A 288358-nucleotide genomic window follows, 5' to 3' on the forward strand; every position below is an offset into this window, starting at 1 on the left:
TATCTGGCTTCAAGACTAAGCTTGATAAGCTTATGGAGGGGATGATATAATGAGAGTGATCTTTGACTATTAGCAGTAAATATGTCCAATGGCTTTTGATAGGATGTTAGATGGGATGGGATCTGAGTTACTACAGATAATTCTTTCCTGGGTGTCTGGCTGGTGAGTCTTGCCCACATGCTCAGGGTTTAGCTGATCGCCATATTTGGGGTCGGGAAGGAATTTTCCTCCAGGGCAGATTGGCAGAGGCCCCAGGGGTTTTTCACCTTCCTCTGCAGCATGGAGCACGGGTCACTTTCTGGAAGATTCTCTGCACCTTGAGGTCTTTAAACCATGATTTGAGGACTTCAATGGCTCAGACACAGGTTTGATACAGGAGTGGGTGGGTAAGATTCTGTAGCCTGCGTTGTGCAGGAGGTCAGACTAGATGATCATAATGGTCCCTTCTGACCTTAAAGTCTATGATTCTATTATAGCATAATTATGATGCATTTTATGCAAGATAAGTCATGTGAGGTGTCATTGGAAAAGTTATGGTTTTCTGAATATGATTATCCTATTTGTACTCATGTATCATTTTTGTATCTGAAGTTATGAATATTGACTATGTATCTGTATTGCAAATGTAGTTACACCTGGGTAATGCCCTTTAGACAAGATGCTTTCAGTCTAGATAGTGGGTGGGAAAGGGCCTATTTGGGGCAATGGGCCGTTAGGAAAAAACAATAGGTCTTAAGAGAAGCTTATCTCACACCTGGTGAGCCCTCCTGTGAATGCTCCAAACAGCCTGTGAGTGATGGCTGCTATGACTCTACAAGGAGGCATGATCAGACCTCGTGTCTCTGGACTCCATCTTGGGATGTCAGTGTTTTTCCACAGACTGGTCTGGAAACCAAGCTTTGGAATAAAGGGTTTCTGCCATATGCTAAAGCTATATCAGGCAGGGAGTGCCATCATCTGTGGTTCTTCACTCCCCACACAAGAAGACTCCTGGAAACACCTGAGGAAAAAAGCCTGAACTAGGGGAAGTGCTGGACCCAGGCTAAAGGGATTTCTAACCTGTGAATGACACACCTGGGGATTCCAAGCTGTAAAACAAGTGCAGCTTGCCCCTTAAGAATCTGCAGCCTGCCTGTATCATCTCTTAGGGTGAGAATCTGCTAATTCATAGCCAATCTTTCTAGTATATTAGGCTTAGTTTGAATTTTTTATTTGCTAGGTAATCTGCTTTGATCTATTTGCTATCCCTTACAATCACTTTAAATCTATCTTTTGTAGTTAATAAACTTGTTTTTGCTTTATGTAAACCAGTGAGTTGGAGTGAAGTGTATGGGAATCTTAGCTCAAGGGACAAAGACTATTGCATATTCCTCTCCACATTGAGGGAGGGGTGAACTTTATGAGCTTACGCTGTACAGGTCCCTGTGCAGCACAAGATGGTATAATTTTGATTTATACTCCAGAGGGGGTGCCTGCCTGGGGAGTTGGGATTTGCCTTAGCTGTAGCCTTTCCATTGTTGGTTCATTGCAGGGGCTGGACAGAGAACCTGCATGTAACTGCAGCTGGGGGTGTCCCTACCTGTATGAATGCTGGTCAAAGTGCTGGCTGGAGGGCTTTGCACCTTGTCACAGCAGTACAGTGTGAAAAGGAGCCCAGGCTGGTGGGTCAGGGGGCTCAGTGGTACCCCAGTTCCAGGTGGCACCCCAGGGGGAATCCATCACAATCTGATTGAGTGATGGTGCCACAGCACTGATTTTCATGGAATTCCACTGACCCTTGTATGTCAAGACCATAAATTCTTCTCTCTCAGCCAAGGTTGTCTCTATTTCCTGACTTTTTTTACCCCTGTGGACAACTCCTCTCTCCTTCTCCTCTTGAAGGCTCAAGCTCTCACTAAGGACCCAATTCTCCGGCTCTCATTTGCTTCAGTGGAAGCTGGTTTGGGATCTAAATCCTGTTGCTGCTGCTTCTCTAGTATCAGCAAAATCTGTCCCTTCCTCTCCATCATTGCTACAAAGTCCCTTGTTCTGACTTCGGTTACCCCGCTGTGACAGTGCTAGGAGCCTAGAGCTGACCCAGCACTCTGGTCACTAGTGTACTAACTATTCCCCCCTGGAGTGGACTTAATTGGGAAATGGGTGCTCAGTGGCTTAATTAGGCAGTAGGCTGATGAGCTAATGAGAACAATCAGCCCCTCAGCTTGGAGCAGTTAAGGGACCCAAAGGAAGCACAAAGGGAAAAAGCTGGCAGGGGTTGGGGGATACAGGCTCTCAGGGTGAGGAGATCGTCCCCTTCCTGGAATGTGGGCTAAGGGGGAAGTTTAATGTCAACTTGTATGTTGCTGCACAAGGCTGAAGCGGGGGAGGAGACTAACACACTGGTGCTTATAAAGCTGGAAAGCATCCAACCTGCTTGAGGAAGTCCAAGAGAGCCCTGTTACACCCTTCCCTTGAACTGCACCGTTCAACTCTGTCTCTTCATCTCAGTGGTTCTCCTGCCCTGCTTGGCTAATATAATGCTGCTAAAGTTGTCTCCTCACTTAGATAATTTCTTCACTGGCTTCCCATCATTTGCTACGTCATAGTCAAGCTCTTTATCCTCTTCTTTGAGGCTCTGCATCACTTCGAAGGGGATAGGGCACTCAGAGCAATTGGGTCAGGCTCTCTGCAGACTCAGATGGGCACCACTGCGGTGGGGCATGTTTTCAATCTTAACTTCACAAATATGAGGGCGATATTTTTTTACATGAAGCTGAGATTTTGAAGAATAGCCAATCACAGCCGCTGCAGGAGGCAGGCGGCACGCTTCCCCCCTGTCCCCTCAGGAACAGAGAGAGTTTTCGAGGGAGAGCAACAGGACAGTATTTTCTTAAGAGGAGAAGAGAGCAGCAAGAGCCCAGCAGCTCAGGGCCTCTCTGTTCTTCCTTCTTCATCTGTGAAAAATGAATTGGCTCCTCTCTAATGCTGGAACTCAAGCTTGGGAAGGAATCACTCAAGCTCCCTTACAGCTGCCCTCTCCCTAGGCTGGGGTGGGGGGCATATGGAGAACCTCTGGAGCTGCCCTCATCCTAAACCTGGGGGGTATGTGATGACCCCCTGCAGCTGACCTCCTTCTAGCCTGGGTGTGGGTGAAGAATCTACACAGCTGCAGGCGCAGAGGTGAGCTGGGGAAGGTAAGGGGTGTAGCACTGTTGTGCAGCTAGGTGGGCAGAGTTGATGTGGGACAGGGGGCTGGAGCACTACACATTGGGGACGGGGGTGAAAAGGTCGTAAGACAACTCAGAAACATTACTTTTTTTATTTTATTTTTTTAAACTCGTCATTTCTGGGCCACTCTCATGATTTTTGTGGGTGGCCTGATCTAACACTGACTCTTACATCTACTTACACGTGCTTAGCGATGTTTAATTAACACCATCCTACCCTATTGATTTCAGTGGAGTTACAGGATTTCATCGAAGTCATTCTAGGAATGAATCAGTGATTTTGGAGATGATTTTCTTTGATGATGTCAAATGCGAGCTACTTTCCAAAGTGCCTTGCCCCCAAAACACAGGCAAGCAGCAGGGTCTCTCCTATTAATTTTGTTCTTGATGCTTTATCATCATAGGCAAATTACAATTGTCGATGCATGTGCCTCCCCACGTCCCCAGCACTAGGTTTAAGGCTGTGTTAGTGTTCACTTTTACAAGTCGGTAGTGCTGTGAAAAATTACTTTATTTTGGGCTAATGTTTGATGCAGGGTTTTTTTTGTCACAGGGTATTTTTTTCTTCCTCTAAAATGTGGTAAGAAATTAGTAGAGGGAGGGAGACTATTGAGAAGGAAGGTACTGAAATCCTTTTTTCACTGCATGTTGATACGTTCGGAAACCAGAGTCTGTTTTTTACTCCAGCTGCCAGGAGTTACAAAGCCAGCCTCACCCACATATGGGGAATCCTCAGGTAGCGCAGAGCTGGTTTAATGGTTTTATTCCCTCCCTTGCCAAGCCCATGGATTAGAGAAGTTTTGGGGGAAAGGCCTGTGGTTTATTTTCTTTGGCTGCCCGAATGGCTCCTTGGAGTAAAGTTCTGATCAAAGCCCACTGAATTCAATGGGAGCGTTTCTATGGACTTCAGTAGGGTTTGAATCAGGCCCTAAGGCCATTTACCAGTGAACTGTAATAGATTTAAAATCTTCAAGTCTCCAGCCAGCACCAGAATCTGGGTTCATAGCTACCTTTCCCTCACCCCACCATCCCCAATCCTCTGACAAGTGCAGCTTGGCCGGATCTGAGAATCTCATCCTAGACCAGGAGTCAGCAACCTTTCAGAAGTGGTGTGCCGAGTCTTCATTTATTCACTCTAATTTAAGGTTTCGCGTGCCAGTAATACATGTTAACGTTTTTAGAAGGTCTCTTTCTATAAGTCTATAATATATAACTCAACTATTGTTGTAAATAAAGTAAATAAGGTTTTTAAAATGTTTAAGACGCTTCATTTAAAATTAAATTAAAATGCAGAGCCCCCCGGACCGGTGACTAGGACCCGGGCAGTGTGAGTGCCACTGAAAATCAGCTCGCGTGCCGCCTTCGGCACACGTGCCATAGGTTGCTTACCCCTGTCCTAGACCTTTAGATCTACTTGACCAGGAAAATAAAGGCGCTGACACATCCAGCTGTGAAAGCAGTGCTAAAACCTAGTGAAGCTGCAGTAGCCCAGATCTGACACTTTGGAACAAAAATATACGTAAAGAGAGAGTTAGTTTTAGTTTAGTTTAACAGGTTTACAAATCCTAGCCATATAAATATCAGAGACAATACAACAACCATTAAAATAAGCTTTTTGTGTAGAGAAATGTTATACAGTAATATAATTATCAGATCTCTCTATTTAATACGGTGTTACCATATGACAAAGTGAGCATCTTTACATTGCCCAGGACATGCCATTTCTAGCGATTTTATTAAATTGAGTGAAATCTCTGATTACACATATGCAACAAACCAGGCATATGTCTCAACGGACACTTTCATCTTTCCAGATGCAGCCAAATTTCATACCGTAGCATTTAATTTTTGCAGTAGAACTGATCTAGCACATGCAGATAATCACACGATAGGTGGTTTTGGCATATCAGTTCTTGACTGAGATGTTAAAGCAGCCTAGGGGACTTGGACACACACCTTCCATTAATTTTAAACACATTTTAATGGAAGACAGATGTCTAAATCTCCAAGACTGCTTTGAAGATCTCAAAAAGAAGAACAGGAGTACTTGTGGCACCTTAGAGACTAACAAATTTATTAGAGCATAAGCTTTCATGGACTACAGCCCACTTCTTCGGATGCAGAAGTGGGCTGTAGTCCACGAAAGCTTATGCTCTAATAAATTTGTTAGTCTCTAAGGTGCCACAAGTACTCCTGTTCTTCTTTTTGCGGATACAGACTAACACGGCTGCTACTCTGAAACTTGAAGATCTCAGTGCACTGGATACTGATTCAGAAGGATGGCTACATTTGCTGTCTATCTAGAAGGTAACACTTTGCAGATCTAAATGAAAAAATGGATGAGATCTTGCAAGATCCAGGTCCATATCTGGAGTCTTCGATTGTTCATGTGCAAAGATGTATCTGAGACCAGATTTTCATAATGGGCTCGGGGCAGCTACATTTGGTCTCCATTTATGCTGTAGAAATTAGAGGTGTTTGGTCCCAAATTTTCTGGATCCAGCAAGACCCACATAGCAAGTATTTGTTTTTTTCATTGCTCTTTCCAGAGGTGGTTTGGGGAGTAGGTATCAAGTCTTGGATTCTTCTGGTCAAGTAGGAGTGACAATATGGTTTGTCTATATTGAAAGTACAAATTGAGGTTTGAGACCAAAAAATAGTGGAATCCAGCAAGCTCCAGATATAGGACATATGTCTTTACAGTGCTTTTGAGCTAGAATGCATTGGGATCAAGATGTTCATAGTGGAGCTGGAACTGCTACACTTCTCCTCTAGTTAGATGGTAGAATTTTTGGGTTGGCATAATAAAACTAGTTGGGATCCAAGTTCTGGATAGACATTTTTGCTCAGTTAGTAGCATGGGCTGGATTTTTGGTGTGCTAATGGCCAACTATGTTACTTTCTCTAGTTAGACAGTAGGGTTTGGGATAGGGTGACCAGATAGCAAGTGTGAAAAATCAGGACAGGTAGTGGGGGTTATAGATGCCTACACAAGACAAAGCCCTGAATATGTTGTTGGGAATGTCCCTATAAAATCGGGCATCTGGCCACCCTAATTTGTGGGCTGGGGTTAGAAATTGCTGATTGGCCATCTCTTGTAATGTAATTTGGTCCTGCTAGTGAAGGCAGGGGGCTGGACTCAATGACCTTTCAAGGTCCCTTCCAGGGACCAGGATTTTTTGCTGCAGTAGGAAGAAGACCTAAACTTGTTCTCTATTCATGCCAGGGGATTTGGGACGTGAAGGTCCAAAACTGGAGGGATCTAGCAGACTCCAAATGCAGTTACCAGTTACTATGGTGCTCATGCCCAGAGGTGTCAGGGTGCAGAGTTTTGCTGGTGCAGTAAGAGGGTCCCTGGCTAGTGTCCAACCCAGGCCGGGACTGCTGCAGCTGAATGGGCATACCATGTGCAGCTATGAAGAGTTTAAGGGGGGAGTGGAGTGGACTTGTTCAGGAAGGCCATGCACAGTTTCTCAGAACAGCTGGGCGATGGGATGTAGAGCTGCCTTATGGGAAAGGGTGGGAGTCCTCCAGTGGTGACTCCTGTTCTGCCATTTAATGTGCACAGGAAAGACCTCTGGCTGCTAGTTCTGTGACGGACTGGTTCATTCTAAGATGACATTATCTCTGCTGAGTTTCTTGCCAACACAGCAAGGTGCCTATCAGCCTGTGTACAGCAAAAACACCGATTTCCTTTCAATCTCATACTTTCGCATATTTTTAATGTGTCAATAAAACTCCCATTTTGAAGAAGAAAAAGAACAGCCAGATATACTGTCTATTCAGGCATTAGACTTTGGGAGTTTGGGGCCAAAATTTGGCTGGATCCAACGTGATCTAAGTGCTGGGTGTGGGTTTTCCTGGCACTCCTGCTCTGGGATGCTCCAGGATGAGGGGTTTGTTAGTGCAGTGAGAGCAGCTGGGTCTGTTCTCTGCTTTCACGGTCCAGCTTTGGGGTCCCGAATTGGCAGGATCCGTCAGCTCCAGCTATGGCCTTTCCCTCCTGTTCCTTTGCACGTCCCCGGTGCTGGAGGCGGAGGCAGTAACCAGTCCGCTCCGCCTAAGGCTGCAGCCTGCGGGGCAGGATCAGCTGCTGGGGGCAGTGACGTCACAGAGCCTCTTGCCAGCGCAACGTTCTATTGAGGCGAGCGCGGAGCGCGTGCTCCTACGAGCACATGGGCAGCAGGCTGAGCTTCTAGCTGCAAAGCGGCCGCGTTCGGAAGCCCTTTTTTGCACCGCTCTGGAATGGATTTTATGGTGGGAAACAGCCTGAAATTGCCAGTAAGTTTGCGCTAGTTAGGATTTCGTTGGGACTCCTTCTTGCAATCCAGGGAGAGATGCGCAGTGAGTTGCTAAGGTTGAAATAAATGGGGGGTGGGGAGGGGGGAGGGGAGGATGTTTGTTTTGTTTTGTTTTAAATATATACCTAAACTAATCGCACTCCTAAATTGCCAGGGTGTTTGCAGGTTTTGTGGGGTCATCGCATTCTTTGTGTCAAGAGATAATTCCTCGGTTTTAAAGCACTTGGTGAAAGATGGACTAAAAATAGAAATTTGGAAACAGAAAGTGCAGATGCAGCAAGAAACGATCAGGATTGTTTTAAAACATACAAAATCACCATAATAAGATCGGTAATGTTTGGGGTGTAGATTGCATTGAAATGACAAGGCTTGATTTGCCCATCCCCCATCTCCCTATCCTCCCCCCCCCCCGCCTTGTTCAGATTACAGTATTTTCCAAATACATGATAGCTAGAGAGAGAAATCAATGCACGCAAACTCCCTCTTTTACTTTTGTAGCTGTGCAACTTTTACATTTTGTTTTACATTTGAGTCAGGGGAGTGGTGTGTCTGAGTTTAAAGTGTGCATGTTTTAGTAGATTGTTGATTTGCTTTCTCCACCAGTTACATTTATGCAGGCTGTTGTTCGGTCAAAGTGCAGATTTGTATTAGGAGCGATTTTAGTATTGCTTCTATACGTTTTATATTAAGTATTCAGATTCTAGCCTGCAGATCTGGAATGTCGGTGCTCATACCATCTTTAATATGAGCAATTGAATTTTGCTGGATGGTGCTTCTTCAGGGCCCGTAACTAAATGGACAGGGAAAATACTTTATAGCCTCTTAAAGGACATTTTTTCCAAAGGTGCTCATTTCTTCAGAGCCATGGCAATGCATGTTTTTATAAGGCCGCGTATTAAATGTGTGTGCATGCGTATTTAGAGATCTTTGTAGATACAACATATAAAGTGTTTAAACTATTGTGTAATTGGTAAATGAAATAACATCTTAGAAGAGCAGCATGGTGAAGAATCACAGAATGAGATTTGAGAGTCTTAGTAAAGCCTTTTTTTTTTTTATAATTTTATTTTAATCATGTTCATATCGACAAGTTTAGACATGTTCACTTGTCCATATTTATGGTCCGGTACAATGAGTAATCCGTGCTTACGGATGTAAAAGGTCCATCAATTCCTTTTAATGAATACATCCCCATTTAAAAAAAAATATTTTAAAACCATAGCTCATTTGAATTATATGTCTTTAGGGTATATATTACAGTAAATTAGCCACCACTATCTGTATGTTTAATGTCATATGCAAAATGTGCATATCCTATGGTTTCTAGTATGTGAGGATATTGTTTTCCTCCTATAATGTCCCATCTAGCTGACATCACCATGATGCACTGCATTTCTGCTTGGTGATGAAAGTTATAAATATTTTGTAATATTTTATATATTTTTAGAAAAGCCTCGCTTAAAAATATTTAAGTGACCTGTAGAAATTGATGCAGTCAATGTTTATTATTCAGGGTACTGTTATAAAGCATCATATGCAGTGTTGCTTTCCCCCTGTGCATTGTTTATATTATTTTATTAAACATTTAAATGAGGCCGAGCATGTTAAGGCCACATTGTGCTAGTAGATGATTGCTCCTGCCCCAAAGAGCTTCAAAGGATTTTGTCTTGCATTTTGTTTGTCCTCATACCACAATAGTACTCCAGCACATACAGCGCACCGTCATTGAAACAAAAACATTGTGCATAATTTAAAACAAAATGTTCTGTTTGTATTTATTTCTCAGCCCTTTTCTGCATTTCCCCCCGTGGACGCATCCCCCCGCCCTCCCCCAGTGTTTGCACGTATCAAACCAGTGTAGAGACCAGGCCATATACTGGTATAATATTAGTTATGGATGCAGGTTTTTTTAAAATTTATTTTATTACTAATATAGTTGTAGAAGTACAACCCGGAGCCTATATGTGTGCTTATAGTGGTATAGGTGATTCCTTTGCCGGAATAAAATGTACTGAGACATGTCTGTAGTAGAGCGGCTGTATTGCTTTGATTAGGACAGGATAGTTAAAGTGGTACAACGTTTTGGTGTTTTAGACCAGGCTTAAATTGTTTGCCATAACTCTGTCAAATCCACATGCTGATGTCTTCATGATGCCTGGGGAAACTCGGTAGCAGAGAAACTCAGTCCTCCTCCTGTTGAAGTCAATGGCCAACCTCCCTTGATTTCAGGGACCTAGGCTCCTGAATCTGCACCTACTTAACTGAAGCAGTTTCTACTTTAAAATAAAAGACTAGTTTTTTGTATGAACGTGTCTCACTTGCATAGGTGTTAACCGCTTTATAAAATGGTTGTGGATGACATCTCCTACGATGCAGTTGAATCATGGGGTTCTGTTATAATTCATTCTCTTTCTTTTTGTAACCTAGGCATAGCCCTCGGTCAAATTAAGGCCCTGAGATTTCAGATTTAAACACACACTTAAATCTTTGTAGGCTTAGGGTCATATCTCTTTGGAAGGACACTCCCTTCACACCCATCGAAGAGGAGCTGTGTACACAGGTCTGGGTGGTGTATTGCAGTAATTTTACTGGTGGAATTCCTAGAAGGGAAGGTCACAAAGAATGTGACCCAAGGTTAGCAATAATTAATATTCTCTCTGCTCCTAAAGCACCGTCCAGACAAATATGTCAGATGGTTTACACTATTATTTGTTTTTCTTAAAACTTCTCAAGTTGTTCTAGCAGCAGTGTAGCTTCACTGGAAAGAGCAAGAGTGGGAGTTGTCGTGTAGCTAAATTGCGGTATCCACCAGGGTTTTTACCACTGGATATGTAGATCTTCGCTGAATAGAATTAGACAACACAGTAGTAAACGTGCTGGCTTGCTTTCATGGGATGCCGTGTCTGGAACCTGGAGCAATTCTGGGAGTTTGACCTCTGCTCCCACAATCCCTCTGGGTGCGCAGGAGTCATCCTAGAGGATTGTTCAGTCACCCACAATGCACCACAGTTTGGAGTGGTGCCAGGAATTCTGGGATTCATTACCATAGGTCGCTGTTGCTAATGTGATTGAATGCAGCACTAGTGTGGGTGAGATGCTGAACAGCAAGTCCACTAAACACAAATAGGAATACCACATGAGGATGGACTGAATCATGTTTGCATGAGTTGATTCAAGTAACACAAGTTATGTCTATCCTACACTTAATTCAATTATATATCTCTCTTATTCCAGTAGTGTTCCCACTGTTAGCACTGTGGGACTGTGTGGGTAGTCGTGCATCAGTGAGAAATACTGAGAAAGCACAGTGAAGATCTTGATGTTTTTTGCCCTGGGTAAGGGATAATAGCACGTTACAAGATTATTCTTTGTGAAATAAGCAGAGCGCAATATAAAATAGAAGCGAGGAAAATGCATTTCCTGATTTGGGAAGCTATTGAAGCCATTTAGAGCAACGGGCTACAGATTTGATTTTGGAGCGGAAGTGTTTGTTCCAGTCCCTGGAAAAATCATTGAGCAGGTCCTCAAGGAATCAATTTTGATGCACTTGGAAGAGAGGAAAGTGATCAGGAACAGTCAGCGTGGATTCACCAAGGGCAAGTCATGCCTGACTAACCTAATTGCCTTCTATCATGAGATAACTGGCTCCGTGGATGAGGAGAACTCAGTGGACGTGTTATTCCTTGACTTTAGCAAAGCTTTTCATATGGTCTCCCACAGTATTCTTACTGGCAAGTTAAAGAAGTATGGACTGGATGAATGGACTATAAGGTGGATAGAAAGCTGGCTAAATTGTCGGGCTCAGTGGGTACTGATCAATGGCTCCATGTCTAGTTGGCAGCCGGTATCAAGCGGATTGCCCCAAGGGTCAGTCCTGGGGCCGGTTTTGTTCAGTATCTTCATTAATGATCTGGAGGATGGCGTGGACTGCACCCTCAGCAAATTTGCAGATTACCACTCCTCCCAGTTTAATGTCGATAGGCTGGAGGGTAGGGATAGGATACAGCGGGACCTAGACAAATTAGAGGATGGGCCAAAAGAAATCTGATGAGGTTCAACAAGGACAAGTGCAGAGTCCTGCACCTAGGACAAAAGAATCCCATGCACTGCTACAGAGTAGGGACCGAATGACTAGGCAGCAATTCTGCAGAAAAGGACCTAGGAGTTACAGTGGATGAGAAACTGGATATAAGTCGACAGTGTGCTCTTGTTGCCAAGAAGGCTAACGGCATTTTGAGCTGTATAAGTAGGGGCATTGCCAGCAGATCGAGGGATGTGATCATTCCCCTCTATTTGGCATTGGTGAGGCCTCATCTGGAGTACTGTGTCCAGTTTTGGGCCCCACACTAGAAGAAGGATGTGGAAAAATTGGAAAGAGTCCAGCGGAGGACAACAAAAATGATTAGGGGGCTGGAACATATGACTTATGAGGAGAGGCTGAGGGGCCTGGGATTGTTTTGTCTGCAGAAGAGAAGAATGAGGGGGGGATTTGATAGCTGCTTTCAACTACCTGAAAGGGGGTTCCAAAGAGGATGGAGCTCTGCTGTTCTCAGTGGTACCAGATGACAGAACAAGGAGTAATGGTCTCAAGTTGCAGTGGGGAAGATTTAGGTTAGATATTAGGAAAAACTTTTTCACTGGGAGGGTGGTGAAGCACTGGAATGGGTTACCTAGGGAAGTGGTGGAATCTCCTTCCTTAGAGGTTTTTAAGGTCAGGCTTGACGAAGCCCTGGCTGGGATGATTTAGTTGGGGATTGGTCCCGCTTTAAGCAGGGGGTTGGACTAGATGGCCTCCTGAGGACCCTTCGAACCTTGATATTGTATGATTTTGTCTGTCTCCTCCCTTGCCTCCTCCATGCCTTACAAAGAAATAACTGTTGTAGTTAGTGTACTTATGTATAGAACTGTATCAGGGCATTTAGTGCAGTGCCTACGGATATAGTTTTAGATGTTCAGCTATACTTGATTAATTTCTGCATGGAGATGGAGTGCTTGCAATGTACTTGTTGTTATTTACCCAGTTCAGTGGAGAAAATGATTTTTTTTTTTTTTTGGCTTTATCACTACTGTAAGGTCAATGCAGCCTTCTTGGGGAAATCTTAAATTCTTTCGCTTTGCAAATGCTGGTAGTCAATTAGGAGAGAACTTGCTGGGATCTGATTTTTTTCCTCCATTGTTGACAAAGTAACAGATGGAAAGAGAGCAGTGGGGTTGTTACATGCCCTATCACATCTCTGAGGTGGAGGATTTTCTGATGGTGCAAAGATTTGCAGAGTGGTAAATAACAATGAAGCGAGGGCAGTCATACAGAATAATCTGAAGCATTTGGCAAGCTGGGCTCGTTTGAGGAAAAAATGCATTTTAATACAGCCAAATGCAAGGTCTTACATCTAGGAACAGATGGCAGACAGTACCTACAGAATTAGGAGACTGGATCCTGGAAAGCAGTGACTTTGGAAAGGATTCAGGAGTCATGGGACAAGCAGCTCAACATGTGCTCCCAGTGCAATGGGGCACAAAGGGGTAGTGTTAGTGTGGCCTCATGCTCCAGCTGCTGGGACCCTGTGGGTCCCTGCTTGTATGGATACCTCCCCGTGTTGGCAGCCTGTAGGCATAAGAGAATTTGGTGTGGGGGGCATCTCCACACTTAGCTGCTGCCTCCTGGATTGGCAATCTGTGAGGATGTGGCACCACCTCCAGCTCCACCCGGCACCACGCCCCTTCAGCTACAAGGGGTAGCACACTGCTGTGTGGATGGAATGTGCAACAGCGCTGAGCACAGCTCGGCAATGCTGCCAGTGTGGACTGGCCCCAGTTGTGCCCACTGCAGAGAGCTACGTGTGTAAAGCCTCCACATAGGAGAAGTGGTCCAGATGCACGTAGCTTTGCCCCACCGTTGCTCAGAGAACCCAGCAGTTCCGGCTCATAGAGATGAATGCTGCAAGGTGTTGAATATGCACGCAACGTGCTGGGCAACCTCAGCTCCTGTTGAAGTCAGTGGGCGTGGAGGGAGTTCAGGGCTAATCTTATGTCCTGTAAATGCGCCTCGCACATATTTAAGCATTTGTAAATTGGCTATAGCACAGCTGGTGTGTATTATTGCTTCCCCGCTAAAGGTTCAGTCAATATGAAAGAGGCTTACCGACCAGTTCTTGGTTGCTCTCCAGAAAACCTGCAACATCCACAATGCAGTCCTTAAAACACAAAACAAAACAACCTAGGTATTTTGGAGCTTTTCCTCTGCACAAAGCCTGCTTCGTCTGTTGTTATGGAAGTTGTGTAGTGAGAGGGAAGGAGGTGGGCAGGGTCTGGTTGGAATGGGGCAGTGCTGGAGCGAGTCAGCTGCTTCACACATTGTATTTATTTACGTTATCCTAGTGCCTGGCCATCCCGTTCCATTCCAGGACCGGGGCTTCGTTGTGCCAGGCACGGTACAAACAGAGAACAGAAGATTGTCCCTGCCCCGAAGATCTTACAGTCTGACGGCGGAGACAGTCTGACACGGGCATAGGACAGATAGGGGTGAGATCCTCAGCCCTGCTCTGGCCCCTTTATGATGGGTAATGGGCAGAGCAGCTAAAAGGCACCTGAAAGCCCCATATCTGGTTGGGAGAGGATTTTCCTAGCACAGGCATTGTGGATAGTTGCCTTCCAGGGACTCCTGTCACAAACTTCTGCCTGGAGGCATGTAGAGGGCAGGGCTGGGGTGGGAAGGGTGTGGCCACATCAGCACTGTGGCGATGCCAGGCAGTGCTGTGGCCATAGGCAGGCTGTCATGACTTAGGCCCCCAGGACTATCTAAATTATACTGAGTGACACCAGGATTGAGAGGGTGCAAAGGTGTCTTAAAGCTACCATAGCTTCCTTCTCCCTAATGGGCTGCATGTTTGAGACCCAGAACTTGTAAATTTCAATTGCTTCCCAGTTCTGGCACATAAAATTATACCCACCATCATCTTCCCCACTGTCCAAGTGCCACAGTCAAACTTTTTAACTGGGTTCATCCCCATAGCCCCCTTCCACCTTATCCTGCTCTACAGGAATACAGTCAGCTTCATGCTTGGTCAACAGTCGTTGATAAGGGGTAATGACCCCTCCTCCCCCCAGGCACGGTTACTCTAGGTCAGAGGTGGGCAAACTATGGGCCACATCCAGCCTGCGGGACCATCCTGCCTGGCCCTTGAGCTCCCGGCCGGGGAGGCTGTCCCCTGGTCCCTCCCCCGCAGTCATGGTGCTGCGTGGGCAGTGCTCTGGGCGGTGGGGTTGCGCACTCCTGCCGAGCAGAGTGGCAGCGTGTCTAGCTCCATCTGGGTGGTGCAGCTGCCAGACATGCTGTTCTGAGCGGCATGGTAAGGGGGCCGGGGGGTTGGATAATGGGTGGGAGGTTCCGGCAGGCAGTCAGGGGACAGGGAGCATGGGGCAGAGGTTCTGGGGGGTGGGGGTGGGGATTGGGATTGGATAGGTGTGGGAGTCCCGGGGGTCCTGTCAGGGGGCGGGGGTGTGGATAGGGGTCAGAGCAGTCAGGGGACTTGGGGCAGGGGGGTTGGATAGGGGGTGGGGTCCCGGGGGTGGTTAGGGGACAAGGAACAGGGGAGCTTTGGATGGGTCGGGAGTTCTCAGGGGGGCAGTCAGGGGGTGGGAAGTGGGAGGGGTCGGATAGGGGGTGGGGGCCAGGCTGTATGGGGAGGCACAGCCTTCCTTACCTGGCCCTCCATACAGTTTTGCAACCCCAATGTGGCCCTCCGGCCAAAAAGTTTGCCCACCCCTGCTCTAGGTAAAGCCCTAGTATAGAGGCAGTTATACTGGTATCGCTTACGCTGGTTGGGGGAACCAGTATAAACTGTACTGTGGTAAGCACACTTATGCCAATATAACTGCTTCCACACTAGAAGGCTCTGGTGGGATAACTGTACCTGTATAGCTATACTAGCAGACCCTCTCTAGCATAGAGAGAGCCTCAGTCTGCGAGAGGGGGGAAACCCCGTACCTTCCCATCCTCTCTGTAGGTGTGCGCCTGGGAAACGTGAGTGTCTTTGGGCTGAAATAACTCTGCAGTTTCTGCCTGCAATGAGGGCAGCATCCTGCTGTCCTTCAGTGTCTTCCCACCCAGTTAACGTGATTGGCTACGTGGATTTCCCACAAAGGGTGTTTTGGGAGATGAAGGTCTGAAGAGAGGTTTTTCCACTCTTTGAACTACTCTGGTTTATGATGCCGAGGCACTCTTCAGGCCTTGTAGCCATAAGTGCTTGGGATCAAGGCCTTCTTGGATCCTAATTCTGTAGTCGAAGTCTGGGCCAGCTGTAGCGTTGCTAACTAAGTTTTATCAGGGTCCCCATTTGGTGTCTTTCTGAAAGCCCTAGATGCTGGGATCAAGCGATAACTGAAAGCTGAGATTCTCAAGCTTTTAAAAACAGAAAGTTTCTAGGCCTCATGGTTGTGAAGAAAAGCTTGAAAAGAGTGAGTGCTCGTTAGAGGCTCAGAAAGCAAAAACGAAAACAAAACACAAAACCACACCAATCAAAACCCACCAAACCCTACATTGATTTTTTTTAACATGTCAGGATTTAAAAAAAATCTTAGGATTTTTTGGGGCCTGACTCGTTCTTTTAATGCTTAGAAGTGGCGATGCTGCAGCTGTCTCTCTGGAAGCAATAACAACAAAACAAAACACTATAGTGCACACACAATTCTCCCCATGGGAGAGAGACTGGACCAAGTCACTTAATGCAGAAGGCCCTCAGATACTACAGTGATGAGAGGAATATAAGAACTTGTATAGAATAGAACAGACTGTCTTTCCAGGCATTTAGAAGCTTCTGAGAGACTGCTATAAATGTCTCACAATCTGTACCTGCTGCTATTGAACTTCCAGGTTCCTTAGGGTTTGCTTCAAACTTTCTAAGCTGCTACAGAATTTAAACTCCAAATAAATCCACACTTACATTTTGGTGGTTCATAGATTCATTGTTTAGAATACATTAAATCTTGTATTAATCAGCAGTTCCTAATCTTAATCTTAATTGTATTGTAATCTTAATATTTACTACATAAATAACCATACTGTAGCAAAATCCTGGGTAATAGACAAATCTTTGAGTTAGAGTTGCTGTTGTAAATAGCCAATATTTTACTTGATTAAAAACATTCGTCATTTAAAAAAAAAAAAAAAAAACTAAACAAACTCCCTGTAAATGTCACAGGAAAGAGCTACGTTTCCAACACCAGCTTCCACTTGTGGGGAATAAGAGTTTCTAGCCCTCACAGTTATGATGAAAAGCTTGAAAACATGAACCCTAATGGCTCAAAAACCAGGAAGCACATGAAGAGAACCTAAAATATATTATTATTTCTTTATCTATTAAAGACTTGTGGTTTTTAAACCAGTCTCATAATTTTTTGGGAGGGCTTGGCCCATGAATTTTCAACCCTTTTTGGGTAGGCATACTGGCAGTAGTAAATAAATAACAAAAAGGCTTCTAAAGTGAGAGATGTGTTGAGGGGAAGAACATTTATCACTTTATATGAATAAACATCATGGCCTTGTCTTCACTAGGACAAACATTGCATTTTTAACACATTAACTAATATGTTTAAAATCCTAATGTAGGCAAGCTGCCTTGTTTACACTAGGAGTGAAATCTTGGCTCCACTGAAGTACAAAACGCCCATTGACATCACTGGGGCAGGATTTTAACATGTTAGTTAACCTGTTAATACATCTTTTTTCGGAGCATAGTCATGGCCTGTAACACAGGTTGGCTTTAATGCACTCAGTGGGTATTGTCGTTAACTCCTTCCGTACAACGCTGATGATACTTTGCACTTGTATTGTATTTTCCAAACCTGGCTGTCAAAGTACTCTACTAATTCTAATTAATTAAGCGTCTCTGTACTTCTGTGTGATAGACATTATTATCCATAATTTACAGTTGAGGAAGCTGAAGAATTGTGCAATTAAAGACAGTTTTTTCAGATGTTCCCTGTCTTGGGTACCCAGCTTGAGACAACAAACATCTGCATTTCAGAAGCAGGTGTGAGGGGGCAGTATGGTTCAATAGGTAGGGTACTAAGATGGGAATTGGGAGATTTCGGGCTTATTCCTGGCTCTGCTACTGACCTGGTTTGTGACCTTGGGCAAATCACTTCACCTGTTTGTTCCTCTTTTGCGTGTTTTGTTTTGTCTGTTAAGACTGTAAACACTTCAGGGAAGGGACTGTCTCCTGCTGTATATTTGTGCAGTGCCTAGCATAATGGAGCCTCCTGGCACCACTGGAATACAGACAATTAACAGTGAAAAAGTGTTGAGTGCCTGTAACTCCGGATGAAGTCAGAGTGCTGAGTTAGCACCGCTGAAGATAGAGTTGTAGGTGTCTCAAGTTGGACACCCAGTAACTGACATGTCAAGAATTAGGGGATGCTTTTGAAAGTTTTAATCCAAAAGTGACCAGCCAATATCGAACAAGTCTGGAAAAAAAACAAAAATAAAATGTTGTTGTCCTCAGTTCCTGTCCTCTGTTCAAGTGGAACTTCCTCTAGATTTATACTAAAGGTTTGGATTTGATTCGTGTCCTACATAACACAAGGTACTAACTCTCCCCATAAAGGTAATATTAGTTTTTTGGGTGAGGTGGGGTTGAGAAGTAAGTTTGCTTTTATACTTTTTCTTTACAAAGAGAAATTTATTCAGTAAAACTTATTGATTTGTTAAAGGTAACTTATTTACGCTGAACATAGGTTATAAACCACGCTGAAAAAATGGCTATCATACATTAGCATGTCAGAGCATAGTACTGTAGATTTAGGCTGGGATTTTCAGTAAGTTGGGTGCCTAACTCCCTTGGTCTTCTTTGGAAATCCCACCCTGAATAGCTTAAGGGTTTGTGTTTGGGGACTTTATTTTGCATAATGCCCTCAGTTACCTGGGATAAATATTTCCTCCGATGAATCTGGAAGCAGGATAATAATACATAGGATAGCACTTCATATCCAACACTACCTTGTGAGGTAAGCAGATATTATCCCTGTTTTTACAGAAGGGGGAGGGGAGTAAAGTGCAGACCTACCATGTAACTTGTCAAAGGTCTCACAGACTTTATCTATGCTGAGCTCTGTCTTTAAAATTCTCCCTGCTACAGCTCCCCTGATGGTAGCCACTTTAGGAGTCCTAGAGTAGACAAGGCGCTGGCATTTTTACTTGTCCCTGCTCAGACAGCAACTCTAGGCAACATGCAGGGCGACATGCCCCCACTACGCTTGTGCTCCCACTATTGCGACGGTGGAGGAATGTTAAGAAAAAGTAGAGACGGTTAATACGAGATTGCATTAGAGACAAGATTAGAATCCAGAACTTCTGTCTCCCAGGGCTATGCTCTCTCCATTATTATGCATGGCACAAGGGCTAGACTAGGTCTATTTTAGGCATCTCTAAGGTGTGACAAAGCATGAAAGCCTGTGCCGAGCTCCTCTTACCACTAACGTCTTCAAATAGAATATTAGAGGATTCTGGTGCCCATAAATAATTGACATGCTTCAGGGTTGAACTCATGCAGCTGCTTTATTATTGAAGAACTTGAGAGGCTGAGCAGGCCAACACCGAGACCGTTCCTGACCCCTCTCTGCTGAAGCAGGACTGCTCCCTAGTTTACCGATAACCAGCTATTTGCTGGGCATGGCAAAAAATGCCAGAATTTTAGTTGAAAGAGGAGGGAAAGTCACAACCCACACACTATCTTTATGAATTGCTTGTCCTGGGGAATTAGGAGTTGAAAGTCTTTATTTTAAAATACAAATGGTTTTAAACCTTTGAACAACAATAGTCTCAAATAACGTAAACCCTGTCCTCCATTGCGCTGGACTTACAGGCCAAGATTTTCAAAAATGATGCGTGCTCTTGGGGTTCCTTATTTTGAGACCCCTGAAAGGGGAACTGATTTTCAGAAAGTGCTGAGCCCCTGTGCTCGGAAAACCGGGTCCCTTTAGGGTATCTCCAGTTGAGCACCCAAAGTCGGTAGTCACTTGTGAAAATCTCAGCCTGAGGGGTTGGGTCTGGTGCCATTGAAGTCAATGGGAGCTGTGCCATTGAAGTTAGGGGCCATATAGCTCTTGTCTCGACTAGGGTAAGAGGTGTACTTTAAAAACATGTTAGCTAAGGCAGGTTGGATCCTAACACATTAGCTGGTTTAGGTGAGCTCATCTCAACCAGCTAATATGTTAAAAGCTTAACTTGCCGTATCTATTCTACGGTTATAAACATTTTATATCTTTTATCCTCCCCGGGGACAAGCCAGTGGATCCAAATGTGTAACAATTCATGTCGTATTCTTCAGTATCTAGCTCAGGGGTGGCCAACCTGTGGCTTGGGAGCCACATGCGATTCTTCAGAAGTTAATATGCGGCTCCTTGTATAGGCACCAACTCCGGGGCTGGAGCTAGAGGCGTCAACTTTCCAATGTGCCCGGGGGTGCTCACTGCTCAGACCCTGGCTCTGCCACAGGCCCTGCCCCCTCCCCTGAACCTGCCATGCCCTTGCTCCTTCCCTCCTCCCCCAGAACCTCCTGCATGCCACGAAACAGCTGATCGGGAGGTGCGGGGAGGGAAGGAGGGAGGGGGGGCACTGAGCAGTGGGGGGGAGGTGGAGCTGATTGGGGGCTGCTGATGTATTACTGTGGCTCTTTAGCAATGTACATTGGTAAATTTTGGCTCCTTTTCAGGCTCAGGTTAGCCACCCCTGGTCTAGCTGGTCTGGGTGTTAAGTAGAAAGATATGCTATAAAAATAAAAATAAAACTGAAGTCAAGACTGTGGTGAAGATAACAGCCTGGCTAGTTAAGGGTTGTTTGGGGTGCCTGCATGTGTGTGGTAGTTCTGATGTGGATTACTGCTTATTTTTCGTTATTTCAGAAACAAATCTTTATGCCATCCCATTAAAGCGGGAAAGCTGAGAATAGGGAATTTGTGGGTCTTGTGTCTGTGTTGGGCAGATCACCCCCTTCCCTTTGAAGCCAGGTTTTAAGAGGTGACCCACAGGGTGGACTTGATTGAAATCAAATTGATTTCAATCATGATTTCAATCACTAGTCAGGAAGACTCGATTGAATTATGGATTTCTACATAAAAGTGCATTCTTGTTAGTTGTTATAACCTTAATACATATTCTTCACAACTCAGAGATAGATGCAGGTTTCATTTTTAGAAGGTACGCACTATACATTTTTAAAGTGTTTTAGTTTGAAAACCTCAGATTAGTTGTTCAGCTATATCAGAAGATAAATGATTGCTTGGTTATTTCATTTACCAAAGGTAATTGAGGCAGATATTTCTGAAGTCATTGGGAGGTGAACTATCTCCAATTCAACAGGTTTAATCATTAATATTTGGAGGATTTTCTTGCCATGCTGTATTAGGAGGAGAACATCACCAGACAGACATTTAAATTGTTTTATTTAACTAAAACAACAACGTTATGTATTCTGGATTTTTTTCTTCAACAGCAAACATAATGTTTTAACAAAACAAGCATATGAATTTTTGAATTTTCTTATAAACATTCAAGTTTTTTTTTTAAATCAGGCTTGTTTTTGTTAAAATTGTTTTTAACTAAAATAGTTAAATGAAATATTAAAAACAAAACAAATTAAATTGACTATGTCAGCTAGGTCAACATGAGAAACTTAAAATATTGGCTTCTGCAGCTAACTCAGCTGTCTTCATCTTAATTTTCCTGTTTGTTCATAATCTGGAAAAGAAAAACAAATTTTCCTGCTTTTTCAGGTCCCAAACAGTTTTTCAGTTTAGAATGAATTAGTCCAAAGGAAGAAAATATTCTTTCTACACCGGCAGAAGAAGCTGTTAAAAGTGAGATTATCACTTCAGCAGTCTCTGAATCCAAGTGCTTAAGTGACTTCCACCAGTTCACTGGTGTGACTTTCTTTAAAACATCATCAGCAAACATATATTTCTTGAGTGGTTCACCCTTAGCTCTGAAGTTCATTATAGTTGGCATTATGAAGAGATGATTGCTGGATGTCCATGTCATAGCCAACTCCTCTTCTTCAGCAGTTAAGGTTTGACCCTGGTACTGAGTATTGAGAATATTTGCAAGAAAATGAGCTGGAGATAGTGCTTGTCCCATTTGTTTTTTTAATGCTTGTAATTTAACTTTGTCATTGCATATTTCTCTTTTTAAGATCTCACTCAGTTCCTTCCAAATGTCAACAGCGTCAGCAATAAAACAGCTATTTCCCTGCAGTTTGTTCAAGGCTACAGAAATAGGCTTCAGGGTACTCAGCATGTGTTCAACATTTCTCTTAAGCCCAATGTTGAGAACTTTGTCTGTGACAGTGCCATCTATTTTTTCACGAGTTTGTTCACAAACTGTCATCAGATTAGGCCAGTTCTTGATATAGTGTTCAAAACAGTCCACTACTGAGTGCCATTGGACGTCTTGTGTGAGAGTTAGCTTGGTTCCTCACACTTTTTTTCAGAGTAGCTGTTGCAAAGAGATTTATTACGGAAGTATTTTGCAATTTCAACAACATTAGCCTTTATTTGTGGAACACTGAAGTCTTTGGCTAGGAGGTGCATCAAATGAGCACTGCAACCGTATGTTATTAGCTTGGGACTCTCTTCTAAATAATTTCTTCTCATCTTGGATACGTCTGCAGCATTGTCTGTGACCAAGCTGCGTACTAGACATTTGCATTTTTTCATAGTTTGTTATATCTTTTACTACTACTTCTTGTAAGTATTCTGCTGTGTGTGCATTTCCTGATGTATCAGTTCTTTCTGTTAGGAAGACATTCCCTCCTTCTGTTGTCACACAAGCACATACAACAGGATCATTGTGGACATTGCTCCACCCATCAAGACTCAGGTTAACAATTTCACCCTCTAGACCTTTTGCACAGTGCTCAATTTTTCTTTCGTACACTTTATTCAGCAATTTGCCTGTGACATCTGCTCTGTTGGGTGGACTGTATCCTGGTCTTAATGACTGAACCATGTTAATGTGCGGGTTCTCAATCATACGGAAAGGAGAGTTTGTTGCATAAGCAAACCGGGCAATTTTTTCATCAATTATCTCTTTTTGTAATCTGCTGGTTCTTATCACAAACTTATTTATGGTTGTTTCTGGATGACAGATTATTTTTTTTCTTTTTGCTACAGGTGATATACTGTGGTGATGTGACTGAAACACTATCAGTGGCAGATAACTCTGACACTATGCAAAATTATGGTGATCTTGAAGGTGGATAGTCTTCAGAATCCTGTATGTTAAGGATGGATTCTTCTAAACAAAATAAGTCAATGCAGTTATTTAATTATTATTACCATACTGATCATTTAGTATTACTCGTTGCATTCACGGACACTCAGTACTACTTTAAAGGTGAAATTGTAAAAGGAAGATCTGCCTATGTCAGCTATTTATTTTTTATCACAACTGCATCTAAAATGATAGTACCATAGAGTAACAACTATATTTTTTGCTTAAACATGAGAATTCAAGAATAGTCCAGAAGGAAGACAGGCAGTCCTTAGAAAGAAGCATGAAATAAAAAAGTTTACCAACCTGAAGATCCTGCATGTTCAGACATGTTCTTTTCATCATCTTCAATGCAGCTTCCTCCTGAGAAGGAACACTTCTCATGATGTTGTTTCATTCGGGCAACCAGGCCTTGCATTTATTTGTTGCACTGTTTGCATTTTGCACGTATGCCTGTCTTACCGACAGGTAGAGAAACTTCATTAAAATATTCCCAAAGTGGGTCTCTTTTATGGCCTGCTGCCGTTATAGGTTTTCTCTTCTAGTGAGAGAATGGTATGATAGCTCTCAAATCAATGAAGGCTACATTCAGAAAGACCTCAAGAGTTCTCGAACATGCTGCTCAAACAGTTTCACTTTTGTTTTTATTGCCTGTACCTCCCTTCTCACATTTATCTCCAGACTTCTCCTTGTCCAGATCTATTCTGCCCCCAACAATCTTCTATTCATTGAACTTTTTGAAACTGCACTTTTAGAGAGAGATAAGGGATTGACTCTGTGTACACCAATTTGCAGAGGGACAATAGGGTTAAGGTCTATTTCTCACCTCTATATATAATTTATTTATTTATTTAAAATCATTTTTGCTGTTAACAAGCATGTTGTCTCTGGAGACACAAATCCACAGTTTGAAAACTGCAAAACTAAGCATCTCTGATGGTATCTTCTAGACTGAGCACTGAGTCCCATTGGGTAAATAGAAAGATTAACCTAAATAATCTATACAGAAGCCCCTGGAACCCCATAAAATTGGGTCCCTAATCCATGAACTATAGGAACTCATTTACAAAACTTTTCTTAAACATTACATGAATATATTGTCTCATACTGTAGAATTAGAATTTATAATCCCGATTCCATGATGAGATATCTTTGAGCTATAATGTATCTTATCTAACACTAACTTTAGATTGGATTTTTTTTGATAAAATGCTTTTTGAGGAAAAAACCTATTTTTTTGATTTAAAAAAAAATTGATCTTTATTCACCCTGGGTGACCAGCTGTGGGCTGATCCTCTGTCATCTGTGGCAAGGTGGTCTTACTTCCCTTGGCTTCCAGTCTCCAGGCATCTTCCTCAGTTTCCACCCTCTGGTCAACCTGCCTTGTTGCTTTGCACTCCCCTAGCTGTCTTTAGCCATCTGTTGTTTCTTGTCTTACGTTGAGATTGTAAGCTCTGTGGGGGCAGGGTTCTGTGTTCGTACAGTACCTAGCACATTGGGGTCCTAGCTACTATGGTAACAATAATAATTCTTAGTATTATTATCAATAACAGTCTCCCTGGATCACAAAGACAGCATAGCCCTCTGGCTAAGTCCTCACAGAGCCGCACACTATCTCCACCCTTACAAGGCAGTAGTTCCTCTTCTGCATTTGTGTAGGGCCAGGAGAGGAGGACTTGCTCCCACCTTGCTGGAAATCCCAGCCTGAACTCAAGAATGAGTGCCAGGTCCCTTCTGCATCCCGCCGCACTATCCTGTCCACGCTAGGGATGGAAAAGATTAACCGGTTAACCGATAAGTATTCGTCTTACCATTAATATGTTGTAGTTAACGTTTAAAACAGATCGGTAAAAATAGTTTTGCGATATAGTAATACCTAATGTGCGCATTTAAAAACGCCGCAACAGTACTTGGGGGGGTGGGGGGGTGCTGGAGCTTGCAGCGCTCTCACAGCTTGGGGCCCCGCTGGGGGCAGCCTGGCACACACCCCTAATAACTGGGAGAGCGGGGGGGGGGGGGAATCAGAGCAAGATGTGCAGCTCCACCAGCCATGCACATGCAAACAATCCCCCAGCCCACTGTACTCCACCTCCGAGGAGCGACAGCAGGGTGCCTCCCCTCCCCCAAGCCAGGGGTAGATTGTGAACTTGTTAACGATTAAACGGTTAACTGGTATAATTTGAATAGTTTAAACGGGTACTTTTAAAAACGATATTTACACCCCTAGTCCATGCTGTGTCTTGCTGGCAATATCTCTCCATCCTGTCCCTTTGGCTGACCCAGGCCTTTACTGGCTCTGTTCCACCAGCCTGGATGACTGTTTTCCAGGCCTGCTACTGTGGCGAGACCAGCCCTTGGTCATATCTCCATTCCACTTCTCTCACCAAGCCATAGGCCCCTTCCTTTGCTAAGCGCATTCAGTCACATGCCCCCCCCCCCCAAATCCCTCCTGCGTACAACATTTACTGGGGTTCCCCACTGTTAAAAGCCAACCCCTCAGAGGCCTAGGCTCACAGCACTCACACTTAAAGGGCCCTGCACAATCCTTTTTGGTATCTTTTAGTATTATTTGTACTATAATAACACCACAGAGCCAACTGAAATTGTGGCTGCATTGTGCTAGGAGCTGTTATAATAGACGGTCCCTGACCAGATCTCTCCAGAGAGTAGACGGAGAGGAGAATTATCACCTCTGTTTTGCGGGGGCGGGGGAACCGAGGTACAGAGAGACTAAGCAACTTGCCCAGAGTTACATAGGAAGCCTCTGGCAAAGCTGCGAACTGAACTCAGGGTCTCTTGTGTCCCAGGCTAGCACCTTAACCACAAAGCCATCCTTCCTAACTTTTTTCTTTAAACTAAAAAGCCAGTCTTTGCACTATGACAAAGGGAGGAAACAAATGAGTGCTATTTTCCCCTGGTCTCTCCTATTCCTCCTTCCTTATTATGTATCTTCCTTCTCCATGCATCATCATAAAGTCCGGAAGGTCCTTGTGCCCAGTAATCCTACACTGATTCAGCACCTGTTCATGCCAGCAGGCCCCAGTTCATTTTATAAACTGATACACAAAGCGCAGGGATTACTTAACTGACATGCAGCCTTCTCTGGGGTGGAACGTGGTGGTAGTTTAACAGGGAACAGCGTTGCTGCACAAGTCTCTAGTAGAGGAAATTAAGTAATGTTGGAACCTGTTTAAACTACAGCAGGGAGAATTTATGGAGGCAGAATGTAATTTTCATCAGGGCGTGAAAACTTTCTCTCGTGCCTATTAGGCCTTAGTCTTCAGGCTGGTCTGCGCACAGTTTTTGCATTGATTTAACTACACAAGTTTTGGGGCGGGGGAGGGGAATTTAGTTGAATCAGTGCAACCCTCCCAATGTGAACACTCTCTGCTCCATGGTCCCATTCACCTGCTGCAAATTAGAGCTCACCCTGGTTGAGTGGGTTTTGCAAGTTCAGATTATCAGAATTGAAATGTGGTCTAGGAGGCCAGGGTTAACAGCCTAGTGTTTGTGCCACAAGCCATGAGCTCTAGTAAATGGGTAGGACCTTATTGCAGAAACCTCCTCCTCTACTCACAGGTGGCTTTTCCTGTAGCCTGCGCTCCAAGGGTATGTTCCTGCAGCACAGGGTCCCGGCCATCAGCTTTTCTGCGGCTGGCTTTGATGGCAGCGCAGCTTGGTGAAAGCCTGTGTCTTCTGGCTCAGTTTTGTAGCTGATTCTCATTTCCAAAGGGGTTTGGCTGTGGCATTGCTGCCCACGTGAGACTGAGCAGAGCACAATCCTTCCAGCATGGCGTGGATTTCGACTGCGCTTAGCAAGTGATTCCAGAGGGGAATTTTTCACGCTTGTTTATTTGGTAAGTAAACCGGTTCCTTTGTGTTTTAATAACAGTCAGAACCATTTGAGCAATCGCAATACCTGTAAGAATGAGCCCTGGGTACTGCAAATAGATAATGTTAGTTCTGGCACTGCTCTCCCCGTCTGTTCCTGGCTGTGTCAGGCTCGGGAGAGCGAGTGAGCCTGTTGAACAACTTCGTCTGAGCAATCTTTTTCCAAGAACCCCCAGTGCAACTGTTTCCATGTTGGGAAAGTTACTCATTCCAGGCCCCTGTGCACAGACTAGGCAGCTGTTTCCAGAATGTTTGCCGTGTGCAAGTCCCAGCGCTGCTGCCTCAGACCATGGAGCTCAGAGGTCATTTAAGTTGAGCTCTGAACAAATGCAGATGCATCCGCACAGTGTGAATTTTCATTTTGGATAGTAATTTCTTCTTGGCTGGTGTATTCTGGTCACTATTTAAAGAGATACCATCAAGGTAAAACACTTCCCTGTGCTACTAGGAATATGTGAAATTCCTTGCAGGGAAATTAAATGTTAGGGTTGCTGGAAACAATTTGTATAGGGGGGTGCTGAGAACCACTGAACCGAAGCGTAAACCCTGTGTATAATGGAAACCACTTCAAGCCCGGGGATACGGCAGCACCTATGAATGTAAGCATCCAATGTACTTTTCACCCACTATTCTGTTTCTGAGCGTTACAAGCATTCCTCACATGGGCCACTTTCCAGGCAGTGTTCTGGGATACCCTCACCACTCCAGTGGTGAAAGGGATATTTTGTTCTCCAGGGTTGTTCATCTGTCATTAGCTGTTAGTGCCAATTGCTATGGGGGTTTTCTGTTTTAAAGACGTATGGGGCTGATTCTGTTCCGTCAGTGGGAGTTTAGTCACTGACTTCATTTGGAGTAATAATGGGCTTACTTTTCTAACAGGAACTGGGCAGAGAACAGCACATGGTAATGCTGTCTGTAGACATTAGAAACTGGAATGCAGAGTTATATTGTGCCATTGTCTCTTTTTTTTTTTTTTTTTTTTTTTTTTTTTAAATGACCTTTACACTGAAATTTGTAGGGAGCTTTGATTATTGCTTTATGGCCCAATGTGGCGCATCATGGTTTCCAAGCATGACTTTAAAATGATGATTCCTGTGCTGGTCGGGCAAACTGTGTGTTAGGAGGAATTGTGTTTAAAAACTGGCTCTGCTAATGCAGATTGATCACTAGCCTGCGGAGGTGATTGTTCCAGCTAGGAAAGCTTGCGCTGCTACTGTTCCTGCTCTGTGGGTTTAGGAACATAGACTCATAGACTTTAAGGTCAGAAGGGACCATCATGATCATCTAGTCTGATCTCCTGCACATTGCAGGCCACGGACCCTTACTCACCCACTCCTGTACTAGACCCATAACCTCTGGCTGAGTTACTGCAATCCTCAAATCATGATTTAAAGACTTCATGTTACAGAGAATTCACCATTTACATTAGTTTAAACTTGCAAGTGACCTGTGTACTATGCCCCAGGGTCTTTACTAATCTGACCCGGGGGGAGGGGCGGAATTCTTTCCTGACCCCAAATATGGTGATCAGTTAGACCCTGTGCATGTGGGTGAAATCCACCAAGCCAGACATCTGGGAAAGAATTCTCTGTAGTAACTCAGAGCCCTCCCCAACTAGTGTCCCATCACCAGCCATTGGAGATATGTGCAGATCGGCTACATGCCATTGCAGGCAGTTTCCTCATAAACTTAGCAAGCTCAGTCTTTAAACAAGTTAGGTGTTTTGCCCCCACTGCTCCCCTTGGAAGGCTATTCCAGAACTTCACTCCTCTGATGGTTAGAACCCTCCACCTAATTTCAAGCCTAAACTTGTTCATGGCTAGTTTATTTCCATTTGTTCTTGTGTCTACATTGCCACTTAGCTTAAATAACTCCTCTCCCTCCCTGGTATTTATCCATCTGATGTATTTATAGAGAGTAATCATATCTCCCCTCAGCCTTCTTTTGGTTAGGCTAAACAAGCCGAGCTCTCTGAGTCTCTTCTCTTTTTATTCCTCGGATCATCCTAGAAGCTCGTCTCTGCACCTGTTCCAGTTTGAATTCATCTTCGTTAAACACGGGAGACCAGAATTGCACACAGTATTCCAGATGGGGTCTCACCAGTGCCTTGTACAGTGGTATTAACACTTTCCTATCTCTACTGGAAATACCTCGCCTGATGCCTGCTAGGACTGCATTAGCCTTTTTTCACGGCCATATCACATTGGCAGCTTATAGTCATACTGTGATCAACCAATACACCCAGGTCTATCTCCTCCTCTGTCATTACAAACTGATCAGTCACCATAAGAATTGTCAGACTGGATCACACCCGTGGTCCGTCTTGTCTAGTATCCTATCTTTGACAGTGGCCAGAACTGGATGCTTCAGGGGAAGATGCAGGAAACCCTGAAGTCAATAGTTAAAGAATAACCTGTTCATAGAGTCATTTTCTTGTGGTCCACCTCAGTCAGAGGTTGGCTTTTGGCCTGAAGCCCATCTGCCAGCTGTGGAGATTGAGATCTGCCAGTCTACCGTTCCTAAACACTCAAACTTTGAGCTTTTTTTTTTTTTTTTTTTTAATTGTCTTTATTTTTGCAATATCTAAATGTGTGGCCTGAACTAAGAGAGTGTCCCTTTTAAGCAGCAAAATAGTTTTCTTCAGTTAAATTTGTTTTTACATTACAGTTGAGTGATAAATATAACTCTCAGCGGGTGAGTTGAAAGAAGGGCATGGTATGCCTTATGTTGCCGTGTTCAGCTTTTTTCTTTTTGTGGTGATTTTGTTCTAGCATAAAATGGAAAACCTAGCAAGAGATTTTTTTTTTCCTGTTAAAAGTAATTACACGCTAGAATGCCATTCACTGGCTTATGCCACAACCAGTAAAGGATTTGGGTTTTTTCATCTCTTGCCTAGCACACTGTGCTTGGAAGGGAGATTCCTTTGCAGCTAAGCCAAGTATAATAATAATAATTCAGGTCGAGAAGCACAGAGCACCCTGTGATTAGCAGAATACTTATTGCATAGTGCATCAGTTGAGAGATGTGTTTTGATATAGCAACAGAAATGTACGTTGCCGCTGCCTTCAGAGAGGCAGTCAGCTAATGTCCCTCCGAGGTGTCTGTTTAAAACTTGGTGCAGGAACCAGTGATTGGTTTAAAATCACATTTTGCCCCTAGCAGTCACTTCTGCGCTTTCTAGTATTGGCCACTGACCCAAGAGCAGCCAGAGGACCTGCATGCAAGAGCTCAGCATCCACTTTGCTCAAAATTTGCTCCCTTTGAACTAGGTCGGTGTGCAGGCTGTCCCCTAATTAGGAGAATAAACATGGCGAGGATGCTGATAGCTCAGGGATTGGTAATGGGAGAATAGAACCTTCACAGCCTTTTGCTTTGAGGGGCTCCCAACTCCGCTCCAGCCCAGGTTGAGAGTGACAGGCTCTCAGACACCAGTGACTTCTGTGTGAAATGAGTGCGCAGAATGATAGCTTAAGGCTGCACTGTGCTCATTTCATCTAACCTCCTGTACACCACAGGCCACGGAACTTCAACCAGGGATTCCTGCAGTGTTTCATTAGCAACAAGCGAGGCAGCAGGCAGAATGGTAGGAAAGAGTTTTTTATTAAGTTGGGAGGCCTGTGTTTACGTGTTGAGTTTGTGCAGTAGCAGACTGGCCCTTGGCCTGTTCCTGCGCCCCTGGTGCTGAACCAAATTAAGTTCCTCCTTGGGGCTGAAGCCCTCTCCGTGAGCCAGGTACAACTTGAGGCCGTGGCAGTGCAAGCTGCCGTACCCCTGCACATCAGCCGTAACCTCCTGGGACCAGCACTGCAGACGAGAGGACACTTCGGTGTTCATGGCTGCTGGGGTCTTGCCCTCTGCAGAGAGTGCTAAGAAAAGGGTGGTCGTGGTGTCACCATGAATGGGACTGAACCAGCTGTACATTTGAGAGCCATCCCACCTGAATCTGTAAGGCAGCTCTAGTGTGGATGCAAGGACAAACCTTTCAGTGACTGAAGATGGCTAGTGGAGATGCACCTGATCATTTGTGCACCACTTGATTGTTTTGCACTGATTAGAGCAGAAACGATTGAGTACCCTAGTGTAGATGAGGCCTCACATGGGGATGTTAGTGGGTGCTGGCAGAAGCTTAGCACTAGGGTTGGGTTTAATAGCACCTAGTTATTTGAATACTCTTTTTATTTAGAAAACATTAAACATATTCTTTAAAGAGGGCGGTGTTGCCCAGTGGATGGGGTACTAAAGTGGGACTCAGGAGACCTGGTTTCTATTCCTGCCTGTGCCACCGACCCCCTGAGTGACCTTGGGCGTGCCACTTCACTTCTGTCGTCTTGTTTTCTTTCCCATTGTTTGTCTGTCTTGCCTACCAGAGAAAATTGTACCAATATAATTAAATCGATTTTGAAATGTGTAAGGAATTGCCTTAAACTAAATCAACATAAAGCACTCTTAATCCAAAATAAGAGTGTTTTACAAAGGGATTGTGCCAATTTTAACTAAGTTCCGATTTTCTCATGGAGACAGTATTTGAGACTCTTAATCCTTTCAGGAAGGGGATGTCTCGCTATGTGTTTTGGACAGCGTCTAGCATGATAGAACTGTAATTCCTCAAAAGGGACCTCAGGCACTATGATGATAGAAAAATAATAAAGAAGATCCCCTTAATTTGGTTTGTTTCACTGAAATCCTTTGCTATTTCTTTTTATTGTGCTCCAAGCAAGCAACAGAATTTTTTTTTCTAAATGAGTTATCCCTGATTGTCTGCATGCCACTAATGAATTGTCAGATTTATACCACCTCATGAAGTACAGGAAAGAAAAATGAACATGTATCTAATAAGAGGATATTCTGGTCCTCAAGATAATCAACCCCCCATTGTGAAGTCATTTTGAGTCACAGTTTTAAATCTTTGTTCCAGTGGAAAAGTTTTTATAGGCATGCCAAACAAACATGAAATCCTGTTTTTAACATGGAGTTGCTTAAAATAGCACAAGATTCTGGAATTGAATTGTAAGAGAGTCTCCAAAGGGAAGGAGAAATGTTGAAACAATACAATTTACGGAGTTTGGTGGCACAAACCTTTTGTCCCAACCCACCCCAAGTCCTGATAGAAATTTGGCTCATGCAGAGGGCTGGATTTCCTTGCAGTGAAACATTGCAGGCTTTAGTTTTCTCTGTGGGCTTGGAGTTGAATCTTCCAGGCCAGTGGTCATTTTTTTTTTTAAGGGCTTCCAATAAAGTAGTTTAAAAAACCAACACAGACAATACAAGTTTTTTGCTGCCCATTTCTTTTCTTGTTTGTAGAGAAAGTGCTACTTGAAAATATGATCACCTTTTGGAAATGTAATGTCGCATTTAGGATTGTGACCTTTCTCCCTCTTCCTTCCCCCACACTCCTTAGACAATTCTAGCTTGCTCCAAGTTGGCTCTGCAGCCCTTCAGAGAAATCCCACACAATTTGTCATTTGTACTTACTCCTTCTATTACAGTAGGATCTGATTGGGGATTAGGGCTCTGTTGTGGTAGGAGATAATACAAAGATAGTCCCCACCTGCGAGAGCTTGCGATCTGTACATAGGATAAGACAACAGGTGGATAAAACAAATCAGTGTGTGGGAGAATGGTAAGCAGAGAAGCAGTCCTGATTTATTCAGTGAGCAGAAGTGACAGCACACCTGCTACCCTAGCCTTTATTGAGTGATTTTTTTATAGGCTTCATTGCAGAGGTGAGTCTTAAGCATCTTTAAGGCCATTTACCAATCTCGCTGTCTGACAAATCCAGTGCACAGAATGCTGAATAGATCATTTTTCTAATGCTGCTCCCAGCACTAAAACTGCAGCTCTGATCTTATCTGTATCCTCCTACCTTGTCTGCATGTTAAGTCCCTCTTAAAATCCCATTTCTGCTGTGCTGCCTGTAATGAATCAAGCTGACTTGTAAATAAATTGCCTGTTGTGTAATTCCCGGTCCCCTGACCCTGGTCCTTAGATTGGGACCTCCTTGGAGTAAACATCCTCCTGCTTAAGTATTTGGAAAGCATCTACCTCAAATAAATAATAAAGATTGGCCTGCCACAGAGCATTCTGACATGTAGTTTTCAATACCATCAGTCCATATTTAATTTATTCTCATACCTCCTGTCATTCCTTTCCACGTCTAGTACATGATTAGTGAGCTAAGGGTAAGCTTCATGTTTCAGTATTGCATTTAATCCTCTTGTGCTCTCTTTGCTCGCTTTCCACTTAATTGCTTATAGGAGAATGATCAATAAAAGGATTGGATGCATCGGTTTACTTTTTTGCTGAATATCCTCTAAGGGCTGGTAAACTTGTAAGCTATACCAATATAATTATGCCAGTTAGGGGTGTGAGGAATTTTTTGAAGCCAATATGGTTATACTGTTACAATCCCATATATATACACACAGTTATACTGGTAAAAAGGTGACTTATACTGGCATAGTTGTTCCCTTTCCTGTAAGTGAAAAGCTATTCTGGTCTAAAACACCTTTTATAGCAGTATAACTGTAGTAATAGAGGCATTTCACTACTTGAATCATACTGATAGAGTTAGAGATATGACTTTCTAGTGTAGACCAGGCCTAACTTTTAAGCTCTGTGCATGGATTTTCTCTTAAATATAGGCTAAGGAAAAAGCCTCTGGTTAGGCTTGGTTCCCCCTCCTCCCCCCCATTACCTTAAAAATAAATTAAAAATAAATCCTACTCCTAAAGTCAAACTCCATCCACACCAGCCTGAATCCATATATTGTAGAAATCTCCCTTCCTCTTGAGAGCATGTGGGGATGACTTCTATTACAAAACGTGAACGTTGATTTCAGTAGCAGCTAATGAAGCGTGAAATGTAATTTCTAGGTCTCCGTCTGTCCAGTCCTCATCAATGTAGTCTCTCAGTACCTCCCATAAATTAAAAAGTTGGCAGTGTTTTCTCTCTCCTTTCCTTAAAATGATCCTTGAGTAGGAAAAGCAATGGCGATGTTAGTTTATGGGTGAGGGGATGTATTATTGATGGGGCTTTTCAATGATTAAACAATTTTTTTCTGTATTATTTAGGGAAATTACAACATTCATAATTAATGAAGAGATGCCTGTCTAGACTCAAGTAAACCTTAATTCATGCTCATAAATAGCCCTGAAATGGTGAAAGGAGAGAGAAGCTATCCTTCTCCCCTCCTAATCCTTATGGAGTTAGTGTTTGATCCCTCTGTATTCATCCCTCTGTATTCATCTTTCACTACTTCTCATATCAATATAGTTTTCTCTGGAATGGCAGGAGAGAAAACAGTTTTTCTAAATTAATCTGCAGTGTTATTAGCATGTGTACAAGGGAGATGCTTAAATCCGGGGGGGGGAGGCGGTATACATTTAGAAAACCTTTCTTCTGAGACTTGAAGCCCTCTTCAGAAAACACCAGTAGGTGTCGTGGTTAACTGTATCGGTCATGGGGACAGTGGGACTGCTGGTATTAGCAAGCACTACCCTGGCACTAGGTATATCTACCCTGCACTGGAGGTGCAGTTCTCAATGTGGATAGATGTACATGTCATGCGCTAGCTCCGTTTGAGCTAAGGGCATGGTAAAAATAGCAGTCTGGCCATGGTGGTGGCCTGGGCTAGCTGCCAAGTACAGTCCTGCCTGACCACCGGATATGTATTTGGGGTGGCTAGCTCAGCTTGCCATCTGTGCTGCTACAGCCATGCTGCTCTTTTTAGTGTGCCGGCTTGAGCAGAGCTAGCGTTTGTATGTCTACCTGAGTTGGAAATCACACCTTACAGCTGCAGTGTAGACATACTGTAAGGGTAGGTCTACACTTACCTCCGGGTCCGGCGGTAAGCAATCGATCTTCTGGGATCGATTGATCGCGTCTTGTCTAGACGCGATAAATTGATCCCGGAAGTGCTCGCCGTCGACGCCGGTACTCCAGCTCGGCGAGAGGAGTACGCGGCATTGACGGGGGAGCCTGCCTGCCGCGTCTGGACCTGCGGTAAGTTCGAACTAAGGTACTTCGAATTCAGCTACGTTATTAACGTAGTTGAATTTGCATACCTTAGTCCGAAGTGGGGGGTTAGTGTGGACCAGGCCTAAGTGTATATAGGCTTGGGATCTTGGTTTCCATCATTTTACTTCAAGGTGTCTGGTAGTGGAGGTGGATGGCTAATAGCTGAGGCTATGGGGATTTGCAGTCCTGTCCTTCAACAGGAAAAAGGCTTTTCCAGTCCCCAAAATAGCTTCCTGGAGTGACATTAACTTCGAAATCTAGAATGGAAATGTTTTGTCCAGCTTTTGCTTTGATTCAGGAAGAGCGAGAACAGTTGGCATGTTAGGGGGTTCATGAAGTTGTGGAACTGGGTCAAAATCTCACTTGCCATTTGCACAGTAAAGAAGTGAATTTAGTTAATTATCTGAAAAATAGCAACAGACCACGTGGTCGGAGATGGTATAATTTTCTCCCCTTCTCGTGTTGTTTCATCCCTCAAATGGGATTTCTGTATAGATTTGGGCAATACTTGTGGCAAAAAGGAGCAGAAAATCAAAGTGGATAACTTTTGTTTTGCTTGGTGTCGTGAGTTGTCGTATCCTAGTTTGGGCTCTGTTGTACCTCCCTTTTCTGGATGTTATAGTGATGGGCTTGAACCACAGCTAGCTTGGAATTCTTCCTCATGGGACTCAGATTTGTTTGTTACAGGCTCTCAAAACCTGCTGGAAGGAGGTAAACATGCTCGAGGGTTGTCACTGCCGAAAGGACCAATGTGTTTTATTAGCCTAATAAATTGGAGGGAATGATTATCTCCCATTGAGATCTGAACTTGCTTCACATGCTGTTTGTGCCACCCTGAACAAAGATATTTTCTTAGGTTGCGGCAGAGGTCTCAGGATGTAGTAGCTGTGAATGAATTCTCTTCTCTTTCACCAACCTGCCCTAACCCATTGTACCTGAGTTGAGCCAAATGTTTGTCCGTGGGAGTTAGGCTGGGGTCTTCCCTGTAGGTTGGGTGAGTGTGAACTTGGAATCAGAATGCTCAAAGGGTGAAAACTGCACTTGGATGATCAGTTTTCTGTAGGTGCCTGATATCTGCACAGTGGGAACATTCTCAAGCCATAGAAAACAATGTAGGTAAAATTCTTCTCTCCTCCGGACCCCTTCCAATCACAGATGCCAACTTTCTTCTTTCCGGGTGGGTGCTCTACCCTTGCTCCGCTCAAGGCCCTGCCCCCACTCTGCCCTGTTCCCCCAATGCCACACCCCGCTCCACCCCCTCCTGAGGCCCTGCCCCACCTGTTCCCGCCCCCTCCCGGAGTGCCCCACCCTCACTACGCCTCTTCCTGTCACCACTCCATCCCCTCCCCCCCGCTGCTGAACAACTGATTGGCAGGTGGCTGCTGGGCACCCACTATTTATTTATTTTTCGGTGGGTGCTCCAGCCCCTGTGCTTCCAGCCTCTCCCAGCTTCCTTAAAGTGGAAAATCATCTGACATTTCTGAATTAAAATCCCTCTGGTAGAAGCTGAGTGAGAGGCTTACTCCTTGTAGCCAGCTGGGCCTCCTTTGTTTACACTGTTCCCTCTTTACAGTAGACCAGTGGTTCCCAAACTTCAACAACCTGTGAACCCCTTTCTTTAAAATGTCAAGTCTCGCGAACCCCCTCCTCAAAATGAATATTTCCAGGGATTTTCTCCTTTACCTGAGTATAAATTATAAAAGCAGTGATCTTGGAAATATAAAATTTGTTTGTATAACTTGCTTATTACACACTATTATTATTATTTATCATTACAGTATTTTTATTACATTATGAAAATGGCAACATTCTTCCAAGATCTCACTTTCATAGCTTGTATCACTTTGAATAAGCCTGTTATAAGACAAGGCTCCTATGTTTCATCAAAGAGTATCAGATGTGAAAGAGCATGAAGGTATTTAAGAAGCCAACTCAAAGAATTCCTCCTACACAAGCATTAAGGTCTTGAGCAGTCCAGGCAAACAACGCACATTACAACAAAGCTTAAACTTGTTCTTCATACTAATTTTAAAACCAAGACTAGCTACCTATTTAATTTTAAAAACAGCAAAAAATATCCACCTCCCTTTCTGTTTCTTGTAAGGAGTCTTGAAGTTTGATAGATATGCTTGCTTTGATCTGCTTAGCTCTTGGAAGTCCAGGGGCTCCGTGCTGCTCGCCCCGTGCTGCCCGGGATCCCTAGGGACAGCTCTGTCCACCATTAGGGAATTTTTTCCTGAGAACCCCCTGTAACATTTCACGAACCCCCAGGGGTTCACGAACCCCAGTTTGGGAACCACTGCAGTAGACTGATTGTTCATGCACCTAGTACATGAAGTCTCTTGATTCCCCTTGGAGCTCCAAACTATCCCTTCCTTCCCCAGTCCGCATTCTTTAATCCTCCCCCTTCTCTGAAAGCTCTGTAGCGACCCTCCTGCTAAAGAGATGGTTGGATAGAGCTGCTTCCTCAGGTCTGTTCAAGTTGCCACTTGCATTTGCATGACCTTACCAGGGGCTTTTGCAAAACGCTGAAGGCAGCTGGAAAAGCATAACCTTGACTCTCCTGCTAACATCGTAAATCGCTTCCCTTCCACTGCTGAACTGCAGGGTTTGAAGGCATTTGTAACATTTCCTGTAAACTTGCACTTACTCCCAGTTTTCCTCCTCCTTCCGTCTGCTCCTTACAAACCATGAAATAGTTTGCACCCCTCCCTCGTGCTATTAATAATCTGCCTTCTAATGTGATCTCATTCACTGGAGGGCTTTGACTTTGTTCTGTGCTTGAGTTTATGAAGGAGCTGTGAAAGGTCAGTCACATGGATCCCACGAGTTTTCTAATAGTTTGTGGACGACTGACGTCTGATGGGCACATGACCATGAACCAGTTCAGATCTGCATGCAGTGTACCCCCGCTACCGATGGAGAGGGGAAAGAGCTTAATTCTTAATAGTTGACTTAAAGGAGGAAGAATTCGTGTAATGGTAGAATGTGCTTCCGTGTCTGTTTCTGGAGAGAGCGTGAAAAGATTAGGATGTATTCTGAATCGGTACCGTGGCTGCTTCAGCTTCTAAGCCTGTCCTATAGTGAATCACAGGGGAAAAAAAAAGTCCGAGTCATAATCCTTGATAGTATAGAACATTTGTTTGCTCCTTTATGCTCCCTGCTGAGTCATGCTGACTGAAAAGCAAGCTCTTTGTGCTGTTTCAGCAATGAAAAATGTAACTTTCTCTCTCCCTTTCTCCCATGCCCTCCTATAACTTGAGTGAGGCATCATCAGAGCGTAGAGTTACCCACCTACAGAGCGCATTCGGCTGAACCTGATCCTCCCACTGCAAATCCTTTTGGTCCGAAGGGATCTTTCTCTCTTTAAACAGGTGCAGAGGAGCCAAAAGACTTGCATGCAATGAGACCCCCACTGGTCCCTTGCCAAGAGCCGGAGAGCCACAAGTCCTTGGTATTCGCTTTCCATAACTTTAAAGCTAACTATACATGGCCATAATGCTTGCTTGCAATTTCCATGCATCCTCCTCGGCAGATTAATGTAAATTGTTGGAGATGGAGTTTACGAACAGCAGAAAACCCTTGCCTGTACCTGTTGGGCTTTGTCCTCACCGTGCAGCTATGGGGATACATGATAATAGTACAGAGTTTGTGTTTTCATAGCACTTTTTTCGGTGAGCTCTCAAGATGCTTTCCAAAGGAGGGTGAGCATGATCAGGCCAATGTTGCAGATGGTGAAACCAAGGGCCAGATCATCAACTGGTGTAAATCAGCATTGCTCCATTGACTTCAGCCAAGCCAAGTGTACACCGTCTGAGAGGCTCTGTTTGGGCACTCAAGGGGGCGGCACCCACAACCAGTGCCTGTTTAAACAGCAAAACTGCCCATAGTAATTTGTCCACAGTTACACCAGGGTGGCAGGTGGAATCCAGGTCTCCAGATTCCCAGCCGCTGTGCTGAATCTGTTGGACCCCAAGCTGCAGTTTTAAGACTCAGCTGCTTGCCTTTTGTCACTCAGAGGTATCACTTTGGGGAAGGTTGGAGCTACTAGAGGGTTAAACGGGCTGTAGCTTGTGGCAGAGCTGATCTGTTTGGAAATGTCACTTTCTCCCTTTGGAGTCAAGTGTTGACTATTCTGGTTTGGGTTTTTTAAGCTGTTTTGGATTAATTTCTTGAGTGATGTAACCCAGTGACATTGATTATCTTATGGTATCAATCTGAGCTGCAGTAGAAGGGACTGTATGTAAAAGCTTTTTCTTCCAGGGCATTTCTGTTGCTTAAAGGAGATTATAAAACACTAAAAATGTATACATTTAGCTCACACACACATCTCTACATGTGCTTGAGAGGAAATCCGATGCAGGTCACTGAAAGAGTTATGTCAAAATATTCAGATGTTCTTAATGCCTTGTCATGTTCTTAATTCGTTTTTACTATTGTAGATATTTGTGGTGGAATAAGAATGTTCTCCCCAGAGAGAGAGAGCACATATGGTCTAAATGCAGAGCTGGGAACCAGGAACTCCTGAGTTTTTTATTCCTAGCTTTTCAGCTAATGACGTTGGCCAACTTTTCTGTGTCTTTCCCGCCTGTGAGATAGAGTTACAATCCCCCTGCCCCCACGAATGTAGGTAAGGATCGGTTAATATTTGTAAATCACGGTGTATTATTACAACCAGGCGATTTAAAGATGGGAGTGGAAGCCAGTTTAAACTAGTGCAAATCCCTGTGTGCATGTTCTTATTTTGGTTTGAGTGGTTTATTTCAGTGTTAGCTTAAACCAGTGGACTTAAACTAAACCAAATTAAGTCACTCTTAAATCATCATAAAGGCTCTTCTACACTGGAAAGTTAATGTGTATTTGTGTAAGGTGTGAATTTAAAGCCCAGTAGCTGTTCCTGAGCGACTGCATGTGTGGGTGCTCCTACTCTGGGACAAGAATGCCTTCATCCTGTTTAGAGTCACCCTTAGTGGGTTAAGCTACCCTGGAACAAAGTACTCTATCTCTTGAAAAGGTGTGTCCACACATGGAGTTGCTCAGAGACAGCTGATCAGGAAGAAATCTGTGTTAAGTGACCATATTTCCCAAAGGGAAAACAGGACATTGTGTGGGGCTAGCCTGAGGGCCCTCCCACCCCACATGGGACTGGCATCACCCCCTGCCTGAGCTCTGCTTTCCCCCGTCTGAGCCCTGTCTCGCCCCCTACCCTGCAAGTTCCTCTTCACCCCACTTCTTTGATAAAAAGTGGGCATTTGTCCTGTTTGCTCTTGCCAACTGATCAAGAACAAGTGGGACAAATGCCCACTTTTGCCAAAAAAGTCAGGACGGCTGGGACAGGGCCTAAAAATGGGACTGTCCTGGCCAAAATGGGACATAGTGTCCACACAGTCTCATGCACTGGTTTTACTAAATCAACTTAAAAGCAGATTCACATTAAATTGGTGCAAATCCTGTGTCTAGACAAGATCTTACAGTAGCTTAACAAAGTCGGTGACTCTGTTGGAGACCTGCAATCTCAGGGCTGGTCTACACTGAAAAGTTACATCAGCATAGCTACATTTCTCAGGGGTGTGAAAAATCCACACCCTGTAAGCATGTCTACACATACAGCACTGCAGCGGCACAGCTATACCAATGCAGCTGCGGCACTGCAGCGTGTCTGGCGAAGACGCTCTGTGCTGATGGGAGAGAGCTCTCCTGTTGGTATAATAAAACCACCTCCACAAACGACAGAAGCTACGTCGGCAGGAGAAGCTCTCCCGCTGACATAGCGCTGTGCAAACCGGCACTTACGTTGGTGTAACTTACGTTACTCGGGGGTGGTTTATTTACACCCCGGAGCGACATATATTATGCTGACATTAGCTGTAGTGTAAATATAGCCTACTTAATCCGACCTAACCCCCGGCGTAGACAGCACTAGGTTGACGAAAGAATTCTTCTGTCAGTCTAGTCGCTACCCCTCATGCTGGTAGCTAGATTAACCCTGATTACCTACGGTGACGTGCTGCAGCATTGCAGCCGTAGTATTTTAAGCGTAGACATAGCCTCACTACGAGCGCATGCAAAATTTTGCGTAGAGTGAAAATAAACTTCTGCCAGCATTGCATAAGGTCCCAGCACTTTCTGTACTCTTCATTATTTGCATAATACTTAGCACTTGCATAGCGCTCTTCATTTCAAAGAGTTGTTCAAACATTAACTAACAGCCCTGCGAGATAGGTCAACAAAGGTAACCGTATTCACCAGACTGGTTAGCCAAAGTTCGGAGTCTTGCAGGTCATTTCCCTTAGGAGGAGAAATTGATGCAATCCTCTTTATTTACAAAGAACATACAAAGTTCTGTTCCTTTGAAGACAGGAGGAATCAAACATCAGGAGATAGTTTCTTTGCTTACCAGTTGCAAGCCCCTTTCATTCGCACCTGTCCCGGAAGCTCGCTTTCTAGGCTTTTCTGATGGCCATGCTTGTTCAGTCTGCTTCTGGCTTGCTGCTCCATTTTTATGGTGGTTCTCCCACTTCTCTGTCTCATCCGGTACGTCTGCACTACAACTGAAGGTATAGTGGCTGGCTCAGGTAGACGTACACACGCTAGCTTTGATTGAGATAGTGTGCTTAAAAAATAGCAGAGTGACCGTGAGGGCAGGAGCGGTTGCTTGGACTATCTGCCCGAGTGCGATCCTGTCTGAGATCCTTGGTATGTACGTGCTCAGTGAGCCCAGCCTGCTGGTTGTGCTGCTTTGGCAACGTTTAGCTTGGTAGCTCAATCAAAGCTAGCACATGTACCTCTGCCGGGGCTGGAAGCAGCACCTCCAGCTGCAGTGTAGACATACCCCTTCCCCCCACATCTCTACTAAAACAATACGTAGTCAAGTCCGTCCCCGCATAGTTCAGATCTCTGAGTGGCCTCTTGTGCCTTTTTTTTTTTTTTAACTACGACACGTGCCTGTGTCTGGAGTGGAGGCTGCTACTGTTTCTTACGGTCAGGAATGGCAGAAGCTCCCTGAAAGTGTGTGGGGGGCCACTGGTGCTGGAACCATGGCCCCTTCCCACGAGGCCCCGCCCCTGTAGCCACCTCCCCTTCCCCCTCCAAGACCCTGCCCTCCTCTTGCTCCTCCCCGCTCACCCTTACGGCCTGTAAGAAGTGGGAGGGGGGTACCAAAAAACGTACTGACCATTTACGAAGACACACATTCAAAGCTATTTTAGGTCACATTAGTTTGTCTTATTTAACTGGATTGTTTGGCAGTCCAAGGGTCTGATACGTCCATTTACGATGATGATCTATAACTTGCTGATATTGGTGATGTATTTTATAGTTGCGCTCTCTCTAATCGCCGGGCTCTTTTTGCCAGGGACCTGGTTTTGCTGTGTGTAGGGGTGGAACTTACTCTTCTGATTTACTGCAGGCCCACAGATACTTGGTTCATGTTTGCTAAAGTCTTTCCATCCGTTTTGATGGGCATAACAGAAGTTCAGGAGAGAATTTAATGGAAACGCTGATACTCTTTAGACGGCATCATTGTTCACCTGGATTGCAGGTGGCTGCTGCGGATTTGTCCCAACTCCAGCCAGCTGTGTCATGGAACCAGTGGAAACCCATAGTGTAGACAGACAAAGATGCTGGGCTTGTCTATGCTACGGAGGTTTTGACACAGCCTGGTCACTAAAAGTCAGCGAGTGGGAACGCTCTTTTGTGGTATTTTGTTGGCACTTTTGCTGACAAAATACTTCCAGCCCCGCGAGCAGCATAAGCTTTGTCGGCAGGAACGTGCTCCCGCTGACAAGGCTGCGTTCACACTGCCGCTTGCGGCGGCAAAACTTTTGTCTTTCGCGGGGGGCTTTTTTAAGTACCTGCGAAAGACAAAAGTTTTGGCGACAACTGTGCAGTGTAGACATATTGCATGGTGTCACTCCTGCTTGAAAGAGGGCTGAACTCCATTGATGTAAATAGTAGTAGCTTTGCCTGTTTATGCTGATGAACTGTAATGGGGGTAAATCCCCAGGGTGAGACAGGGCCTTAGAAAAGCAAAATACATTCAGAATAGTCACAGCGAAATATTTCTTTCCTCTCTCCAAATCTTGAAGAATAAACTGTGGCAAGGCCAGTGAGGTTAGGGGACTAAGGAAAATCGCTGCTGTGGCTATTTTTAAATAATAAATACAGTAACAAAGGTTCACTTCAGTTCTGCAGGATGTGAAAAGATGTGTTCATTACTCCCCACAAAAAGCTCATCTCAAATAGCAGCTTTTATTCTTTGCCACACCTAGCAAATGACAAAGACTATTGTCAAGACGTAGTACCTTGCCAAGGTTCACGTGTCCGTGACTTGAAAAACTCTCTGTAGGCTATTGGAGCCAGAAGTGTGTTTCTGTTAACAAGGATGCAGAATCCTTTTGGCTCGGCACAGAAGTCTGAAAGTTCCCCCTGAGAAAAGCACTTGTTGGCAAAATCCCAGGGTGCTGTGGGAAATAGTTTTGAGGAGTGGCGTTCTTCCCTTTTGAATTTGGGTAGACCTGGTGCCCCTGCGCAGTGCTAAGGCGCAACCTGCTGTTGGTGGTGCTGATTGCTGGGTGAGTTGTAAAGCCAGGATCCTTGCAGCTAGTGAGCTGTATTGTCTGTTTTGAGCTCTTCCTTAGATTTTCCTGCTGTTTCCTTGCTGCAGTATCATCTCCTGCTGCTCAGAGCAGCAAATGTGAGTGTTGCAATAGTAAGAATGTAATTGCTGTTAGTAACTTGCCTATGTTGGGCCTGCAAAGATTAAAAGAACAATCGTGACATTTTGAGAAAATAACCCTGTCTAAGTGGAGCCTTAACAGGTCCTTTGGTGTTCTTAGCAACTGTTGGGCTTTTGACCTCAGTGTCTTAGCCAAATTTCAGTTTGTTATTACAGTTTGCCCCTCCTGAAATAACATGCCCTGTAGCTTCAAATGAAAAGGTTATTTTTGTGGTGGTGGTAGTAGCACAGAGAGGCTGCTGCGCTCCAGCCGTAGGTGGCCAAATGGCCTGTGCTGAGGGGTGAAAACATTATCTGTACCTGGCCTTCACCATTGTAGTATCTGAGAGCCTCACAATCATTGATGGATTCCATCCTCCTGACATTTCTTTGGGGTAGGCGAGTGTTATCCTCATTTTACACATGGAGCATCGAGGCCCAGGGTGAATTAAGTGACTTGCCCAGGATCACAGAACCAGGAGTAGAAGCAGTGTCCTCTCACTAAACTGCAGATCATAATGTGGGGCAGGAAAGACAGAGCGCTTTTTATTTTTAATTAACAAAATATTTTTCCCCCAACGAACTGGTCACCTTGGGGAAAACTGCTGAAACTTCTTTTTCTTTTCTTAAGACTCATCTGCATCGATTATGCATGGGCCTTTGGCCCTCTCCTTTCTTGTTGCAGGCAGTAAAACTTTTCATTATTCTGTATGCTCCCAGGTGTAGTAATTTTCTTGTCTGAAGAGGTAGAGATGATGTTTTTATGAGGATCTGTGGCAGTCTTTGAGCCTCAGCATCTTATAAGAACTCAAATAGGCAGTGGGAAAAATCAGTTTCCTACTGGGGATAGGACTACTTTGTAATTCTCTTCACTGCAGCTGCTCTTGTTAGATTAATCATGCAAATGTATTAATCAGGAGTCAAACTCGGGGGAGGGGGAAGAAGGAAGGTGGTGATACTCTTCCAGGCTCTCCCCATAGAATAAGCTCCATCCGCACGAATCATCTAACTGAAATGCTACTCAGTAGATGGTGCAGGTGTTCAAAGCATAAACATGCAGCTCTCTGAGCTCTGCTTAGCTCCTCCTTGGTGTAGCTGGAGTATGCCTGCGGGTTCTGCTTGGCTCCTTCTCCACTGGGGGTATTGCTCACTTGCCACCCATTTGCGATACCAAAACAAAACCTCACTGTAAATTGTGCAGCTTTCTTACGTGAGTCATGAAATAATTAACAGTGTTGACATTGAAATCCTCATCACTGAGGGTGACAATGAGGGTAGAAGAACGTAAGAATATGGCAATAGTGGGTCATACCGATGGTCCATCTAGCCCAGTATCCTGTTTCTAACAGTATTGGGCAATTTTGAGTGATCTATCTCCTGTCTTCTAGTCCCAGCGTTTGGCATTTGGAGGTTTAGGGACATCTGGTGCATGGGGTCTGGCGGCACTACAGCTGTGCCGTTGTTGCTTCCTACGTTGACAGAAAGGGTTTTTCCATCAGTGTTGTTAATCCACTCCTCCAAGAGGCAGTAGCTAAATCGATGGAAGAATCCTAAATTGTTGGTGTAGACCAGGCCTGAAATGAAGGATGCAGTTCACACCTTCCAGAGCTATTGTAGGCTCTCTGTGGACTACCACAGACATCTTGGCATCAGTTAAACGCATTTCACATTTTTGAGGTGTTCTTCACAACCATATCAAATAGAAACTGACTTTTGTTTTAATTTCAGCAAAGGTTCTAGAGAATGAGATAGCAGCATCAGAAAGGTGCTGATACAACGTACCATCGGATACCGGCTGATTCAGAGACCTGTTGTTAATTGTACAAATGTATTGTCTGTATTGTAGCATGTTGAAACAGGGAAAGAGAGTTAACTCCTCACATTCCTGTATTCACCTTCCAGCTGGCTGTGGGCTGCTCCACAGGTCACTGGATGGCTCTGGTCCTGTTGGACTTGGCGCATGTATCAGTACAAGACAGTCCTGTAACCCCCAGGAGCTAATCCAAGAAGTAACAGTACCTGAGCCAGTAAGTAATAGTGACCACGGTATAATTAGGTTCCACATCATAGGGGGAAATAGGGTACCGCAAAGTGGCATTTATACTGGCACTAAACTTGTAGTTGGACCATGGAATTTGGCAAGATCCAAAAAGGGTTGTTCTCTCATACACATTCATTCTCTCAGAGAGAGAGAGAGAGAGAGAATATACAGAGTTGTTATAGTTGATAATAAGTCTTTGGAAGGGATATTAATCCTCATACTTCCGAACTTAAGTCGATGTTTTGATATTAGAGACCGGGATGAGGCCTTATATGGATTATCCCATGTCTGCCTACTGCCAGATCTTACGCATTCTTCTGAAGCATCAGAGACAGGATATTGGACTAGGATGGGCCTCGGGTCTGATACATTATGGCAATTCCTGTGTTATGACGTTTACAAACAGTCCCACTGTTCTTTCATTGGAAACTCATCACATGTTCTCTGGAGGGCTTGAATTCTACAGAGTTAGTCTTGGTTACTTCAGATATGCCAGGCTCTGATTATTAGATACTACTATCTGATGTGCCTCAAGACATCCTTATGAATAGGACTTCATTAATACAGCTGAACAAATGACAGTAGCATACAGGAAACTTATTCCAGGCTTCTGAAGTCTGTGTCATGGGATGCTTCAGGATCTGGATTTGGAGGACTATTTCACCCTCCAGGAGGAATGGTTTCTGTGGAGGCATAATGAGGAATATGGTGGCAGGAAATCATGATCTTAAGATAACTAAGGATCACAAGATTTCTAATTTTGTAATGTACCACAAACAGCACAGTGTGACATTTGGGCAGCCATGTTCTATTGCATTACCTCTGTAAATCATAATGGAGTCCTCTGTTCCACTGAGTGCATATTGCAAAAGCATGTACTGAATGGTAGGAATGCTAGCTCCTTCGCTTTATTGAATGATGGGTAAGACGGAATAAGGGGAATAAACTATACCAGGATAAGGCATCTTTCTACTGTTGTAACTGCATCCACATTAGGGGTTGTACCAGTATTTACTATTTTGGGGGGAAGAATTACACCCCTAAAGGACAGTTACTCTGGGAGGGTTGAGGGGGAATGGTGTTCAGGCCAGGCCAGAGTTACTCCTGCAAAATATGGATGTAGGTGAACAGAGAAATTAAATATGCATTTGCACGGGAAAAGGAATTTGCATGCCCAGATGACAGGTGTTGTAAGTACTCATGTGACAGGAAATTTCAGGCACCCATACTTGAATAGTCAGCAGGGGTAAGTAAGGCAACACTATGTGAACCTGTAGCCATGGAGCCAAATTTTGTTTGTAGGCATGCATGCTCAACTCCCATCCATTTCAGCTAGAATAATATCGAGCTGCAGGATTGGGCCGTATATGCCCAAGGTCAGAAACCCCTTTGTATGTGGAAAGGGCAGGCTGGCTTTGGTATGACTAGATACTGACACAGCAAGTGCGTTGCATGTGTCTAGGTATTGGGAAAGACAACATCTGCTATAGATTGAATACCTCTTTTCTTGGAAAGGGACCCACTGGAAAATTGACTGTTGGCAAGTCTACAATAAATGTGACTTCTAGGAAGTCTTCAGCCTCCTGGAAAAAGTATTTTGTGGATTTTTTTTTTTTTTTTGATTGGGGATAGGGTAGTGGGGAAACCTGGACCTACAGGATATTTAATCTGTAAACCTTGACATAGTCCCTTTAACTGATGTTTTATAGGTTCAAGGTGTAATGCATCTTAAAAATACATTTTCAAAAAACAATTTTCTTCTTGATCTTGAAATATCTCAGCCCCTCCTCAAACCCAAGGCATAGAGTGTTAGCCAACCCCAAGTACAGATGTTCAGGTCATGCTTTCCATTGACTTCCTCCATATGCACTGTTTTTGCAAGCCGGAAGTGTGTTGACATATACCTTTGCTCAGGGGGTTGGATTTTTCACACCACTGCGCGACGTAGTTATGCTGAAATAAGTGTGTAGTGTAGACTTGGCTTTTGTGATAGATGGTCCCTTACACCAAGAATCACAGCAATATTCAGGTTACTCCCAGTCCCAAAGGACCAGTCACTTACCCCAGGTCAGTTGAACCTTAGATCTCACACCAAAGACAGCTCTTGTAGCCAATCCTATAATAATCTATATAATATTTATTAAAAGGGAAATTAGTTATTTACACGGTTAAAGCAGGTAAATGTACAAGCACATATGTTATGATCTTAAGTTTTAAAAGGTAATAGAAGCTTCTTTAATAAGAGCTCTATATGTCCTTTGCAGCTAACCCAGGCTAAGTGGCTGGGGATCCCATGCTTATGCTGCGGAAACCTTTTCCCCAAAGTCCATGCAGCACAGGTATACAACTTCTTCTTGTTAGGAGTATTTATTCCCTCCCCCTCCCCCCTAATCAGCTTTGAGCTGCAAACTCAATTGATGGGAGGAATCCACTTGCATGACTCATCTTCATGAGGGGTGTGTGTGTGTTTGTGTGTGTGTGTGGGGGGGAGAGCGGAACAACAAATTTCTTTTGTCCTCTTTAGTGTTCCACAATAGACCGTCTGGTGGCAGTGGACCTCCCCTGTTGTTCAGGACATAACACCTTCTGTTGGAGACCAACACTTCACACTAGTTAATGTCTCTCTCCTGCCTGGTGATTTACACCGTCACAGAGGCTTGCAATACGAATGTTTAAATATTACCTTACAGTAGGGGATACAGATGCTATAGGTGAGATGAATGCATGGCAACTCACAAGCATTCAATAAAGACTAAACACATTCTTGTATAATCCTGTTTTAACAGTAGCGCACAGGTTAGCCAGACTGATTCCAGCTCTGTATTTCTGTGTTCAGTTGAGACATGGGACCTTGGCATGAACTGGCACCTGGTCTGCCAGCATCACAAACATGTACAGTTTGTACTGAGCACTTTGACTGGCCAGCTTGAGGTTAGCAAATAAGCAATTAAAATCCCGCTTCTTCTTGTTAGGTCCCCTCAAGGCTTGCTGCCTACCTCTAGCCCTGTGATGCCCCACAATGCATCGTTCTCAGCTGAGCTTAAAAGGGAAAGATTTGCATATCTAACCATGAAGAAGGTCCTGTGCTACCTATGGTGGCACAGAATGATGCACTCTGGAAGACACACTCAGTGCTGGGGCTGGACAGGATGGGCCTTGGGGGAGACTAAATGGTGGCTTGTTTTGTGCTAAGAGCTTGATCCGGTGCTCACTGAAGTCCGTGAGAGTGTCTCCATTGAATGTGCATTAGATCAGGCTCTAAAACCCTTCTTAAGCCTGGTTGGGAGCATTTGAGACACACTGCACGAGTTGATGTAATTTTCCTATTTCCTCTGCAATTCACCTGTCAAATCTTTCAAACCTGTTGCTTACTTTCAAGCTTTGCCTGTTGAAATTCCCGCCTTTCCCACTGCCAGGGCTGCTGGGAAGAGAATTGTGTCTCAAAGCGCCAGCCAGTGGGCCTGTCCATATGCCAGTCAGTGAAGCTCTGACATGTTCCTAACTGCCACAGTCCATGTGCGTTTCTCATGATGGCCGGCTGAGGAGTCGTGCACCAGTTTGCCGCGTTCATGTCATAGCATTGTAATAACGTAGCTCTATGAGGCAGCCGTCCCTTTGGTACCTGGGCCTTTTACGTAAATTTTGATGAGTGCCAGTTCCCAATTCTCCCATTACTCTCTCCCACAGGCTAAAGCCTCTTATTTAATAGGAATCACATCTGTTTTTTTGCCCCCTGAGCACCCATTAATGTTGTTTTGCAATAAGTCTTGGAGCGCTGAGGAACTTCCAGGAGACTGGAAGAAAGCCAGTGTGCCAATTATTAAAAAGGGTAAAGGGTAATCCAGGTAATCAAAGGCCTATCAGCTTGACATCGATCCAGGCAAGTCAATGACGCAGCTGATACAGGACCTGATTAATAAGGAATTAAAGGAGGATAATGGAATTACTGTAAATCAGCCATGGGGTTATGGAAAATAGATCCTGTCAAACTAACTTGATAGCTTTTTGTGATGAGATTACAAGTTTTGTAGATAAAGGTAATAGTGGTGACATAAAATACTTAGACTTCTGTAAGTTTTGACTGCCATTTTGATTAAAAAAACCTAGAATGATATAAAATTAACATGGTGGACTCCGGGAGGCTCAGTGGCTCAGGCTTCAGCTTCAGCCCCCGGGTGGCGGGGTTTGGGGCCCTGGGCTTCAGCCCCATGCAGTGGGTTTTGGCTTTCTGCCTTGGACCCCAGCAAGTCTAATGCCAGCCCTGCTTGGCGGACCCCCTGAAACCTGCTCACGGCACCCCCAGGGGGCCCTGGACCCCAGGTTGAGAACCACTGTTGTAGTGGACAGTCAACTGAACATAAATTCCCAGTGTCATGCAATGGCCAAAATAGCTAATGTGATCCTGGGATGCAAAACTGGGGAATCTTTAGTTGGAGTAGAGAGGTTATTTTATCTCTGATTGACAGTGCTGCTGGAATACTGAATCCGATTCTGGTGCCTACAATTCAGAAAGGAGGTTGATAAATTGGAGAAGTTCAGGGAAGACCCAGGAAAATGATTAAAATATACGAAAACATGCTTTCCAGTAATTGAGCTCTTCCAGTCTGTCTACTTTAGTTTAACAAAGAGAAGGCTAAGGGGTGGCTTGATTATAGTCTAAAAGTGTATACATGGGGAACAAATGTTGAAGAATGGGTTCTTCGGTCTAGCAGAGAAAGGTATAACATGGATCCACTGGCTGGAAGTTGAAGATAGACAAATTAAGACTGGAAATGAAGTATACAATTTTGATAGTGAGGGTAGTGCCTGCTAACCACATTCAGCGATGGCTGTGAGAGCTCCACTTGGCCACTAAGAATGCCATTGCTTGGCTTGGCAAATATGCAAACGCTAAGTAAAATAAATTAGCCGTTGGAACTTTTACCAAAGGGTGTGGTGGATTCTCCATCAATGACCATTTTGAAATCAAGATTGGATGCTTTTCTAAAAAATCTGCACTAGGGGTTATTTTGGGGAAGGGCTATGGCTTCTGTTATACAGGAGGTCAGACTAGATAATTACAATGGTGCTTCTTGACCTTGTCAGCTGTGAACCACACGAGGGGCTATTTTGCCACTTATTTCTGGAGAGGAGGCATGCTGAAGTGATGAGGTTTTTGCATTGCATCATATGGCCTTGCCTGTGCTATATCTTTTTCTTCGAATTTCCCACCATTCCTATCCCTGGCTGTATTTTAAAGAATCCTTATTGCGGTTGCAGGAACAAACCATCCCGATGTGTAGAAAGAATAGTAAATATGGCAGGCGACCAGCTTGGCTTAACAGTGAAATCCTTGCTGATCTTAAATGCAAAAAAGAAGCTTACAAGAAGTGGAAGATTGGACAAATGACCAGGGAGAAGTATAAAAATATTGCTCGGGCATGCAGGAGTGAAATCAGGAAGGCCAAATCACACTTGGAGTTGCAGCTAGCAAGAGATGTTAAGAGTAACAAGAAGGGTTTCTTCAGGTATGTTAGCAACAAGAAGAAAGTCAAGGAAAGTGTGGGCCCCTTACTGAATGAGGGAGGCAACCTAGTGACCGAGGATGTGGAAAAATCTAATGTACTCAATGATTTTTTTGCCTCTGTCTTCATGAACAAGGTCAGCTGCCAGACTGCTGCACTGGGCAGCACAGTATGGGGAGAAGGTGACCAGCCCTCTGTGGAGAAAGAAGTGGTTCGGGACGATTTAGAAAAACTGGACGTGCACAAGTCCGTGGGGCCGGATGCGCTGCATCCGAGGGTGCTAAAGGAATTGGCGGATGAGATTGCAGAGCCATTGGCCATTATTTTTGAAAACTCATGGCGATCGGGGGAGGTCCCAAATGACTGGAAAAAGGCTAATGTAGTGCCCGTCTTTAAAAGAGGGAAGGAGGAGGATCCGGGGAACTACAGGCCAGTCAGCCTCACCTCAATCCCTGGAAAAATCATGGAGCAGGTCCTCAAGGAATCAATTATAAAACACTTAGAGGAGAGGAAAGTGATCAGGAACAGTCAGCATGGATTCACCAAGGGGAAGTCATGCCTGACTAATCTAATTGCCTTCTATGATGAGATAACTGGCTCTGTGGATGAGGGGAAAGCAGTGGATGTGTTATTCCTTGACTTTAGCAAAGCTTTTGATACGGTCTCCCACAGTACTCTTGCCGCCAAGTTAAAGAAGTATGGGCTGGATGAATGGACTGTAAGGTGGATAGAAAGCTGGCTAGATCGTCGGGCTCAACGGGTAGTGATCAATGGCTCCATGTCTAGTTGCCAGCTGGTTTCAAGCGGATTGCCCCAAGGGTCGGTCCTGGGGCCGGTTTTGTTTAATATCTTTATTAATGATCTGGAGGATGGTCTGGATTGCACACTCAACAAGTTTGCAGATGACACTAAACTGGGAGGCGTGGTAGATACACTAGAGGGTAGGGATCGGATACAGAGGGACCTAGACAAATTAGAGGATTGGGCCAAAAAAAACCTGATGAGGTTCAACAAGGACAAGTGCAGAGTCCTGCTCTTAGGAATGAAGAATCCCATGCACTGCTACAGACTAGGGACCGAATGGCTAGGTAGCAGTTCTGCAGAAAAGGACCTAGGGGTCACAGTGGACGAGAAGCTGGATATGAGTCAACAGTGTGCTCTTGTTGCCAAGAAGGCTAATGGCATTTTGAGCTGTATAAGTAGGGGCATTGCCAGCAGATCGAGGAACGTGATCGTTCCCCTTTATTCGACATTGGTCAGGCCTCATCTGGAATACTGTGTCCAGTTTTGGGCCCCACACTACAAGAAGGATGTGGAAAAATTGGAAAGAGTCCAGCGGAAGGCAACAAAAATGATTAGGGGTCTGGAGCACATGACTTATGAGGAGAGGCTGAGGGAACTGGGATTGTTTAGTCTCCAGAAGAGAAGAATGAGGGGGGATTTGATAGCTGCTTTCAACTACCTGAAGGGGGGTTCCAAAGAGGATGGGGCTCGGCTGTTCTCAGTGATGGCAGATGACAGAACAAGGAGCAATGGTCTCCAGTTGCAGTGGGGGAGGTCTAGGTTGGATATTAGGAAACACTATTTCACTAGGAGGGTGATGAAGCATTGGAATGCATTACCTAGGGAGGTGGTGGAATCTCCTTCCTTAGAGGTTAAGGTCAGGCTTGACAAAGCCCTGGCTGGGATGATTTAGTTGGGGATTGGTCCTGCTTTGAGCAGGGGGTTGGACTAGATGACCTCCTGAGGTCCCTTCCAACCCTGATATTCTATGATTCTATCACTGATGCAGCTCCACTAGTGGCAGCTAAGGTGGTATATAGACAAGCTGCTCGTGCCTGCCTCCGTGTTAACTGCTATAGCAGTGAGATGACTCTGTGGTTGAAACACTGGGGCTGGTCAACACACTAGTACAGGAATTCTATTGGGGCTACAGCAGTGACGGGGGTTGGGGTGGGAAAGCATGTAATGTGTGCACAGCCTGCAAGTGGCAAAATGGTCAAAGCCTGATCTCTAGCAGGACTGAATCACATCATCGAGAACACACTGACTGCCTGAGCAACCCCCACCCTTTGGCTCAGGCAAGTTCAAACCTTAGCCTCTCCATCAAATGCAGTTGCCATACTAGAAGGTGGATTCTCAGTGCTGTGATTCTCTGATTCCTGCTGCTCATCCCCTGCCATCATGGGCCAGGGGGAAATGGGATATCCTGCATTGCCTTCAATATGCTCATCGTAGTTGCAGGGTGACTATAATAAGTAATGACTGTAATAAAATCTCATGCTTCCGGACTTCAGCTGGTCACCTCTAGAGATCAGGAAGGGATTTTTGTCTCACAATGCACAATTGGCTAGATGAGTTCTGCTGTGGGTTTTTTGTTTGTTTTTGTTTTTGTCTTTCACTTTCCTCTGAAGCATCAGATTTGACCACAGCTGGAGATGGGACACAAGAAAGAACAGACCAGCGCTCTGAGGTGGTTCAGAGCATCCTCTTTCTTGGATGCTTAGTTGGTGGGTCATGCTCTTGTGCCGAGGGTCAAACTGATCATCAGATTTGGAGTCAGAAAGGAATTTTCCCCCAGGTCAGATAGGCTGGGACCTTGGGTTTTTTTTTCCGCCTTCCTTTAGTATGAGTCTCCTGCTAGGATCATCTGGGCATATCTCACATAATCAATTCCCTGCCATTGTAGGGGGCCTCGGCATTGGTGGTGCCCTTGGCACACAGCTTAGTCAGCTGACAACTGAATTGCTTTTTAGCTAATTAAAGGTCTTCGGGCTTAATATAGGGGTGTCTGGGTGAAAGTTAATGTCTGGTGCTATGCGGGAGATCAGACTAGATGATCTAATGATTTCTTCTGGCTTGAAACTCTGTGCAATGATGAAAGGCCATGGAAGCAGGAGAAACTTGTCCAGAGGAGAAGCACTTTGAACTGGCAACCTGTTCTGATCACTCTTGGCCCAGGCAAGGTGTGTGCAATGTGGTCCCCCACATCTCCTTGGTCTTCATTTAGCTTGTTCTGCACTGTGCTGGCGCATTCTTGGCCCCAGACGCAAGCCTGTGACGGAGCTTGTTTTTCCAGTTATTTTTTTTTATTGGTAGATGTAGGTGAAAGGTTGGTGCTGTGTCCCAGGTTAGTGAGCGCAGTCTGGCACAGCAGCTCCTGCCTCCATGTTCCCCACATGTGCTGCATGCTCTGTTCTTTTAATAGTGCTGCTTCATCATTCAGGCAGCTGCCATCAGTCTCTCTAGGGCCGGTGAGGAGGACTGGCCGTTCTAGCCCTCTGAATGGCATGAATTCAGAAATCTGTTTTATACCCACCATGGCTCTCTGGAAGAATGATACACAGCCCTCTATTGTCACAGGTTGTCCTTCCTATGATGTTTAATACTCTCTCTCTCTAAGGTACTATAGTATCTGAGTGCCTCACGATCTTTAATGTATTTATCCTCTCAATGTTCCTGTGAGGTCGAAGAGTGCTCTTATCCCCATTGTTACAGAGAAGGAACTGAGTCACACAGGGGCTAAGGGACTTGCCCAAGGTGATACAGGAAGTGTGTAGGTGGAGCAGGGAATTGGCTAACACTAGACATTCTGTCCTGGGAATCCTGTATGGACTTAATCCTGAAGTCCCCTATTTTGTCCTGGTGGAACTAAGGGGCCATTGAGTCAGAACTGAGGTTGTCGTGATTTGATATGCATCATGAGCCCAGCTATATCATTTTATTTATGTCTTAGATCTGTATGTGGCTAAATTAACACATACTGATGTGAGCCTTAGCCCCACACGGAGTTTTTCTACCCAATTTCACTGCTAGTAATGTTCCTCTTTCTTCTCTAAAGAGTTCAGGTACAACAGCAGGTTAATTAACTTGGCTTTATATCAGTAGATCCCAGAAACCAACACACACACAGTCCTGGTACTGCACGTTTCTGTGGTTAGTAATCTAGGCTTCTACTCCATGCTTTCAATAATAATTTCCTGTGTTGGGTTCCTTTACTTACTCTCTGTGCATGTTAAACCACAATTGAACTTGGCCTGCTCCAGGATTGCGAAACTAGGGCTTGGAGCCTCTCAGGTGTCATTGTAGGCTAGAGCAGGAACTGGTTAGTAACGCGCTTAATCTGCTACAGAGGAAAGTTGGAATTACCTCACTGGATCAGAAGTCTGTCTAGTCCAGTATCCTGTCTCTGACAGTGGCCAATAGGCAGATATAGCTATGGGATAATCTGCCCCTTGTATTTGGTGTCGCCTGGCCTCTGATTGCTGGAGATTGGCTTAGACCTTGGAGCATGAGGCTTCATACCCTTTCCAAAATCTGTTGTCATTCATTAGAACAACTCTGGATCGTTTTGATATGCATATAAATGTCCAATCCCTTTTGGAATCTTGCTAAGCTCTTGGCCTGGACGACGCCATGTGGCAGTGAGTCCTGCAGTCTAATTACGGGGTGTGTAATTTTGTCAGTTTGGAACTTGGCACCTGGGTGAGAATTGGGAGAGCTGTCTGGGAGTTCTGCTCTATTAGTAGCCAATCAGGGGCATGCATTCAAACCATCAGGGGCATGAGATTGGTAAGGGGCATAAGTGATTCTTGAGTGAGTGACATTTAGTAGGAAGTCATCCTTGATATTTTAACCTCATTTCCATGCATCTCTGTGGCTGAATTGCAATCCCCTGGATGGAATATCTCTTAGGGCCATTAAGGCCTTGTCCTGGAAAACTTTAGGCCATATTTTATCTAGAATATTCTGCTGACACTTGCAATTGTTCCTCTCCATTCTTGGTGACAAAGGAATGTTATTTGCATGAAAACAAGATATTCCATTCACCAGGTCCATATCCCGAGAGAAGATCACGACTTATAGAGTGAAATCTGGCTCCATTGAAGGCCATGGCTACACTTGCGAGTTACAGCGCTGTAACTCCCTCCCCGTCCACACTGGCAGGGCATTTGCAGCGCTGTATCTCCGTGGTTGCAGCACTGCATGTACTCCATCTCTCCAAGAGGAATAGCAAGTATTGCGCTGCCGCTGCGGCGCCAGTGTGAATGGCCTCGAGAATTATTTGGCAGTATCCCACAATGCCTGTTCTAGCCACTCTGGTCATCAGTTCAAACTCTACTGCCCTGGCCTCAGGTAACCAACCATATGACCCACCCTTTACATTCCCCGGGAATTTAAAAAAAACCCTTCCTGTTTGCTCAGCCCGGCGTGGCGTGGAGTGCTATCAGCGAACCTTTCCAGGTGACCATGACTCCACGCGCCAAGCGAGCCCCAGCACGGAGCAATGGCGAGTTGCTGGACCGCATCAGTGTTTGGGGGGAGGAAGCTGTCCAGTCCCAGCTGCGCTCCAGCCGTAGGAATTACGATACCTTCGGGAAGGTATCAAAGGACATTATGGAAAGGGGCCATGACCGGGACGCCCTGCAGTGCAGGATTAAAGTGAAGGAGCTGCAGAGTGCCTAGTGCAAAGCCTGCGACGCAAACGGCCGCTTGGGTGCTCCCCCCGCGACCTGCCGATTCTACAAAGACCTGTATGCGATACTTGGGGTTAACTCCACCTCCACTCCGAGCACCACCATGGACACTTCAGAGCCGGTGGGGGGTGGGGTGGGGGAGAGGAGGAGGAGGAGGAAAACGGGAGTGATGGTGGTGGGCCAGATGGAGACACCCTGGAATCCCTGGAGCCATGCAGCCAGGAGCTCTTCTCGAGCCAGGAGGAAGGTAACCAGTCGCAGGGGCCGGTATTTGGTGGAGGACAAACAGAAGAGCAGGTTCCCGGTAAGTGTTGTTTTTTTTTTTTTGGGGAACGAATTTTTTCGGTGCGGGCTCTTTGGGAGAGGAGGGTTAGGCATGCATGCCTAGATGCGGAATAGTGATGTGGTTTATCACATCGCGGTAATCGGCCTCGGTAATCTCCTCGAATGTCTCATCCAGAACGTGTGCAATGTGCTTGCGCAGGTTTATCAGGAGAGACCCCATGGTCCTTGTCCCAGCCAGGCTAACGTGTCCGCGCCACTGTGCCGCGAGGGGCGGGAGGACCATTGCTGCACACAGGCAAGCTGCATATGGGCCAGGGCGGAAGCCACATTGCAGTAGAAGACCCTCCCTTGCTTCCCAGGTCACCCTCAGCAGCGAGATATCGTCCAGGATGAACTCCTGTGGAAAGTGTTGGGACAGTGTTCAGTGTAGGTGCCCCCTGAAGCTGTTGGCTCTCCCCAAGGCACAGAAACCCAGAGGACAGTGCAGCCCTGAAACAATCAGTCCCCCTTACTCACCATTTTGAGGCTCCCGTGGGATGTGTGCGCTCTGTTTCGGACTGGAAAATTATGCTATTGTGTAGACCCTGTGTGTTTTCTACTCCTTAAGTGTGGGGGGAATCATTACTCTGTCTGGTATAAACAATGCTGCCTCTGTTAAATGTTGCATTTTGCCTATACAGCTACATCAACCTTGAGACCTCAGCCGTCCCTCTTTTCGCCTGCTCAGAGACTGCAAAAACTCAGGAAGAGATCGCGAAAAAGCAAAGAAGACATGCTGTAAGAAGTGATGCGGCAATCTATTAAAGAGAATGAGAAAGCACAGAACTGGAGGGAGAGAGAAAGCAGGATCCGCCAGGAAAACGCAGCGCACCGGCGGCAAAGCACGGAGCACCGGCAGCAAAGCACGGATCGGCTCGTAAGCATCCTGGAGCACCAAGCAGACGCTATCCAGGAGCTCGTAGACATGCAAAAGGAGCAGTAGCGCAAACGCTGCCACCCCCCCACAGCCCTTGTCCCAAAACTCTTTCCGTTGTGCCCCACTGTCACCTCCAACCCACTTTCCCCAACTTCCGTGTTCTTCACGCCACCCGCTGCCTCCAACACCAGTATCTTCACCACCCAGCCCTGAAAACCACGACCTTTACCCTCTGCACTCAACCCCCATCACCATGCAGTATAGCTGTCCTGAAGTGCAGCACTCACTGCACAGCATACCAGACAGGACATATGCGAATCTGTGATTGTACCGTTCCCCACTCCAGCCCCTTGTTTCTTTTCAATAAATGGATTCTTTGGCTTTGAAAACATTCTTTATTATTGCATAAAATAAAAGACTCCTTAGCCCAGGAAATAAACAGGCACTGCAAGTCTGCTTGTCTGCTTAGCAGACACTGATTCCTAAAGATTGGAACTACTGCACTTCACTCCTGTGCAGGGCACCAGATATCACTGCTGGTCTTCAGCCTCAAATTGCTCCCTCAAGGCATCCCTAATCCTTGCAGCCCCATGCTGGGCCCCTGTAATAGCTCTGCTCTCTGGCTGAGCAAATTCAGCCTCCAGGTGTTGAACCTCGGAGGTCCATGCCTGAGTGAAGCTTTCGCCCTTCCCTTCACAAATATTATGGAGGGCACAGCACGCGGATATAACTGTGGGGATGCTGTTTTCGGCCAAGTCCAGCTTCCCATACAGAGATCGCCAGCGGCCCTTTAAATGGCCAGAGGCACACTCCACAGTCATTCGGCACCGGCTCAGCCTGTAGTTGAACCGTTCCTTGAGCCACGGCATTAACGGGTAAGCGGGATCCCCAAGGATCACAATGGGCATTTCAACTTCCCCTACCGTGATCTTCCGCTCTGGGAAAAAAGTCCCGGCCTGCATCTTCCTGAACAGCCAAGTGTTCCGAAAGATGGGTGCGTCATGCACCTTTCCGGGCCAGCCTGTGTTAATGTCAATGAAACTCCCACGGTGAGCCACAAGCGCCTGGAGAACCATAGAGAAATACCCCTTCCGATTAACGTACTCGGATCCTAGGCGGGGTGGTGCCAGAATAGGAATGTGCGTCCCATCTATCGCCTCTCCACAGTTAGGGAACCCCATTTGTGCAAAGCCATCCACTATTTCCTGCACGTTACCCAGAGTCACGGTTCTTCTGAGTAGGATGCGATTAATGGCCTTACAAACTTGCATCAACACGATTCCAACAGTCAATTTTCCCACTCCAAACTGGTTTGCGACTGACCGGTAGCTGTCTGGAGTTGCCAGCTTCCAGATTACAATAGCCACCCGTTTCTCCACTGGCAGGGGAGCTCTCAATCTCGTGTCCTTGCACTGCAGGGTGGGGGCGAGCTCCTCACACAGTCCCATGAAAGTGGCTTTTCTCATCCGAAAGTTCTGCAGCCACTGCTCATCATCCCAGACTTCCATGACGATGTGATCCCACCACTCGGTGCTTGTTTCCCGAGCCCAAAAGCGGCATTCCCCGGTGCTGAGCATGTCCGTGAATGCCACAAGCAATTTTGTGTCGTACGCGTTACGCGGCTCGAGAGCATCGTCGGACTCCTCACCCTCACTCTCACTGTCACTTTGGATCTTAATGACAGGTTTCAGAGTAGCAGCCGTGTTAGTCTGTATCCGTAAAAAGAACAGGAGTACTTGTGGCACCTTAGAGACTAACAAATGGTATGCATCCGAAGAAGTGGGCTGTAGTCCATGAAAGCTTATGCGCTAATAAATTTGTTAGTCTCTAAGGTGCCACAAGTACTCCTGGTTTTTTTGGATCTTAAGGAATAGTTAAGAAAGGAGACTCCCCTTCTCATGCAGATCTGGAAAAGAAGGGGAGAGAAATACAGAACCTACAGGGCATGGAGCAGAATTGTTTCTGCTTTTCACAGTGCTCCATGAGCTGTTAGATAGTGTCTGAAGGTAACTCCTGTGCTTAAGAGCGATTGCCAGCGCGCTAATTATTTAAGTATCTCTGCAGGGTAGCGATAACTGGCATCCCCTTTTGATCTTAATGTATTTGCTTAGCAGGTAAGAAACACCTGTGACTTAGGGGATATGTTTCAGTTGACACAACCTGTTGCTCCCACTCTCCCCTTGTCCTTGTCTAACCTTTACTTACCTGAGATAGGAGTATGGGAATTTCTGATGGTGATGTTCTCTATGCACCCTGTAAAGTGCAGCCGAAGGGCTGTAGAACTTCTCCTGCTGGGTCTCAGGCATTCACTGAAAGCTATTGTTTGTGCTCATTTGCATCTAGTTCTCCAATTTAAAGCCATGCTGTATTCTGGTCAACTGAATCGAAAACAGAAAGGTGAAGAATGAAGTGTCTGGATGGAATTTAGCATTTTAAGATTTATATCAAAGGTCTCACGCTTGGGGCATGGCTAGACTAGGGGGGGAAAAGGGAGAATTTCTGTACCCTCCCCAGTATGTTACCTAACATGTTTTAAAACCCTTGTGTACATGGGGCAAGTTGTAATTATTCACGGCTCAAGGTGAACCCAAGATTACAGCCTCCTAGGGTTGTTAACATGTGTTTTATAAAATGTACCAGAACCAAACCAAACCTAACTCAAAATAGGGTGACCAGGTTTTGGTATCTCTGGCATGAAGTTAATAAATCCCAAACAACCACTGTGCCCTGCCCCAAACGAAGGGCTAAGCCACACGCATATCTCTGGTCGGAGAAGAGGTGCCCAGGGACAAGCAAATGGACTCAAACTGTGAAATTACCCATCCAGTCGCCCCAAACTAGACCGTGGCAGATGTGGTTAAGGCACTGGGCTGGGAGATCTGGGTTTCAGTCCTGTCTCTGTTACTGACTCCCTGTGTGAGCATGGACAAGTCAGGTAGCCCTGGTCTGCACTTAAAATGTACTTTGACACCGCTATGAGGGATGCTTCCATCAACCTAGCTATAGCTACGTGAAGTGGTGGATTCAAGGGCTGTGGAAGCTTCTGAACAGTGGGGGTGCCTGAACCATGGCCCCGCCCCTTCCCCGAGGCCCCGCTCCTTCCCCTCCCTTCCCTCTGAGGCCCTTCCCCTGCTTGTCCTTACAGCTGATAAAAAGTGCCATGGCCCCTCTTTTCCGGCGCCCCGGGTGGATTTCCGATATTGATGGGAGGACCCCTTCTGTCACTCTAGGCTGTGTCTATACCGCAGGATTAGTGCGGCAAAGCTACGGCACCACGGTTATGACACTAGTCCCCGTAGTGTAGACAAGCCCTTTATCTCTCCGTGCTTCAGTTCCATGCTGGTAGAAATGGGGACAGCATTACTCACGATGTCTGGGTTGTAAGCTCTTTGGGGCAGGGACTCTCTTACTATACACATGTGCAATACCGGGCCCAGTGGGCGCTAAGCTCAGCTGCGGCCTCTTACTGCTAATGTAACAATATGATCTTACCAGTTTTTATTTATTCCGTCTTTGGGAACACCCAGACTTGGAAACGGTATAAGGAACAGACTGCAGACACTTAACGGATTTCCCAGCAAGGACTCTGAAGTTCTGCGTACCGGGCGACGGACATAAGAATGAATACTGCTCTCTAGGACTCTAACGGTTTTTTAAACAAGTCCCCACATCAGGCAGCAGCCCATTTGAGCTTATTTGAATGAGTGGACTGTGCGGGGAACCGATGGAAATCTTCATCTCTAGGCCTGTCAGGAACAGGACGGTTAAAGGGGAGCCCTGCTGTTGGGAAATCACTCGGAGCAAGCAGCGGAGTGGAGCTCACTCCGTTTACAGGTAGTGTAAAATTGATGGGAGCTGGTTCTAAGGATGAAAATCAAGCGGTGGATTCCTGTGGTCTGCCCTGCTAATATTAGAACGTATGTTTATCCAGCATGCTTGGTGAGGGGTGTTGAGGAGGCTGAGAGAGGAGATGGCTGCAGGGTTTATTCTCTCCTCCCAGCCCCGCCTTCAGACGTGACTCTACTAATCTTGACAAAGGACAGATGTGAGGTGGGAGAGGATGGAGCTGGGTGGAGAAGGGACTTGCTTGGACTGATTTGTGTGGAACGCTGGCTGGGAGAGAGCAATCTGCTTGGTACCTGTGGCTGTCAGAAAGGGAGAGATTTTACTGGGTTGTGAGCCAAAGGGAACAGCTGCTTCGCAACGGCAAAGTGGGCAAAATCCCCATGCAAAGATGCATTGAATGGGGAGGGTGGGGATGTGGTAACAGGAGTGGGGTGATGTTCCACCGTGTCAGCCAGGTGGGAGGAAGATTCATGGGGATCTCGGCTTCCCCATGCTAAGGAGAGCAGCGGGAGCTCTCCCTCTGATCTTACCAGAGAGGTGGGAGCTGTGCTCTTAATTTAACCTCTCGTGAGGGAGAAACAATCCCCCACAGCAGAAGAGCAGGCTGTGAGGCTGCAGTAAGACCTCTCTGCACTAGTGTGCCTGTGGGCTGGAAGAACAGCCTCATCCTTTCCCTGCTTACGTGCATTCGCAGCTGCTGGAACAGTGTGATCACAGACTCCTTAATCCTTGCCCAGCCCATTCCTGACCCCCAATATTATGGCAAACCTTTAGAGCAGCCATAGAGCTGCCCTCTGTCCCAGGCAGGGAAAGCAGAGACCTCCTGGCAGGGCTGGATTTCCAGTTAAGCACAGTAGGCATGTGCCTATGGGTGCTGGCATTCTAGGGGTGCCTAAAAGTTAAAAGTGAGTTAAGTTTCGTTTTTATGGAAAACACAAAGGTCAGCTCTGTGTGTGTGGGTGTGTGGGTGTTCTGAAGATGCTGTGCCTCGGGGCACGTACAGTGTAAATCCAGTCCTGCCTCCTGGGTGGCCACCCCAACTCGTAAAGCCTTCCACCCCATCACAGCCCTATCAGGGAGCTTAAAATGTCTTGTGCATGCTCTTGCACTTAAATGAATTGCATTCTGAGCACACTTCTGTAACTGCTGTATAACTCGGTTGCATCAGAACTGCACCTCCATTGCCTTCTGCTGGATTAGATTGAGACATTTAAATCCTCCTGGTGAACGAGGTCCCAGCCAGAGGTGACTCTTGCTGCCACATACTTACGACGCTCTGGTTTGCGGTATTACTGCCAACCGTAAGCATTCAAAAATCCCAATTCGGGCCCAAAAAATCATTAGTCTTTAATATTCTACATTTTGGGTTCTTTGTTTGCCTTCTGGGTTTTCGTAGAATCGAGGGCTAGAAGAGACCATTGTGATTGTCTAGTTTGATCTCTTGAATAACACAGATGCTAGAACTTCCCCAAAATAATTCCTAGAGCAGATCTTCTTAAAAAAATAAAAATAAAAATGCAATCTTGATTTCAAAATTGTTAGTGATGGAGAATCCACCACAACCCTTGGTAAATTGTTCCAGTGGATAATTACTCTCAATGTCTGTAACGTGGTGGGACTCACTCCTATGGTGCCTCCTGCTGGTTGTCTCTGGGAATTTAGCTCCTCCAGTCTCCGGAGCACCCTCTGCAGGCTGGTGTCCTGCTGCGTCTTGACCCCCGTGTCCCTCCCGCACCCGGTGCCCTGTTCTCTGGGGTGCTGCCCCTGGCCGTACACCCCTCAGTCTTGGGGTCTCCCCTCCCCGGGAACCCCCACCGCTATCCCCACCTCGCCTCAGTATAAGGCTACTGCCAGTCATCGTCTCGCCCCCGTGCCCTGGGGCGACTACAGTATCAGCCTACTCATCACCGGCAAGGTTGGGTTTGGACCTGCTGCCTTTGCCTACCTCTGGGCTGCCCTCTGTAACCCCCAGTACCTATTTGCCTTATGCTAGGCCACAACCTGGGGCTTTCCAGGCTGGAGCTCCCCGGCTCCTCTGCCTTTCCCCAGCCCTGCTCCACTCAGGTACCGTGTCTCTAGCTCCCTGCAGCCAGGCCCGTCTCCCTCTACAGCTAGAGAGAGACTGCTGAGCTCCTGACTCCCAGCCTCTTTATATAGGGCCAGTTGAAGCCTGATTAGGGCGTGGCCCAGCTGCGGCTGCTTCCCCAATCAGCCTAGTAGCATTTTCTTCCCTGCCACAGCCTTCTCCCCGGGCTGTTTTAGGCCTTTTGAGGCAGGAGTGGGTGACCACCCCGCTACACTGTCAAAAATGTATACCTTATTTTCAGTCTGAATTTATTTGGCTTCAACTTCCAGCCATTGGATCATGTTGCACCTTTCTCTGCTAGATTAAAGAGCCCATTATTAAATATTTGTTCCCCATGTTGGTACTTACAGGGTACGTCCAGACTACCCGCCGTATCGGCGGGTAGCGGTTGATTTATCAGGGATCGATATATCGCGTCTCGTTAAGACGCGATATATCGATTCCCCGAACACGCTCACCGTCGACTCCGGAACTCCACTGGAGCGAGCGGCGGTAGCAGAGTTGACGGGGGAGCCGCGGCCATTGATCCTGCGCCGTGAGGACAGGAGGAAAGTCGGAATAAGATATGTCGATTTCAGCTACGGGACATCGTCCTCCCTCCCCCCAGTGTAGACCAGGCCACAGACGGTAATCATGTCACCCCATAACCTTCTTTTTGTCAAGCTAAGTAGACCGACTTTAAGAGCTCAGTCACTGTTTTCTAATCCTTTAGTCATTCTCGTGGCTCTTCTCTGAACCCTCTCCAATTTATTAACCTCCTTCTTGAATTGTGGGCCCCAGAATTGGACAGTATTCTAGCACCAGTGCCAAATGGGGGTAAAATAACCTCTGTGCTCCTACTCAGGATTCCCCTATTTATGTATCCTTGGATTGCATTAGCTCTTTTGGCCACAATGTCACACTTTAGGGTTTACACTTTTTCAAACTTTACTCTGCAACTATAAGGGCTAGAAACAAACTTTATTTTTTAAATGAAAGTGGAGATTCTCTCATGGATGTTCATCACATGACTCGAGAGGCTGGGGATTTCAGAAAAAGAAATATTGTGAGACTCAAGATAAAATCCCGAGAGTTGGCAAAAGTGGGATCAATTAGCTCCTATTAATTAGAAAGTATCAGAGGGGTAGCCGTGTTAGTCTGAATCCACAAAAACAACGAGGAGCCCGGTGGTACCTTAAAGACTAACAGATTTATTTGGGCATAAGCAAAAACCCTGGGGTTTATTACCCCCTGAAAACTTATGCCCAAATAAATCTGTTGGTCTTTAAGGTGCAATCCTAGGCATTTGCTTTCAGAGGTTTTTTTTTTTTATTATTATTTTCATTTGCTTCCCCTACCCTATTGCATTGTTTGCAATTCTTTCTATTAAGAACATAAGAACTGTCATACTGCGTCTGGCCGATGGTCCATCTAGCTCAGTATCCTGCCTCCAACAGTGGCCAGTACCAGAGCTTCAGGAGCGGTATACAGAATGGGACAACTTTGAAGAGCTCCACCCCTATATTCTCCTCCTGACTTCTGGCTGTCAGAGGTTTAGGGTTGCCCAAACATGGGGTTCCATCCCTGACCATCTTGGCTAATAGTCATTGATGGACCTATCCTCCATGAACTTATCTAGTTCTTTTTCTGAAAACCGAGTTATACCTTTTGCCATTACAGCATCCCACGCCCAGAAGTTCCAGAGGATGATTGTGCGTTGTGCGCAAAAGTACTTCCTCTTGTTTCTATTTTATCTCCTGCCTGTTAATTTCATTGAGTGACCCCTGGTTTTTGTATTGTGTGGACAGGTAAATAGCACTTCTTTATTGACTTTTTCCACAACATTAGTGATTTTCCAGATGTCTGTCGTATCTGCCCTTTAATCGTCTCTTTTTCTAAGCTGAACAGCCCTAACCTTGTTAGAGTCTCTTCTTATGGAATCCGTTCCATATCCTTGATCATCTTTGTTGCCCTTCTCTGCACCTTTTCCAGTTCCACTATATCCTTTTTGAGATAGAGCAACCAGATGTACAAGCAGTGTTTTAGGTTTGGGCACACCATTGGTTAATATAGTGCCATTATGATCTTTTTCTGGCTCATTTTCTATCCCTTTTATAACAGTTCTTAACATTATTTTAGCTTTTTTGACTGCCGATGCCCCTTGAGCTAGGTGGGTCTATTTAGGAGGGGATCAGCTAAATGGGATGAAAAGAGATTGGAAGTGGGGTGAGTGGGATGGAGCTGGGGAGAAGAGAGTAAGAGTCAGATGTGTAGTGAAGCTGATGTGAAGATACCATGAGAGAGAGTTGATGCAAATGGCCAATCAGCATAGGGCAGAGAAAGTCCAGTAAAAACTGTAGAAAGTTGTCTAGCTGACATTAAACAAAAATTCAGTGGGAGACCACAGGGGATGGTGATAACTTGAGACTTAATAAGTGAATAAGAATTGAGATGGTGGTTGGGTTAGTGTTGGTGGGCCCTCAACAAGTGGTTTTTCAGGAGGATTTGAATGAAGGGAGGATAGGGTTGTGATTTTCAGAGTTTCTGAGTCCAGCATCTCTGAAAATCAGGTTCTACAGTGTAACCTCAGAGTTACAAACACCTCTGAAATGTTCGCAACTCTGAACAAAATTTATGGTTGTTCTTTCAAAAGTTTACAACTGAACATTAACTTAATACAGCTTTGAAACTTTACAATGAGGAAGAAAAATTCTGCTTTCCCTTTATTTATTTTTTTAGTAGTTTGCATTTAACATAGTACTGTAGTGTATTTGCCCCCCTTTTTTTTTGGTCACTGCTGCTGCCTGATTGCATACTTCCGGTCCCAAATGAGGTGTGTGGCTGACTGGTCAGTTCGTAACTCTGGTGTTCGTAACTGGCGTGCTGGGATGAGAAGCGCTTTCTAGGTACGTGGTCTCTGGTCCAGCAGTGCACTTCCACACATGCTTCACTGTAAATGTGTTTGACTAATGCCATTGATATCAGTGAGACCACACGCTCAAAAGTTAGGCATGTGCTTAATTGTGGCATGTGCTCCTTGCTGAGTTGGGGATACAGGGTGGGTTGGATGAGAGACAAGAAATATTTTTTGTGGATGCCTGAATAAGGTGCAGAGTCTGTGCTTAAGTGGCCAGAAAGCAAAACTCTAAAACAACTCCAAGCAAAACCCCCTCAAAACCCACATAACCGCCGTCCCCTGACACGGTAGGGAGGATTTTAGTAATTTTTTAATCAGTTCAGACTTCCACTTGCATGGATGATAGAGTTCATGCTTTAATAGTTGGCGGCTTTGAAGCTTAATTCTTGGTGGTTGGCTCACTCGAGGCCTGGATTTAAATTCAGTGATAATTACTTGCTCTGTGTACTGTCACACTTGGCTTGAAGTGCAAGTAGTAAGTAACCTTTCTACGCACTTCACCCCCCTTCCCCTCCCCTCAATGGAATACAAGAGAAGGTTCTAATTGGCACATGACTCGTCAAAGCCAGCTGAGATGAAGATTTCAGAATGCCTCTTGGAATTGCAGTGTTTTGGCAGTTTGTGCTATCATTGTTCTTTGTTTATTCCTATGTATTAAGAGCACGTTATCAGCGCTTAATAATAATAATAATTAATAATAGGATCTCTTTCCAATAAAATTATTTTGGGAGTGGGGGTTGGTTTAATATATGGCGGGATGTGCTTTGTCAGGGCTGTATGCAGTGCCATATGCTAAAGATACGTGTGTGTGTATATATACGGAGATAAAGCTTGCTTCCATATATTTCATAACTTTATTAAGTGCAAATTCTGGCAAATCCAAATGGATGCTAACCCGCTGCTACACACTGGCCTGAAGCTTGCTTTCGCTCTCCATTACCTGCTGAAGTCAATCAATATTGGATCAGAACCTTTCAGAGGGAATAAATGATGAATATTAGGAAAGATTTTGTAACTGAAATTTTTGGCCTAGTTTAAACACAGAAGTTGCCCTGGATTAACCCAAACTCGTCTACATTTGAAAGTTTTACCAGTTGTACTGGTAAAACCCCTCATGTGAATACTCCCTTTTTCCCCCCCGCTATAAGAATGGCTTTTTTTTTTTCTCCCCACTTTAGCTTAAACCCCTTTTTAAGGGTATGTCTGAAACTGCCCACATTATAGCGTGGCCATGGCAGCACTGCCGCAGACGTGGATAGCGTAGACACGCTTTATCGCCGGGTTGTCCCCAATAAAACTTTGAAGTGTAGACAGGGCTAAGTGACAGTAACACGGGTAAGTTGTTAAGTAACAAGAAAGTGAAACTGAGCTGTGCTTCCTGTTTCAGCCGTGGTGGTTGTAACGGGTCACAAGCACTGCCCCCTTAAATGGCCACAAGCAGCACAAGGTTCAGTTAGCCCTGGTCTACACTGGGAGGGTGGGGGTTGTCTCCACCGCGGTGAGTCGACTGCTGCCGCTCCCCTGTCGACTCTGCCTGCACCTCGCGCGGCGCTGGAGTACAGGAGTTGACGGGAGAGCGCTCGGGGGTCGATTTATCGCGTCTAGACTAGACATGATAAATCGATCCCCGCTGGATCGATCGCTGCCTGCCAATCTGGCGGGTAGTGTAGACATACCTTTAGTGTCCACGGAGGCTGTCTCTGCATTCATGCTTAACCCTTTTATTGGTGCATCCTGGGAAATGTGAGCAGCTACCCTGTCCTGCCTCAGCTAGGGATGTGTTTGTGGGGCAGTGCGAACTGCTGGACTGAGAGGTGAGTGGGAGGGAGTTGAGCTGACCAAATGGATTACACAAACCTGGGGAGGGGGCCCTGTCCACACGGCCAAGAGCAAACGCAGTGTGCCGAACTGGTTTCAGGGAGACAACCAGGAGCTGACTTCAACGTCTGGCAGAGGCTAAACATTGTTAGTGGACGAGGGCTGGTGAGTTTTAACCATCATATGTGCAGGCAAAAAAAACCCAACCTGTTGAGAGACATCCATGCCACAAGCTGGTTACAAACTGGGTGGAAAGTTGTAGTGTAGACAGGGCCTTCAAGGTCCGATTGTCATGTTTCTACAGCACCTGGCACACTGGGGTCCTGGTCCATGATTAGGGCTCTGAGGTGCTAAAGTAATAAAAATCAGTGTGTAAAATAAATCAGAAAAGCTGAAAGAAATGCAGGCTGGCTAGGTTTCTCATAAGCTAGAATGGAGGATAAAAATGGACAGGTTAACTGCTGCCCTCCTTGTCTCCACGTATCGTGCAGCCAGCACTGCACTTGCTGGCTTGCTTTCAGCGGTGTCACAGTAAGCTTTTGCTGACTCTAAAAATAAACAACATGATTGATTTGCTTCTGAGACACACAGACACCAGTCAGACTTGCATTAAGGCTTTTCATTTACACCACCCTATTGCACTGTAGAAACTGGTGCAGACTCTTGGCCCATTCATTGCTCGTGTCTCAGGGCCAAATACTGCTGCCCTTGCAAGAGGCATAGAAGGCACCAGAAGCAGCTGGGACCTGTGTGGTTTTGCTTTTTGTGTGGGGGAGCGTGAATGGGCAGAATGGTTTGTCCTGTTGGGATCCTGGAAGTGGGCGGGTGGACGCCTAAGGGGAGGATCCACAAAGTCCGGGATCTCAGTTAATTACAGGGGACAACTAAAGATATAACAGGGACAGGAGAGAGGTCACAGGGCTAAACGAAGGGAACCTGACGGGGACACTGAGCAGAGAACCCCGGACAGCACCCACTGCTCCTCGAAGGTGTCAAGGGAGCCAGCAGACACCGCCCAGAGGAACTCCGCCCGGATGCGTGAACGGACGGAGGATCGGAAATAGGCCCTGCAGTTGCAGGAAACCCCGTCAGCCAACCTTGCTCCAGACATCCATAACCACCTCCATATGCTGCAGAGCACAACCCGCTGGGGGCCCACTGTGTCTTGGCATGAAGGGTAATTTGGGGGAGTGGCTGTGCCACTGGCTTCATGGCTGTGACACTCCCATCCAGTGTTCCCTGTTTGGGGTTCAGTGGTCATGGAGTGAATCCAGTGCTGCTTTGTGATCTGTAGGGAAGGATTTCATGCCCGGCAGCTAATTTAGTGCTCAAAGATATTGCCAGGAGGTGGAAGCGCCTCTTGAGAATGTCTATTAGAACCCGTTCCTCCTGGATCATTCCCAGAGGTTTCCAAATGGCTGGCACTGGCTCTTTGGATGAAGTCCTGGGCCCAGTGAAGTCCGTGGCAAAACTCTCTGCAGGGTCAGGATTGAATCCTTTGTTTCCAATGAAGAGAAACAGAAGGGAAGGGGGCAAAGAGGTGAGTAGCAAAAGTGTAAAACATGTCTTAAGCTAAAGAGAGCTACAAACCTAAAGTTACTTTCCTGTGTTGGCTAAGGCTGCAGTTTTCCCCAGGATGTTGTGCCACTGTGAGTGGGTGAGGAGGTGTCCATAAGGCAGGGGTAGTCAATTACTTTTTTTGTCAAGGTCCAGATTTCTTGGTCAAGGTATAGTCAAGGTCCAGATTCCGGAGGAAATAATTGAAAAGTAATGATAAATAAATAAAAAGATTTCGGGGTCTGTTCAAAACCATCTGGTTTTGGCTCCCCTGCCATAAGGCAATCACCGTATTCTGGTGCTTTCTGCATAAAGAATGTGTCCAGGAACAGCCCCACTATAGAGACTGGGTGAGCCTGTTGTTCTGATGTATAGACCTGAAATTGCTTTTAGTGCATGGGCAGAAGTTACTTTTTCTGAGTGCATTATGATTAAGTGGGAGATGCTTTAAAACATTTGTTTTTCTCCACTTAAATAGGGTTACCATATTTCCACAATCAAAAAAAGAGGACGGGGGGAGGAGCCCTGCTCTAGCCCCACCCCACCCCCATCCACTCCCTCCCACTTCCCACCCCCAACCTCTCCCCCCGCTCCTTGTCCCCTGACTGCCCCCTCCTGGGACCCCTGCTACTAACTGCCCTCTAGGACTGCACCCCCTATCTAAGCCTCCCTGCTTCTTGTTCCCTGATGGCCCCCTCCTGAGAACCCCCCACCCTAACTGCCCCCCTAGGACCCTACCTGTCCACTGATTGCCCTGACCCTTATCCACACCTCACCCCATATTCACATCCCCGCCCCCAGACAGACCCCCGGGACTCCCCTGCCCTATCCAATTGCTCCCCGCCCCCTGACAGGACCCCCAGAACTCTCAACCCATCCAACCCTCCCGCCCCCCAACTAGGGCCGGCTTTAACAAATGCCCAGGAATAGGGCTGCGCTCTGGCCAGAGCTCCGGCCGGGGTCATGGGGCTTGGGGCTGGGCCGAAGCCCCCGGGGCCGGAGCTGCTGGGGCCGGGCCGGGGGTGCTCGGCCGGTGCCAGGCCGGCGCGCTCAGCCGGTGCCCCGGGGCCCGAGCCGAGCTGGGCCGGAGCCGCTAGGGCCGGCCGGGACCGGAGGGAGCCGCTCCGTGCCTCCCTGGAGCCCTCCTTCTCGCCCTTGCCCCAGCTTACCTGCTGCTGCCCGCCTGCCCTGCTTCTTTTCAGGCTTCCCGCGAACATCTGATTCGCGGGAAGCAGGGGAGGGGGAGGAGCAGGGGGGTGGAGCGTTCAGGGGAGGGCGGAGGGGGAAGACAGCTGCCGGGCGGAGGGGGAAGACAGCTGCCAGGCGGACGGCGTGCTAAGGCTGCAGGGGATGGGGGGATCCGGGAAGGGGCTTTGGCTGCCGAGCGGCGCTTGGCCACTGCTTTTCGATCTATAAATAGCCAACCGGGGGAAATCCCGGACATTTTTAGATTTTTAGAAACCGCCCTCCCGGACGGCTATTTATAGATCGAAAAGTCGGACGTGTCTGGGAAAATCCGGACATATGGTAGCCCTACACTTAAAGGAACACTGCTTACCCTTTCAGGCTTGATCCTGGTCTGTTTCCCTGAATCAGCTTTTCAGAAGCAGAGTGGAAGGCATGAATTGCTATCCACTGCTTTATGTAGGCCCCACAAGTTACATCTCCGTGCATCAGGAATGCAAGTCCTTGATCCTGTCCCAGTGTCTGGGCTTGGCAGCCCTATTTGCACTAGAGTATTTTGGGATTGCATTGCATTCTCTAGCATGCCTGTGAAATAGACCCTGATTAGGTGCAGGCAGTGGAGAGGGGAGACTGTCAGGTTGCAACTCCCTTCTTATCAGCCACCCATCCCCAGCACAAGTTCAAGCTGCAGGGGGCAATGGTGTTCGGTCTCGCAAGGAGCTTTGCATGGGTGATCTGGGATACTTGATGGTTTTTAAGCTTAACCTTTGCCTGCATATGCCAATTATTTATCAAGCGCCCATCATTGCTCTTGGCATTTTGCTAACCAGTCAGATGTTTTGCTAACCCAGACCTGTGTAGGCATACTGGGTCTTGCCTCAGCACAGGGGCTGGACTAGATGACTTCTTGAGGTAGGATCCAGTCCTACATTTCTGTGATTCTACGGCTCCCTGCCCCAAAGAGTGTCCAGGCTAGTTCAGACACACACAGTGCCTAGTAGGTCTGTTGGAATTGGAAGTGGCGCAAGAAACTAGCAGTGGTCTCTCTCTTGAAAGGTTTGTATTAGTGCCTTTGGTCTTGCCCAATTAGGAACCCTGCTCAGTATCTCTTCAGAATGGTGCTCTCTAATTAATTACCTAGCCTGATATTTGTGTGTGTGTATGAGAGCAAAAATGATCTTTTGTGAGTCATACAACATTTTGATCACATAAAATAAATCATTTCCCCCCCTCCCTCTGTTGTACACACACTTCCAAGGCATAGCAGCACTCCTGTCTTGGATAGCATCCAAAGACAGATAATGTTTACTATAGAATAATGAAAGGTTTCAGAGTAGCAGCCGTGTTAGTCTGTATCCGCAAAAAGAAGAACAGGAGGACTTGTGGCACCTTAGAGACTAACAAATTTATTAGAGCATAAGCTTTCGTGGACTATAGCCCACTTCTTCGGATGCATCCGAAGAAGTGGGCTATAGTCCACGAAAGCTTATGCTCTAATAAATTTGTTAGTCTCTAAGGTGCCACAAGTCCTCCTGTTCTTCTTTTTACTATAGAATACTTTCCTTTAGCTCCATCAATGCTACAGTTTTATCCCCTATTAGGAAACTGTTTCTGCTAACACAGTTATGCCAGCTGGTGCCGATGGGGCATAGCCTTGTTAAAATTTACTTTAAAAACTGTCCAAGACTAGGTTAATGCTTAGAGTTTTATGCTGTTTAGCACTTACATAGCACTGCTTTTTGGTTTTTTATTTGAATCTCTTCAAGGTTTAGTACTAGTTGTAAATCATATTTTTAAATAACAAATTTCCCTTACTTGGGTTACTAATTTCACCTTTCCAGATTAAAACAAAAATAATTTTAGAAATCTAACTTCCTCTGCTAATGCGGATTGTCATCTCTTACGTTGCAGCTTGGGCAATAAAAATAGACTAGTCAGTTTTGCTCTTTGGTTCTCCTGTACTAACACAATGTTGGCCCAATAATAGATGCATATTCTTTGCGTGGTGTGTGAGGTGGGGAATGGGGGAAGGGTTCTTACTGGAGTAAAAAAAAATCAAATGTTTTTCTGTTGCGCTCATGTTCTGTCAAACTGCTTCGGTTTTTATAAAATCTATGTGGTTGACCCTTTCAGACTTGCTGATCTCTGCCCTTTCCTGGCCTCAATTCAGAGAACAGCAGCTGAGCATAACTGTGCAGAATACTACACTGTGGGTTTGTCATAGGGTGATCAGATGTCCCGATTTTATAGGGACAGTCCCAATATTTGGGAATTTTTCTTGTATAGGCACCTGTTTCCCCCCCTCCCCCCCCATCCCCTGTCCTGATTTTTCACACTTTCTATCTGGTCACCCTAGTTTGTCCTGTTATAGCCACCCACCCAGTCAGTGGTAAACCTTAGCGTTTGCAAAGCTGCTTTCATCTGCAGTCTGCACTGGTGCAGTTTACTTTGATTTCAGGCAGGGCTGAGATGCACTGATACAAATGGCAGCTTTGGCTGTCTACCCTAGGGGCTTTCACACTGGTATGTAGCCACCAATGACTCAAATCCCCACTGTAGACATGGCCTGAGAAACCATGGACCAAACTGTCTGTTGGTGGGGCTGCTGAAACCATTGTAGTTACACCAGCAGAGAATTTGGCCTCACAGAGTAATTGCTGAGACAAAGTGGACCAACTTCTGTTGGTGAGAGAGACAAGCTTTCGAGCTTACACAGAGCTCTCTTCTTCAGGTCTAATTCTTTTGAGAAGTGTATTGAGCTAAGCACATAAAGGCACTCATAGATAAGGTGATGATTTTGTTATGGAGGTCATGGAAGTCACGGAATCCGTGACTTCCAAAGACCTCCGTGACTTCAGCCCTGGTTCCTGGCAGCTGCAGGGTCCCGCTGCCTCCCGCAGTCGCATGGAGCTGTAAGGTACCCGGCCGCCTGAGGCAGCGGGCTCCCAAGCTCCCCCGCCGCTGCAGGCAGGGGGGTACCCCTGCAACTCCCCCACTGCGGTGGCGGGAGGACAGGTGGAAACCCGCAACTCCCTAGTGTGGCAGTGGCAGGGGGATTCCCAGAGTGCTCCCTTCCGCTGGGGAGGGGGCAGAGGGACCCTGCAGCTCCCCTCCGCAGCTGGTGGCTCTGAGCCCCCCCGGGGGGTGGGGACCCCAAGGCTGCCCTGTCTGTTCCCATTTTGTCATGGATATTTTTAGTTAGTCACGGACAGGTCACAGGCAATAAAGAAAAATTCACGGAAGCCGTGATCTGTCCCACTTTTACTAAAAATATCCATGATAAAATCTTAGCCTTACTCAGAGACCTTGTCTAACCATAGGTTACTCTGGTATAAGTTATGTCGCTCAGGGATGTGAATAATCCACACTCCTAAGCGACGTAAGTTATATCTACCTGGGCGCTGGTGTGGACAAAGCTTCTCCCACCAACATAGCTACTGCCTCTTGCAGAGGCAAGGAGTTATTAAGCTGACCGGAGACCTCTCTTGTCGGCTTGGAGCATCTCCACCACAAGTGCTACAGCGGCGCAGTTTCATCGGCATATTTCTCAGTAGCTTCTCCTTGTAGACAGAAGACTAAAGCTGCAGAAGAATCCAGAATGTTCAAAAGCTTTTATGGTTTTGTTGATCACCATTATAAAGACAGAAGCGTGCTGGTCAAGAATCGGTCAGGTGTCGTGGTACAAACTCATTTGCAAAATGGGATGTTACGATACACGATGGTCCTACACTGACTCCATAATGTGAATGTGTTCAGAGTGTAGTCTCCCCAAAACCAAGCTTTTTGACCTGAAAACTTGTGCCTTTGTAACATTTGTTGGAGCACTGAGTGGTATTGGATTATCTACCTTGTCTCAAAAGCTGTAGACGTACTATTACAATTTAAAAATATAGCTTAGTGAGCAGTAACGCATTTAGAGCAATACAGAGTTTTGTTTGTTTTTTTTCCCCCTCTCCACTAAATAATTTGGGGCTTTGCATTCTGCTTCCCAAAGGGGAATTTAATGTTCACTGTGCCCAGGATACACAATACTGTATCTGAGGCCTGGTCTACATTAGGAAATTAGGTTGGTAGAACTGTGTTGATCAGGGATACGAAAAATTCACACCCCGGAGTGACACAGTTATACCAACCTAACCCCTGCTGTAGACCGTGCTAGGCGACGGGAGAATTCTCCCGTAGCTACGGCCTCTTGGGGAGGTGGAGTACCTAAGCTGACAGGAGAACCCTTCCCATCGGTGTAGGTAGTGTTTTAATGGAAATGCTACATCTGTTCTGCTGCAGCATTTTAAGTGTAGACAAGCCAATAGTTTCATTATTATGGGGGGGCCAGTGGAAATAAAATCTTCCTTTGCATTGTCTGTAATAAAGTGGACTGCAGAATACGTCTACAGTGGGTAGTGAAGTTCTGTAGATGCCTTTAGTAATCCTGATGCACGTGGTTGAGTTGTAGTGTGCATGCTGAAATAGAAAAAAAGCCTTTGCTTTAAAAACAACCCTGTACTTTAAAACTAATTGCTGCACTTGGGACTCTAATAGTAAATATTTAACAGGTGAAACTCCCTTTCTCTTCTGTCCTCTCATTGAATTCCTTTACTAATTACTAGTGACTATCTTAACTTTGGTCCATGCAGTCGTTAATCACCTGGACTCCCCTAACCATTCAGAATTATGTGGCACTCTTAACTTTTCATTATCCTGTTTGTTGTGTGACTTGCTTATATGTTGCCCTTGAAAGTGAGGTTTAGGTTGAAGATTAGTTGTTGCCGCTTGAAGGCTACCTTCTTTCCTACTGAGTTGTTGTGTTTACCATCCACTGCATTCCCTCGTGTAATTTTACACTTCACCGGTCCTTGCCATATGCAAGTATTTGATGGCCTTAATCAGCAAGGGGGAAAATGGTCTTGTGATTAAGGCACTGGACTAGCACTTGGGAAATTTCCTGCCTTTGCTGTAGACTTCCTGTGTGATCTTTGGCATGTCATTTAGGGCATGTGTACACTGCAGCTGGGAGTGAGGCTCCCCGCCCGGGCAGTAGACAGATTCCGCTAGCTCGCCTTGAGCTAGCATGCTTTGTGGCTCTGGTGGAAACTCAGGATAGCCAACCGAGATTGGACCCAGGAGGTTGGGTGGGCTTGAGAGCCTGAGCTGCCCCCTGATTCTCCGTGTCCAGACTCCTATTTCTAACATGCTACCTCGAGCCAAGGTAGCACAGGTCTGTCTACCCGGGCTGGGCGGCTCGCTCTCTCAGCTGTAGACACGCCCAAGTTCAGTGCAGCAAGGTGATGAGCATGACCCTGCTCCAGTTTCAAATTAAGAATGTGAATAGTCCCAGTGGCTTCAGTCCAAGTGTTCATTTACTTAAACATGGTCTTAAGTGCTTTGCTGGAGCAGGGTCGGAGTGCTCAGGATTGGGTAGGATGGAGTCCTTCATCTCTCTGTACCTCAGATGATGCTTCCTACATCCCACCCTTTGTCTGTTTTGTCTAGTTTGGTTGTAAACTTTGGGACTATCACTGTGTGTGCATGTACAGCACCTAGCACAATGGAGCTCTGATCTCATTTGGGGTCCCTAGGTGCTACTGTAATACGGATAATTGTAGAGGAAGAAGAAAAATAATACAGGCTGGTCCAAGTGTGTGGGGAGGGAGTGGGGGGGAGTGTTTGTTTTTCTTTTGCTAGGAGTTAAGGGATGAAAATGAACAAAAGAAAATGAATCTGGACAGTGCGAACTGTTAGGTTAATCTCCCAACAGAAATGGTGAAAGCCATTTATTGAGAAATCTAAAATTGGACTTGAAGAACCACTGGAAAACTACTGCAAGGTACAGTACTGCAGTGGGTGGAGCCATAGAATGGAAGCAAAATGTAAGACTTTTCATGTCTAATTTCTATGGTGACATAGAGATTCGTATATTTCCTGTGTCCGCACGTTTTGCAGGTACTTAGATGGATAGTGAAAACTCTCAGCTAAAGGCTTTTAGACAGTAATTACCTTTTTTTGGTAGAAGTTTGATTCTCAGGCCTTTTCAGGCCTTGTATAGCAGTCAAGGTCAATGAAGTTTGCTGTGTGTGTATGAAAAGGAATTTCATAGGATTCAAGACCGTTCTGAAGCTCATCCGAAGAAGTGAGGTTTTTACTCACGAAAGCTCATGCCCAAATGAATCTGTTAGTCTTTAAGGTGCCACCAGACTCCTTGTTGTTTTTGTAGATACAGACTAACACGGCTACCCCCTGATACTTGAAGTAAATGAAAGACTCTCCTTGACTTCCCTGGGCTTTGGATCAGGATCTCTGAGGTCTTGTCTTCATTGGGAGGAAAAAAGTGTGTGTTTAGCTCAAGTTAGCTAACTCAAGGTAAAATCCTAGCGACACCAAGGCAGTTTGTAGTCTTCACGTGAGTTATCCAGTCCAGTTAGATTATGGTGGAGCCGTTAAACTCGACCTGAAACTCTCAGTGGTTTGAGCATTGGCCTGCTAAACTCAGGCCTGAGTTCAATCCTTGAGGGGGCAAAAATCTGTTGGATGATTTACTTGGGGATTGGTCCTGCTTTGAGCAGGGGGTTGGACTAGATGACCTCCTGAGATCCCTTCCAACCCTGATATTCTATGATTCATGTGAAGACTACAAACTGCCTTGTCTGCACTATACAGTGTTGTTGTAGCCATGTTTGTCCAGGACATTAAACAGATATTAGAGAGATTACCTCACCCACCTTGTCTTTACTAACCTTTTATCTTCTGTAAACTAACTCAAGTTGAGAATACACCTTTTTTCTTTCAGTGAGGACATAGCATAAACAGTGTTGTTTTGTGGTTTAATACAATCAAGAGAGCTTCTCTATTCAGGACAGTGCTTACGCCTCATCAAAGTCAATGGGATTTAAGTACGTGCTTAATTTTAAGCATGCGCTTTCCTGACTCCAAGCTTTAAAGAGAAGGCCTGGGAAGGATTATGTCATGGGTTTGTTTTTTGTACTTTCATTGACACTATTAACAGAACAAATGATTATCACACTTTTTATTTGACCCTGTTTGTTTAAGTTTTCATTGCTCATTCCCTTGAACATGTAAAAGGGAACCACCTTCCCATGCTGTTTAAGGGGAAAAAAAAAATCCTTGTGCTGTCAGCTGATCTTTGCTGCCTTTAATAAAGAGGGATAAAAAAGCACCCCAGGACAAGGAGTTGTTTGGGTTTTCTTCCACAACTTGCTCTGCAGTAGCTCTCCATTTTCAGCATCTGGATATGCCCCTGTGTAACAATTTTGGTGTCTTTAAAATCTTTTATCCACCCTAAGGCTACGTCTACACTAGAGACCTTACTGCAGCACAGCTGTACCAATGCAGCTGCGCCGCTGTAAGAATGGGAAGAGACTGTCTAGGAAGGAGTACGGTAGAAAGGGATCTAGGGGTTTTAGTGGACCACAAGCTAAATATGAGTCAACTGTGTGATGCTGTGGCAAAAAAGCAAACGTGATTCTGAGAGGTATTAACAGGTGTGTTGTGAGCAAGACACGAGAAGACATTCTTCCGCTCTACTCTGCGCTGGTTAGGCCTCAGCTGGAGTATTGTGTCCAGTTCTGGGCACCGCATTTCTAGAAAGATTTGGAGAAATTGGAGAGGGTCCAGAGAAGAGCAACAAGAATGATTAAAGGTCTAGAGAACATGACCTATGAAGGAAGGCTGAAAGAATTGGGTTTGTTTAGTTTGGAAAAGAGAAGACTGAGAGGGGACATGATAGCAGTTTTCAGGTATCTAAAAGGGTGTCATAAGGAGGAGGGAGAAAACTTGTTCACCTTAGCCTCTAAGGATAGAACAAGAAGCAATGGGCTTAAACTGCAGCAAGGGAGGTCTAGGTTGGACATTAGGAAAAAGTTCCTAACTGTCAGGGTGCTTAAACACTGGAATAAATTGCCTGGGGAGGTTGTAGAATCTCCATCTCTGGAGATATTTAAGAGTAGGTTAGATAAATGTCTATCAGGGATGGTCTAGACAGTATTTGGTCCTGCCATGCGGGCAGGGGACTGGACTCGATGACCTCTCGAGGTCCTTTCCAGTCCGAGAATCTATGAATCTCCCATGTAGCTGCTGTATGCTGAGGGGGGAGAGCTCTCCCGTCGGCATAATTAAACCACTTCCAACGAGTGGCAGTCTAAACCAGCGCTTCTGTCGGTGCAAGTTATGTCGGTCAAGGGTGTGTTTTTTTTTCACTAAGTTTTACTGACAAAAGTGCTAGTGTAGACATAGCTTTACTCTTCGTCAAATTGCTGAGGTTTGACAGGAATAGAAGCCCAGATTCTGAGACCTGTGCCCACACTGAATAGTACCTTACTCAATGAATAGTCCCATGGACATCAGTGGAACCACTTGTGCAGTAAGGTGTTACACCATAGGAGCAAAGGTATGGGATTCTGGCCTGAAATACGCTTCTGTTAGCCAAGGATTGAGAGGGGAAAGAGGGGTATAACCAAGATACAGTTGATGTGGGTAAGCTATGTTTGAGTGAATTTATTTTCGTAACTATTCCACTTCTCTGCAGTTCCTTTGCCAAAACTTTCCCTCCATGTACTGGTGTGTAAACTGTGTTTAGACGTTTTCTCCTGAAGTGTGAAGGCATGTGAGCCCAGTTAACTATCTACTTCCAAGCATCTATATCCTCCCCCTTCCTTGTCACTCCGTTGCCTTTCCCAGGGCAGGCAAACTTTTTCTTTTTCGCTTTAAAAGGAAGGAGGGGAAAAAAACAACAACCAGAGCTCTTTAAAGGATCTGACTGGTAGATGGAAAGTTGTTTCAGACCATGGCACTTTAATTACTTTATCATTCATATCACCTGAGTTGGGTAAAGCATCTTGAACTGTTAGCTCTTCAGAGCAAATTGTGCTGATCTTGTTAAGCTTTGTGAATCTAGTCATTCTTTCTTGGCATACAAATGTTTAGCTTATACAGTATTTATAAAAGACCCTTAGTAACATGCAAAGGTCAATTGAAAGATACAAACTGGTGTGGGTATAAGTTTTATTTGGAATGTGTAGTAGATCCAGTGTGGATGGAATGATCGCTTTTCCCTCCCCTGTCTCTCTATCCTGGGGGAGGGGGGAGGGATAGCTCAGTGGCTTGAGCATTGGCCTACTAAACCCAGGGTTGTGAGTTCAATCCGGGGGGGCATTTAGGGATCTGGGGCAAAAATCTGTCTGGGGATTGGTCCTGCTTTGAACAGGGGGTTGGACTAGATGATCTCCTGAGGTCCCCTCCAACCCTGATATTCTATGTAACAGTCTGTTTCTTTCTTTCTCACAAGGTCCCAAGCCCAATCTCTCGACCATTTTGGAATAAGCAGTGGAGCAGTCCAGCAACTTGTTCCCTCCAAAACATTCAAGGATTTACAGAACCACCGAAATCTCTGGAGAATGTCAACAGTGGATGAAGCTGATGGTGGAAAATAAGTGGGCCAATTCTGCCGGCCCCTGGCATCCCTGGTTTTTCTTTTGTTACTGAAGGTGAATTGGGAAGGAAACGCCTCTGTTCTCTGAGGATATTTCATCAGTTGTTTGCCATCTTTACTGGAATTGCTTCAGTTATTAGTTTCACAAAGAGGAGAAACAACGCCTGTTACACTCAGTGGAGAAGTGTTTATTTTTCACAGCAGTTCAAGGGCAGCACCTGTGTGTTGAGCAGGTATGTGTGTGGTTTCCTAATTCATACGCCAGTTATGTTTCCTGATGTTTGAGGAGTAAATAATTTGCCTTTTCTCCCACCCCTTAAAGGTGTAAGACCCTTTCTGGTTGCTTGGCACCGTGTTTGAAGATTGGATTACGTTTTTAAAGGAGGTAGCAAATATCCTGAAACGGATATGTGAGAGAGTGTCTTTTTTGCTTCGGATAACACACGTGTTGACAATAATAATCTTGTATTCATGAAAGGTGTCTTTGAAACCCTTCAGGATACGCGTGTTTTGCACGGAATTTCCATTATCCATCACTGAAGTGCAGACTCCTCTGAGGTGGAACATGGCAGCACTAAGAGCATTACTGCCAAAAGTCTTCTGTCGTCTCCTTTTTCTCATAATTGTCAGCCCATTCCTAAATTGCCAAAGGCCACCTCACTTGGCTTAATGGGAACAGTCCTGCAAGCTCATTTAACAGCTGATGCCTATGGCAGAGCCTTTGGGAATCCGTGGAATTTTAGCATCCCCAATGTTGCTGTTTAAAACCTCCTCCCTGCCACCCCACCATAAATTCTGCAGAAAACATTTCCCACTGTTCTCCTTGCAAGAATATCCTCTTCACTATAAGTGATGTGAGGCTGGTTACTGTGCATACAGGCAAACTGAAGCAGGAGCTCTGAGGAGTGCAACCTGCCCCCATCCATCTCCATGGAATGATAAACCTAAAGCTTGATGCCATTTTTGTTAGGAAGTTGCAACAAATCCAGTGTCTTGTCCTGCTCCCCACCCAAACTCTAAGGGTACGTCTATACTTACCTCCGGGTTCGGCGGTAAGCAATCGATCTTCTGGGATCGATTTATCGCGTCTTGTCTAGACGCGATAAATCGATCCCGGAAGCGCTCGCCGTCGACACTGGTACTCCTGCTCCGCGAGAGGAGTACGCGGAGTCGACGGGGGAGCCTGTCTGCTGCGTGTGGACCTGCGGTAAGTACCTTGTCGTTCGAACTAAGATACTTGGACTTCAGCTACGTTATTCACATACATCTGAAGAAGTGAGGTTCTTACCCACGAAAGCTTATGCTCCCAGTACTTCTGTTAGTCTCTAAGGTGCCACAGGACCCTCTGTTGCTTATAGCTGAAGTTGCGTATCTTAGTTCGAACTGGGGGGTTAGTGTGGACCAGCCCTAATTGCTGAGTTCCAGAAACCCTCTGTAGTCACGGTCGTAAGTCAGGAAATGGGTGAATCTCGAAAGGTTTAAAGGGAAGTAATGGAGATGTTAAATCTAGTGTGTATACAATGTGCATCTATAAATGGATGCGTGTGTGTATATGCACAAAATATTTTATAGAAGGTGCGTGATGTACTGTGAAGTGTGTTTGTGCATGCGTGTACTTGTAGATAGAGTTCAGAAGTTTAATTAAACACTGAGAAGTTTGGATGCTTATCCTGATCCTTGAGTCTGAGAAAGGGCTGATGCAACTCCGATCCGCCACTAATTAATTTCTCCTTGTGAATCCAAGTCATCCTATTATTCAATATATTTATAACATGGAATAGACACACACATTGTCTGAATCTGTGTATGGAACTTGTTCATTTAATTTCAAAGGGGATGATTTGAGCATTTAATCCAATCTGTCTCCTCTTAATTTAAACACATTTTAACAGAAGAATAGTATCGTCTAGAACCCTACTTATCTATAAAAAGGGGCTAATTTAAAATTTTTAAATGAGTTATTCCCATTAAAATACAGGAGTAGATGAATCAGTAGTTCTAGTGATAAAATTACTGAATTTCCATAGATAACTGCATTGAACTTTGATACTTTTTTATTTTAAATGCCTGTTTTTTGTCAGACTGGATTATGCTGTTGGTCCCCGCAAGAGCTGTTTTTCTAGGAATATCAGTGTTTTGATAATTGCCACTGGAATTTATTTTTTAAATACATCTCTTCAGCATACTTTAATGAATAGGAATATTTTGGTAAGGATCTGAAAAACAAACAAACACCACACCAACACATTAGCATTTGATTAATTTGGCCTCTGGACTATTGATTTAATAAGAGGCCTTAATAGAATAACACTGAAAATGTGTAGTTAGAAGTTTATTCCGCATTCCCACAGGCATTTTGTGAAGCATTAAAGAAGTCTAAGGTTTCATCTTCTTGCTTGGCAAGCACAATTACATCAGATTAAAAGCAGGGAGTGGCAGGGAACCGTGTGTATTTGTGTATGAACCTATCAATCAACTAATCCCTGAATTTAAATGTGTTCTGTAGCTCAAATCATAAAAAGGTGAACAAGGATCTGGAATAGAAGAGATTTTAATAATTAAAAGGAAATAAAACCAAGTGCTTGGTACCAACTGAGTGCTTTGCATGGCATTTATTACACACAGCAATAAATAGCAGTTGGGTTTTTCACTGCTTATATCAAAAATGGCCACTTTGTAGGTCATTTTTGTAGACTTAATGAAGGCCATATCAAGGAGAAAGACTGTGCATAAGGTTAATGTTATAGTCACAGGTTCCTCTGAAAAGGAACATCTGTCACATAGCAGAGAAGACGAGGTTAGCTGCGCAACAAAGACTTATTGAGATCCAAAAGGAGATAATGCCAAGGCCTGGCAGAGTGCGTAAGATGCATAGGCAGTCGTCAGAAGATTTGATGTCAACGGGAAAAGGTCAGTGCTGGAGCAGAAACTGTACACAGTGCTTGCTTACCCTTAGCACTCCTCTAAGGGGCAGTGAAGTGGCAGCTGACAGGATGATTGGCTCATTAGACCGCTATACACCTGGCCACTTTTCATTTGGCTCAGGCCTGATGAAGTGGGTTACTGTTTATTCCCACCTGGTATCATGCTGTCTAGCTCAGATAACTAACATAGTTGCGATGCTACCTTTGTGTATTTTAAGGCAGTATTGCTGATTAAAAGAAGACTGGGACTCAGGAAATCGAGGTTCTATCGTTGAATCCGCCACTGACTCATTGTATGACACTGGTCAAGTCACTTAATCTCCCTCGACCTTGTCTCCATTTGCAGAATGAAGGTGATGTTTTATTATTAATGTGTATAAGCCCCCTTTCCCCCCTTCAGCCTTTTTATTCTTCTGCAGCACCAGAGATGGGTGAAACCAAGTAGAAGCTTCCCAGATTCTCCTAGTTTCACCATGCAGAACTCTGACTCTCACTTAGGTTTGACTTGAAACTGTAATTTGGCTCAGAAAGTTTGTAAACTTGTTCAGTGGACCTGGGGGCATGTTCTCGGGCCCCGATCCACTTTGTGCCACTTAGGCCGTGGTGCAAAGGGAGCAGAGACTGTCTGCCTTCCCCATCCTTTAGTAGGGATTCTTCATCATGAGGAAGCCTTCAGCGAGTATAGAGCTGGCATAGCCAGAGCCTGCACTACCCTCCTGAACTCGCTGATTAGGGGGGAAGGGGGGGTGTCAGGAACAGGGAGGAGAAGTAGCCAGAAGGTGCTGAGCTCCTGTTATGCTCCTTAAGCTGGTGAACTGAATCCCTTGGGAATCATGTTAGAACATCTGTTACTTACGTCTGAGCCAGAGGCTGAGCTAAAGGATGGCTCCTCCTCCTTTTCATGCTTTTCTCTGGTTCCTGGTGCCAAGTGCTGAATTAGTACCCAAATCCAAGTGGGTTCTGTTGTGAATATTTTGCTCTGGCCTGGGTGCTAGCGCCTCATGAGCTTCTGCCCCGTTTCAAAGGCTGAGTGTGCAAATTTGTCAGAAGTATTGGCGCTTGGTTCTTCTCTCTCGTGAAAAGAGGACACAACCCTCCCTCAGGTAACAGTGTTTCATGAACAGAATTCATAAAAGCCTGAGACGTAGCTATGAATGAAGCGGACACTGGTGGTGTGAGCTTTTCCTCCCACCTAAATGGTTTAAACACTTTATTACTGATATCTGAAATCTTTCCTTTTTTGCCGTGAGGTATTTGATAAAGAGATTCCAAAACAATTCTGTACTCCTCATTGTACAGCGTCAGAGGGAAGAAAAAGTCCTGTGTTAACCATATATAGCAGAGGAATTGGACAAGCTATTTTCACAGCTTTCTCTCTGATTAGCAAGGAGGAGCTGTTCTGATGGAGGAATAAGATTGTCTACAGTGCAACCAAGGAAGGACCTAATTAGAGCCCTGATTACTCACCTCTGGAAAGCTTAGGTTACAAGTGGAAATATACTTCATTGGGTTCATCCTCGCCCCTACTGTATAACATCATAAAACACACCTGCGTAATTGAATGCATTGGGAAATGTATTGAGCGTCTTCCCTCGTTTAGAGAGTCAAACTAGGTTTAATTATTGGTTGCATACATATGTGTCTGTCTGTCTTTGATGTACTATGGGGGTGTCAGTGATGGCTCCACTGTTAAAGTTGTGTTGAGTTTTGCATTTACTGGGACTGATTCTCAGTTACTCTGTTTCTGCAGTTGGGGCCACTTTTGTACTGCCATCATTCCGAGGCTGAGCAGGGATTGCCTGTCCGCTGTTATGTTAGAGTGCACTCAGTCCTCAGGAAGAGGAGATGGATGAAACTTTTATTAAACTAACAAAATCACCCAAAGCACAGGACCTGGTGGTAACCGGGGGACTTGAACTACCCAGACATCTGTTGGGAAATAACACAGTGGGGCACAGATTAGAATAGAATATATGGAGATATACCTATCTCATAGAACTGGAAGGGACCCTGAAAGGTCATTGAGTCCAGCCCGCTGCCTTCACTTGCAGGACCAAGTACTGATTTTGCCCCAAATCCTGAAGTGACCCCCTCAAGGATTGAACTCACAACCCTGGGTTTAGCAGGCTAATGCTCAAACCACTGAGCTATCCCTCCCCCCAACAAGTTATTGGAATGTATTGAAGACACTTCTTTATTTCAGAAGATGGAGAAAGCCACTAGGCTTCTAGATTTGATTTTGACAAATAGGGAAGAACTGGTTGAGAATTTGAGAGTGGAAGGCAGCTTAGGTGAAAGTGATCATGAAATGGTAAGAGTTCATGATTCTAAGAAATGGTAGGAGGGGAAAACACCCAGCACATTGAAGATAATGGATTTCAAGAAGGCAGACTTTAGCAAACTCAGGGAGTTGGTAGGTAATATTCCATGGGAAGCAAGTCCAAGGGGAAAAACAGTTCAAGAGAGTTGGCAGTTTTTCAAAGAGACGTTATTAAGGGCAAAAGAGCAAAGAAAGATAGGAAGTATAACAAGAGACCACTCTGGCTTAAGCAGGAGATCTTCAATTATGTGAAACTTAAAGAAGAGTCCTACAAAAAAGTGGAAACCTAGGTCCAGTTACAAAGGATGAATATAAACAAATAACACAAGTATGTGGGGACAAAATTAGAAAGGCCAAGGCACAAAATGAGATTAAACTAGCTAGAGACATAAAGGGTAACAAGAAAACATTTTACAAATACATTAAAAGCAAGAGGAAGATCAAGGACAGGGTAGGCCCGTTACTCAATGCGGGGGGGGGGGGAAACAATAACAGAAAATGTGGAAATGGCAGAAGTACGAAATTATTTCCCCCCTTCCCCCACCAAAAGGTTGGTAGCGATTGGACATGTAACAGTAAATGCCAGTGAAAATGAGGCAGGATCAGAGGCTAATATAGGGAAAGAACAAGTTAAAAATTACTTACACAAGTTAGATGTCATCAAGTTACCAGGGCCTGATGAAATACATCCTAGATTACTCAAGGAGCTGACTCAGGAAATATCTGAGCCATTAGCGATTATGTTAGAAAACTCATGGAAGATGGATGAGATTCCAGAGGACGGGAAAAGGGCAAATATAGTTCCAATCTATAAAAAGGGAAATAAGGACAATCCGGAGAATTACAGAATAGTCAGCAGAACTTCAGTACCTGGAAAGATAATAGAGCAAATAGTTAAGCAATCAGTTTGCAAACACCTAGAAGATAATGTGATAAATGACAGTCAGCATGGATTTGTCAAGAACAAATCGTGTCGAACAAACCAGATAGCTTTCTTTGAAAGGGTAACAAGCCCTGTGGATGAGGGGAAGTGGTAGTTGTGGTATATCTTGACATTAGTAAGGCTTTGATATTGTCTCGCATGACCTTCTCATAAACAAACTAGGGAATACAACCTCGATGGAGCTACTTTAAGGTGGATGCAAAACTGGTTGGAAAACCATTCCCAGAGAGTAATCATCGGTCGTTAACAGTGAAGCTGGAAGGGCATATTGAGTGCGGTCCCACAGGGATCAATATTGGGTCTGGTTTGTTCAACATTTTCAATGATTTAGATAATGGCATAGAGCAGGGATGGCCAAACTTATTGATCCTCTGAGACGCTTACGACAATCTTCAGAAGTTCAAGAGCTGGGGCTTGCCTGCCGTGGCTTCAGCCCCAAGCCCCAGCAGGCGCCTCCCATGGGGTGAAGCCCCAAGATCCCCCCCCCCTTGCTGGGCAGAAGCTCCTAGGTTCCCCCTCCGCCCTGCAGGGCAGAAGCCCCGAGCTCCCCCTAACAGTCTGGTAGGCGAAGAATGGGGGTGGAGGGTATGGGAGGGCTCCAGGAGCTGCACTTTAACTGTAAAAAAAGCTGCATGTGGCTCACAAGCCATGCTTTGGCCACCCCGGCATAGAGAGAACACTTATAAAGTTTGCGGATGATACCAAGCTGGGAGGGGTTACAAGTGCTTTGGAGGATAGCATAAAAATTCAAAATGATCTGGACAAACTGAAGAAATGGTCTGAAGTAAATAGGATGAAGTTCAATAAGGACAAATGCGAAGTACTCCACTTAGGAAAGAACAGACAGTTGCAGACATGCAAAATGGGAAATGACTGCCTAGGAAGGAATACCATAGAAAGGGATCTGAGGGTCATAGTGGATCACAAACTAAATATGAGTCAACAGTGTAACATTGTTTTAAAAAAGGTGAACATCATTTTGGGATGTATTAGCAAGACATGAGACGTAATTCTTCCGCTCTACTCCACTCTGATTAGACCTCAACTGGAGTATTGTGTCCAGTTCTGGGCGCCACATTTCATGAATGATGTGGACAAATTGGAGAAAGTCCAGAGAAGAGCAACAAAAATGATTAAAGGTCTAGAAAACATGACCTATGAGGGAAGATTGAAAAAATAGGGTTTGTTTAGTCTGGAGAAGAGAAGACTGAGAGGGGACATAACAGTTTTCAAGTACATAAAAGGTTGTTACAAGGAGGAGGGAAAAAAATTGGTTTTGTTAACCTGTGAGGATAGGACGAGAAGCAGTGGGCTTTAAATCACAGCAAGGGAGGTTAGGTTGGACATTAGGAACAAATTGCTCAGGGAGGTTGTGGAATCCCCATCATTGGAGATTTTTAAGAGCAGATTAGAAAATGTCAAGGATGGTCTAGATAATATAGTCCTGCCATGAGTGCAGGAGACTGGACTAGATGACCTCTCATGTGATTCTATGCTCCCCTCCCCATAGGCTCTGGGAAGTAGAAAATAGCTATAGCACAATGTTCTCTGATCTGATCCCAGTGTCAGGGATGGGGAACGGGGTGACCTAGACCGCTTTTACTAGCTGTACATTGGCCTGGGATGCCCTGTGCGCCGTGTCAGTGCTGTCTCTTTAAGGCTCTTTTATGATCTGAGATTAGCATAAAGGGGCCTTAGTGCATCAGAGAATCAAGCGGTGTGTGTGTGTGTGTGTGTGTGTGTGTGTGTGTAAAAAATGAGTTAGTCAATATTAGAGCCTAACCAAAATAAAATATATATAATAATTAAAAATTAAATATTTAATGAAAACTTGTTTTGTCGTATCCCCCCCGTCCAAATTTCAGAAAACTGATCAGCTGTAATACGTATGTGCTTTTAATAGAGCTTGAGTCATATACTAGTGCAGTGATACTTAGACCTCAGTGGTTCAGGAGCCAAATTAGTGATCAGCATTACCCAAAAGAGCTGTGGTAGTGTGAATTCATTGTTTCGTTGACTATAGTGCTGTATATTCAATCATACAGTATTTTAATAGCACGTGCTGCAAAGAACTGCAGGAAACACATTAAAGAGGCACTTGAAGGTCATGAGCCTCAGTCCGAGTATGGTTGTCCTAGCATATAAGTAATGACTATCACCTTGGTCAGCCCTGGGGATTGAACTAGGGACCTTCAAATATGAAAAGATGAGTAAGCTTGAGCAAAAAGACTAATTAAGCCTTGTCTATATTTAAAATAGTATATAGCTATAATAGCAAACTTTCCTAGTGTAGACACAATTTATACGGGAAAAAAGTCCTTTTGCTGGTATAGCTTGTCTGTTCCTTAAACAAAATACACTACACCAAACTTTGTCAGTGCAACTGTGTCTACACTAGGATTTTTGCCAGCATAGCTGTCAGTAAAAAACAACCCCAATACCCTTTATCAACTTAACTGTACTGGCAAAGCTTGTTTAGTTGTAGACCAAGCCTAAGCCCAGGCGTACGCTAAAAAGTTAGGTTGAATGAGCTATGTTGCTCAGTGGCATGAAAAATCGACATTTGAATGACAGAGAGCTAAGCTGACCTAACCCCGGGGTAAACAGCGCTAGATCAATGGAAGAATTCTTCTGTTGAGCTATGACAGGTTTCAGAGTAGCAGCCGTGTTAGTCTGTATCCGCAAAAAGAACAGGAGTACTTGTGGCACCTTAGAGACTAACAAATTTATTAGAGCATAAGCTTTCGTGGGCTACTGCCCACTTCTTCGGATGCATATAGAGTGGAACATATATTGAGGAGATATATATATATATATACACACACATACAGAGAGCATGAACAGGTGGGAGTTGTCTTACCAACTCTGAGAGGCCAATTAAGTAAGAGAATTTTTTTTGAAGTGATAATCAAGCTAGCCCAGTACAGACAGTTTGATAAGAAGTGTGAGAATACTTACAAGGGGGGAGAGATTCAATGTTTGTAATGGCTCAGCCATTCCCAGTCCTTATTCAATCCTGAGTTGATTGTATCTAGTTTGCATATCAATTCCAGCTCAGCAGTCTCTCGTCGGAGTCTGTTTTTGAAGTTTTTCTGTTGTAAGATAGTCACCTGCAGGTCTGTCATTGAATGGCCAGACAGGTTAAAGTGTTCTCCCACTGGTTTTTGAGTATTATGATTCCTGATGTCAGATTTGTGTCCATTAATTCTTTTGCGTAGAGACTGTCCAGTTTGGCCAATGTACATGGCAGAGGGGCATTGCTGGCACATGATGGCATATATCACATTGGTAGATGTGCAGGTGAACGAGCCCCTGATGGTATGGCTGATGTGATTAGGTCCTATGATGATGTCACTTGAATAGATATGTGGACAGAGTTGGCATCGGGCTTTGTTACAAGGATAGGTTCCTGGGTCAGTGTGTTTGTTCAGTGATGTGTGGTTGCTGGTGAGTATTTGCCTTAGGTTGGGGGGTTGTCTGTAAGCAAGGACAGGTCTGTCTCCCAAGATCTGTGAGAGTAAAGGATCATCTTTCAGGATAGGTTGTAGACTTCTTATCAAACTGTCTGTACTGGGCTAGCTTGATTATCACTTGAAAAAAAAATTTTTTTTCTCTTACTTAATTGGCCTCTCAGAGTTGGTAAGACAACTCCCACCTGTTCATGCTCTCTGTATGTGTGTATATATATCTTCTCAAAATATGTTCCACTCTGTATGCATCCGAAGAAGTGGGCTGTAGCCCACGAAAGCTTATGCTCTAATAAATTTGTTAGTCTCTAAGGTGCCACAAGTACTCCTGTTCTTTCTGTTCAGCTAGTTATTGCCTCTAAGGGGTAGGTCTACACTACCCACCCGATCGGTGGGCTGCGATGGATCCAGCGGGGATCGATTTATCGCGTCTAGTCTAGACATGATAAATTGACCCCTGAGCCCTCTCCCATCGACTCCTGTACTCCAGCGCCGCGAAAGGTGCAGGCAGAGTCGACGGGGGAGCGGCAGCAGTCGACTCACCGCAGTGAAGACACCGCTGTAAGTCGATCTAAGTACGTTGACTTCAGCTACGTTATTCACGTAGCTGAAGTTGCGTAACTTAGATCGATTTCCCCCTCTCCCCCCAAGTGTATACCAGGACTAAAGGAGGTAGATTACTGCAGAGACAGGAGAACCCCTCCCGTCATTGTAATGTCTACTCTGAAGCACTGCAGCAGTGCTGCAGCCCTGGGGCTGCAGGGTTTCTAGTGAACACATTAGCCTCTGTCTCCTAGCTGAGAGATGTAGCAGAGCCATATCCTCTGTAGATTGGGCATAGAGGGGGAAGCATTACAAACACTGAGCAGTGGGTTATATGTGTGCTTTTCCTGTTTTAAATCTTTTTCTTTCTACAGATCACACTGTATCAGTGCTCCATACCCCTATTGATCTGTTACAAGTTATTAATGAAAACAAGTTCAGTTAGGGTGTGAGTGTTGTCCCCTCTGGCCCCTTGGTTTCAAAAGCACATCATTGATTTTTGGGATTAGGGCAACAATATAAAAAGCCATGCATGTGCTTTTTCAATATTACACACCATTACATTAAAGTGAAAAACAACGTTGGCACATTGCAGAAATGCTCCTGTGATGACTAACCGCTTTAGCTTAAAGTAGAGAAGAATCCTTTCGTACCCAGCACAGACAAACACCAAACTGCAGGTTTGCTGAAGTTTTCAAATCTATATGTTCAGCTGGCAACAAATAAAGGGAATAAACCATAAAATAAAATTGACAATGATAATTTTTATGGAGTCTTTTATGTCTGGTTTTGTAAATTGGATCTATTGGAGCATGGCAGAAGAAGAGAATTTAATCTAGAGATACTGTCCCTTGCTAGACTGGGTTTCCCACTGAAAACTTCCCAAAAATACTCTGAAATCAGGTCTGAAAGTTGTCAAAAGCCAGATAGATCTTGGGCAACTCCATTTGTGGGTGTCCAACTCAGTGGGGCCTAATTTTCAGAGAGCGCCAAGAACCTGCCCTCAATAAACAAGGCTTTTGTAAGGAGTCTCAGGTTGGGCACCTAAAATCACTGCTTGCTTCTGGAAAAGTTAGGCCTAAATCTTTGATTTGCGTATTGAATATTGTATGTTTTAAACCCCTCCTTGCACCTGTTCCTCCCTCCCACCCCAGTTCCAGACACAGAAAGTATGGATGACATTTAGTCATAAGCTAAGAAGTTATTTTATTGAAGTCAGAATGAGTTTCACTGTCCTTTTCTGGATTAATTGTTGTGTTAGTTTTCCCCTGTGTCCTAGTCTTTAGAGATGGCAGTGACAAATGAGGAATTAGTTTGTGTACACTTCAGTTTGGGAGAGAGAGGTTCCTGTCTTCTGTCAAACTTGATAGACAGCAGCAAGTCAGTCCTTGCAATCTGAAGTGAATTTGGTGCTGCTTTCTCTCATTATCATTTTTTTTCCGTGCATGATGGATACTTTCTCAATACCTACTATTTTCAGTATATCCAGTCCATTGCCCTGGATATAAAACAGCTAATGCAAGTACAAAAATCAGGTTTTCAATAGCAGAGCGGGTGTGTGACTGTTGCCTCATGAACAGTATAACATGGGGCAGTGGCTCTCAAATCTTTCCAGACTACTGTATCCCTTTCAGGAGTCTGATTTGTCTTGCGTACCCCCAAGTTTCACCTCACTTAAAAACTACTTGCTTACAAATTCAGACATAAAAATACAAAAGTGTCACAGCACACTGTTACTGAAAAATGGCTTGCTTTCTCATTTTTACCATATAATTATAAAATAAATCAATTGGTCTATAAATATTGTATTTATATAGAACAGTATAAATATTTCATTGTATAAAATTTTAGTTTGTACTGACTTCGCTAGTGCTTTTTCTGTAGCCTGTTGTAAAACCAGGCAAATCTCTATATGAGTTGATGTACCCCTTGGAAGACCTCTGCATACCCCCAGGGGTATGCGTACCCATGGTTAAGAACCACTGACCTGGGGTAATCTGGAAAACTTTGTTGGCTTGGTTCAGATAGGAAACCTTCACTATCTTAACTCTGGTGCAGTTCTTTGCATTAAAACAACAAGAGCTGATACATCTGCCCCCTGCAGTCCAGAATCCCACTTCTGAAATGGCAGGTGCCTTTGGTCTTTGCACCTCCCCCTCTCCAGGCCCTCCCCCCCCTCACTGCGCACACGCAGGGCCGGCTTTAGCAGGTGCGGGGCCCCACGCTGGGACGCAAATTGTCTCGCCCCCTCTGCCCCAGCCCGCCCCCTCCCTGCCCCATTGGATCCCTCCCCAAATCCCCACCCTGGCCCCACCCCCAGCCCTGCCCCCTCACTGCCCCCATTGGATCCCTCCCCAAATCCCCGCCCTGGCCCCGCGTCTTCCCCAAGCACGCCGCATTCCTCCTCACCCCTCCCTCCCAGGCTTGCGCTGATCAGCTGTATGGCGGCGCAAGCGCTGGAGGGAGGGGGGAGAAGCAGGACGCAGCTTTTTTTTTTTTTTTCTTTCCCTCGCTCCGCTGGCAACCCCCGGACGTTGCAGGGCCCTCTTAGGCGCGGGGCCCCATTCCGGGGAATCGGCCGAATCGGCTTAAAGCCGGCCCTGCGCACAGCAGTAGAAGGTGCTGCTCAGAGATTCCCCACCACCGCCTTTGGGTCTGTGTCTGTCTCTTGTGGAGGGGTGATGGTTCTCAAGTTTCATGCTCTCTTTGCAGTATTCCCAAGGAAGCCCCAGAACACTCAAGACTGGAAGCTGCTAGCTGGCCCTGTTTGATCTTTCCACAAACTGCTGAGACCATGAGAGACATTTCAGCCAGGATGGGAGGGATGTGGTGCATCTCAGACAGACGACACTGAATTTTTCTATCCTAGAAATAGAGTTGTGCGGTTTGAGATCTGGATTGAGGATGAGCCCAAATCTTATTTTTTCCCCAAACTGTTTTGTTCATCACGTTTCCCCCTCCACCACACACTTGCTAACATTACAGTTCCCAAATGGTACCAGTCATCACTACGCTTTGCCTGCTCTTTGCAGCAGAAGAGTACATTGTCCTGTACTGGTGGGTACACAAGATTGTATTTCTGATCTAGCGAGAGTGACTTATTTAAAAAAAGCCTTTAATAATGAGACTAGACTAGCGTGTGCAGGGTGTTCTACTACTTATTGCTTCAAGATGTTCCTTTGTTGACTGGTGCTCCTTTGTAGCTACTTTCAAAATATGTATTTTTTTTAAAAATGTATGATATTTGCTTTTGTTACGCACAGCTGCACCTACTGTTGTTTAGCTGTGTCTGCTGTAATGGGCACTCTGTCTTTTGGATTGCCTTTAAAATACCTCCCACAATTTAGAATTAATAAAATACTCCAAACAAGATATATTATTGCAGAACCTAGCAACCTAAAATCATCTACCAAATTATTGAACTGCTATATTAATTTAAAGGACTCCGCGGAGTTTGAATTTGTTTTGATATTCTTGTGCTCATCTGCTGAGCAGACTAATGTGGATTAATATATAGGAATTCGTAGTGAAGTTGCCTCATGACACTAAAATGTAAAAACTCTAACTGGCTGACATACCAAGACCACAGGAGGCATTCAGAGGGGTCTTTTTACAGAGGTGTGAGAATTTGAAATGTACTAAAACCTCCTCTGTGCGAACTGGACACTATATGAAGAGTTTGCGATCAGTCCTCCATATAGTTTAGTAGCTTATTTCAGGTGGCAAATAAAAACAGTCACAGAGGAACACCTGTCCCATGGTAACAATTGGTAAGACTATTTTGGTGTAATTTACAAGTGGATATTCTTTCCTAATGCTTTAGGAAGTGGCCTCTGTGCTGTGTTGACTTCTGGGGCTAGAAGGAAATGGCAGATGTCTCATCATCATTATCATTGCAAAAAATTTAAATGTAATAACCTTAATTGCAGGAATGTGGAATAAGAAAGAGAACCAGATTCACTTCATGTATGGCTTGTGATCTATTGGGTCTTCTAAAAAAAAAAATCATTACCATAGGCACATCGTTGGTGTAGAGGATGTTTGTATGACCATGGTCTCCAAAAGGTCTGGAGAGAGGAAAAAACCCCAGTATCGTTACTTCCCCTTCTCTCTTTTTTCGGTAACATGCAAATCACTAGGTAAAATCTGGAGTCTGAGTCTCCATCAGAGAAAAGGGACGCCGTTGTTCATGATACTTGACGGATGTGTAATGAGAGTCTCAACCTTATAATCTAAATAGACAAGATTATTCGACATTGGTGAGGCCTTATTCGACATTGGTGAGGCCTCATCTGGAATACTGTGTCCAGTTTTGGGCCCCACACTACAAGAAGGATGTGGAAAAATTGGAAAGAGTCCAACGGAGGGCAACAAAAATGATTAGGGGTCTGGAGCACATGACTTATGAGGAGAGGCTGAGGGAACTGGGATTGTTTAGTCTCCAGAAGAGAAGAATGAGGGGGGATTTGATAGCAGCCTTCAGCTACCTGAAGGGGGGTTCCAAAGAGGATGGAGCTCGGCTGTTCTCAGTGGTGGCAGATGACAGAACAAGGAGCAATGGTCTCAAGTTGCAGTGGGGGAGGTCCAGGTTGGATATTAGGAAAAACTATTTCACTAGGAGGGTAGTGAAACACTGGAATGCGTTACCTAGGGAGGTGGTGGAGTCTCATTCTTTGGAGGTTTTTAAGGCCCAGCTTGACAAAGCCCTGGCTGGGATGATTTAGTTGGGAATTGGTCCTGCTTTGAGCAGGGGGTTGGACTAGATGACCTCTTGAGGTCCCTTCCAACCCTGATATTCTATGATTCTAAGATAGAGAAAGGGAGTAGTGTTATCCTCATCTTACAAATTGGGAGCTGAGGCACAGAGAGATCACAGCCCCAATTTTGCAAGTGTATCCAAGAGGACAGACCCCAGAGCCCCACTGACTTTTGACTTCAGTGGGGCTCTCTGCAGGGTAGGGGGCTAATAACTTGCCTGTGATTACACACTGAGGGCTTCAGAATTGAACCCAGATCTGTTGAGTCCTAGTCCAGACTGTTAACCATAAGAGCATCGTTCAATGTGTATGTATATATGCCACCATTTTATCCAGAATACGTGCTCTGTCAGTACAGAAGTAATTTTTCTGGACCAGTAAAGGTATCGGCTTCCTAATGTCCTCTGTCCATTTCATCTGGCTCCCCCAGCAGAGATTCCATTTCCTCTTCCTCTTCTCTTTGCCAGCCCAACGAAGGATTGGGAGGTTTCCCAAATCCTGGAATTCTGCATTCTTACTCTTTCTGATCCAGTTCCTAGTTACCTTTTTCAGATGCTAGAGAGTGTATTCTGCTTGTTGATATCAAACCTTTTAGGCTCACTCCTGCACTGTGGAAAAAAGACAAGATGCTCGGGAAAGAAATCCCACAGATAAGCAATTTTTTTTCTTTACTCTTCTGTAACTTTATGTAGAAGTTGGGTTATTCTGCCTCTGAATGACTAAGCAGGAAATTCCTTTCTGGTTAGAATGGTACTGTAAATTCATTAGGTTTTTTTTTTTTTTTTTTTTAAATCCTTGTAGGCTTGTCACTCAGCTTTTTTTGGAATTTTGTAGTTTGAATAGTACTGGCAGAAAAAAATAAAAGTGACTACCTGGGCCCGGGAAAGCCCTCCGGCCCAGGCCTTGCCCCTTCTCTGCCCCCCCCACCCCCATTCCACCCCTTCCCCCAAGCCCTCACTCTGCCTCTTTCCAGCTTCCACCCCCTCCCCTGAGTGACGTCAGGAGCCGGGGGAGTGGAGTGGGGCAGGCTGGGGCTGCATCACTCCCTGCTGTGAGTGCCAGGCCCCCCGCTAACCCTCCAGGCTGCCCTGGACCCCACATCCTGAAGCGCGTCCCTATGGACGGGACGGCTGTGGTGACTCCCACTTACAGAATTTTCCTCTTAAGAAAAGCTGTTGAATCTTGAATTGCCTAAATGGCTTTGACTCTCAAATCTGCCATGTGTTACTTTATAGAGCTCGTTCCGTACCTCATTTGTGAACATCCATTCTAGTACTTACTGTCTTCAGAGTGTTTCAAGCTTAAACTAGTTGACCATCATAACAGCCCTGCAGCGTAGGTCAATAGCATTACCTTTTTCTTTCTTTCTTTTTTTTTTTTAAATGTGTAGGGAAGAAGTTTTGTTCAAGGCCTCAAAGGGGTGGTTGGAATCAAAGCCAGGCTTAGATCAAGGAGTTGCTGATTACCAGCCCGGTACTCAGCCCACTAGACCACACTACCTCTTGTTTTATCCCTGGGGCCTGACTTTCCCACTGGAGAAGTTGAGCTGGTTTGGGGAGTGCTCCTCGCAAATCTGCCGTGGAAGCCGTTGCACTATTGCAGTTCCCTGCTGCATGTGCCTAGGAAGTGAAGGAGCCTTAAAAGTGGAAGATGCACCAAAGAACATCCAGGTGCTACCCAGCATTGTTTGATTTCTCAGGTCAGATTAAAATCTCAGTGTTGTGCCCGTCATCGTGGTGGGACATAGTGATGCATTTATCTTTCCATTTGGGTTTCCTTGGAGAGGGAAGCACATTGCCTGTTTTCAACAGAGGTGAGGCATACAAAGAATGTTTGTTTCTCCAGGCCAAAACAGCAGGTCTGGCCAATCCAGATTAAAAGACAGTTTAAGGAGAGTTCATGACCAAGTGTGTATAAAGCTCAAGTTTTCATGCTGCCATCATCAGGTTTCTCAGTATCTGACGTGAAAGCCCTAACATGGATGAATAAACCAGTCACTCAGATAAAACCATCTCATTGCAATGTGTGCATGTGACTACACACCTTTCTTCTCTTAGATCTTTTTATCTGTACACGTGCATACATACAACCCCTTCCCCTCCCTCCCCCCCCCCAAGATTCAAGGTAGCTTTCTTCAGTCAAGGCACTATATATGAATACGCACACACAGAGCAAGCAATACAAATATAAAAGATTAAAGAGAGCACTAAAACATGTAGAAGGCTGGAAATAATGACAACAGCTTTCATCAGTAAAACCAAATTACCCACTGCATGCACAGCCTCTCATCTCCTACTGAATAAGCAAAACTATTTATTCCAGAGATGCTTTTACCGTAATCTGACTTTCACAGGAACAAGAAGCCAGCACTGCTTTCAAATGTTTTATTTTTCTAGCTCTCCAGAGATAGATCAGTTGTCAGAAATATGCCTTGCAGTACAAAAGAAGGGGGGGAAAAAAACCCACCCCGTATAATTGAGCACAATGACCATCTGCCAGAGAGTGCTGAGTAATAGGATATAACGAAAATTCTGCCCTGGCCCACCGATCTGACTGTTGCTTTCCATGTTGGCCACTGTCTGGAACGCAGCTCTGCCAAAAGACTGCTTTAACCAGAAGTACGACTGCACAATCCTATGACCAATAAGCCCTCAAAACCACAGCTGATCTTCAGCATTATCGACATAGTTAACTCTCTAGGGCTCTCTCACACTAACACACTCCAGGAAAGAAATTTACATTTTACTGGAACACAAGTTGAACCCTTCCCAGTTTATGTAATAAATGTGGATTGCTGTGTTTTTTTTTTTAAATAAAATTGGAAGATATGAAGCAATATCACTATTTAGTACTGTTATAGCGTCATATCAAAGCACTTAATAAACATTAATCAGACCTCTCAACACTCCTGCAACATACTTTCCTGACATCATTCCCATTTAATAAATGGTACACTGAGACAGAATGTAAGTGACTTCCCAGCACAGGGGTCATTGGATGTCTGAGGATGGAAACAGTCTGTTTCTGGTCCTCTGTTCTAACTGCTAGACCTCTTTGCAATACAATGAATAGCAGTTTTCAGACAGTGAAAGAATGATGTATAATAATTATTCAAAATATAATACTCTCACATTTAAATGATTCTTTTCATTTAGTGGTTTACAAGCATTAACCTTCAAATCTCCGTACCACCCATGACGTAAAATTACTATAATGATGACACATATGTATATAGCGATTGCCTTCCAGAAGGATTCTAAATCCTGTAATTTCCCCAACATAACAGTAACAAACACTCTGGCTTTGCAGTGCAAGATTATTGGAGATTTCTTGCAGTTCTTTGCACCACTTGCCCACCTTCATGGTTTTACTGGTGAGTTGAAGATTCTGTTCCACTTTTAAGCTGTGTTATTTCTACTGAATTCAGGAGATGTACTTATTTGAAATTAGATGAGAAGCAGTCTGATGAGGGGGTTTGCGGCTGTGGTATAATAATCTACATTGGGAGCCCAGAGGGTAGCCACACTGTTGACCCTGCCCTGTAACTGGTGTGCGCAGATAGAAAACCTGCTGTTGTTCCGTTAAATTCTATTAACTGTTTGGTTCTTGCATAGAGTGTTTCATCCTGAAGATGCCTGGCAGCAGCTTTCCTGCATACTGTACAACCAGCGGGGGTGGGGACATTTTTGCCAAAGACATCACAGCAGATGTAGACCTTGCATGGTCATTAAAGTCATAACAGGCAGTTCTCTTAGTTTATATGATCTTATGCAAAAATCCACCGCATGGGAAACTGTGGAACTCAACTTACCTAGTTCAAATGGATGAAGCGTTGAGACAACCCTGCTGGAGTCTAGATATTTCAGACCTTGACTTGATTTATTAAACCATCCCCTTCTGGTGATACCCAACTGCTGAAGTGCTCAAAACAGCAAGCAATTTCTGTTTATCCAGGAAGCTATAAGTGCTAGCGAATCTATACATGCAAATGAAATGTCTCTCTTGGGCTCCTGGCAAGCTGGCCACTTGGCCTCAAGTTTGGATGGCGCAATTCACTGGGGAGGGTTTTTGGGGCCCTGTTGTACTGATCACAGGTGTGAGAGAGAACACTGAGGTAAATGGAGAAAGGTGTTAAAGGCAGAGAGGAAAGAAGGTTCCAGAGGTTCAGGCCCTAGCCTTGGCTTTGGGAGACCTGGATTCAAGTCCATGGACTGCCTGTGCGACCTTTGGCAAGTCACTCAGGACTGGGTGTTTAAAGGTATTTAGGTGTTGCCCAGGATAGAGGCACTTTTGAAAATGGGATTTAGCCATCTGAGTTATTTAGTCTGAGCGGCGCAACATGTAGCTTTAAAAATCTGTCCCTTAGCTGCTCTGTGCTTCAGTTCCTCTCCTGTAAAACGGGGGTTAATTGCACAGGAGTGTTGTGAAGATAAATGCCATAAAGATTGTGAGGCACCTGGGTGCTGGGGGGGGGGGGGGGGGGCTGTATAAGTACCATAGAGTGTTACTGAGGGCCCCAGTCCTGCAGTGTGATGCACGCAGAGGCATAGGTGTTGGAACTAGGGGTGAGGAGGGTGCTGGCGCACCTCCTGGCTAGAAGTAGTAATAACAACCCAAATACATGGTTTCCGCCTTCAGCAGTCCCACTGTAAAGATTATTCCAGCACCACTGCACTGGGGCACTGGGGCATCTCCACACATCACACTGCAGGATCAAACCCTCGATCTATAGATGGAATGAAGATTTCATATTGTACAGACTGAGGCAGCACAGTAGCCTGAAATGAAGCCGTCCAAGGTTTGTTAGCAAGTCACCCTCAGAGTGCATCCCCCACATCCCACAATTACAGGAACTGTTTACAAGTTGCTTTCTTCAAACCAGACTCAGGCTTTAGCTGCCTTTGATAAAGAGGCACTTTTGTCTTGCTGTACTCGAGTGGGGTTTGGAAGACTAAACATAGCAGGGTTCCTTACAGAAGGAACATTTAACAATTACGAAGGACAACACAAAACAACAACAACATAAAGTGTATGGATGTAAGGCCTGGTAATTGTCAGGGTCTCCGATCCTTTATGTTCATACTGTGTTCTGTAATCAGCTGTCATTTCAGGATCTCAGCATATTGGGCTTCACGAGTGCAGATTGAAAATTAAAACAAACAGCGACTGTTCTATAAATATTTAGCTCCCACTGTTTAGGAAGTGTTCAGAGCAGGAGACAAAATAAATTAAAGTTCAGGACTGTCTGAGCAAGCTATTGTAGGATGGCATTCTCTCTTTGGACCAGCTGGTGGGGGTGAGATGTACACAGGTTTTCTGCAATGATGTATGCTTTATTTGTTTTAAAAGGGGTGGTGGCAGTATTTAAACATCCTTTGCAAGAATTAAGATTACATTGTTCCAAGGTTCATGGCTTATTGTATTGTGTGTCCAAAAACACACTGATTGATGGAGTAGTGATCCTCTACCTTGCTAACCACGGACGCTAGCCATGTGCACCGTATACCAGCCCTAGAAGCCACTAAAGACACTACACACCCCAGGCAGTAGTTTTATTTTGATGGGTGACTAAAATTTCTTCATTCACATGGTAACAGTCAGGTGAAAACGTTTTGTGCCTGAGCAGGTAAATTTATGCATGCATTTTGAAATGTTAACCTAGATCACTTCGGAGCTGTGTTTCTCTGGTTTTCCAGAGGTATCAATGTAGGGTGACTATATTTCCCAAAGAGAAAATGGGACATTGTATGGGGCGTGCATGGGGCTAGCCCATGCCCTGTTTCTTCCCCCTCCCCCATGTGCATGGGGCTGGCCCGTGCCCTGCCTCCCCCACACGCAGGGCTCTCGTCTGAGCCAGCCTGCTCCCCACGCAGGGCTGACGTTGCTCCTTGCCTGAGCCCTGCTCCAGTGGTAGAGTGCAGGTTAAGAGGAACGAAGGGCCAGTGGTCAGGGCGCTCGCCTGGGGTTTCAGAGAATGGGGTTTCTGTGCCCTGCTATGCTGCCTGTTGCCTGTGTGACCTTGGGGAAGTCATGTAGCCTCTCTTTGCCCCTGTAGCACGGGGATAAGAGCACTTCCATACCTCACAGGGCTCTTGGGAGGATAAACATGTGGAGGATTGTGAAGCGTTCAGGTACTGCGGCAATAAGGGTCATAGAAGTATACTCAAGATCGATCCAAATACTTTGTCTGAGCAGTGTGATCTTCTCTGCACACTGGTCCCGGGCCACTGATTAAAGAGAACGAGGAGTACTTGTGGCACCTTAGAGACTAACAAATTTATTTGAGCATAAGCTTTCGTGGGCTAAAACCCACTTCGTCGGATGCATGCAGTGGAAAATACTTTATTTTCCAATGAAGTGGGTTTTAGCCCACGAAAGTTTATGCTCAGATGAATTTGTTAGTCTCTAAGGTGCCACAAGTACTCCTCAGTCTGTATCAGCAAAAAGAACAACACAGCTACCACTCTGAAACCTGATTAAAGAGAGCCTGTTTGACCCTTGCTGTATAGCAGTGGTTCCCAAACTGGGGTTCGCAAAATGTTACAGGGGGTTCTCAGGAAAAAATTCCCTAACGGCGGACAGAGCTGTCCCTAGGGACCCGGGGCAGCATGGGGCCAGCAGCCCGGAGCCCCTGGACTTCCAAGAGCTAAGCAGATCAAAGCAAGCATATCTATCACACTGAGGAGATTTAAATGTCAAGACTCCTTATAAGAAATGGAAAGGGAGGTGGATATTTTTTGCTGTTTTTAAAATTAAATTGGCCGCTAGTATTGTTTTTAAAATTATTATGAAGAACAAGTTTAAGCTTTGTTGTAACGTGTGTTGTTTGCCTGGACTGCTCAAGACCCGAATGCTTGTGTAGGAGGAACTCTTTGAGTTGGCTTCTTAAATATCTTCGTGCTGTTTCACATCAGATACTCCTTGATAAAACATGGGAGCCTTGTCTTATAACAGGCTTATTCAAAGTGATACAAGCTATGAAAGTGAGATATTGGAAGAGTGTTGCCGTTTTAATAATGTAATAAAAATACTGTAATAAATAATAATAAATAGTGTGTAATAAGCAGGTCATAAAAACAAATATTTTATATTTCCAAGATCACTGCTTTTATAACTTATACTCCAGTAAAGGAGAAAATCCCTGGAAATATTCATTTTGAGGAGGGGGTTCGCGAGACTTGACATTTTAGTGAAAGCGGTTCACAGGTTGTTAAAGTTTGGGAACCACTGCTGTATTGTAAGGCCCTGTTCACCTTTCTTCCTGCCTCCTTTGGAAAACAATACAGTAAATACCATTTCTTGCCCACTGCCTGTCAGGGTGCCTCAGGCCAGGTCTACACTACCCCCCTAATTCGAACTAAGGTACGCAACTTCAGCTACGTGAATAACGTAGCTGAAGTTCGAAGTACCTTAGTTCGAACTTACCTTGGTCCACACTCGGCAGGCAGGCTCCCCCGTCGACTCCGCAGTACTCCTCTCGCCGAGCTGGAGTACCGCAGTCGACGGCGAGCACTTCCGGGTTCGACTTATCGCGTCCAGACTAGACGCGATAAGTCGAACCCGGAAGTTCGATTGCCAGCCGCCGAACTAGCGGGTAAGTGTAGCCAAGGCCTCACCCAGGAGAGTATCTATTTCCCGCGCCGCCCCTCCCGGTTTTGCACCCTGGGCGGCTGCCCCGCTCCCCCTGCCTTGGGATCAGCTCTGTCCTTGTTTGAACGCTTTGGCCATCAGCCTCTAGCCTAAAATGTGTGATTTGATTACTCTCTATCTTAACCTGCATAACTTTAAAAAAAAAATTGTTTTGATCCTGGTTAGTTGCTAGAGAAGAAACTGTGTAACCAAATATTTAGAATGGCTTGGAAAGCATTTTCTGACAGCTTGTATCTTTTTGCTCAGGGCTGTCTCAACCTGTAGAATTCTCCACTGTGTTCTGGGTCTATCCAGCCGAACAGCAAACGCTGCTTGAGGTGCAGTGTTTCCTAGTGTTCCACTGATTTTAGGGAAAGCTTGATGGATGGTGGCAGAAAGGCAAATGTAGTGGAATAACCAGTAAGAAAAGGATAAATTCCCTGGTTGCCCACTGAATGAAATCACTTCTGGAGCTCAAAAGAGCATTTTCTTGTTTGATTTGTGCACAGTGGCAGGTTTGAATTTTTACCCTTTATTAGAATAATGCCTAGCTTTTACAGCGCTTTTCATCAATAGACCTCAAAGCACTTTACAAAGGAGGTCAGTATCATTATCCCTGTTTTGCAGATGGCAAAACTGAGGCACAGAGAGAGGAAGCGCAAGGTCACCCAACAGACCTGTGGCAGAACTGGGAATAGAACACAGGACCCCTGAATCCCAATTCAGTGCGCTGTATATTTCGCTTTTTATGTGGTACCTTTCAACCGAAGTATTTCATAAATGGACTTAGCTGCATTTTTAACAGTGATTTGCTATCTCTGGTGTGGAACACAGCCAAGCAGCATACACAACTTCGTCTTCAACAGAGGACGCTCTCCCTATTCACCATAAAGAACAGAAACTACAAGGAGAAATTTAGGAAGAGCGTAATTGTCCAAAATAGCATTTGGCCTGAATACTTAAATCAGTGTCATGATTATGTAGTGAACACAGCTGTTTGGGACTTCAGTTTTTCTTTCATTGTTGCTGGAACAGCTGTCTGGGCAATGTAGACCCTTGGCACTAGCTAGTGAACTGTTTTAATACTGATTCAGTACCACTTGCTGAATCATCGTCCCCGCCACTTCCTGCAGCGTCCAGGGAAGTGGGAAAAGATGACCAATGCCAAAGTTTAAAATGTGTTTCTTTACAAAAACTAGAGCTAGAATTGGATTTAGATCGAAAGCCAACATGAGTTTTGCGATGTAGTCACAAACTAAATCGCTCCATTCATTTTGTCTTTTTTTGTTTTGATTTTGTATCAAATCTTGTTCTTGCTCCTTGAAGTGATCCACAGACAACCATGAAGAATAAAGTATTATAACTTGGGTCTGAGGCAGCTGTCCAAAGGATATATTTTGGGATACACTTGGCCTTTGAAAAGAAGGGCTTCAGTCTCCAGTGTTGTCAGTCCTTCTGGCTCCTGGAAGTTTTCCTTCCGAATGGTTATTTTAAACCTCAGAGGAGGTGTTTGCGTTGTTCAAAATCACGATTAATACTGTTTTTACCCTTCATTGTGTAATGCCATGCAATAAGTGAGACCAGTGTGTTACAATGATAATCATCAAACCCTGTTGTATAACAATAACATAACGTGTGTGTGTGTGTATATAATCTTTTGCAGAGCTGTGAGATTTCTTCTCTCTAAAATAATCTTGAGTGCGAAGATGGCTGGAGACAGATGAGCAATTAGCTAATAGTCATTTTACATCAGCTCAGTGAAAGCTAAGTTAAGGTGCTGAATTGCAATGTAATAAGTCACTGAAATGAGGCACAATGGGTTGTACTAACACTTATTCATAGATTCTAGGACTGGAAGGGACCTCGAGAGGTCATCAAGTCCAGTCCCCTGCCCGCATGGTCTCATGTACTTTAAACTGAAGGTGTTGTTTGGGTCAATGATCCACTTTTGGTTTCCTGCCAACTACTAATCTAGTTAAAGTTTGTGTGTGGGGAAGGGTACAACTATATAGTGTGTGTGTGTGTGCGCGCACACACACATATTAATGAGAGGTCTATAGATTAACAGTTAATAATTAAAGATACACCCAGAGTAAAACCCTGGTTCTGAACACCCTCAAGCTTTTAGGGGAGTTTGGTTCTGTAACTAAACTTCGTGGCTTTGGGAACTCTCTGATACTTAGGTGCTGGCTGTATTTGAAAATTTGTCATGTTTGGCATAAGGTGTCATAAATGACTCCCTTAGCCCCCTCTGCTGTGGTTGAGAGCGGGTTGTCTGGCTAGTGCAGACACATCTAAAAGGGTCCTTGACACCCTTTTGGTCATCGCCGAGGAAATCGGAAGAAACAGACCCAGCAAATAGAAGACGAATACAGATTTATTTGTGCTAAAATTGGAAATATCCCCTTTTTGCCCCTCTCCCCTGCACATTGCCCACAATCAGGAAAGCCCCTGAGCTGTGCATTTTGTGCAGTGGCTCGCATCCCACATTCCTGTGTTTGGAGGCTGGGAGGAATGTAGAGATGATCTGCCCTGCCCGTGCCCACTTATCCTAAGAATGCTTTTGGAGGCAGATTTGTCCTTTTCCTGGTTCACTTAGTACTGCTGGATTGGTCTACACTGCAGAGCTGCACCCAGATGAGTGAGATGTTCTCAGGCTGAATAGCCTCAGTGGGAAAGGGGAGCTTCTTGTAATGGCAAATGACCTTGTGGCTGTGGCTTCATTATCTGGAGCCTGTGAATTTTGCTTCCCTCCCTCTTTTGCCCCTGCCACCCCTGCGCTCCCACGCGCCTGCCTGCTGATCATTGCAAAGGCTTGAGTCGCTTTGCCCTACGAATCCTAGCCTAGTAATTTCTCAAAATAAAAGGGGATTAACTTCACCTTTGAAGAGCTCTGCTGCAGATTCGCCAGCCTGCCGCAGAGCTGCTATACAAGGTGACAGCATGGTATCCGCGGGCTACTTTACAAACAAACCCTACAGTAACATGTTAATTTTCATCCTCTCTTTGGGTCTCTAGCACGCTCCTTTGATCTTTTTCTCTGCAAAGCCATCTCATCGGAACCTTCATCTATCTCATTGGAATGTTCAGTCCCTCTGCCAGACCTCAGTGCTAGCAACATGGATGTTTTCTAATTAAAAATAGATCACGGACAATGCCACTTCCTAAACTCTGTGACTTACCACTTAATAACAAATGGTTACTCACTTCCTTTGGAAAGCGCGTTGGAAGTGTTGTTCTGTTTTCTCCCCATGCTTCCTTTACTTTAAGTTCCTTCGAATTCCTGTGGTAGTTTTTGTGATTTGTGACTCCTTAAAATTACAACAGTCTCATCAAATGGCAATCATGTTTTGATTTTAGGGTTTAGAAACTTTGTTAAAATGTTGTGAACTCTTTGGGATGTGGATTTTCTATATATGTTAATGTATAGTGCAGCACAGGATAGCTCCGTGGTTTGAGCATTGGCCTACTAAACCCAGGGTTGTGAGTTCAATCCTTGAGGGGGCCATTTAGGGATCTGGGGCAAAAATCTGTCTGGAGATTGGTCCTGCTTTGAGCAGGGGGTTGGACTAGATGACCTCCTGAGGTCCCTTCCCACCCTGATATTCTGTGATTCTAAAGTCACTGTCCAGCAAAGCAAAATATCAAAGGAATCTGTGCATTGGCTTAAGTGTTTTGCTACATTGAAGGCTAGTTGTAGATGTTGATTGGCAAGAATATGGGGAAGGATGTAAAATTGGAGAAAGACGATGGCCATGACCCTTACAATGGGTTTGATTTCTACATGCTGTGTACATGGCTCTGTAAAATATTGAGGCTTAAGAACACTCTTAACAGCCGCAAAATGTGTTTGGTCACAAATGTATCTTGTCTTGAGCACAAACTAGATGAGGAATTTTTCAGCTCCATCACATCCTGTGATGTACCAATCCTTTTTTTTTTTTTTAATTCAAGGGGGGTCCTTTTCAAGCCAAGCAGCAGTAGAGATGTAGGGGTTTTTGGGGTGTCGAATCACCTCTTACAGCTGACCCAGCATGCAGCCTAGATCAGAATTAATGGTCTGATTGTTTTCAGAGATGCTCAGTACCTCCGACATTTTGCTGGGATTTGTGGGTATTCAGCACTTAGGAAAATTGGCCCCTTTAGCAGCAAACTAGTTGTTGCAGAAAGATCCATGGAGATTTGCCAGGTTCCTCTGCTTTACTGGGTTTCTTCCATCCAGATGTGCTCACTTTTCTCAGATAAGCATTAGCTGGCATTCTTTCTTCTTACAAGTTCCTAAGAATTGTATCTCTGGATCTCTTACCTTAGGGCTGGTCTACACTGGCAACTTTAATCAGCATAGCTGTATCTCTCGGGGTATGATAAATCCACAGCCCTGAGAGACAGCTGTGCCAGCCTAACCCTGGGGAAGACAGTGCTAAGTCAATGGAATTCTTCTGTTGACCTAGCTACCACCTCTTCTGGAGGTGGATTAACTACAGCGATAGGAGAACCCCTCCTGTCTCTGTAGTGAGTGTTGCTGCAGTGGTGCTACTGTAGCGATTTCAGTGTAGACATCCCTTAGTCACTTATAGATTCTGATGTTTCCTTCTAAAGAAGAAGGTTTTTGCTCCTTGGGCCATGTAGGGAAAAATGCCAGGAGATTTCTGTGAAGGGGAGCAGATCTTTTTCTCTTACAACTTTGTTTTTCACATCCAATTCAAAAGAAGTAAAATAGCATATTTGTGTGTGTTGCCTCTTTCCCCCCCCCACCCCCTTTTTTCTTGTTAGGTGACTGGATGCCAAATCAGTTTTTCATTCATTCATTTTAATTCCCCCCCCTTGACCTTAAGTTGGTAGGTTGCTGGCCCTCCAGACTGAGCTCCCCTCTTTGCAACTCACAGAGTGTTCCTTTCATCATCTCACCCCTTTGTCTTCATCCTGGCTACTTCTAGCAGGGGAGGTCAGGTCTGTCTCCATGGCCCATTCGATAATTGCCCGGTTTTGTGAAGATTACCAACAAGGTCGGTGATGCTGCCAGTCCTCAGGTGGTGACTTTTTAGAGATGTGGACTCTTGTCCATGGGGAACTAGATGGAAACCACCAACTCATTTCTCTTGTGGCACTAATAACCGTCAGATCCTGCAAACTTTTCATTACTACCAACCTGGGCTGGATTTGAAATGGTAATTTAGAAGTTGACCTGTCTAATGAGAGGGCCTTATTGTGCAGATTTACCCATCTATCATTCTCTCTGGTTTGGATCTTCTCAGAAGCATCGTTTGCCTTCTGGAAAGGGGCATAAGCCATGGAGTATTCCCTGTGAGTGATTCCCTTAGAGAGGTGCTGTAATGTACATGTAAAACTAGGCACATGTAAGGCTTACATGGCAATGGAAAGGTGTGGGGGAGGTTGCCCAGGTAGTATGTGGGCTGTTGGGGCTTGTCTGTATTGAGAGGCTGGAGTGAGGGTTAGTTTCTGTTATGTATTAGGAGGGTTGTTGGGGTTTGGATAAAGTTAGGGTTCCAACCTTAACTGAGAATTTCATGGTTTCACATTTTAACTCTGGTGCCTTCAGGCTGCAGCGTGTTCTACATAGGGCTACCCTGGAGATCTACTTGGGAAATTTCAGCTAGTGCAGAATGTTTATATAGTGGCATTACCCGAAAACGCTGATAGCTACTGAGTAGCTGGATTCTGGCTGCTGCCCTGCGCTGTCAGACTGAAGCTGACCTCTGGGTCCAATCTAGTCATTCAGACTGTCTAGATTTCCAGCATACCAAATTGTACTGAATGTGCTGGGATTTGGGAGTAGCCCAGCTGACCGCAGATTGTGTATGTCTTGCTGTGATACAGGCAGACCATTTCCTCATATTTCTCTGAACATTTAACTGTTTGCTCCAAGAGCTGCCTTCCAGCAGAGGTAGAACTGCTGGGTGGGGCTAACTCTTCATTGTGGTTGGTGGGAATCTTCACTAGCTTTGAAAGCCTTGATGATTCAAGCTGATACTTAGCAGCATTTAATCAAAAGCATAAGGTGTAGGTGCCTAGTTGGTTCTGCCCTTTGGCTGCTAGTAGCTAGATCCCTCAAGGGGAGAAGAAAGCAAAGCTTTAGCATAAGAAGAAAGGATCAAAGTTATGACAGCATATTCTGTTTTTTAAAATCATAGGAGGTAGATGATGAAGATTATAGATAGAAAGACCTAGTGGGTTCGCGTGATCATACTTTTCCAATACAAAATTTCCCCTACAGTATATTAGGCTTCTATTGTTTAATACTATAGGTGTGCATGGTACTTTACAGAGTGACTGCAGATGTGCTCTCTGCCCGGAAGATCTTGCAAACTGGGGGTTTACTTGATCTTAAAAATCCCTTTATTTTAAAGAGGATTTGACATGTGGCCAAATAGCATTGAATCTAACTTGTGCCGATATAGATTGGATTTAAAGAATGAAGACAGAAGTGACATTGCTTGTTTGTTTTTAAGCAAATGAGAACAAATTGCCATTCGTTTCCTCATGAAACCCCGCCCCTCAAGCTCAAAATGGAATGAAGTAAAATACAACCACAAAACCATGCTGCAGAGTGCTGAACAGCTTGCAAGGGAATTGGACTGACTGCAAGGAATTCTTGCTCTGTGTTCGTAAATCTCCGAGAGGTCTGAGTGCAGCTGGGGGAAGTGCGCAGAGCTTGTAGCCGAGAGTATCCTGGAGCCAGGAGGCAGGCAGCATTGTGGCATATTTGACCTCCAGCCTGGGTAAACTTGATAAACAAGGGAGGAAATTTTTGTCTAGCAGAAAAAACAGTGGGAGCACTCAAAGCTTACCAGGTTTTTCCGGTAAATATACCAAGCAATTCCCAGATTGCTCATTGTGCATTTTGGCTGAAAAGGCCGTAAAGGAGCCAGCTGCCAGCTGTTCGTGGCTGTACTGGAGTGGCATGAGGTCTTGGAATTTGAGTTCTAGAGAACTTTGCCTAGGGCGTATCACTAGATGTGATCAACAGAGCAGCTGGGTGAATAGTAAGAGGAGGTGGAATCATGGGGGTTTCCTTTGGGCAGAGTGGAGACCCAGTGTTTGCAAAGGGGAGAGAGTAAATTGAGCGATTCCAGAGGCCATCCCACAAACACTCTTCTTCCTTAAGTGTGTGGCGAGGGCATGGAGACCCACAACTTACACCTTATGGGTTGAGATTTTTCTGAATTGTAATGGGTCTTGTGCTTCAAAAGCTCCCTTAGGTGCTTTCGAAATTTCCACTTTCGGTTGAGAAAAGGAATCTTACTGTCGTCGTCTTCTTTTGAAGAACCCTGCAATCTCCCTAGTACCAGCTAGTTTGTAAATAGGCAAGTAAAACATAATGTCTGTTAAGGTCTGGCTATCACTAGCGCTCCAGCAATGTGAAAACATGAAATTGGCTACTTATCCTAGTGTCTGATTTCCATGAAAATGCATAATTCTTGATAACTTGACCATTGACTTCAGTAGAAGCTGTACGCATCCATGCAAGGACAGAGTACCTCTCTCCCCACAAGTGCTGGGTAATGTCTCCTTTAGTGCTTTGCTTTTAAAAGTGTAAAATAAGTCTGTAGGATTCACTTTGCCACTTCATAAGATCAGATATATTGTGTTTCTCTTTAGTCCATTATTTTCCCAAACATCCAGTCAGCTTTGATTTATGATTGGCTCCTGCTACTCTTACATGTTTTATCTTCCACAACATGCCACTCACTCTAAAAATAAATTACAGCTGTGAAAATTAGCTCCGCTATTAAAGCAGACATTTAAAAAGAAATGATTATCTCAGCACAGATAATATCCTTGGCTAACTAACTGAAAAGCTGTGTGTGTGTGTGTGTGTGTGAAAAATAAATAGAGAAGACAGTGGCTTGCCACCTAAGTGGAGGAGATTGTAATAGTCTTGAAACATGGTTTATTTACAACTTGCGCTACTATCGTGGGTAGTATTTATCCCATCTGTTGCTCACTCAGATGCATGACATTTGTTGTTGTCATCCATATCCTGCTTTCTCAAGGTGTTTCTCTGCACAGTAGTGTGCACATCACATAGAACTGATAGGACTCATGATACATCACAGTCAAGTTTAAATAAGACTGCATCATTGACAGCGCAGACCAGCATGGGAAAAGGAAACTCAAGGGACTCAGGCAACCGTAGAGTTCTGCCACTAATAACACCTGCTTCTTTCAGCCCCACTAGGAGACTGCAGCAAATCCTAAAGGGACACTGATGCTACGTTTCCAGAGCCTTCTCCATAAAATTTCATGGTAAGGCCATGAGAGCTTGAAAGTTCTGTGGGAGGCTGGAGTTAGACTTTAAGGAATTCTGGGAATCCCTTTGGGTAAGAAGGTTTCCACCTTCTTGGCAAACTTGTGTGCTGCATCAGTTAGTTATTGTAGAAAAAACAAGGAGTCCGGTAACACCTTAAAGACTAAATTTATTTTGAAGAGAAGGGAGTTACTTTACAAGTGGAGAGCCAGTGTTGACAGCCAATTCAATCAGGTTGGATGTGGTCCACTCCCAATAATTGATGAGGTGTCAATACCAAGACACCACCTCATCAGTTATTGGGAGTGGACCACATCCAACCTGATTGAATTGGCCCTGTCAACACTAGTTCTCCACGTGTAAGGTAACTCCCTTCTCTTCATGTGTCAGTATATTTATGCTTGCATCTGTAATTTTCACTCCATGCATCTGAAGAAGTGGGTTTTTTTACGCACGAAAGCTTGTGCCCAAATAAATGTGTTAGTCTTTAAGGTGCCACCGGACTCCTTGTTGTTTTTGTGGATACAGACTAAACACGGCTACCGCTCTGATACTTAGTTATTGTAGGTCATCCAAATGGCCGTAGCCACCACAGGGCTTTTCCCACATGCTGTACTTTCTTCTAGCTCTCTCAGTTGTCTCGTTCATTGATGGCCTTCATCAAAGGAGGTTTTATCTTTTATGTGGTGGTGTCTCTGTTTGGGTTGTATTCTGTCTCTTCTCATCCCCTAAATCATTTTTTTAAATTCGCTCTACCCCCAGACCTGTGTAGTCTTCCACCGTCTCCACTTCTCTCTCTCTCTTTGGTGTTAATCCAAAGCCCAGGGAAAGACTCTTATCGGCAGCTCCATTTCAGTTTGGATCAGGCCCTTTGTGTTGAACCGAATTTCTCCTCACCCTTACCTGATGCCCACCATTCTTGCCAGGACAACCTCATGAAAGCCTGTGTGGACTTGTGTAGAGAACCAGAGGCCTTCATGCTGAAGGAAAACAGCCTGTGATTTAGTTTTGTGCTGGGTTGCATTGAGAGAGGCGTGTGGAGGGCTAGCCTCATTGCATGGGTTTTCTCCTCTTTCCCCATCCACTCCCCCGTTTGTTGTTGAGGGGAAGATCCTTTAACGTTTTGCTACCAGCTATCTCCCCAGATGAACAGCAAGTTGGGTAATCCTGGACATCAGTGCTGGGTAATAACTTTTGTGACCAAATTGATACCTGGGTTAAGTGCAACAGTTACCCACGACCTTGAGCTCCTCGTTCTTTTGCAGCAATGGAGACTTCTGTTGTAGACTTGGCTCAGACTTCCTCTCTGAGGCCCAAATCCAGAGACAATGGAGAAACTCCTCTTGACTTCAGGGAACTTGGGATCAGGTCCTCCTTAAGCAACTAGTAAGAACTATCTCTTTATACGTGTGAAAAAATATTTCTCAGCAGAACCAGCCAGTTTTGTACTGTGGCTTATATACTGCCACAGTTATAAACTGGCTAGTGGAAAATGTTGCTAGTATAAAAAGGGATTTGTATTTAATATTGGGGGAAGAGGGGATATTGTGGTAACAGATTAGAGAACCTTGCTAGTGTGCAAGAATCAGAAAGTGAAGCTGACCCAGTCACTCACTGTCCAAGCTGAGAAAAGTTCACCATGTAAACAAACAATATAAACTGGTGCCTGGCAGATCAAAACATTTACTGTTCTTAGTTTTAGCAATCTGCAACATAATTGGTAATAATTATAATTCGGTAGTAAACCAGGTGAGGATTTAAAACCATTTTTTATTTTACTGTCCCTTTATAATTGAATTTCACAAACTTGCAAATTGAACTGTTTGATTCTGGTTAGCACAAAAGTCTGTACCACAGCACCTGGGAGCTTGCACAATGGATACCTTCCCAAGAGAAGAAGGGGTGGTAACAGTAGAATATTTGTAAGATATGTCTGATGCAAACTGATCGGTTGTGGGTAGAACATGATTAATATCTCCGTTAACATCAGAGAGAAGAGCTTGTATCTCATAGCGCACAGGTGCGACTTTTTGCTTTAGTGCCCACATCTTAAACCCCCGGCACTGCTGAAAGATGGTGATGAGCTGGAAGAGCAAGGTGGGCATTGATATGCTCGCTGAGCATTCCACTTTGTTTTGCAATTGCCACAGCATGTGTATCATTTTAAGCTGCTGCAGCGTTTACCTAGGGCAAGTATATGACACATTGCAAATGGCAACTTGTCTAAAGTCGCTTTTAAAATCCCATATTTCTGTAACTCACTTTCGCTGGTGCAGACTCTGGTGTATTCATCCGCTGCTTACCATTGAAAATGTGAATGCCAGCTACATCTCTACCCCGATATAACGCGACCCGATATAACATGAATTCGGATATAACGCGGTAAAGCAGTGCTCCGGGGGGGCGTGGCTGAGCACTCCGGCGGATCAAAACAAATTCGATATAATGCGGTTTCACCTATAACGTGGTAGAGGACAGCGTTGTATCGAGGTAGAGGTGTACATGGATGTTTTCAACTTCAAGTTTGGATCCCTTCCTGTTTGCTTCCCGCTACTCAGGTGGCTTCTGGCAATGTTAGCTCATCAGCTTCCTCTCAATCAGAAATGTTAAGCCTGGGGAGGGAAGAGGGTAGAGAATGGGATGTATGCAGCAGGATCATTGTTTTCTTTGGGTGAATGGTCACCTCATCTCACCTCCAGGAAGGGACTTTTTCCACAAGTTATTGGACAAAGGGCTGGCCCAGTGTTCAAGATACAGTCCCCCATAAAAGGCACTATAGTTTATTACTTAGCAAGGTGGACTGGGAGCTATTCAGGATTCCTAGCTTTTAATCATGGTGCTTTACTGACTCACCGCGTGACTCTTACCCTCTTTGTAGTTCAGTTTACACATCTGTAAAATGGGTATAAAAAGGCAGTGTATACTTACCACACCCACTGTAAGTGCAGTGAAATAGGAATACTTAGGGAACGATTTTTCTAAATGGTACCTTCGCCTAGTCAGACACCCCTTTTTCCTGCATTCAGTCCAGTTATCCTATGTGAGTTTCTTCATTCCTGGGTTTTAGGCTGTTGCTGTACAGAACCTCACAGTCGTCTCCCCCAGAGGCATCATTCTTGTAGGAAAGGATTTTGTGTTTGCGTATGTTCTGTTCTTTCCCTTAGCTGTTTATTTCTGTTCTGTGACCTGGTTGCAGAAATGCATGCAGTGTTGTTTTATTGAGGGAGTATAATCTGCAAACAAGGAAGGTAGCTGGGATACAGTTAAATTAGCTTTCTCATATGAAGAGATTTGACTGGGAAAAGAGAGGCAAACTCTGTAATAGGTGGAAAATTTGCCAAGTGATTTGATCTTACCTGCCTCTCTGATTTCAGGGAGAAGGAACGCCCCCAACAGGATTTGCCACTGTAACCAAGCTACAGAAAACAATCCTGCAGAGGCAGGGGTGGGTGGGTATGTTGATTTACCGGCATTGCTGCCTAGCATCAGTTTGGAAGGTTCACAAGAACACCTGAGGCAAATATGGATGAGTCATAGGACGTCACCCAAAATCCAAGAGCTGACAGATGGTGATTGTGGTGACAGAGCTTATACGTTTACAGCTATCGCCACTTCGTGTTTTCCACCTGCTTATTTGCCTTCTGAGAGAAATAGTGCGCTGCCGGTGCTCACTGAGGAGAGCAGGGTAACAACACAGAGAGGCGCAAAGAGCCTTTGCCATAAATGTCTAAGAAGCCTACTTCAGTGCTTGTACTCTGCCCTGATTTCTAAATAACCGTCAAAGCCGCCTAGCTGTCCTTATATTAGAGAGACCCCCTCTGTTCAATATCTTCCTCTCAAGCTCCGTTACACTTGACTCCCATCAGCTGTGCCAGTTGGAGCTGCAGATTAGCCTTTATTTTTGGCTGTCGAGATTGCATGTGATCCCTTCGTTGTGAATCGTTGCCCACTCGCCTCTCTTCCCCCCCCCCCCACGCCGCTCCCTCCCCAAGTTGCTTAATTGACTTTGGCTGGCATCCCAGAACAGCCTCTGAACACACACAAACCTGGAAGGCTAAAATAACACTTTTAAATTGTTAAATAAATAGTGATCAGTCTCTTCAATGGGAAACACAAGTAAATTCATTATAATTTTTTTTTCCTTGGGTGCAAGTTTCTGGTTTTTCTTTGTGTGTGTGTGTGTGTGTGTGTGTGTGTGTGTGTGTGTAAACCATTTGTTATAGTTAGTAATTTGTGTGTCATGGCCCCAAGTGTGATCGGGAGGGCTGTGTGAATGCTAGAGTTACTAAACACTTACAGTAAAAATGCAGTCATCCTGAATCTATTCCAGAGATTTTTAGCCCTTTTTCCCCACCAGGATGCTGCTGCTGCGTCACTCGCATTCTTCTCCCTCACCACATTGTTGAAGAAGCAGTCACTTCATGAATCCAGTAACTCTTTCAGTGCTGATAATAATACTCCGCTCTTCTGCAGCCTTCCTCTTCTGGAGATATCAAAGAACTTTGCAAAGGAGGGTAAACATCTTTATAGCTCAGCAGGTTCGTGTCGGAGCTGGGAATACAACCCAGCACCCCCAACTGCCAGACCAGGGCTTTATGCAGTGTTGGAGCCATGGGACTGACAAGACGGTTGAAGTAAAATTTTTACTGGACCAACTTCGGCTGGTGAGAGAGGTCTGAGGAAGAGCTCTGTAGCTCAGAAGCTTGTCTCTCTCACCAACAAAAGTTGGTCCAATAAAATATTACTTCATCCATCTTGTCAGTCCCATGCTTTATCTACTGAACGACACTGCCTCCTTAGATCATGTACTGGCCGTCTTCATTGCAGGGCACTGGTTGTCTTGCAACTAGTGACTTCTGTGCTGCAGGTGGACCAGTACCATAGTCATTGCTAGGACTGGGTCATATTTGGGGGTCCGAGGAGCTTACAGTGCTGACGCTGCTGGGGGGGGGGGCCCTTCTTGTATTTCTGCTGTTTCTTTAGCATTGTTAAACGGGAGGATGTGCCTGTTTTCACAGTACCCCTTGCCACTGTATTGCAGGCAGCCGTCCAGAAAGGATGCGTTCCTCCCTGGCATATTTTTGGACTGCAGACAAAAATAGAATATCAATTATTGTACTGTAAGAGAACAGGGATCCCAGTGGTGAGCTTTTAATGGGCATTTGGAAAATGTTCTGGAAAACTGCTGCCTGCAAACCCGTGATTGACTAGAAGTGGTGACTGATTTAGATGCCTGCCTGCCGGGGTGTGGGGGAGCTTTAGTGCAAGACAGTTATTCTTACGTTTGAAACCTGAGCAAAACATGCTAGTTGTTGAATTTGCTGATTCAGTACAATTGAAATGTTTCATAAGAACAAAAGAATGGCCCTACCGGGTCAGACCAAAGGTCCATCTAGCCCAGTATCCTGTCTTGCGATAGTGGCCAGTGCCAGGTGCCCCAGAGGGAATGAACAGAACAGGTAATCATCAAGTGATCCATTCCCTGTCGCTCATTCCCAGCTTCTGGCAAACAGAGACTAGGGACACCATTCCTGCCCATCCTGGTTAATAGCTATTGATGGACCTATCCTCCATGAATGAATCTAGTTCTTTTTTGAACGCTGTTATGGTCTTGGCCTTCACAACCTCCTCTGTCAAGGAATTCCACAGATTGAGTGTGCGTTGTGTGAAGAAATACTTCCTTTTCTTTTAAACCTGCTGCCTATTAATTTAATTTGGTGACCCCATGTTCTTGTCCACTTCCTTATCTAATTTCTTTACGCCAGTCATGATTTTATAGACCTCAATCATATCTTCCCTTAGTCGTCTGTTTTCCAAGCTGAAAAATCCCAGTCTTATTAATCTCTGCTCATACGGAAGCTGTTCCATATCCCTAATAATTTTTTGTTGCCCTTTTCTGAACCTTTTCCAATTCCAGTATATCTTTTTTGAGATGGGGCAACTACATCTGCACACAGTATTCAGGATGTGGGCGTACCATAGATTTATATAGAGGCAACATGATAGTTTCTGTCTTATTTTCTATCCCCTTCTTAATTATTCCCAACATTCTGTTCGCTTTTTTGACTGCCACTGCACATTGAGTGGATGTTTTCAGAGAACTATCCACAGTGACGCCAAGATCTTTCTTGAGTGGTAACAGCTAATTTAGACCCCATCATTTTATATATATATAGTTGGGATTATGCTTTCCAATGTGCATTACTTTGCATTTATCAACATTGAATTTCATCTGCCATTTTGTTGCCCAGTCACCCAGTTTTGAGAGATCCTTCTGTAGCTCTTCGCAGTCTGCTTGGGTCTTAACTATCTTGAGTAGTTTTAGATCATCAGCAGATTTTGCCACCTCACTGTTTACCCCTTTTTCCAGATCATTTATGAATATGTTGAATAGCTCTGCTCCCAGTACAGACTCCTGGGGGACACCACTATTTACCTCTCTCCATTCTGAAAACTGACCATTTATACCTACCCGTTGTTTCCTATCTTTTAACCAGTTACCAATCCGTTTCCTGGAGATGGTTCAGTTTTGCCACAGTTCTTACAGAACTGGGACAGGTTTGTTTTGCAAACCTGCTGCCTTTCCTGCCTGCCCACTCACCCAGATGCTCAGCAGAGCTCCCGGGGAGCTTGGGCTTCTAGAGTCCATAGCTGTGGGGTCGTCCTGCCAGTTCGACTGCCCTGGCACTATGGCTCTGTTCCATTTTGTGGTGAATTTCTAAATGTTTGGGCTTTGATCCAAACTGGAACTAAACTGCATTTTGAAATATCAAAATCCTCTGCAAAAGGGCATTACCTTCCTCCTCCTACCTCTACTTTCAACCCCAAAAGAAATGGAGATATGGAATCATAATAACACAGGGAGGGAGTTGTGCGGTGTAGGGTTCCATTGCTGGCAATGCTATTGACATGGTTGTCGTTGCAAGTCAAAATCGAGTCACAATGTCTGACTCGCATATTGTCCATAAACTATACTGTATATATGAACTATAGCTGGTAAAATACTGCCCCCTTGATTTTCTACTGGGGCTGTTTTCAGTTGTCTGTGGTGCGAGGAGCTACTGGAGGAAACCTGGTGCTAATAAATGGAAACTTTGGTACCTTACCGTGAGAATTCGTGGTGTCAAATTTAGATTCCATTAGCCATCTGAGGAAGGGAAGAGAGGCAGTGACTGGGGGATTGGGGGAGGTGGATTGCACACAGGTGGTAGGGAAAAGCTTGGGAAGTTATCTAATCCAGCTCCCTGTGCTGAGGCAGGACAAAGTATATGTAGACCATCTCTGACAGATGTTCGGCTGAGCTGTTCTTAAAAACCTCTCATGACATGAGCAATCAGTCCCATTGACTTCAGCGGGACCCTGTATAAGCTTAGAGTTACATGTACTCAAGTGATCTGCCGTGTTGGGCCCTGAGTACATAAGCTGGCCTGATACTAAGGCAACAGACATATAGGAAAACCTAGATACCTCAGAAAGGCACTCAGTGAGCAGAACTGAAGTCGTTTCCTTAGGACAAGTGCAGCATGGACAGTGATGTTCAAACTCCCCTAAAGGCATGCTTCAAATTTAGCCTAGCAGGACCAGCTGCTGAGATGGACATTCAGTCTTTGAGACCATTTGATCCTTGGCTTCTTTGTGTCAGTTGTGGTGATATGAACAGTGGGAACTGCACCAAGGCTACTAACCTACACCAGGCTAATCAGTACCCATTGGATAACTTCCTGTGACTATTGATGTCTGCTGCACATGAACTGGTGATGTGGAAGTAGAAGCCTTTAATCTCCCTTTGCCAGTCTCTTGAGCCATCTAATCTGCAGGGTTTACAGAGAAGGCACAATCCTATGAACTAACTGGACCATAGTAATCCCTCACTGTTTAACAGACAGAACAGTAAATTCCACTTTCCTCCATAATTAAGAAGGGAAATAAATGTTTCAATCACTTGAATACTCAGAAGACCATTGAATTGCAGGTCTGGTGAGTCTGGGGTAGATTCTCAAAGGCACTAAAGGGTGATTAGGTGTCCGACTCAAGGATCCAAACTCTTTATGGGCTTGTGTAAAGTCTCCCCCTCTGGGACGACTGACATCAGCTGTCTCATGGTTTACCAGGCAGAAAATGTATTTTATTTATTTAAACTTTTATCAATGAAAGGACCGTGACGTCTGGTGACCAAATTGTCTGTTGTTGATATAATAGTAAATATGAGATAGAAGCTGGTCTTAATAGTTTTGTGGATTTACCTTTTACTTACAAGCAACATATTCAAAGATATCAAGTTCACTCCAAAACCATGAAGAATTCACCATTGCACGTTCCTTAGTGAAATGACATGGCTGCTCAAATTCCGTTCTTAGAAAGTACCCAATTTTCCACAGGAATATACTAGCTGGGCTATCAAGTGGTAGTGGACAATATCAGTGGAACCCGCTAGTTATTGTGGTTGTTTTGATTTAATTTATCAGACACATGATACATCACTAACATAAGATTACTCTTGTATTCAGTAAATAATGCCCAACTGCCATAACTTTATTGTTCTCCTTAAAAAGTGCTTCCCTGTTCCATCTGTAAGGAGATGCTCAAGAGAAGTCTGCAAGACCAGGACTTAAAGGCCTCTTATAGATGCAGAGGGTGTTAGATGTATAAGTGTGCAAAATCCACGGATTTTGGTTTGTGACGAGTTTTGTTTGTTTTTGGCAAACCTAAACCAATGGGTTTAGTTGTTATTTCATTAAGCTTTCTTGGAGTTTTGGGTTCACCCCTAACCTTGCAGAGCTTGCCTAATTCATTGCAAAGCCTTCAAGTTTCATGCACTACTTCTCCCCGGTCATCTTTTCTTAGCTGACCCAGATATTTATTTTCCAAGATGGAGGTTTGGTGAACTTACTTAGCGCCCCCCCCCCCCATTGGGTCAGATTGTTGCTGGCATAACTCCATTGACTTTAGTTAAATCACAGCAACAGAGACTTGGCCTACTGTCTTAGGAGCAGTTGGTGCTCACCTTCTTGGCTTTCAGGTTCTGGCTGGCTGCTTTTCTCAGTGCCCGGCTGCTTTTCTCAGGGCCCAGTTGCTGTTTGCAGAGCAGATCCCATTAAGAGAACTGGGGTGACCTGTTTATCCCTTGTTCAATAGCCGCTATGCCAGGTCTTGCTGCTGCTTCTGCAGTAGCTGTTTATTGTTGGTGCTAAATGGTGTCCAGAGTCTGTTGGTACTGGTGAAGCTGGTAGACCACTTAGAAAGAGAGACTCCACAGACCCACTTGTTTCAATTGATGCTGGGATGGCCTGGTTGCTATCTTCTCTTCCTTAGCAAAGGCATATGGGACTGGGCATGCTGAAGGAGAATGGGGTTGAAGGCAGGGGAAACCTATGAATGCCAGTGACTGCTGGAGCCTGACTGACCATTGGGTTCAGCAGTGGTTTGGGTTATTCCAGGGAATGGCGAAAACTGCCTTCCTGAAATTGAGGGTTGGTTTCTTTTGCACATGGGGGAAAAAAAAAACCTATCATTACCTGAAGCAAGTATAAGCAAATGCTTTCAAACAGTTGTCATCAGTTTGCATGAGTCTCTCACCTGTTTGCCTGTAGTATCATAGAACAATATTAGTTAGAGATGGAATAGTCCAATGCATATTCCCTTTTGGGCAATGTGGGATTATACCAGAGAGTACATGTCCTAGCAGCTAGTTTTGAATGGCTCAAAATATAAAATAAAATGAAGAGGCTTGCACCATTTCTCTTGGGAGACATTAATAGAGCTCATTCTCAGCAATGTTGCTGTTTGTTAATTCAGGGCTGTGCCCTTCATCCAGAGGCCTACGGCTTTTTATTGAGTCTCCCCTTGTCATTGCTTAGCCAAGTTATACAAATGTAATTCTTCTAAACTTTCCCTATATGTCAGTGCCTTCAGCCCTTAAATCAGAGTCTTTGATACCCACTTTGGCTGAAAACAAGCTGGCGTGGGTGGGGAGTGTGTTGAATTGAGTTGTCTGGTGAGAAATGCTCCTGAGAGCAATACCAGTTTTTATGCTAGTGCAGTGCAGTTGGCTATATGGCCTCACTCCATGTTTCCTCAAAAGCTGTTTTGACTACGTTGGTGTGTGCACCACTGAGGATTTCTGGCTCATGTCATGTTATCAGACTTGGCATCATTTGTATTTAATACATTATTTGTAGTGTTGGGCAGCACCATAAGATATTAACTGGCCTGATTAAAGGGCCATGGGGCAGGTGTTTGAGAATCAGGTCCAGAAAGGGTGCACTAAACCTTCATCGTTCCTCTCCACTCATCTTCGGCATTGACTGCAATATGACAGCTTCATTGTAATCCCTTGATTTTAACAGAGGAAGATTGGTCCTCTGTCTGTCTGCTTTTTTGATGACTGTCCCAGTGCAGGGCAACGTACCACGTGTTAGGTGTTGCTGCCAGTCCATTCAAACCAGGTCAGATGTTAGGGATTCCCTTTTCTGACTAGCCCATTTGGGCCTGCACTATAAAATTGTCATTGATAATTTCTCAAATTATTTTGAGTGAGGTGAGTGAGCTAAGCCGTGCGTACACTTAAGGACAACATTTTCAAACTTAGGTTCCTAAAATTAAGTAATCGATTCCCTATTGAGGCACAAATGTCCTGATTTTTCCAAATCCCCATCGATTGCAGTGGGAGCTGCAGGATCTCTGAAACCCAGGGCAAGCACCTGGATAGCAGTAGTAACAATAATCATAAATACCTGTGTGACCCCCATGGAGCTTCCCTACGTCCCTGGGATCCTTTGTGTGGGTAGCTCAGGTTGAGACACACTGTCCCTGGGAGGAAGGGCAAACTCAGAGTCTGTTGGGCAACCCAGAGGGAGAGAGGAGGGACACTGTGTAGAACGCCAGGGGCCCTATTGGCTTGGGGGGAGGATTGCAGGCGTGCCTGCTCATTGGAGGGGGCGGAGTCACACGATTGACATGAAGAAGAGCTAGCCTGACAAATAGAGAGTGAGATGCCCTTCCCTGGGAGCCCAGGAGAGGGGAGAAGCCCCATTTTGGAGCAGCCTGGAGCCAGCCAGGGAAAGGGCAGGACTAGCTGGGGGGGGGGGGGGAGGGAGGGAGGGAAGAGGGGGGCTGTTGAGTCCCAGGCCTGCATGCAGGGTCCCCCAGAGAACTGGCTCTGCTTGGCCCTTTCCTTCTCCAAGGTGACTCCCAGTTTGTAGAGCTTAGTTTGGAAAATCCCTCCCTACCCCAGCCAGGAGGAGTTAGCCCTCCAGCTCCCTAGGTGAAGTCAGTCACCACTAAACGTAAGAGAGTAAACGTATGAGTTTAGTATACACCTCTACCCCGATATAACGCTGTCCTAGGAAGCCAAAAAATCTTACCTCGTTATAGGTGAAACTGCGTTATATCGAACTTGCTTTGATCCGCTGGAGCACTGCTTTACCGCATTATATCCAAATTCGTGTTATATCGGGTTGCGTTATATCGGGGTAGAGGTGTATTTTTTGTAACCTGCAACTTGAGCCCTGCACACCTTTGTGGTGAGGGGAAATCCTGGGACTAGAAGCAGCCTGTGATAGGGTTGTACCAGGGCAAGAGGCCCCCTGCGAGAGGCCTTATGGTCCAGAAAGGAGCAATAAAGAAGTCCTCCAAATGGCCTAGAGAGGCTGCACGGGAAGTAGCCAATCATGGCCCAGTAGGGCCATATAAAAGGAGCTGCAAGATGACAGTGCAGGAGTCGGTTGCTGTGTGGAGCTGGAGAAGCAAGGATGGTGGTCCTGGCTCGCTGAAGCAGCGGCAGAACCATAGACAAAGCAGTTGCTGGCAGGCACTGGGGGAGCAAGAAGGAGCTCCTGGCTGGCTGCTGGGAAGTACAAGAGTGACGACTGGTGAAGAGAATGAAATGCAAGCCAGTGACCTGAGCAACCAGGAGAGCTGGAGGTGATAACGGTCATTGCACTGGATTGGTAGCTAAATGTTTCTACGCCAGCTGAGCAGGGACTCTGTTACTGCTGGTCCATGTTCCATCTGCCCTTTTTTTAACAGAAAATTGGGGTTCAGACTAGATGAAACTTTCTGTGGAAAGTGTCGATTTTTTTGTGGAAGAATCTGACTTCATCAAACCGAAAACTTTGTTTTTGGGGTTTTTGACTAAAATTTCTACTTTGAAATTTCTCAGGGGGAGGGGTGGGGAATGGAGGAAGGGAGAAATCCTGTTTTCCAGCCGGCTCTACTAAATGTAGCTTCTTTCTAGACTTTGCTGCTCTGCAAAATAAGGAGCATGACGAACTGTCATTAAGCATTTTAATCTCAAACAAAACTGAAGAAACGAGTGTTGATAAGGGTATGTCTGCACTACGGAGACTATGCTTGCACAGCTATGCAGGCATAGCTCTATGGTGTAGACACAGCCTACTGTGGCAAAGGGTTTCTCTGTTGGTGTATGAGACCACCACCACCCTGGAATGATGTTCGTTATGTTGACATAGCGACAGACGGTATAGTGACGGACACAAAGAGTAGCCATCTCAAGAACAGCCAAGTACTCTCTCTCACTTGTAGATACAGGTACATTTATATATGAATTAAAGGAGTCCTTCACGCTTTTGGCAAGTTGGCTTCCTTGTCAAGTGTCACAAAGTTTAGGCAGTTCTGAGTGACAGCAGTATTACTAACCCCTAGAGTGCTAAAACCATGAGTCATCCCCCCCCAAAATCACGAGATTAAAAAAAAAAGGGATCTTTTTGGTGAGAGAGACTCAAGGGTTCATGTCTACAAGCTTTTCTCCACAATCATGAGGGACAGAAACTTCATAAATGAATCTAAGTGGGATTCTTGCATAATCACTTTCTTCCATGAGTTGGGGCTTTAAAAATTATCACCACGTGTCCTGATAAACACATGAATTGGCAACACTGCACAGAGGTGCAGTTTTCCTTGTTTTCCTTGACAGTGGAATAGAAATTGAGGCTTGAGTTCCCCCCCAGTGCTTTTACTGGGAAACTGTGGGTCAGTTTCTTCAGACTCGACAAGTTGCAGCAGGCCATCCCGAGAGGCAGCTGTGCTGCAGATGCCGGTTTGCACTCTCAGTATTGCAGCCGTCCTGTACCACAGACTTTACCTACCCAGATGCTATTTCCTGGTTTAAAAAAAAGTGGATCTTTGATCTTCATTAACTGTCTCTGTTTTTACGGGGCTTTATCGGGGGGGGAGGCAGTTCTGCTCCGTACATGCCTGTGCAACTCTGTGGACTTCAATGGGGCTAGCACAGGTGTATCGGAAGGCACAACTGGGTCTTATTATTTTAGCATGCTGCATGCAGTCCTTGCATTTATCATACGTAATAGCTTGTTACCCACGCTCTGCTTATAAAGGCCTGTTCAGCTACAGGAATGTTTGATGGTTCCTGTGTAGCGAACTGTAAACATCTCAGGGGTATCTCATCAGCTGAGTGATTCATTTTACTCCCCTGTTGCTGGATTATTAAGTGCATTTGTCACTGGGGAGGTCATAGCAATGAGAAGGACTCAGAGAGATTGTGAACTGTCTAGTCTGTGAACAGATGGCTCCGTTTTCTAGAATCTAGCTGGGGTGTTTCCTCCCTCTGTGCCTCCCCCTCCCCCGACAGGTAATGCCATCTGTGCAATTAAATTAATTTAGCTGGGGGATTTCCACTGACTGCCTCTTTGCTCTGAGCTGGCTAACTGCGATTGGAATGGCACCGCCTGGGGCCTGGAGAAATCACTTTCTATAATTACTTTACATGGCAGTGCTGTTCTGAAGAGTCATGGAAATAAGTTTGTTCATGTTACAGGGTTGATTTATCAACAGCTCCGTTTAAACCCTACTGGGACAACATGGGGTTTCTCTGCTAATTGTGAAATGGGGGAAGGAGGGAAACCCAAACCTGACCTGGGTTATACTGGCAAATGGGACGCATGATGAGCTTCAACTGTGCATGCATGCCTGTGCTGATTTTGGTGGATCCTTTTTGTTGGATAATTCATAGTCTGAATACAGATTGCTAGTGTTTACCCTTTTAACCACATGCATTTCAAGCGTCCTCTGAATGAGGGGGCATCTGTGCTGTGGAAAGGGCAGCGGGAGGTGTGGCTTAATGCTCTGCAGATACCAGCTTCCTTTTGTGAATCTACAGTCCTGCATCTCAATTCCCTGGATTGGCTTCTCCCACCAGGGTCTCTGTGCCTTCTTAAATGCCACGCCTGGGCAGGGAGTACCCCCCAGTTTGTGGTCCATCAAACCGCTCCGCTTCCTCATTCAGATCCCTTCTCACTGTGCCCACAGGGGAGTCGATAATATGTAGTACTAGTATTGTAAGCTCTCTTTGGGGCAGGGACCATCTTAGTGTGAGTTTGTTCAGTGCCTGGCCCAGGAAGGTCCTGATTCATGTTTGGGGTCCCTAGACCCTACCTGCAGAACAAATGAGTAATAGAGAAATCACAGTGATCCAAATAACAAGTCCCAGTCCCTCCCTCTGCTGCTTAAAATGAGAGGTCCAGTACCTGGGCTAGAAAGACAAGTGCACTAAACCTATAGCCTTGCCCTTGCCCTATAGGAATGTGAGATGGAGAGAGTGTGTGGCTCCTGAATACAGCAATGCATAAAATTAGTAATATTGTCATAGGAATTTAAATGTGAACATTTTAGGTTTCACTTTGGTTTTACAAAGAGCTGAATTTTTGGATCTTAAAGCCTTGACCGTTAAGGTCAGCATTGAGTTTTTAGGAGAAAAGACCTGGCTCCACCCTCCTAATCTTTTTTGCTGCAGTGTCTGTACTAGAGTAGTGGCAGGTGAGAACTAGGCCTATGAAGAGCTAGTGCAAAGCAAATTTGAGAATTACGGAACCAAAAGTCTGTGCACCTGCTGCTGTCTAATAGCAAAATAGCAGGGGCACCCGATAGAAACTCACTGAAAAATTTTTGGTTTCTGACACTGGCCTGGGAGCCACTGGGGATGTGACCCTTAGTTCTTTGTGCGTCAAGGGTTTGATGATGGTGATCCGCCTTTGTGGTTGTCACTTGGTTTGGTGAATGTGTCCGTGGGCATGTGTGATCGCTGACAAATGTTGCCACTTGCTTGTCACCCTTGTTTTAGTTTCAGGGGGACAGAGGAGAGGGATGAATGTGTGGGGTTTTTAAATTTTTTTTCCCCAAAAGAGATGTTATTTGTTGGCTTTTCTTTGGGCTGAGCATTGCAGTGTCCTCACCACAGCCTGGGGAGGACGATAATAATTATTTTTCTTTTACAGATAGGGATATTGAAGTACAGCGAGGTTACATGACTCGCTGACTAGTGATTCTGGCTGAGCTGTGATTAAACCCACATGGGAGGCAGTGTAGCTTAGTAGATAGAATACTGCAGTGGGAATCATGAGATCTGGGTCTGTTCTCATCTCTGCCAATGGCCTACTGGGTGACCTTCAAGTCACATTCCCTCTTTGCCTCAGTTTTCCCATCTGTAAAATGGAGATAATGGTACAGACCTTCTTTGTAAAGTGCTTTTTGCTCTATTGATGAAATGCATTATATGAAAGCTATATAATGAAAACAATATCCCCCAGGTTCTATCCAGTCAGTGCCTTAAGCATCAGATCATCCTTCCTCTTAAGTCAGTGGTACTCAATGAGCAGGCATATTTGAGATCTGTCGGTGAAAAGAGCCAGATAAGAGCCAGGTATTATTTGGCCACGATCAACCCAGCTTGTTCTTTGAGATGATGCTTGTCCATGACTACAGCAGGGTTTCCTTTCCATGCTTTTCTTCCTATCTCCTCCTTTAGATTTAAAGGCATGTACATGTGGGGATGCATAATAAATACAGAGTGGGGACTGCAACCAGGAACTAGGAGATGGGACTCCCACCTTCTATTTTCAGCTTTCCAACTAGATCTTTCAGATTTTGGGCCAAGTCCGTTATCCCTCTATGCTTTCATTTTTTTGATGTGCAAGAAGAGTGTATAACACATCTGACATATTGTCAGTTGCTCACAAACCTGTTGGAAGGGCTGATTAATGTTCATAAGGCACTTTGAGATTCTGAAATGAAAATTTGTATTTAACATTTCCAGCTCTATTTTGGCATTATTTCGATCAGGAGGATCAAGAATTTGTCTCCAGACCCTCTGTGCTGCAGTCTAGCACTGGTTTTGTAACAATTTGCACAATCACCAAAGTAATTTACTAGCCCAGGTACAAGATCTACTTATCTATGTTAAGTATAATGATGATTATTAAAATGAATTGCTTTCCTCAAGTGAATGGCCGAGTAGAAATTTGGAAGGCTGGATTGATTAAAAATTGGAAGTGGCCTGTGGGTTGTGACGGGTGGGGCAGGAGGTTTTTCATTTGTTTGCAACAGCTGAGCAGTTGCCCTTTCGAATGGGAGTCACCCCAAGGCAGAGAATAAGTATGCAAATCTACCTATGAGGCACAAAACAGACTGTCTGAATACTCTTTTCTGCCGTTTAATAAATTTACCTCCCACCCAATAGTAATTTGCATCTTGTAAATTGATCATTCTGTAACTTCTGAGAAAAAAGATGGTTGAGTCTGATATAAAAAGCAACCTCTTTCAAGCCACAAGATTTCATGTGGAGGCAAAAAGGGCTAAACCCAGAAGGCAAACCAGTTGCAAATAGGCATGAGTTTTCAAGTGATACATGCCTGGTGTTTCCTAAACAAATAAAAAGGGAGGTGGACCGGAATCTGGTCCCTATGTTGATAAAGGACTGGGATTGCTATGAAAATGGGGACACAGACCCTGGGGGTTGGGCAGCATTGTAAGTCTGAGTGGAACCTAACTACCGGACACCTGGTGATGTCATTGCTTAAGAATCTTTTTTTTTTTTTTTTTTTTAAAGCCAATTAAGTTAAATCCATGCAGACAATGTAGACAAGCCCTTACCACTGGCTTAAAATTGTTGATATCAGTGCAAGTGAAACTGTTGTATAAACAGTTTATCCTTGTGCCCACACTAAGGTGGGTGGGTGCATAGGGGTGTGTATGTGAGCCATAGATTTGGATAGACCTACCAGACAGCTCTGTTTTGGCTGGAAGGAAGATTTGTATGAAGTGAGGACTATGGGAAGGGTAAATGGAGGAGGATGAAAACAAGTGTTCTCAAAAAGAACAGGAGTAATTGTGGCACCTTAGAGACTAACAAATTTATTAGAGCATAAGATTTCGTGGGCTACAGCCCACTTCTTCCACGAAAGCTTATGCTCTAATAAATGTGTTAGTCTCTAAGGTGCCACAAGTACTTCTGTTCTTTTTGTGGATACAGACTAAAACGGCTGCTACTCTGAAAAGTGTTCTCAGCCATCCCCAAAAGGAGTGGGAGAATGTAGCTGAAATGCAAATAGTGCTAGGTCAAGTGGAATGAGGGATTGAGACTAGCCGAGCTTGAATTCCTCACGTGTTCCCTTGATTCTGCTGCAGCCTAATTTTACAGCTACACATACCAATCATTGCCTGTGTGCTAAATGAAGTTAATTTTTAACTGTGGTTTAGGCATGCACATGTTCCTTGCAAAGCAGATAAGTCTAGCACTTGGACCACAAATGATGTACTCGCCCGCCCTGCTGCTGTTTTATGACCACACTTCCATGATTACCCTAAACCCTGTGTTGTTTCATTGATGTTTGTTAGGTTTAGGTAGCTATTGAAGTTGTTGGTTTGTTACAAAGAATGTTTCTGCAGCGATCCCTGTAGGAAAATGGTCTCCTTGTTGAGTGGGTTTGATTTTTATTTCAATTGTTTTATAGGCCAGCAGTTTTGTCCTTCTAATTTTATTTTATACACACACAGGCATGAAGTGTGTAATGATAAAAGTTCTTTGAAGTGCCCACTATTTCATATATGCATCCCGTTATTAAGCAGAGTTCTGGTTTCGTGTTTGTAAACATACAAACCTGCATATCCTAGAATATCAGGGTTGGAAGGGACCTCAGGAGATCATCTAGTCCAACCCCCTGCTCAAAGCAGGACCAATCTCCAGACAGATTTTTGCCCCAGATCCCTAAATGGCCCCCTCAAGGATTGAACTCACAACCCTGGGTGTAGCAGGCCAATGCTCAAACCACTGAGCTATCCCTCCCCCATGTGTGTGTACATATACACACATTAAACACATGTGTGAATGCACACAAACATTCATATAGAGATTCATGGCTCTGATGGCCACAAAGGACCATTAGATCATGTGTTCTGATCTCTCGCATATCACAGGCCATAGATGTCTGTCCAGTGTATGTGGGGGGTGGGGTGGTTTCCTGCACTAAAAGGCTTCAACTTCAGAGCTAAGGTTGCTAGATGTCCTATCCCATCAACACAAACCCCAGAAAGCAAGGAAATAAATGGCCAAGTCATTCAGCTCCCCCATCTACACTCCCACTCTTGGTTCCTCTCCTCAATCTCAGTTACCTTCCATCTGCCACCCACAGTCTCCATTTCTCTGCTCTTCTTCGGAACAGCCAACAACCAGCCATGTTTGTTGATTAAATGTTCATGTGGTCTGCTATCTAATGTAGGGTAGTGTGGCTTTTGTAAGTTACCCCGTATTTAGCTCCGTATGGGTTTTTGAATCGGGGCATGTGAGGCTTGTGGGCAGATTGTGAGCTGTGGCTGTGAGAGAGATTTTTCTGTTATGTGAATTGGGTGACCAGTGCTTTTAGCTGGAGGTCGTCTTTAGGTAAAAGGTAGAGAATTGGAATCTCTGTGTGTTGGTGGGTTTTGTTTATGGTCAGAGTTAAGGCTTATTATGGTCATCTCGTTTTTCAGGAGGAGGGTAAAGATGTGAGGGCTGTGGGTAAAGGAAGAGGAAAGTAGCTGAGGTTGAAAAGGGAAAGTGATGTATGAGTATTCAATAACTGAGCCATTTATCTCCTTGCTTTTTAGGATTTGTGTAAGTGGGACATGCAGGCCACCCACCTTATCTCAAAGTTAACAAAGATTTTGTGTGGGGGAATTTCCCAGCTTTTTAAATCAAATGTCTGTTAATATTGATGATTATTTATGTGGATGGCTGTTGGCGGTGATATGTGTTATCTCCTATATGTTCTCCTACTGAGCCCTCATCTCCTGGACATCCACACTGCTGTGTTTCTCCCCCATATCTTCCTGTAGGAGCCTGTTCATGCCCAGGCCTGGATTGCCCCAATGCTTCTCACAACTCTTCAACATTATCCCCCCATCCTTGCCATGCCCTCGCTTCCCTACAGAATACGTTGAATGATGAATAGAAACAGGATGCAGGGGATGGGTGATTGTAGGCTGCAAGGTGGTGGGTGGGGACAAAGGATGTCTGGGTGGGAATCTGAGAGGAGCAAGGTTGGAACAGATCATGGGACTGTAGGTGCAGGAGAGTAGGGATGGAGGGAGCATGGTGGTTGTTGGGGGGAGCATAGGGAAAACATGTGGCCTCAGCCAGGAGGGTCTTGGGAGGATGGGGGATGAAACAGGGAGAGGACATTTGTTCTGACATATCACCTATGGGGGAACAAGCAGGGGAGAGAGTGCATCTCCAGTATGTCACATGGAGATATCATCCTCCAAACCCTCAGAAATACTGGCTGGTCTGTTACACCTTGGATAGGGTAACATCACCGAACCTTCTTACACCCTTCTCATAGGGTGTGTTTACGCTGCAACTGGGAGCGTGCTGCCCAGACATACCATAGAGGTCCAAGTTTGTCCTTTTGCTGAACTAAAATGAAGAAGGTGAAATTAGAGAGGGGTTGGATGGTAAAACTGGGTGTATTCTATTTGTTATAGGACTGGGTTGGGGATAATATGTCTTAATCAGAACCCTGTGTAATAACTGCCCATGGTATCGCAAGCGGATCAGTACCACTGAGGAAAGTGACGTGCTCATTTTAAGCAGGAGATGTGAAGATTCCACGTGAAGAGGCTAGCACATGGATATCTAATAGCAAAGCCACTGAGGCACAATATGTCTTGGTGGTGGGAGGGTAAAAATAGAGAGAGAGATGGATGGGAAAGTACATTAACCAGAAGAAGTGTCAAGTGGCCAAGCATTTTCTCTTCTATTCAAGTGTGTCTGCTTCTCAGCCTCTGTCAATTCTCTCCCCAAAGACCACAAGGACCTATCAGCTCTTTTGTTTTACTGCTTAGCCGGATATCGATGGGGTTCAGCTCTGAAGGAAGGCAATCAGTGTCATTTGCCCCTCTTTCAGCATGTGGTTTATTGCTCCAAGCAAGCACAAAAGAGTTGTTGAACTGAAGCTACATAAATTAAGGATGACTTCCTGTCTTGTCTTTTCTGTTGACCTGCTGAGGTTGCTGCAGTCTTATATCGTCGTCATTAACAATACACCAATAATTAGTATTTAATAGAGTGTTGCCCTGCTGCAGGAAGGCATTGAATTTACCCTCTGGATAATTATGATGATGATTAATAATTCACTGAGCACCTACAATGGGGCTGATGCTTTACAATTGGCCTTTGCCCCACGGAGGTCATATCCAAAAACACCTGTTCAGTTACACATAGCACATCAGATGATGGCTCAAGTTTGAGATTTATTACATGTTATTCCCAAGTGCCTGGAAAGTGTGTTAGACTAAAGACATAGTCCTTTTCCCAAAGATCTTGCCCTTTGTGTGTGTTCCTACTATTGATTTCCTCAGCCCTGAAAGAGCAGGCTAATGGCTGAGTACAACACTACAGGGATTATGGCAAAATAGATTCTGCTCAGATTCCACGCCCTAGAAATTGCTCGCCTCCTCAGGTAGCCTGTAAAGGTCCTCTTTCACACATAGAGATGAGAGAGAGTGAGGAAAAATTGTCAAGGTTGTCTTGTTGATCTTTGATATTTCTGTTGTAATAGCTCTCAAAGATCCTGATCGAAGTCTGGGTCCATGGAGCTGAAGGCCATAAAAATAGTTGAGAAGAAATAGGCCACAGTTGTCAAGAGTGACTAGTGATTTTTTGCATATCTTGATCTCTGAGAGTCCAATTTAAGACACCTAAAAGGGGACTGATTTTCAGAAAACAGTGAGCAACACCCAATTTCTGGAATTCAAGACCCTTTAAGGTGTGTCAAGTTGGACACCCAAGAGGGAGGCATGCAAAATCACTAATCACTCCTGACAATCTTGTCCATAGTCTCTGCTCCAAAGAGCTTAAAATTTCACTTACACTAACTTGTTGCATCTTGTTTCTATCAAGCAAACAGTAGGTGGGAAGGGATCCAAATTATACTGGAAACTCATGGAATACTTTTAATGGTGACATGAAAAGGATTTTTTTAAAATTGAGTTTCTGCCCTTTGTTGTTTCTTTATATATAAAAAAGATGGAAAGTGGCTCTCTTCCCCCCCCCCCCCCCTCCAAAATAAGGTGGATTATTTTTGTTTTCGTTTTTTCCTACTTGGGTTCATTCAAACTTCAAATTTTGCTAAGTGGGAGTCCACTTGGATCAAAGCTGAGAGAGGTTTGCACACAATCCTGTGAGCTTTATAAGCATCTAGTGCTCAGAGAGGATATCTCAGAGATATCTCTGTGGTTAGGGCATCCGCCTAGAGCTTGAGAGCCATGGGTTTACTTCCCAGCTCTGCTGCAAACTTCCTGTGTGACCGTACGCACATAGAGTGAAATTTTCAGAAGCATCTAAGTGACTTAGGAACCCTAGGGCCGGTTTGTTCCTAAAATGTTGTTGTGGCATAATTTTGTCAGTAGGGTGACTTTAATTGGAGTTGCAGCCCCTAAATCACTTAAATGCTTTTGAAAATTTGACTCTGTCTCTGAGCCTCCCTTCCCCACCTGTGAAATGGGGATTGTAGCATTTTCTTCACAACACTCCTGTGAGGTAAGATACAGATGTCAGACTGCGAGGCACTCAGATAGTACAGTTATGGGGGCCACATAGTGCAGTACATAGTACATAGTACACAGCCAGATGCTGGGAATGGACGACAGGGGATGAACACCCTGTTCATTCCCCCTGATGCATCTGACACTGGCCACTGTCGGAAGACAGGATACAGGGCTGGATGGACCTAGTATGGCCATTCTTCTGTTTCTTAGGTATTGCTGATCCTTGGTTTGGCTGGCACCATGGGAAATGCTAGTTTTCCAAGGGTTAATGCATTTATGATGAGCCAATGATACAGGCTTTGAAACCAATTTTACTGCTATGCTCCACTGCAAACCTTTTTATTTAAGATGTTCCTTTCATGGAGCTTCAAATAGCACCCAGGAGAGATTAGGCCAGTTTCACTTGAGGTTTTTGTTGTGGTTTCTTTTTTGGGGAATCAAGGGGCTAAAATAACCAAGGTCAGCACCTGGCTTGGAGCTACCAGTTAAGCTCCTCTCGGGGATAGTGGTGTTGAGTTAAATTGTGTGTGTAATTCATCCATTGTGACGGTTACTAAATAATCCAGGAAAACGAGAGCAAAAGGGATGGGAAAGTTACGAAAACTTTATGCTGTAATCCAAGCTGAGAAGATTGCTTTTGGAGCTCAGTTTACGTTTCAGGGTTATCTGTTCCCTTGTCGATGTAAATTATAAGCTTTTGGGTGCAGTGATCCTATCTGTAAAGTGCCTAGTATACTGTTGGCCATATAGAAATAATAAATATTGTCTAGTATTTTAGTACTGTTTTCCCAGAAGGCTCCTGAAGTCCTTTTTGTATATACAGTGTGTGTATATGTTTTCTCTGGGGAACAACACCATTCCATGCCAACAGTGTTTTCATGTAGGTAAAAAGGAATTGTCCCTGTAAGAATTTGACCAAGATCCTGGGACTACAGCCTTACCTCTTGCTAAATGGATCAAGGCTCTTTAAGGATTTTGATACCAGGGCCATAGCTTACATCTTATCTGAAAAATAGTTCCTCCAGCGGAACAATGCCCCTTAACACCATACTAGGACAGAGCTATAGTAGTGATGCAAGGGGAGGAATACCCTCTACTGAACCCTAATATCTGTAGCCCCTGTGTTTTCCTTGAAGGTCTCCCACAAAAGTACAGACGAGGCCTGACCTTAGCTTACGGGTCTGACTAGATCACTGTCCAAGTGGTATGTGTGGCTTCAGGCCAAGCACATCCACATTTTGAAATATGATAGATAGAACTGGAAATAACTTTCCATGATCTCATAATTAGATTTGGTAACCTTCTCTAATTTCTTTTTTATCCTCCCCTGACTTCTGCCCCCCCCCCTTCCCCTTATTTTTATCTATATAAAACACCACCAATTCTTGTTTACGCTGTCGCTTTGGACCTTGCTGTCATTTTGATCGTAAGGATGACTCTTGGCCAAAGTCTGAGAATGTAAGTCATACCCAACCAGGCTACTGCCAGATGCTTCAGAGGCAAGCTCCTTTGTAGGGCTTCTGCTTGGGCAGCATGAGACCATGGTGAAGTGTTAGAGGGTTTACTTCCACCTCTTTCAGTCAGGAAAGATAAGAGTGACTGCATTGGTGGCTCAGGGAGAGAGATTTGGGTGGATGGGGGGGACTCTGGCTGTGGAATCGGATGGGACTGAGAGAAGGATGGTACAGATGGGGGAGAGTAAGTTGATGTGAGGTTTAGGAAAAGGCAGGATGGAAACAACTAAATGGAAACCCAAGAGGGAAACTTTGAATTGGAAGTGGGGTTGGGTATTAGTAGGGACCCTGTTGTGTTGTTTCCTTGCAGAAAAATTACAGATCTCATTATTCATTTGTATTCTGGTAATACCTAAGGACCCCAAACAAAGCCAGCCCCCGTTGTGCTAGACACTGTACAGTGAGAGTCCCTGCCCCAACGAGCTTACAGGTGGGCAGCCTGTGGGCCGCACGCATCCTGTCAGGGTAATCCGCTGGTGGGCCGCGAGACAGCTCCCAGTGGCCACGGTTCGCCGTTCCCAGCCAATGGGAGCTGCGGGTGGCCATGCCTGCGGATGGTCAATGTAAACACTGTCTCACGGCCGGCCAGTGGATTACCCTGATGGGCTGCAGGTTGCCCACCACTGATCTAGATAGACAGGACAGAGGTGAGGGGAGGGACATAACACACAAGCAGTGTGAACAATGAGAGGGTTCAGAAACATCACGTTGGTTCTATATTTTTGATGGTTTCTTGACTTGTTTGGGGTGGGGTTTAGTTGAGAGGGAATTGGGATAAATGGAAAGACAGAACAAGGGAGTGGTCAGAGGGTTTGGGGGGGGGCAGGGAAGGGGAGAGCATGGAGTGAGGATGAAGTTAAGATAGTGTGAGTCAGGAGATGGGTGGGAGTTGGTGCAAGTAGCCAATCAGCACAGGAGAGAGAATGTCCAGGGTATATCATGAAAAAAGCCATTGGGCACGAATGCCCCTATCCGTGTCCGACGGTCACTGCTGGAGCTGCTTGTCGCTGCTCTTATGGGCTGGACTCTTGGCGACCTTTCCCAGCAGTTACTTTCTTCCCCAAGCTCACGTTGCTGGTGAGAGGTAGGATGGGGTGGGGGTGCTGATATTTATGTAAGTGGGAGGTTTTTGAGGAGACCGTAAATGAGAGGAATTTCGCAGTGATCCAAACGTGAGGTGCTGAATGGGTGAATAGAAGTTTCACCAGGCACTGGGTCAAGGTAAGGATGAGTCTGGCAGTGTGTCAATAGGCAGGCTTGTTGCTGAGGGAGAAATGGGAGGTAAAAGAGCATTCACCAACTTTTTTTAAACAAAGTAATATATATAGATCAAAGTGAAAGTCTGAGTGGTGTAAAGGGGCTTCAGTGTAGGTGAGAATGTGGCCCACTACTACTTGTACAAGTTACTTCTGTCCTTTATTCACGCTAAACCCCGTCTCCCCTGCATTCTAGCAGGCCAGTATGGCTAAGTTATATGCAGACAAGGAAGAAACTAGAGTCCTGCATTCCTGTACTGAGTACCTACACACATTTTGTGTAAATATGTTACTCAAAAAAAGTCAAGAACGGACAAAGCCCTGGCTGGGATGATTTAGCTGGGAATTGGTCCTGCTTTGAGCAGGGGGTTGGACTAGATGACCTCTTGAGGTCCCTTCCAACTCTGATATTCTATGATTCTATGATTCTGGAATGGTGACTGGGGTTGATTTGTCTCTGTCTGAGAAAGAGTTGTGGTTTAGGAACAGGGGTGGGAGCCAGGACCTTGAGCAAGTCATTTTCCAGTTTAATTTAGGTAATTTACAATAAGTGTGTCCACATGGAGAGTTATAGTGCTGTAACTACCATGGTAAATATCCTCATGTAGACAAGCCCTTAGTCAGCATTAATGGTTCTTGGACATCCTTAGCTGAAGAAGGGTGTTGTGAAATGGTGATAGCTGTGTGCTGTCATAATAGGGATCCTTCTTAACCCAGAGGGAGCCTAGAGTTCATCCACTGTAAATCCTCCTCTGTCTGTTTTTCTGAGAGCTGAGGGCTCGTCTACACTACAATTGCTACCTCAGCATAGCTGTACTGACGTAGCTGTGCGGCTGTAGCGCTGCTAATGCAGAAGCTCTGTGCTGATGGGAGAGAGTTCTCCCATTGGCATAATTACTCTACCTCGCCGAGTGTTGGCAACTGTGTGGGTAGGAGAGCTTCTCCCACCGACATAGCGCTGTCCACACCAGCATGTAGGTCGGTGTAATTCACATCACCCAGGGGGGCGGGGGATGGGGGGAAGAAGTGGCTTTTCCACATCCCTGAGTGATTTGAGTTCTACCCAAGTAAGCGTTGGTGTGTACAAGCCCTTTGTCCAGTGGTTCTCAACCTGAGGCCCAATCAGCACACAGCTGCGGCCCATGTGACCTCCTTAGAGCCATACAGCTAGTATCGGCTGTGGACCACATAACACATTGTGGGCTGCATATGTGGCCCACAATGGTAAATAGGTTGAGAACCACTGCCTTAGAGCACTCTTCCTCAAACCCACAGAGAAGATGTACAGACTCCTCTGAGGCAGAAGTCATTGTCATTGTATGAATCATTGAGAAGGTTTGTGTGTAACCTTCATGCTAAAGTCCCAGGGTGTCACATCGACCATGCACCTAAGGTCCAGTAGCTGGGCTGTGAGAGCAGAAGACCAGCGGTCATTCCCAAAGCTGGCTTTCCCACACTACAGGTCACAGGGATGTTGCTAAGCCAGTCCAAGTTCAGTGTAAATGTGCTGTTCTGTACAAGCATCTGCTCTGGAGTCAGCTATCAACCTGGTGATTACCCCTCCTCAGAGACAACTTTGAAAATTGTGGTTTAAAAACCTGAGATGTACCTTTGTTCTCAAGCCAAAATCAAATACTTAAAGGTGGCTTTAATTCATCTTTCCCCTGTTGCTAAGGCTGCTTTCCTTCTCGGGGTAACTGTGTTGAGTCTTGCTGCGAAAATTGCCCAATTTATTTTTCATGCTGAAGGTTTTTTTTCCCCCCATACCCAGTTCACGTGACTCTCTAATTAGGAATAACCATTTCCAAGGCCAATACTGGAGATTGCCTTTTTTTGTTTGTTTTGTTTTTGTTTGTTTTTAAAGCAATATCACTCAAGATCCTAGCAGCATGGGCGCCTAGCACCAGAGACTAAACGGGATTCCAGCCTCATCCAATACTGGCTTGACATTCAGAAGAAAACAAAGGCCTGGCTTAAATCTGTGCTGAGCACATGCACTGTCCAGTGATTGTAATGGGTGCTGTGGGTGCTCAGACCCTCTACGTGTATCGTATTATTGATTTTGATGTACACACATTACACTCCTCCCATGCAAAAGCAGACCGACTCTTTACTCTCGTACACGGGTTGGTGGATTAAAACGTTAAAACTAGAGCTGTCGATTGAATCACAGTTAACTCACGCGATTAACTAAAAAAAAAAAATCATGATTAAAAAAGTTCATCATGATTAATCACAATTTTAATCACATTGTTAAACAATAGAAGACCAATTGACATTTCTTAAATATTTTTGGATGTTTTTCTACACTTTCAAATACATTGATTTCAATTACAACACAGAATATGAAGTGTACAGTGGTACAGTGTTCACTTGTTTTTAGTACAAATATTTGCACTGTGCAAATGAAAAAAAACAAAGCAATTGTGTCTTTTCAATTCACCTCATACAGGTACCATAGTGAAATCTCCTTATCGTGAAAGCACAATTTACAAATGTAGATTTATTTATTTCTTCATTTTTTGTTACATAACTGCACTCAAAAACAAAACAATGTAAGGGTTTGTCTACACTGGCAATTAACAGCGCTGCAACTTTCTCGCTCAGGGATGTGGAAAAAACACCCCCCTGAGCGCAGCAAGTTGCAGCGCTGTAAAGCACTAGTGTAAACAGTGCCCCAGCGCTGGGAGCTGTGCCCGTCCTTGAGCTGGGTCGCTGCGCCGCGACCACACAAGTCATGTGAAAGCACTGCTGCGGCAGTGTTTTAGCGTTGCCAGTATAGACTTGCCCTAAAACTTTAGTGCCTACAAGTCCACTAAGTCCTACTTCTTGTTCAGCCAATCACTAAGAGAAACAAGTTTGTTTACCGTTAAGGGAGGTAACACTGCCCGCTTCTTAATTACAATGTCACTGAAAGTGAGAACAGACGTTTGCATGGCACTTTTGTAGCCGGCATTGCAAGGTATTTACGTGCCAGATATGCTAAACATTCGTATGCCCCTTTGTGCTTCAGCTACCATTCCAGAGGACATGCTTCCATACTGATGACACTTGTTAAAAATAATGCATTAATTAAATTTGTGACTGAATTCCTAGGGGGAGAATTGTATGTCTCCTGCTCTGTGTTTTACCTGTATTCTGCCATATATTTCATGTTATAGCAGTCTTGGATGATGACCCAGCATGTTGTTCGTTTTAAGAACACTTTCACTGCAGATTTGACAAAACACAAAAGGGGTACCAATGTGAGTTTTCTAACGATAGCTACAGCACTCGACCCAAGATTTAAGAATCTGAAGTGCCTTCCAAAATCTGAGAGGGATCGGGTGTGGAGCATGCTTTCAGAAGTCTTAAAAGAGCAACACTCTGATGCGGAAACTACAGAACCCGAACCACCAAAAAAGAAAATCAACCTTCTGCTGGTGGCATCTGACTCATGATGATGAAAATGAACATGTGTTGGTCTGCACTGCTTTGCATAGTTATTGAGCAGACCCCATCATCAGCATGAACACGTCCTCTGGAATGTGACATATGAATGTTTAGCATATCTGGCTCGTAAATATCTTGCAACGCCAGCTACAACAGTGCCATGCGAATGTCTGTTCTTGCTTTCGGCTGAAATTGTAAACAAGAAGCAAGCAGTATTATCTCCTGCAAATGTAAACAAACTTGTTTGTCTGAGCGATTGTCTGAACAAGAAGTAGCACTGAGTGGACTTGCAGGTTCTAAAATTTTACATTGTTTTATTTTTTGAATGCAAGTTTTATTTTTGTACCTAATTCTACATTTGTAAGTTCAACTTTCATAATAGAGGTTACAGTACAATACTTGTATTAAGTGAATTGAAAAATACTATTTGATTTTTTTTAAAGTACAAATAATTGTAATAAAAAATAAATATAAAGCAAGCACTGTACACCTTGTATTCTGTGTTGTAATTGAAATCAATATATTTGAAAATGTGGAAAATATCCAAAACAATGTATATAAATAGTATTCTATTATTGTTTAGCAGCACGATTAATTGTGGTTAATTTTTTTAATCGCTTGACAGCCCTAGTTAAAACTTCTCTTACTTACACCATTGTAATTCAGGCATACTCCACTGAAGTCAGAAGGGTTGCACCAGTGTAAAATTGGTGTGAGTGAGACAAGAATCAGGCTTGTGAGTTTAACAGTCACTTGGGTCAGATCTGCATTTGAAAGGGGTTCCAGTGTATCTGTACAAGCAAACCCATGTAGTGTAGAGACAGCTTGTACTGGCAAAAAAGTGCTTTTTCTGGTGTAGTCTATACCGGTTTCCTGCACTAAATAAGCTACACCATTAAAAACACTTTTATGTCAGTATAACCACATGTACATTAGGACTTCTGCAAAAACTCTCACCCCTCACCAACATTGCTGTCCCAGCAAAAGTTTTTGGTCATAAGTCTAGCCTTAGAAAATCCTACAAATAAAGAAGATCAGCTTCACTTTAAACTGTGTAATTTATTGCTTTGTGTGGTCTCTTCATAATTTTGTTTCTGTCTCCAGGTTTATGCATTTCAGAGTCTTTCTGCAAAAGATTTCAGCCAAAGAGAAACAAAAGAAAATGAAAGTTGCTGAGCTACTGTGTTGGATTCCTTCCTGGGCTGTTTCACAGTCAGCCAGGTACACTGACCCTGGATCAGCTTTCCATCAGGTGAGAGATTTTGCTCCTGAAAGAATTCAGCAAAGGTGAAAATGTTCTTAACCCCTGATTTTCTTATGGCAGGATGTTTGTCTTTGTCCACTGCTAATTTGGGGAATGTCCAAATAAAGAATTCTGAAAGGGACATTTTGCAACTTCCCTTTTATGTTGGTTAGGGTGTGATTTTATTTTATTTTATTTTAGTTATATTGGTACAGCCCAGACGCCATATACCGCATAGTTTATTCCCCATCCTATACAGGAATAAGCTATACTGGTGTAATTGCACCTATACTAGCTGGGGTGGTGGGGGGGGGGTCTGTGTTTGAAGGGGGAGAGAGGAGGTTATACTGGTACAGTTTGAGTGTAGACAAGTCCCTGGCTTGCCAAATCTCCTTTGAAGTTGGTTCTTGCGTCTCACACTTTCCAGTGGCCACCCTTTGCATTTTGCAGTTTTCTGGTTCTCCAGTATCCAGCATGGTTTCCTTTTGGTTGGCTTCTTTTTCTGCGTAATTGCGTCATGATGTGAGCAAGAAGAATCCACAGTTCTGGGGCCAGGGTTTCATTAGGTGCTGCTACAGTGTGACGAGGGATTTACACGTTGTATTATGAGTCACACTATAATGGATTAACAGTTTTTGGTGGCGTTTCTGTACACTTCTTGATTAGCTGGGTGGTGGCATGTAAAAAAAACACCAGTATTTTAGAATCTGGAGGATCTTCATCACCAGACTATAATCATTTTAAACCAAAGTCAGTTTGCAAATTTCTCTGCAAACAGTGGACACCGTTTCAGTGGAACTGCTTGAAGAGAACTTTTTTCCCCCTTGGAATATGTGCGAGGCCCCTCCTCGAACTGAGGACAACTTTTATTAGTAACGTTGGCTGTTCCCATTGAATTAGCCCTCCAGAAACATGTAGCAAACTGAATGCTGGTTGGCAAAATGTCCCACGTTTCTGATAGTGTGAATTTCTGCATTGAAAATCATTGTGTAACTTTTCCCCAATCCGTGGGTAAAGTAGATTGAAATAGGAGTGGCAGTTTTCGGCAGTTTGGTGGCTGTTGTCACAAGATTCTATGTTAGTGATGATAGGATACAGGAAGGGGAAGGGCCTGGGGACCCTTTATGGTTTCTATAACACTGCTATCACTGTAGTGTCTGAGCATTTAGATGAACAGGAGGAGAATGGTGTCCAAAAGAAACTTGTGTCCCTAATCAGTAGGCTCAGTGCGGGCAACATATACGGGTGTGCAGCATATATAAACAATGCCGTTTAGACTTGATCAGGGTGGAGAACCTAGGAGCAAAAATAGAAGTTCTGGGGATTTTTACCCCCAGATGTTGAAATGCCTGATGCAATTTCCTGCCCTTTAGAAGATTTAAAGACATTTCAGAAGAGGGATTTTATGCAATGTTTTAATGTTTTATGCATTTATTTATCTGTGTGGAAGCAAAGGGTGGGGGAGAGCTATTCCTTTAGAGGAGGTGGTTGTAGGATTCCCAGTAGGGGATCTTCTCCCATCAGATGCTGCTGCAGCATCTACAGTTTGCAAAGCTGGGAGCCCCAGAGCTGCCCAGTCCGTCTCCAGTTCCTTTTGCTAACCACACTTCAGATCCCCCTGCCTGATGAGCTCTCCCTTAATCAGCCAAGGCGGAGGGATGTGGGTGGAGCTGAGTTCACCTAGTTGCGCTGCAGAGGGAGGGGCACATACTCTCTATGCCCTTAGCAGGGAAGGGGAGATGTGCTTCCCCATGGGCGGTTCATGAACCGCTGGCTTGGGGAGGCTAGCCCCAGCCCCGCCCCTTCCACCCGAGGCCCCGCCCCTTCCATGCCCCCACCGGAGCCCAGACTAGAGGCCCCCCCACTGCAGCCACTGGTCCCTGTCCCAGGCTAGCCCCCCCCCCCCCCAACCCCTGAGCACTTGGAGGGTGGGCGGCATGGCCCAAGCCGGGGCTACCACCGAGGGGTTCTGGAATCACACCACAGAGCAGGAAGTGTGTGTGTGGGGATTGGGGTGGAGGATGGGCAGGGCCACGCCTGGCTGTTTGGGGAGGCACAGCCTCCCCCAGCCTATGGTACCTGCCACCCATGTGCTTCCCCTTCCTTGAACTCTGATCATAGCCCTTGGGAGATTTTGATTACTAAACAGAGACAGCTATTTTGTCATCTATCTGAAATATAATCCTGCTCCCATTTACGTCTTATGATTGAGAGGGAGAGGGAAACACTTCCCCACAGTTGTTAGCCCAGCCCTGTGCACTTTCCACAGATAAGCTCCTCTCAGCATGAGCAAACTCCAGAAGCGGGATTTTGATATCTTGGCATTAGTAGTTGGGCATTTCAGACATCTGGGATGAGCAGCAAAGTGGGTACGGTTTGGTTTTATCTTCTTTGTGAAGGCTAGGGAGGGTCCAGGACCACAACATCCTTGTGCTTGGCGGAAATGTTGGTTCTGGAGCCCAATTTAGCTGTGCAGACCAGGGCACTGATCTGAAAATCCCCTTGAATCTGAACTGTGTGGAAGTTTGGATGCAATTCCTGCTCTGAACTCTGCAGCTTAGGTCTGTCTCCATGGTGTATGAACCAGAGCATCGCATCCAAACTGACACACTCTGGGAAAGTTCTAATCTGGGATCTGCCAGCCCTAGCTCAGGCTTCTCTCTCCGGAGTACAGAATGCAGACCGCCTGTCCAAAACGTCTGGGTGCATGGACCCTGCATGGATTGTCAGTGAAGGGGCAGACATGTCTCATGCCTGCCTTTTGATGACTGCTCCAAGTCACTATTAGCTTATGGCATGGTGCTGCTTTGGTAACATGTCGCAGCTGAAAAGCACATAATGGTGTTAACAGGATAGCTGGGGCAGGATTTATCTGGTCAATTATCTACAAAGGGCTGAAATTACCAGGTTCATGTTACAGTGTTATCTCACCTTCTGCATGATGGACCCAGGATTTCAACACTTTCTGAATGAGTAGTTTGCCTCATCCTTCCCAGAGCTCCCCTTTGGTCAGCATCATATTTATCTGGTTTATTTTTTAAAAGGAATTCCCCCCCTCAATTTCAGCATACTCATCATAACACAAACAAGCTGGTATTGTGTACTGTTGAGCGTGTGTTACCGCTCTCCTTCTGTGAAGCTTATCCACAGAGGACGCTCGTCTACTACAACCACTAGCCAGGGGATTTAAGACTTTAACCTCAGGCTGTATAGAGGCTCATGTTCTTAGCTTAGGTCCTGGGTTTCATCCCTGATGGTGATCAAGATCATGGTGATTACAGTTGTGCTTTCCAAAAAGTTCAATAGATATGGTGCTGATGTTGAATGTATTTCCAGACTTAAGTTGGATTTGTTCTCCTGTGGTGAGTGGAACTTTGCAAGACTTCTGCAAAGATATATCCAAGTTTTACCAAGGGTTTACGTTTCCTTCTGTAGAAGCTTTTTATTAAAATATCCTATTTGCAAAAGATGGAAGATTACTAAGCCTATCTCCAAACTTCCAATACAACTTCCATTTGTGGGATCCAGGCCTGTCTATTGGCTAGACAGGACTTGGGGCAGGAGATCTGGCTTTTCTTCATCCACCCTTGCTGTTTGACATTGGGCAAGCCACTGCTTGCTGCAGAGTTAACTTGCGTGATTGACACCAGGGTCTGAGTCACCGGGGCTAGCCTAGTTTGGGTATAAGCAGACACGCTGCAAAGCCCTGCCTGAGTTACTGTCTCTTCACTGATTGCACTCCTGTGCTAGGACTTGAGGGCACATCCCATGGTTCCCCGTGCTGTAGTAAGCTGAGCCACTCTGATTCTTTCCCAGTGAATGTGTCTGTCCTGCTGGGCACACGAGGGGAGTTATGGAAAAGCACTGCAGGATTGTCAGCACGCAGATAGTTCAGCCACATCCTCACGGCAAAGTGGGTGAGTTACCAGCCCAAGCGAAATCCTATAGGGCAGGATGGGCCAGCTAGCTCAGGTTGAAAGTACCACTAATTTCAGAGGTTTTTGTATGTGAATGGTGGCTTGGTTGGGACAATGCCTGGACTTAACTCTACAGTGAAGACATACCCTGAAAATAGCTGCCTGAGTCTCCTCTCTAAAGAGAGGATAGGTGTAATAATGCTTCGCACCTTCGTTAAAAGTTCTTTGAGCGCCTTCCTTAGGAGGTGCCATTTAAGTCCAAAGTATTACTTGTATTATTTTTGCTCCGGGTATAAAGTGGGGAGAATGTGTGTTGGCATTCAGCCAGGGCACCGAGGAGGTGAATGGGTCAAAACTGGAGCTTTAAATGGAGCGTTGGCTTCCCCCTTCATGGTTAGGGCCATGACAGATGTGAGCAGGGTTCTCCCAGCTCCTGCCCCCACGTGTGACTGCAGTGATTGCTGTGATGTTCCGGATGAAATTTCACCGGATCTTGTTTCGTTGCTCGCCCTCAGCAGGAGAGGCTAACCGCTATCTCTGCAGCCAGCCAGAGGACAGGAATGCAGCAATTTGGAGATGCAAGGCTGGCTCGCTTTGTATTTTACCCCAACTTCCAACCTGAGTGACCCATGTAGAAGTCAATGAGGCTCTGTGCAGATGTGTTGCTGCACTCCCACACACCCCATTGACTTCCACAAGGATTTGGGGCTCAGTATCTTTCTATCACTCTTACCTTGATCTGCCACCTGTATACTTGGATCTCTTGTATTTAGGTGTATGTTCTGTGCTCATCGCTGGCATGTCTGATCATTCTCCCCCTTAATAAGTGCCAAACATTCACACTTCTCTTCAATCAAATCCCTCCTCAAAACAAACTACTTGGACAAAGGTTTTCAAAAATGTACTGCAGCAGGGCCGTCCCTAGCTATTCTGGGGCCCTATGCAGTCCCCCCATGAGGGGCTGTGTGGGGCCCCAGGCCTCTGGGGGTGGGGGACTAGTCCCAGGCCTCTGCGGGGGGGAGGGGAGGGCTGGCTTGTGGGACGGGGGAACCACCCCCTAGCACTCACCAGCGGTGTGGCTGGGGCCGGGCCGCTGCACTTCCCGCCACTGGTGAGTGCTGGCCCAGCCCTGCTGCAGTCCTTAGGGGATTGGGGGCGGGGAGGCGGGGGAGGCTTTCGGGAAGGGGTGGAGTTGGGGGCAGGGCTGGGGCAGAACAGGAGCGGGAAGAGGCGGAGCAGGGGCTGGAGCAGCACGCAGCTGCGCAGGGCACCAGGAAATCCCTACGCAGCTGCGTACTTTGCGTATGGATAAGGACAGCCTTGTACTGCAGGTAGGGAGAAAACTGTGGATCTCTGCAACACAGCCATTATGGAGTGAGCCACTTTTCAGCCTGTCTTGAAGGTGAATTTGCAAATGAAGTTTGGTTGCGACCAGATAAACATTTTTTTTCATATACGTGACTTGTCCTGGCTACACTAGATGCAAAGTCTTTTTTTCAAATTGTCTTGGTTTAAAACGTGTTGGCTAAAAGGTTTTTAAACATGACCTTTTTTCCTAGTCTGCACATGGTTAGGATTACAGTTCCAGCAAAATCTTGAGGTAGAGGTATGGTATTAGGCACCGGAACGGACACTAGAGATCTGGGGAGCGGATCCTCAGCTGGTGTGAATTGTCTAACCTCCACTGAGGTCAGTGGAGTCAGGATAGTTTACACCAGCTGAGGATCCACGTGTTGGGTTCTAGTCTCATCTGTTCCATGTGCTTTCTGAGACCCTCGGGCTTCACCTCTCTGCGATTCAGTTTCCTTATCTATAAAGTTAAAACACTGGCAGCTCCCTACCTCATGGAGGGTGTGCAAGGCTGAGACCTTTACTATTTGCAAAGTGCTCTGAGATCTATTGATGGAAGATGCAGTAGAAGCGCAAAGTGTATTATTATTATTATTATTATCACAATACTACGTACCCATGTATCCAATAATTCCAAAGATCAATCTTTAGCCAGTTGGAAGGTTTGAGGTTCTTTATATATCTGAGGCCTTGGCTACACTTGCAGATGTACAGCGCTGACTTCCCTACATGCAGCTGAGTAGGGAAAGCGCTGCAGTCTGTCCACACTGACAGCTGCCCAGTGCACTGTTAATGACAGTGCACTGGCCACATTTGCGGCAATTGCAGTGCTATTGGGAGCGGTGCATTATGGGCAGCTATCCCACAGAGCACCTTTTCCCATTCTGGCGCTGTGGGTTGTGGGAAGGGGGCGTGGGTGCGGGGCATTCTGGGTCCTGTCCCAACGCCCCATGATGCATCGCTTCGCATCCCAGAAATCCCTTTGTTTCCATTCACATTTGGCGCCATCTTTCAACGGTTTCTGTGCAGCGCGATCTGTCTGTGGGAAATGGAGCCCGAACTGCTGAGGCATATGCTGACTTATCTCACCAGCACGTCACGTTTGGTTGTCGAACTATTCCTTAAGATCCAAAGTGACAGTGAGAGTGAGGAGTCCGCCGATGCTCTCGAGCCGCGTAACGCGTACGACACGAAATTGCTTGTGGCATTCACGGACATGCTCAGCACCGTGGAACGCTGCTTTTGGGCTTGGGAAACAAGCACCGAGTGGTGGGATCACATCGTCATGGAAGTCTGGGATGACTAGCAGTGGCTGCAGAACTTTCGGATGAGAAAAGCCACTTTCATGGGACTGTGTGAGGAGCTCGCCCCCACCCTGCGGCGCAAGGACACGAGATTGAGAGCTGCCCTGCCAGTAGAGAGCGGGTGGCTATTGCAATCTGGAAGCTGACCACTCCAGACAGCTAGGGGTCGGTTGCAAACCAGTTTGGAGTGGGGAAAGTTGACCGTTGGAATTGTGTTGATGCAAGTTTGCAAGGCCATTAATCGCATCCTACTCAGAAGAACCGTGACTCTGGGTAACGTGCAGGAAATAGTGGATGGCTTTGCACAAATGGGGTTCCCTAACTGTGGAGGGGTGATAGATGGGACGCACATTCCTATTCTGGCACCACCCCGCATAGGATCAGAGTACGTTAATCGGAAGGGGTATTTCTCTATGGTTCTCCAGGCGCTTGTGGATCACCGTGGGTGTTTCATTGACATTAACACAGGCTGGCCCGGAAAGGTGCATGACGCACGCATCTTTCGGAACACTTGGCTGTTCAGGAAGATGCAGGCCGGACTTTTTCCCCCAGAGCGGAAGATCACGGTAAGGGAAGTTGAAATGCCCATTGTGATCCTTGGAGATCCCGCTTACCTGTTAATGCCGTGGCTCATGAAACCTTACACGGAGCCTTGCCAGCAGCAAGGAACGGTTCAACTACAGGCTGAGCCGGTGCCGAATGACTGTGGAGTGTGCCTTTGGCCGTTTAAAGGGCCGCTGGCGATCTCTGTATGGGAAGCTGGACTTGAACGAAAACAGCATCCCCGCGGCTATATCCGCGTGCTGTGCCCTCCATAATATTTGTGAAGGGAAGGGTGAAAGTTTCACTCAGGCATGGACCTCCGAGGTTCAACACCTGGAGGCTGAATTTGCTCAGCCAGAGAGCAGAGCTATTACAGGGGCCCAGCACGGGGCTGCAAGGATTAGGGATGCCTTGAGGGAGCAATTTGAGGCTGAAAACCAGCAGTGATATCTGGTGCTCTGTACGGGAGTGAAGTGCAGTAGTTCCCATCTTTAGGAATCAATGTCTGCTTAGCAGACTTGCAGTGCCTGTTTATTTCCTGGTCTAAGGAGTCTTTTACTTTATGTAGTAATAAAGAATGTTTTCAAAACCAAAGAATCCATTTATTGAAAAGAAAAAAAATTGTATTTATTGAAAAGAAACAAGGGGCTGGAGTGGGGAACAGTACAATCACAGATTCGCTTATGTCCTGTCTGCTGTGCTGTGCAGTGAGTGCTGCACTTCAGGACAGCTATACTGTATGGTGATGAGGGTTGAGTGCAGAGGGTAAGGGTTGTGGTTTTCAGGGCTGGGTGGTGAAGATACTGGTGTTGGAGGCAGCGGGTGGCGTGAAGAACACGGAAGTTGGGGAAAGTGGGTTGGAGGTGACAGTGGGGCACAATGGAAAGAGTTTTGGGACAAGGGCTGTAGGTGGGAGTGGCGTTTGCAGTACTGCTCCTCTTTCTGCATGGCTACCAGCTCCTGGATAGTATCTGCTTGGTGCTCCAGGATGCTTATGAGCCTATCAGTGCTTTGCTCCTGGTGTGCGGTGCTGTGCCGCCAGTGTGCTGCGTTTTCCTGGTGGATCCTGTTTTCTCTCTCCTCCAGTCCTGTGCTTTCTCATTCTCTTTAATAGATTGCCGTATCACTTCTTGCAGCATGTCTTCTTTGCTTTTTCGTGGTCTCTTCCTGAGTCTTTGCAGTCTCTGAGCAGGCGATAAGAGGGACGGCTGAGGTCTCAAGGTTGATGCAGCTGTATAGGCAAAATGCAACATTTAACAGAGGCAGCATTGTTTATACCATACAGTGTACTGATTCCCCCCACACTTAACGAGTAGAAAACACACAGGGTCTACACAATAGCATAATTTTCCAGTCCGAAACAGAGCACACACATCCCACGGGAGCCTCAAAATGGTGAGTAAGGGGGACTGATTGTTTCAGGGCTGCACTGTCCTCTGGGTTTCTGTGCCTTGGGGAGAGCCAGCAGCTTCAGGGGGCACCTACACTGAACACTGTCCCAACATTTTCCACAGGAGTTCGTCCTGGACTATATCTCGCTGCTGAGGGTGACCTGGGAAGCAAGGGAGGGTCTTCTACTGCAATGCGGCTTCCGCCCTGGCCCAATATGCAGCTTGCCTGTGTGCAGCAATGGTCCCCCTGCCCCTCGCGGCACAGTGGCGTGGACACATTAGTCTGGCTGGGACAAGGACCACCGTGGCTCTCCCGATAAACCTGCGCAAGCACATTGCACACGTTCTGGATGAGACATTTGAGGAGATTACCGAGGCTGATTACCGCAATGTGATAAACCACATCAATGCACTATTCCGCATCTAGGCATGCATGCCTAACCCTCCTCTCCTAAAGAGCCCGCACCGAAAAAATTCCTTCCCGAAAAAAAAAAAAAAACGCTTACTGGGAACCTGCTCTTCTGTTTGTCCTCCACCAAATACCGGCCACTGCGACTGGCTACCTTCCTCCTGGCTCGAGAAGAGTTCCTGGATGCATTGCTCCAGGGATTCCGGGGTGTCTCCATCCGGCCTACCACCATCACTCCTGTTTTCTTCCTCTTCCTCCTCTTCCCCCCACACCGGCTCTGAAGTGTCCATGGTGGTGCTCGGAGTGGAGGTGGGGTTAACCCCAAGTATCGCATCCAGCTCTTTATAGAATCGGCAGGTTGCGGGGGGAGCACCTGAGCGGCCGTTTACGTTGCGGGCTGTGCGGTAGGCACTCCACAGCTCCTTCACTTTAATCCTGCACTGCAGGGCGTCCCGGTCATGGCCCCTTTCCATCATGTCCTTTGATACCTTCCCGAAGGTATCGTAATTCCTACGGCTGGAGCGCAGCTGGGACTGGACAGCTTCCTCCCCCCAAACATTGATGCGGTCCAGCAACTCGCCATTGCTCCATGCTGGGGCTCGCTTGGCGCATGGAGGCATGGTCACCTGGAAAGATTCGCTGATAGCACTCCACGCCACGCCGGGCTGAGCAAACAGGAAGGGGATTTTTAAAATTCCCGGGGAATGTAAAGGGTGGGTCACATGGTTGGTTACCTGAGGCCAGCGCAGTAGAGTTTGAACTGATGACCAGAGTGGCTAGAACAGGCATTGTGGGATACTGCCGAATAATTCTGGAGGCCATTCACAGTGCATTGGGCGGCCACACTGGCGCCGCAGCGGCAGCGCAATATTCGCTATTCCTTTTGGGGAGGTGGAGTACATGCAGCGCTGCAACCACGGAGATACAGCGCTGCAAATGGCTTACCAGTGTGGACAGGGAGTGAGTTACAGCGCTGGGGGCGGCTTTAGAGTGCTGTAACTCGCAAGTGTAGCCAAGGCCTTAGGTTTCAGAGTAGCAGCCCTGTTAGTCTCTATCCGCAAAAAGAACAGGAGTACTTGTGGCACCTTAGAGACTAACAAATTTATTAGAGCATAAGCTTTCGTGGGCTACAGCCCACTTCTTCAGCTGCGAATAGAATGGAACATATATTGAGGAGATATATATATACACACATACAGAGAGCATGAACAGGTGCGAGTTGTCTTACCAACTCTGAGAAGCCAATTAAGTAAGAAGGAAAAAAAAACTTTTGAAGTGATAATCAAGATAGCCCAGTACAGACAGGTTGATAAGAAGTGTGAAAGTACTTACATGGGGGGAGAGATTCAATATCTATCTTAGATATTTATATGGCCCCCATCCCCAAAGTATCTGGGCTCCTCACAGTCATTAATGTAGTTATCCTCCCAACACCCATGAGGTAGGGCAGTGCTATTATCTGCATTTTACAGTTGGGAAACTGAGGCACAGAGAGGCTGAGTGACTTGTCCAGGGTCACACAGGGAGTCTGGAGGAACAGGGACTTGAACCTTGGGCAACCAGGTCCTAGGCTAGTGCTCGTACCATTGCCTATGCATAGAACAAACCGAGCCCTTCAAAGGTATCCATGGAGCCTGATAAGTTGCGGACCATGTTCATTCTCTAGTACCCCCATGCCCTTCGTTGTGAGTGCAGCACAGGGCTGCCATGACATTGTTAAGAAAATCTTTTTTTTTTTTTTTAATGGTAAATCAAACTTAGAAATGTTTGGCAATTTCCCAATCTAGCGGTGAGGTGCCAACCTGAGTGCAATCACTACCAGGATGCAAGTGGGAAAGAAAGAAATGGGGAGGTTTAAAGACCAGTGTCACAAACTAGACAGAGTCATTCTTTGGAGAATGGGGCAAAAGAGGAGGAAATACATGATGGAAGGGAGGACAAGATATGGATGGAATGGGCCAGGTAAGCACTTTGGCTTCAGTAGAGTGTGTATGTGTTAGATTGCCATTGCTTAATAATATTAGCATCCAAATGGCCTTAGCCAGCCTTTGAAGTTAGCATCTTGTTGGATTGTAAAGAGCAAATGGGAGGTGGAGTTAGCATTTTTGCTGCTGAATGCATTTTTCCGCAAGGTGGGGCTAGCAGTGAGGTAGTGCATGGGTTATGTTGGGAACAGTCTTTCTTTAGAACAAAAGGTATTAGAAATATAGATATGCAAACCGGGATTATGCAAAAAACAGCAGAAAACCACAGAATTGTAGCCTCTGTAATTCCTTTGCACTCACCATTTCCTACTGTCCTGGACTGTAAACTAACTGTAATAGCTGCTGTTTTTCTCATTCCTCATTTGAAAGGAGGTTTACATAGAAAGTGGGAATTATTGTGGTGTTCTAGTGTTTTCTCTTCCCTTTCCGTCTCAGATTTTGTGTTTATCCCCTTGCGCAATGATAACTAACCATTTTGTTGTATGCAAAATTACACAAGCTTAAAAAGCAGGATTTTACTGTGTTGTGTACTTAAGAATTTCCATACCAGTTCAGAACATTGGTCAGTGTAGTCCAACCTGCCTTGGTCTGCTCCTTCAGTACTTACCTGCCACTCTTTCTGAGGGCCGGTCTACTAGCAAAATAGATTAACCCACACCCCCTGAGGGAGAGGCCCAATTAAACCAACCTGAGTTCCTGTGCAGACAGCGCTAGGTTGACAGAAGAATTCTGTCTAATTCAGACTAGCTGCTGCCTCCTGGGGAAGTGCATTTATTACAATGATGGGAGAACTCTTCCCATCGCTGTAGTACGTGTCCACCCTGAAGGGTTGCAGCAACATGGCTGCAGCTATGCTGCTGTAGTATTTTAAGTGTAGACATGGACTCAGTCCCACTCTGCAACAAGACTCCTCTAGAGAATTCCACATATTTTAATTCTTGTCCATCTGCTCTAGCTCCATCTTCCAGAACTCGCTGTAGTTGGCCAGCCTTCCATTGCTATCCTCAGCCATCCCCAGATATTAATATAACAGTAATATAAATTAATATATTATTTTAAGAAGAGGCACTAACATGATCTGCTTAGAACAAGAAACCAGTGTTCTGATCTTGCACACCTCTCATCTTCCCATACCCTGTCCCTGAATCCTTTATCTTCCCTTGGTCAGTATTGGCCAAGTCAGAAGGTCCAGGGGACAAGGACCTTTACTCTGTTCCTGCCTCCCAGCCCAGTGGTAGAAGCAGGGACTATCATTTCCTTTGTGTTGGAGAAGCACCCAGAACTTTTTGGGTACTACTCCCATACAAATAATGACCTCTCTCTTTCTCTTTCTATAGCACCAATAGAATTAACACCTCCAGCGTTAGCTTCCATTTTTATGCTTGTGATACTCAACTGTATGCATCTTCCAGCATCTCCAGTGACTCATCCCTATGCCCACTTTCTCTGTCCATCCTTGCCAAATAAACTTGTCTTCTTTTCTTCAGCTAAATATCACACAGTCAGAAGTGCCTCCTTTTGGTCAAGAGGAACTTTCTGAAATGTTGTTTCATCTGCTATGCTGCTCTCCCTGACTTGGACCTCCCGTTTGCCTCCACTATCTGTAAACCTTTGCCTAAACCTTGACTGTGACCCCTTCTTGTGGCAAAAATCTGAATAAAGTTTCTGTAGCATTGCTTGGCTGTGTCTCTGCCTTGATTTTTCTCTGCTCAGCTACCTCTGTACCCTGGCTGTGGCTGGAAATTTCTCTGTACTTATGATTTTGGGCCTGATTCAGTACCCGCTGAAATCAATTGGAGTATTTCTGTTGACTTCAATGGGCTTTGAATCAACCCTGCACTTCACTTTTGTTTTATGTAATCCAGTGCAATAGTGTCTTCTCTTCTTTTATTACTTAACTCTCTAAAAGAGGTTGAGCTATCCTGCAGAGCATCTTTCATGCACATTATGATCCTGCAGCCCTTCCCCTTACTCATTAGAGTACTCCCACTGTCTTCAGTGGACGCTATGATGTCAATAAGGGTTGCAGGACTCTACAGTAGAACTTAATTGCATTGTACGTGCCTTGCAAGAGTGAGCAGTATTTGATGCTTGAGCGGAAGGCATCCTTGCAGTGTACCTAGCTGATTATGCAATCACTATAATTTAATACTTAGGTGTGTTATAGCAGTTTTCATTAGTAGATCTCAAAGTGCTTTGCAAAGGAGGTCATTGTCATTATCCCCATGGGGAAACTGAGGCACCGAGATGGAAGTGACTTGCCCAAGGTCACCCAGAACACCATTGTCAGACCTGGGAATGAAAGTGACTAGAAGGGAGAAAAGAGTTTTTTCTCTTTCCATTTTGTTTACTTGGTGCATTTTTATAATGTCTTCTGCATTCTTAGTTTCAGATGTTCCCTGGGATATTTAGTCAGTGAGCTTCCCTTGGTCTTTTTGTGGGCCTTTCTCTCAGAAACAGGGAATAGAAAAATATTTAAAATAAGAAAACGTGTTTGAAAAATGAGAAACAATAGGGGAATTCAGGGGCATTTGTAGTACCAGAGACTAGTTTTAACTTGCATGGTGTCAAGTATCAGTGGGTAGCCGTGTTAGTCTGTATCTACAAAAACAACAAGGAGTCTGGTGGCACCTTAAAGACTAACAGATTTATTTGGGCATAAGCTTTCATGGGTAAAAACCTCACTTCGAAGTGAGGATTTTACCCACGAAAGCTTATGCCCAAATAAATCTGTTAGTCTTTAAGGTGCCACCAGGCTCCTTGTTGTTAGTTTTAACTTGTCGTTTGAAATAGATTAGAGTCCTTAGAGCAATTAAAGTGAATATTTACATTAGGATTGGATGTTAGCAGCCAGTCAAACAAAACCAAAATCATTCTTTTCAGTTGTGAACATTTGCATCTGATTTGGGGTTAAAAGGATAATCAGTGTTCTGAAAGCAAAGCAAGCTTATTATGCAAATGTTGTGTTTCCCCCTATTATTTTGCTTACCACTTGACGCTGGTAAAAGTGACAAGGAGTTGATTAGATTTAATCTCTCTTGTCTTGACTGTTACAACCGCTTAATAAAACAAATAAGATGAGAAAGCAATTTTGATTTTTGTGAGGGCCCCTTAAAAACTTCTGCTCCCAGAAAGGGCCACTGTATCAATAATTACTTTGTTTGAACTCCAAAATAGTGTAGTTCTGAAAAGGCAGTGATTTTCCTCTCTCTCTCTAGTTGGGAGACTTTTAAACTTTCTGGAGCTAACCTAAGCTCTTCGTGGCTATGCAGAGTCTAGGGTATACTTTTTGTGCAACAAAAAGAAGAAAGTCCTGTGATGTAATGTAAGTCCCTCTTATTTTACTGTACAGAGATTTGTTTGGTTACCTGATTATGTAATGTCAACACACCCCCCGGTCGCCGGCAGGCGGAATCGAACCTGGGACTTCTGGAGCTTAGTGCATGAGCCTCTACTGCTTGAGATAAAAGCCAACTGTCTGTTAGCTGAGGCCTTAGAGCAAACTCATTAATCTTTCTTTCTTTCTTTCTTTCTTTCTTTCTTTCTTTCTTTCTTTCAGTGGTCTCGGTGGCACTAGATGGGACAGAACACCACACCCAGAAGGTGTGTGGGTTACAATTACATATAGAAATATGCTTTCTTCTTTTAGTAAATGGGACAGTTCTACTTACCTGTCTATTTACTAAGCCATTCAGGCTGAGCATGGTTGCTTCTTGGATGGTAGACACCTCAGGCAATATCATGCACTGTCTTTATGAATGGGTGTTAGTGTTTCAGTGGGGTTTCTCTCTTTCTTATAGGCCCTCTTGAGATAAGCATCACAAAAGTGTGAGGAGAGATTATGCCATTGGAGTTGCAGTTGCCTTCTGAGTTCCTGGTCCTTTAAGGGTCTTATGCCAATTCTTGCACAAGTGTCAGTAATGTCCTAGCCAAGTTTCAGTTCAGTTACCTTCTTCCCTCTGAACAATTTCCTTTCAATTTCTGTTAGATAACTTAGTCCTTACAAACTTCTATAGCAAGTCGTTTTAAACATCTATCATCCTATTCCACCCTAGAGATGGCTGCGTTTCATTGGTGATAATCTGTAACACACCTTGCAGCTGGTTCTTCTAGCAGAAAGACACCATGTAAATGTAAGGTGCTGTCATTTGTTAATTTTCATTAGTTCATATTTTCTAAAAGTTACAATGATCAGAGAATCCTCTGCGTTTTTGTGTCTTTCCATGCTTGTGCGGCCATTGTACATATGTGCTGGGAGAGCTAGTCAGTAATATCTTTTGGATTTCGGTTTCAGTGAGCAGTGCGTGTTCAGCTCTTTGAAATATCCAGGGCACTTGTTTTTAATGTCATGCAGCTTTTAACTGGAGTCTCAAAGGAGTTATTGTGATATTGGATTTATCTGCAGGTGGTGTGGATGGTAGTTGTGAATCAACATGATTTTGAACTTGCCTCTGAAGGGTGATATTGTTACTTTAAAATAGAGAGGGTTGTTTGTGTTAAACCAAGCAGAATCAGGCTGTCTTGACAGGATGGTGCTTTCATCTTGTACTCTTCAGAGAAGGCTTGATCGAAGGGGCCGGAGGAAGTTTACCTTAATTTCGCATGATTTGCATGGGATAATCCCTGGCCCTTACCCAAGAGGTGGTTTGTGTGTGTGTGTGTGTGGGGGGGGGGGGGACTTGGGGAGAATGTTCAGGACTTCTCTGACTCCGCACTATTGTCAAGTTTCATATCCACTTCTGACTAGGCAGAGTTCTTTCACTTACTGCAGCAAAACCACAGGGCAGCGGGACCCAGCCTGGAACAGATCAATATTGAATCCACAAATATGGGGGCTGGGCCAGGGGAAGAGGAAAGAGGCTCTAAAAAGACCTACACTTATGTCGGAGGTTTAATTAGAAAACTATGGCTCACGCCTGGTTTCTCCCCAATGCTCCATCAGTTCAGACCAAGTTCAAATGAAGGATGGAGGGGCCTAAGGAAAAATTGTTGTGTATGCATCTCCTTTGGTGTTGAAACATGCTGGTCTCGTGGGGCTGTTGGCTTATCATTCAGTGAGACAGCCAAAACATCCGGAGCTGATACAGGTGGAACGTATGGGGTTGCTTTTATGGGAAGAGAGAAATTTGTTAGTCTCTAAAGTGCCACAAGTATTCCTGTTCTTTTTACGGATACAGACTACCACGGCTGCTACTCTGAAACCTGTCTTTATATAACTTGTGTTCCAGTGGCAACAGCTCAGTGTAGCATTATCCCGTTGACTAGTTGGCTTGTACTGTCTTGGGGATTCTAACCCAGGTAGTCAGATACTGCAGTATGGCTGTCAGTATGCAAATCTGGATAAATGTTTTATTGTTTATTAATTGTAGTAGCACAGCACCTAAGAGCCCCAGTCATAGAGTAGGACCCCAGTATGTTAGGCGCTGTGCAAACACAGAACAAACAGATGGCTTTTGGCTCAGAGAGCTTTAGCCATGATAAACTTGAGCTGATACCTAGACATCCACGCAGAGATGTCAGAGAGATTTTGCTTTGGACAGAAGGACACAGGTCTGGAGTAGTGAGATAGATCTCTGAGTCATCAGCATAGAGATGGAAGTGGAATTTGTTTGTGGATGAGATTACCCAAAGAAGAGGTGTAGACAAAGAAGAGAAAGGGACCCAGGACAGAGCCCAGTGGAGCCATCACAGAAGGAGGGTGATGAGGAGGATCCTTAGATGAAAATACTGAAGGAGCAATTATAGAGCTAGGAGGAGAACCAGGTGAGGACAGAGTCATGGAAGCCAAGGGGATGACAAGATTTCATAAAGAAGAGCATGGTTGACCATGTCAGAGGTGGCTGACAGGTCATGGAGGATGGAGATGGGAGTACAGGTTCTGAGCTTTAGGTAGGGAGAGGTCTTCAGAGATTTTGGGAAGAGCAGTTTTCTTGGAGCGCAAGGGGTGGAAGCTGGATTGGAAAAGGTCTAGTATGGAATTGGAGGAGAGAGACTCCAGACAGTGGTTGTAAACGGCATGCCAGTGAGCTTAGAAATGCAGGATAAGGGAGATAAGGCAATAGCTGAAGAGGAAAATGAGGTCAAGCAAGATGGGAGAGAATAAAGCAAGCTCGTATTGTGAAGGGAAGAAGACAGAGGAGCGTGAGCTCATACCCAACATCAGCTCTTGTGACCATCTCTGGGAGGAATACTGCAACCAAGTCGACTTGCCTCGGCCTGCCTTAATGTTGTGGTTTGAAAAAGAAATAGTTGTGGACGCTCTAAACTGGTTTAATTGAAATCAGTTTTAGAATGGGTTGTATAGAGAAGACCTGTGTGTTGACTCCCTCTCCCAGTCTGTCTTGTTCTGTGGAGAAGAAATATCTCATGTAAAAATGTTAAACACTCATGGATAAATTCATGGATTTTGGAAGAGAGATGAAAAAACTTGTGCTTCAGAGGGTAAACCGACTACTGTACTTGGGATTAGTAGATTTCATGCAACTTCCTCTGAAGTAGCTGGTGCTGGCCACAGTCAGACATAGGATACTGGACTGAAGGGACTGCAGGTCTGTTCCAGTTTCCCAGTGTTTTGGAATGAGTCATGACCCCCTGAACAAGGAACTTTATTAGAATAACGAAAACAATATTATCGCTAAAGCTGCCTCTGTTACTCTCTTTGCTTCACTGCAGGGCTTCTGTCTAGAACCATCCCCAGTACCTTGCTATGGTGTTAGAGACAAGCCTTGTCTACACTACGGGCGATGCTGCTGTAGTGCTGTAGCATAGGTGCTTCTCACAGCCACAGAAAGGGTTTTCTGTTACTGTGGTTAATCCATCTCTCTGAGCGGCAGTAGCTCGGTCAATGGAAGAAGTCTTCCAATCTACCTTCTTGCATCCACACTGGGGGTTAGATCAGTTTAACTTCGGTACTCAGGGGGTGTGAATTTTTCACACCCACTAGCGACATAGCTAGGTCGATCTCAGGTTTAAGTGTAGACCCACACAGCACACCCCTCCTCATAACACCTGTTTTGGTGGGAGTAATCAGTGCTTGTTTAGCACAGGCTGGTAGAGTAATCTGAAGAAGCTGTTAAGTTGTTTCCTCTTCGAGTGAAGGGAGGGGGTGTAACAGGCACATCTGTTCTGAGCTGCACAGATTTTGGGCAAGCCCAGGATCATAATCGGACCACCACCTCTGTTATCCAGATGCACTAATATGTGTGCCATGGTGATGGCTGAGATACCCGGGGTGCTACTGTGGACAATCCCTACACATGCCCCCTGGAGGATTGAGATGAGGCAGTCTCAATAGAGAGTTCATACCTGGGATTTCCTCTACCCAGTGCTTTGTGTGTCTACACTGCAGCTAGGAGCATGCCTCTCAGCCTGGGTAGTAACTCGCAGGAGCTCTGCTCGAGTTAGTCTGCTAAAAATAGCAGTGTGGCCACCCAGGCACAGGCGGCAGCTTGAACTAGCCACCCAATCTTGGGTCTGAGGGTTAGGGGGGCTTGTGCTTGGGTGGCTAGCTTGTGCCCCTTGCCCATGCTGCAACATCCACACTACTATTTTTAGCACATTAGCTTGAGCAGAGTGTGTGTTTGGTTGTTTGGGTGGATGGGTGGGTGGTTGTTTACCTGGGCTGGGAGGCTTGCTCTGAGGCCCAGTTTGCAGACCTTCAGAGCACAGTGCAGTGCATATAGTCTTTGGTCAAGCACTTGTTTGGCATTGATTCTTTGCTGGAAAAAGTTTTTCGTATGGCGTACTCAGGTGATACAGAAAAGAAAGCTGTCCCAGAAATTCCAGGTACATCTATGCAGGGATAAAAGCGCTGCGGCAGGGCTGCAGCTGGCCCGAGTCAGCTGACTCAGGCGCACAGGGCTCAGGCGGTAGGTTTAAAAATTGCTGTGTAGATGTTTGGACTGGGGCTGGAGCCTGAACTCTGGGACCCTGCCCCCACTCAGGGTCCGAGAGCTTGAGCCCGATTCCCAGCCCCAGCCTGAACATTTACAAAGTGATTTTTCGTCCCCTGACCCTGGGGCCCAAGAGCCTGAGTCAACTGACCCAGGCCAACCGTGGGTTTTATCCTTGTGGAGACATACCCTGTGTGTACAGAAATGGCTGTGCATGTATATAAATCTATATATCTGGGTGTGTATAATAGAGAGAAACAATATATGCAGCTGTATAATTTTAAAATTGTTTTTCAGTTAAGCGCACACATACATTTGAGGATCAGAGGGGTAGCCATGTTAGTCAGGATCTGTAAAAAGCGACGGAGTCCTGTGGCACCTTATAGACTAACAGAAGTTTTGGAGCGCCAATACTTCTGTTAGGCTATAAGGTGCCACAGGACTCTTTGTCGCTTTTTACATACATTTGAGTATGCCTAACTTACACGTGTGTGTGTGTGTGTGTGTGTGTGTGTGTGAGAGAGAGAGAGCGCACATGTGCACACTCTGGTCAGGTACTGGATTATGTCTTGACCGTGTGTGCTCGCAAATACATCTTTGCACCCATGTGTTGGGGAGATGTGTGCCCAAACATCTTTGCACAGTTGCACATACCTAACTTTGGAAAATCTCAACTGCTAGATAACAGACGTTCTGGGGTTCTGTCTGCAAAAGTGTATGGTTACAAAACACACACTCAGCTTAACCAAAACCTTCTCAGTTTTAGCATTTGTCAGGATTTGTTTGCTGCATGGCAGCGAAGGAATGCAGGAATGTGAGCACCATTCAGCATATTCATCTCATCATGAGGCATCTCTTCTCTGCCCCTGCTCGAGCCTGCTTATCTTTAATGATAATTACACATCTAGACTTGTTCGCTTGGATCGCAGCCTGCCCTTGCTGTGCAGATGTGTGTGACAGAGGGCTGGGAAGGAAAACTGGAGCCTGCAATGCAGTGGAAAAGCTGAGGCTGTTGGGGCGGAGCTCTTCTTTCTCCGTCCTCGCCTTGGAAAGCAACCAACTAAAGCCCCACCTGCAGACACACCCGGGTTCCCAGGCTTTCTCTGCCCCTGGGAGTACAGGATGTGCAGCTGTCTCCAAAAAACCTTTAGGTGCTATTCCCGGAACTACCCTTCCGGGAAAGGAGGGAGGGAGAATATCATTGTACCACCTCCCACTCAACCCCTCTCACCACAAATGCCCTCCTCTCAGAACTCACTGCCTCAGCTGAGTTACATGTTTGTAGGAGTTCCACCTTCTTGGTAGAGACCAGATTTAGAGCTACTGAATTCTCATCTCTTGCCAGGAACCCCTCACCACTGTAGCAGTGTCAGTATGATCACGACCAGGGCTATCTGCCACGCTGCGTCTGATGGGGACTGGATATATCCTAGTATTGGTGTGCTCCTTTAGTGGGTGTGATTAACCATCCCGGTCATATGTAACAATATTGCTATTCCTACAACTTTAAGTTGATTTTGAATAGCCTTGTCTCTTTCAAAATAAAAAAAGCCAGATTTTGTTGTTGTTGGCTTGTTAAGAATTTGAACACTGCTATAAAATCAGCGTTTAGGTTGTTCCTACTGTACATTCCGAGGAGAGGAATGTAATGTTTTATGCCATCAGGCTGCTTGGTTTCCACGACTTAAGTTTTGCATAAAGTGAAAGGGCCTGGGAAGTTGGGGAAACTGGTATCACAAGGTCTGTAATATGATTGATGAGGATGTTATGTATTAACTGTGTGTACACAGAGCTGTATGCTAGAGATTGTGCCAATATAAATTAGCTAGTTAGCTACACCTCCTACTCTTAGCACTGTAAACATTTTGAGAAGAAGCTGGTACAGTTGAATATCCTAGCCAGGCAGCTATTTATGATTCTTCATTTAAGTTGGTGTCATGGTTTCCATTTAAGGATTCTGTTTTCCAGGGTTCATGATCCTGATATAAAAATATGCTTTATTGTTATGATTAATCGTGTTTAGTACAGTAATACCTAGAGACCAACAAGATTGGGGCCCTATTGTGCTAGGTACTGTACAAACACATAGTAGACCATCCCTGCCCCCAAGAGCTTATATTCTGCTAGACAAGACTGCCACTGGGTAGGGAAAAGGGTGGACCATTCAGCTTTCTACTGACATTGATCCTGTGATGAACTGATGAAGGAAAAGGTTTTGTGTGATGTGCTTTAATTAGACACACTGAGAAGAACTCGCTTTCACCATTGGCTGCACATAGACGAGGGGTCTCAAACACATGGCCCTGCGGAGTTCTTTCCTGTGGCCGGCAAGCTCCCCTCACCCACTGCTCCCCCTCCCCCCAGCGCACTGCGTCCCCGCTCCTCTGCCTACCTCCAGGCGCTTCCTGCCGCCAAACAGCTGTTTGGCAGTGCTTAGCGCTTTCCAGGAGGGACGGGGGACGAGCGGGGAGCTGTGCACTCAGAGGAGGGGGAGCAGGGGCGGGGATTTGGGGAAGGGGTTGGAATAGGGGTAGGGAGGGGGTGGAGTTGGTGTGGGGACTTTGGGGAAGGGGAAGCGGGGAAGGTGGGAAGAGGCGGGACGGGGCGGGGCCTCATGGAAGGGATGGGATGGGGGCAGGGGGGGAGCTTTTGTACCTTTATATGAAAAGGTGTCAGTGATGCGGCCCTCATGGTGTACTAGTCCTCATGTGGCCCTCGTGGTGATTTGAGTTTGAGATCCCTGACGTAGACCATGAAATCTAGGGGATTAACCAGGATACCAGTAAAAATCATCCATCCCTATGTAGAGATGGCCTATTAATAAAGGTTGAACAAAACTGTACTGAAAACCTTGGGGATACCTTAAAGTAGCCACATGAGAGAGTGGTTTGTTTGCTGGTGTGGGACATGGGAGAACTGGGTTAAATCCCAGCTTTGACCCAGACTTCCTGTGGGACCTTGGGCAAAGTCACTTAGCCTCCGTCCCTCATCTGTAAAATGGGGTAATAGCGCAGCTCTATTTTTCATGGGTGAAAGATCCTTAGAAGATTGTGAGGCAGTGCTCTGATACTACAGTGACAGAAGCCATATAAATGTAAATCCCCTTCAGTTTTTTCCACTTGGGGTTGGTGGGGCTCTCTATACTGAAGTGTGGGAAAATGTTTCCTTTGGGCACATGATCACTAGTCAGTTTCACAGAAAATAATTTCATTCCTCATTTGCTTATGTGAAATTCTGTTTGCGTTTGATAGTGAAATGTTAATTTCAGCATTCTTCCAAAAGGAGCTCTTATGGCAGAGACCCAGCATTCAAAGTGATATGATCGGTGCTATGTATTGTGTACCGCTAGCTAACCAGCTCCATTTCTAGCTCTTTTACGCTATGCAGTAGACATGCTGTACACCTAGGGCAAAGGGCAGTGGCTGGCTTCATGGGCTCAGGACCTGTGAACTCTCCATTGCTGAATAAAATGATGAGCGTGATGATGGCTGCATATATTGCTAAGGATTCTGCTCTAGCTACAGTCGTCATATGATGGTGGTAGTGCTCTCAAATAGAGAAGACGTTCCTTGATACACTGGATGAGACAGACCTATCGCAAAAAGGAAATGTACTTATTTTAGCATTGATCCCTCAGCCAGTTCCTTGCTGTATATTCTCCAGGGCCCTGTGCTGCCTGGCCTTAAGTGACAGAGCTTCCGTTACACCAGTAGCCTTGAGCAAATGTTATAAGCGAGCCTGGTTGGTAGTGTGCAGCTTGCTGCAGTGCAAACTTAGAGGTAGATACAATCACTGCCTCAAGGAGCCAATGATCAAACTCAGCCCAGACCAGTAACGTTCAGGGGAGCGAGATGCACGGGCTGAGAGTACGGCGGCAGGGTAGTTCTCCAAAGCCTGGCAGCACTCACCATTAGGAGATATCTCTGATATTCAGTCTAGAGGTTCCTTTTCTCATTTCACTCTGTTTCTAAATATCTAACCCCCCTCCATCTCTTCCCCTCCCTCACGTCTCCCATCACCAACAGCCTACTCCTCCTTCTGATATTTGCATCCTCCTCCTCCATAATGTTTTCCTGCTTTTTATTCAGCGAGGGGCCTGAATCTGAAAACCCTAGAAGCTGGGGGAAAGTTTAGAGCCAGATCGACACCCCCACACACCCCTGCAGTGTGTAGCTTGGGCCTATCTCTGATTTTATTTTCTGTAATCACCATGGGGTACGTTGGTGACACTCTGTTCTGTTGGTTATCTTTTCCCTTTCTTCTAGAGATCAGGTTTGGGTTTCCTCTTCTCTCTCCTTCCTTTTCCATGTGGGAGAAGAGTGGGTGTATTCGGATAGGGAATTTCGTGGTGAAATGAGCAGGAAGCCTGTTTGCCCCATTCAGAGCATGAGAGGGCTAAATGCACTATGTAGTGTGATGTATTTTTTAATTGTTTTGGGAAACCCAGTGCATGGCTGGTGTAAATTTTCCATCTGTTTGGCATCTGACTGGTAGGATACAGAGTTTCCAAAGATCCGGCCTGCAACTCCCGTAAATCGACACTGCTCCACTGAAGTCAAAGAAGCTAGGTCAGCTTACACCAGCTTTCCAATGCAGTTGTGTTGATTTACACCGGCTAAGGATCCGGCCCTGGTGTGGTCTCAATTATCTGTGCCTCTGGCTGCTCAGCAGTGACCACTACAGTGCAGCTATTTCCATATCAGCCTTTTCGTAGAGCAGTGGACTCTCAATCAGGGACTCGGGGCCCCCTGGGGGGCTGCGAGCAGGTTTTAGGGGGGCTGCCAAGCATGGCCGGCGTTAGACTCGCTAGGGCCCAAGGCAGAAAGCTGAAGTCCCGCCTCGCAGGACTGCAGCCTGCATAGGCTCAGGAAGTAGAGGTGCGGGGGGTGCTGCAGCACCCCCAGTGTTTTGCACCAGGTGTTGTGGCTGCTGGCCCTGCGCTGCTGCTGCCCAGGGTCCCAGCCACCAGCCCTGCTGCTGCCTGGGGGCTCTGCTGCCGGCCCCAGGGTCCCGCCAGCCCTAGGGTCCTGCCCGCTGGCCTGGGGTCCCGCCTGGCTCCCAGGGCCCCAGGGGCTCCACTGCTGGGCCCGGGGTCCTGGCCGCCGGCCCTTCATGCGAGGTCCCGACTGCCAGCCCCACACCCGGGACTCCGCACCCACTCTCATCTGTGGTCCCAGCCTCTGCCACCTTATCCTTGTCCGTGTCCTCCCCTCTCAGAACCATGGCCCGGCTCAAGCTCTAGATGGCGGTGAGGGGCGCAGACGGGGTAAGGGGGTGCAGGGGTCCACTCCAAAAACTGTTCCAGTGCCACTGGCAGCCAACTAATGGCAATAAGATCCCCACTTTATGAAAGAGCCATGGGATTTACCTGTCCAGTTCAGATGATCAGTCCATCTAGTCTGGCATCTTGCAACTGGCAGTGCCAACCCCTGACACTTCCGTGGAAGACAGCCCTCCTCCCCCAGTAATTCACCTAGCCAGTTCTGTATTACTGTGCACAGTGCAGGGAAGGGAATTGTTCCTTCTTGAGCCCTGTCTTGCCCATGGACACACACATGTCTTTTTGCTGAGACACAGTTCAGGATCTATCAAAACTGGGTACGGCCTGTACTGCTGTATGGGTCAGAACCCATATGCTGGACCCTCTTACGGGCTGACTTGGAGTGTCTAGATGCAGTCCATATGCGCTATCAGTGCCCATTCCTGAGCATTAAATGGTTTGTCTTTGTGCAAAATGTTACCATCTCACAGAGATCTGGCCTTGCTTCAGTGGCTCATTATATTCAGAAGCAGAGGTGCATGCTCTCCAGCCACATCCCCAGGATGAACAAAGACACCGCAACATGCCATGCTCTCAGACTCTGCATCGATGTGCAAGGCAGTGCATGGCTTCACCCTACCTGGCACTGCCCCCAGGACTGCCCCAGAGATTTGTGGGTTTGCGGGATTGAGCCAAATCTGGGAACTTCACTACGCGATGCCTGGTGTGATACCTGTGACAAAGTGGGAATATTTTTCTGAGTCCTGTTTGTGCCTCAGTTTCCCCAATATGCTATATTGTTACCTAATAGAAAAGGACTGTTTGCTCTTGGGGCAGGTTAAGACACAGGTGTGAATGGCACCTAGCTGTCTGGGCCTTAAGCCCCATGAGAAGACAATGGCAAATCCATTTGCCTGAATATTCTCACCTAGCAACCAATGACCCAGAGGAATATGGACATCCCCACCTCTCCTTGGGGAGGATGAACAGTATTTCCCCAGCTTGAGAACAAAGGGCTGCAAAGGTGTGAGGTGGGGGATAAGAATTGGCTTCCGGGAGGAGTTAGGGCTCTCACCTGGACTCTGACCAAGAAGGTCTGACAGACAGAGCTTGAACCAAGGGTAGGCTCTGTGTTAACCAGAACAGGCTACACTTTAACCTTCTTTTCTCTAGACTACCCTAGGGACTTCCTATGCTGTGTTCCAGTTAAAGAATTAACCCTACTGTTTTGACAGCGCTATGTGAGTGTCACTGCAAATGCTTGGCAAGGTGCATTAATCCCTGAAGAGTGTACAAGTCTGTCAGGAGTCTCTCTCAGTTGGACTCGCTGAACAGAGCTCACGCTGTGAAGCAGGGGGGCTGCAGGCCCAGAGGACCAGTCTAAAGAGGCAATGAAGCCACCTGGCTTACCCTGGAGGAAAAGTGAGATCCCTAAGGGGTCTGGCATGCTGAAGGGGTTCCTACTAGAGACCGTTCCAAAGCTGGGGCCATAGCACTAATCCTGTGGATCTGTGACAGTGCCATCAACTGTGTGCACTCTGGCTGGGCAGCAGTCCTTAGTAGACTGTGTGTTTGATGAAGACCCGCTGACACAATCAGCATATGCCCTGAGACGTGAGATTTGATTTGCTTAAGCTCCGGGCTTCATTAGTGCTAGCATTGTTCCATGAGGGGGAACAAGCAGCAGGAGCTCTGCCTTGGATCACGGCCATGGTAACAGTAAAAATACTTGGCACATTATGTGGTGTTTTTGAAAGTGCTGTACAAAGGTATGTAAATGTTATCCCTGTTTTACAGATAGGGAAACTGAGGCACAGAGCACCCAAGAAGGCACAGAGTAAAACTCGGATATTCTGATTCCTACTCTATCCAATTAGGCAGTGTTCCCCAAACTTAAAAAGTTGAGCCCACTATATTAAACCTGATTGTGCCCCCTTCAGCCACACCATGTTAGCATGTAGGGAAACTGGACCAGTGGTTCTCCATCAGGGATACGTGTACCCCTGGGGGTGCACAGAGATCTTCCGGAGGGTACATCAACTCATCTAGAGATTTGCCTAGTTTTACAACAGGCTACAGAAAAAGCACTAGCGAAGTCAGTACAAACTAAAATTTCATACGGATAATGACTTGTTTATACTGCTCTATGTACTATACACTGAAATATCAGCACAATATTTAAATTCCAGTTGATTTTATAATTATTGTAAAAAATAAAAGTAAGCACTTTTTCAGTAATAGTGTGCTGTGACACTCCTGTATTTTCATGTCTGATTGTGTAAGCAAATAGTTTTTAAGTGAGGTGACGCTTGGAGGTAGGCAAGACAAGTCAGACTCCTGAAAGGGGAACAGTAGTCTGGAAAGGTTGAGAATCACTGAACTAGAACAGCCGCAATTCCATGGCCTAGCTGGTCCTTCATGCCTGAGTGGGGAGCACCCCACCGTTTGGGACATACTACCCCCTACTGCCTTCATATGCATGTCCATAGCTTGTAAGACCTATTAGTTGCACCATGGGAGGCTGTGTCTTCTAGTAGATAGAGCACTGGACTGTACCCGTGAGATCTGGGGTCTGTGCTTGGCTCTGCCACTGATTTGCTGGATGACCTGGGGCAAGTCACTTCATCTCCTTGTGCCTCATTTTTCCCATAGTAAAATGATACTGACCTACTCTGTAAAGTGCTTTGTGAGCTACAGATGAAAACTGCTGTGTAGGGGTGAGATGGTGTTATTAAGGTATTCTTTGAATCAGAGACATTTTTTGATTCCCCTCTCCTCTGTGTTTAGTCTTGTATTATAATCTCCATGCCTATTTGTCAGGACCCTGATTCTGACTGGGGTCTCTGCACATTAACATAATAGAAGTAATAAGAATAATATAGTATTGTGTTGGATTGTGTCTTCTTCAGGGCCAGGGATTGTCTTGCTTTGTACATATAGCGCCCAGCCCCAAACAGATCATTTAATAGTAATTTTGGTTGTCTGTGCATGAGTCTCTTGTTTACTTTTGCAATAATTCATGCACCCAAGTAACCCTTCAGAACAACCGTCCCTTTATGCAACGCCTCAGTTGAAGGAGGAGCTTGCCAAGAAATAAACAATTTGAGGCCAGTTGCCAGGAGAAGCGTCGTTGCTCTCTGGATTGTAATTTAACAGTTGGGGTGAACGAAGTACAAAACCCATTGAATTGGCGGCAGGAGGTGGGGGGCGAAAGAATCAGAAGCTTTATTTTTTTCACTCTAGATATTTTAGTGCTGACAAGATGGCACATGATCACCTGATCTGATCCTTTAATAAGAGTGCTCTTGAGTCAGTTGTTGTAACTGCCACAGAGTGCTGTACCAAAGCCAAATATGTACCATTTGTTACTGGCCTAGACTAGGCTGTTCTCTTACGGAGAGTAGCCCAGTTATACTCAGCCAGAGGCACGCATCTGAACTTTCAGACAGCTGCTATGATGACTCTGCAGTTTGGCAGCATTTTGCGTAGATCTTTTTTTATTTAGCTTGTGATCTTTCTTGTGCTGGATGAGCTCAGATCTCTCTCTTTCCCCATGTGCATTGGGGAAGAGGAGCAATACTGGAGAGAAGGCTGTTCCTCCATGCTGATGGCTTTTTCAGGGGGTTGGTGTTACCTGTTGCAGGTGGGGAGAGGGGAGGGAGGTTAGATTCGCTATAATACACAGTCACAAGTAGGAACCGTGCTCTCACAGACTGCATGGCTGGAAGCAGTTTCGACTACAGAGTGGGGAGGCATTGGAAGGACAAATGCAAATAATTAATTCACTTCTATGTTTCTTCTAAGCTTCACGGATCCTTAATTTGTTCTCCCTTAGTATGGGTGCTCGGCCTATATTCGTGAGATTAGCTCCAGGTGATGGGGAGAACTTTAAATTAGAAGGGCGTATGCCCAAGAGTGGGTGAGTTCTGACACTTTCGAGCTTACACAGAGCTCTGTGGAGCTCAGAAGCGTCTCTCTCTCCCCAACAGAAGTTGGTCCAATAAAAGATATGACCTCACCCACCTTGTTTCTCTAATATCCTCAGACTGACACAGCTACAGCAGCTCTTCTAACTACCAGTGTAGCAGACATGCAATAAAAACCTATGGCAGAGTTTTCTTCCTTTGGGCTTGTCCTCCCTGCCATGAACCCTGACTGGCTGACAGCCCTGGTTTATGCTGAGTGCTAAATCATGATTAACCCCATTATAGTTAACACAAGTTCTAAACTGATGGCATTCCCCTATATAGACAAGCCTCTTGTTAGCATGGTTGGTTATTCAGATTAGACTGTTTGGGATAGCTCTCTATTGGGACTTCTCAATGACTTGGAGGAGGGGTTCAGCCTAATTCCTCCATTGCTTCCTGGTGACGTTGTGGGTGGTTGGCATTTTAAAGACTGCTGCTACAGCACTCTGTGGCACTATCTGGCACTTCCACTATCTAGGCAGTGAAATGGCCCTCGCCACTGCAGTGTCTGAGCACCTCACAGTCACTTATGACCCTTATGCCCGTGACACCTCTGGGAGGCAGGGAATTTTATCCCTCTTTTTACAGATGGGAAACTGAGGCCCAGCACAGATGGAGTGACTTGCGTGAGGTCACACAAGAAGCCTGGGACTGAGTTGGGAATTGGACCCAGGTCTTCTGAATCCAAGTTGTGCCCTGCCCACTAGGCCATCTTTCCTCCCCTGCTGTCCTAATGTAGAGCCACTTGAGTCAGCTTTTTGTGGAAGATGTCGTGGGATGCTTAAAGCACAGGGCAGGCGTTAAGATTCCTGGGGTCTGCTCCCATTTCTGTCATTGATCTGCTGTATGACCCTGAGCCGGTCACTCGGGGCAAATTTTTCAAACCTGGATGCTTTGAGGTAGGCCCGTAATCCCCTCTAAGTAAAAGGAGGCACCCACGTAAAAGGCGGTCTGATTGTTTTCAGCATTGCCGAGTACCCTCCACAGCTGTTGAAGTCGATGAGAGACGGAGCTGTTCTCGCCCATGGAAGCTGGAGAGAACGCAAAGCTGCAGGAGCTATTGGGAGCTGCTAGAAGGAGCCCATATCCCAGGGGGGAGGGATAGCTCAGTGCTTTGAGCATTGGTCTGCTAAACCCAGGGTTGAGAGTTCAATCCTTGAAGGGGCCACTTGGGGATCTGGGCAAAATCAGTACTTGGTCCTGCTAGTGAAGGCAGGGGGCTGGACTTGATGACCTTTCAAGGTCCCTTTCAGTTCTAGGAGATGGGATATCTCCATTAAGTTAAAAAAAAATTAATTTAGTGATTCCCAACCTTTTAGGGTTATTGGACCAATTTTTCATATTAAAACTGTGGCCGTATCAGCCAGTGCCCACCACCGTCTGTTCATCTGGGCCATGCCCCAACTCGTACAGTACTGGGGGCTGCCCCAGACCCTACTGTCATGGCTAAGAGTTTGGAGCAGCTCCACTTCCATTGAGGGTCAGAGTATATATTGCTGAACAGGGGGTGGGAAGCAGCTGCCCTTGTTGGCCCCCCACAGAAGCTCATCTTTATGGGGCAGATTGTGCTAATATGGCACAGGTCTGAGTAGGGGGAGCTCCCAAAGCCATTGTGTCTCTGGGAGGCCCAAAGCCTACTGAAACACCCAGGAAGCAGAGCTACTGTACCACCCTATAGGAGACTGCACAGTGCATTCCCTTCCACAGCTGGTCAACTCCCTGTTGGCTGGTGGGGAAATGGAGCGGTTAGCAGAGATACCAGCCCCACAGGGAAAGTCAAGGGCTGCAATTGTAGCTACATGATTGGGGCATAATGGGATGTGGGGGTGTGTGAGACAACACACAAACACAAAAATAAACCAAGAAAGGCTTGGCAGCAATGTGTCCCTGAGTGAAAGCGGCTTTCGCCTTTCAGGACCGTGTCAATCTAATGTAAGTGTCTTTTAGTCTTATTTAATAAAAATCCAAGTGTTCTACGTTTAGTTTCCTTTCTACCCCATCAGCAGGAGAGCCCTGTGCCAGTGTGCATGCAGAGGTCTTTAAAGGGACGCTCCTGATTTAGACTGATGACTTATTTCATTGGCAAAACTGCTCCATGTGCTCACATTCTTTGCTAGTGAAGTGGTATCAGTTTCAGTGATTCAGTCAGATTCATATGTGAAGCACACTTTTTTCCATTCTTCCACAGGAAGTTCTCTTCTGGATACGGAAGGGCAAGTTCGCATTTTTGGGACATAGCATAAATTCTCTCAGCAAATCATAAAATAAATACACACATCTGTCCCAGATGAGTAAGGCTGTGTAAGAGAAGCTGGGCTTGAAGGGATCGGGAGTCCCATTACTCTTTCGTTGCTTACTGGTCAGACATGGTAATACAACAATCTTCAGTGTTAGATTTCTTTTTTGTTCCTGCACTTGAGAACATGCCAGCTCCTAGATACTTCGTCCCTAGTATACCGCAGCACAGCTATTTGGTTTACTCTCTGTTTACTTGAATTTGCCTCTTGTATCTCTTACGCTCTAGAACAATCCAGTAATATAGGTAGTTATAATTTGACTCCTCCTCTCCTCACCACCAAAATCTGAAGAAAAACAAGATTGTCATAACTAACATTAAAAGAAAAAACGATGACTTATTTGTGGAGCAGAATTCAACGCGACTTTGGAAAGCATTATTAAATAAGATTAGTCACTAAAAATAAAGGCATGACCACAAGCAGCTTTACTGAATCAGACTCTTAACAACCCTTGCGACGCTGAAAGCGTAATGCAATAAACCTTAGCTGCCTTCTTAACAGCATCACCTAAAATACTTGTTGGCATCGGCTCCTATTCAGACTACTTACAGGAAGGGGCATGATTGTATCTGTTTAATCTCAGAGTCTGTCATTCACTTAATGCAATGAATTTCAGTAGCCAGCATTACCCAGGCCAAAGCCAGAGGAGTTCCAGGTGAACTTTGAATGCCTTCGTTATTGTTTTTTGTCACTCTTTAGTTTAATTTTTAGTAGTAAATGAAGAAGGCCCTGAACCCAGGAGCCTGTCCATAGGGTTTTTTTTTCCTTGTGACTCTGTCCAGCTTTTTCAAAGTTAACAGGGATGATAGTTAAGACAAAAATGTGAAGGTTGGAAGCACTTTCCATTATTTTGCTTGTTCATACTCTGTTGTCATGTCCTGTATCCACACCATTCCAGAGCAGGTTAGAAAAGACCTCGCTAGGAATGCTGTAGGGAGTAGCTCAGCAAAATGCCATCGGTCAAACTAGATGACACACCTGGCCTTTTTTGACCCCACTGTCTGTGATTTGCCAAGATCTGATTCTCAGTAACCCATGAAGTTATTTTTGCATGGGTCGTACTGCTGGTCTGTGGTCTCCAGACTTGTTTATAAATGTGCTGGACCAACTGTTATGGCATCAGAGGCTGCATGTTAAAAGTTGTGCTGGCTGATAGTGTGTGTTCTCCCAAGAGCTGGGTGCTTGCCAGCACCATCCCTACAGGAAAGGAACTGGGAAACCGACCCCTCTGCAGCTTAAGGTGTCCAGGTGTTTCTTAACCAGCATGTAGGAGGTACTTTCACAAGAGGAGGATGTCCTTTGCTCTATCTCCTCCATCCGGCGCATGGTACCTCTGAGGCATACCATTTCCCCGGGCAGAGGATATGGAAATACCATACCTGTTCTGTTCTTTGATCCTGGGCTGTTAACAGAATAGCGTACTGCCTTGGCACTGGCCAAATTGCTTTGAGTCTGGCTTGTAATATGTTGTGCATGTGTGCAGATTCAAAGCACCATTCCCTTGTTCGGTGTCTCTGGGCTGCTGCCTGCAGAAGCTGAAAATTAATTAAAGGTTGCTGCTGCAACCTCTATTACTGTTTTTAAAGGTGCATTGATTTTTGAATGCTCCCTGTCAGGTTCCCATGTCAACATGGACCCTTTGTGTCACCAGCCACTCCACAGCTCTGATCTGTGTATGATAACAGCTACTTGATCACAGAAAGGTGTTTTCACTGCACCCCAGTGACCGTTCATTCTGATGTGTGATGACTTTCAGCAAGTGCATGCATAGCATGTGTGTCAGAGAGAGAGACTGATAATTCTGAGCAGGGATTTCATGACCCAGTGCCTGAGTCCCTGGCTGGGTTATTGACCTGTGTTGATGCTGTTTTCATCGAGGTGGAGGCTTTCTTGTTGTGCATTGAGTTGCTTCTGGTGAGGATTGAAAAGGTTGCTTAACCCTTTTTACTCAAAGGAATGATAACCCAGTAAGTCAAAAACAAAGGTTGAAAGAGCCCATGTGGGTAGCTGATTTTGCCTGGCAAAGGAGAGACAGTTATCCAAGTCAACTGGCAGCTTGGATATTACCTGAAAGGTTATCCAAGAACTGAGTGCTTCTCTGGATATAACGTGAGCAACAGGTTTCTCTTTTTGTCATCTTTATTCTAATAAGCTTTATTGCGTTGCAGCGCAAATCCATGGTTATATAAATACCAAGTACAAAACCCCAGGCATTGTTTAGGTGGCTCTTCAATGTAGCTCACCCAGACATGTAAATTTGTGCGTGCCTGTTTTGAGAGATTCTGCTTCAGGGGATAGGCCACTAGACTGGGACTTGGGGCGCCTGGGCTCTGTTCCCTGCTCTGCCAGTGACCTGCTGTGTGACTTGAAGCAGATCATTTCGCTGCTGTTTCCCTTCCATACCTTTGTCCCTTAGGGGTAGGGATGGTCTCTTGCTACATGTATGTACAGCACCTAGCGCTAGGGGACACTGATCTTGGTGCTATTGTAATATAAATAATTTTGATTTATAATCTGTACATACAGTGATTATCTGTTATAGTTTGCTTAAGTGAAACCAGCGATTTAATCCACCCGGAAAAGAGAGAGACATTGAAATTCTACACACTGCCCCTACCAGGGGTTATTTTTTGCTCTCTCTGGGCTTGTAGATAAGGTGAATGGTTTACAGTCACATTTTGTCCAAACCCTTCAACGCTTCTAAGTTACAAGGATGCCCACATTAATAATAATGGATTTGTAGCGAGGAAAGAAATTGGAGGGTGATTTGGCTTCTGTGGTGTTCATTCATTTTAAAATTGGGAGGGGTCCATTTAGGGCTCTACTTACATTCCAGTTCCTAGGAAACTGACATCAGGATAATGAGTATGAGCGAACTTATTTGTACAATGATAACTGCGGGAAAGTACTAAAGCAGGAAAAACAAACACATTAGTCATTTGAACCTTCAGTTCCAAGCCTTTACCCTGATATTTCACTATTTATAACTGGCTCCTGCGCGTGTGTCTTTTCAGATTCCAAATTGCTCAAGAGACACAGACAGACAGATTCACACTCTTCCATAAACCAAAACTTACTCTACCTTCACTCAATTGAGAGCGCTAGGATTGTGGCCCCAAAGAAGATCTAAGCAAATAAAAAAAAAAATTAAAAAATCCCCCAACTCTTATTTAATTTGACAACACAGAGATCATTATGACATGATTGGCTGTATAAATACTCCAGAATGCAAACCTTTAAAAGTGGGGTGGGGGGCTGTGCAATGAGGGCACTGAAAGGAGGGACTAGCCTTATGCTTAAGGCTTTGGCACAGGACTCAGGATACCTGGGTTCAGTTCCCAGCTCTACTGCAATCAAGTTGTGTAACCTTGAGCAATTCTCTGAGGGCCAGTTTCTCAGTGCTCAGCAGATACATCCTGCTCACAAAATACCTCTTGCAGTGTGTTTGTGCACTAGAATATTTAATAATACAGATAATTATTTTTAGTAAGAGATCAAGGGAGGAGGGCTTCTGGGCTGCAAAAGACTGGGCAATGAAGCTCATGCACAGGACAAGGAGATGTACAGTACAGGTGCAGCTGACTTATGGAGACGGGAGCGGGAGGTATTTGGAAGACTGGGAGAGCCAGAGAGTATGGATGAAGGGATTAGACATGAAACAGAGAAGGGCATGACATGGGGAAGTGTTCTTTCCTATTTTTATCTAATCCAATAACCATTTTCACTATTTCCTCCCCCCCATGCAGTTGTAACTTCATCCCCAGACACCCCAAGTCAGGATGAGAGGAGTGAGGCCATGATGGGCCTCATGATTGTTTCTAGTTTTTATTTAAAAAAAAAAATAAGACAAGAAGGGAAAATTCCCTCACAACGAAGTGTTCAGGATGCTCACAGGCATTTCCTATCAATGTAGTCATTCGCAATCAAGGCATCACCAGTTAAGGCATCACAAGTGTCCATCAGTTACATAACAAGACTGGGGAGCCAGACAAATTCAAATTCAAGTAAGGCACTTATGGGTTTTTTTGTTTTGTTTTGTTTTAACGGTGAGGGTGATTAACGTTGGAAACAAACTGCAAGGGAAGTGGTGGATTCTGCCTCTCTTGATGTCTTCATATCAAGACTTAAATGGCTTCCCGGAAGATGTGGTTTAGTCAGACAAATTATTGGGCTCAGTACAGGGGTAACTGGGTGAAATTCTGTGGTCTGTTATACAGGAATCAAAATCTGATCGTCCCATCTGGCCTTAAAATCTCTGAATCAGTTTGCATGCCTGACCACCCAGACATGATCTACTTAGACTCATCACTTCCACCACAAGCTCTCATTTAGTTCCTGTGCATATTCAGTTCCTCACTGTCCCACTGATCAAACCAATCTCAGCTCTAACCTCCTAGTTTCTTAGGTAGCAACAACAGCTCACATAGGCTTTTATACTACAGGTGTGTCAGTCGGTAAGATCTCTTAACCATGTTAGTATCTGAGTTAAGGCCGCATGCTTGAATGTAAGCTGAGTGGCGGTGACCTGGGCAGGGGCATATGCCGGGGGGGGAGGGGGAGGGAAAGAAGAGAGAGAGAGAGAGAGTGTGTGTGTGTGTGTGTGTGTGTGTGTGTGAAGTCGTCATGGGAATAAGCTTGGAATGGGACACTAGTCAGGGAAGGCTAGAGAGAGATAGCGGAAGAGAACACAAGAGCTAGGCTATTCGGGACCTAGTAGTCAAGGATGCTATGTTTTGTCCCTTCAGATTTTTTTAAAGTCTTTTATGAATTTCTCCCTGCAGTGCACTAAATGTATTTAAGTGGTAGGGGAGGAAAAGAAAGCAATCATGAGAAAATGATACCATTTGATGCACTGTATGGCAACAGGCACAGATCAATGCTTCCCGTCTCCACCAGGAGTCTGATTATCCCATTATAACTGCTCACCCTAGAATTGCCTCATTGCTAGCATCAGAACATAAAGATGCAAAGAGCCGTGTAGTATTCTGTGTGAGGGGAAGATGACCTTGAGAGCAGACTGCATTCACCTCTGAGCACAAAGCACGCACCCTTATTTCCTAGGGTTTGTTTGGATGGTACCACACGAGAAAACCTCTTATTCAGTGGGCCCATGACTTCCTGATCAGTTCTAGGCTCCTTGGCTCCCAGCACTGTTCGGGAGAGAAGCTGATGGGGATGGTGTAGTTAGCCATTGGGTGAACAGCAACGGAGCAGAAAGTTGAAAGGCAAGCAGTGTTTTTTGCTAATTGCATGCAGTTGAATATGTATTTGTATGATCTGTTTGAAGAGCCATTGATCAGGAGGTGGATGTTAGTGTCTTGCTCGGAAGATGACAGTCTTTTTGCAGGTCTCATTACATCTACATGAGAAACCTTGATATTCCAGTGGGCAGGCACTGCACAAGCCTTATCCATGAAGGGACACTTGCACCAGCTTTCTCAGTTCATACAGTTTTGTGTGCTGCCATTAAACTTGCCTAAAGTGTATTTTATTGTTCTCTCCACTCAATGCAGCCATATTTTTATATACGTACTCACTCACTCTCTAAATATTTGTATGCGGTGTATATGTATTTGTGTGTGATGTAGTTTTGTGACTTTCCATTTCTATATTTTGCACGTTGAGCTGACGCAGTAAAATGTTGGTGCTTATCCCCCTGCTTAAGTCAGAGACCAGCCCATGTGAGTTCCTGCCACCCTGGAATCCTGCGGATGGTTTTAAAGTCATAACTTATAACATCAACTGTGACTGTGTTTGTTTCACTTGAGTCAATGATTGTTTGTTGTTGTGGCTATCGGCGAGAGAGTTTTGGTCTCACTCCATTTCTTGCGCAAGTTAATTAGCACCCTCACTTCCACCTTTTCTTCCTTAACCCTGCCCCTTTTCGAAGCCATTAAGGCCAAGCATGGTCGGAAGTAATCCTCCTAATTGAAATATTTAGAGCCTTTCTGAGGCCCGGTGCCAGCAAAATGATTCTGCAAATCCTGAGGGACCTGGATCATTTAAGCTCAGTGACTTCAAAACACCAATATTAATTTAATGTCAAACTATCTTTGAAGAGTGTGGATCAGCAGGAATTCATGGGTTTTCTTTCAGCATCTGCAGTTCCAAACACATGGAGCCTGGTTCTGATCACACTCGATAGCGTTGTTAATCTTTTGACATCACTGCAGTTCCTACTGATGTATATGTGTGGAATGGAGAGCGGAGTTGGTCAAGGAATCACCAGTAACTAGAGATTTTTTTGGACCAGAAGGGACAACTATGATCATCTAGTCTGACCTCCTGCATCGCATAGGTCATAGAATTTCACCCAGTCATTCCTGCATTTGGGCTAGCGTATATCTGTTAGAAAGACATCCAGTCTTGAGTTAAAGATTTCAAGTGAGGGAGAATCAACTGTGCCAGCTGCTCTCTCTTTAAGTACTTATGTGGCTTTGATTACTAGAGTGCCTAAATACCTCACAGTCATTAATTGATTTTTATCGTCAATTCTCCCCTCCCCTGTGAAGTAGAAAAGTACTGTCCCTATTTCACAAATGGAGAACTCAGGCACAGAGTAGATTAAGTGACTTGTATAAGGCCAATAGCCAGTCTGTGGCAGAGCCAGGAGCAGAATCCAGGTCTTCTGACTTCGTCAGGTGCTTTGACCATTCGACCATACTACCCCTCTGCAGTTATGAGTACGCCACATTGGAACAAAACAATGGCTGACGCCAAAACTATTAAAACAAAACGAACATTTAAAAACACAGCCTGTCCTAAAAAATTAAAAATAACCAATGGAAATCTTGAAAGAGTGGAATTAAGCAACAATGACCGAGGCAGTGGAGACTAATTTTAACTGGTGTTTTGCAATGTTACACCATGAGAGTGATCTAACAACTGTCCCTATACTTTCATGTTGCAGCATGCAGCTTTACAGAGTTTTTTTCCTTCAGTCCCAGCAGAACTGCAGAGTTGTTCCCTACGTTTGGCACTTACATGACAAGTAACTGGGGGGACAGGAGGAATTTCTATTTTATTTAGATTTTCTGCACCTGTGAGTTACCTCAGGATGTCTAAAATAAAGCCTCATGCTCCAAATCAGAGATGTTAGAAAGACATTTAAAGGGATAGCCCTCAAAAATTTTCTCCTAGAGCTCCACCTGCCCCCCCCTCCAAATATCAATTTACTTACCAACCAGGAAGGTACTTACCAACAATTCCACAGGATATCTTTCCATCTATGTAGTACATTTTTTTTCTCCAATATCCACACCCCAACAACCCCCTTTCCCATGGAAAAATGTGGAAGAAGTTGACATGTTTTTTTTTACCATGCTATGCATTCTGCCATACTAAATTATTATTTATATCGCTATAGTCCAAGAAGCCATAGGGACTGACCAGGACCCCCTTGTGCTAAGTCGTGCACAAGCATTTCCTTTGCTCCAAGATGGTGGGTCAGACCCTCAGCTGGTATAAATCAGCCTGGCTCTCTTGACTTTAATGGAGGTGCACTGATCCGCACCAACTGAGGATCTGGCCCCATATCCTGTTGCTCAAGAAACAAAGTGTGTGGCCTGATTTGATGGGGGTGTTGAGCAGCTGTAGAGCCACTGGAAATGGCTGTTGGTCAGCGCTACTGACAGGCCTTCCGCCCCTTTTAGGGTAGTGCAGTCCCATAGCTCTCCTGCATTTGAAACCTTTCCACAAATCCTGTTGTTGTTGTTTTTCAAGTCTTCCTAAACTGCTCTGTTTTCTGCTAGCATGGGTTTTTTTGTTCGTTTTTTAAGAGATTCTAGGATTTTGTCTCAGCTTTGCCTGTTTCTTTCTTTCTGTTTAAATAGACTTTAGGCAAAGAGCGCTGTCTAAATTTCTAATTTTAATGATTTCATGTCCGTCACCTTCATCCATTTCACGATACGTTTCATTATGTACATAATGATGGTGGGGGGAGGAGGTAGATCATGTGAATCTCCGATGACATACATTGCCGTTTGCTGCCTCTCCCCAACTGTACCAGCTACAGTTCTCTCTTGAAGTCATTCAAATGACTGACCATACCTGGGGTTCTCTACCTGGATGTACTTCTGCTTGGCTTATTAATGAATGTGGATGGTGGATAGGGTTTAATTTAACCTGAACTAGGAGGGGTGTCATTCAGTTGGACCCATATGCAGGGTTGAATCCAGGCCTGATGTACATCCAACCTTAAGCCGAATTCTCCTTGGCTTGATCATTCTGACCAGATTTTTAAACGTACGTTAATACTCACTCAGTACAAGTCTTGTCCACCCTGTGGATTTGACTCTATTACAGCCCTTAGTGTAGCTGCACTGGTGCAAACCCCTAGTGTAGAGGGATAATTCCTCTGTTTGCACCAATAGAGTTTAATTCCGCTTGAGACCAGTGTGAGTTCCACCAGTGCAGACATGGAGGTGTGAAAAAAGTATTCAGGTTCTTCCACCGACTCCTGGGAAGCTGTTGTACTCTCCATCATGTGTCAGGGTTTCGTACTGTAAGATCACCTTGCTAGGGTTGTCAGCATGTGATGTTCTTATAGGGGAAAGCCAGTTTCAGCAGAGCTCAGATCCCTGGTGCCAGGTTTGGTATTACTAAAAGTGCTGGACTTTTCTCTCTGATTGTCGCTGTGTTCGCATCTGCAATGGAACCATAGTTACTCGTTGAGAGTCGAGCGAGAGTGGTTATTAAGCAGAATGGCCCAGGCAGCCTAAGGATGCTTGAAAGATGCTGCTGATCAGAAGGTCCAGAGTTCTCCAGTCCACTTGTGGACACACACTACAAACCCTTGCTTGACATTTGTATCTGTTTTAAATAAGTCCTGTGTGTGTGGCAGAGCTCTGCTCACCATAGAAAAGCAGCGCTCTGTTTACCTCTCTCTGCCTCAAGGACTTCTAATGGTGGCGAGGATCACCACTAATTTTTGACAAGCAGGAACAGCCAGTCTCCAAGTCAGATTCACCTCAGGAGCTCTGTCTGCAGCCTACTGAAGTCTAACAGGTAGTAATAAAATGGAGAGACCGGTCCGGAGAGCTGCTGATCACCCATCCTTCCCAGTAAAGTCAGAGAGAGAGGTCTGTGGGCTTGCACTGCTCTGGATCAGCCTCATATATTGCCATTGTTTCATGTTACACAGGGGAGGGGAGACTCTTTTGTGGCTTGTACAGTTTGTGCTTTCCAAAGATGAGGTGTTGGGTGTGTGTGTCTGTGTGTGTAGGGAGGGAGCAAGCACCATGTCACAAAGCTGCAAAACTTTTGGGGGTGGGATGATTTGTGTATGTGAGAGAGATATGTGCATAAATATCTGTGAGGTGGGCAGAAGGGTCCCTCGCTGTGCTGTTGTGTACCCCCAAAAAACTTGGGCACCCCTTGTGGTTCCTATGTAGGGTGACCAGACAGCAAGTGTGAAAAATCGGGACGGGGGTTGGGGGGTAATAGGAGCCTATAGAAGAAAAAGACCCAAAAATCGGGACTGTCCCTATAAAATCGGGACATCAGGTCACCCTATTCCTATCTGTCAAAGCACTTACGCTGCACTCCGCAGCACCGTGGTTTCTGAGCACTGTCACTGCATCATCTTGAACAACCCTGCTCTAGCAAAGATTTTTGTAAAAAAATGTTTAACCCTCAAAACTCTGGAAAAGACTTTGTTCCAGCCCACCCGACTATGGTCTTGCTTCGACTGAGATTGATGATGAGGTGATCCCATGTCTCGCAAGCCTGGCTAGTCATAGCAGTTTGGTAAAATATGTCTAAGAATTGAAGGTTTTGTACCTTTCCATCATCATTTGGGGCTCAAGGGAAAGTCTTTTCTAGATGGTAAAGATTGTCCCTTCAGCCTCAACTGCTGGCCTGGCACTTCATGGATTGATGTACCTGAAATATAGAAACCAAAATTACAGGAAAGGAAACATCTTCCCATTTGGTGGGTTATAATCATGTTCCTTCATTACAAAGTTCCCCTCAGCAACTCCATGTGCTGAGGGAATAAGTATTAAAAAGGGGCAACTTTAACAGAGTGTTGTATGTTGGGGGGTATGGCAGAGTGCAGTAGGGTCATTGGAACAACAGAAGGGTAATCAGTGGGGAAATCTGCTCATCATCTTAGGTGTCTACATAGATGCAAGGAGTATGGGGAATAAACAGGAAGAACTGGAAGTATTCGTATGTAAGCTAAATTATGAGTTATTTGGCATCATAGAGACTTGATGGCATAAGTCTCATGACTGGAATATTTGAATAGAGGGGTATAGCTTGCTCAGGAAGGACAGGCTAGGTAATAAAGGAGGAGGTATTACATTATATGTCAAGAATATATACACTTGTTTTGAGGTTCAGGAGGAGGTGGAAGGCAGACCAGTTGAGAGTATCTGTATAAAGATAAAAGGGGTAAAAAATAGGGGCGACATCATGGTAGGGGTCTACTACAGATCACCAAATGGGGAAGAGAAGGTGGGGTGAGGTATCTCTAGAGCAAATAACAGAAATATCCGAAACACAAGACCTGGTAGTAATGCGGGCTTTAACTGCCCAGACATCCAATGGAAAAGTAATATGGCAAAACACAAGATTTCCAGTAAGTTCTTGGAACGTACTGCGGACAACTTTTTGTTCCAGAAAGTGGAGGAAGTAACCAGCGGGACAGCCATTTTAGACTTGATTCTGATGAACAGAGAAAAATTGGTAGCGAATCTGAAGGTGGAAGGCAGTTTGGGTAAAAGTGATCATGAAATGATAGATTTCATGGTTCTAAGGTAAGGAAGGAATGAGCGCAAAAGAATGAGGACAATGGACTTCAAAAAACAGACTTTGAGAAACTCAGAGAATTGGCAGGTAAAATCCCATGGGAAGAAAACATAAGGGAAAAAGGAGTTCAGGAGAGCTAGCAGTTTCTCAAGGAAACAACGTTAAAGACACAACTGCATGCTATCCTGATGCAAAGAAAAGATAGGAGAAATAGTAAGAGGCCAGTATTTTCATTAATGACTTGGATAATTGAATGGAGTGTAATGCTTATAATTCTGTAGAGGACACCAAACTGGGAGGGGTTGCAAGCACTTCGGAGGACAGGATTAGAATTCAAAACAATCTTGACAAATTGGAGAATTGGTCTGTAATCAACAAGATGAAATACAATAAAAATCAAGTGCAATATACTTCTCTTAGGAAGGAAGAATCAAGTGCACAACAAAATGGGTAATAACTGGCTAGGTGGTCATACTGCTGAACAGGATCGGGGTTATAGTGGTGGATAAATTGAATAAGAGTCAACAATGTGATGCAGCTGCAGAAAAGCCTAATGGCATTCTGGGATGTATTAACAGGAGTGTCCTGTAAGTCATGGGAGTCCCATTTTACTCAGCACTAGTGAGGCCTCAGCCGGAGGACTATGTCTAGTTCTGGGCGCTACACTTTAGGAAAGACATGGACAAATTAGAGAGAGTCCAGAGGAGAGCAACAAAAATGAGAAAAGGTTTAGACCTCTGAGGAAAGGTTAATTTTTTTTTTTTTTACATTTAGTCTTGAGAAAAGCAGGCTGTGGGGGGACCTGATAAGCCTTCTAATGTGTTAAGGGCTGTTATCAAGAGGACGGTGATCAGTTGTTCTCCATGTCCACAGAAGATGGGACAAGAAGTAATGGGCTCAATCAGCAGCAAGGAAGACCTCGATTAGATATTAGGAAAATCTTTCTAACTGTCAAGGTAGTTGAGCTCTGGAATAGGCTTCCAAGGGAGGTTGTGCAAGTTTTTGAAAACAGGTTTGACAAACACCTGTCAGGGACCGTCTAGATTTCTAGATTTACTTGGTCCTGCCTCAGTGCAGGGGGCTCTACTAGATGAATTCTCGAGGTCCCTTCCAGCCCTACATTTCTATGATTTGGGGTGGTGGTGGGGGGGGGGGGAGTGAGAGAATAGAAACTTGCACCTTTCTGCTACCTGTGTAACGTGACAGCAGAGAATTGCTTTTTCAAAATATCACCATCTTGAGTCTGAGAAGTATGCGAGGGTCATAGCTCTTCTACCCAATCAAGGTGATACAATTTCAGGTTGCCACCACAGGAAGAAGTATTTTCTTAAGCTAGCTGCAGAAGGGAGCGAAACCCAGCGGCCAGGCGAGAGCAGCTTTTGGTAGGGTTTGCTCTGCGAGTGTGCGGAGCGAGAGTGTGGAGAGTTAACCTGAAACCAGGCCCAGCGTGGCCACGGTACATGTTGCGTACATTGCAGTTCTGCTTGGGAAGCCTTGCCCTCGTGTCATAGAGATGAATGGCTTAGAAATCGGGCTCCCTTTGTGGAAAACCCAGCAGCAGCTGTTGGTGTCAGGCAAGCCTGACAGAGATGGCTTCAGACTTTTTCTTCCTTGGGTTGATTTATATTGTGCTGATACCACCCTGCAACCCCACTGCATCGATATCACTGCTCATCCTCTCATTCAGAGGATTGTGTCAGGGATCCCAGTTGCCCAGCTGAGGTCTCCTAAGGGTATGTCTTCCCTGCAGTGTTAGAACGAGGTGGAACTCAATTGGTGCCCCTCACCTGACTCTCGTCCACACTCTCAATTCTCTAGCTTGAGTTCAGTGGGGCTTTAAACTTAAGATAACTAGCCAATCAGGGGAGCGGGACGGGTTGAAGATCAAGTGACACTGAAGCATGAGCTAGTACTGTAGTTGAGAGATTCAGTTTAAGTCCAGACCCTACTGTGTGCTGCTTTCCACTCGGACACACAGACAAACACATCACTTTGTGCTCATCATCCAACCCCTCTGCTGGCTGCCACCAAAATCAGAATCTCTCCTTATTTTTGCCATGTGCATGGACTTGCCCAAGCCTGCCTCCCAGACCATTTCTTTCTCTCTTCCCCTCCCAGTTCTCTTTGGTTATTTGACACAGTGGCTTCCTCTCTGTCCATTTCTAGTGAGAGTGCCTCCTCCTCTGCAGCTTGTGCCACCTGGAGCAGCCTTCTTGTGCCTCTCCACTTGGTTAACTCTCCAGCCCTTTAAAATATCATCTGTGAACAAAGCTTTGCTCATTCATCTGTACCTCCTGGTTTCCCTTTGTTATGAGCAGTATGATGAAGTGGTTCAGTTCAGTTGCCATAGGCTTGATTCAACAAGCTACAGAGCACAAGTTGCTCCTGGAGGTTCTGAGAACCTTTCACTCCCATTGAAGTAGGCCTCCGCGCCTAGCAAGATCAGGAGACAGGTTGAAGCAGACACTCCAGGTGCGAACACCTCCCAGCTTTGGGAAAATTTGGATTCAAATCCAGACTCAATTTTGCAGTTGTTCCTGTCTCTGTATTGGATCAAACTTCTACAAACAATGAGGCCAACATCTGCACTGACCCTGGGCAATCACTGTGTAAATCGGCACAGGATTCAGCCCACTGTGTTTACACCACTACTGTCTGAAATGTATACCATGCATGGTCAACTGTTCAACTCAGGAAAGCCTTTTGGGATACAACTTGTATAGAAAGCTATGTTCTTTTCTGTGTACCAAAGCCATTTCAAGTAACTAAATACCTCCCTACTCAACGTTCTGACTTCCTGAGTTATATCTTTTGTCTGCTGGCTTTATGGACAAGAACAAGATTTTCCTTCTGTTGGTTCTGTAAAGGCAATTCTGTTCTCATTCTCTCTGGGGAAGAAGATGTTTTCAGAAGGCTGGTTAGATCAAGGGTATGTCTATACTGCAATTAAACGCCCCTGGCTGACCCCTGCCAGCTGGATCAGGGTCAGGAGCTGTTCAGTTGAAATGTAGCTGTTCGGGCTTGGGCTGAAGCCCAGGGTCTGGGACTCTGGGAGGCAGGAGGGTCCCAGAGCTTGGCTGCAGCCCGAGCCTGAACATCTACACCACAATTAAACAGCTCCTGAGCCCGATCCAGCTGGCAGGGGTCAGCTGGGGTGTTTAATTGCAGTGTAGACGTACCTTCAAGTGGTTAGGGCACCGGACTAGGGCTTGGGAGATCTGGGTTCCGTTCCCTGCTCTGCCACAGACTTCCTCACATTCTTGGGTAATTCAGTTAGGGCATGTCTACATTGCAATCTTAAGTTGACCTGATGTCTGTACTACCTTTCTTCTGTCGGTGGTGCGTGTCCTCCCCGGGAGCACTTCCACCCACTGAAGAGGGGCAGTGTGGGGGTCTGAGAACCTGGGCTCTCAGCTCCGCACAGCTCCCCAATGGAAATCCCCCCCCCCCCCCCCAGGCTTCCAGCTTTCCTGCTCCCAGCTGGGAGCAAGGGGAGTCACCCGGAGTTCAATCAGCTGCCATGTTCCTGGCGGGGAACCAAGAGCCCAGGGGGGCAGCTGGCCTCTGAGCAGGGAGCTGGGACCCTGGAGGGCAGCAGGGCTTGGAGTGGACATCCAACAGTAGCCCAAGACCGCCAACAGCAGATGTAAGTAACGCAGTGTCTACGTTGACACTGTGTGGCCCTAACTACATCGATATAAGCCCTGCACCTCTCATGGAGGTGGAGTTATGATGTCAGTGTAGTAGGGCCCTTACATCAGCAGGAGCAGGGCTGTAGTGTGTACACTGACATAGGTCGACATAAGCTGTCTTATGTCGAGCTAACTGTGTAGTGTTAGACCAGGGCTGAGTCTCCCTGTGCCTTAGTTCCCCATTTGTAGCATGGGGATAATAGCACTGCCCTTCCTCCCAGGGTGTTGAGGACAAATATGTTAAGGATTGTGAGATCACTTTGAGAACTCCTGATGAAAAGCGCTATATAAAGAGTTCGGTACCATTATTTATTTTATTTATTACTAATGATGACACGTAGAGGCCAAAAGATGGGGCAATCTGTCCAAATTAAACCCTAAAATTATCCTCTCTTCTTCACAGGTTGTCAGTGACGGTGATGGCGAAGTTGGTGCGTGCTCTGAATTGGCTTGTTTCATCGTTGGCTGTGAAGCTATTCTGGACTCTCAAGGCACAAACAAATAGGCTTTTGGAAGGCGGGTGGTTTTTAATTCTATATCCCAAGGATAATCACAGATGAAGAAAAGATGATCTTGGGTACTTGGCAATACCAAATGGAGTGCTTGCTGCTGTTGGGAGCAATCAAAAGGAGGAAGAGACTGGAATATATCTCTAACCTTAGGAGAGATGGAACATACCAAGAGAAATGGAATGCTTCAGGAACGACATTGCAGGTGGAAAACTTGCTAGTTACGTTGCAAAGAGGCCTCCTGAGGATGAGGGTGACACATTACATGAGGATCTGCAGGTAAAAAACAAAACAAAACCGAGGCATCAAAAGAGTAAATGATGCCGTGTACAAATGCTTGCTTTTTACCTGAGTGGTTTCCCCAGCTTCCTACAATCTCTGTTGCACTGTCTTTTCTGGTTTGCTCTCCTTCCGGTTGGATGTACCCACCTGCACAAGGTAAATCTGGAAATTGCCATGGGCCAGCAGCGATGGTAGCGGCGTTTCTGTAAAAATCATCCAGTCCAATGGGTCCATGTAGTTAAATCTGGTAAAAGTAAGTTTTTCACAAACAGAACAGAGTCCATGATTTTATTTTATTCCAGTAGAAATAATATTTTTTGGAGAGGAGGGAATGTCCCTCAAATATTCCCCGGCATTATTTGCACCCAAAACACTGCAGCCTTGTGCTAATGCAATTTTCAAAGCAACTAGAATAACAAAAGTGAAACTGAGTAATCCATCACATTGTCCAAAGCTGTGAGAGAAGAAATGCAAGAAAAAAAACCAATAGAACAAACTACATTAGAGGATTAATTGTCACTTTTTATAATCTAACGCCGGGTTCTCAACCTTTTTTCTTTCTGAGGCCCCTCAGCATGCTAGAAAAATGCCAGGGCCGAGCTCGAGGGCGAGGCAGGAGGGTCCCAGAGCTTGGGCTACAGCCTGAGCCTGAACATCTACACCACAATTAAACATCCCCTGAGCTCGATCCAGCTGGCGGGGTCAGCTGGGGGTGTTTAATTGCAGTGTAGACATACCTTCAAGTGGGTAGGGCACCAGACTAGGGTTTGGGAGACCTCTGTTCAGTTCCCTGCTTTGCCACAGACTTCCTCACATTCCTTGATACCACATACTCATTTCACGTACATCAATGAATAGCCGGCAAATAGTTTAAAAAACAAACATGCTTCTTTCTCTCCTGGACTGGGTTTGAATCCAAGAGATGAAAGGCTCCGTCTCCCATTTCCAAACGCCAGATCAATCCACTTCCTTGTAAACCCAGCTTCAGTGGTTTATGACTCAGCTGTAAAAGTCAATTTCGGAATGAAACTCGGCATGCCAGCTCTCAGGCTGGGAATGAACTGCCCCATGTTTAAAGAACAAAAGCATTCGGACTTTTTAAATGATAGGCATGTCTGTTAAAAAGAGCGAGAATAAGAACTTTAAGTGCTTCTTATGAATGTGCTTGTGTGGCCATCGTGGGTCAGATGCTGCCACCTTATACTGAGTAGCACCTTACTCTGTGAGTAGCCTTGTTGAAAGGACAGCATCTGGCCCTGTGTTCTGGCCCAGTAGACCAAAGTAATGGGTACTAAGTTATACGTGGCACTGAAAATGTTTAAGTATCCTACGCCCGTGGTGCTATAAAACTTTAATTTTAAAGTGTGGTTCTGGTCTCACAAAGCAGGAGAGCTCTTCCTGGCTCTGCTACTGACTCACCGTGTGACCTTGTCACTTAACCTCTCAGTTGGCCCCTTTTGTAAATGAAGATAAAACTTACCCACCTTTTTATAAAGTGCTGTGAGAGCTTTGGGTGAACAGAGCTTTACAAGTTGTAAGTATTACTTATTTGCTAACTAGGGCAGGAATGTGTATAACACCATTAAGGCGCCGTGTTTTATTATTCATATGGTTACCATTGTCTCCTTAGTAGCTTTATGCTCAGAGGAGAGGAGGTACAGGACAGGGGATTCTGTTTAGCCATCGAGACAAGCTTGTATCACTGCCAGCATGAGCATATACCAGGCCTCCAAATAAGAATGGAGTGTAATTTAGAGTATTGAATCAGCTTTTCTTGGTCCGGGGGTGCCCTTAACACAAAGCAAATAAATTACCCTGCTCGTTTGCTGTGTGCTCTGCAGTTAGCCATATGTTTAAGCCTGATAGAGATTCTTATCTGACTGGCTAAAATTACTCGGTGAAGGGATGACATTTCTTATCAAGGGCTTTACTGAATCAGAGAGAGGCCTTGTCACCCAGCTCAGAGGCATTGTTCTTCCTTGCATAAAGTTGCTGTGTGGGACAGCGCTGGCGTGGAACAAGGAGTGTAGGTCAATAGAACGTGTGAGTCAAGGTTTTGCATCAGCTGTTGTGGGCGATGGGGGTGGGAAGTGTAAACAAGGAAGGAAAGTAGTGGTAAACATGTTCCTTCTAAGTGGACTTGGCAGAATTAGATTTCTCTTTTTCTTTTTCTTTTTTGTATATTTTTGATAGCTATGTTTGTTGTGATTCATTTGTTTCAATTTGTATCGATTTAAATATTCACAGGTGTGCGACATTATGGGTATTAAGGATTTATCCTGTTTTCACCAATTTCAGTTTTCACAGTTGAGGGAAATTATGGATGGGGCTCATACAATAATTATTTAAGGACAGTCGATTTCGAGATTCGAAAAGTTAAAGCTGGCTGGTTTAGAAGAGTTGCCAATGCATGCTTTCTGCAGATTCATTATAACACGTTGTATACATATTAAGGTGGGACTCTGTTTTCAAGGAACCGGTTTTTTACTTTGTATGTATAAATTTCAATTATAATTGATGGAAATATTTGTTTGCCGGTGTGTGTGTGTGAGCACAGTGAAATCAATGTTGACCAGTATCTACCAGTAAAAATCTAATCCTGTCAAGCCTAGTGGTAGGGCAATCTCAGGTCCACAGCAAAGACCTCAGTGCCTCTTTCCAAAGCTCACGATGGGCACAGCATTATGGGGACACGTGGATTCACCCTTTCTTATTGTAGTCCTTTTAGTCTTCTGTTACCTTTTCAAGCCAAAGAGAATTTGATCAGGGATAGCATGGTTAGAAGCCCTATTCTTTCAGAAGCTCCCATCGGTTATGTAACGATCATGTGTGAGCAGGCCCTTAGCTTTACGTCTCCTCTGAAAGGCTGCACTTCCCATAGTATAGCGCCCCCTGGCACCATGCTGGGGCCTGGTTCACTTCTAAGTCAAAGGGAAAAGTACTACCTGTTAAATCAACAAGACTGCTTCCTGCAGCACCTGGTGAGATCTGACAAGATCACAGCCCTTGGTGGTATGGCTGCAGGCCAAAACTGTCTGACTGCCAAAAGGCCCTGCTCTGTTGCCATGGTCAGTGCCCTGATATTCTTCACCCTGTTCCTTTTTCTTGGCTGCTGGATAAAATCATTCCTGGTGTCAGAGGGACAAAGCTTCTGGTAGGTAAATTGTCCTAAAGCAACAGCTACTCAAATCCTTGAAGAGTCAGGAAATCCTCCCTTGGTGGGAGGTCTTGGTTAGATTGGATTATAAACCCAAAGGAGACCTCATCACCCCAGAATCTCCCCTGACTTCCAGCTGGGAACCTGTAGCCTGCCCCTTCTGAGAAACCGACACAGCCTTCTCAGTTCCCAGCCTTTTCCATACCAGGAATCCTTCTGCCCCCACAACCCTCCTCTCAGTAAGCAGCTGGGGTCCCCTTCCCATTTAGCAATATGGCACGGGCAGAGTGCTCGCGACCACCTGTTTGCAGCCCCCAGGCTGTGAACCCCTGCTGCAGAGTTTCTTCACTCAGCGTTACCTCACAGGGCAACACTGACTCACTACAACCTCTGGGCCCAGTGATACCAAAATGTGCTGAGCCCCAGTCATTCGGCCAGAGCCTGGCTGCCTTCCACTTCTTGAGCAATAGCTGCAGCATAGCCAAGTGTTTATCCCCTGAGGTAATGTTCTGACAGAGGATTAGTGAGCATCCATATGAGAGGCTCTGAATGCCCTTTGTTCTTAGGCCTAATTCCATAGTCTGGGTTCAGACTAGTCATAGGCTTGTGATAAATTACAATCAGATTGCAGCTTCTTTCACTAGGAGAGATGGTGCTGTCCCTCCATCCACAGCCACACAGCCTGGTGCTCTTTGAGGACAGGCCCTTTGCGTAACCACTGTCTTATCACTCGGAAATTACTTGTCACTTATATAAAGTGAAGTTGTACCTTAGAATATGGGCACTGTGAAGTTGCATGATTAGGGCTTAGATCCTCAGCTGGTGTAAAGTGGTGTTGTTTCGTTAATTTCAGTGGGCTCATGCCAAGTTACACCAGTTGAAGATCTGGTCGTTGTTGTATTTCAAGATCAAATTTGCTCAATTTATCAAAAAAAAAAAAAAAAAAAGTGTGTTTTCCCTTTAACTGCCAACCGTGCACTCTCTGATCTTGAAAGACAATAAATTCTCTGTGGCTTCTGAATCAGCACCAGTAGTAAGTATTCAGTTGAGTATTACTGATACGTTAGTGGCCTTTGCCTGTAATTCACTTCAGTTGAGGGTAGGTTTTTGGTGGTGGTGCTTGAGCAGAAAAGATCACAGCTTGACTCTCAGTTCCCAGATTTAGTTTGCAGGACTGGCCGTTAGAAAAACCATCATTTTATGGTTGATATTCTCAGTGATATGCACTGAGGCACAGTAAACATGCAACCCACAGCATCTTATTTAGAGTCACTTTGTGAAGCAGAACAGCACATAAGAATGGCCATACTGGGTCAGATCAATGGTCCATCTAGCCCAGTATCCTGTCTTCCAACGGTGGCCAGTGCTAGATGCTTCAGAGGAAATGAACAGCAACAGAGAGTGACTTATCCCCTATTGCCCAGTCCCCTCTTCTGGCAGTCAGACGTTTAGAGACACCAGCACATTCATGTGATGAGATGATTAAAGCTGTTCTAGCTAACATACAGGATGTTTTCACTCCATGCTATCCCACCTTAAGTCCTTGTTCCTAGTGTATGATGGGGTGAGAATCCCTGTGGCTCAAAAGTTCTGAGCCACTGGGCAACTGTAGGGTCATTGAAACACCTTTGCAGGCCACAGCAGCCCACAGTGCAGTTTACCCATTTCGAGCAGAGTACACCAGTACTGGCTTACCTTTTCTATGCTAGGGGATTGCAGTGGTGCAGCTACGCTGATGGCAGGAATTGGGCAAATAACCACAGTTGAGAAGGCTTTAGGCTGCTCCCTAGGATGGTACCAGTACCCCAGTGATGTTTCCATGGGGCGTCCACTCCCATATCCTTTCCATCTGTCCCTTGCATCAGTTTTTCCTGTTTTAAGCCCCTTAGACAATGTCTATCAAAGCAAATCTTCAGTGAAAAGGAAAACACAGGGAAATGTTCCCCACTTCTCATCCAGCTCCCATTGAAAACGCACGGTCCATTTTCCATGCTCATCTTATAAAAACCAATAACTAGCTGAGTGCTAGGTGTTCTCTGGTGGTTGATGGCCCCTAAAACCTTGTTGATCCCTAGGCCTATCACATCTGTTGCCTTAAAATTTCTTGCACCTCAGTCGTTAGTGCTTAGTTACCAGCATGAATTATTAGCCAACTACAGTTTTATTTTTAATTAGGCTACTTGATGTCTTATCATGTTACTTACAGTGGAGCCGCTTATTTTTTAGAATGAGGACTTCGCTGTAATTACTTAAGCACGTGCTTAACTCCGAACATGTACTTAAGTCCCATTGACTTCAATGGGGTTTAAGCAAATGCTTAAAGTTAAGCATGTGCCTTAAGTGCATTCCTGAATAGGGATGCTCTTTTGAACGTTAGCCTTAAACCAAAATTGCATACGTTCAGTAGATCTCCGAAGGAACTGTACAGTCTAATGACAGTAACAGTTTGACGTCTGCTTGAAGCTGTGCGTAATGGAAGGAAGTTTTGGCGACTCCCAGGTCTAATCTCACAAGGGGGATGCAAGAAGGTGGATTCTGTGCAGTGTGGAAGCATGAAAAGTTCTGTTGATGGCGTATCTCCGTTACTGGGGCGAGATGCAGCTCGCGGTAGGTTTGCAGATGCAGCCTCTTCAGTTATGGTGCTACGGATGGACTTTTGTTTTGTGTCTTCCCAACGTCACTGGATATGTGGGCGGTTCAGTGCCATCCAATCCGATGAACTGCATCTGTCTGAGTGTCTTATGCAGTTCAGTTCTTTCTTCTGGTTCTGTAATGCTGATGGAAAAGCAGCAGCTGGTGGCCTGACTGTTCCTAGATACTCATGTGCTGAATGCCTCACTTGACCAGGCTTCAGGGTGGGGAAAGAAAGGAGGCAGTTAGTGACAAAATTTTACTTTAAGGGTTGAGACATTCAAAAGTGACTGGTGGTTTTGCATGCCCCTATTTTGGGTGGCCACTTTTCAGAAAGTGTTGAGCACCAATTCTCTGAAAACCAGGCCCCCCTTTAAGGTGTCTCCAGGATAGCACCCCAAATTGCTAGTTATCTTTGAAAATCTTGCCCCAGATGTTTGACTGGTGATATATATCATATAGTATCATATATATCATATACTGATGATAGTATATCACTTCCAAGGACTCAATGGAATATGGCCCAAGGAGTATAAACAGGAGTAATGGGATGAAAATAAAACAAGCAAAACTTAAGTGAAATAACAGAGGGAACTTGTTAATGGGGAAAGCTATTACTATGAAATAGTTTCCTAAAGAAAGATGTAGAAGTGAAGTTTCCTGGGACTCATAGCTAGATTGAACTAAGTGTTTGACACCGTAACTCAGGGAGTCATCTAGCCCTGGTCCCCAGGGGATGGGCTAGTGCATCTTTTCTGTCTCTGATGTCTCCGATTCCTCATATCTGATCTAAATAATTTACAGGGATTGAAACATGATCATGGGACATCTGTGAAGAATGAAGGATAAAAATATGGGTCTAGTAAGAGGGGCAGCTAAGGTGCATTGGGTAGGTGGATAATTTAATACCTATTCTTTAAGGGGTTTGTGTAGCCTAGGCATGGAGCCAGCAGAAGCTGCCCTTGTTGGATGGAAGACTGAGTGTTCCCCCCCCCCCATTTAAGAGTTATGTTATAGATGTCACCCCAGTCTGTCCTTCCTTTTTCCTTTGGCTTATGTCTGAAAGGAGTTTGTAAGCTTCTGTTGGTAGGGATCATGGTGTTTTAGCTGTGATGTGCGATGCTTCGGACATTTTGGGCCCTGGGAAGAAGTAAATAACACAGACTGACATTTCTTCACTGCCCTAGATCAAACTTTAGGATGATAAATCATCTGCCAGTGGAAAGGGAACAAGATTGCAAAAATCATTGTCCAGGGGGGCATTGGGAGATGCTGGTGGCTCAGATGTTGATAGCAGAACATGAAGCTTTGCTCTTTCAGGTCCCTCTGATTTGAATCCAGTCTATGAGGCGAAGCTTGAAAAATGTACCCAGAGGCAGATAGTCGTCATCCTGAGTGAATAGCTCCAGTGCTATTTATTGCTCATATCTTTGCCGATTCCAGCAGTGTGAAACTGACATGTCCTCAGTGTTCCCAGTAGCAGTGTGAAACTGAGCAGCATCATGTCAATTTTTCTCTTCTGCAGCCTGGCAAAGCTGTGAGCTGAAGCAGAGGCACGGGAGCAGCCTGTAGATTTGGGAAGACAGCACTACGTTGTTTTCACATCTGAAAGGGTAAGTTAGCAACACAAAGGCAGGTTATGCCTAAGTTTAAATTCTGTGGAAGTGGATGGTTCTCGCTCAGGAAAGCCTCCTTTTCTCTCCCTGGGCTATTGGATTTTCTGTGCCCTGCTGGTTGGGATTGAACATTGCATTGTTGGGTTGTCATTGAACGAGGTGAAGCAACTTAGTGGCCTTAGTCCATTTAATAGCAGAGATGTGTCCGCAAAACACAGCTGCTGTCAGTTGGCAATATGGGTTGCTCCTTGTCAGTCACAACAGAGAGAAAAAGGAGTGGATGAGCCTGGAGACTGAATTCCCTTTTTGCCTCTGGAATAGATGCTCCTGGGCTGAGGCAGGCCACAGGGCAGTATGGAGAAGTTTTCTCTCATCTCTGAGCTGTTGCTATTTCAGGATAAACAGGGCCATCAGTCTGATATCTTCCACCAAATTCATTTGTCAGGCAGTACTACGGGTTTGTTTTTTTTGTTTGAAAGGATCTGTTTATAATTCTAAATTACATACAAATGTCCATGAACCTATGGAAATCCTGCCTTGGCATATCCCCTGCACTGCAGGTCTCCCGGGAAACAGATATGCCTGGCAGATGAGAGATGGAGTCAAAAGTAATTGTGTAAGAAAGTGACATTTGGTGGCTTATCTCTCCTTGTGTTTTTCCTTGGCGTCTGTTGCTTTGTTTGTTCAGCGCCCATTTAAATAGACAATTTGTTTTCTGTGTGTGAGCGATTTTTTTTTTAAAATCTTCCAGTGACGTAGAGCGAAATAAGTAAGCTATGAATTTAGAATATTTAATTTTTAACTTGGGCCCTCCATCATATTCAGTGCAGTGGGTTGGCTCCTTTCCCTGCTACCTCTGTCTTAAAAAGATACACATGGTTCTCTAGTAATGTTTGCTGCTGTAATATTGTGGTCTATTACTGTGCTATTTTTAATAAGGGTTGTTAGCTCCTTTTAAGGGCGATCTTCAACAAGACTGTTGAAAATCAAAAGCTGTTTATAGGATTCTGAAGGTACAGGCCACAAAGCGTCAAGCTGCTGTTTTAAAATGTAACCAGCGCTGTAATATTAACCAGCTTTGAGGGAGTCACTTTTCCTGCCAGATTGCAGATTTCCCTTGTTCCCATTGCCAAAGAAACATCCTGTAGGATGAGCAGGGCACATTGCATTCAGATTTGACTTCCACTTTCTCATAACTTCCTCCAAAGATTTTCTTGTTTATTCTCAGTCCAAAGGTGTTTATTTGTGTGTCGGATAGTTTCAACAACATCAGTTGAGCCATTCCTCATAAAAGCTAGAGATGGAAAAGACTCATTAGATCAGCCAGTGTTCTTATTCCTGTTCCTGTCCATGTTGGATGAGTCAATGCAGTCTTCCTCATGTTGTGTCAGCTGAACTTTAACAGTTCCAAGCAACAGAGCTTCCCCCACTTTCCCTTGAGAGACTTTTGCACAGGCGCATGCATCTTCCTTTCAGGAAATGTTTCCTGATATTTAGCTTACGTTTTCCCTTAATTTTAATTTAGTTTTTGAGTTAGGTGAGTATTTAAAAAAAAATCCTTTAAAATTACAATTCTGTCCTCACATAGATAATCTCTCAGGGTACGTCTACACAGTAACTAGACACCCGTGCCAGCCAAAACGGGCCCACTGTGCTAGGGCTGCTTCATTGTTGAGTAGACTTCCGGGCCTGGGTTGGAGCCTGGGCTCTAGGACTCCGCAAGGTGGGAGGGTCCCGGAGGTCTACACAGCAGTGAAACAGCCCTGCGAGCCCGAGTCGACTGGCACGGGCCAGCTGCGGGCGTCCAATTGTTGGGTAGACGTACCCTTATTTACTACTGACTGTCAAACAGTGACTTCCATACCAAACGTGCCTTTGGGACATATTGGAAAATGTTGGTTCACAAGTTTCAAAAACTTGAGTGATTTAAAAACTGCTCCAGCCAGACGCGCTTCTCCCTTCTTGAATGGTTAGAACTTGGGGTTGCTTCCCCAAGTGTTCGGAGTTAGCAGCATGAAACTGAGCAGTGTCTTGTTAATTTTGCTCTTCTGCAGCCTGGCAAACCTATGAGCTGTATCGGAGGCACTGGAGCAGCCTGTAGATTTAGGAAGACAGCAATGAATCGTTTTGCCGATGGTCGGGGAAAGCATCTTGTTGGGGACTGGCTAGTGTGTGTCACTTTTTTCAAGCCCTGCTGGTGATTTGCTTTTAAACTGACTAGCAGAGGTTAAACATGGGAACAATAGCCGCCTGTGATCAGGGTAACTGCCAGTTATGGCTAACAAATCCTTTTGATTTTTATTATCTTACTGTTACTATTTTCACAATACACAGGGAATGGTCTACATATCTCTCTAGCGCCAAAATAAAGTTGCTAAAGAAAACATCCCTGTCTATTTGTGTTGGAGCCAGAATGATATGTGGCTTTTATGTTGTTCACCATCTTAAACTTTCAAACATTTTCCTGGTGGCAAAACACTCTGGGGCAGATTCTGGTCTCAGTTACTCTGGATTTACACCAGTAGCTTTACAACACCATAACTAAGATCAGAAGCAGGCTTTGTTTAAAATAACTAAATAACATCATGGGTGATGGAGAATATGAATTGAGGGCAATGCATCTGCTTACTTTCCATGTGTGTTTCCACTCACCAAGAGAAATACCCTGTAATAATGAAGTGTTTAGTCTTGTAAAGCAGAGGTTCCATTAGAACTAACCGAATACTCAGATAAATACCCTTGCGCAGTGGTGACAGAAATAGCTATGGGACGTGTGGGGAAAAATTTGGGGACCACTTCTGGAATTTGTGTGTCTGTACAACAGGTTCTGATCCTGCACCTCTTACTCTTGAGAATAGCCTTGACATCAATGGGCCTACTTCTGTGAATCAAGGTTGCAGGATGCAGCCAAAGTTAGCCAAGATTTTTTGGATACAAGATGGGTATTTGAAATACTATTTATTAGTATTATTATTTTATTAATAGCAATGAAATACTGTGGCTATTTGAGGAAGAGGGGATGCAAAACCAGGCACCACCATTCAGAGTCCTGTCTTGACCTCAGCCACGTTGATCCTGCTGTGCAGTTCGTGCGAGTGGTACATATTTGAACTTGGAGATCATCTTACCCTTTTATTAGACTAATTAAAAGTAGAAAGGCTCAGCCTTTGGGAATCAGGGTCTTTGCTGGGACACAGAGAATGGGGCAATATGCTGTCACTGAAATAAATCACTGCAGACATGGGGGTTTTCTCATATTATTTATCAAGTCGCCTCACTCAGATCCCAGTACTGCAGCATGTGTGGGATTTTTGAAGTCTGAGACCTAACCACGGCCCATTGAACGGGCAGCATGGGGGAAATTCTCTGTTTGAATGGCATTTTTATGGTTGTAACACCGGACACTAGAGGAATAGGTCATGCCAATCTCTCTTCTCCCTCTTTGCCCCTCCCCCCCCTTCCAACCTAGAAGATGGAGCACTTGTGGTTTTTCCCCTTCCTGTGGACTGAGTGGTTAGTATCTGGCCTGGTTTCTGCTAAAGCAAGATCTCAAGAGCACTCATCAAGCACCCTCCAAAGGGGGGAGTGCCATTAACACAAGGGTGGAAAGACAGAAGGAGGCTGTTTTTCACTTTCACAATTACAGGGGCATGGAAAAGTTTATACAGGGGGGCTTATTTGTGACATCTGCTCCCAGCAGGTGGACTGAAAATCTCCATTTGTGAGGCTTGGCTGGAAGGAGGGGGTTTTACAGTGTCTTGATGGATAACTAGATGCAAATCATCAGATTTTTAAATTGGCAAAAGCTTGCATGGAGTAAATGAGTCAGACTTTACACCCTTATTAATACTCTTCCTGCCCCCAAATCATGCTATTTAAAGAGTGTTATCAGAGACTTGTTATTCTGCTTAGTTGTAGGTTGGTGAACTGGAAGTTAGAACTAGGAGTCTGTTTCTTTGATCACTGAACTTCTACTGATAAGGAAGGTGGGAACTCAACTGTTTAAGGTAAATATCACAGCTCTGTGGGAATTGTCACCTGAGTTGCCACATAAAAGGTGTGAAATTATTTTCAAGGAGCAAATAGTTTAATTCAACATAGTAATATTTTATACTTCTGGAGAGAGATTCATCTGAGGATCTCAAAACCTTGCAGCCTTCGAGGTGTGCAATTATTATCACTGTTTTATAAATGGAGAAACTGAGGCACAGAAAGATTAAAAGACTTACCTAAAGTCACACAGGATGCTTATACCAGAGCTGGGATTCGAATCCAGATCTCCTGACTCCTAGTCCTATGCTGTAGGCATTAGAGACTGTGGTTTCCCTCTAGTCTGAATGTTCTCTTTAAATGGCTACATTATTTGTAATTGCTTAAAAAATAAACCAATTTTAAATGCTCCTCGTATTTTCCACCGATTGCAGAATGCAGTCTCTCAAATGGAGCGTGTTAACCCTGAAGCTCATTGCATGGCTTCGTTCGGTTCTCTGTACGCTCGCTCGCTAATACGAGGCATCCCCATTTGGAGTTTGTGACTATCGAATGTACTCTCCTTGCAGTCTTCTTGATGAGACAGCTCGTTGCCGCCGTACCTTGCTTACCAGAGCTAGGTGTTACAACACAGAACGTTTCCGGGGTGTCACTTTACTGACCTTCGAAGAAAATTAATAAGCACAATCTCTCTCCCCTTCCCCCAAGTGCTGAGTCAAGGCTGCTGCTGTATAACTGAGATAGCATCTCTCATTAACCAAAACCGGAAATTAATTAATGGTTGCAAACATCTGGGTGATAGCTATATTTACACTCCCATGCATAAATACACTAGAATGAGCAGCTACTGTACAGATTTGCAGTTATCTTTGGTGCTACCCTAGGCAACCAAAGTGGTTGAAAGACAAACTAGATAAGATTCTGGAGAGCAGAATCCGGCATAGTTACTAAACGATCAAGGGCAGGAGCCTTGTCTTCCTGTGCCTTTGGGTGTAATTACAGTAGGCCAACGTAAATCCACCCCACCACTTTCAACTTCCTGGCATAGGCTGTTGCGGCGGTACTGAACCGCAGCTGTGTTCTGTTCCAGAGGTGGGCACACTTAAGCGGTAGGTCAAGCAGATACTGTCTAATATGTAAACCGCTTGCAGTGCCACCAGAATAAAAGGTGTCATACGCATGTATAATTGTATTCGTGATCATTAATAGCAGCAAAATTTCCTCAGCCACCTTTGACCCGCAATTTTCAGACTTGAGCGCCTAAGCTTAAGGACACAAAGCCGTATTTAGGCACTAATGAAGTGACCCGCGTTTCAGAGATGCTGACCGTGCATAACTCCCATTTGACTGCAGTGGGGTTGTGGTCGTGCAATGCCTTTGCGTATCAGGCCTCGGTTGTGTAAGGCAGGAGATGCGGGGGCCTCGCTATAGACACCCAGTTTTGAACATTGAGCCCTTAAAAAGATTGTCAATTTTGAAGCCTACTGTGAGCTTGCCAATGAAGAGTGCTGCTGGGGTCCAGTTTTGCTTTAACCCGTCAAGATTTATGCAAATATTGTTTGCACGTGAGATGCATCATCTCTCTGTTGATATGAGGATAGCTACTATCTATCTGAAGTGAGCCAGCTGCCTCCTGTGTGCCCCCCGTGGCTTGGGGTCATGCTACAGGCAGCCTGCCTCAGTTTCCTCTCTTGGACTGTTCAAATAAAACTTCCACTTCAAGCTTTTTCTTGGTCAAAAATACCCCTCCTTGGGGACTTGCTTTATTAGTATAAAATAAACCGCAAACAAAACTCATCCCAAACAAAGTCTACTCATAGGTCCACACAATGCAGGGTTTCTCTTCTTCCTCCTGGGCCTTCCTGACTGGGCCCTTTGCAGTCTCTCTCCTGCTTGAACGGGATCTTTCCCAGGCCTCTGTGTCTGGGGCAACTCCTCTGGTCTCAAGGTCCTCCCTGTAGCACAGAGATGGGCAAACTATGGCCCCCGGGCCACATCCAGCCCGCAGGACCGTTCTTCCCAGCCCCCGAGCTCCTGGCTGCTGTCCCCCCTCCCCCTCAACCTCAGCTAGCTCGCTCACTCTGCCACCGGCGCAATGATCTGGGTGGTGGGGCTGTGAGCTCCTGGGGCAGCGCAGCTGCAGAGCCCAGCCTGACCCGGTGCTCTGAGCTGCGTGGTAGTGGCGGCGTGGCCCAGCTCCAGCCGGGCGGCGCGGCTGTAGCACCGCCAGTCACCAGTGCTCCAGGCAGTGCGGTAAGGGGGCAGGAAGCAGGCGGTGGGGATAGGGGTCGGGGGGCAGAACAGGGAGTTGAATGGGTTGCGGGGTCCCGGGGGGGCAATCAGGAAGGAGGGGGAGTTGGATGGGGCGGCGGGGGGCAGTCAGGGCAGGGGTTCCGGGGGTGGTCAGGGGACAGGGAAAAGGGGTAGTTGGATGGGGCAGGAGTCCCGGGGCGGGGGGCAGATAGGAGGTGGGGGCCGACCCTTGACCTCCTCCCCTAACCGGCCCTCCATACAATTTACGAAACCCGATGCAGCCCTCGGGCCAAAAAGTTCGCTCGCCCCTGCTGTAGCAGTCTTTCCTCACTCTCTGCAGCCTGTGTGACAGCTTCCTGAACTTCCCCCTTCACTGCAGCCACCTCCTGCCCTTTATAGGGAATGACCTGATCCAAACGATTTGTGCCTCTTTAGTAATCAGGGCCAATTAGCCCCAGGCTCTCCAGCCATTAAGGGGTGTGCCACCTTGTTACACTGCCTCTAATCTTATGTGCGGATACGCAAACCAAACTGGGACCAACCAGTTCAGTAAACTTCAGGGCAGATGTAGATTTATACTAATGGGCCTGATCCAACAGTCCTTATTCAGCAAGCCTTCCAGTGACTTCAAGGAGAGCTGTGTCTTTATAAGACCCTCAAGTGCCTCAAGGGAGGGGTTTTCTAAAGCACTTTGTGTTGGCCTAACTTGGCTCCCATTGGCATTGGCAGTAAGACTCTCGCTGATTTCAGTGGGTGCAGTGCGTGCCTTTGATAATTGATAAATGTTAGCAAATGTGATAGTTGATGTAAAGTGACTTCTCTGTGCATTTATTTTCTGGAGGAAAGAGAGTGGGGCATAGATTTCTACTCCAGATAGGTAACTGTCGGTTCCCACTTATTCTGTGGGACTGATCTGCCTCCACTACTGGCTCTGCTAGGTTACATCTTCAGTCAGTTGGAAAGAAGTTTCTTCCTAGAAGTTTAAGATTGTCTACACTAGAAATGCTTCAGCTGCAGCTCTGCACCACCACGGTAGTGTAGACACTTAGGGCTGATCCACACTAAGAAGTTACATCAGCACAGCTACATCTCTCACGGGGTGTGAAAAATCCACACCCTGAGCAGCGTAGTTAAGGTGACCTAATCCATGGCGTGGATGGTACTAGTTAACCAAAGAATTCTTCCATCAACCTAGCCACTGCCTCTCAGAGAGGGGGATTACCTACAGTGACAGGAGAACGCCCGTCACTGTGGTAAGTGTCTACACTGAATTGCTACAGTGGTGCAGGTTTAAGTGTCGACATAGTCTTACCACAGTGATGGGAGGTGTTCTTTCATCGCTGTAGTTTTCTGTCAGTACCAGGTTTTAGGTAGGCTTAATTACATTGCACAGGGAATGAATTAAGTGTAGATCAGCCCTAAGTCTGTAACTGATGAGTTGGGTTTCTTCAGTTTACAGGAATCCTGTTACAAGCATCTAATTATATATATACCATTTTCAGCAAAGCAGTTAATTCAATTCAAACTCAGCCTTTATTTTCCTCTTCAGAGTGGGATGGGGCCATTCTCACCCCTTGCTGGTTTCACATAAAGGTTGTTAAAAGTGCAGTTTTGATAGACTATTTCCAAAAAGAAAAACCAATGGAAACATATCAAAGCAATAGACTGAAAAGTATGTTTGCAAATAAAATATATGCAAGAGAATTTGTGAAGAGAGGGGAGGCTGAGCTTTCCTGGTTCAATTTTTAAATGTCCATCTCTCCAGAGGGGCTGTTGCTCTAGTGTAGTGTTTAAATTAAATTCCCAGTCTTTCAAGACTAGATCTCCTCCTAAAAAAATATGTTTTAATTTGATCACAAGTTATTGGGCTTGATGAACGTTTTACTGGGTGCAATTCTGTGTGGTCTGTGTTATGCAGGAGGTCAGACTAGATGATCATAATGAGCTCTTCTGACTTTAAAATCTATGGAAGTGCTGTTATAAAGAGCAAACAAGCATTGTAGTCTTTACGGGTAAGATCCCAAATGGGTAAGAATGAGATTCGTGTGTGTGCAGAGGGCCAGCAGAACGGCTGTGCCCCCTTAAGCTAATCTTAAATGGGATTCAAATGGTGCATAGGCCTTAAATTTACTCCCAAGAAACTGTTCTACAACAAAGTACAAAGAGCAGGGAAATGCTCTGATCTAAGTGTTGGTGACACCAGCATATTTTTGCAGGTCTTATCAGGTATAAAGATGGTGATAAGTAAGTGGCCATCTTGGAGTTTACCAGTTGTCACTTGGTTGCACATTACCCGTCACTCAGAATTTCAGGGTGATGGCAGGGATGGGACTTGGATCCTCCTCTTACCAGTACAAAGATCCCTGACACTTGAGCTAATAGTAAGACGGTGGTTGCGTGGTTTTTTTTTTTTTTCCAGTTTGAATCACCAGGAGTTGTCAGACCCTCAGTTTTGCATCCAGGGAGGGAGGAAGCGTGTCACTATGGCTTCAGTGTGTTACATCCCCCTCTAGTGGCTGCTCCCCAGAGAGGCATTACTCCTCTAGATCAGAGAGGGTTGTGGTTTCGGTGCTGAAGGTCCTACCTTCAGTCCCGACTGAGACTCATCGTGAGCCCAAGTGCTGTTGTGGGGTATTTGGTTCTGAACTGACACAGAAGTAGTAATGCCACATACGGAATCAACCACGTCGTGACCAATAGCACCCTGGGTTTTCTTAGAGCTGTCCTAATTGAGTGCAGACCTTCTGCCCTTCTTAGGTTGTGAGAGCTGATAAGATAATAGCCCCCAATAGTTTACATGGTTTTTTTTAATGTAGTAATTGTCCATTTTTGATCTATATGAATATTCTATTTTTTTAGGTCCTCGAGAATGGTTTGAAGTTTATGTGCAGAAGCTTTGCTACCCCCTTTTTAAAATTGCTTAAATATTATAAATGCTGATTTTGTGTCAGGAATGTTTTACGCATGATTTGCTTTTTTTGAAAAATTATTTGCATGGCCATCTTATGAGAGAGATTCTTACACCTACCTCAGAAACCAAACCTGCCATTCTTTGGTCTGGGGAGTTTTTGCAATAGCTCATGCGAAATGGTTCAGTGACTCTCCATTAAAGATTTCAGGGGCAGGGTAAGGGGGAGAGTACAACGCATGTGATTCATACGTGGGATTTTCTCTTCCTTTGTGCAGTGTGAAGTTGTGGAGGTGTTTGGGTTTTTTCTCCCCCCCCAGGCACCCCTGTGAAACCTCCGACAAAGGCATGTGCTATGACTCAGCCCCCTTGGGAGACCCTTTAGGGGTTCCCCCCACCCCACCATTAGAGATTTCACATCTTGAGAAAGTCCTCTAAGAGGTTTAGACTTTTTAATTTTGTGGCTCAGCAGACTTTACCAAAATGCAGTCAGTGGATGGAAAGGTCGTATATTAATGGGTGTGAAAGATTAAGAATTTGCTTTTAGCTGTTGCTTAAGTTAATAAGATATTTGAGAAAAGAATCATTTTTTAGTAATGTCAAAGTCTGGCTGCTGTTTTGGCTATAGACAATGCATTGCCAGGAAAGGATCCTGACCCAGTGATCTGCTGGTGTAATGAATCTATTCACAACATGAACCTAGGCTTGTTCCTTTTTCCAGTCTTTTTCTTAGGCCAGCAGAGACTAGGAACATGACAGTCAGAAACACTACAGTCTGTGAGTTGTAGAGTTATAGGGAGTGCAGCTTAATGCATGCTTTAGGCCCCGATTCAGTAAAACATTTAAGCACATTCTCAGTTTTAAGCACATGAGTAATGCCAGCCCTATTCACCAAAGCAGCGGAAGTCTGTGGGGATTAGGTTTGTGTTTAAAGTTAAATTAATGCTTTAGGCCTGCTTTACACATGGATTTTGTATTGGTATGACTATTTTGGTGAACTGTTGCTACTGAGAGAGAGAGAGCAATGTAATTCCTAGTGTGGATGCAGTTGGCATACTGGACTGGAACTCAGGAGACCTGGTTCTGTTGCAGGCTCTGCTACTGGCCTCATGGGTGACCTTGGGTAGGTCACTTTAATTGCTCTGTTCCTCAGTTTCCCCTTCTATAAGAGGGGAATAATGTTATAATGACCTTCTTTGTAAACATTTCAAGCTCCGTGGATGCAAAGCATGATATAAGAGCTAGGTATTACTATATCAATATAGCTTATTCCTTTTATAGGAGAGGCAGTAAGCTATACTGTTATAAACATTTTTATGCAGCTATAGCTGTGTCCACCCCAGAGGTCCGAGGGGGTAGATTGTAACACTTTAACTCTACTGACATAGTTAAAGGAGTTTTTTTACTTTGTGTGTAGATGAGGCTTTAAGTGCTTTGCTGACTAGTAATGGCATTACTCACGTGCTTAAAGTTAAGGATGTCCTTTTTCTTAAATGCTTTGCTGAATTGGGGCCTTCATGCTGCCATTGCACTAGTTAGGGACCAACATGGCCAATGTCTGGGTAACAGTTGTTTTTCATGGAACACTGTCAGACCAGTGAAACTCGCTCAGTTACTGTTCATGCCAAGGTGCTTGTTTTTAATTACACTGTTCCTCCGGGACTTCCGCAATCCGACCTTGGGGGGCACTTGGCACTGAAGCAGCGGGATATTTGAACACTATCTATTTCTATCTGGGGCAATGTCTAGAGCATTTTATGAGCCTTCTACTACTCTGTTTACAACAATAAAAACATTATGGAATATGTGATCTAGCTGCTGGATTTTAGTCCAGTGGCTTAGTGAAAGAGTTGATGTCACAAACTGGTGCAGCTTGGAAATACGAGCGAGCACAGCTAATGAAAGGGTCTTGTCCAAATATATTGAAAATCTTCCTTTGCCCAGTCAGGGGAGCAGTCCGCTCCTTGGGATCTAATGTCTTATCCTCTGTGCTTGCAGAAATCCTTAGCTTTCTGTGTTTAAAGAAGTACGTTTGAGTATAAGGATCGGATTGGCATAGGATAGAATTTGTAAAGCGTTTGCTTGGTGACTTTGAGGTTTTGTATGGAGTTGATATTGTAGCCACCTTCACCAATAAATATCAGTACCTGATCCCATTCGCATGAAATCAGAGTTTTGCCTTTGAACCTAATTAAGTCAATGGAGCCCTTGATGTGAGAAAATGCACAGATGTGAATCCTATACCTCGCTTCAGAACAGCTGCTTGTAACAGGTTATTTAATAGAGAGTCAAAGCAGGATTGTACTGTTTCTCTCTTTATCGTGGGGTTTTGGACTGACTCCCATTCCTTTAGTGGGGGTGTGTTTTTACAGTAAGATATTTTTCAGATGATTCTCCCATCCATTTCCTTTCTGCAGTCGTGATTGCTGTGCCTATAGTTCCTCTGTCCTTTATTACTGTCCCAGCTATGCCCTCTAAATGCTTTCTTGATTTTACTTCTGTATTAATGTTTCCTTTCTTCTTGTTTTCTTAACAGATCTGTCTGGAAAATATGAACCATGAGACAAGCTGGGTCACCATTAGATAAGTATTACTGATGACTCACATTGTTATGATGTTGATAGGAATGTAGAGTTTGTGTGTGTTTACTTAAAGTACTGGAGCATAAGTATATATTAAAATATATGAGACAGTTGTCCAATGGCTAGAACACAGAGCTGGGCGGTAGGAATCCTGTCTTTTGCCCCTCACTGTTTGACTGGTTGGCCATGTGTCCTTGGGCAAGTCACTTAATTTCTTTGTCCCTCAGTTTATATGTCTATATAGTTAATGCTGATATACTCCCCTCCCTCAAGTGGGATATGGGGAGGGTTAGTTAATTAATATTTGTAAAGTGCCTTGAGACTTACAAATGAAAACACTAGAAGTGCTAAATTATTGTAGTTATTGTGGATATTTTTAATACTGGCAGTTAGTGGCTTTCCTGTTTTATTTTTTTTCTTTCCAGCACCTTATTCCCTTCTCCAGAACAGTGACTGAAAGAGTCCTGAAGCAGGTAAGGAGACAGATGTTTTGTTGGGAGCATATTACATTTGATGTACAAGGGGTGAAATCCTGGCCCCATTGACATCAGTGGCAAAACTCGCATTGAATACAGTTAAGATAGGATTTTGCCCTGGGTACCTGTGCTCATTATATCATCTGAATTCTTGAATAAATTCAGAGCAGAAGGCCCAGGTGATCTGGAATGTGTCCATGTCTGCAAGAGCACAACCAAAGAGTGACAGAACTTTTTGTATGTCACAAAAGGTTGAAGCTTTGAGGCTAAGCTTCAGGTTGGTGCATTTTATTTAAAAATTAAGTTTCTCCTCTAAAACCATCAGCAAGAGATTCTCCTTTTGACCTTCCTTCTCTTTACCCTTGTATGGAAACACACAAATGTGAATAAAACGTGTGTTTCTGGAATTAATCACCGTCTAGTAGAATTTACGGAACATCATCCTTATACTCTCTGCCTACTCACTAGCCTTCCATGCCAAGAGTTGTATATTTAAAACTGATTACATAGGTGATCTATAGGACCTGGGGGCCCTGATTCCTGAATGAGGCCTCTGTGCATTACCACAATAAAATAACAAGTGGTAATAACAATGACGAAGCTTTGGCCAGGGAGAACAAATATGGTTGAAGGTGATAGTTGCAAAGAGCTGAAGAATTGAATTGGAGAGATACAGGACGCCTAGGAGATGTCAGGAGCTGCGGAGGAGAAGGCTCTGGCATCACCAGTGTCAAAGTTATGTGAAGGGACAGAATGGAGGTTGGCCTTAAATGGGAGCAAAGATCTGTGAAGAAGTTGGAGCAAGTCATGGAGTTTTAAAAACCAAGGCGAGACGTTTTGACCTGGATGGCGAGCCCCTGAGGGGAGCGTTTGAGTATGGGGAGTGAGGGAGTCGTGTGTGTTTGTACGGGAGAGAAGGCCGGCATGGGCATTCTGTCTTCATGCTTCTTTGTCCTGCTAGTTTGTTTTATTCACCAGGTGTATGATTTGAATCCCTGTTGTCCATCACAAGTTTCCCTGTCTATTCTAGACTCTAGAGCAGTGTTGGGGGATCCAGTTACAATATTCCGTGTAGTAGTGTAAATGGGAACTTACCTCTGTCTCTGAATGGGATATGCCCAAGGCTTTAGCACCATTCGACAATATAGGTACCATGTTATGTCCTACCCTTGCTACAAAAATGAACCATGTTGTTACAGTGCAGGGGAAAAGTGTGTTGTAACAGGGTCCCCAGTCTGATTCGATTTGTTATGTAGATGTGGCCATGCTGTTTGTCAGTGAAGCAGAGATTGCTTCTGTAACCCTTTTGGTTCAGGAATCATCATTATCTATTCATTTGAGGCTGACTCGTCTCACTGCAAAAATGCTGAAAGTGGAACCAAGTCATTGCCCTTTTAAAAAAACATTTTGCTTTTCAGAGACTCTAGATCTTCTCTCTCCTCAGTCAGTGAATGCAGGGCTCTGGTCTCAGAAATGTTATTGGAGAGATTTTCTAGTTTGACATGTCAGCCTGCTCCACTGATGGTAAAAATGAGTTTTTAAGAGCTGCTAAAGGCTCTTTGCCATTGCTTGGTGGAAATACTCTGGGGGTAAGGCAGTGGAAATCCCAGCCCCTCCTCTCTTTACCTTTTTGGGTATTCTCTGTGGAGGGGAGGATTCCAACCGGAAGTGATATTCTGGTGCTTCCCCTGTGCACTGTCAGAGGTTTAGTTATTCAAATATGGCTCTCAAGCGTATCGCCCTGCTGCACAGTGCAGCTATGAGTTTGAGGTGGCTAATCAAAGGGGCTTTCCAGACACATAAGCCATTATTAGCAAGTTTACACTTAAATGTGTCTGTGGGTTAAATCTGCGAACTGCGAATAACTTACAAACGGCTGCTCAGCCCTGAAAATAATACTCTCGCAAAGTTTCCGAGAAGCGTTAACAACTTTCCTAAATATTTTTACCCTTGTGAATTCTCAAATGTTCCTTTGCACTGAGAAGTTTTTGAGAACAATATAGAGCGCACGCTCTCTCTCTCTCTCTCTCTCTCTCTCTCTCTCTCTCTCAAAAAAGTTTATCGAGAGGGTGGACAAGGACACCCTCTGTTTAGCATGGTTTCTCTGTGGTTTCAGTGGCTGGCTAGTGGATACAATTAGAACAGTTTTAATGACTCGTGTAGTATATTTATAGGAATTTATAGGCTGCCATGCCGGGTAAGGATAACATTTTCAAAAGCACCCAAGTCCCCTTTTCAAAAGTGGGCATATGTTCTAAATCACTTAGGCCCTTTTGAGAGGGATACTTAGGCCTGGTCTACACTGGGGGAGGCTGGGGGGGAAGGGGAGGGAGGATCGATCTAAGATACGCAACTTCAGCTACGAGAATAGTCTAGCTGAAGTTGACGTATTTTAGATTGACTTAGATCGACTTACTTCGCAACCTCGCGGCGAGGGATCGACGGCCGCCACTCCCCTGTCAACTCCGCTTCCGCCTCTCGCCCTGGTGGAGTTCCGGAGTCACCGGGAAGCATGTTCGGGGATCGATGTATCGCGTCTAGACGAGACGCAATAATCGATCCCCGTTAGATCGATCACTACCCGCCAATCTGGCAGGTAGTGTAGACATACCCGTAGGCTCCTAAGTCACTTAGATGTTTTTGAGAATTTCATCCTACGCCATTACTCCAACTGGTGCAGTATCCTACCCCTGCCAGATGCAAATACATCCTCGGGCACAAATAATAATCTGGATACATCACACTTTTCATTCTAGGATCTCAAAGCATTTTACAAAACTGGTAAATATTGTTATCCCCATTTTATTACAGGTTAACCTGAGGCTCTGAAATAGAGAAAAGATGTGTGAGGCTAGAAGAATGCATCAGTGCTGTACTCCAGAACTGCACTAGTGCTGCCTGCACCAGCAGAGCTCCCAGCGCCAGCCAGTATCATGGTCCCCTATTATACCAGGGGGAGGTTGATGGAGGAAAATATACAAAACAGCCAAGAGATACTGGTGCTGGGAGCACAGAGGAGCTATAGCGCTAGGTGTTTACTTTACTAAAGCTGGTTGCGTAAATCTTAGTGAATTGAGTGTGTCTGCTGTGTTTGACCCTGAAGATCCTCAGGAAACCAAGAGCAGTTTCTCCGTCTCTCAGGGGCCGCTGCATTGATACAGAGTTGTCAGTTTCAGTTCAAATTACTTTGACGCCGCACTATCTCAACACTACACTTTTTAGGATGCTTTAAGTTGCGGGGTAGGATTTCTGTCCATCTTTTTGCTAGACACTGCTGTGAATTGTTGCAGAATCAGATGCAGGAAACTTCCCTCCTGATTGTCAAAACTCTCCTTAAACCCATTCACTAATCTCTGACCCACTATCCACCTTCTCCCTGTGTGCTGGGGCTGTGCTCTCCAATCCTAGCTTCCTCCTGGTCCCCACCCATTCTCCCCATGCCAGAGACGCTTCCCGTTTTGGATGTTTGCTGACGTGAGATCATTACCCACTTGCAACCTCATCAGTTTTTAAGTCTCTTTCCCTCCTCCACTGGAACCCCTCAGTCACTTCCCCTCTCTGTTTTTTCCCAAACCCGCCATTTAGTTGGTTTCACTCTTCCTCTCTAGTTTTCTTTGCTTCCGTCTTTCACGATGAACGATGCTCTACAGTACCACTTCTGAACAGAAAAGGCAGGCAGAGGTAGGTTCGCAAGGGGATTTTTTTAATCAAAATCAGTCTGATTTCAGTAAGAATGTGACCTGGCCTGGTTTATGCAGAGTTGGGGTCTTCATCATTTTATTCCTACTGTAGAAATGCTGACACCCAGAGAACTATGAGGGGCATTTTTTTTAAGCAAGTTCTTTGAGGCCCTCTCACAGGGAGACCCCAAGCTCCATTCAGCCACATAAAGGAAGAAGTTAATATATCTTAGAACTGAGTAGTTATGTGCACGTTTCAGAACAGAGATCAAGCTCTGCGTGGGAACGAGAGGAAGAGGTTTGTATTGGATGGTTTTTGTAAGGCCTTGTCTACAGTAGGAGCATTTTGGTGATATAAATATTCCCGTATACTGTATTGGCAAAACGCACTCCTAGAGTGGACATAGCTTATACCAGCAACAGTGAGCCCACCCCCATTCCTCTCCCCTCTCCACGCAAAATAAGCTATACCTGCAAAAGCACAGTTTTGCCATCATAACAGCTAGGGCCTTCTGCTGGCTGGGGATCATGCCTCGTCACACCTCTCTGAGTGACAGCTGTGCTGGCAGAAGTTTGTAGTGTAGATGTGGTCTTAGAAACAACTTCAACACATGTAGGAACGGAATCCAGTGTGCAAGTATGGGACCTGGAGGGGCTGCTGTGTTCCCATTTAGCCCTCAGGGCATGCTGCAAGAATCAGCTTTGCATGGGGGCTTTTTAGAGGAATGTTCCTTGAGGCAGTTTTTAGGAAAGGTAGTGAATATTTTCCTTTTGCTCTGACGTTTAATTAGATACTGCCGTTTCTTGGTGGAGATTGCTTTAGGTATTGCCTCTTAAAAACCTTGTCAGGCTTCCTGCATGTTAGGTGCCTTTTGGGGGTGGTGGTGGTGGTATTATAAATCTAAATAAGTAACTAACACAAAATAGACAAAATAGAACACTTTGGGGGTTGTATGCTTGTGCTCTACAAGTGAGACGTAATTCAATCTGGTTGGGCCGTAGCACGTAGAGAATGGTTAAAACAGTGGTTCCGACCTGCGTATATCAAGAGATCAAACTCATAAATGCAAAGTGTATTTGAATCCTGTCCGTTTTAAGCAACTGCTGTAGGGTGCAGCCTTGAAATTGACAAGTTAGCAGAGGAACAGTTTTAAGTTGAGTCTGATTAAGGGAAGAGACCGGCTCAGAGCATGCCCTGGACACTTGCTCCGAAATGCGTCTTACCCCAGTTACTGAGGCCCCCTGTCAAAATTGCATAGTCTTGTCTGATCTGTCTGCTCATGTTCCGTCTGTCTGTTGTGAGGTTTTATCCCGCCACCCATCATCGTAGTGTCTGAGCATCTTCCCTGTAAAATCAATAGCAATAGCGAAGTCCTTAGTGGACTTCATGGAGACCCTGGCTTGTCTCCCTATTTGGGGGTTGAGCTCTGCTTGCAGTGAGGTAAGGTTTTTGCCTTTTTTGTTTTGTGCATCCGACGAAGTGGGCATTCACACACGAAAGCTTATGCTCCAATACATCTGTTAGTCTTAAAGGTGCCACAGGACTCTCTGTTGCTTTTTAAATGTTCAGTGCACTTTCGCCATGGGATGAGCTTTTAAGCACCCTATCAGTCTACATAAAAGTTTTTTCTTGTATGGTGAGGCGCATGGCCAAAGACAGGAGTTTAGAAGATAAATCACCATGCTCTCTGCCTCTTTGCCAATCGCAAGGTACAATGGGTGAAATCTTGGGCTCCATTTGGGTCAATGGCAAAACTCCCAGTGACTTCAGTGGGGCCAGGATTTCACCCAATGAGTTGTACCCTCCTTGTGCCCCAGGTAAGGAGTGCCTGTTAAAGCACAGGGGAAGGATTCATAGATTTCAGGACCAGAAGGGACCATTGTGATTATCTAGTCTGATCTCCTGTATAACAGGCCAGAGAACCTTCCCAAAATAAACCAATGGTGTGTGGTTTTATCTTACTGAGCGGAGCTAACACACCAAGGTGTTGCTGATTAACCTCTATGGATATGTCTTAACTCCAGTTAACTCTGCGGTGATCTATACTTAGGGTATGTCTAAACTACCCGCCGGATTGGCGGGCAGCGATCGATCCAGTGGGGATCGATTTATTGCGTCTAGTCTAGACACAATAAATCGACCCCTGTGCCCTCTCCCGTCAACTCCTGTACTCCAGCGCTGCGAGAGCTGCAAGCAGAGTCGACGGGAGCGGCAGCAGTTGACTCACCGCGTTGAGGACACCATGGTAAGTCGATCTAAGTACGTTGACTTCAGGTACGTTATTCACGTAGCTGAATTTGCGTAGCTTAGATCGATCCCCCCCACCAGTGTAGACCAGGCCTCAGTAACTGTACCTTGAGTGAGGGCAGACACACAGCGAAATATCACTTGAGCTGGTGTGTCCACACGGGCACTGCACTTACTTGTGTGTGTTGCTGGGGTTTCACACTTCACATACTTCACAAACTACTTTCATATTTCTAAGAAAGGTATGTTCAAGAGGTTTAGAATGAATGCCCTTCCCAGCCTTAACTGTAGCATCTACTCCTTCAGCTACAATGCTGTACTAAACAGGAATCCCTTCAAATGCACCCACGTCTACTGTTGGACAAAGCAGCAGTTTGCAGTTTATCAGCACGCAGCACAGCAGTTTAAGGACAATGAAGAAGATACACACATTTATTTTTACCTCGTGTGACTCATTTTGGAGGATTTGGGTCAAAGGAGGAAACGTAGCACAGGTCCAAAAAAAAGCAAACAAATCTCTTGGAATCGGAAGGTCCAAGGACAACTTAGAGATGGTGGCAGATAGCAAACGAACTATGAGTTGGCAATGTGCAGTGCCAGCAAGTCTAAAACTTGCTGCTCTCAGATGAACTTGCAAGTAAAACTATCGAGGAAATAGTGCTGAACACATAACTCTAATCCAACGGCATCTGGAATCGCTGGGCAGTTCTGGTTCCTCCAGCTCAGGCAGGATGTAGAATAACTAGAGGATTGGAAAAGGACAACAGAACTGATACAAGGATTGGAGGATGGGACGTGCATATTGCCGGGCCTAACCTATTGTCCTTACTCAAAACTCCTGCTGCCCTAAGTGGGAGTTTGGGGGAAGAACTGCAGGATTTGGGTTATAGGGTAGAAAAGCCAAGCCAGGCAGGAACACAGTCGCACCTTCAATCGGTGGTATAAATGGAGGAAGGGAACTCTTCAGTCTGAGCAGAAGGTAGGACAAGGAACAGTGTCCTGAAGCTGAGACAAATTTACATGGGACTTTCGGAACCAGATCTTAACAGTGAACACAACTGGCCATTAGGACTAAGGTCCAGGCATCTCGCCGGCAGTGAGCTGCAGCAGTAGCGAACAGCCTTCTAAAATGCAGGGAGACCAGTGTGGAAGAGCCAGGGGGTCCTGGAAGAGGCTCTCTAATTCTGTGTGACTCACTACAAACAAAGAGGGATCTTCTCTTGTGTGCATTCCAGATGAACAGTTCCCTCCCCAACCCTGCTCCACAGTGTCTGCCCTCAAAATATAATAAAAATAATCCAGTAAAACAATGAATGATGAAAACGTCAGTTGGAGATGATGGGTGGTCTTGTAGTTAAAGCACGGGCCTGGGAGTCAAAATATCTGGGTTCTCTCCCCCTGCTCTGCCACAGACTATAGATGTGACCGTGGGCACATCCCAGAGTTCGCCTGAGGCTCAGTTTCCTTGTCTGTACAATGGGGACAATACACCCCTTTCACAGCTGGAAGTCATGATGGATCAATTAATCATGCCCATAAGACAACAGAGGTCGCCAACACAATCCTGTTCTGGGAACCCAATCTGCTCCAGGGATTAGAAGCCTAGATAGTGCATTATATCATAAGGGACCAATACAGGAAACGGGCCCTCTGCCGAGAATTCCCTGCCACTGGCCACACACACATTCACTCCAGGAACAGACTGTGAGAGTGACCTGCCTAGGATAAGCTCCTGAGCTGGGAATGGGAGGGGCAGCCCCTTGGCCCTAATTCAGCAAGGTGCGTAAGCACATGTGTTACTGTAAGCACCTGGGTAATGCCAGTGAAGTCAGTGGGACTCTGCCTGTGCTTAAAGTTAGGTGTGTGCTTCAGCGCTTTCAGGATCATGCGAACGCCCTGATTGTGCCCAGCAGTAATGAAGAGCTGCAGGACGCAGCGTAGGCAGTCTACATACAGCATAAGGAGGGGGAGAAGGAACTGGGAGGGATGCTGTTTACAAACACATCCCCTCCAGTTACTCATTGAGAATGGCAGATGTCCCAAAGGGATCCAAAGGTACCTTGACTCATATTGCATTTGGTTTTCAGAGCCCACAAGTAGGCAGAAAAGGTCATTTTGTTGCCGGGTGCTGATGGAATATAAACACGGAGGCCACGTGGGCATGTCACATTCCCGCAAGAAAGACAAGCGTCTGTGTGACAATGGGAATCCGACATGGAAACACACAAGAGATGAAAAACAACCTCCCCCCTGCTCCCAGCTCTCTTAGCAACCACTTCCAGTCTCCTCTCTCACATCACCCAGCAGCCAAGAGAGAGGGAATAAAAAAAAAGCAAGATGCCTTTTGAATGGGTGCCAAGGTTGATTTAATTAGCTGTATTGAATTCATTAACTTTTGAACGATGTGTCTGCCGCAAAGCACAAATTATAAGTTGTGAGTGGCAGCAGTGCGCTACACCGATCTGCCAAGAGACTCAGCAAAGCAGAAAGATTGACCTACTTTTATCAGATCTGAAGGGATCGCCGTTTAATGCTCTTCTCCCAATGACACTAAGCTGCGGTTCTCCCTCCCCACCTGGTAGCATTTGGGAAGCTTTTAATCCCTTTCTAAGAGGCATATTTCTCCTCTGATAAAATATGGCTAGATGGAGACTCACAATCAAACGGGACCTTGCACAGACATACAGGTCTGTGTGCAGGTGTGTGTATCTGTGCTCTGCCTGGGAGAGTCGGTTTGTATTGAGAGAGAGCTCGTACAGTATGTATTGACTGGCTGTGCACTGACTCTCTGACTGTGACTTGCTTGCTTCCTCTCTCTCTCTCTCCCTGCTATTCCACTGTTTGTTTTGGTTTTAAATTTAACTACTGCCGTATTCTATAGTAATAGACACATGCACTGCAATGCACATGGTAGGGCTGTTTTAGTCACCCCACAAAAATACTGTGGCAACCTATAGATTCAAAGGCCAGAAGGGACCTTTGTGATCATCCAGTCTGACCTTCTGTCTAACCACAGGCCCTACGACTTCCCCAGAATTATTCTTGGAGCAAATCTCTTTAGAAAAAACCTCCAACCTTGATTTAAAATTGTCAGTGATGGAGAATCCACCACGTTCCTTGGTAAGTTGTTCCAATGGTTAATTACTCACTGTTAAATTCAGACTGGAAATAGGGCATAAATTTTTATTTCACTTCCGCCAGCCATTGGATTGTGTTATGCCTTTCTCTGCTAGATTGAAGAGCCCATTATTAAATATTTGTTTCCCTTGCTAGTACTCGAGACTGTAACTTTCTCTTTGTTAAGCTAAATAGATCAAGCTCCTGGAGTCTATAACTAATAAGGCATGTTTGCTAATCCTTGAATCATTCTTGTGGCTCTTCTCTGAACCCTTTCCAATTTACCAACATCTTTCTTGAATTGTGAGCACCAGAACTGGACACAGTATTTCAGCAGGGATCACACCAGTGCTAAATTCAGAGGTAAAATAACCTCTCTACTCCTACTCATGATTCCCTTGTTTATGCATTCAAGGATCATATTAGCTCTTTTGGTCAAAGTGTCGCCCTGGGAGGTCGTGTTTGGCTGATTATCCACCACAGCCCCCAGATCTTTTTCAGAGTGTCTGCTTCCCGGGATAGAGACATTCCTCCCCTTCCCTCCTCTCCCCCCCAACCCCCCCACGTTGTGTAAGTATAGACTGCGTTCTTATTTAGCCACATTAAAATGCATATTGTTTGCAGTGAGGGCAAAGCCTCAGGCTTGTCTACACTTACAACTTAGGTCGACCTAGCTCGGTCGCCTAGAGATGTAGTTAAGCCGACCTAGTCCTCGGGATAGACGCTACTAGGTTGATGGAAGAATTCTTCCGTCCACCTAGCTACTGCCTCTTGAGGAGGTGGATTTACTACAGCAGTAGAAAAACCCCTTCTGTCGCCGAAACAAGTGTCTATGCTAGCTGGATTAAAGCTAGCGTGGGTACGTCTACACTAGCTGCAAATCACACTCCTGGCTGCAATGTAGATGCATCTTAAGTCTGGTTCTGACACTTGCTACCCTCATTGACCTTGGGTAAGTTACTTCACCTCTCTGTGTCTGTTTCCCCCTCTCTAAAATCCTTCCCTGTTTGCTTGACAAGGGGGGTGATGATGTTTCTAAAGTGAATGTCAAATCCTTTGGAGATGAACAGCTCAAGATAAGTGCTAAGGATTATTTTTAAGACCCCCCCCCATTCAGCAAAGCACTTAAGTACATGTTTAAGTGCTCTGCTAATTTGTGGCCGAAGTCCGGCTGGCCTTCATGTGATCAGTTTAGGTGCTGTATAGAAATGTAAGTGAAGTTGTCTATTTTTTAATCATGAAAAGGGTGCAATGCTCCCATGAACTTTGTCCTTGCGTGAATGATGAACAACTCCAGCTGCTTGGCAGGGTACTATGGACAGCCGTGTTATCAGCTTAACTTAGATACCTTATGTGTGGCTGAACTATCCAAGAACCCAGCCATAGAGTTGTGGTTTGTGATGAACCATTAACATAGCTCCACATGTAAGTCGCCCATGAAGAGAAAACTGTGGGGAGCTGGAAAAAAACGGTTAAAAATATATTCGGTGGACTGGAAAAACCCTCTCATGGCCTTATTCAGTTCTTACCAGATGTACAGTAAAACCCAGTGTCTTGCTAGAACCTGATTGACACGGGGGCCCTCTGTTTATTCTCTGCACCTGGGCAGCCGATTGACCATTTTAGAAATCAGATTGCTACTTTGTAATAATAATAAATGAATGGACTGACTCAGCCCAGGCTAACTTGCCCACTGGCTGAAAAGGGAAGGTTAACCCCAGGCTCTGTGGATGTGCATTAGGGACGTGTGGTCAGACTGTTTCAACAACAGTCCTGTGTTTGCTTTGTGTTTTACAGGGCCGAAAGGGTTTTCAAACACAGGGAGTGGCGCACAGTTCTGGAAAGGAGCAGGATGGCAAAGCACTGGCTGCACACACTGCCCCGAGGCGGTGTACCAGACTGAAGTGGGGTGTGATGGGAAAATGCCGGTGGGCTTTTGGTTGGTTGATGGCTCTTTCCCGTTTCCAGATACTCAGTTTGATACCTGATCATCTGAAGCTTCTGCCCCCTGGGGCAGATTCCTCCTTCCATTCCCACGAGCAGCAAGGGAGCCAAAGCCAGTGGGAAAGACTGGGAAGGTGCCCTTTCTAGCCTTCCTGGCTGTGGGTGGGGTTGGGACAGAGCAGGGAGCTGTCTTGTGAGAAGTCTCTGAGGTTCCATCTGCAGCCTTAACTTCTGCAATCTGGTCCACTGCAAAGGGAAAGACCATGGGGCCTGGGAACAGCAGGAGTCAAGGACACAATGGTAGCACCCAGCTATTTACATAAAGGGCTCTATGATCATTACATTGCCCACCTGTAACTGTTACCAGGGAGAGCAGTGTAAGGGTTTTGGTAAATGGCCGCCGGTTTATAGTCAGGTTCATATTAGTCAACTGAGTGTCTCTCTAATGGAAGGTGCTGCATCGTTGAAAACTAGCCTCTGTTTGGCCAAGTTCCTCCAACCCTGCCCAGTCAGTGCAGACTGGTACATGCAGGAGGGAAACCTGGAGCAGTTCCTTACTTACCCTATTACCCGAGCATCTCACCAGCGTTAATATGGTAACACCCCTGCAAGATAGAAAAATGCTGTTATTCCCATTTTATAGAGCAGTGAAGGCCAGAAGGGCCCACTAGATCATCTAGTCTGACTCCTGTATATTACAGTCCACCCACTCGGGGAACTGAGGCCCAGAGCCTACATCCCATTGATTGTAATGGGAGTGAGGCACCTGTATACCTTTGAGGCTCTGGGCCAGAGAGACTTAGCTTATACTAGAAGTTTGTGTCAGAGCAGGGAATTGAACTCAGGTCTCCCAAATTCAGGCCATTGCTCCTTCTGTTAGGATCCTTTCTTCTGTGTGACCCTCAACACCACTCATCCAGGATGGAGAAGGGTTGTTAAACCCCCAGACAGAGAGTGAGTGAAGGAAGGCTGTCACTTAACTGGTGCCAATTGGAAGCAGTAACATGTTCTCCTCAGAACAGGCTGATTACATAAAGCCCTTTATAAGCAGTACTGCTATCTCCTTTAGGGAGGAGAGTCCTTCCTACGGTTTTGGGGGTGTTTCGAGGTTTTGTGGTTCAGCTTTCAAGCTGGTTATTGATAGTAGGGATGTTTTCCTTTTGACTTCATCTGTTACCGACGCTGCAGAGCCGGCTGTGCCCTGAGAAGGTTCCTATCTCTCTATCAGGTATGACTAATTGCATTGGGGCAACAGTAACTGTGATAACGTTGTATTTTTCTCTAGAACAGCTCCGTTACAAACTGCCTGGTAGTTGAACCCTGTCGAATGTTTTTGCAGGGCTTTTGCTGATAGCTCAGGCCAGATAACTTGTGAATGTGGGCGAATATGGAAAGCACGGAATATTCCACCCCATCTGTGACACACGCAAAGGCCAGGAACAGACATGTTTTTATCAGTTGCCTGCGCCTGCTTTTAGCTGTGCAGGAAACTGACCAGTTCTCACCTCTGTAGTGTTTTGGGAAGGCTACTATGGACGCTGTGGCGGGTGAGGGCCTGCATCCAGCCAACAGCAGGGCTGCTGCTTGCGGTGGCTCCAAACTAGCCCTTCTTTCCCCTGGTCTGTGCATCTGCTGTGCCCTGTCTCCCTCTGATCCCCAACGCTTGCCTCCTCCATCTATTCAGGGCACCGAGTGGGAGAGCTCAAATGAGGGGCTGGGACAAACAGGCATGGAACACCGAGTGGCTGGCAGCCGGCGGGAGCAGAAGGGCAGGGATCCTTAGGGTATGTCTATGCTGCAGTTAAAACCCCCTGGCTGGTCCATGTCAGCTGACATGGGCTCACGGGGCTCAGGCTTAGGGGCTGTTTAGTTGCAGTGTAGACACTCTGGCTGAAGCCCAGGGTCTAAGACCCTGTGAGGTGGGAGGGTGCCAGAGCCCAGGCTGCAGCCTGATCCCGGATAACTACACTGCAATTAAGAAGCCCCTTAAGCCGAGCCCCTTAGCCTGAGTCAGCTGGCATGGACCGGCTGCAGGTATCTAACTGCAGTGTAGATACACCCTCAGTTTCTCTTGACACTGGCGGGCAGTGGAATCCCTCTTTAAATGCTCCCGGGTGTGGGGAGATGGAAGGTGCAAGAAGCCTAGGGAGGAAGGATGTTCCAGTGTTCGGGTACTAGCCTGGGACTTGGCAGATCTTGGGGCAAGTCCCTGTTCTGCTGATACTGACATTGGGAAGTCACTTAGGCTACACCTATACTGCAACTGGGAAGGCGCCTCCCAGCCTGGATCAAGAGACAAGTGCTAGCGGGCTTCAGCTAGTGCACTAAGAATAGTGGTTTGCGCATTGTGGCTCGGGCCAGCTCGGTCTGAGTCTGGGTGGCCAGGCCAAGCCCCCACTTGTGCTGCAACGTGCACGCTGTTATTTTTAGCCTGCTAGCATGAGTCTGGCTACCCCGGCCTAGGAGGCTTGCTCCCAGTTGCCGTGTAGATGTATCTTTAGTGTCTGAGTCCTAGCACTCCCCTAATACACAGTTGCTGCTACACTCAAAAAGCCTCCATTAAAAGGATGTTATTGAGGTTGCAAAGTCAATACACTCAAATATTAGGAAATGCCAGAATTGAGGTTGCTTGTGCAGAATTTTTTAACATGGGCAAAACATTGTATTTTTCCCCCCTAGCTTTGTTATCATAAAGAGCTGAGCCATTTGGGCTGAGATTTCCCCCCCCCCCCAAATATTCAGACTGAGGCTGACACCCCATGTTGAAAACTTCAGCCCAGAGGGTTACAGCTTGGTTAAAGTTATTAGCAACTGAAAAGAGAGTCTTACAATGGGAAGAGTCTGGCAACCTTAACCAGAGACAGTGCTACCAGCCCCACCTGTAATATAATAAATATATTAGATGGGGAGGTGCACAGATACTATGGGAATGGGGGCCATATAAGTGCCACAAATAGATTTTTTTTTGGGAGAAGGGCTTGACAGAGAAATAAGATCCTGGAACCCAAGGAGTTGGTACTCTTCCTTTATCTCCCTTGCATCTTTGATTCTGCCCTTTCCTGGGCAGCCCCATTGCTGAGACACTCCTTCTCTGCACTGATCTCTCTGGTCTTCCTGTTTCTCATCTTGTTCCCACACAGTGTGTCCTAAACACTGCCACATAAACCATCTTTCTCTTCTGCTGCACCGCTCCATTCACTTCCCCTTATTCTCTGTGTCACATGAAAGCTACTTGCCTTCACCTTCCAGACTCTTTGCAATCCTCCCCCCCCCCCCCCGATGATGTCTGCTCCGCTCCCTCCCCCCAGCCTTAGGCTGCTCCAATACACAAATAATGCTTAGCATTTGCACGTTTATAGCTATCAAAGCTCTTAACAGAGTTATAGCCTTCGCTGTCCACTAAACTGTACTGCCTCCCCTCAGGAACTGATAACAAGTGCACTAGCCATGCGCCAGTTACGTAAACAGAGGGAAAAGCTTACCCTATCCTTAGCTCTCTTCATTATGCCAGGTGTGGGAGGGAGTCCTGACCAAATGCATGATCTCATCCACCAGGTGTGCTGCCATAACCGAGGCACAACAGGAACAAAATGGCAGTGTTCAACTTTGAATAATTTCCCTCGCCCCGTCAGTTACACTGTAACGTACTGAGAGAAGGAGACGAGGGGGTTTGGTCTCAATTATGTTCTAAAAATGATGATGGCTGTGCAAAGTCTGCCCTTGCTTTGGCTCCAAGACACTACTTCACATAAGGCCTTCACAGATTTCCCTTGACAGTCTGCGTTTCTCTTTTTCCATGGACCTGCACTGTGCATTATTTCAGACAGATCCAGTGAATTAACATAGTGTAGCTACTTTGGTAATTACATGCCCAGATTCTGCTCTGCTCCTTTCTATGTAGTCTCGACTGCTTCCCAGACAGAAAACGTCCTTCACCTTCTACAGTGTTGCAAAGTATCACCCAGAGTTCTTGCTCAAGGGAGGAAGGTGGGGGGAGAAATGCCATTTCCAAATGCACTTCTAGCTGTGGCTTTAAGGCTGGGTCTACTGAGTCTTTTTACCGATTAAAAAATTTCAGTTGGAGTGTGATTCACTGATACAGTTAAATTGCTAAGACCATTGTTTGGATGCAGTTACATAGATGTTGGCCAACACACGTTATTGGGCTCAGTATGGGGTAAGCAGGTGAAATACATTGACCTGTGTTATACAGGAGTTCAGAATCAAAGATCTAATGGTCCCTTCTGACCTTGGAATCTATGTATTGATGGCTATGCTGGTATAAAGGTGTGTAACTGATCCATAATAGGGGGTTGTACCACTTTATATGGGTTTCAAACCAATAGAGAATCCTAGAAATGTGGGGCTGGAAGGGACTTCAAGTCCTGCCCCCCTGCCCTGTGGCAGGACCAAGTAAACCTAGACCATCCCTGTGATGTGTGTGTTCAATTTGTTTTTAAATGCTTCCAATGATGTGGACTCCACAACCTCCCTTGGGAGCCTATTCCAGAGCTTAACTACCCTTAGAGTTAGAAAGTTTTTCCTAATTTCTAACCTAAATTTCCCTTGCTGCAGATTAAGCCCATTACATCTTTGTCCTACCTACAGTGGATGTGGAGAACAATTGATCACGGTCCTCTTTATAACAGCCCTGAACATACGAACAGCCATACTGGGTCAGACCAGTGGTCTGTCTAACCCAGTATCCTGTCTTCCGACAGTGGCCAATGTCAGGTGCTTCAGAGGGAATGAACGGAACAGGTAATCATCAAGTGATCCACCGCCTGTCGCCCATTCCCAGCTTCTGGCAAACAGAGGTAGGGACACTTCAGAGCAGGGGTCTCAAACTAAATTTATCTTAGGGCCAGTGCTAGTCCTCAAATCCTCCCAGCAGGCCAATAATGGTCACTCATGCTGCCCAGAATCTGCCCCCCAAAAAACTCCGCCCCCCACCTGCCTAAGGCTTTGGGAGGGAGCTTGGGTGGGGGAGGAGGCCTGGGGTAGGGGATTGGGGTGCAGGCTCTGGGTGGGAGTTTGGGTGCAGAAGGGGTGAGAGATTGGGCTCTGTGAGGGAGTCTGGGGTGCAGGCTCTGGGATGGAGTTTAGGTGCTGGGTGCAGCTCTGGGGTGGGGCAGCGGGTGAGGGTGCAGGAGGAGGGGGTGGGGTTGCAGGCTCTGGGAGGGAGTTTGGGGACAGGAGGGGGTGGAGGTGCAGGCTCTGTGAGGGAGTTTGGGAGATGGCCCACGGGCTGCGAGTTTGAGACCTGTGCTTCAGAGCATGGGTTTGCATCCCTGCCCATCCTGGCTAATAGCCATTAACTTATCCAGATTGGAAGATATGTTATCAGGTCCCCTTCCTCAGTCATCTTTTCTCAAGACTAAACATTCCCAGTTTTTTCAACCTTTCCTCATAAATCAGGTTTTCTAAACCTTTTATCGTTTTTGTTTCTCTCCTCTGGACTCTTTCCAATTTGTCCACAAGCTTCCTAAATTGTGGTGGCCAGAATTGGACACACTACTCCAGCTGAGGCCTCACCAGTGGCAAGTAGAGCAGGATAGTTACCTCCTGTGTCTTTCATAAAATACTCCTGCTAATACAGTTAAAGCAGTGCAAAATCTTTGTGTGGACAAGTCCTAAGAATCCTGGGAAAAGCCCTGTGTGGACTCTGGGGATGATTATGCCACAGAGACTATATTGGTTTAGCTATGCCAGCATAGCCCTGGAGTGTAGCTGCAGCCAACACTGACAAAAAAAATTGTAGGAACACCACCTCCTTGGTCAACAGAAACATTCTTCTGTTGACTTAGCTGTGTCTACACGGAGGTTTTTGTTGTGTTGCTCAGGAGTATCGTTTTTACACATGCCTGATAGACAGAGCTACGCTGATAACTTTCAAGTGTAGGCCAAATCTAGGAAAACAGGCCATCTTAGAAAATGTGTTAGCTAACATGTTTTCAAACATGGCCTTTTTTCCTGCTGTAGACACAATTTAACCCCTTTAAAAACTTGTTTGCTGGTCATGATCCACTCCTGGGGGGGTGGGGGGGAGGGGGAGAACTGGAGACTTTCAGCGTTTGGCGTAAGAGGAGAAATACGGGTTTTGTTCAGTGCTACAAGGGTAATTGTATCCCTCGGTAAGCTCTCCTGGCTTGTGACCTTGGCCATCACAAATGGAAAAGAGGGAGGTGGTGTGAGTCAGCAGACCTGGATTTTGTTCCCACCTCTACCACTAACCTGCTGTGCGACCTTGGACAGATCAATAATTCTCATCTTACATTCCCCTCCGATTCATGTGGCGATTGGGTCACTGTTTGTGCAGATTCTTTTAAGAAGTAACTACCTTGCAATGACTAAAAACAAAACAAAAAACTGGCTAATTTCCATCCTTTTAGGAGTGTTGGTCATTTCCTGTCTCTCTCAGCCACATAATCACATTATTTTGACCAGATTGGAAGTGCTGCTCAAGCATCCTTTTCAGTATGAGGAATGGGGAGAGGACCATGAAGAAACCACACCTGCAAGTTAGTAGGGATACTGCACTGCCTTCAGCATATTCACTCTGTTTCATTTTTGGCAGTCTATATAGTTGGGGGATAAAACATTCTTAAAATGGTACCCTGGTTATGTTTTCCTAGAATTCACTGCCACAGGGATGTGACTTGGGTGGGAAATACCACCCGCACTGCAAACATAACAGTGGGAGGGGAGTGTGACTGTCCCCTGACGCTGTTACTGTACATAGTATAGATGGGCCGTTACAGCATTTCCTAACCTGTCTGAAAGCATCACAATTTTAACACGTTCTGACTGTCCATCCAAAAAATCTCCACTTCTTCAGTGCTTTCCAGTGGAGTTAAAGGGCACTTTCGTAACAGTTGCAGGCAGGCGGTTGGTTGTTTATGGTAGTGCCCACAGTGTGATAGGTGTCTTCCAGAAGAGAATCCAGCCTTTGCCCTGAGGAGCTCACGGTGTTGAGTAGGTTAGGGTTAGGGTTGAGTAGACAGAGGGTAGGGGAATGGGAACAAGAAACAGAGCGTTAATGTCATCAGATTCACTGTTAGGAGCACCAAAGAGCTGTCTCCCCAAATGGCCTTGGAGTGTGGATTTCAGATGCAGGTTTTTTCCCTCTCCCCTGTAAGCCACCCCACTTGTGAAACATTGCATCATTGGGTGCACTGTGTGATTTTCACACTCTCCTCTGACGCTGCTGCTTCGACCACTGTTGGAGCTGAAATGCCAGTCTAGATGACCTGTTCAGCTGTGACATTGGTCTGTGCCTCTTGTGTCAGTAGACTGGACATTTCCCACCACTCTGAAGAAGAGAAGTCTGATGGCAGTAACAGCTTGTTAATAGCCTGGTCTTGCTCCCAATGAAGTCAGTGGCCAAATTCCCCTGTACTTCAAAGGGAGAAGGATCAGGCCCTGAAAGATAATGTGATTAACTGAGTTCTGGATTAAGAACAGGAGGAAGTGTGGTCTGCTGATCAGTATCATCCCTCAACCTCTATCTCAGTTACACATCTGTAAGCCAGGTATTCTACTCACTACTGTACAGCATTGTGGGGTTGTAAGTGTTAATGGTCATTAAGTTTGCTGAGTTCCTTAGATAAAAGCCTAATACAAGTGCAGAGCATTATATAACAAAAGCATTCATACCATGCTCACCAGTGCAGAGGAAGTTTATTTCCATGAAGCCAGATACACTGTATTGAACTGATTACTGTGCTTATGCTGTTAGATTCTGAAAGCGAAAGGGTTAGAGTTTAAAGGGGACGCTGTCCACTTGCATTTTTTAGATCTGAGAGCTTTGGGAAATGAAGCAAGTTTTAAATTTCCCTAATTTCAAGAATTGTTTTTCTGATAAGGCAGCCTTTTAAATAGTATGGCCTGTATTATTATTTTTTTTTAACCCAAACCTTTAAAAATTGTTCTGCTTCTCTGTTAATGTTTTGTAAGTAGTCTTCCCTGACATGCAGGGGAAAACAGGGAAACTGACTATTCACAAACTGCTGTCAAATGAACACATTGAAAAAGTAGAAAAAAATCATTGGCTTTTACTAAGTTTTCTGTTACGGAAATTGTAGCTGTTGCTTGTAATTGTAGCGGTCCTAAAAGCTTCTTTTCAAGTTGGCACAGTGTCCCTTCCTAATATTCTACCCTCTGCCTGCTAATTTTGTGCCTTGTTTATTAACGGTGAATCTTGACAGCAAATGTACTCACCTGATCATTTTCCATTCAGTTTCAGGCTTCCGGATGCTGGGAATTTTTGGAGGACTTGCATCATATGCTGACCCCAAGGAACAGTGAGCAAAGCATTGGGAATAATGAAGGCTTTTAATGTACTGCAATATATTGCTTCAATGACGAGAGGAATTTTGCCACATTATACAGCAGTGAAACCCATTCCACCACTGACAGCCAAAAAAACTTCTCACCTTTTTTCTGAGAGAACCGTTACCTCCAGCTAGAATTTTTGTATACAAATTAAGGTAGCAGCAGCAGAAACAGTCATATGGAGAACCAAAGACCATTTGGGACATTCCTTTCTAGCACTAACTGGAGCATGGTTCAGATAACTATTTTTGTCTTCTGCCCTGCACATGGGACTTGTATTTCTGCTCTTTAAACAGTTCTCAGAACCTCTTTACCTGTGGTTTATGGTACTTATTATTCCTCATGCAACTCCATGGCTAAGGAAACCCATGATGAAGAATCTAAAACGTTGGAAATTCCAATTAATGGATCTTCTGTGGCAACCTGTGGAATTTCTTGCCAGATGATGTTGTGAAGGCCAAGACACTAACCGGGTTCAAAAAAGAACTAGAAAAATTCAAGGAGGATAGGTCCATCAATGGCTATTAGCCAGGATGGGCAGGGATGGTGTCCCTAGCCTCTGTTTCCAAAAGCTGGGAATGGGAGACGGGATGGATCACTTGATGATTTCCTGTTCTGTTCATTCCCTCTGGGGCACCTGGCATTGGCCACTGTCGGAAGCCAGGATACTGGGTTAGATGAACCTTTGGTCTGACCCAGTATGGCCGTTCTTATGTTCTAAAACATCTCCCCAGGATTTCTATGGTGCTATGCCTGAGCCTCAGAGTGCAAATAGTCATCTCCCTCTAGTGAAGATTTAAGCCAAGGAGACCGGAAGGTGAAGCGCCAGGAGAAAAAGAAGCCATCTAAGGAAAGATATGACCAGGGGCCAGGTGGCAGCAGCATGATGAGGCACCCTTTCCATATTAAGTTCCATTGAAGTCAATGGAAGTTGGATTTGGCTGTCATGGAGTACCTCAAGTGGTGTCACTCCCACCTTTCCTTTTGGACCCCTAGGGCTTATCTCCTCAGAGTTGCAGTTGAACTAAAAGTGTGGCGTTAATCCAATGTAGTTAAGCCAGTGCAAACTCTCGTGTGGACACCTAATTTGTGTTTGAGTGGCTTGTTTAAGTTGATGAGGAGCAAATTTAAGCTGAGCTACAAGACGACACTCTTCCATTGAAATATGAGAGTGTGCCCACGTAAGGGTTTGAACGGGTTTAACTAAGCCGGTGCAAGTTTGTGTGGAGACAAGGCCTAATACACACAGCGTCTTCCTTCCATTCCTCTGTGAAACTCACGTCACCAAACAAGTGGATCCAAGGCTGTCTGTACCTTCTTTTCCCCCCAACATTTCACCCACTGCAGGTCTGGATGAAAGTGCCAACCTGGACCAGCCACTGGCATATCAACCACCAGGTTATCTAATGCTGCTCAGAGCAAGGCTAGACCAAGTGGTGTCTAAAATGCCAGTAGCCACTAGAGCCCTGCCTACAAACAGGCACGCATCATTGCTGCCCGTGGTGGCACTGTGCTCATGGTAGCAACAGTGGGAAATTTTAGGGCAAAAAGACTGGCTTAGACAAGGCCAAAGGATAGCTCAGGACATGGCAGGGTAATACCAGGACTCGAAGACCTAGAGAATGTTCTAATGAGTATCGAAAGATATACTGTACTCTGGGCATGGTTGAATCACATTGTGGTTGCTCTGGCAAAGCTTGATAATTGTTTTTTAGTGTAGAATTATCAGTCAGAGTGGGGTAGGTAGGGCAGCAAGCCTGCTAGGGCTTTTATCTTCCCAGAACCTGGGAACGAAAACCACGGGGAGAGGAAACTGGGTTGGCCAATTGTGGGGGCTGTGCATTTATCGGTCTGGGAGTTCAAAGGAAAAGGATGCAACAGTCAAATATACAAATGTATCTGGGGTTCGACTGATAAGTTACATTTCAAAGCAAAAGACAATCTTAAAGGGACACTGCCGAGTAGCTGAGGCCTAGAATGTTAATTTTTGTTTAAAAAAAAAAAAAAAAAAAAGAGGATTTCACAAAAACTAATATGAACAGAAGTGGTTTCCCTGTGGTTTGACACATTCCAGACATGCCAAGACTGTTCCTGTCAAGGATGAGCAGTCTATGGTTTTTGCGGTGTTTGTTAGTTTCAAGCTAGTTCTCTTTATCCACAGTCTTTCGGTGGAGCTCAGAGCAGGGTCCCTGCTTTTCCACTCCGAATGATGCTCATGTTGGTGCCAAATGACTTGACGATAATACTGTGCTGGATTGTGGAAAACAGAAAATGAAAGCCAGGTTCACTGTCCCAGCTGAACGAAATGCGGAACCCAAACAGCTTTAAAGGGGGAAAAGTGAGAGCGACACAATTATTCCTGTGTCAGTAACTGAAGAGGTGTTACAATTATACGCCTACCGGGTGGAATTCTACCTTAATGCACAGCGCTTGATTCCCCATTGCCTTGGACTTGGTGCTGTCACTTGCACTCATTTTGCTCGGAGGTGAATGACTGTTCTGGGTGAAGAACGTGACCCACATTGATATTTTAACTCTTGGTGGTGCTCTAACTCTTGGTCTCTCAGAGCCTTCGAAGACATGGTGCCTTAGGCTTTGTCTACACTCAAAAAGTGGTGCTGGTTTTACTATCCTGGTATGAACTATTAACCCCTGTAATGTGGATGCAGTTATAATGGCATCCAGCACCTTTTACACAGGTATAACACTATCTATGCTAGGAGTTGTACTATAACAATATGGATAAAAAAAAAATCCCACCACTTGCTGACATAGTTATACCTGTTCAAAAACTGGGGGTAGACTTGGCTTGAGTGAAGTACTCTTCCAGAGCTTTGGCTGGGACATTTTGCCTGGCCCCGATACAGGGCTCTTGCAGAGGAGCCCGTAGACCTAAGGGCTTGTCTACACGCAGAAGTTGCACTGGTTTAACTTAAATCTGTTTAAAAACCAATTGAGTAAAACTGGTGCAAACCCCTGCATTGACACACTTACGTTAGCTTCAAATGGGTTATATCAGGTTAGCTTGCATTTAGCCAGGTTTAAATCAGCTTAAGAGTGTCCACACACAAAGTTGCATCTTGTGGCGGGGCTAGTATCTTGATGGCCCCTTAAGTCAAGGGGGCGGGAGGTAACACAGCCTCTCTACGCCCAAGTCCGTGTTCTAAACCCCTCTGTAGTTAGCACAGGGTGACCCAAGGGCCAGAGTCCATCTACTTCCCCTTCCCTAGTTGGCTAATGTGGCCTAGTGGCCGGAGTCCATATGAGGCGCCTCTAGGGCAGTGCGGCCCAATGGCCAGAGTCCATCTAATTCCCCTCCTCTGGTGGGGTAATGCGGCCTAGCGGCTGGAGTCCCTACAAGGCGCCCTTGAAGTCAGGGCTATTCAACCTAGTGGCCAGAGTCAATACAATTGCTCTAGGGGTCAGGGTTATGTGGCCTAGTGACCAGAGTCAAAGAAGGCCGCCACCTAGGGGTGGGTGGCAGCAGAGGTGGTAGGGGGACCCATCCCCTCCCTCTCAACCGGGTCCTGGCCCAGGGTCCTGTCAGCAGTGAGCGTGGTCACCACCCAGTCAGCAGGGATCCTTCTGCAACACTCTGACCTTCTTCAGGTGTGAGGTACCACTCACTCCACCCCCTGTGCCACTTCCTACCATGTGTCCTGAAGCCGGGGTCCGTTAATCGTCGGGGTCTCCAACCTCCTTGGCGCAGGTAACTTGTTGGGACTCCGACTCCTGTCGACTAGTTGTGGGCAACGGGTCTCTGATCTGGGCTTCAGACTCTCTGGTTTCTGCAGTCGGGCAGAAGCGGCTCCCGGGCTGGAATCTCCACCGAGTGTCCTCCTTCCCTGGTGGTCAGCCCTGACTAAGCAACTCTGCAGGCTTTTATATCTGACTTACAGGTGGAGCATGCCCGGCAGAGCCTCAGGGGTGGGGCTTCTTCTGCTAGGAGGGAAGGATTAACCCCCGCCATACCAGTGCGGGGCTGATTCGCCCCATCACACACCTGTTTAAAAATCATATCTGTAATTACACGGGTGTAACTGTGTGTGTAAACCAGGCCTAATAGACCCTGTTGTCTGGTGCAAGTAGGAAAGAGGTACTATGTGGGTGTCTGTCCCACAGGCTGGGGTAACATATCTTATTATGGCCTCCATCACGTAGTATTTGAGTACCTCACAAAGCCTCTGTGAGGTGGCGAAGTACTATTGTCCCCATTTTACAGATGGGGAGAGTGAGGCTTGTGCAGGGTCACACAGGAAGTCGTGGTGTAGCAAGGAACTGAAGCTGGGTCTCCCAAGTCCCCTGGACCGTCCTTCCCTTCCAAGGAGCATGATGGAGTACATAAAACTACTTTGCGTCTCAGACTAGTAATTGTCTTCCCAATTTCCTCTCCGGGATGAAGTCTGGCTAAGCCCTAGCAGTGAGTGCAGAAACAGATTGTGGGGTGGGAAATGGCAGGCCAGGGAGTGTCTGCTTGAAAGCAGCAATAAAAGAAATGTTCGGTAAGAGTTAACTCTCTGGTTTCTTTTTATTTTATTAAATGTGACTATGGCTATCTAGTGATCATCATGTGCTCAAAAAAGGGGAACGCAAGGAAGAGACATTAACCCATGAAGATTTGAATTCCCATCCCACCCCACCCCTTGAGATGATGAGGCCTGTGGGTGCAGCAACATAGAGATGGGGGAATTTGCAGTGCACTTGCCCTGGCTGTAGGTCTGTGGATCAAGAGAACTTTGACCATCAGTTTTAAAGAGAAAAGAAATCACATCAGTTGGATGCTCAACATACATTTTGGTGATCACATCAGGGAGCTTAATCTTTCAGCCTCCTATTAGACCCTCAGCCTCCTATAGACACTCACCACATCGGGTTTGTTTTCAGGTGGCTGTTACTGGACTTGCCATTGAAGTCCCGAGTGCTGATGGGGCCTGCAGGTCCTTCCCTTTCTGAGAAGCAAAGGCCGGATGGGCATAGGCTGTGGAGAGTGTTTGGGTTTTTATTTCTACTGAGCACAGCTTATGAGGAATGGTTTTGAAGCGAGTGTTTTGGTCTTTCAGGCTCTCTATGCTGGAAGTGTTTACCAGTGTGGAACTGTGTCATACTTTGGAAAAGCGCTAGAAAGGGCTTTGAATATTCCAGTACACATCTGTGTGGTGGCTGTTTGCAGAGTTGTTGTTGCTAACCAAGATAATCTTTCCATAGTTTTATCTAATACGGCAAAACAAGTGGACCTTGAATTGCATTTTACTGTCAGATTTCAATTGTATGGATATAACAAAAGGTTACTTGGAGATATTCTGTTATCCTTGTATTGACATGTCCTTGTCTGATGCTTGTTGCTTGAAAATCTCCATTCTCTCTTAAAAAAAGAACAGGAGTACTTGTGGCACCTTAGAGACTAACAAATTTATTTCAGTGTTTTCTAAAAGGGTAAAAATAGACAGAGTGCCTGTAGTTGCACACACACGCACCAAAAAAAAAAAATAAGAAAGAAAGAAAGAAAAAAAAAATACCAGAAACCAATGGAATAACAAGAAGTTTTTACAGAACAGGAAATAATTGGCACCTTCTTCAATCATTTGAAGTCTTTAAATCAAGATTGGAGACTGTTCTAACAGCAATTTCTGCTTCAGCCACAGAGTACTGGGATCAGTGAAGGAATTCTATGACTTCTATCATGCAAGAGGTCAGATGAGGTGATCTTAATGGTTCCTTCTGGCCTGAAAATCTCTGATTCATATTCTGAGCATGGTCAAATTTTGAGCTTCCAGAGAAGTTTGCCTTGGGGCAAAACCAGTCCACCCTGTTCTGTCTTCCATTCTTGATACCCCCAAATGAACTGGGGTCTTTGGATTTTCTTGCTGGCTAGGGTGCAGTGAAAATCAGGCCTGTTATGTAAATTTCAGTATTGATAGCAAACACAAATTCCACCTTTATTTTTAGGGGCCTCCCATGACCACAAGAATTGCAGTTGCCTGATGCCAGCCATGCTTCCAAACAAATGTAAGGACCAGCTGATGGGCCACAGTGTAACCAACAACTGTGTCTGCTTTTCTCCTGGTGGGCATTGAATGCTGTGTTGTTGCAGTGTAGCAAAGAGGTGAGACAGGCTCACAAGCAAGCAAATATACCCTTGTTACTGGCCACAAACTCCACACACGGACTGCCAAACCCAGAGCCACAGGAAGCTAGAAAGGCAAGGAAGAGAGGCTTTAGTTGCTTGCCTGTATAAAAACTCCCTGAGCAAAACAAACTCCATTGCCACAGAGTGGCTTGTGGCAATAGGAAAATTCAAGAAAGTACAGAGCAATGGAGTAATTTCAAAGAATAAAGCTAAAACTGATGTGTCAGCCTACCCTTTACTCTGGCTTTCTGTGCAGCCAGAAGTAAAAATGAAGGTTACAAGTAGAACCATGCACAGAAATGAGCACTGTCTAATCACAACTTCTGATCCACTGCATGTGCACCTAATGACCTGGGAAATGACACCCACCCTCATCTTTTGCCATGCTACCAGTTCAACCAGTTATCTCGAGCCCTGTACCCCACTGAGGGTATGGCTTCACTGCAGAGTTAACTTAGGGCCAACACACAGGGAAAGGCCCCATCTTCCACACACACAAACTCTGACCAGACTTTACCGGTGCTTTAAAGCCAGACTAGCTGGCCCAGTAGGAGCTGTGGGCTAAAGCCCTAGTGAGGGCTTGGGCTGGTAACTTGCTCACTCTGCAGTGTGGACATGGCTAACCCACCTGAATGCCAGGGCCGCCCAGAGGCAAGTGGGGCAATTTGCCCCGGGGCCCCGCAAGCCCTGGCCCGGCGGCGGTCCAGGTTTTCGACGGCATTTCGGCGGCAGGGGGCCCTTCAGTGCTGCTGAAGACGCGGAGCGACTGAAGGCCCTCCCCTCTCCCCCCCTCCCCCCTCCCTGACGAAATGCCGCCGAAGACCCGGACCGCCACTGGGTGAGTACAAGCGTCACAGCTCCCCCGCTTTGCCCCAGGCCCCCTGTAGCCTCTGGGCGGCCCTGCTGAGTGCTGATAGTCATCCAGTGTCCAGAAGGACAGACAGGTTCTCCCACAGTTCACTGGAAAGAATCATCGAGCGGCCCAGCTTGTTGCACCCAAAGAGCCATGGGATATGCTCCTAGAAGTCCTAGCGGCACACTCGGGGAGCGCAGCACCAGTGAGGATATGGGAACTCAGGTAGACCTTTGCAGTGTGGCTGCTCACACCCAAGCTAGGCTAACCCAAGAGCTCAGACCCAGCTGCTGATCATGCAGTGAAGACATGCCCTGGGGGGGGAAAAACACGTCATGATGACAAGTTAATAGACCCAACCTCTGGAATTAGAATATGTGTCGTGGGGCTTGCCCATGCTGCAACTTTTAAATTATACTTAGAGGCCCTGTTTACATGAGGAAAAGAGGGTGTTTTTAACATGTTCGCTAATGTGTTCCAATCCTAGTGTACTTTTAACATGTGTTAGCAGATCAAGGTAACAGGTTTCAGAGTGGTACCTGTGTTAGTCTGTATCAGCACTAGCCTAAAGTGAACAGTTTTGCCAGCTCTAACAGGGCAAGGTCCAGCTCCTGTCTTCTGCTCTCTCTACACAGACTGTTCGGAGACCTTCTGTTGTTAAACACCAGCGTCATTTATTTACATTGCTCTGCTCCTCACCCTTAACCAGGCATGCACCGCACCATTTACAGCATCAGTTTCTCCTGTGCAGAGGAAAGGGAAGAAATCTCTCCACCCAGGGATCCTTCTTGCTTCTGGCTCCATTAGCCTGCCTCTCTTCTCTACTTCCTTCCTGTGGTGCCTTTTACCCTCCGTTAATGGGCTAGGTCTTTAGTCCTCCCTAGCCTACTCTGCTCTGCTAATTAAGGCGCAGTCAGGTCCACCTGGGGAGGTGGGGAGGCAATGAATTGGTGTTTGTGATCAGGCTGCTGGTTCAGTTGCTGGTTCCCAGCTCTCTGTCACACCAACTCTGGTGATTTTTATCACAAATCTCATAATATTTGTTGTGTTTTTTAAAGCCCCAGCTCTGGGAGTCAGCTGATAGTATGAGAATCTCGGATTTCACTTAATCCCCCTCACTCCCCCCAAAAAACATTTCTAGTTCTCATGGTCACAGAGAAAAGCGAGTTATCCTAAAAGCTGCCATAAGAGAAGGCAAGTAAAAACAATCCAATTCTTTTTAAAATCCCATGATGTGATTTTTGCGGAGGCCTGACTCATCATTTTTTAACACTTGGGATTGGCAATACTGGGTTAATATCTGTTAGCGTACAGTGAAACCTGCCCCACAAAACACCTCTTTTTGGCAACCCCATTTCTTCATTGAACACTTTCAGCTAACCGTAAAGTATCTAGTCAAATGTTGTTTGATCTTCACTTAAAATCCAACCTCTACTGCAGAAACTGATTTTGCTGTTCATTAAAGTTTTTACTAGTTGGCTGGAGGACTGAGAGTAATTTAATGTTTCCCTACCACAGCATAAGCTTGACTATCAAAGGAGGACAGGCTTTTTTAGGAAGGTGACACATACATTTCTTTTTTAAACCTTTGGATAGTGAATAGCTGCCCAGTTGGGTATCAGATGCACATTGAGATTATCATACAAAATATTCAATGAATCTTTCAGTAAAAATGGGAGTTGATTCATGAATAAGTCGCTGCATGGCATTACTGACTGAAGCGCTGACTCTTGCTGCAACTTGCAAGCAGATAAAGTTGTTGTTTGTTAGGTAATCAATTGAAAAGCAAAGTTATGCAATTCTAAGTGACATAAGTAGGGTAACTGACTCGGTGAGAAACACCCAGATAACAAATACGTCTCATTCTCTTGTAGCTCATATGCCCACAGAGATTCAAAATGGGGTCTCTGCACCAGAGACCAAGATGAACAGATGTTAAACCTGGCTGGGCATTCTTTGAATACACAGGACCTATATACATTTACACTCCGGTCCCTTTGCACCACTCTGACAGTGTAAAAAGGCCTTAAAGTGGTGTAAATATAATTATAGCAGAGCAGTGTAAAGGGGCCTTAGTGTAAACAGAGAATCAGGCCCAAAGTGCCTCAGGCGGTTGCCTCGGCTTGGGAAGAAGTGACGGTCAAATGGCTGTGTGGAAATCATACCTTCTTTTTGGAGTAGGGATCAGTGAGAATTCCAATTTGCTCCAAGCCAGGCTTGATTCGTGTGTGACCCTGATGTGTTCCGCGATTCGTGACATCTCTAATTTTCCTACACTGACACCTACTTCTTTAACTGCCATTGTGAGTCAGGAACTATTAGAACAAAACACCTAATAAAAACCCTTCTAGTGCTTTACATGTTCAAAAGCATGCAGGAACATTAATCAGGTCTCACAATCTGCCTGTTCCCCAGCGGTCTCCTATCAGAATACTGATGCAATGCCTTGAGATCTCAGGAACTGTAACACAAGGTGGTCCGGCGGCTGTCTGAAGAAATTACAGAGGAAAATGATCTCAATAGGGAAAAGGAAACACTGTGGTAAAGCTGGTGTACTGTGAAATCCTCTAATGGTTGATGTAGGTAACCCACTTAAATGTGAATGGTCATCGCAGCCAGAGTAATCTGAGAACGAAGTTCCAATGTGAGGGACATGAAATCTCCATCTTGCCAAGGACACAGATAATTTTGATAAGCATTTTAATGGCCTGGTAGGTCTGTTGGGTTATAAATGGCTTTAATTGGCTCTCCCACATGTTGCAACATTCTTTAGCTGCAGCCAGGTGACATTCAGAAAGACGCAACGTTCTTTCTTACTTTTGGAAACCTCAAAGAAATTGAATCTGATCCTACCAGCTTCCATTGGTCTGTAGGAGCCGGGGGCATCTGCAGCACCAGCAGGGAATTCCTTTCACAAACTCATTTTTGATCCATATATTCGGTCGAATTATTGCTGTGAGCTTGATCCGTGACTCCCCATCATACGTACATCTGCCCCTGACACCCACCACCTCAGCTTTGTCTAGGTCAGGAAAATTGTGTAAATGCTTCTCATTGTTACCAACAACCTTTCAGCTCCAGGGGCACTAGTGACATTGGGAGCCCAGCTCATGGTGGATCTAATCAACACAGTGCTTAAAACACCAGCAACAGCCTATCTACACTGCGCCTCCAGACACTGCTAAAATCAATGGAGCTGAAGCGCTGGTCGTAATGGTGAGATTTTTTTTGCAAAACTGCCCTAGTGTAGACAAGGGTTAAGTCATTCAAACTGGTTGCGGTGAAACCCAGAAGAAAATTTCACATCAATTCTTGTTCTCTTCCATGTTTCATTCATCCTAAGCCTCCCATACAATCAGGTTCTGTCCTGAGTCTAAGTAAAAGAAATTAAGGGCTAGATTCTCAGCTGATGTAAATTAGTGTCGTGGTATTGACTACACCAATTTAACACCAGCTGAAGATCTGGTCCAGAGTCTTCTGATTCTCCCTATAGAGCATAACATCAGTGAGAGTGAATATGTCTTGTAGTGGTATAATGTGGCATTTCATTGACTGGATAACAAACGTCTACTTCATGCAAACCCTTTGACAAATCAGCCAGATAGGCATGGGTGAGCCAGATTTTGCAGTGTGGTTGCCACTGCATCCTTCTTGGTAGTCCCTTTTTAAAGTAAAGACTCTCAGTGAATGAGCTCACCATTTTTTATTTTTATTTTTTTTAAGAAGCCCATTCAAACCACCAGCTAACAGGCTTCATCTATAATAGCTAAGGTTGGCATTAGCACTGAGCCGAACCTGCACACATAAGCCATATATAACTCTCACTGGGGGTTGATTGCACTGATGCATGATAACAAAACTTAGTCAGAATCTGAACAAAACATAGTGATTGTTTCCCTCCCCTTGATTTTATGCTTTTTTTTTAATTGAGTGAATAGACAAAGCACAATTCACTTCGTATTATTTTTCAGTCTCATTGGCTGATGGATGTGATTATTAACCTGAACAAATGTGAAGTTTTCTCAACCTTCCATAAAGTGGCCTTTGTGAGTTGCTAGCACGTCTGCAGGAGAATGTTGTCTCTTTGGGGGAACGGAAAAATACGTTATTTCATCCTCTTTTTTACTGGATAAAATCTATTCAATAGGAGTGGTCAAAACTCTTGCCAAAATGTTTTGGAGGTTGTGAGGAAGAAAGTCTTTGAACCACGTGAACGTTTTCATATCATTTCAAATTTTCTGGTTTTAAGATGAAACAATGCAAAACTGGAAAAGAGAAAAAAATAAAATAAAAAGTCAATTTTTTTTTGTTTTGATCTGAATATAAACAAATATTTTTTTCTTATTTAATTGAAATTAAACTTTTTGTTTTGAATCATTTTGTGGAAAAATCAGAAAATTATGTGGAAAGTATTAAATTCCCATTTTTTGACCAGCCCTAGAATTCAGCTTTAACGTCACTTCCAGATCTCAATAACAAATGAATTGGCAGCAGCACCAAGGGAAATAGTGGAAGCACCATCATTTGAGCCCTTTAAAACTGGACAGGCCAAGGTAGTTGACCGTATACCGCAGGCGACCATCCTATGGAGGCAGGGGATATGGACTAAGGTCTCTCAATAGGTCTTGCTTCCATCTGATTTCTATTATTCTGTGCTAATAAGAATGGGGCTATTTTAAAAACTAATTCATTCAAATTTCTGCTATCTCGTTGGCTTCTACAAAGCAACTCATACTACTTTCTTGCGGGTATGTTTACATTGCATGAAAGGTGTGACTGTAGCACGGGTAAGCATAGTCGTGTTCGCTTTAATCTAGATTCAAAATGAGTTACCAACCAGAGTAGTACCCAGGGTCCCTGGGGGCTTGTATCCAGTTGGTAGCCCACGCTGATGCTTGTGCCACTACATCTATGCTGCTATTGTTACTCATGCTAGTTAGATTACATCTAACCTGGGTATGCCTACTTTGCTACAATCACGCCTTCAGTTTGCAGTGTAGACGTACCCTGAGGGGGTGAGTGTATTGATAGGAACCCAGCCTCAGCTGGTGTAAATCAACATAGCTCCATTTAGGTCAATAGATTTAAGCCAGCTGAGACGCCAGCCCTTAGTGTGTATTATACGTAGCTTGAAGCCTGACACTGCCCATTATAAGTCCCTATTTTCACTTGCTGATACCTTTGCTAAGTTTTACTGTTTGAGCTGAAATTTGCCATGCACTGCCAACCTTAACTCTGGCATTTCCTAACTTTTGAGTGTTTGACTTCGCAAACTTAATAATGTTCTTTTAAAATGTAGGGTGTGTGTGTAATATATAATTATTATTTAATTAGCATCTTCAGTGTACTTGGCACTGTACAGTTAAAAAAAAAAAAGAAAGAATTAAACAGTCCCCGCCCTGACTGACAGTCTTACAGTCTAAAATCTGTAATTCACACCCACCCTGCACCATTCAGTGTGTCTGAATATATGTATAATGCCTCATCCAAGTCCTGGCACTTTGCCTGCAGTAACTGAACTAGGCTTCATTTTCCATTGCCATTTCTCTTTCCTTTCCCCTGTTCATGCGGTTCATTCTCCATTCACTTTGGCACACACAGGCCTGGTCTACACTTTGAATTCAGGTTGCCATGACTACATTGCTCAGGAATGTGAAAAATCCATAACCTTCAGCATCATCACTCTTCCGACCTAACCCCCCCTGCATAGACGCAGCTATGTTGACTGAAGAATGGTACCTACCATCTAGCTACCATCGCTCAGAGAGGCGGTATTTCTACCTTTCCATCACTGTAGGATGAGTCTGGGGTTGTGCCAACGTAGCTGTGGTGCTGTAGCTATGCCATTATAGTCCCCATAGTGTAGACAAGGATCTGTAATATCCTGTACAAGTCCTGGCCCTTTCCCTGCTGTAACTGAACTAGATTCATTCTCCATTGTGGCTGCTCTGGCAACCTTTCCTTGTCCCTGTCAAAGCAGTCCTTTTTTTTGGTCTCTTTGGCACACCGCAAGCAAGCAGCTCGTACACTTCCTTATAGCCTGTAATGTTTTATTTTTGGCAGTTGTCCGGTAAATGAAAGTATTATCCTGATGTTTCAGCCTCCGAGATCTTCCTTGGGGACGCCTCTAGCCAAGGTCTGGAAGGGTCGAAATATCGGCTCATTTCTTTCCACCTGATACAAATAAACCCTTTGAAAGGCAGATACAAGAGAGGGTTCTGGCCCTCCTGTACCTGATAGTTTCTGGGCTGCTTCTCCTCTCAGGCTGATGCTCATCAAAGGTCCCAGTTACTGGGGTTTTGAGCACTTCACAATCTTTAATGTACTTCTCCCCACCATACCCTGTGAAGTAGGGCAGTGCTATTATCCCCATGGGGAACTGAGACACAGAGGAGCTAAGTGGCGTGCCCAAGATGTCCCAGGAAGTCTGGTGCAGAGCAAGAAATTGAACCCAGTCTCCCAAATTCTTAGCTAGCTCTTAACCACTGGACCACCTTCCCTGTCCTAAGCCAAGAGTACTTCTATTGAGATTAATGGGGTTACACCAGGTTTGTCTCAGCAGAACTGAGCCTCTATCTAGACATCCCACACCCCCGCAGAGACAAGCTTCCAAAAAGTGGGCTATTCTCAAGCAGTGGACAATGAAATTCCGCACAGATTGCCTCAGTCATGATGCAGCAGAGCAAGGAACCTATAAGGCGAATGTGGGGGTGTTTGCATCAGGGGCAAGTGAAGTCATGTGAGATCGTGAACTGTCCCTGAGCCGCTCCACCATGGGTCTTATCGGTGTGAATTTGTCAGGTGTAACCAGCTGTATGTTTATGTGCCGCTGGTTGCCTCTCTCTACTTCAAAGCTGGAACAATCTGCCCTGGAACAGGCTGACCTTTGGCATAAATACTTGTTTTTTCCTAACTCAGGGGTGCTTGACTGAAGAATTGAGGAAAGCTGAAGCAGCCTTAGTTTTTTGTCCGCTTCCTTTGACACCATAACATGGCTGCTGTTTTCCTCCTGGCACTACGTGAGAGATCAGTGTTACCACCAGAGCAAATGCCCAGGCTGGTGGTGATCACACACCTTAACCTTAATCCAAAAGGCACAAAGTCTCGTTTCAGATACATAGAAACCAGAGCTGTTTCACCCTGTGTCTGTGGGAAATTGTGCATTCTGGGGAATAAGTGGTGTGTAATCCGATCAGGCTAAGATCACAGCTGTATGAGTGTTCATTGCCTTTTATGCTTCATTTGTAAAGAAAGGGGCCAGGGCTCAGAGTGCGCTGCATGGAGGATGCCATTTTGCAAAGCAGGCTGCTCCACCCTCTACGACATGACCTCGAACTCATGGTGCCTGGAGGCGGACGTGACAGAAGAGGTAGCTCTGGCAAAAATTAAGCTCTGCTCAAACACTTGTTGCAAGGTGGACAGCTCAGGGGAATGGGAGCCAGAACTCCTGGCTTCTGCTCCTGACTTTTCCACTGACTCATTTGGTGACTTTGGCCATGTTCCTTTGGGTAAAAATTTCAAGAGTGTCTAAAGTGACTTAGGAGCCTGGGTCTAATTTTCAAAAGGGATTTAGGTGCCATGTCTCATTGAAAGTCAATGAGATGTACACACTTTTGAAAATGTTATCTTGTCTCTCCTTTGCCACAATTAAGTTAGGTTCAGTTGTTTGTAAAAACACATTGAGATCATCATATACAAGGCGCTACCTAAGTGCCGTATTTAGATTTATAAATGAAGAGTGCGTGAAGTTTGCTGTTGCAGTTAATGTCCACTTTGGAGAATTTCAGTCTTATCCATTTATAAGCTGAGGAAGGAGTGACTTAAAAAAAAAAAAGGTAAGTAAGTATATTTAATCAAGCTTGTTTGGTTCCTATTCTGGCAACTTCTGAATAAAGTGCACTGGTTTTTGTGCCAGATCACATTTAAATGTTTCTTGCAGTTGAAAATGATTATATGCCCTGGTGATTAATGCCTGCAGCTCTTTGATCTAGTTGGCATGTGCCTTGTTGCACATCGTGCAGTACAATTGCCTAATAGTGAAAGTGAACAAAGTGTAAAATTGAATGAACAAACCTGGGAAGGGATAAAAAGTTCTACAATAAAATGTTTCATCTCAGACTCGGGGGTTCAATTCCTTGAACCATATCCCTATTCCAGAGAGTCAAGGCTGCTTGTATTTGGCTTTGTGGTTGACCAACCTCGTTAACTTTAAAGAAAATAGATACATGGTTGTTGCCAGGAGTTTAAACCAAAAATGGCTAGTACCACATGGGCTGCAGTGCTATATACAAAGCATCCTGTGTTTAAAAAAAATTGTTCACCTCAGCCCTTTAAAGGGAGACTCAAATTGTGTTCAAGAGAAAACCAGGCATGCCCAAGAAAACGGGGGAAAGGCTCAGATCAGGAGACCTGAGTGCTGGTGTCACCCACAGCAGTGATTCTCAGAGACCCCTAAACTGAAAGAGACAAACCTGCAGATCCCCAACCAGAGGTGACACATGGGGGGCAGGAGGACACGTGCCCCCCAGATTTCTGTCTTCCATTTGACCCTGCTTCCTGAAGTGCTGCTGATGCAGGGCAGAGCAGTGGTGTGTCTCCTTGGCTAGCTGCTTTCTGCTCAAGGAGTCAATGGCTATGAGGCACAGGTGCTGGAACTGGGGGTGCTGCTGCAGCCCCCTGGCTTGAAGTGGTTTCCATTATATTACAGTTTGGTTCAAGGGCTTTCAGCACCTCCACTATACAAATTGTTCCAGCACCCCTGCTGTGTGGCAGCCCTTTCTAATGGCAGGGGGAGATCTCACTTCTGCAGTGACGCTGCAATTTTTGGTTGAGTCCCCACATCCCCAACCCACACAGGCTGGGTGGCGCACTGAGGTGAGTCAGGGGGTGGTGGTGGCGCTCCCAACCCAAGCCCCGCCACCTGGAGCTTAAGCCCAGTTTATTTTGGCAGACCCCGTGAAACCTACTTGCAGCCCCCCAGGGGTCCCGGACCCCTGGTTGAGAACCAGCGACCGGCAGAGTAGAGACCTAGTGAAAATGAAACTTAAAAAACAGCCAGTCCTGTTGCATGGGTAGATATTTCAAAGTAGTGCAGCATAAGTGGGAAAAGCCCCCTGCATTCTGTTTTTAACATGCTTTACTGTCACTCAGACATGCCAAACCTGGGGAAAAAACACAGGAATTGGGCTTGTTTTTGGTCTAATTGGCTTGTGAGGTGATTGTTGGCTAGTTTTTAGCTTGTTTCTTGTTTGGCTTGTAGCTTGTTGCTCATTGCTTTTTTTGATCAGCTGCCGGCAAGCAGGGGCAAGGGGGGGGAGAGAGCCATGGCCGCACTGGGGGCCCACCACAGTCCCAAACTGCACGCCGGGGGGATGTAGTCACATAGAGTGTTGGGGTTCTTAGGGATTGCCTTGTTTTGGCCTTGTTTTGAAATGAGATTAGCTTGACTTTTGGCTTATTGTGAAAGTCGGGCTGCTTATTTACCGCCTGAAAGTTGGCAACTGTGCTGTCACTTTGCTTACCTTGGCTTTTGAATATGGTTTACCTTAAATGTGAGGGCTCTCAAACGTTGTCAGACCACCACCCCCTCCCACTCAGCATTGTGAAGATCATCAACTCTTTGCATTAGCCATCCCATGACAGCCCTGTTCCATGATCTCACGGCCTCAGAATTTCCCTTACAAGCCACAGCTTGCAGCATGATGGGGGTCCAGAATCCACACTTGATTTTGTCTTCCTGAGTCTGTGGGTGGCTTGAAACAATAGCTCCAAGAAGGGTGACCTGCCCCTCTTGGGCTGAATTGGTTAACAACACTGAAACCTAAAGAGGGCGGTTGAAATAGCAACATTAATAACTATTTAATTGCTGGTTGTTTTAGCAAAAATATGTATCTTGTTCCGTAATCTCAAAATGCTCCCCACACGCCCCAGGCCCAGGGCTGCAGAGCACCATTTAAAGTAGAGGGGCCATTCTGGGGGTGCGGGGCTGGGCCAGGTCTTGGCCCCAGCGGGTTAGGCCATGTACAGGGCGTTGGGAAGCGAGTCCACTACACACACACCCCACAGCGGTTCCTGTCCTGTGGAGTTGGCCTAGTTCCCAGCTCTGGCCTATTGGCTCTCACCACACCGTGCAGGCGGGGCCTTCCCACCACAACTCTCCACCCTGTCCCCTTTCTGGCCCTGGTGCCATAGGATCGCCTGTCCAAGCTGGGCTGTGGCAGTCCAAAAAGTGGTTGGACCATTGCCTCTGTACCCCTTTCCTGCCCTCTGCAACCTGTGCTTCTGACACCTAATTTACTCTGTCCCCATGTCAGATAATCACATCTCTAGCTCCATTCACCCCCTCTCCAACACCTTTCACAATTAGGGTTGCCAACTTTCTACTCGCACAAAACTGAACACACTTCCCCTACCCCCTGTCACGCCCCTCATCTAAGGTCCTGCCCATGCCCCGCCCCTTCTCCAAAGCCCTGCTCATTCCATCCCCCCCTCCCTTTGTCACTCGCCCTCCCCACCCTCGCTCGCTCATTTTCACCGGGCTGGCTCGGGGGGCTGGGATGCGGGAGGGGGTGTGGACTCCGGGGTGGGGCCAGGGATGAGGGGTGCAGGAGGGGGCTGGGGGGGGGTGGAGCTGAGGGGTTCAGAGAATGTGAGGGGGCTCTGGGCTGAGGCAGGGGGTTGGGGGGTGTGGGAGAAGAGTGAGGGCTCTGGGGTGGAGCCTCGGATGAGGGGTGCAGGAGGAGTCTGGGAGGGGTGGAGCTGAGGGGTTCTGGGCTGAGGCAGGGGGTTGGGGTGTGGGAGGAGGCATGGCCTCTGGGCTGGGGGTGCGGATTCTGGGGTGGGGCCATAAATGAGGGGTGAGGGAGGGGGCTCTGGGCTGGAGGTGTTGGGGGGTGATGGCTTGGGCTGGAGGTGCAGGTTCTGATGTGGAGCCGGGGATGAGGGATTTGGGGTGCAGGAGGGTGCTCTGGGCTGGGATTGAGGGTTTTGGAGGGCAGGAGGGGGATCAGGGCTGGGGCAGGGGGTTGGGGCCCAGGAGGGGGGCAGGGGTTCAGGCTCCGGGCAGCGCTTACCTCAAGCAGCTCCCAGAAACAGCGGCATGTCCCCCCTCTGGATCCTATGTGGAGGCGTGGCCAGGTGGCTCTGCGCACTGCCCAGTCTGCAGGCGCTGCCCCCACAGTTCCCATTGGCTGCAGTCGCCGGCCAATGGGAGCTGCGGGCGCAGCACCTGTGGATGGGGGCAGTGTGCGGAGCTCCCGGCTGCCCCTACTCATACGAGTCGGTGGGGTGATATGCCGATGGCTTCCCGGAAGGTGCGTGGTGCGGAGGCTAGCAGGGAATCTGCCAGCCCCGCTGCGCAGAGCCGCCAACCGGACAATCAATGGCCTGGTCTGCGGTGCTGACCGGAGCCGCCAGGATCCCTTTTCGACTGGGTGTTCCAGTCGAAAACCGGACACCGGATCACCCTACCAATGCAATTGTATGTTGTCAGTATGGACATGGGCGCCATCTTGAAGACTGGCAATGAGTGAATGGCTTAAAACACAGTAACTTCTACAACTGGAACTAAAGGATCAAGTACTCTGCCTGCCCACTGTAGTGCACACGCATCCTCTGTGGTGTGAGCACAGAGACAGATCAATAACAAGCTCTGAACAGGAAGACTGAGGATTTTATCTAGTGGCCTCTTAATGGCACTGGTGTACAGCAGGGACACTGGTATGGGGGGGCCAGGGGGCTATCCCCTCCCACTTTTTACTAGCTGTAAGGGTGGGGGGGAGAAGCAGCATGGGAGCAGGGCCTCGGGGAGAGTGGGTAGGGGGAAGGGGCAGTGCAAGGGTGGTGCCTCGTGGAGAACAGGCAGCATGGAGCGGTCGCCTAGGGCGGCAGGATTTGGGGGGCGGCATTTTGCCGTCCTCAGCGGCAAGTCGGTGGTGGGGGTCCTTCCGCTCCGCGTCTTCGGAGCGCTTTGGCAGCGGGTCCTTCACTCGCTCCGGGACCCGCCGCCGAAGCGCCCTGAAGACGCAGAGCGGAAGGACCCCCGCCGCCGAATGCCCTGAGGATGAGCGCTGCTGCCTAGGGCAGAAAAACCCTGGCACTGCTCCAGGGTGGAGCCATGGTTCGGGTGCCAGTGGCCCCCCCGCCATTGGCAGAGTGCTTCCGCCGTCTCTGGTGTACTGTGCACGAGCAGCTGGACGAGAGCACCCCTCCCCTAAAGCTCTGAATCAAAGGCTGGGTTAATAGGATTGTCATCAAGTCGCATAACACTACTTTTAACACTCTCATAGTAGGTGGATACAGCCCACACTATGCTGTACTGCCCAGATCCCTGCCTATGAAGCATATCCTGCCATGAGTGCAGGGGACTGGACTGGATGACCTCACGAGGTCCCTTCCAGTCTCACGATTCTATGAGCCTCATACTTTGAGAAGGATGGAAGTCTGGGCTCCTTAAATTCACCCGCTCTATGTTAATAGTAAGTACAAGACATTTCAGGGAACTTTTTTTAGAGAATTACCAGTTTCTGGACTGGATGGGGAGGAAAGGGTTAATGGAAAGAGGACCCCTGCTGAATATGTCATTTATTTGTCCATAGTCAGTATTGCATGTGTGTATATTTTAACAGTTGGTTGGGTTGAAAAAATATATATCATTTCTGTTTTTGCCTGGGTGGAAAGCAACTGCTATTCAGTACTGAGTTTTTCCTTGTATGGCTGGCTGTACATTGGCATTGCATAGATAGAACTGTCTGGAGTGCTGTCTGCTTGAAACACTTCATCACCAGTCCCCGCAAGCCTTCGCTCAGTCTGGCAGAGCTAGCCGCTCGTGTGTTGTAAATGAAAGGCCCTGTTCACACTTATGGCGACTCAAATTATCTCTAAATAAACCAGTGTATGTGGAGGCTAATTCATAAACACATACAACATGATGATAAATTGCAGGCAGGACCAGCCCGTAATTGGTGCCCCTCAGGGAAATGTCTCCATCATGCTGCTCCTGATGTAATGCAAATAAACTGTAGAGAGGAGTGGAAACGAGACCTTAGAAAGAGACACGTCTTTAGGGCTTTATACACCAAAAGTTATGAGCTTCAGGTTTACTATACTTGATTTGACTGTTGGTCCGTCCTGTCAGATATCCTGCCTCTAGCTGTCGCCAGATGCCTTATGCTTCACCCATGATGTTGCATGGAGAGTGGAGGAAATGTCGTCTTCACCTTGTGAACATCAGTTTACCCCCTTAAGCATGAGACTGGCTTTCTCTTGCATGCATAGCTGCAGCTGTTTTTACTGATCAGAACTTTATCCATCCCTTTCCAGGCAGCCACACTTGATGGTTCCATGCCGCTGTGAATTCCATAGGCTGGCATTTATGCATTGTCCCTTGATTTCTATGCTCCCACCAATACGATATTGAATTGCAATCAGTCTTTGGCATAGCAGAGACCATATTAGAATCCATCCACTATGAAGAAGAGCAAGGAAAGGCCACCTACCAAGAGAGCCCCAATACCTCTAATGCTTATCAAACTCGGTTTCTGGATGTGTATGACTCCCTGGCACTTTAGATGCAGCTTTCAGAAACACCTAGGTGACTTAGGAGCACAAGTCCCACTGACTTTCAATGGTTCCTCATTCACTTAGGACTTTTGGAAACCCCACCTTCTGTTAAGCTCCCAAGGCCCAAGCGGGGAGCAAAGAAAGACCCCAAATGAGAGCCACAAGGAAAAACACAGTGTAAGAAATGTAAATGATTGCAGATTGGGTTTTGATTTGGCCTGGACAGCTGTGCATCTAAACTCGCGTGTCGTGATTCAACATTCCTGATGTTAAAATGATTAAAAGCCGGGGGGATAGCTCAGTGGTTTGAGCATTGGCCTGCTAAACCCAGGATTGTGAGTTCAAATGGTCCCTTGAGGGGGCCATTTAGGGATCTGGGGCAAAAATCTGTCTGGGGATTGGTCCTGTTTTGAGCAGGGGCTTGGATTAGATCACCTCCTGAGGTCCCTTCCAACCCTGACATTCTATGTGCAGGGCAGCGGTAAATTTGAGTCCCAAAATCAGTGGTACACCTATAACAAACGTGGGAGGGGATGTGAGGCAGCATATCAAGGCTCCTTCAATGGTTAAGGTCCAGGCTTGGAGGGCCTTGGCATAACGCCAATGCAGCAGACATCTACAATAGTTGAATTGGATCATACTTGCACCTGTTGGTGAAAATTCTGCAGATACACACAAATGACTCCTTTTTCTGCCCATTGAACTCCAGGTTGGAATTTGTGCTATGCTCTCATTACTAAGGATTGATATTTGGGGTCGGGGAACCCCTAGAATGCCCCGAATCTGCACTGGAAAAGCCCCACCTCTATTCTGTAGAGGACGGCCATATCTTTTTTTTTCTAAAAGTGCAGCCAAATTCCATATGTAGTATAGACTCAAGGCTGGGATTTACAAAGGGACCAAAGGGTGTTAGGTGTCAAGCTCCCACTGCTCTTCCCTGGGATGTGGGTCCTAGCTCCTAAAATCCCAGCCCAAAATCTCCAGCATAAATTCCACTAAAATCTTGCTTATAACCAGGGCTACTTAATGCACAGCTGTACAGCTCTTTGTCTGTCATTCCATCAGATCTGTTGCAGCTGCCCGTATCAAAAACCTTTCCTCTGAATGGCATACATTAAAGTCCAGGGCAGCCATCTAGGGGGATCTACCATTTATGTGCCTAAAGCACTAGCACTGTGCTGGCTATGATTTGAAAAACAGGGTGTGTAACAGAGCACAGGAGCTTGGGGGCGCATGTGAACCCCAGTGCACCTCAGACGGCCCTTCGGCCCTTTAAAACTGGGAGCTGTAGTCACAGGGCACATGACTGGATATTGCCTATAGGAAGGCAGATATAAAGCTTCCTGCCTGTGCCCGTAGGAGCAGTAGGTAAGAGGGGATTGAGGAGGAGTTCTGTCTCCCCAAAGCTAGCAGGGAGCTCTTTGTTGCTAAGTATTTTTTACTTTGAGCCTTTTGCATATTCCGTTATTTAATGATACTGCCCTGAGAGAAGGGATGTAGAACTTGGACTCAAGTATTTGGGTTGTATTTGGGCTGGTCTAGCTGGCGGATCTGCCGGCTGGTTTACCAGGGTTTAGGCCAAAATGCAAAATCCACTACACAGATAAGTAGCCCAGAACAAACGTTTTCTGATGACTAGAAAAAACTCAAGCTTTGCGTGCTCTCAGCTCCCAGCCTTTGGCTAGCGATGCTGGAGAAGTGGAAGGGACTGGATGTCATGTAGGGCTGGCTTGTATTAAAGCACTGGTCGTATCCGTGCTGCTTGGAAATCAGCTGGCAACATGCATGCAGCCACAAAGCAGACTAGGATCCTTCCCTCCACAGGCTGGGAGGTCTGAGCATCGCCAAAGACTTACAGCCCCTTTGCCCAGCCTGGTGCTTTGAAAGAATACAGTTTGGCTTCACAACAATGCAGGTTTGTCGGCTGTGTGTTTGTCTGTCTGTGTGTGTCAGAGGCAGAGCTGGGGTTAAGGAAAGCTACCTACTTGTACTGTGAATCTTACTCAATATTTCACAGTGTGTGACAACTTCCATAATGGTTTTTAAAAATGCATGTGGAATTAGCCACCGGCTTTCAGTCTGAGGATGTGTGGTAACCCCTGTAGGTTGTAACCAGTGGGTTACGAACACATACAGGAATCTGGCTAAGGTAGGCGAAAGAGAGTCTAACAGTGAAGAACTGTTGTCTGGTGGTTAGGGGGCTGAACGAGGAGCCAGGTCTGTAGGTTCTGTCCCCAGCTCAACTGCTGACTCCCGGTGTGACCTTGGACATGCCCTGGGCTGGCTTACCTTTTAGTAAAATAAGGCTAGTGACACCTGTCTCACCTCAGGGGTGTTGAGGCTTTGTCAGGGGCTTCTCTATATGGGGGGGTTTGCCATTTGGGGGAAATCTCATAGGCCTACATTTTCCAAAGTGATGAGTGATTTTGGGGGCCCAAATTGAGGTGTCTTTCTTTAGGAGCCTGCTCTTTCAGACAGTGGGTGCTTAACACTTCTGAAACAGAGTCCCCTTTAATGTATCTCAAGTCAGGCCCCCTAAGCCACTGCTCGCTTGAAAATTTAGGCCACACTGCCCCAGCCATGTTATAGCACTGCTTGGTCTTGGTTGTGTGCACAGGATAGGGTGACCAGACAGCAAGTGTGGAAAATCGGGACAGGGGGTCGGGGGTAATAGGAGCCTATATAAGAAAAAGACACAAAAATCGGGACTGTCCCTATAAAATTGGGACATTTGGTCACCCTAGCACAGGACCACATGGTAACAGAACATCAGTCAGTAGCAAGGTTATAGCTTTATAAAGACCAGGACTGTTGTATGACTCGATAGCTGGTTATAACACAGTTTGGTCTTGTCTACGTGTGGCCATGACACCATTGTAGCTTTCCAGGTTCCTCTGAGACAGTAAATTTGCTGTGTAGCTGGGCTTTTACATCTGAAACACACAGGGATCTTCTGTACGAAGGGCCTCTGTGAGCATGAAGTAGAAGTAGCAATACTGCTAGCTGACTTGAAAGCTGTCTTCATCTTGGCTATTAGAGATACAAGGCGGATGAGGTAATACCTTTTATTGAGCCATCTTCTGTTGGTGAAAGAGACAAACTTTCAAGCTACACAGAGCTTTTCTTCAGGTCAAACAACTCCTCCTCTTGGCTATACATTTCAGGAGTGACATGATTTGACTCGCTACAGAACTTTATACATAGAGAGCATAAAAGAGAAGCAGGCTCTATGGCCCTGGCGTTAAGAGTTTCATGAAAAGGTTTTATTAGGCCTGTCAAACCCAGGAACTATGCTGTGAATTGTTGAGCATCGTCTTCTTGGAACCTTATCTAGTAATTAGTTACATATACACAGACATTTTATTTACAAAGCACTCCTGTAATTCCTTCCTTGGGCAGTATAAAGGCCCTTAAAATGGGTGGAAATGTGATTTCTCAATGCTACAGTGGTGTAAAGGGGCCTTAGTATAGATATGAACTAGGCCTAGAAGTCAGTAATAGGCTTATGAAAATGGCTATTATTGCCTCTGCTGTGATAGCACAACCGAGCAGTCCTGCTCTTGACAGCAATGTTTATACATTGTGACTCATCTATGGGTGGCTTTCTGTGTCGATGCTTTTCCATCTTCTTCAAACATATTCTGTCCAGAGAAATTATTGTGACCACAAGAGCTTTCTAATACCATCCAGACCTGTGATATTGGGAACTCCAAATAAAAAGTTGGTATTAATTACATTACATGTATCTCCATCCCTTCTTGTTCCCTTCAGTTCAAAGGAGAGTCATTCTCTGTCCTGATGGTGCAATGGAACCAAGTCCATGAAAGGTAGCCCCAGAGATTTTGAGAGGCCTCATTCCTTTGGGAGGGCAAGGTCTGAGTAGGTCTGAGGTGACACAATGCCACAAATCTCCAGGGATGTGATGAGGGATGGTGTCATAAGAGGCTACCCCACCAGCAATCTCTGTTCTGCTGTGGAGACAGCAAACCAGACTGCATACGGCCATCCTGGCCATATCTGTCTAATCATAGGCTTTGGTGGCGGGGAGGTGGGTGGGTGAGGAGATTTCCCAAGCCCTTTGAAGGCTGCCTACAAAATGGTAGGACTTTTGGCCATGCTGAGGTCACAGGTGGTGTGGTTGCTCTGCCACTCTCTTGAACGTGACAATGAGTAAAAGAGCAGGAATAGTGAGGAGGACGCTGCTCAGACATGCTGTAAAGACCTTTCTTGAGGCCTCTATGAGTAAGAGAACCTATTTTCCTGACTTGAAAAATAAAAGTATTTGATGTATTTTTTCCCCCACGCCCAAATGACAGGAGGAAATGTAGGTTGGGGAGATCAAATGAGAGGAAAATCTCAGGCTTTTCAGTTTCCTGTTATAGGCCTTTGATTTTTATGCTTTCCTGTAGATACAAATCCCGGATTCAGCAAGGGCTTATGAACTTTGCTGAGTTGGGGATTTAGAAGGGCAGGTGAACAGGGCCGGCTCTAGGCACCAGCAAACTAAGCACATGCTTGGGGCGGCACATTTTCAAGGGTGGCATTCTGGCCATCTTTTTTGTTTGTTTGTTTCGGGAGGCAAAAGCCTAGAGCCGGCCCTGGCAGCAGCAGCGTGTCGCCCTGGGGCCACTGCGGTTCGCGTCGTGGGGGAGCAGTGCCCGCATCTTGTGGCTGGGCTGAGCAGGCTCCTAGCGGGGACACTTGGGCTGGGGGCCACCCCTCAGGGCACACGGAGATGCCTGCAGATGCCGCAGGGCGGCCGCCCCCCAGCGCCGCAGCTGGGGCTGAGCAAACTGGCCCGAGCCGCCCAGGGACTGCGGCAGGGCAGCCAGAAGCAGCAGCAACAGCAGGGCCATAGAGGGCGGGGCGCTGCCGTGCGGGGCTCCGCACCCTCTGGGGCTGCCCTGCCCCGGCTCCTCAGCCCCCTGCCGGGGCGGTCCCCCGGCTCTGCCCTCCCGGGTCCCGGCCAGTCCTGGAGGCGAGAGCCCTGGCTGGAGGGACCCTGGGCTGAGGCGCAGCCCAGGAGCCCCACTGCTTACCCTGACCCTGCCAGCGCCCGACCGGCTGGAGGCGAGGGGGGAGCGGGCGAGTCAGCACCGGTGGGGGGGAACCCAGGGCTGGGGCGGCAGGGGGTGTGGATGGGGAGGGGGAAGAGAGAGCCCAGGGCTGGGGCGTCAGGGGGGTACGGGTGGGGTGGGGTGGAGAGCCCAGGGCTGGGGTGGGGGGGCGGCGGACAAAACTTTTTTTGCTTGGGGTAGCAAAAAACCTAGAGCTGGCCCTGCAGGTGAAAATCTCCCTTGGCCTCAGTGTGTGGAAGAGACTTGACTCCAAATCTGGATTGAGTCTAAAGTGAAAATGGGTTGTCTGGTCTTCCAACCTTGGGTAAAATCCTGGCCCCATTGAAGCCAGTGGCAAAACTGCCATTGATTTCAGTGGGGCCAGGATTTCACTGCAGTGTCTGTTGTCTGCATGACATTTCTTACCACTATATGGGCATCCAGGATTACAGAAGAGACCAGTGAGATTCAAGAAACTCCACACTGCTGTGATGAGTGGAGGGTAGATACCTTCGTGGGATGGTGGGTGAGCTTGGAGTTTTGGCTAATTCTTTGAAATGTTTTTCCTCCTTCTAACCAGCATCACTTCAGGCTTCAAAGATTAGACAAGAGTAAATACCATGTATCACTATTGGGGGTGACCTGTATTTTTCTTTATTGATACACTGAACTAACAAAACATTCCTCTTAGGAGGGCAGTTAGTTCACGACTGGATCTGAATAGGGCCGGTTCTCCCCTTCATGGGAAGGTATGCCCCCTTGTTTAGAAAAGACCACTTCTCATTAGCCATGGCCAAAACCTGTTTTTTCAGTGAAACACAAAACACACAGCCACTTGCGAATTTCAGGTTTTCTTAGCATGAGGCAAATGTGTGCTTTTTACATGTGGGTGACGTACATATTTTCATGCGGCTCTTGAATAGGACTTCAGTAGAAGGATAGTTCATCTTTAATTTATCCAGGAATTCTTTATTTATTTTTGTGGTTCTTGGGCAGAAGAAGGTGGGTGGGGGGAAAGATTTGAACTTTACAGTAAACAGAAACATTTTATACTTGTCAATGCAGACTTGTGTTCCCGTGTGAGAGCTTAGGGTAGAACAGTAGAAATGTTATTCAGGATAAAATTCACAGGGACATGGAGCCTAAAACAGTTCCGTGATTCTTTCTTTCTTCTTTCTTGCCACAAGCTGTAGTTATATAGTCACCTTTTATATGAGCAGTCCATGAATGGGATAGCCACCTCAGAGTTCGGGGTATCGCTTGTTTTATAGAGTACAGCAACTCTTACAACAGTCAGGAAGTGAGGCAGAGAACCACAGCCAGTAGGAACTTAGGAGAGATTTAGGTTGGCAGCACGTAGTTACTCAGCCTGGAATTTGGTCAGGATACTGGATTTAAATCCCCTGCTTTTATAGAAAGTATTATGGGTCTTTAATGGCTTCTCTCTGTCTCATCTGAAGGCAATATTTGCAGCAGCACAGACTCCCCTGGAATTATATTGGGGTATTGTACCTGCTTGAAGAGTGTCACCTACTGAATCACCAATACCGTGTCCTAGAGAGTACTTTGGTGCCCCTTGGAATTGCTTCCATCCAAGTACTGGCCAAATTTCTTTGTGAGATAAATTGATTTCTTATATTGCTCAGTAAAATTCTGAAAGAAGCATAGAAGTGGTTAGTCCCATTACCCATGCCCATTAGTTCCCCATGCCCCAGATAGGGTGATGCAACAATGTGATCTATTCAGTACTCCCAATCTGTGGGGCTCATCTCAACTCTTGCGGGCCAGGATGCAGATACTCAGCCCAGTGTCAGAAACTGGCATGTACCAAATTGTTGGAAGAAAGAAAAGCTTGTAAAGAAACTACCAAAATACGTCTAACACACAGCTTTTCCTTAGCTTCATCCCATGCAGCCTTGTTTGTGTATGTGATGCTGGGTGACCAATAGTTTATACTAACTCTGCCTCCTTTATTTTCTTCAGACCATAGATTCATTAGGGCCTGATCTAAAGTCCACTTAAGTCAATGGGAAACTTTCCACTTTCATTAGCCTGACTTCAATAGCCTGACTTTGGATCACTCTCCTGCTATGATTCAGAGTACATGTCCCCCGGTCCTGTTAATTTCCTTCTTAAATTACAAAGCACTTGAAAATAGAAAGCCCCATCAGAACAGCTTGTTCTTGTAAGATTTTCAGGCTGATCTCAGAAACTCAGATCAGCATCTGCATGCTCTACTTTAAATGGACCTTTTGGAGGGTCGCTCGTTTCTAGCAGAAATGGATAATGTGGAAGAAACTTTGCTCTCCAACAGTTTCCAATTGATAGATTTTTCCACGAAGCAAAATTAAATAGCCAGTGAATTTGGAATGTTGCAATCTTTCATTGTTCATCAAATAGCATAACCTTTACAGAGTCTATTTCCCTAGTAACGTGGATTAATAAAGAAAACAATTTTTCTCTGCCATCTTTGTCACCACCAAACAGTGGCAGATTCCAGGTTTGTGATTGCACTGGATTTTTTGGCATCTACTTTGTTACAGTATCTACTTGTTACAGTATAAAGTACCAAGAAAGCTAGCCCTGTATAACTTAGTTGTAGGTGTCAAGATGGCCAAGTGGTTGCAAGAGCCTGATCCAACGCTTACTGAAGTCAGTGGGAATCTTTTAATTGACTTCCTTGGGCATTGAATCAGGCCTCAAGAAACCAAACTCTGCGATGGAACTAGCAAGTCTTGTCCTTATGAATACCCAGATCAGTTTGCTTGTATGCTGTAAACTTCTTGGGCCAGGGACTGACTTTTTTGTTATTTGTGTACAATGCCTAGCACGTTGAGACCTTGATCTTTGATTGGAGCCTCCAGGTGCTATTGAAATGCAAATGCATAATAATCATGCATCTCTTTTCTGCTCCTTTGGCGAATTTTATGGTCTCTTTGTAGTATAAGCTTTTCAAGCAGCAGCTTTGTGTTCTTCTATATCTGGCCAGGACATATCAATAGAGCTGGAGAGGAAAACAATTGCAACAATTTTGTAAAAACCTGCTTCCCTTCTTCCTAATTTTTTTTAAAATTTCACCAAAATTTTGAAACAGAAGAATTTTTTGGCCAGCTCTCTACTTCGCATACTTTGAATGCTATAACAATAGAGAGAATAGATGTGAAGAATAACATTGCATATGGTCAGCTTTGAACACACTGTTTATTAGTTATAAAATTATTTACTATTTTTAAAGAGCCTTTAAAAAGATATAGCCGTCTCCCCCAAAAAGAGGAAACAGGAAAATACTTGGTTAGACAAGAATGCATCATGGATGTGGAGCAGGGGATTTTAGTGAGTGACAAATTGAATGTGAGTCAGCAGTATGATATTGCACTAAAGGAAAATGCTATATTAGATTGCAGTAATAAAATTGTGTGTGTGATAGCGAGAGAGAGAAACCCAGACTTTTCTGCTTTCTTCAGCACTGGTTGGACTCAGGTGGAGCAATGGGTTCAGTTATAAGGAACCCGGATTTTAAAAAAGATTGAAGAGATTTTTAGTGGAGAGCAATGAGTTTCTTTGTATGCAAGATAGAGAAATGTGCACAAAAACAACAAGGAGTCTGGTGGCACCTTAAAGACTAACAGATTTATTTGGACATAAGCTTTCGTGGGTAAAAACCTCACTTCTTCAGATGCATAGAGTGAAAGTTACAGATGCAGGCATTATATACTGACACATGGAGAGCAGGGAGTTACTTCACAAGTGGAGAACCAGTGTTGACAGGGCCAATTCAATCAGGGTGGATGTAGTCCACTCCCAATAATAGATGAGGAGGTGTCAATTCCAGGAGAGGCAAAGCTGCTTCTGTAATGAGCCAGCCACTCCCAGCCCCTATTAGGGCCCAAATTAATGGTGTTAAATTTGCAAATGAATTTTAGTTCTGCTGTTTCTCTTTGAAGTCTGTTTCTGAAGTTTTTTTCTTCAATGATAGTGACTTTTAAATCTGTAATAGAATGACCAGGGAGATTGAAGTGTTCACTTACTGGCTTTTGTATGTTACCATTCCTGATGTCCTATTTGTGTCCATTTATTCTTTTGCGGAGGGACTGTCCGGTTTGGCCAATGTACATGGCAGAGGGGCATTGCTGGCACATGATGGCATATATAACATTGGTATATGTGCAGGTGAATGAGCCTTTGATGGTGTGGCTGATGTGGTTGGGTCCTTTGATGGCAGGGCCGGCTCCAGGCACCAGGCACCCAAGCACATGCTTGGGGCGGCACCTGGTAAGGGGCGGCGGGCGGGGGGGGAGCGCGGCGCGGCATTCCACGGGGGGGGGGGGGGGCGCTCCGGCGGCGCGGCCTGGCGCTCGGCGGGGGGGGCGGGCTCCGGGGGCTCGGCGCGGGGGGGCGGGCTCCGGGGGTGGCGCTCCGGGGGGGGGGGGGTCAGCGGGCTCCGGCGGCGCGGAGCTCGGCGGGGGGGGCAGCACGGGGGCTCGGCACTCGGGGGGGGTTCCGGCGGCGGGCTCGGCGCTTGGGGGGGGTTCTGGCGGCGCGGAGCTCGGCGGGGGGGAGGCAGCACGGGGCTCGGCGCTGGGGGGGTGTCCGGTGGCGCGGAGCTCGGCGGGTGGGGGGGGCAGCACGGGGCTCGGCACTCGGGGGGGTCCAGCGGCGCGGAGCTCGGCGGGGGGGGCAGCACGGGGCTCGGCGCTCGGGGGGGGGGGTTCCGGCGCTCAGCAGGGGGGCGGTGCGGGAGGGCGGTGCTCTGGGGGGGGGGGTTCCGGCGTCGCTCGGCGGGGGGCCTAGCGGGCGGCGCTTTTTTTGCTGCTTGGGGCAGCAAAAAGCTAGAGCCGGCCCTGTTTGATGGTGTCGCCAGAGTAGATATGGGGACAGAGTAGGCAACGAGGTTTGCTACAGGGATTGGTTCCTGGGTTGGTGTTTCTGTGGTGTGGTGTGTGTTACTCTCACAGACCTTGGGAGGCAGGCCAGTCCTCGCTTAGAGACAACCCTCCAACCTGAAGCAAATACTCACCAGCAACTACACACCACACCACAGAAACACCAACCCAGGAACCTATCCCTGTAGCAAACCTCATTGCCTACTCTGTCACTGATTCTCCACTTGCGAAGTAACTCCCTTCTCTCCATGTGTCAGTATATAATGCCTGCATCTGTAACTTTCACTCTATGCATCTGAAGAAGTGAGGTTTTTACCCACGAAAGCTTATGTCCAAATAAATCTGTTAGTCTTTAAGGTGCCATCAGACTCCTTGTTGTTTTTGTAGATATAGACTAACACGGCTACCCCCTGATAAGTGGGCACACTCAGTTGAGAGAAAAGATCAAGGCCGAGTCTTTAAAGTTAACAAATTTATTAGAGCATAAGCTTTCGTGGACTACAGCCCACTTCTTCGGATGCACTTCTTCGTGGGCTGTAGTCCACGAAAGCTTATGCTCTAATAAATTTGTTAGTCTCTAAGGTGCCACAAGTCCTCCCGTTCTTCTTTTTGCGGATACAGACTAACACGGCTGCTACTCTGAAATCTTTAAAGTTAGACACCTAAATGCAATGTAGGTACCTAAATTAATGGCTTGATTTTCAGAACTGCTGTGCATCCAACAGCTCTCTCAGTGGTCAGGATACATGGGCTAAAGTGGCATGAATTCTGTCCCCAAATACTTGGTCTACACTGGGGGCGGGGGGAGAATCGATCTAACTTATGCAACTTCAGCTACGTGAATAACGTAGCTGAAGTCGACATACTTAGATCGACTTACCATGGTATATTCACCGCGGTGAGTCGACGGCTGCCGCTCCCCCAGCGATTCTGCCTCTGCCTCTCGCTGAGCTGGAGTACAGGAGTCGACGGGAGAGCGCTCGGGGATTGATTTTTCTCACGTCTAGACTAGACACGATAAATCAATCCCCGCTGGATCGATCGCTGCCTGCCAATCCGGCCGGTAGTGAAAACATACCTTGACTGGTGTGTTTATAGGCTACATCTATACTACAAGCCAGGAATGTGATTCACATACACGTTTGCACTAGCTCTCCTCAACCTACCAGCAGTGTGTAAATAGTAGCATAGCCACGGTAGCACTGGCAGCAGAGGCACGAATAGCAGTCCGGAGTACATGTCCACCGGTTTCAGATGGATTTGTACCCAGCACGGCTAAACTGTGCTGACGTTGCTGCTGCCCATGGTATCACAACTACACTACTACTTACATTGTGCTAGCTGTCATCGAGCTAGTGCAAATCTGTATGTGAGCTGGGAATCTCACCCCTAGTTCATAGTGCAGATGTAGCCATATTGAGATTCAGTTTTCTGGACCACTTCTCAAATCTGAACTCCCATCAGATATCCAAGGTACATTGGTTCCAGGGTTTGTTCTGTCCTTCCAAAATATGCATTTATGCTTTACGCTGGAAAGGGACTAGTTTAGATTCATATATAGCCAAAATACAATGTGACCAGATATTCTTGGAATATTTTGGCCCAAGACACCAGAAGGTTCCCACCGTCTTGAATGGCAGGAAAGAACAGCTGATCTGACCAGAATTCTGCCATGTGGTGCCGAAAAATCACCCGAAAGTCTGGCAAGATTTGGGCGCATCCGTGTTATGTCTGAGTCTGCCTCTCAGCAGCCCCTGAAACCCTAGGGTAAATCTATTCTGGGTCCCAATACAACCTCCAAAGCCTATTTCTAGTTATAAAGCCAAGGATCAACTATTCTCCTCAATCGGTGACGAGTGAACATGAAGTAACAGGGTTAAGTTGCTGCAGGAAGTGTTTAGGTTAAATAGGAAATAGGAAAATAACTGTAAGAAGAGTTGGGCAATAGAACAAGCTGACAAGGGAACTGCGGAATCATTTTTTTCAGTCTGTAAGCTCTGTAGAGCAGAGAATGTCACTCAGGGCTTGTCTTCACATGGGGTTGTTCCAGAATAAGAGTGCCTTGCTCCTGTTTAGCCAACAACCCAGTGGGTTAAGCTAAACAGCAACAAGGCACATTCTGGAATAAGTGTCTCCACAGGTACTTAATCAGGAACAACTCCATGTGTAGACAAGCTCTTACTTTAGACCTAGGATAATGTAGTCCGAACTTGACTGAGGGCGGTAGGTGCTACCACAGTAAAAATGTTTAATAATCACTGGTGATATTAAGGCCCTGATCCAGCAAAGCATTTAAGCATGTGCTTAACTTTAAGCGCATGTAATACAATTTAAATCAAAGAGAGCAATTTTGCTAAATGTTAAACATGTGCTTACCTATTTTGTTGGATCCAGGACTTAAGGCTAAATTAGATGCGCATGTATCTGGCATGTTTTGAAAAATGACATCAATCCTGCTATGATACAGGGGAATGGTCTGAAATAGACCCACTTGAAGAATCCTTCTAGTCCAGATGGTTCTATTGAATGAGTTATCTCTAACAAATGTAGCTTTATTGACTTTCTAGAGAACCCCTTGAAATGGATAGTCCTTATCTGAAATGACAGCAGGTACATGATCCAAATAAAGGAAACAACACATTGCACGTTGGTCTGTTACGTTACCTTGTCGGACAAAGGAGTGCAACATAATGTGATTTGAAGAAATATAACATGGCATAATTCAAAACAAGGTCACAGTTTAAGGGAAAAAAATAAAAGAAAACAAAACCTAGAAACAAAAATCTTTGGATCAAATATCTACAGTTGATTTGTTTCAGATAACCTGGTTGGTATCGACATCCTCAGCAGCAGATGGGAGATGATAAAATGCTAAACTGTCTCTGGCCCTCATGGGATGTAAGGGGGACGGATGCTTTTAGTTATTAGAATAACTGGGCCTAAGGTTTCAGTATGAGCATTGACTAAACAGGAGCAACAACAAAAGGTTAATCATAGAGAACTGGGCCTGTTTTGGCCTGCTATTCTCCATCTTAGACTTGGAGCAATCTGCGCTGCAGCAGATGGCAGTCTATCACAGACCTGCCAGCTCTGGCTTTTTGGAAAGAGAGTGACTTTGTTTCTGGCTCTGGTAATGCTCCTTTTCTGCCATCTTTCCTATAACCAGGGGGTTGCAATGCATTGTGCATGATATTTAAACCTCCATTTTGGCAGTGGCTGCTGGTTTGTTTGTGTGTATGTGTTTTTTTTAAAGATATCACCCGTTAAATGCCTTCAGTAGTAAGGCACTGCTGTGTTCTCATAGGCGCCGACTCCGTGGGTGATCCGGGGCTGGAGCACCTACAGAAAAAAAAAAAAGTGGGTCCCACCTATCAGCTCCTCCTCCTCCCTCCTAGCGCCTCCTGTCTGCTGCAATCAGCTGTTCAGTGGCATGCAGGTGGTGCTGGAGGTGGGAGGGAGAGGAGCAGGGGTGGAGGCTTGGGGGAAGGGGTGGGGTGGGGCCTGGGGCAGAGCGGGGATCGAGCACTCTCCGGGAACTCCGGAAGTCGGTGCCTCTGTGTGTTTTGCTGCTTAGGGATAAGGACGTGTGCATCTGTCAAAGGGAGCAAAGACCTAAGTGATATGTTGTTTTTTGAGGGGAGGTTTAGAAATCGTGCAGCTGACCTACAAAACTTGCCCATGTACATTTTGTTTAGGGTCTCTTTGTTGGGGACTCTTCTTTTGCTGTGGTTATCTGGAGTCCTTCAAGATTTTTCCCCAGTTCTTCTTTGTTTCCCATTTGCCTCCCCAGTGTCAGGCAAACTTCTGGCCAGTGGGAAATGTTGCTCTTGTGTCAGCCAGAAGGGGTCACTCAAGATATTACAGAGAGGAATGATAGTCTTGTAGCCAAGGCACTGGTCTGGGAGTAGAGAGATATGGGTCCAAATCCCTGACTCCACTACAGACTTCCTATGTGACCTTGGGCAGGTCACTTAATCCTTCTGTGCTTCAATTTCCCATCTGTAAAATGGGGATATTTCCTTTCTCCCACTTGTTGCCTGTTGTGATTACTTACATTGACAGCTTATCTGGGCAGTGCCTGTCTCAGATGTGTATTTTATGTACATTGCTTAGCAGAACGGCCCTGATTTGGGTTGCAGCCTCTTGATATTGCCATAATACTTCTAATACTGTAATGCTCAAATATATTTGAGTATAAGTTCCCTAAGAAGAAAGGGAGCCATACTGATTTAAAAGCCTTGAAATAGCAAATGCAGCATCTGCCCCATGCACCTAGGTGTATCACTTTTCAACTATTTTTTTATTTAGCTCCTAATGCACAGTATATACATGCACATAGCATAGGCACTATTTAAAAACGGAACTTTACTTTCATCCCAGGACATCCCTTTCTAAGTATTGGAAATACCATAAATGCTGCCGTACGGTGGTGAATAACTATATTTTAATGGCACTTCCTGCAAGACACCATAATCCATCTCCTGCCAAGGGGCTGTGTGAAGCTATTGGAATGCAATGTGAGATTTGCCAGCTTGGGGATTTCATTACAGATTTCAAACTCAAGTCCGGTTTATTGAGGTTTGCAAAGCTTTCGGTGAGCTTGGGTTGAGTTTTGAGTGAGGCTGGGATAAATCCTGAGGGTATCTGGGCTGATTTGTATCCCAGGGTGGAAAGTGGGTGAAATCTGGTGGCCTAGGCAGGCTGATTGATTTGCATTGGTGGGACTTGTGATTGGTTTCACACTGACCACTCCAAGCTGCAGTGCCACCCTGCTCTAAGCAAGGGTTAACTTCTCAATGTCACAAGCAGCGCTGCACGCCCCCTAACACACTTGGGTTGCCCTTCCATTGTTTGGACTAAACCTTCCCAGATTTACTTACTTCCTTTTGATGTCTGGCAATGTTTGTTTATCAGCGCCAGTGGCCTGTGTTAACTATGACTAAAACTTTGACTAAATCCCATTCTCTATCTTTCCTCTTCCCTTCACAGACCTGTGAGCTGATAAACTTCACGGCTGGCTTTCAAACCCGCCGAGGTTAAACATGAACTTCTTTTACACCTGCCTGCCTCCCCAGCCAACTGAGACACTTAATTACAGAGCAAGGAGAATCCTTTTATGGGGCAGTGTAGGTCACAGATTCACTTTGAGATTGAACTGGTTTCTACTCCTCTGTATGTTCCAGTGGGTTTTAAATTCTTGAAAAGAAAAAAGCTTAGCTTAAGATAAATATGGTAGTGAATGTAACACTGGCTTGAGGTCATTAGTTTATCCATAGCATAGGCACAGAGTCAACGCAGGCGTTCTCACCCACTAAGTTGTATATCCCCTACTTCACCATTGTGCCTCAGCTGTACTGTGGGGCTCTACTTACACTATTAAGGAAGTTTGATTCAAAGTATGTATTACATGTTAAGAAAAAAGAATACAAGAGAGCTGTTTGGAAAATGGTAAGCACTTTCCACAAAAACAAAACAAAACACCCCCTGCAACACCTTTGGGGATTTTTTCATTCATTTTTCAAAAATTTTCATGGAAATATTCCCTTTTTTCTCCCAAAGACAAACTGAAAACGCACATTTTTAGTTTTCAAAAACTTTCATGTTCTCTGTGATTTAATTATTTTTTGGGGGGGGGGGAGCAGAAGGGACAGGGGGTGCCTTGGTTGCGGAGGCAGCTGGTTTTTGAAAACACAATCCTTTTTTGAAAAAATGGACCATGTGAAAAGAAATTAAAATGTCCATGAAGGTTTTGTTTCTACAAAAAGGTCTTTTTTTCATCATAAAATATTTTTGACCAAAAGTTTCAATCAGTTCTGGTGTATAGTATTTAATTACAGACTAAAAAACCCCTTCAGTATACACCAGTAGCATGGTCGATCATCATATAATAATGAAATAGGCTATAGGATCATAGTATAAAAATAGGGGCCATTTGGATTTTTATCAGTCCATTACTTTGTGTACTAAAGCAATGTTCATGAGGGATGACTAATTCCTGAGTCACCCAGTGGCTGAAAGTCCCTAAAAAGTCATGTGGGCCCTTGAACATTCTCTTACAGGATCTGTAAAGTATTTTATTTTAAAATTGTATTACAGGAGCACCGAAAGGTTCCAACCAAGATTGGAGCCCCATGGTGCTAGGTGCTGTACATTTACATATAATAAAAATCCCTGCCCAGGAGAGTTTATAATCCAAATAGACACAGTTGACAAAAGGTGGGAGAAAGGAAGAATGATAAAATATGAAGAAATGCCCTTTGCAGATGGGAACTATAGCAAAGAAAGATTAAGTAATTTGTCTAAGATCACAAGGGAAATTGGTGGCAGTCAGGAATTGAACTCAGAATGCTAGTTTAGTGTCTTAACCGGCAAGCCATTCTTTCTGCCTTTTACAGTATCATAGAATCATAGAATATCAGGGTTGGAAGGGACCTCAAGAGGTCATCTAGTCCAACCCCCTGCTCAAAGCAGGATCAATTCCCAACTAAATCATCCCAGCCAGGGCTTTGTCAAGCCGGGCCTTAAAAACCTCCAAGGAAGGAGACTCCACCACCTCCCTAGGTAACGCATTCCAGTGCTTCACCACCCTCCTAGTGAAATAGTGTTTCCTAATATCCAACCTGGACCTCCCCCACTGCAACTTGAGACCATTGCTCCTTGTTCTGTCATCTGCCACCACTGAGAACAGCCGAGCTCCATCCTCTTTGGAACCCCCCTTCAGGTAGTTGAAGGCTGCTATCAAATCCCCCCTCATTCTTCTCTTCTGGAGACTAAACAATCCCAGTTCCCTCAGCCTCTCCTCATAAGTCATGCGCTCCAGACCCCTAATCATTTTTGTTGCCCTCCGCTGGACTCTTTCCAATTTTTCCACATCCTTCTTGTAGTGTGGGGCCCAAAACTGGACACAGTATTCCAGATGAGGCCTCACCAATGTCGAATAAAGGGGAACGATCACGTTCCTCGATCTGCTGGCAATGCCCCTACTTATACAGCCCAAAATGCCGTTAGCCTTCTTGGCAACAAGAGCACACTGTTGACTCATATCCAGCTTCTCGTCCACTGTGACCCTAGGTCCTTTTCTGCAGAACTGCTACCTAGCCATTCGGTCCCTAGTCTGTAGCAGTGCATGGGATTCTTCCGTCCTAAGTGCAGGACTCTGCACTTGTCCTTGTTGAACCTCATCAGGTTTTTTTTGGCCCAATCCTCTAATTTGTCTAGGTCCCTCTGTATCCGATCCCTACCCTCTAGTGTATCTACCACGCCTCCTAGTTTAGTGTCATCTGCAAACTTGCTGGAGTGCAGTCCACACCATCCTCCAGATCATTAATAAAGATATTAAACAAAACCGGTCCCAGGACCAACCCTTGGGGCACTCCGCTTGAAACCGGCTGCCAACTAGACATGAAGCCATTGATCACTACCCGTTGAGCCCGACGATCTAGCCAGCTTTCTATCCACCTTACAGTCCATTCATCCAGCCCATACTTCTTTATTTTACCTTTCTGCATGTACTTGGTCAGACTTCCACATGGCCAAGATCTTCAGGGCAGGGACAATACCTTCTTTAGTGTTTGTACACTAACTGCTGTTGGAAACAAACTAATAAAACATTCATTTTTTTCTGAAATGAAACATACCCCCTCCCATGAAGAGATCCTAGTCAGAAATAGTTCAGCCATGTAGCTATGTTTCTTAGGGACTAAGGCTCTGGTCCTGCAATGAGTTGTCAGTAAGCAGACCGCTGTGCTCATGGAGAAACACTTCAACTTCAAAGAGTTTCCACAAGCCCAGAGCAGTTTGCAGACTCAGTAGGATAGAGCCAATCAAGTCCTTTCTGCACAGAGTTCAATACTGAAAGGAACCTGTAAATGTTCTTCAGAGACCAAAACAATCCACTAGAATTCAGGACTCTTTATAGTAAGCTTAGAGATAATAGTACCCGCAGATCCAATATTTCAGTGGCTCTCAACCTTTCCAGACTACTGTACCCCTTGCAGGAGTCTGATTTGGCTTGTCTACCCCAAGGTACACCTTACTTAAAAGCCACTTTCTTACAAAATCGGACATAAAAATACAAACTGTCACAGTCCGCTGGCACTGTAAAATTGTTTACATTCTCATTTTTACCATATAATTATAAAATAAATCAATTGGCATATAAATATTGTGCTTCTATTTCAGTGTATAGTACATAGAGCAGTCATTGTCGGTATGAAATTTGAGTTTGTACTGATTTTGCTGGTGCTTTTTATGTAGCCTGTTTTAAAACTAGGCAAGTATCTACATGAGTTGATGTACCCCCTGGAAGACCTCTAAGTACCCCTGGGGTACATGTACCCCGGTTGAGAACCACTGCAATACTTCACAGACAGTTATGTTAACTGATGACAAAGGGCCTGTTTACATAGAAACTGGAACTAAAATAATTAAATTCATTGTAATTCACAACCTTAGATTTGCCTGAAATAACTATGTGGATACTCTTAATTTGGAAAAAGAGTGACTTATTTCAGTGGAATTTAGTAGGGCAGCGTTATTCCAAATTAAGTGTCCACATACAGATTTACACTGAAATAACGAAGGTTGTAAATTACAAACGACTGAATTATTCTGGTTCCCGTTTCCATGTAGACAAGCCCGAAGATTTCAGAGGCTCAGAATATTGTCCCTGAACATACGCCCTTTAAATATTTATTTAAAAACTCATTGGAGTGCAGGGCTGTTTGCACATGTTGTCTGAGCAGTCACTCAGTTCCCTTTGAAGATGTTTACTAATTGAATCAGAGCAAAGATGTAATGAAAGTTAAGCAACTTCAAACACTTTTTATTCAGCACAGCCCCATGACTACATGCTTCAGAAGCTGCCATTTGACTATAAATTTCAGAATATACTGCATAGCATTTCTTATTAAAGACATTTCTTCTAGGATAGGGCAATTAAGCCTACTAGTTTAGGCCAGTTAAGCATGCTAGCTTGTTTTACAATGAATTCTTGTCTGATGTTGGTTTTTGCATACACAACAGTTACAGTAGGAAAGATGCATAATCTAATGGAGCTAGCAGAGTATTAGGAGCTAGGATTTATTATTTTTTATTTGTATTTCCATAGTGCCTAGGAACCTGTCATGGACCAGAACCCCATTGTGTTACGTGCTGTACAAACAGAACAAAAAGAGCCTCAAAGCGTTTACAGTCTAAGTACTTGCGGTCATGCCTCCCTCTGTGGTGTTGGGAAAGTTACTTAATCTCCCTGCCTCAGTTTCCCTGTCTGCCAAAGCTGGGATAATACTTACAGAGATGAGAGGAACCCAACTCCCAGCTCTGAGCACCACCCAACTCTGGGGGTGTCCAAAATCCAGATGGCTCCTATTTTTATAATTTGAACAGCTAACCGGATCCAAACAGCCCTAACTGTTGAGATGCTCCGAATCCAGATCTGGATCCAAATTCTGTCATTTGATCCACTTCAGAGGGTTGAGATTAATGAGATAATGTTTGCAAAGAGCTTGGACAGTGTGAACAGTAAATACAGATGCAGCAATTGCAAAGTATTTTTCTACTGCCCAGAAAGTGAAGACATTCTGTTAGAGCCAGAACGTCAGCTGCTGTAAAAAGGCATAACTCTACTCGAGGGAGCTGTGCTGAGGGATCTGCCTCTTAGTATATATGATTGGAAAGAATAATGATAAAAGTATTATTTAAATGTCTCTAGAGAGTGCATGGAACTGCAGCTGTGTATTGAAGACCTGGTCCTTAGCCCAAAGAGCTCACAATGTGAACTCACAGTAAAAATGAAAGAGACTGTAGTGGAGAAATGAATAAACCTTAAAAGGGAATAAACATGAGTGGATTGGTTTAAACAAGAAGGAAAAATTGGAACTGATATAACATTTTTAAAAGATGAACGTGCCATTTGCTTGTGTGGCCCGGGGCTCAAGAGAACAATCATTTGTTTGTCTGTGGTTCAGTTTCTGGGTGGGTGTCCTACAGAAAAGCCTATCAAAGAGCACAGAAAGTGAGATTTTTGGAGGCCAGAAGTATGAGATGAAGTGGAAGCAAACAGCAATGGTCTGGAGTAATCTGCCCCTGGAATTGTGCAAGGGTTTCCCCGGAATGTCTATGCAAAATGGCTGCCTGCTCCCCAGGGCGCATACCATTCTTGTGCCTTTCCTGCAAGTATGCAGGCTTGAAAGGCCTGAGGACAGGAGATGCTGTGAGTAAGTCTATAAAATGTGTGTGCACACGCCCTGGTATTTGCACGTGCAAATCAAGTAGAGGAGGTAATTAGGTGCACAATTACACCATGAGTGCCTGCTATCGTAACAACATGTGTGGGGTTTTGTTAGTAAGACAAATGTACATGCTCCTTTATGGGGACACCTCGTTGGCGCCACATCTGAAAATTTGGCCCAAAGCAGCTCTGGCATGATGATAACCTGCAGTGGATCTGAAAGGCTAAGACACTAAGGCTAGAGTGAAAAAAACAGATGGGGCTTCTAAAGATGACACATCGTTATACAAGGCACGGGTGAGACCTCATCTGGAATACTGTGTGCACTTCTGCTCCCATGTTTAATAAGGATGAATTCAAACTGAGACAGGTAGAGAGAGAGGCTACTAGGATGATCAGAGGAATGGAAAACCTGTCTTATGAAAGGAGACTCAAAGAGCTTAGCTTGTTTAGCCTAACCAAAAGAAGGCTGAGGGGAGATATGATTGCTCTCTATAAATATATCAGAGGGATAAATACCAGGGAGGGAGAGGAATTATTTAAGCTTAGTACCAATGTGGACATAAGAACAAATGGCTATAAACTGGCCATCAGGAAGTTTAGACTTGAAATTAGACGAAGGTTTCTAACCATCAGAGGAGTGAAGTTCTGGAATAGCCTTCCAAGGGGAGCAGTGGAGGCAAAAGACATATCTGGCTTCAAGATTAAGCTTGATAAATTTATGGAGGGGATGGTATGATGGGATAGCCTAATTTTGGCAATTAATTGATCGTTGACTATTAGCGGTAAATATGCCCAATGGTCTGTGATGGGATGTTAGATGGGGTGGGATTTGAGTTACTACAGATAATTCTTTCCTGGGTGTCTGGCTGGTGAGTCTTGCCCACTTGCTCAAGGTTTAGCTGATTGCCATATTTGGGGTCGGGAAGGAATTTTCCTCCAGGGCAGATTGGCAGAGGCCTTGTGGGGTTTTCCCCTTCCTCTGCAACGTGGAGCACGGGTCACTTGCTGAAGGATTCTCTGCACCATGAAGACTTTAAACCACAATTTGAGGACTTCAGTAGCTCAGACATAGAATCATAGAATATCAGGGTTGGAAGGGACCTCAGGAGGTCATCTAGTCCAACCCCCTGCTCAAAGCAGGATCAATCCCCAACTAAATCATTGCAGCCAGGGCTTTGTCAAGCCTGACCTTAAAAACCTTGAAGGAAGGAGATTCCACCACCTCCCTAGGTAATCCACCCTCCTAGTGAAAAAGTTTTTCCTAATATCCAACCTAAACCTCCCCCACTGCAACTTGAGACCATTACTTCTTGTTCTGTCATCTGATACCACTGAGAACAGTCTAGATCCATCCTCTTTAGAACTCCATTTCAGGTAGTTGAAAGCAGCTATCAAATCCCCCCTCATTCTTCTCTTCTGCAGACTAAGCAATCCCAGTTCCCTCAGCCTCTTCTCATAAATCCTGTGTTCCAGCCCCCTAATCATTTTTGTTGCCCTCCGCTGGACTCTTTCCAATTTTTCCACATCCTCCTTGTAGTGGGGGGCCCAAAACTGGACACAGTACTCCAGATTAGGCCTCACAATGCTGAATAGAGGGGAATGATCATGTCCCTTGATCTGCTGGCAACACCCCTACTTATACAGCCCAAAATGCCATTAGCCTTCTTGGCAACAAGGGCACATTGTTGACTCATATCCAGCTTCTTGTCCACTGTAACTCCTAGGTCCTTTTCTGCAGAACTGTTGCCTAGCCATTCGGTCCCTAGTCTGTAGCAGTGCATGGGATTCTTCTGTCCTAAGTACAGGACTCTGCACTTGTCCTTGTTGAACCTCATCAGGTTTCTTTTGGCCCAATCCTCTAATTTGTCTAGGTCCCTCTGTATCCTATCCCTACCCTCCAGTGTATCTACCACTCCTCCCAGTTTAGTGTCATTTGCAAACTTGCTGAGAGTGCAGTCCACACCATCCTCCAGGTTAGGGGTTTGATACAAGAATGGGTGGGTGAGATTCTGTGGCCTGCATTGTGCAGGAGGTCAGACTAGATGATCATAATGGTCCCTTCTGACCTTAAAGTCTATGGTTCTATGATTCATCCTTGCATAGGGATTTCTCTCTTCGCAGGACAGTGCACACGTTAAGTAATTCACCCTCACGCTAGCCATGTATTAGTTAAGTAGAGCTTATTTCCATTTTACAGAGTGGGAAACTGAGATGCAGGCTAAGGTTAAGGCAAAAAGGGAATGACTGGAGGGCAGGGCTGAAAATGTTGGGTCGTATTGTCATTTTATGCTCCCTGGGCCTGATCCACAGCTGGTGTTAATCAGCATAACGCCAGTGAGCTATGTTGATTTACACCTGTTGAGGATCTGGCCCAATATTCAAGCTCCCTTTTAGATTGCTTCTGCAATCCAGTGTCAGGTAACTGCCACTAGAGCTTCTCAACATAAAGCCAAAGAGTTAGGAGCAGAGCGAAAAGGGTTTTGGTTGCTCTAAAACTCTTTGAGAGGGGGAAGGAAAAAAGCAAACAGAGGAATGGAATGGAATAAGGAAAAGTGACCATGGGGATTCTATAAACGCGGTGGTTTAAGAGCATTTTCAGAGGTTATTGTGAAATCTCTTGAGAGAGAATTTTCAGTAGTCACCTCTGAGACAAGGAAAGGAAAAGAATGAAAACCTGTGGTCTGGCTAGTGTGTGCATTTGGATTCCTTTAAAACATGTAGGCCAGGTTTACTACTGGAAGGTTTTACCAATACAGCGGTACCACCGGAATACACTAGTAAAAAGCTCCTTGTATGCATGTGACCTATACTATCAAAAGCTCAGTTCTGCCAGTGTAACTGCAGCTACACTAGGGGCTTTTGCTAGCACAGCTGTGTCAGAGTTCACACCTCTTAACTCTCCTGACCAACATAGCTATGCTGGCAAAAGTTTGTAGTGGCAACCTGGCCTTAGACAAAGCTCTCCTTCCCCTCCCTGCTCCTTATAATGTGAGATCTCAACTCAACCCCACAGCTTTGGTTGCCCTATTTGGAGGCTTGCATGAGTGCTCTAGTCTTCTGCATTAGTTGATAGCCCTTCCAAGGAATGCTAGTTGGACACTAAAAACCCCTGGCTGAAAATTCTGGTGTGAAATTTCAAAATAGAAAAATGGTGACTGAAGCCTTATTATCAAACAGGCGCCTTTCCTTAGAGAGAGAGGGAGAGAGGCCGAGGGCTCACTCGAGGTAGGCTAAAATGCTTTCTGGGTCTCAGCGCACCAGACCAGAAAGGACAGTTCCATTGGGGTTGCAGGAGGTTGTGTGCTGGATTGATAATCCTGGCTGGAAAGTCCATCTTCTCCCGTACCTGTTGGGTGAAGAAAGGTGGGCGGTAGCCGTCCAAGGTTCTGCACTCTGTCCCTTACCAATAGGCCTCAGCCCTGAGCTGTGGAGGTGAGTGTAACTCATGCTTATTGCCCATTCACTCCCTGCCAAGTGTCCCAACAAAGAGGTCAATGACAGTCTGATCCCAAGCCCCCTGGAATCAGTGGACAGACTTGCATTGACTTCAGTAGCCTTTGCACGAGGCCCTTAGAGCTAATTGGTGGCAGGTTTTGTGATGCGGACACTGGTGAGCCAGACTGAGGTGCTTGGGTAGTATCGCACTGGGCAAAGTGTTAAAAACTGAACGGAATGAAATGCGTTGATAAAGGCCACCCAATAACTGTCAGATGGCAACTGCCCTTTGTCACTACTGACCATCTGTCCTGTTGTAGTCACCGTGATGTGTTCTGATTAAATGAAAGATTTATTCCCCAGAGGAAGCCTGTCTCGGTTTGTGGGTGAGCAGGAGACTTTGGTTAGATTAGACCTGGGTGGATAACTGACTTTTTCGCTGACCATTCTGAAAAATCAGGGGAGGGGGGGAGAGAAATAATTGGTTTGGGTCCAAAAATTCTGGAATACGTTGGCAAAATGGAAAAATCAGGCTAGACACGTTGTTCAACCTGAAACTTATTGTGAAAGGATGAGATTTACAAATTGGGGCTGGGGACGCTGAGGAGACATGGGGGGAGGGACAACACATACCTTCTAACTTTTAGCCCAGTGGGCTCCAAAGCAGGGATTTCACCTCCTCCCAGGTGAGCGCTATAGGCTATTTTGGGGCAGATCTCTTTCAGCAACTCCTGTTGAAGCTGTTCCCCTTGGTATAAATAAACATTAATCAGAGTGAGGATTTGAACCTTGGTCTCCCAATCCCATGTAAATGCTCTAACCACTGGGTAAAAAATTACAAGATGGGCACCTCACTTTGCCTCCTTCCTCTCTGTCCCTCCTACTCCATTTTGTGAATCTAGCCCTACTTTTTTTGTTTTTGTTTTTAATTCCCCTGGCTGAAACTATCTCTGTCAAATTTGTGTTGAATTTGCAATAGTTTCAGGTCAACTGAAGCTGCATTTTTTGGTCATATAAACTATTTGTCCAAAACCTTTCACCCAGTTGAAACAAACAAACAAACAAAAAGGGGGGGGAACCCTTAGAACATTTGGGGAATTGATCTCAGCTCATTTTCCAGAGGACCAATTACCAAGGATGACCTAAATCTAGGGCCACCCGGGGGGGGGGGGGGGGGGGCAAGTGGGGCAATTTGCCCTGGGCCCCGCAGGGGCCCCCACGAGAGTTTTTCGGGGCCCCTGGAGCGGGGTCCTTCACTCACTCTGGGGGCCCCGGAAAACTCTTGGGGGGGCTGGGCCCCCGGAGCTGCTTCTGCTCCGGGTCTTCGGAGCCAATTCGGCAGCAGGGGGTCCTTCTGCTCCGGGACCTGCCGCCGAAGTGCCCCGAAAACCCGCGGCGGAGGGTCCTTCCACCCCAGGACCCGCTGCCGAAGTGCCGGGTCTTTGGTGGCGGGGACCCCCTGCCGCCAAAGACCCCAGGCCCCCTGAATCCTCTGGGCAGCCCTGCCTAAATCTGCATGGATCTACAGCCAGTGTTTTAAAATGACACAGAGGAGCATGTGAAAATAATAAACCAAAGCGATGTCAAAGGTAGAACGATACAAATGATGAGAATGTTGGAAAGACAGCTGGGAAAAGTCAGGTGCCTGTGATGGGCAATGGGGAAGGAACTGAGGGGACAGTGGGTCAAGAGCTGTCACTGAGGACCCAAATGATTTGAGTTGGCAATATATGGATGGAGGTTTCTTATTATTTGCTCATTTTAAACGTGTTCTTTGCTGAAGGCTAAAACCTATTAGATCGGGGGTCGGCAACCTCTCAGAAGTGGTGTGCTGAGTCTTCATTTATTCACTCTAATTTAAGATTTTGCGTGCCAGTAATACGTTTGAATGTTTTTAGAAGATCTCTTTCTATAAGTCTATAATATATAACTAAACTATTGTTGTATGTAAAGTAAATAAGGTTTTTAAAATGTTTAAGAAGCTTCATTTAAAATTAAATTAAAATGCAGAGCCCTCCGGACCGGTGACCAGGACCCGGGCAGTGTGAGTGCCACTGAAAATCAGCTCGCGTGCCGCTTTTGGCACGCATGCCATAGGTTGCCTACCCCTGTATTAGATGTTAGTTCAGGTTGGCTGGGGAGAGAGGGGGTGGGGCAGAAAGCCTTTGTTGCTTCAGCAAACAAGTCATGAGTTCAATCCACCCACTCCACAAACAAACATTTCTTCAAATCATCAGGGGAATAGAGTCTGCTTGACCAGTATGTCAATTTGGCAGAGATGGATCACCAAGGGCGTGGGATTTTTATTGTGTGTGTCCAAGTCCCTGCCCTCTGCTCTCCAACTTTCTCCTCAGACATCCTGGATAATGATTTTATTTTTTTTAACTGAATTTCTTTTCTGTGCTGCTTACCTCTGTAATTATACCCCCTACGAATTCAGTGTTTCAGTTGAAAGCCTTCGCAGAGCAAAAGCGATAACTGAATAGACATCACTGAATTAGAATAGCAGTTTATGATCAGAGACAGGATCGATCATCTGTATTCTTCAGGAAGTTTCAGGAACCACCAGAGATGTAGTTCTACATTCTCCCACACAAATTGGACATCTGCCTGCCCAACCAATACTCCATATAGGCACATCTGGAGCATTGCTTCTCCTTGTGACCATCTTACCTCATGAAGTGATATAGTGGACCAGAGAAAGGTGGTGAATATGGCTAGAGAGATATATATCAGTACAACAAGAGCTTGCGAAAGAGTGAGATTATTTCTCATGGAAAGGAGAACAGTTAGAAGAATTGACTGAGCTTGATTGCTGGTGTTTGAATGCAGTTGCTGAAATGGAGGAGCTGAGACAGAAGGGATTATTTATAGAAATTGTGGGGTGGGCCCAATTCAAAACTGGCTGTTCTGAGCATCTAGTTCAGGAAGCTAGTCTCATGTTGGAAGAGACCAAGGCAGAATGGAGGGACAAAAACCTGCCTTGGGTGGAATTTACCTTCTGATAGAGGTAGTGGAGGCTGACCCTCCAGGAGAAGGGGATATACTTGTGATATAAACAGGTTGTATTGCCATCTCCCAGAAGTACCTCCTTGGTTCATGAAGAATGATGAACCTCCTTTCCCTCTGTTGGGAGCCTACCTAAGAGAATCTGTCCTTTCTTCTATCCCATCATGACACTGGCCTCTTCAACAGGAAGATTGGGGCAGACAGTTCTGAGGTGGATTAGAAATACTGATAGTTCAATAAGTGGGGGTGGTGAGAACCATTTGGTGACTTTTCCTACCAGATTTTCATTTCTTACGTTTCTTTTTTTATCACCAGTTTTGATTGGCCATCTCAGGCAACTGGGGGATTAAAAATAAAAATAATTTCTGTTTTTTTTGTTTTTTTGTTTTTTTTTTAAACAATGAAAATTTTTCTGCTGAAACCTTAAAACAAAAAACAAAGAGTCTGTTTCTACACCCCGGGGAATGAAACTGTCCCTGACCATTTTGAAACCTTAGATTTTTTTCTCCTTATGTTTACTAACAGGCCAAATGTCAATGGAATTGTAATCATCTCTTTAGCGCAATGATATTTCTAGGATATTCACTACTAGTCACTGCAATATATTAGGTCTGTCCAGGCCTCACTGAGCCCCATTGATTTCAATGACCTCTGCATAGGTGCGGAGGTCCGTCCACATGAAACCTGTTACAAAATTGAGGGCCATGACAGTTCATAGCGTAACTTCGATGTTGAAGGATCCCAAAGTACTTTAACACTTAACGCGTACAGCCTCACTGAAGTGCAGCCCATCATAGAATCATAGAACTGGAAGGGACCTCGAGAGGTCATCTAGTCCAGTCCCCTGCACTCAAGGCAGGACTGAGTATTATCTAGACCATCCCTGACAGGTGTTTGTCTAACCTGCTCTTAGAAATCTCCAGTGATGCAGATTCCACAACCTTCCTAGGCAATTTATTCCAGTGCTTAACCACTGACCGTTATGAAGTTTTTCCTAATATTGAACCTAAACCTCCCTTGCCGCAATTTAAGTCCATTCCATCTCGTCCTAGTCTCAGAAGTTAAGAAGAACAATTCTTCTCCTTCCGCCTTGTATCCCATGGCAGGAGTGACGAACAAAGGCACACAGCACAACAATGAAAGCAGGGGATAGTGTTTTGAAGTAAACTTCTTTTGGGTATGTAAGAGAGGGGAAATTTTGAGTGCAGCCGGGGTGGGATTGGGGCCGGCAGGGTGCTGGTTACCACCGCCTGTTTTTTATGATAGGCCAGCCCCAACAAGCCTGGAGCAGTTGAAGAGCTATGGTAAACATTGACTGCTGGTAACCACCTGTAAGGAACCATCTGACAGCTGGGGATAACCAAGGCACATGAGCTCCCCCAGCACCCACAATACCTCCCCTATCCTGGGGCCTGCAGGGGGTTGGTGTAGAGCTGGCCAACCTTGCTGTATACCCACTGGAGGTTCCCACATGCTGGGGGAATCCCCAACTGAGGAGATATGGTCAGTTTCCTCTTCCTTTTGAGCTTCTGGAGCTGACCAGCTGGTGGCATTAAGAGTAGCCCCTAGGCTGTAGAGTGTAGTACTGTATGTGATTGCCACAGGTCTTTTACTTGGCAAGCAGAATGGCTTTGAAATGCGCTTGTCATTCAGTTTCCACCTATCCGAGAGCCCTCCAGAGTGCCTTTGTAATCCTCTCTCATAACCAGGAGACCTTTTGATGCATCCCTTTTCAGTGACAACAGGATCCAACACTGGGAATACTAGCCTCTGGTCCAACTGTTTGGATAGGGAGAAGGAAAACTGCAAAGCAGAAGTCGATCAATGTCAAATAAACAGCGCAGATCAGCTGAAACTAATTTGGGGTTTTCTAAGCTACTTGTTTAATCTCTTTCCAGTGTGAAACGTGACAAATTTATTTCCTGGCAATAAATGTTTGGTAACAAGAAAAATATTTGTTTCGTAGCAAAAGGAAAAAAAGCGTCTCCAGAAAGTGATGCACAATCACAGCATTCATTTTAGCAGTTTTCTTCTCTAAAACACAGTGGGGTCAAGTGATGATGAAACTTTGAATGTTTGTGGGCTGAATTCAGTTTGTTCCTTGAATTTTCTTTTGCAACCCAGGGTACGTCTGCACTGCAACCTGAGGTGTGATCACAGCATGCATAGACAAACCCAGGTAGCTTTGATCTAGCTAGCTCAAATAACAATAGCAGAAAACCCACTGTAGCATAGGCAGCAGCATGGACTAGCCACTTGAATACAAATCCAAGGCCCCAGGTAGGTTTATACAGCCTGGGCTGCTACAGCTTCATTGCTATTGTTACCCAAGCTAGCTAGATCAAAGCTACTCGGGTGTGTCTCCATGGGCTGCAGTCACACCTTGAGTTCAGTGTAGGCAAACCTACTCCTCAGAAACCAACAGAACTCCACTGGCCATCACCTACAGTCCTCAGCTTAAACCTCTCCAACGCATCATCAGTGATCTACAACCCATCCTGGACAATGATCCCTCACTTTCACAGACCTTGGGAGGCAGGCCAGTCCTCGCCCACAGACAACCTGCCAACCTTAAGCATATTTTCACCAGCAACCACGCACCGCACCATAACAACTCTATCTCAGGAACCAACCCATGCAACAAACCTCGATGCCAACTCTGCCCACATATCTACACCAGCAACACCATCACTGGACCTAACCAGATCAGCTACAACATCACCGGCTCATTCACCTGCACGTCCACCAATGTTATATATGCCATCATATGCCAGCAATGCCCCTCTGCTATGTACATTGGCCAAACTGGACAGTCACTACGCAAGAGGATAAATGGACACAAGTCAGATATCAGGAATGGCAATATACAAAAACCTGTAGGAGAACACTTCAACCTCCCTGGCCACACAATAGCAGATGTAAAGGTAGCCATCTTACAGCAAAAAAACTTCAGGACCAGACTCCAAAGAGAAACTGCTGAGCTCCAGTTCATCTGCAAATTTGACACCATCAGATCAGGATTAAACAAAGACTGTGAATGGCTATCCAACTACAGAAACAGTTTCTCCTCCCTTGGTGTTCACACCTCAACTGCTAGCAGAGCACCTCACCCTCCCTGATTGAACTAACCTTGTTATCTCCACACTGATATATACCTGCCTCTGGAGATTTCCATTACTTGCATCTGAAGAAGTGAGGTTCTTACCCACGAAAGCTTATGCTCCCAGTACTTCTGTTAGTCTCAAAGGTGCCACAGGACCCTCTGTTGCTTTTTACAGATTCAGACTAACACTGCTACCCCTCTGATACACTACTCCTCAGTGCAGCAGGCTGGGCTCCTGGAGGGCGCTCTGGAGAGAAACAATGTTCCCTTTCTGAAAAGTGAATAGTAGCATGAATCATGATGACCATTATTTGTGATTGCGTCTGTTTTGGGGGACCAGATCCTCCAGTCCGTTAGGGCTGCTTTATGCTATTGGTGAGGGATGGGCTACGAGGATAAATGAACAGCAGGTCATTCTTCCGTCATGGTCCTTTTTTCTCCTACTCTCCTCCCCTAGGAGAAGAGCCGCTGCCTTATATCGATATTTCTCTGTTCTTTAACTTTTTTGGTGTTGAAAGTCTCTCATGGGAAAGGGGGTGTGAGGGGGGGGGAGGGGAGGAGGGAGAGTGTCAGGCTGAGGACATTATATACTGGCCTTGAGTCACAGATCGTTTTATCTCCTGGCTTCCTGGTAGTTGGAGCCACATGGTCTGATCCAGCTCTCCTTGAAGTCAATGGCAGAACTCCCATTAACTTCAGAGCTGCTGGGTCAAGCCCATAAGGTTTCATGTCCTTGACTGTCACTATTAGTAAGACCAGAGAAGAGAGGATTTATAACAAAAGAAGATACAGGGAGCAGATTTCTAATAGTAGCAGGCTATTCAATCTAGCAGACAAAGGCATAACCGGGTCCATGGGCTGGAAGTTGAAGCTAGACAAACTGTGCTTTATTTCTAGTCTGAATATTTTTACAATGAGGGTGATTAACAATTAGAACCTCGTGGTGGATTCTTAGTCACTTGGGCCTGGTCCCCACTAACCCCCCACTTCGGACTAAGGTACACAAATTCAGCTACATTAATAACGTAGCTGAATTCGAAGTACCTTAGTCCGAACTTACCGCGGGTCCAGACGCGGCAGGGAGGCTCCCCCGTCGATGCCGCGTACTCCTCTCACCGAGCTGGAGTACCGGCGTCGACGGCGAGCACTTCCCGGATCGATTTATTGCGTCTAAACCAGACGCAATAAATCGATCCCAGAACATCGATTGCCTGCCGCCGGACCCTCCGGTAAGTGTAGACATACCCTCAGAGTCTTTAAGTCAAGACTGGATGTCTGTCTTAAAGAGACGCTCTGGCTCAGGCAGAAGTTCTGGATTGGATGCAGGAATTACTGGGTGAGGCTCTATGGCCTGAGTTACGTAGGTCAGATTAGATTATAGTGATTCCTTCTGCCCTTGAAAATCTATGAAACGCCACTCAGTATTTTCCCCAAGTTGCTGTTAGACACTGGGCTGATCACTTTGGAGCTTTATCAACTATGGCCCTCTACCCCCAACATAGTGCAGGATCAGGGCCTATATTTGTGTTTCCCAGTTTATATACATCTTATTGCCCTCGGCTTCTGTATTGCTTCCCTCTGGTCTTATCTGATCAGCCAATTTCATCATCTGTCTTTTAGACTGCTTCTTCCAGGTCATTGCTGTAGAAAGTTAATAAAAGAATTGCTAGCATACTACCCATCTTTGTGACTCTTCACTATTCATCTTTAAATACTTCCTTTTACACATGCTCTGTGCCTTTGATATCCCAGCTGGTTCCTGAGCCACTGATGTACGTTACATCTACCGCACCATTATACAGGAGGGTCTTGTTAGAAAAGTTTTCCTGAAGTCCTGAGTAGTTGTCTATGGCTTCCTTCTCTGCCAACTCTTTTTCTAGGCTGTCCCTTTTCTATACTTACATTAAATCCTGTTTTTGTCCCAGTTTATTTTGTCCCTGTTTAGGGTATGTAGTATTTTTCCTAATCTGAAGTCAAGGTCATCACATCATTCCAGATTCATGTCTCTTTCCTGGCCAACTAATTCCTCTCAAACTTTTTCTTAGACTCGTCAGTCACTTTTAGCATCCTGGCTGCGTGTCTGAGTCTCTAACAGTTTTAATTTCTTGCTCATCTGCTCTTGTTCTGTCTGACCTTTCCACCCTGGGGAAGTATGTATGTGTTTCCCCATTTTCCTTTGTGAACATTGCAACAAAATAATCCCCTTTTAATTTTAGTTCCATGAGTAACATCTACCTCTTCTGCCAATCAGTTGTCTGTGCTGCTGTGTCTGTCTTGGAGGCTTTACTCTGTCTTCTTTGTTGACCTCTTGGTTCCTCACGTACTGTTGTTTGAAACCGTTCGTGTTTTGGGTTTTTTAATTAAACTACCAGTGTTTCCTTTTGCCCTTTTTTTCTTTATTGTGTTTGGTGCCCTCTGAACTTTTTTTTTTTTTTTTTTTTGGACATAGACTTTAAGGTCAGAAGGGACCATTATGATCTTCTAGTCTGACCTCCTGCACAACGCAGGCCACAGAATCTCATCCACCCACTCCTGTAACAAACCCCTGATCTATGTCTGAGCTATTGAAGTCCTCAACTTGTGGTTTAAAGACTTCAAGGTGCAGAGAATCCTCCAGCAAGTGACCCGTGCCCCATGTTGCAGAAGAAGGCGAAAAAACCCCTGGGGCTCTGCCAATCTGCCCTGGAGGAAAATTCCTTCCCGACCCCAAATATGGCAGTCAGCTATACCCTGAGCATGTGGGCAAGACTCACCAGCCAGACGCCCAGGAAAGAATTCCCTATAGTAACTCAGATCCTATCCTATCTAGTGTCGTATCATATGCCATTGGGCATATTTACCACTAATAGTCAAAGATCAATTAATTGCCAAAATTAGGTTATCCCATCATAAACTTATCAAGCTCCCCTTGGAAGGCTATTCCAGAACTTCACTTCTCCGATGGTTAGAAACCTTTGTCTAATTTAAAGTCTAAACTTCCTGATGGCCAGTTTATATCCATTTGTTCTTGTGTCTACATTGGTACTGAGCTTAAATAATTCCTCTCTCTCCCTGGTATTTATCCCTCTGATATATTTATAGAGAGCAATCATATCTCCCCTCAGCCTTCTTTTGGTTAGGCTTAACAAGCCAAGCTCTTTGAGTCTCCTTTCATAAAACAAGTTTTCCATTCCTCAGATCATCCTAGTAGCCCTTCTCTGTACCTGTTCCAGTTTGAATTCATCCTTCTTAAATATGGGAGACCAGAACTGCACACATCCCTGTGGTCTGCTTGATGTTTTTATACTTCTCGTAGAGCTTCATTACGTTCTTCACGATCTTGTGAACTACATTGGCTTTTCTCATATTTAACCCATGGCACATGGCAGACAGGACCTTGGGGCACAAACTCATTTACCTCTTAACACTTTCCTCCACATTCATTTTCTTCTTTCCAGAGCTGTATCCCATTTTCCCCAAACCATGCCGTGGTCTTATTCTGATTGAAAGCCAGTGATCTTATTTTATTCCGTCTCCAAACCTAACGGGATGCTGGATGCTTTTATTTGGATGCTGTCCCGTCTCTGGTGAATTGGACCAAGCGTTTCTCTAGGCAATTGTACTGATAACAAAGGCCCCAGTCCTGCAATGACCCTCACACCCGAATGGAAGTCAATGGAGCACCACATGGATTTGCCCTCATAGAGCGATTGGAGCCTGAACCAAGTATTTCTGCCTTTCCCTGTTTATATATGCCCATTGGCAAACAAAGGCTTGTGGCTGGGTCTGTATTAACATGGAAGCTTTTGTATGCCAAAGGACATTCAGCTGCCCCTTTAAATCTGCATACACCATCAAAGTTCAGTAAAGAAGCAAACTTAACCCTCTTAGTCAGTCCATCTTCTTCCATGTGCAGCAAGTGCTTCAGCTAATTAGCAGGGGCAAAATTTGCTATCACAAAAATGTGCCAGAGAGTGCATGAAATGTATTCACGGAAAACAATAGGTTACATGCAAATGAGGTCGCACCCTGTCTCCTACTTGGGGGAGGCATATGATTAAATCCTGATTCTATTGTTCCAAAGCCCTTGCAAAATACTGGGCAGTCTTTGCAGCCAGGGAGCATAACCATCATTCATGCTCCCTTTGCTCAAGGAAAAACGACTTTTCCTGGCAGAGCTTATATTGATATTTGCATTTATGTTTATTCATTTGCATACAGAATTTTATACCCTATTCGTGAAGCGTAAGAGATGCCAGCTCTTTTAAAGGCAATAACAGTTCATTTTATGCCCTGTTCTTCTTAACAATAATTGCTATAACTCTGAAATTCTCCAGGCATTTTAAGAGCCATAAAAAGAAGGGAAATACTCTTCTATCAAACTGCTCTATCCATGCAGTATTTTACTCATGCGAATAGTTTCACTGTATCAATTGGACGAGTTGTGTGAGTAAAAGCTGCAGGATAAGACCCAGAAGTCCAATTTTCAACCAAATATACCTTCTTAAATAGGATGCAACCATCCGTCCGTGGGAGTTGTGGGCTCTCAGGATCAGGCCTTTAGCGCTGAATCAAGGATGTAAATTATTCAGAATGCCCCCAAAGGGGTGGGAATTCCATCTGCTGGTTCCCGCACAGCTCTCAGATAAATTCATCCTCAAGCAGCCTTGATGATTTTTTTTTTTAACTTACAACTCAGCCTGTTTTTTCTTTAGCTAGAGATGGAGGCCACAGTTCCTTCCCCGCAACGAAACTTCTTATGCGAATTTCTTAAAAATACATTAAAAAAACAGATACATGTATTTCCTAATACAAATTAAAAGGGTGAAAATTGGTGTCAATTTTAACCTCGGTAGCGGGAGAGAATGTAATAAAATAATAGTGCATCCCTTTCCTAGTACCAGGAATGTTCTCAAAAATGGCAGAAATAAAATGGTCCAGAGAGGGATAATGGGAATGTTTGGAAGCATGGCAAGATTTTTCAGAGGAGGAGAGAGTCAAAAGATTTGGGCTGCTTAATTTAGAGAGGAGACGAATCATAAGTGGACATAACAGAAGGATAGTACATGCCTGTTTATCTGAATAGCATTGAGAGACAGCCAAAACTTTGGATACTGGGCATTTGGATAAACAGAAGTGCTATTCTGAGCTGCAGTTTCACCGCATGTAGCTCTCTGTTAGTTAATAACCAGTTAATAACTTCCCAATTAGCCTCTTAGTGCCTGTTAGCGCTAATCAAAGATTTTGTACTTTTAATGCTTAATACTTTGTACTTTATTAAAAAAAAAAAAAAAAAAAAAGCTTTAAACACCAAAACTACATGAAAGCCACCGTGGACATAATTTTGTTGTTTTAATAAATTCAGTAAAGGGTTTTTTTGTTCTTTAGTAGTGCACAAAGTATTAAATATCAAAAGTACAAAGCCTTTGATTAGCACTAACAGGCTAATTGAGAAATGATTAGCTGGTGATTATCTAACAAAGGGCTACATGGGGGCACACTGGATTCAGATAACTAGGATTTTTGGATAAAGGGAATTTACGGGAGTGTACTGTATTTTCACTATTGAATAGAACGAAGATAGTAACACGTGCTCCAAGGTAACTTCTCATTTTTAAAAAAAGCCTAAGGAAATGTAAAAGGAAACGCACTTAAAACTGATCAAGAATTCTCTGGTTTTTTTCCACAACACATAATTAACCTGTGGAACTCTCTGCCACTAGATATTATTGGGGCAAAAGGATAGCTGGATTAAATACTTATAGAGGTGCTTTGATCAGCTAAATGTCTTGAGGTAGGGGAAGTGAACCTCTGAAATTTTTAATATTTCAAATTTGGTTTTATACAAACTTCAGATTTAGGGGATGTATCATAATTTTGTTTAATAAGAATTAAAATAATTTTATGGCTATTGTTCAAATGGATATGAATAAGCAGTGTACTATGTGTAGTTAAATTAGCTGGGATAAAAATGCATAACGGATATCAACTCTCCCATATTGGGACATAAAGCAGCCAGTTGGAGTTGAGGAAGCTAAACTGTTCAATAGCCCAAATAATTTTTTTATTTAAAAAAAAAATTGAGTTGAAAGTGGTTATTAGCACTACAGACAGCTGTTGAAAGGGCAGATGCATTTCTGAAGGTCAGAAAAGACAGAGAAAAGGACCAATTGGTGGAAAGAGAGAAGACCCAAAACAACCAACAGTATATTTTAAGTACTATTTTCTCTTATTCTGTAACTAAAAACTACTTTCGATAGTGGGAGAATACAATCTGTAGCAAAGTCCTGTAAAATTGACTGTAAAATGAATGAACCATACATAAAGACTTGCATGCCTTGGTGTGGTTTATTGCAAAGAGCAATAAACCACACCAAGGCATTCATTAATTGGCTATTGGTGCATTTCTCACCTGGCTGAAATCACCAGGTTGAACCAGCACAAGGAATAATAGCGTACTGATGCTCAACCTGTTGTGTCTTTTATTGTTTTACCAGAATGGCTCCTATACATTGAATTACAATACTTTCAGTGCCAGCTCCTCAACTGGTGTAGATCTGCATAAGTTAATGGAACTGCACTGAATTGCATCACCAGGCCCTCAGTTTGAGTAAAAAATCAGGCCAGTTGACAACATAATTCACTCAGCATCATTACCAAACTAATTATCCACTTCAGCATTATCCCAGTTGGGTCTCCTTTCTGTTTAGCTCCTTTTTATTTGATAAATATTTGCAAACTGCCTTGTTACTTTGCTTGGTATTAATTTTTGTGCCAGGTTTGCAAAGACCAAGCATAGTGTCCGTTTAATGGCTGATGCAGTGACACTACACTGGTATAAACGTGATGTTTCAGCACAGCCACACCTGCCACCTTGGCTCAAGTTCTGAAGTGCTGCAGTCCTGGTCTGTGTCGGTACAAATCCCACGCAAACCCATTTCAGTTGCAATGCCCTTCCCAGCTACCTGTCCCACAGTTCTGAGTGCAGCTCCCAGAAGCAGTGGATTTGGGAGATTTTGAAAGGCTACAGTCATCCCACTGCTGTCTGAATGATTTTTGAGAGCTTACCCATTGGCACTAAACCAGTGCAGGCTGAAGCGGTCAGCCTCAACTGGTATTTCCCATCTCCTAGAACTGGAAGGGACCTTGAAAGGTCATCAAGTCCAGCCCCCTGCCTTCACTAGCAGGACCAAGTACTGATTTTGCCCCAGATCCCCAAGTGGCCCCCTCAAGGATTGAACTCACAACCCTGGGTTTAGCAGGCCAATGCTCAAACCACTGAGCTATCCCTCCCGCCCCCCCCCCTTGTTTAGCCCTGCTGAAAACAAGTCAAAGCCACGTTGTATTTTGCAGGCATGAAAAGCACATGCAGCACTTCTTATGTGACAAAATATGTGTTACAAAGAGGCTGCAGGGGGCCAAATGGTTCTTAGCCTAACCCATGCTTAGTATGTTACATTCTCCCTGTCCCATCTGTGCCTGATCCCCAAGAGATTTGGGTCTGTTACAATTGCCCATTAGAATAGTTGGCCCTTTAGCTCCAGTTGTAGAGACTCATGCTGTTGGGGTAATCTACACAGTTTTGGAACTGATTTAACGATCTTAAAAACTCCTATAGTTCATCTGGTGCAACCCACTAGTTTGGCTGCAGTTGCACCAGTAGAAAGGTGCTTTGATTGGTATAATTTATTTCTGTTCACTTACAGAAATCTGCACAAACACTGTGTAGCCAAGCCCTTCGCTCTGGAGACCCTGGGCTCACTCCTTGCTGGCAGCCAAGCTGCTGCTGCTGTGCTGACATACAATTCATAGTGCAGACAAGGTCCAAGTTGCTGCGAGGACCCTTCATTCTGACTTTGCTGGGTTAAAGGCTCCACCTGAGTGTGGCATCGGTGCCTCCCCCTGGCATTTTTTCGCTCAATATCCCTTAATATTCAGCCCACTCTGACTTTCACTTCCTCACTAGAATTTGGTTATGCTCATGATGTTGAAACCCCTCTCTGCATGAATCTCTTGCTAGCACTACCAGTTCCTTCATTTCTTTCTGGAATCCTTTGTTTGCAGATGACACCCTCTGAACTTCCCCTGAGTCACCTCCTTATTGCATTTGGAGCCATTTCATAATCTTATGTTTTCCCTTAATAGTCTTTCACTGTCCACTGTATTTTGACTGCTTTTTCCTTCCGCTCTGTGCTCTTCTGCTAGACACCCATCACATGCCTGTCTAGTCCTTCTCCCTTATTGCAGCCTCGCTCACAAACAGTCCTGTCCAGTTTTTCAGTTAATTGCTGTCCTTTTGTTTGGCCTGGTCCATTTGGGCTACGCAAACGTTTTTGGTTCTGCCTTCCATAACATCTCACAAGACTAAAAGCTATTCTGTTTGCACCAGGTTTCCAGCCACTCCTCGAAGTTCCTGATCTGCTACTGGGCTCAGTTGTAGCATAATCCTCACTTTGCGGTCACATGTTTTGGCTAATATATTTCCTAATTCCTCAGTCTGGTTTGTAGGGCTCCTACTCTCCTCCTTGTGCTATACGTCCTAATAGAGGGAACCAGTTACTGGCGTCTCTCCAGCTCATACAAGAAACTTGTACCCCCCTTGTGGGAATATCCTCTTATCCTAAGATAAGAAACGAGATAAAAAGATGGTGACTTCTAATAGGCCCTTCTCAGTTCTAAATATGGAGTCTCCCAACATTAAGTGTCTTCCCCTCTTCTTAGGTCATAGTGGATGCTTTATTTTTTGAGGCCTGGTCTATTTCTAAAACGTGGGTCGACCTAGCTACATGGCTCAGGGCTGTGAAAAGTTTCAGCTCGGTCAATCCAAGCTAGCAGCTGCCTCTTGAGGGGGTGGATTTACTATAGCAATGGAAAAACCGCTTCCATCACATAGTAACTGTCTATGCTACAGCAGTGTCACTGCAGCTGTGCTGCCATAGCGCTTGTAGTGCAGATATACCATTAGAATGCAATCTGTCACCTGCTCCTCTTGCAGAACTGAAAACCTGTCTGATTTTACCGCAGAGTTTGCCATTTCTTATGATCGATCATGATTGCTTTTACCTCTTCTGTCTCTAACAACCCAGGTATCATTGCCTCTCCAGTCTCTATACCTCAGGCAGAATCTTTCTCTTTATACCTTGTTTAGATGAACATTTCCTTTGCTGACACTTTTTTTTGCAATGGAGCCAAATTGCTCTCAGGAGTAGCAGTCTGTCTTTTGAGGAGCACATGCATGCTGCATATACCAACCCTATGTTCATTCAGGAAAACACCACTTGCTTTTGCACTACTCCCAGTTCACCAAAACCTAACCCCCTTTCCGGTTGGAATCCCTCAGATTGGGATCTTTTTATCGTTTATGAAAACAAATTGGCTTATTCTCCTCTTTTTCATATGCTGCTAGCAACCCAACTCACACATGTTTAGAGGAATGGTCAGAACAGACAGCCATGTTTCTCCTTGGGACTCCTTATACAGATATAATGGGTCTGCTTCTCCACTCCTTTGTGTAGCTATTTTCTCCATTTGCATGGCAATAAAGCATGGAGCAGCCTGGTTTAGGTGGCGTTTACGTTCTTATCATGCACAGACGTAAATGATAACAGTAGATGCAAAGTGGTGGAGAGTTAGGCTCAATATATACAAGTCCTTATTCTCTATTTAATTACTCCAGTTTTCTGCCCGTGCAATCTGGTCCATAACCTTTAAATTCTACATATTTGACACTACCAAATGCCTTGAAAACAACTAGAAGGAAAAAAAGAATTGAGAGACTGAATGACCTCCAGCTGCTATCAGTTAAATTTGATTTGTCACAGGACAACATTGACACATACAATCTCATTCTACTTGATGTAAAGACAATTTCCCTTTTAAAAATTAACGCACACAACAGAGGGAGTCTACACTCTTAAATACTCTGCTCACATCCCTATCCTTTTTTTGCATCTTTCCCCCAATATTTTAGTTTCATTTTCATTACAAATCAATGTCAACCTTTCCCAGTGGTCAAACAGATAAGTTATAGGTCACTGAAATAACTAATATGAAGTTGTGTGTTTAATGTGTTTGGTGTGTGTGTACATAGAAATGTATGCATATAAAATGAAAATGTTCTATCTTTAGCAACACCCTCTGAATTATTGGCTGTGTCTGGAGAGAGGCGGAGTTGTGGGCCATGTAGCCATGTCTAGAGTAGGAAAATAAGGTGTGTAGAGCAAACGTTAGCTAATGTAACAACTACTGAGTGTGTATTACAGGTCCCCCTCTGTACTGATCCACATATGATATGAGATGTTACAGCCACCACCATTGAGCCCCTTAGCTCAGGATTGGTGTACCCTACAGAGCCACCCAGTTCCCCAATCCCTGCTGCCAGCTGGGCTGCTGACTGGAGGCTCCTGGCTCCCCATGGGGAGCCCTGGTATTCCCTGGAGGCTCCCGGCTCCCCACCACTAAGAGCCTGGCAGCCCCCCGACTGCCTGGCTCTTCCCTGGGCTCTCAGCTTCCTGTTTCCCACCACAGCCAGGCTCCCGGCAGGGAGTGGGGAGCCAGGAGCCCTGGGTCAGCTGCTGGGCTCCCTGCAGGGAGTGGGGAGCCAGGAGCCCTGGGTCAGCTGCGGGGCTCCCGGCAGGGAGTGGGGAGCCAGGAGCCCTGGGTCAGCTGCTGGGCTCCCTGCAGGGAGTGGGGAGCCAGGAGCCCTGGGTCAGCTGCTGGGCTCCCTGCAGGGAGTGGGGAGCCAGGAGCCCTGGGTCAGCTGCTGGGCTCCCTGCAGGGAGTGGGGAGCCAGGAGCCCTGGGTCAGCTGCTGGGCTCCCTGCAGGGAGTGGGGAGCCAGGAGCCCTGGGTCAGCTGCTGGGCTCCCTGCATGGAGTGGGGAGCCAGGAGCCCTGGGTCAGCTGCGGGGCTCCCTGCAGGGAGTGGGGAGCCCAGGACACAGTTTGGCTGGGAGAGGAGAGCTGGGCAGGTGCAGCCTGGCCACTGCCCGGAGGCTTCCTGCTCCCTGTGGGGAGCCCGGTGGCCAGGATCGGCTCCAGGGTTTTTGCCGCCCCAAGCGGTGGAGGGGAAAAAAAAAAAAAAAGCCGCGATCGGCAGCAGCTCCACCATGCCGCTTTCTAATTCGGCGGCAGGTCCTTCCCTCCGAGAGGGACCGAGGGACCCGCCGCCGAATTCCCACCAAAGAGCCTGACGTGCCGCCCCTTCCCCTTGGTCGCCCCAAGCACCTGCTTGCTGGGCTGGTGCGTGGATCCGGCCCTGCAGGTGGCTGCACTGAGGCTCCTGGGAGCCACCCAGACTACAGGTGTGGAGTTGCAGCCAGGAGTCTGGTGGCAGGGAGCCAAGAGCATGGGGGGGCAGCCGGGTTCCTGGTGGGGAGCTGCAGTACCACTGCAGTAATTACTTTGGTGGCTGTAAGTCGACTTAGGTTTCTAGTGTAGACGTGTCCTCAGGCTTTAGCAGCTTGTGCTGTTAGCTCTGGACTCCCCTTGTTGAATGCCTGTAGTATTAGCCAAAAGGGCAGCCATCACACTAACATGTCATTTCACCATTTCTAAACACCACTGTTCTTGTCTATGCTGGATGCTAAGTGGGGATATTTAATTATTTTTAAAACCTGTATTCACTAATACATCTGATAAAGGCATCTAATTTTCCAGGTCACCCACAGAAGCAAGAGACAGGTGCTCCTGGCTGGGTTCTCATCAGCCGGCACCAACTTCTTCTGAAACTTTTGGCCAAATCATTTTGCCTCTCTCCTCACTCTCCTCCTCTGTGATATTGGAATAATGGATATGTTGTGAGGTTTCATTGGTTAATGTCTATGAAGACCTTTGAGGTGGCAGAGTGGTGGTGTTTGCAGGACAACTTGAGCACAGAGTTGAAGGAGAAAAAAAAAAAAAAAAAGGCCAAAGATTTTAAAGGGAATCTTTGGCGTAATATCTGCTGCTGAAACTTCCAGGCATCCCCAAACAGGAAGTAAGCATAATGTTATCTGACTATAAAACAAATCCTTTCCCTTTTAAAGTTCTTGTAATTGCCCAGTGCAGACGAAGAGGAATGGGAAGCCATCCATCCAGATCATTGACAGTTACCCCCAAGGAACAGCTTCATTATCTAATTTCAAGTGACTGCAGCAGGGCTATTAAGAAGCATACTTGGTTTCTCAGAAAAGGACCACTGCCTCCATTCATTATTAATAATTACTGGCATATTTAATGAGCGCTGAAAATGATCAGTTCATCCATAACAACCCCAAATCAGAAAAGAAGATGGTCCCACTAAACTCCAGATGACCAGATAAGACCTGCGTAGCACAAAAGGGCGATGGGACAATAAATAATGTTGCTGTTAAAGAACCCACAAAAATGCAGGATAGTTTGTTTTGTGAAAAAATGAGGAGGAGGCAGAAGAGGAGGATGGAATCAATGACCGTCCTAAAATAGCTCAGCTACTTAATTGTCATGTTCTTAAGTTGGACTTCAGCAATAAAAATAAGGGGAAAGAGAATAAGAGTTTAGGAAGACACAACGATCTAGTCAGCAGAATGGTAAAAGCCAGGTGAGGGAATACTTGGGGAAAATGGAATATAAACAGATGCAGGCCTGAATGAGACACGTTCCTTGATAAAGGAATTGACTCGAATATACTCAGGCTGTGTCTACGCTTCAAGTGCTACAGTAGTGTAGACGCTTCCTACATCAATAGTGCGGGTTTTTCCATGGCTGTAGTTAATCCAGCTCTCTGGCCAGGTCTACACTACAAACGTATATAGGTAGAACTACGTCGCTCAGGGGTGTGAAAAATCCACACCCCTGAGCGCTGCAGTGTAGACAGCACTATGTCAACCAGAGAGCTTCAGTAGTATCTTCACTAAACCGCTTTAGTGGTGCAGCCGCACCGGTGCAGCTTTTTAAGTGTAGACGTGCCCTGAGAGCCAGTAGCTGGGTCACTGGAAGAATTCTTCCGTTGACCTAGCTGCTTCTACACTGGGGGTTAGGTAAACTTAAGTATGGCGCTCAGAGTGCAACATTTTTCACAGTCCTGTATAACG

At 45.4% G+C, this 288358-nt stretch overlaps 2 long non-coding RNA genes across 3 annotated transcripts; one reads left to right on the forward strand and one right to left on the reverse strand.

The window, feature by feature from the left end:
• The first annotated feature begins 7321 nt into the window (after positions 1-7321).
• Positions 7322-231695, forward strand: LOC101946648 (uncharacterized). 2 transcript variants are annotated; one of them, XR_002888332.3, is made up of 5 exons: positions 7322-7487; positions 80304-80680; positions 140443-140590; positions 185745-186129; positions 224974-231695. It is a non-coding gene; the product is annotated as an uncharacterized LOC101946648 (long non-coding RNA). The 2 variants fall into 2 exon arrangements; XR_508373.4 differs by lacking the exon at positions 224974-231695 and adding an exon at positions 205224-215995.
• On the reverse strand, positions 22241-23247 carry LOC135981823 (uncharacterized). Its single transcript, XR_010599008.1, has 2 exons — positions 23078-23247; positions 22241-22795 (listed from the first exon to the last, which is right to left on the reverse strand). It is a non-coding gene; the product is annotated as an uncharacterized LOC135981823 (long non-coding RNA).
• Positions 231696-288358: the final 56663 nt, after the last annotated feature.

This window comes from Chrysemys picta, chromosome 2 (genome assembly GCF_011386835.1).
Source record: "Chrysemys picta bellii isolate R12L10 chromosome 2, ASM1138683v2, whole genome shotgun sequence".
Lineage (NCBI taxonomy): Eukaryota > Metazoa > Chordata > Testudines > Emydidae > Chrysemys > Chrysemys picta.